At 41.9% G+C, this 250,322-nt stretch overlaps 13 protein-coding genes across 17 annotated transcripts; 5 read left to right on the forward strand and 8 right to left on the reverse strand.

Moving 5' to 3' along the window:
• Positions 1-10,029: 10,029 nt before the first annotated feature.
• On the reverse strand, positions 10,030-12,765 carry LOC115361936 (intelectin-like). Its single transcript, XM_030055658.1, has 6 exons — positions 12,663-12,765; positions 12,286-12,533; positions 11,993-12,151; positions 10,806-10,926; positions 10,457-10,560; positions 10,030-10,188 (listed from the first exon to the last, which is right to left on the reverse strand). Exons 1-6 carry the CDS (start codon positions 12,763-12,765, stop codon positions 10,036-10,038), a joined length of 888 nt encoding a protein of 295 aa, XP_029911518.1. The 3' UTR covers positions 10,030-10,035.
• Positions 12,766-31,874: 19,109 nt separating this feature from the next.
• On the reverse strand, positions 31,875-34,651 carry LOC115359225 (intelectin-like). Its single transcript, XM_030051588.1, is given in 8 exon segments — positions 31,875-32,260; positions 32,529-32,632; positions 32,767-32,887; positions 33,350-33,508; positions 33,624-33,871; positions 34,010-34,063; positions 34,296-34,355; positions 34,576-34,651. Coding segments are annotated over 7 exon segments (894 nt in total). The 5' UTR covers positions 34,351-34,355; positions 34,576-34,651; the 3' UTR covers positions 31,875-32,107.
• An 11,784-nt stretch (positions 34,652-46,435) lies between these two features.
• Positions 46,436-58,425, reverse strand: crmp1 (collapsin response mediator protein 1). 3 transcript variants are annotated; one of them, XR_003929737.1, is made up of 15 exons: positions 57,888-58,425; positions 55,686-55,774; positions 55,229-55,413; positions 54,912-55,076; positions 54,382-54,443; positions 54,127-54,207; positions 53,526-53,594; positions 53,265-53,385; positions 52,718-52,874; positions 50,796-50,937; positions 50,508-50,678; positions 49,303-49,482; positions 48,211-48,376; positions 47,789-47,935; positions 46,436-47,752 (listed from the first exon to the last, which is right to left on the reverse strand). XR_003929737.1 is itself a non-coding variant. In XM_030075044.1 (14 exons), the coding sequence occupies exons 1-14, from the start codon at positions 58,236-58,238 to the stop codon at positions 47,844-47,846; spliced, it is 2,031 nt and encodes a 676-aa protein (XP_029930904.1). In that variant the 5' UTR covers positions 58,239-58,425; the 3' UTR covers positions 46,436-47,843. The 3 variants fall into 3 exon arrangements, 2 of the variants coding, with proteins under 2 accessions (XP_029930904.1, XP_029931024.1); XM_030075044.1 differs by having other exon boundaries at positions 46,436-47,935; XM_030075164.1 differs by lacking the exon at positions 57,888-58,425 and adding an exon at positions 56,879-57,019 and having other exon boundaries at positions 46,436-47,935.
• A 537-nt stretch (positions 58,426-58,962) lies between these two features.
• On the forward strand, positions 58,963-69,594 carry wfs1a (Wolfram syndrome 1a (wolframin)). The gene is given in 13 exon segments (XM_030055668.1): positions 58,963-58,987; positions 60,719-61,441; positions 62,792-62,871; positions 64,838-64,982; positions 65,092-65,265; positions 65,519-65,538; positions 65,541-65,595; positions 65,680-65,819; positions 65,986-66,117; positions 66,355-66,600; positions 67,096-67,374; positions 67,989-68,152; positions 68,406-69,594. Coding segments are annotated over 13 exon segments (3,372 nt in total).
• Positions 69,595-72,137: 2,543 nt separating this feature from the next.
• On the reverse strand, positions 72,138-79,890 carry ppp2r2ca (protein phosphatase 2, regulatory subunit B, gamma a). 2 transcript variants are annotated; one of them, XM_030075363.1, is made up of 9 exons: positions 79,510-79,890; positions 78,728-78,825; positions 78,328-78,511; positions 77,583-77,695; positions 77,096-77,273; positions 75,634-75,798; positions 74,944-75,113; positions 74,380-74,471; positions 72,138-73,940 (listed from the first exon to the last, which is right to left on the reverse strand). In XM_030075363.1, the coding sequence occupies exons 1-9, from the start codon at positions 79,571-79,573 to the stop codon at positions 73,691-73,693; spliced, it is 1,314 nt and encodes a 437-aa protein (XP_029931223.1). In that variant the 5' UTR covers positions 79,574-79,890; the 3' UTR covers positions 72,138-73,690. The 2 variants fall into 2 exon arrangements, with proteins under 2 accessions (XP_029931223.1, XP_029931144.1); XM_030075284.1 differs by having other exon boundaries at positions 72,138-73,988.
• Positions 79,891-81,833: 1,943 nt separating this feature from the next.
• pde5aa (phosphodiesterase 5A, cGMP-specific, a) lies at positions 81,834-93,982 on the forward strand. Its single transcript, XM_030074932.1, has 20 exons — positions 81,834-82,237; positions 82,993-83,674; positions 84,539-84,628; positions 84,861-84,941; positions 85,673-85,762; positions 85,927-86,079; positions 86,180-86,247; positions 86,464-86,612; positions 87,112-87,287; positions 87,674-87,724; positions 88,420-88,566; positions 89,684-89,812; positions 90,973-91,067; positions 91,337-91,424; positions 91,695-91,795; positions 91,924-92,001; positions 92,114-92,177; positions 92,312-92,386; positions 92,571-92,654; positions 92,918-93,982. Exons 1-20 carry the CDS (start codon positions 81,957-81,959, stop codon positions 93,059-93,061), a joined length of 2,826 nt encoding a protein of 941 aa, XP_029930792.1. The 5' UTR covers positions 81,834-81,956; the 3' UTR covers positions 93,062-93,982.
• A 1,330-nt stretch (positions 93,983-95,312) lies between these two features.
• hpf1 (histone PARylation factor 1) lies at positions 95,313-101,739 on the forward strand. The gene is made up of 8 exons (XM_030065512.1): positions 95,313-95,431; positions 96,881-97,064; positions 97,264-97,450; positions 98,031-98,129; positions 98,815-98,968; positions 100,073-100,160; positions 100,968-101,140; positions 101,408-101,739. Exons 1-8 carry the CDS (start codon positions 95,393-95,395, stop codon positions 101,540-101,542), a joined length of 1,059 nt encoding a protein of 352 aa, XP_029921372.1. The 5' UTR covers positions 95,313-95,392; the 3' UTR covers positions 101,543-101,739.
• Positions 101,740-118,945: 17,206 nt separating this feature from the next.
• On the forward strand, positions 118,946-220,079 carry ank2a (ankyrin 2a, neuronal). The gene is made up of 48 exons (XM_030071620.1): positions 118,946-119,071; positions 122,239-122,340; positions 139,070-139,168; positions 140,883-140,981; positions 141,198-141,296; positions 141,526-141,711; positions 142,906-142,929; positions 143,481-143,489; positions 144,090-144,188; positions 144,338-144,436; positions 144,649-144,747; positions 145,314-145,511; positions 149,597-149,695; positions 149,901-149,999; positions 150,226-150,324; positions 150,579-150,776; positions 150,931-151,029; positions 151,300-151,398; positions 151,877-152,074; positions 152,893-152,991; positions 155,193-155,291; positions 155,407-155,505; positions 155,608-155,706; positions 155,878-155,950; positions 158,735-158,861; positions 159,043-159,121; positions 159,297-159,400; positions 159,782-159,817; positions 160,409-160,633; positions 160,817-160,915; positions 161,440-161,594; positions 161,848-162,059; positions 162,136-162,343; positions 162,487-162,583; positions 162,808-163,036; positions 163,501-163,626; positions 163,751-163,873; positions 163,992-164,024; positions 164,144-164,165; positions 172,934-173,011; positions 173,571-173,702; positions 174,247-174,387; positions 175,081-175,291; positions 175,407-175,485; positions 214,540-214,623; positions 214,743-214,907; positions 215,077-215,250; positions 217,928-220,079. The coding sequence occupies exons 1-48, from the start codon at positions 118,946-118,948 to the stop codon at positions 217,940-217,942; spliced, it is 5,553 nt and encodes a 1,850-aa protein (XP_029927480.1). The 3' UTR covers positions 217,943-220,079.
• A 327-nt stretch (positions 220,080-220,406) lies between these two features.
• LOC115364896 (uncharacterized) lies at positions 220,407-223,643 on the reverse strand. The gene is made up of 7 exons (XM_030059574.1): positions 223,403-223,643; positions 223,032-223,280; positions 222,579-222,836; positions 221,381-221,686; positions 221,007-221,276; positions 220,818-220,898; positions 220,407-220,653 (listed from the first exon to the last, which is right to left on the reverse strand). The coding sequence occupies exons 1-7, from the start codon at positions 223,531-223,533 to the stop codon at positions 220,587-220,589; spliced, it is 1,362 nt and encodes a 453-aa protein (XP_029915434.1). The 5' UTR covers positions 223,534-223,643; the 3' UTR covers positions 220,407-220,586.
• LOC115361954 (uncharacterized) lies at positions 223,580-230,478 on the reverse strand. The gene is made up of 8 exons (XM_030055681.1): positions 230,440-230,478; positions 229,551-229,777; positions 228,888-229,355; positions 228,016-228,239; positions 227,355-227,459; positions 226,366-226,768; positions 224,620-224,883; positions 223,580-223,589 (listed from the first exon to the last, which is right to left on the reverse strand). The coding sequence occupies exons 2-8, from the start codon at positions 229,562-229,564 to the stop codon at positions 223,580-223,582; spliced, it is 1,488 nt and encodes a 495-aa protein (XP_029911541.1). The 5' UTR covers positions 229,565-229,777; positions 230,440-230,478.
• A 3,613-nt stretch (positions 230,479-234,091) lies between these two features.
• On the reverse strand, positions 234,092-236,450 carry LOC115361963 (nucleotide-binding oligomerization domain-containing protein 2-like). The gene is made up of 3 exons (XM_030055694.1): positions 234,961-236,450; positions 234,654-234,702; positions 234,092-234,097 (listed from the first exon to the last, which is right to left on the reverse strand). The coding sequence occupies exons 1-3, from the start codon at positions 236,340-236,342 to the stop codon at positions 234,092-234,094; spliced, it is 1,437 nt and encodes a 478-aa protein (XP_029911554.1). The 5' UTR covers positions 236,343-236,450.
• A 3,557-nt stretch (positions 236,451-240,007) lies between these two features.
• On the reverse strand, positions 240,008-242,866 carry LOC115361969 (calcium/calmodulin-dependent protein kinase type II delta 2 chain-like). Its single transcript, XM_030055707.1, has 4 exons — positions 242,791-242,866; positions 241,430-241,503; positions 241,241-241,331; positions 240,008-240,198 (listed from the first exon to the last, which is right to left on the reverse strand). Exons 1-4 carry the CDS (start codon positions 242,864-242,866, stop codon positions 240,008-240,010), a joined length of 432 nt encoding a protein of 143 aa, XP_029911567.1.
• A 2,814-nt stretch (positions 242,867-245,680) lies between these two features.
• LOC115365173 (caspase-6) lies at positions 245,681-249,828 on the forward strand. Of its 2 annotated transcripts, none has more exons than XM_030060029.1 (8): positions 245,681-245,763; positions 246,074-246,112; positions 246,816-246,858; positions 247,038-247,190; positions 247,372-247,448; positions 247,729-247,904; positions 247,993-248,143; positions 248,709-249,828. In XM_030060029.1, exons 1-8 carry the CDS (start codon positions 245,733-245,735, stop codon positions 248,942-248,944), a joined length of 906 nt encoding a protein of 301 aa, XP_029915889.1. In that variant the 5' UTR covers positions 245,681-245,732; the 3' UTR covers positions 248,945-249,828. The 2 variants fall into 2 exon arrangements, with proteins under 2 accessions (XP_029915889.1, XP_029915897.1); XM_030060037.1 differs by having other exon boundaries at positions 247,041-247,190.
• The last annotated feature ends 494 nt before the right edge of the window (positions 249,829-250,322 follow it).

Consider the following 250,322-nt stretch of genomic DNA (forward strand, 5'->3'; position numbering starts at 1 on the left):
ACAAGAGCCCCCTTGACCAATATTGTGACAACGCAGCCATTTGAACTGATAAGCATTGATTTTCTCCATCTTGACCGATGCAAGGGAGGATACGAGTACATTCTTGTCATTGTTGATAATTTCACACGTTTTGCCCAAGCATATGCCACCACGTCAAAGTCAGGCAAGACTGCCGCAAACCTCATCTTCAATGATTTTTCTCTAAAGTTTGGTTTCCCCTCTCGCATCCATCACGACCAAGGAGGAGAGTTCGAAAATCAGTTGTTCAGCCAGTTAAAAAAACTCAGTGGAGTGGCTGGGTCCAGGACAACGCCCTATCACCCGATGGGGAATGGTCAGGTGGAACGGATGAACAGAACCTTGTTGCAAATGCTTAAGACATTAACTGAGACACAGAAATCGAATTGGAAAGAGTCCCTGAACAAACTGGTGCATGCCTATAACTGTACACGCTGTGAAGTGACAGGCTATTCGCCATTCTATCTTCTGTATGGGAGATCACCCAGGCTTCCAGTTGATATGCTCTTTGGGCTCCATACAGAGTCAGATCCCAGTAATCAGCGAGACTATGTGGAAAAATGGAAACAAGGTATGGAGGAAGCATACGCCATCGCCAACCAAAATGCTCAAAAATCTGCTGAAAAGAGTAAAAGATATTATGACACAAAAGTGAGGAGTTCAATATTACAACCCGGTGAGCGTGTCTTAATTAAGAACCTGACACCCAGAGGAGGACCAGGTAAACTCAGGAACTATTGGGAGGACACAATTCACACTGTAGTGAGACAAATGGGCTCCGACCTGCCAGTTTATGAAGTGAGGCCTGAACAGGGTAAGGGACGCTCGAGAGTTTTACATAGAAACTTGCTTTTGCCCTGTGATTCATTACCTTTTGAGACAAAATTTGACTTGGCTAAAAATGACAAAAGGAAACAGACAGAAAGACCTCAGCTTGTGCCTCAAACACAGGAATCCGATGAGGATAGTGGGGACGAATATGAATTGCATTATGAGCCACTACAGGCCCCCACAGTGCCAGCAGAGAGACATGAGACAGTTGATAACCTGGAGATGCAGCTTGAACACAGTCACCTACCAGCGGAGAGAACTGGAACACCAGCTCCTGTTGCACCACCAGCACAGCTTCCTGGAGAAAATCAGTTGGAGGAGTCCAATGCACCTGCTGAGATTCTACCAAATGAAGGTATAAACTTACCTGAGGGAAATTTGCCTAATGAACACTTACCTCCAGCCTCTCCCCCGTCAAACGTTGCCGCTGAACCTGAGGAGTTGTCCTACCAGCTGCCAAAAAGGGAGAGACACCCACCAAAGCGTATGACCTATGATCAGCTTGGCATTCCTTCCTGCTATAATGTCCAGCCAACACCCCAAATGCTACCCATCTACCCCACACCAGGACTGGTCCCATGGCTGCCACCCTTACAGCCATATTACTTTCAGCTCCCCTTCATGTATGGACCCCAACATGCATGAGCCTACTGCTCATATAGACTGTTTTCATGGACAATTCATAGGCTGTTTACACAGAACACTCCCATTAAAGACTAAAAGACTGTTGAAAAATTGCTCATGGACTGTATGCAGTCACCAGACATGGACTTTAGCCTTGTGCTTATGGACTGTTGACAGTCATTGAACTGTGACCTTTGACCTCTGTTCGAGCATAACTCAGAAGATCTATGTGTCAAGTTCATGAGAGACTAAAAGAGGAAATTGTTTAATTTGATTAATGTCGGGACGACATTTATTTTGTAGGGGAGTGTGTGACAAGTTGAAATAATGATATATTAATAAGCTGATAAGTTTAAAAAGATTGCAAGTTCATGGTCTGTAATACGATTGAAATGCTGTGATGATGTTTAAAATGATCATATGGTCATGAGAAACAAATTCATAAGATGTGTTTTAAAATGGGTTAAAAACATAAAAATAACTCATGGTAAGTTTACAAAGGGTTAAAAAGGTAAAACGCTAAAAAGTCTAACTAATTCATTGTTTATTTCATTTTTCATTGTTAAAAATTCAGATGTAACAGTGTTATCAGTGATTGACAATGTTGTCTTGATCCACTCGTCTAAGATTGATTACTCAGGCCTTCACCTGCTTACCAAGGGGAATCGCGGTATTTTCCTCATTGCAGTAAACCTTGTTACTGAGGAAACACCACTCTGATCACTCTCGTGATTATTTCTCCCCTTATTCAGGTATGTTGCTAATATTTCATCACTAAACGTGTTGTGATTATTTTCTAACATGTTGAGGATATTTTTGAGTGTTTATATACGAACTTTTGAGTAAGTAAAAGTAAGTTTTGTCGAGTGCGGTAACGAGTGCAAGTGTTTTGCTAGCTTACATGTGCGTGGTAGAAATGGATTTTGCACCATTGTTTATACTGTTTATTTGATGAATGTTATGAGTTTTCTGAGAGTTTTCTGACTTAAAATTACATGTTATGTACCAGTGAGAGTGAAAAGGGATGAGTAATGTCTCTAAAAAAAATACGTTTTGTTGTGACTGAAAAAAGAATATTTCAGCGTATTTGTCTGCAGCGACCCCTTCAGGTTTTTGTTTTAATGTGATTTTTGTTGCACAGAATCCCTTAAATGCCTTTATGCTGCACTAAAGATATGAGTGATTTTGCACATAACATATCTATATTTTGTTTCTGAATGGAAGATAATTTTCAGTCCATGTTAAATATATTTCAGGGCTCAGTTTTCACTTTGTCATTTATACAATTAACAGAGCAGGCATAGTCTATGAAGAAATTCAGTGATGTAAAATGTTTTACTTTTTTTCATAATGAGACTGTGTTGTTCAGGAAAAAGAATATGTTTTGTATGCTATGGCATTTGACCTGTAGTGTAAGAATTGTTTTAAATTGATGTGTATATTTTTTTATTGCATTGCAGTAAACCTTGTTACTGAGGAAACACCACTCTGATCACTCTCGTGATTATTTCTCCCCTTATTCAGGGGCGTAACAGATGCACAACATCATAATCTTTACGTGCATATTTTAGTTGGAGGCATTATTGTAATCCCCTCGCTTTAAAGGCACTTTAAGTAAAAATTGGCACTACTTACCCCACTCTCCCCTATAGTGTGCCATACTTGCTTTCTTGCTAACAGCATGGCCAGTGTACATGTTCACAGCATATTGCCTGGGGATGGGCGATTAATCGAAAATGTATCATTAAGATGATAATCAACCTTATTTTGTCCATGTCAGTTACTTCAATAAATAGGCTATGTACATGATCACAGCATATTACCTTGGGATGGGCGATTAATCAAAAATGTATCGTTAAGACTATTATTGTTCATTCATCTTTATTGAGCTTAACTGTTCATAACATGTGCCCATTAATTATGATAATTAATCATATTGCCTTAAGGTCATATCGCCAGCCCTTATATTACCCATCTCATGAAATTCACTACTTTCTTCACTTCAGCTCAAACCAACCCAACAGTTCAACACTTTAGTTGCTTGTTTACTTCTCTGAAAAATGACAGTTTTATTTCATTTAAAGCACATGATCAAGCAGAACACGGCACCCAAAGAGGACGACTCCAACACTGTGAAACTCATGAAGAGCGCCATCCTCAGCAACATCTCTGGCAGATACAGTGAGGAGTACCGCTACCTACTGGAGTGCACCGCAGTCGACCCCAGATTCCGGTCCCTGCCTCATCTGGAACAGCAGCGTGAGGATGTGTTCACCAGGCTCAAGGAGAAAGCTGTGCTGTGGCACAACCAGGTAAGCATTGCTTTTGATTTTATACCGTCTCTTCGTATGTTTAGCAATAAGTACAGTACAGCCTAAATAGCTGATTTTAAGTGTATTCATTCATTTTATGAAACTTTGGTATATGTGTTTTGTTCACATCTTCCAGATGCCTTTTAAACATTAATTTTAAATAAAATAATGTATTACAATTATGATGTAATGCAAAGCAATGGAGTGTTGTCCTCTGATCAATGAAGTGTGACCTCTGCTAACCTACCTTTAGTTATTTCCATCTCTGCTCTTTACAGACCATTCACCCCGTGGGAGAAGCAGAGGAGGGAGGAGCAGGTACCAGTGCCCCCACACCAGCGGCAGAGCAGCCTGCTGACTGGGGAGATGCCGCAGAAACTGGGCAGCAGCAGCCTCCTTCTAAGAAGACTGTGCTGGAAGTTCTCTTTGAAGGGACTTTCAGTACACCAGCAGAAGCAGCACAGCCTGATCCCTTGAGTGAGAAGTACAAAAATGAACCACCCATTGGCCTCAACCAATCTCCACTCGTGGTGGAAGGAGAATGCTCACATGTACCCACTACTTTCCCCCCTTGCAAAGGCATACCTCACCATACCAGCCACCTCTGTCCCTAGTGAAAGGGTTTTTTCAACTGCTGGAAACATAATGAATGTGCAGAGATCTCAGCATCTCACTGAGAACATTGACATGTTAAACTTTCTTAAAAAGAACATGTCCATTCCAAAGTAGGAACTTAGGCCCACATGCAAGCCTTTCTTGAGCCATGCTGCCTTATGTGAGCCTTGAGCCATACTGCATTACTTGAACCATTTTGTATTGTGTTTAATGGTGTTTATGGTGTTGACTAGGGATGAGCGAGTACACCACTATCTGTATCTGTATCTGTTTAACCATCTACATCAGTGTTTCTCAAAGGGTGGTCTGCGGACCACTAGTGATCCGCCATGAAATTGTGCTTTATATGGAACATTTAAAAAAGAAAGAAAACGTTTGCAAGGACTCACAGAAGTTTCCTTGAACCCCTTTTCTAAAAAAAATAAATAAATAAACAACTGTATATAGAATATAATAAATAAACACTGTAGAAACAGTAGAAAAAAAACCTCAGTGACTGACGGCTGATCGTTGTACTACAGCTGTCTCCAGTTTACGTTGATGATGGTCAGTAGCCTAGTAACGTAACGTCAGAGTGACAGAACTGTGCTGAGAACTAGCTGTCAGAGAAAACACTCAGGCTTATGGTACTAGCTACAGTACAATAAAAATGTATCGGTGGCTAAAGACAGGGACAGAAAAAAGAAAATCAAATTAACACGCATTTTTTGTTGACGAAAAAGACGAGATGAAATCTACTTCATTAAATAAAAACTTAATAAAATGTGTCTTTCCTTTTTCGTCATAAACTTTTAAATTACAATCCAAAAAGTGCATTCATTGGATGCACGTTAAGGCCAGATTATGCTTCTGCATAAGCGGAGCGTACGGGAGTTGTGCGAAGCTTACGGGAGTTGTGCGACCGCCGCAGAGCCTTGCCGCGCACCTCCGAGAAATTGTAACTACGCAGACCCCACGTAGCCCCCAACGCAGGCCCCCACTGACAACAAGAGCTATGATTGGTCCGCCGAACTACAGCATTTCGCCCCTCCGGTGTCACGTCCAGTTGTTGTGCCGGCAGCATCATTTGTAAAAGAACTGCTGTTGTGATTGCATCTCGACTCATCAGTTAATTTCAAACTGTTTGGAAAGTTTGGATCATGCTGGATCTGGATCTACTGCTGCTCCTTTTAAAAATAGCGCTGCCGGCACCACAACAGGTAGAGGAGTGACCATACATCACAGGGTGTACGTAGGTCTGCAGAAAAAAAAAAAACGCGGCCCATAGCGTTTTGGCGGAAAATTGCTTAGCGTGTTTCGCAAAGGTGTGTTGGACACACACACCCTGCGTGGCAAATGTGTGCACGTTGCGTCGAGTGTCCGCAGAACCATAATCCGGCCTTTAGTGACAGCTGAGGTTGTCCCTGTGTGTGTGTGTGTGTGTGTGTGTGTGTGTGTGTGTGAGCGGGACACACAGCGTAGGGGAGGGTCGCTGTGTGTGACTGGCCTATCACACAACGTGGACACAGTCGGCTACCCAATGAAGATTTTCATTCATCACGAGCACGGATATTGACTCATATTACTCGGATCATACTCGTACTCAGCAAAAGTGCTATATGCGTGACCGATACTTGTTTCAGCCAAGTATCCGGCTCATCCCTAAAACATACATGAAAAATTGAAAATGACACACATATAGTTGAACTTCTGCTGACCCGTTTAAGCTTCGGATGGAGTCTGTTGGCCAAAGAATGAGGGAGCTGTGAGGCTTTGAAAATGCATGGGTGTCAGCCGATTCCCCGTTATTTTTTAAAGAGGACGAAAATCGTGATTTAAAACTTGAATTACGAGAAATCACAAAGTCCGATCAGTTTAAAAATCGACACACCGCTTCTTCTCCACAAGACGCACGTTTTTCATATCTGGTGCGTGGAGACAGGTCAAAAGCTCTGCACCCTGGAGCCTTGGGAAGTTTTGGCCATTCATTGCGAATGGGACATTTGGTGCAGTTTTCGGCCCGAGGCACTAATAAGAAACACGCAGGATAACAATAGTGACTCGGCGCTTTGCCCCGAGGCACTAATTAGTGGCATTTGTTTATTCCTATTTTATTGTATTTGATTTTATTTGAATTAGTCTCAAGTTTAAAGTCAGTCTGCGCTGGATTTGACTGAGAGAGGCGTGTTGAAAGCCCATAAGAGTTTTGCTCTATTTTTGGACTCATTCAAACAGGAAGAAACCTGGGTTCAACAAATGATGCCAGTGCCCAGTGTCTGATTAGCCACTAGAACACAACGCAGAGTGGTTAGGACCTGCAGTCCGTTCCAGTTACATTTACATCATCAAGGAATCAGGTTTCTCCAGACAAAATCTGTTAACTGTGTTTCTCTTAATCCCGTAGCCCAAAATGGAAAAAAAAAAAAAAATCATGTTTACTGTAAATGCCATTTCAGAAATCAGACAGGTGCAATGTATGGGAATAACTCAGATAATTATGTGCATGTGAACATAGCCAGTGCCTCTGTCATTAACATTAATCCAGAGAATACCCAATGAATCCATATTCAATCCAGCAAAAAGGTCATGAAAGCCAAATGGCATAATGTCCACTGCCTAAAGGCTTAGCATACTAGCCAAATGATTCACAGCAATTCATGTTCTGTTGTCCACATTACATTACACTGAACTATTGCTGCCCACAGTACTGAGTGTAACGTCTTCTAGAATTAATCATATTGGGTGAATGCACAAATAGACTGGACACAATAAAATCAAGATGAAATTTTCTCAGTGCTTTTAATTGTTGCTGTTGAATTAACCTCAAGACTGTTGATTTTATATGGCTGGATTCACCAATTTTACAGATAGATCAGATAGCTTAAACACTAAAAAATGATGTAAATTAAAGAAGATGATTTGTGCTGATTGGCCGACATTTTCGGGTCGGGTCGGGCCTAAAATTTAGGCTACGTGAATTGGGCGGGTCGGGTTGGGCTTCGGGTTCTGTGGGGGATTTTTTTTTTTTTTTTAAATAAAAAAATAGAATTATGTGTTGTGTTATTGATTATGACGTTTCATTTTTATGTGTGTGTGTGTGTGTGTGTGTGTGTGTGTGTGTGTGTTTACCAGAGTGATATTTAGTTTGTAGTTGGCCAGTATTTATTTTGTTTACAAGACTGCACTGCTGTTGGCCTATATATTTTTAATAAAGTGTTGGATTATTATGGAGTTAAAGTATCGTTTACTGTGTGATATCTGATACATTGCTTAATATTCAATCAATAATAATGACTTAGGAAGAACAAAGATTCAAACAAAGCCTTTATAGTATTTATTTATTCCGAATACTGTCTGACTGAAGACATGCAGAGTGCCGCTGGCCCTGGAGGACAAGAGGTGAGTCGGAAACTCAGAATGATGTTATGTAGGCTCAGGGGTTAGAATAAAATCTCTAATTTATTAGACCCTCCAGAAAAACGCGATTATGCGATTCCCGCATAAATCACCAAAATGTCGCTGATTATGCGGGGGTCAATTATTTTCCAAAAGGGCGCATAATTCCCGGGTCTCGCTTGATTTCACAATTTCTGCATAAAATGAGAAAACTATAACTAAAGTAAATAAATGGGGTTGTGATGTTAATTTATATGCGACGCCCGCGTCATCAACGTGATGACGTAGCAGGCGGCAACGCTTTACGTACAGGTGTAGCGGTCAGACTGGAGAGATGCCCTGCGTTCCAAATTGCATACTTATACTTTTTACTGTTAGTATGTACTGCAGCTGCCCTTATAAAGTATGTAGTTTAGTATGTATTGGGACATACTAATTCTTTTTTTCCCTACTAAATAGTATGGTAGTATGAGTATTGGAACGCAGGGATGGAGACAGAGGGCTCTGAAGAGAATCGACGGGTCCGGCAGATGCGGGCTTAAAAGAAAGCCGGTGTGGAGACGGATATATCAGAGTCGACGGGCGGTGGAACTAGTGGTGGTGAGTATGTGTTTGTTTGCTGGCACACATGGATGTTAGCAGCTGAAGGCGTTAGCTCTCGCTTCCCGAAGCTAAGCTAAGCTAACGTTAGCTATCATCCATGTGTGCCAGCAAACAAACACATACTCATCACCACTAGATCCACTGACGCCCGTCGACTCTGATATATCCGTCTCCACACCGGCTTTCTTTTGAGCCCGCATCCACCGGAACCGTCGATTCCCTTCAGAGCCCTCTGTCTCCATCTCTCCAGTCTGACTGCTACACCTGTAAGTAAAGTGTTGCCGTCTGCCACGTCATCACGTTGATGACGTGCTGAGAGCGGGATCCCTTGAAATCACATTTGTAAATGCTTTATAAGGCATAGATAGTCCCTACTTTAGATGAGCTCACACGAAATGCTTAATTAAGGAGTAGTTAATGCTTTGCAACTGCCTGAATTCATGAATTCCTGCATAATAAACTGTTTATAAGCCATCCATTGGAAATGGAATTTGTGAGGTTTTTATAAAACATCTACTAACACACTCATTAACCATTAGTACATGTCTGAATAGTGGAGCATGCAGACATGTACATCTAAATAGACTGTTCATTATTTGCACAGGCTTTCTAAATGATCTTACCAACCACTGACAAATCTTAAATACCTGGTGGGTAAGTGATGTAATACTTAGAAATGCTGAATCATTAATGAAGAGTAAAACATTTATAACTGTGATTATAAACCACATACTAATGAGTATTTACGTCAGAAACATGCTTTATAAATGATGAATTGAGTGTTTACTAATCCATAACTACTGTGCTTATAAATGATGAGTAAAACATTTATAACTGTGATTATAAACCACATACTAATGAGTATTTATGTCAGAAACATGCTTTATAAATGATGAATTGAGTGTTTACTGATCCATAACTACTTTGCTTATAAATGATGAGTAAAACATTTATAACTGTGTTTATAAACTACATACTAATGATTCATGCGTTATAAATGATGTATTCAGTATTTATTAATGCTTAACTAATGCTTAATAGTGTGTACTCATTATAAAGTGCTACCAGTTGGGGCTAATTCAAGCCAGGCTATATCACGTAAGCGCAGCTTTCTTTAGCTGCTTTCATGGAATAGCCCCCTGATCCATCTGAAGAATAGTGTAACAGCCTTGAGCTGTTAAAATGGCTCAACATGGACACCAAGTGGACAAAATTGAGTGTTACAATCTGGATATCATGAAGCCCGTGTCAGCTTCCTCACACCAAAATGGTAGACTGTTAGTGTCCCACTGCACAGACCCATGAGTTCAGACATACTCTGTAACACTGACTGTCTGTCATTGGAGGAAGCACTGATCACAGAAACTGCTGCAGAACAATGAATCATTTTCAGACTGACTTGGTTTATTACATTCATTTGATTCATAGCACTCCATAGGCATATTATTTTGGTTCAAAGTCTAACTGTTGAGCATTACTTTTACAGATATCAGGAAACAAGGTGAAATAGTTTTAGAATCGCCAGGAATTAAAAAAAAACAAAAAAAAAAAAAAAACAATCCAAACAACAGTACGCTCAGTACAAGAATAGAATACATGTGTTGAATTGAGGCAGGAAAGAATCATGCATTGTTAATATAGCTCCAAAATGGTGGCATCAGCGATAGAAGAGGAACACGGCTGCCTCAGTTATTTGCTTTGATGCACTCCAATGCCTGTTTGTCCCATAGCCACTCCAGTCAAAGGAGGTGAAGTCTCCACACTGTCTTGGCCGCCCCTCTGGGAAATGTCCTCCTCCACCAATGCAAAACTATAAAAATACAGATAAACATGCTGGTGTTAAGACATTTCATTGTCTTACATTAGTTCTTGCGCAATCTTCATTTTCAATCAATATAACTCTTAAACTAAATTGGTAAATATTTTACAGTTCTGAGGATTTCAGAACATAATCAGAACTTGATCTAGCACGCTCTTTTCTTCTCTCTCTCTCTCTCTCTCTCTCTCTCTCTCTCTCGTCATAATTTGCCACACTATAGACCTGCTGCAAAAAAGTGGTATCATAAATTAATTCTCACATATTCAATGTCACATCCCTTTGGTTTGGTCCCGGAGCAGATGGCAGTGGCAGCACGCGCTGTGGCAATAGCTCTGAAGGTGATGTAGCCTGCGTCAAACTGGCCTGAAGAAGGAAGACCATTATTTTAAATATATAGTTTAAGGCCTTGCATAAATAAAACTGCTCAATGCTTGTGTTTTTTTTTTTTGTTTGTTTGTTTTCTGGGCTGAGCACCTGACCTCAAACTGAATGTTATCACATTACTGTTGTGCATTACTATATATTTTCTCAGTATTTTAACAAGTTCACAGTTGAAAATCAAAGCACACATATGCCACATAGGAAATCATTATTTTAAATTCCCTTACTCTGTGCACGAGGCCCATAAAACGCCTTTGTGGTCGCTGTATTTCCATGATCATATATGATCGGGATGGATGGTCCATTGTTGGTAAGACACTTACCTACATTGTATCCCACCCTGTAGTTCTTTTCAAAGAAAAAAACAAAACGTTAGGACTTTCTTCCGACAACAAACAGTGAGGCATCCAATACTGATGCCAGTACAGTGTTTAAGTTTAGCATGCTGCCAACATGTGCTGCGTAAAAATTGCACTGTATCAAACAAAACTTAATTATCGTAACAGATAATCAGCTACAACAAACCCATCACCTAAAATACAAAACAAGAGTAATCTTATAAGTCTTATAATTCACAAATTGATGAGAGTGTCCATACTGTCATTTATTCAACAAGCGGTTAAAAGGGAATCTGTTGAAATGACTGATAACAAAACAGGTAAAGATAAATCTCTTGAACTGACAAACATCAGAAATGGGGGAGAAATACACCCATTGGATAAGGCTAAAAGCCCATCAAAGAGGTTTCACAAGTGAAGGAAGAAATCTTATTGGTGGAGAGCAGACTCTAGGGTGTTGTCCGATGTAAAGATAGTAAGAGATTTATGACTATATAAACAAATGTACTTGTATTGTTATTCAGTCTTGTGCTCTGCAGAGACAAACTTAGGTCTTGTATGAGAATAAAGGATCTTTAGCTGAAAAACATCTTGTCTGGCGCATTATTTTTCTACTACAAATATAACAAGAGCAGTCAGAAACAGCTGCCCAAAAGAGAGAGAGACATTGCCAAAAATGTGAACTTTGCCCTTTAGGTGACCTTGATCTTGACCTTTGACATATACTGAACAACTTATTCAGCTCATCCTTCACTCATTACCAGTCGCTCAATGAAGTTTCATCAAAATCTGTCCATTTGTTTTATGAGTTATCTTGCTGCCAGACAGACAAAGGTGAAAACAACCACATCCACCTTGGGTGGTGGAGGTAACGATGGATATTTTGATCCAGTTAAGTCATTCTGAGAGGTGAAACTGAAAATTAAATATTTCTCTATTCAAGACTGCTCCATATATGCCTCCTTTAAAAAAAAAAAAAAAAAAAAAAAACACACACACATCATGCAGAGGAAGTTTGACCTCAACTCAACAGTTCACTTAAGGTTATATACAAGTTAATGTACTGTAGATCCTACATTAAAGAGAGTGAAAAGGTTCCCGCCATTTCCTTGTAAGAAGTGCGTATTTGTGTGGTATCGCAAGATAGCTGCATTTCTCCAGTTATGCAGTGGCGAGTTGTTGGGAACATGCCACACTGACACATCTTCTGCATGTATGTCATAGTAACCATGATTCTGGAAAAGAAATGGAAGAAATGAACTTTTCTTCACAGCTACTCTTGAAACATTGATACTATATTTGTTAACAATCAACAACAAATGAAATCAGAAAATCACATCATTTTTTGATCAGAAAACATCTACCATACCTTGAAGTCATCAGAGGTGGCGCTCTCTGCTGTTCCAAAGACATTTCTGTTGGCCCAGTTCCCATCACCCTCTGGCCATCTGCGATTGTCACCCTGCTGGCTAGACCAGCGGTCACCCACTGTACATTTACCATACATGTTGTTCTCATGAACGCTGGCCACCAGGGTCCAGCCACCACCTGCAGTTGTCATGTCACAGAAGGTCTGGTAGACCGTACCATCAGTTGTGGTCAGGGTGTACACCCCATCTGAGGCAGTGAATAGAAAGAGGCATGAAAATGTCTCATAAAAAAAAAGCTGTTCTCATCAAGAACACAAAAATGACAGTTAAAAAGCAAAAACATAAGATTATTGAGGTAATGTGCACATCACTTAACCTGTTTCATAGCCGAACTCATCTTTTAACTGTTTGCAGCTTCTGGGTGCAGAACCTGCACAGAGAAAGTTAAACTGTGATACCTGCTGCTCCAGCATTACCATCATCGTACTCTAATGCTGATAGATGAGCTAAGCTACTACTATGTGTATTTGCATCAAACGTTATTTTAGAGATTACAAACAGGAGGGAAGACAGATGATGTGGTAGTTTAATGCCATACCTTGCACATGATGAACAGTCAGGGCAAGGATATAGAGAACAATCACTGTATGCATGATGACTGAAAAGACCTAAAATAAATGTAAATATCAGTTACAAAATTCTGAACCCAGCTTTAGCTGTTTCAGCATACGTCTAACTTTACACTGCTTTATATGCTAAACTAGCATTTGTTCAACAAAATTAAACTGTTCTTCTTCCTGCACTTTTAGACAGGATAGACAACAACCATTTTGTTGAAAAAAACTCAGGAAAGATTTCTTGTCACCTACCTGTAGGATACAGTAGGCTACACAGACAAAGGCACAACAAAGCTTTCTGTACGTTCCTTCCTTTCGTAACTACACTTTGTGCAATTTACTCAGTGTTTATATTTCTTTGAATCAGAGAAAAAAAAAAACAAATTGTCACACCTCCTATTCCTCCCAGCTCTTCACTGTTATCAAGCCACTCCCATATTTAGAGAGTGGCTTGACAAGAGAATGAAATAATGGAATTGGTATAAATGTATCAAAATTTATGTTTTTATAAATTGTATGGCTGGGTATTGATTCAGATTTTCCAGATCGATTCTTTTCGATATTTCAAGGTCCCAACTGGATTCGATTCGATTCGATTCGATATCGATTCAGTAAGGGATATTTCAGTTAAAATAACAATTTTACTTGTATATATAAAAAAAAACATTCTGAGAAATAATGTGTGACTCCAGAGTTTTAATGAGGCTTCGGAAACCATCGTTTTCAGCGACGATGTATGGTCATATGTCCTTGCATATAAAAATAGCAACAGCCTTGGTTATCTTCTGTGCATGTTGAAACTTTGCTGGTAACTTACTCGCCAATACCTGCTCCAGGTTTGTTTGTTTGAGCCGTGCCGACTGTGTTTCTGGGTGATGTCTCGTTAAATGGTTGCGGAGATTCGGCGTAATTCCACAGTATTTTACCTTCCCGTTGCATATCTTGCATTATACAATACGTAGTATTGTGTGTGTGTGGTTTCCATGGCAGCATGACACGTTTCACCGAAACCCGCATCAAAAGCCGGTGTCAACTTTTTTAGCCTGCATAATGGACTGTTTTGTCAGTTTTGATTTATTTGGCGACCTAAGTTTGGATAAATGGCTGAACGAGGAAGACAAGACAGAACAGAAAAAGCCGAGATACGCGAGAGTGACGAGTGAAGAGCTGGATCAGCTGGAGAGGTCAGGAAATGAAGCTGGTACAGCCTGGTCATCGTCTTGAGCCATCAAATGTCTACAAGACTAGCTGACAAACACCGGGCAAACAGCCGATTTCTCAGCTGTAAGTAAAGAAGAGCTAAACAAGATCCTCCGTGAATTTTATGAAGCTTTAATTTCTATAATAAAGAGAATGAAATGCCTCAGCAGATTCAGCACCACGGACAGTACCTGCTGAGGCGGATTCAGCACCACAGACAGTACCTTTAGGATTTTCCACAGAGATTCGTGGCTATAACTTTGTTCTTGTTATTAATGCGTTAATGTTATCAGTTATTAATTAGCCTATTAATCGTTATTCATTTGTTTATTCTTTATGAGTAATCTAGGCCATTGATTTAATTAATTTGTCAATTTGTTTGCATCTGTACATTGAAATGAACATTTAATAAATCAACACATCTGTGAAAACTGTCGTCTTTATTTCAGAGGTAAATTGATAACAGCCTGAAAAGGTGATTATATAACTCTGCTCCGCCTTAATGTTTCTTCTTACTGTCGTTACTTTTGCTGCTTAGCCACATTAATCGGAGCTGATATTAAATTGGAGTGACACACCCCTAGCTGAAATAAAACATCTGCCGGTGAGTTTATGAAAAGATAGATGTTTGTTCTGGCGCCAACACTGGAAAGCAGTAGCCTATATTTAAATATAACTGTTAATACCAGTTGGTTTTAGATAAAAATCAGCTGTGCTGCTGAGTCGTTGTCACGGCACCTGTTAACTTAAAAATGACTGAGAAGTCGGCAGGAGTATAACTATCAGTCCATGAAAAAATGATTTTTTCCAGCGGCTATTCTAGTTACAACATGATTGAGCTAGCAAAGTAGTCGCGATGGGAAATCGCGATGTCTAGAAAACATAATAAACCCAAGCTGGCTTGCTGACAAGGACTGGTTAACGTCACATCTCATGTATTTCCGCTGAAACAGAGATAATACTACCAAAAAACTTTTATATTTTGAGAGCGAAATGCCCACAATATGAATACATTTTGATTATACATTTTATTTTGTTGGTAATAGTTGTATAATTGCATTATTACATGCGAGGATGTGCTTGACCGTTATTATTGTCAGGACAGTGGTGCGGCCACTAGCATCACGTCAGCACCCTCTCATGTAATAATGCTTGATATCGCTTGTTTTTTGTCCAACTCGTTGTTTTCCTCGTGCTTGTTGATAAATCCTAAATACATCCAAACATGACCTTTTGAACTCGCTGGCGGTGCCTTCAGTGCTGTACTTGCTCCAGTCATGTTATTTGACTACTGGCAGTAACAACATCTCACGAGATCTTGTGAAATGCAGTGCTAAATGCTGATCATGCGAGACTAGCTGGGTTGATACCGTAGGCTACTTCTCTGCACCATTCGTCCAAAGAAGAAAAAACTAGTTAAATTAAAAGATCGATTTTTGGAGTTTATGAATCAAAATCAAACCATTTAAAGGGAAATTGATTAAAATCGATTTAATTGATTTTTTAAAGATTTAACATCATGTTTAAATGAATAACATGTAACTTGTGCATTATGACTGGACCAGAAAGTAGGAATGAGCAGATTATTCAAACAATCAAAGTGCTGATACTACCGATCGTAATGCCGTCTTTTGAGAATCAGTACCAGCACCAACAGTATCGATATCGTAAGAGCTTTTATTTTATCATTTACTATATAACCTTTATAGGGTCAAAAAGCCTGAAATAACAGACATTGATGATAGATTCAGGAGGCTGGAAAAGTGCCCTAAAAGGGAAGTGAGACAGCCATCATTTGGCAGATTTCGTTGGCTTGGGATGCCAAGGGATATCAGCCCAGCTCCGGGGATTTTCCAGCAGAAGGTGACAAGCACTGGTGGGGCTGCCAGACATATACATCATAGGTGATGATGTATTGATCACAGGAGAAGGTCACACACAAGAGATGGCCAACAAAGACCATGATGAGAAATTGACACAGTTACCCAACAAGTGCAGAGAAAAGAACATCAGGCTGAACTCTGCTGAAAAATTCTGATTGAGACATGAGTAAGTGCCATACATAGGACACCTAATGACAGCTGATGGAAGTTGACGCCGATAAGGTCTGAGCAGTGAAAGACATACCAAGACCAACAGATATGAACGGTCTCTCAACCAACACTTATCAGACTTCAGCAATATACTGAGACAGCTCACACACTCCGAAAATGTGGGATTGGACAGAAATGCATGGGAAAGCCCTTTGCAGGCTCAAGGACAGGATAGCCAATGCACCAGTACTGACTTGATACAACCTAAAAGAGGAACTTACACTGCAGTGTGACACATCAGAAACTGGACTAGGAGCAGCACTGCCACAAAAAGGGGAAGCTGTCGCATCTATGGGAGCAGAGCACAGACACAGGGGCAATGCCCAAATCGAAAAAGAATGTTTGGCTATCCGTCACTATACTTATGGTCGGAAAGTAACAGTAAAGAGTGACCATATGTCATTAGAAAACATTGGAAAGAAGCAACTGTTGAGCAGACCAAAGAGAATCCAAAGAATGTTGTTCAGGCTTCAGAGATATGACATGTTTGCCATATGTGCCTTATGTCCCTGGAACCTGAACCTGACATGTTGCTTGTGGACCCCTTGAGCAGAGCATATTTGCTGGAGAGCTCAACTACAGGGTGAATGGAAGTGGAGATTGAGACAGTCAACATGGTCGACTCCCTGCCTGTTTTACAAGAGAAATTAAGTGCAATCGGCTCTGCTACCCATGAAGACAAAATAGTGCAGACACTGAGCAAGAACACTAAAAAGGAATGGCCACAAAATAACCACACAGCAACGGATATTATGCACTACTACTCATTCCAGAGTTTGTATCACAGACTCGCTCCGAAGTGAGATCACCCACCATATTCACTCCACTCACTTGGGGGTGGAGGGATGCCTCAGGTGTGCAACGGAATGTGTCCTTTGGCAGGGAATCAATGAACAGATTAAGACATTCATACCAAAATGTGACATGCCGGTGCACAGTAGACTGTGAGCCAAGGTTGGTAGAGATTTGGTTACTTATGAAAACACAGACCACCTAATCACAGTCAATTACAACTCCAGCTTTTGCCAGATACAAAGTTAAGTGCTGTTGTAAAGAAGCTGAAGGCTCACTTTGTCTGACAGGGTATCCCAGAAATAAGTGTTTCAGATAACGGGGAAAAATACACCTCCCAAGAATTCCAGGGTTTCTGTCAGTTGTGAGAGTTTCAGCAAAACACTTCTCCTGCATACCGACAAAGCAATGGGATGGCAGAGTCTGCTCTCATAAAAGCCAAGGCAACAGGACAGGACCCATACCTGTCAATGCTGGATCACTGCAACTCACCAATCAAGGACTAAACACTGCTGGGTAGGAGAACCAAACTTACTACCTTACTTATTTACCTTACTATCAATGAGGGATAGTCTTCTACAGCCTGAGGTGAAAAGATACAACAGTTAGTTAGTTAGTTAGTTAGTTAGTTTTTATTTTTCTCAAAGAGTGTCATGCGCCATTAATGGTGCCCAGCCCTATGGGCTTACAAGACACTGCAAACAAGAAAGAAAAACAAGATGGCAAAACAAAACAAGTTACATTAAATGTAAAGGCACACTACCTCACAACATAAAGAGTAGACTTGCGTAACTGAAATGCGTCTGACAGATACTTAGCGAGTGGGAACACTTCTTTGGTAAAGAAATAAGACAACATAGATTCATCGGAGAGTAGATCACAGCCAGAAACCTTACAAAAGAGATTGATTCTAAGGGCATGATACAATGGACAATAAAACAGAAAATGCATTTCATTTTCAACTTCATTTAGGTCACATAAGCAACATTTTTTCTCCTCTTCTGGGATAGAGTGGAAGCGACCTGTTTCCAGGGCCAAGGGCAAAATGCCACACCGGAACTGGGCCCATACAGACCGCTGGTTTCTGGTCAGGTTAAGGGTGACATAGGGTTCAGACTGGTAGCTGGTTTTAATCTGACAGTAAGTTCTTAGCTTTGGTTTTCTCCATATTTCTTCAGCCCATTTCTGTTTATAGTTATCAAACAATATGGATTTAATTTGCCTAATGCTACACCTCAGTTTGTTTCTAAATATGTGTTGTAAGCCAGCTTCATAAAAAACACTTTCCAGCTCCTTGGTCCAGGATCTACCTGTAGAGAGATCCCATAGGAAAATCTGTTTCGTGAGTCTACACTCAGGCATGGCCTCACCATGTCAGCCTTATGCCGCACTTCAGGTGGCTCCCACCCCATGTCTCCCCTCACAGCAAGCTTAGGGGCCAGTTTATGCACCCCTAGGAAACAGCGCATTGCTCTGTCCTGTGTCACATCCCTTTTGACATGTTTACTGTACCCCCAGACTCCAGCAGCATAATCAGAAACGGGGCAGACACAGGAATTAAAGAGCTGCGTGTAGGCTTTGAAGCCAAGGTCCCGACAGAATTTGATTTTGTTAAGGACAGCTCCTACTACAACACAAGAAGAGACTGACAGGCAAATGAGGACAGCCAAGGACATGGAAACACTGAAACAGACAGGCCGTGTTACAGTACAGCCTTTTGAACCCAACACGGTCTGGAGGAAGGCTCCAGCATTGAATCCCATGGACCACAAGTCCTACACAGTACAGCTGGACACTGGAGGCATTTGTAGGAGGAATCAGTGTCACCTTAGACGGGACAAGGACACAGTACCCAGTGTGGTAAACCATACAGGGACTCCTGAGACTGTAACTACCAAATCTGGTCAAGCAGTTGTCAGGCCAAAGTCCCTGAACCATTACAGGCAGAGCTGTGGTAAAAGATGTGAAACAAGGGCAGAGGGGAAAAAAGGGAAGTTGGAGAGAAATTGTGAAATTTTTGTTATTTTTCGTAATATTGTTTTGCCATGTCACTTTTATTTACAAGACTGATAAGGAACAAACCCTTAGCTGATAACACTGTTTACTGTTAACAGATGATACAAAGGAAGTTACATTATATATGGTTATGTGATGTTATTGAAGTTATACTGTTGAATAAGGGATTATACATCAAAGTAAAAGAAAAGGGACAACAAAAGTATTGTTATATGGCGCTTGTTTACACATGGATTTATTAGAATGACACACTTGCAAAGAGTAGCTGACGACAGTGTTTGTTATGCCATGTATGTGAAGGTGTGATGAGTTCAATAAATAGTGTAAACAGCTGAATTTTTTTAATTCATTCAGAATAGTCCAGAGACAGGACAGAATGAATATAAGACATAGAAGCAAGCTACAATGGTCTAATATTCTCAATATTAGACCATTGTAGCTTGCTTCTATGTCTTATATTCATTTATTGTTTATTATTTGTTCATTATTAATCTAAAATATGACCATTGCATCAGAAATGCATTTATTTGTCACAGCATCAACATTTTCATGAACTTTTTACCAAATCTCTTAAGCTGCACATTCATACAGTTCGGGTTTTCACTTCCAAATTTCCATAGTGTTTACGCCAAACACTGTTAGGTACAGTTTCATTCTGTCCTGTCTCTGGACTATTCTGAATGGACAATTAAAAAATTTCAGCTGTTTACACTATTTATTGAACTCATCACACCTTCACATATACAAGGCATAACAAACACTCTTGTCAGCTACTCTTTGCAAGTGTATCATTCTAATAAGTCCATGTGTAAACAAGCGCCATATAACAATACTTTTGTTATGTCCCCTTTCTTTTACTTTGAAGTATAATCCCTTTTTCAACAGTATAACTTCAATAACATCACATAACCATATACAATGTAACTTCCTTTGTATCATCTGTTAACAGTAAACAGTGTTATCAGCTAAGGGTTTGTTCCTTATCAGTCTTGTAAATAAAAGTGACATGGCAAAACAATACTATGAAAAAAAAAAAAAATTCACAATTTCTCTCCAACTTCCCTTTTTTCCCCTCTGCCCTTGTTTCACATCTTTTACCACAGCTCTGCCTGTAATGGTTCAGGGACTTTGGCCTGACAACTGCTTGACCAGATTTGGTAGTTACAGTCTCAGCAGTCCCTGTATGGTTTACTACACTGGGTACTGTGTCCTTGTCCTGTCTAATGTGACACTGATTCTTCCTACAAATACCTCCAGTGTCCAGCTGGAGCTGTGGATGTCCTGAAAATTTGGTGAAATGACATGGAATTGACCCAGTGGTTAATTTTGGTTCATGTCCTGGTTTTGCCTTTGGGCAAAGAGAACATGACCTGATCAAACCACATAGTTTTGCACTACACAACTATTCACAAGTTAGCTGCCTGATCATGGCATCAGCCCCACCTGGTCTGTCTGTGTACAAGAAAGAATTAAGGCAGGATGTCTACCAGGGACAGCTGTCGGAGAACAGTATAAAACCTCCAGGTTTTAGAGAGCATGCACTTCTTCAACTGCCTGGAAACCCTGCATCACTCTGACTGAGGAATCTCAATGGCAGTCTGATACAGGACAGGAGAGACTGCAACAACAGCTAATCTATTAGGCTAAACTCCTGCGTGGATCTCAAGCAACACTGTGTGAGCTGGAGGCCCCCTGGGTGGGACAACACCAGCACTCATCATCCATCATCAACTGGGACTCTTGTTACTTTTAGTAAATCCAAGAAAGTTATGGCAGAACTACTAGAATAGGGTGGATAGAATAATTTGATGACTGAGATATCTGTTGTATTTTTGCATTTAGAACTGCATAACTTGCATAACTAACTTTTGTAACTCTTAGCTGTTAGTTTCTGCAAATACTAAATGAAGCTAATCATCTGCATTTCAAGTAAATATCTCTCTCAATTATAAGGGTTTCTGTGTTAGTAGGCTTCCCTCAGTGATGTAAAATAACTGTTTGGTTGTGACAGGTCCAGAGACGAAGGTTCTTATCAGTTGGTCTAGACTCAAAATGTAACATTTCCCTAGCTGGAAGAGTATACTTGCAGCTTAAATAATATCCAGGGGTTCAAGAACTGCTAATTTCAAAAGGGAGCTGTCATTATCTAAAGTTTTTATATATATATATATATATACACTATATTACCAAAAGTATTCGCTCACCCATTCAAATGATCAGAATCAGGTGTCCTAATCACTTGGCCTGGCCACAGGTGTATAAAATCAAGCACTCAGGCATGCAGACTGTGAAACAAGACATTTGTGAAAGAATGGGCCGCTCTCAGGAGCTCAGTGAATTCCAGCGTGGAACTGTCATAGGATGCCACCTGTGCAACAAATCCAGTCGTGAAATTTCCTCGCTCCTAAATATTCCACAGTCAACTGTCAGCTCTATTATAACAAAATGGAAGCGTTTGGGAACAACAGCAACTCAGCCACGAAGTGGTAGGCCACGTAAAGTGACGGAGAGGGGTCAGCGGATGCTGAAGCGCATAGTGCAAAGAGGTCGCCGACTTTCTGCACAGTCAATTGCTACAGAGCTACAAACTTCATGTGACCTTCAGATTAGCCCAAGTACAGTACGCAGAGAGCTTCATGGAATGGGTTTCCATGGCCGAGCAGCTGCAGCCAAGCCACACATCACCAAGTGCAATGCAAAGCGTCGGATGCAATGGTGTAAAGCACGCCGCCACTGGCCTCTAGAGCAGTGGAGACGCGTTCTCTGGAGTGATGAATCACGCTTTTCCATCTGGCAATCTGATGGACGAGTCTGGGTTTGGAGGTTGCCAGGAGAACGGTACATTTCAGACTGCATTGTGCCGACTGTGAAATTTGGTGGAGGAGGAATTATGGTGTGGGGTTGTTTTTCAGGAGCTGGGCTTGGCCCCTTAGTTCCAGTGAAAGGAACTTTGAATGCTTCAGGATACCAAAACATTTTGGACAATTCCATGCTCCCAACCTTGTGGGAACAGTTTGGAGCGGGCCCCTTCCTCTTCCAACATGACTGTGCACCAGTGCACAAAGCAAGGTCCATAAAGACATGGATGACAGAGTCTGGTGTGGATGAACTTGACTGGCCTGCACAGAGTCCTGACCTGAACCCGATAGAACACCTTTTGGATGAATTAGAGCGGAGACTGAGAGCCAGGCCTTCTCGACCAACATCAGTGTGTGACCTCACCAATGCGCTTTTGGAAGAATGGTCAAAAATTCCTATAAACACTCTCCTCAACCTTGTGGACAGTCTTCCCAGAAGAGTTGAAGCTGTAATAGCTGCAAAAGGTGGACCGACATCATATTGAACTCTATGGGTTAGGAATGGGATGGCACTTCAGTTCATAGTATGAGTAAAGGCAGGTGAGCGAATACTTTTGGTAATATAGTGTATATATATATATATATATATATATATATATATATATATATATATATATACCTATATATATATATATATAGATATAGATATAGATAGATAGATAGATAGATAGATAGATATAACATTATTATTATTATTATTATTATTATTATTAGTAGTAGTAGTATTATTATTATTATTGAGAATCCGTATAACAGGCCAATAGGGGTGCTAATACAAGGTGTGCTGCCTTTAAGTTAAAATAAGTTGAAAAATAAGTAAAAAGCTGAAAAGGTTACAAAACTGAGCTTTATAATACACAAGTGTATAAAGAGTTAATTTTCGGCATCTTTCTGTGTTCTGTCATGCCACCTACTGGTGAAAGTTATGTCTGCAGTTAAGCTCAGATTTCAGTTGAGCTCAGACAGTGACCATGCGCACAGCTATGTCCATGTTGTTTGGACATGATTTCTGACATGCTTTTGCCTTGGAGACCATGTGTCTGTAAGTAGTGTGTATAGAATATTGTGTTTTTGTGAATGTGACCAAATGTCATGATGTTAGCTGTTTAGCTGCTTAGAGAACCAGGTGCGCTGCTAGCTAGTAGCAGCTATCTCTATTGTTTGATTAGCTTTGAACTAATAGCTATTACTGGAGCTAAGGTGTTTTGTCATACAGTAGAGTGCTTGTTTAATAATATTTAAGTGATTGTATGTTTGTATGCAATTCAGAATGCTTGTGTACCATACCAATTTATATTTTTATTTCTGTAATCTTGCAGTTTTACAAAGCAAAGAAAAGTAAAGAAAAGATACACATTCAAGTGAATGAAGAAAGTCTTTAGTGAGCCGTGTGTTTTATTGGAGGACTTTTCAGTGTTATCTGGCTGTCTAGCTATGCATAAGTGAACTAGTGATGGGTCGGTCACGAACGAACCGGCTCTAAGAGCCGGCTCTTTGAAGTGAACGACGGGAGCCGGCTCCTGATTGGGAGCCTTTTTTTTTTTTTTTTTTTTTTTTGGGAGCCGATTGGTTATTTTTTTGCGAAAGCCGCACGTGATTGGTCAAGATGTGGGGTGCCGTCTGTCTGCGCTGAGCGCTTCACCCCGGACCGGCAGTTACACACACCCACACACACGAACAGGAGAACAGGAGGGAGGGAGACGAGAGAGAAAGAGAGCGAGGGGCCAGGAGAGACAACATGAACGCGCTGGAAAGGCGGAGTTAAGAAAATGAGTGACAGCAGGAAAAGGAGTAAAATCTGGACCCAGTTCAGTTTTATTGACAATACAAAGGCAGAGTGTAGAATCTGCAAGAAAAAAATCTCTTATCGAGCCGCTCCACTAACAACCTGCACAGGCACATGACAACTGTCCACCCATCAGTGCAATAGGAAGAAAAAACACAAGCAGTTGAACCTGATATTGATGAAGGTGAAGTGTGTCTACTGCTGCTGCTGCTGCTGCTGCTGCTGCTGCAGTGTGTACAGCAATTCAATTCAACTGTAAATAGTTAAATTTGTTTTTGTATTTTATAATATATGTTTTGTAGCACTATGTAGAGTGAATAAATAAAGGCATATTTATATCATAAACATATATAAATAATAATAAAAAAAAAAACACAATGCATGTTTTTTTACATTAGTAATTCATTTTGCGCATAATTTTACATTATTGTTGGTAATAAATTAATTTAAGCAACAAAAAATCTGAAGAGCCGCTTGGGAGCCGAAAGAGCCGACTCTTTTTAGTGAGCCGAGCCAAAAGAGCCGGTTCTCTAAAAAGAGCCGGAATTCCCATCACTAAAGTGAACGTACTGCAAGGGCAGTACACAAGGACAGAAGGGAAGCATTCAGGAAGAACATGGTTAGGCCAGACAAAAAAAAAAATTCTGGGTTCCGGTTCCCGACCCAGTGTCCCATTTAACCCCTGAGTTAGGTTATGTTATTGGCCTCTGTGTAAAAATAAAATAAAATAATAAAATAAAATAAAGGCACTATGCGACCGAGTGTGACCTTGTTGGCATTGGTCAGAAGTTAAGCAGGGCTTTTATTTTGATCTATGTTGCACTCGCCTTATTTGTGATGTTCTCACGTAACTTCAGAAAATAACTTCATGGAATCACACGCCACCGACAGCACTGGCTGGAAAGAATGGACTTCCGCACCAGGGTTGCCAAGTCCGCGTTTTTTCCGCCAAATTCGGTTACTTTTTAAGTGTTGCCGTGGGTAACAAATTTTGTCCGCGGGTTGGGCTTGGGCAGACCCATGGCATACAGATGATAAATAATGCCTATGAATAAAGATATTCATATTTTGAATGACTAATGCTTATACCCAAATCCTGTCAAACTGACTCTGGATCAGATCAGCATATAAACTATCCACGTATGTCACATGCTCCACGGACAAATAATATGCCAATGCTGTGTGACGCCAACGCAGCACATGTCCAATCACATCATCAGCTCCACTCGCGCCCAGTGCCTGTCACGTGCTTTGAAGTGGCGAAATTGCTAGCTAGCACCAAACGAAGCCAAGAAGAAAATGACGCCCAGTAAGTGGGCAAAATACAAGAGGAAATACACAAAAGAATGGGAAAATGAGGACAGACTTAAAGAATGGATAGGACGTGTACCTGGGGATGATAACAAAGCTTTTTGTCGATACTGCAAATGTGAGATTCGCGCACACCACAGCGATCTCCAACACCACAGCAAAACACAGAAACACATAAAAAATGCCGCTCCCTTCTCTAGCCGTCAGATGCGCACATTGTTTGACAGTGGCATAACGACAGCGAAATTTGACCACTCCGTTAAGGTTGCTGAGCTTAAATTAGCAGCACACATTGCTTGCCATTCAAGCATTTTGACTGTGGATCACCTAGGAGAGCTCGTTGGTGAAATTGCACAGAAGGAAATTAAACTACACCGGACAAAATGCTCTGCACTCATACAAAACGTAATCGGCCCAGACATGCAGCATGAGCTTCTGAAGGATATTGGAGAAGAATTGTACTCTTTAATCATTGATGAGAGTACTGATGTGGGGACCTCTGCAAACTTGAGCAACAGTGGCGAGTGCTAGACACGCTTCCGTGGCAGAATACAGAGGACATCAAAACCGAACAGTTCTGGATTGAGGTGAAAAGTCATGTGGATGCTGCCGGTGAGAAGGACTTTGCTGAGCTTGGGTCGTTTGCGCTCTCTCTTCTGGCATTGCCATTCAGCAACGCAGCTGTGGAGCGCACATTCTCGGAATTGCACTTTATTAAGAGTAAACTGCGCAACAGAATGAATGACGGCCTTCTGATGAACATTCTTCGCATTCGAGCTTTCATGCAGAGGCATGGAATCTGCTGCCACGAGTTCGAGCCCACCAGAGAGATGCTGGCCTTGTTCAGTAGAGTTATGTATGACAGGGACCAGGGCGAGGGATCTCAAAATGTATAAGAAGAAACTGGACAACGATGTAAATATTTCGTGTTTTTTTCCTGTTCCTTTTTTTTTATGTTGGAGACAGCCAGCAGTGTAACAGGTGAGCTGAAATGATTTTCATTCATAACATAGCCAATTTACACATATTTACATGTCCTACCTACACACACATACGCTATATATTATAAGTAAATTATTAAAATGTTCTAAATTAACAGGATACGGTGTTCAAGTTGAAATAAGGTATAACAGTAAATACATAGCCTATTACATATGTATTTGCTGTAAGTATATGACTAAAACATTGTGAATGTCTGAGCTGAAGTAAGGTATCCCATATTATATTTTAAGTTCCGATATACTGTAAAGTAAATAGGTGAAAGAATTGTTTTGGGAAGTTGCCTTTAATGTTTATGGTGTTATTTTATAGATATTATAGTGCATTTTGCAATTATAGCAATGATATTGGACTTTAAAAGCAACATATATGAATTTTTATGAGCATATTTTGAGTTCTGGTATTGGGCTGATTTTTGGGCTGTTTTTATACCCGGTTGGGCGGGTTTTGGGCTGGTTTTGAGTTGCTGTTTGGCTGCTTGTGTCTTACAGATCTGGCAACTCTGTTCCGCACAGTGTGTGTGATTTGTCCTCGCAAACCACCAGCGAAAATATTCCGACTACAAGAGAAAACCTTTGCAGATGTAGTGAAAGAGGTGAAACAGTGCCATTGTAGATTTGCAAGTGCAGCAGGCAAACATGGCGGGGGATCCGTCATGTTTGCCTGCTGCCCCCACCACGGAGCTTGGCTCTATGGCGGTGGGCGTGATGGGTGTATTCGACTCCAGGTACCTAGCACTGCCATGCGAGCCAGAGACACCTCCCTCTGATAGTAATAACTAGACCTGTGTTGAAAAGATCGATCCTCCGATTTTGAATTGATTTTCATTTAAATTCCCATGGATAGATCTGTACGCCCAAATCAGATCGATCTTTTAAAATATATATATATATATATATAGATATATATAGATATAGATATAGATATAGATATATAGATATATACACAATAAAGGCCAAAAGTTTGGACACACCTTCTCATTCAATGCGTTTTCTTTATTTTCATGACTATTTACATTGTAGATTCTAACTGAAGGAATCAAAACTATGAATGAACACATGTGGAGTTATGTACTTAACAAAAAAAGGTGAAATAACTGAAAACATGTTTTATATTCTAGTTTCTTCAAAATAGCCACCCTTTGCTCTGATTACTGCTTTGCACACTGCCAGGGATTTTGGGCCCCATGAAAAGAAATCTTATTGGGCCTTTGTATAGCCGGCCAACAGGCCGGCGAAAAATTTTGATGCTGTTTTATATAAAACTATCCATTTTAATGATATTTTTGACTATCATTCCCATATTTGTGAAAAGAACAACATGACAGTTACTTGGTTACTGCTCACTGTCTCCCTTGTAGTCCCATGCAGGTCTAATTTATCTCCAAAACTATAGACTCACAGGTGGTGGCACTGGATTTGGGGTGAAAAAATACATATATGTGGCTGGTCATTACAATTTAATCCTCTGATTTCCAGAAAATATAAACATTTCTCTGATTGTATTGAGAGCAGTCACTCAGTCTGCATGCACCAGAAATTTTCTCCTCTGTTCCTACTGCAAAGCAGGGGGGTGAGAGTCCCAAACTACTGGCCAAACATTCTATTTCCGTGATATCTGAATTTGAACTATAAATACATATACACTATATTACCATAAGTATTCTATTCTATAATTACTATAAGTATTCGCTCACCTGCCTTTACTCATACTATGAACTGAAGTGCCATCCCATTCCTAACCCATAGAGTTCAATATGATGTCGGTCCACCTTTTGCAGCTATTACAGCTTCAACTCTTCTGGGAAGACTGTCCACAAGGTTGAGGAGAGTGTTTATAGGAATTTTTGACCATTCTTCCAAAAGCGCATTGGTGAGGTCACACACTGATGTTGGTCGAGAAGGCCTGGCTCTCAGTCTCCGCTCTAATTCATCCCAAAGGTGTTCTATCGGGTTCAGGTCAGGACTCTGTGCAGGCCAGTCAAGTTCATCCACACCAGACTCTGTCATCCATGTCTTTATGGACCTTGCTTTGTGCACTGGTGCACAGTCATGTTGGAAGAGGAAGGGGCCCGCTCCAAACTGTTCCCACAAGGTTGGGAGCATGGAATTGTCCAAAATGTTTTGGTATCCTGAAGCATTCAAAGTTCCTTTCACTGGAACTAAGGGGCCAAGCCCAGCTCCTGAAAAACAACCCCACACCATAATTCCTCCTCCACCAAATTTCACAGTCGGCACAATGCAGTCTGAAATGTACCGTTCTCCTGGCAACCTCCAAACCCAGACTCGTCCATCAGATTGCCAGATGGAAAAGCGTGATTCATCACTCCAGAGAACGCGTCTCCACTGCTCTAGAGGCCAGTGGCGGCGTGCTTTACACCATTGCATCCGACGCTTTGCATTGCACTTGGTGATGTGTGGCTTGGCTGCAGCTGCTCGGCCATGGAAACCCATTCCATGAAGCTCTCTGCGTACTGTACTTGGGCTAATCTGAAGGTCACATGAAGTTTGTAGCTCTGTAGCAATTGACTGTGCAGAAAGTCGGCGACCTCTTTGCACTATGCGCTTCAGCATCTGATTCTGATCATTTGAATGGGTGAGCGAGTACTTTTGGTAATATAGTGTACATATGTATACAAAGTATACCACACAAATCCTTGTTTAAATCTGAATCGATTGGTATAATTATATATATCTCCCAATAAAGTTAGAACAAGGCCAATGACAGGCAGAATAATAAGAATTACTTCATTGTCATGGTTAACAACAAAGTAGTGCTGCCCTCTCATCCGGGTAGGTAACTGAACCCCGCTCTCCTGCATGGAAGGTGGAGACACTAACCACTCTGCCATCCGGACTTGTGTAGCTGAAGTGTAGTTGGGCGGACTCTCCATGCATGTTAATAAATTACGAAAAACAGCGAAGTCTGATTGGTTTGACAATTGACACACCGCTTTTTCCTCCACAAGACGGTCAGTATGGATGTTTACTTTGTGGTCAATGGGGATTTTTAACTTTTACTGCCAAACACAAGTAACACAACAAACAAAGAGATCATAATGGTAGTATTATATTTGAAATATATATATATTTACTCGATGATGGTTTAATCATTTTATATTAGTTTTTACCTATTTTTTGGGGCCTCTGTCAGGCAAGGGCCCTTGGAATTGTCCTAACTTTTCCCCCATATACGGCGCCCCTGCTCCCAGTGAGCAACTAAGTAACAAATAACCTAAACTAACACTCAGCAGAGGAAGCTCCCACATAAATGATTAATCATGTCTTCCTTTTTACCAAGTGTTCCTCATATCTTGTGGCCGTTGAAATCTATGTCTTCCTGGCGTGATCTTGCCCAACGGAGCACCCGCTCCTTATCCTGAAAGCAGTGGAATTTCACTATGATGTCCCGGGGACGTTCGCCTTGAGCTGGCTTTGGAGCGAGCGTTCTGTGTGCTCTGTCTAATTCTGGTGGTTTTGGAAAAAACTGGTAAGCCAACTATTCTCAGATTCTGGCATCTGGACTTATTTTCTAGGTCTTCTGCTTTGACTGTTAAGGCTGCGTTAGCCTTTCGAGCTGTTCCAGTTTCAACGCTTGGTCGACCAGCTCATCACTGTGTTGTTTTTTTTTGTTTGTTTGTTTTGTTTTTCTCAAGCTGCTGCACTAGGCTAGCAACAGTTAGCTGACTGTGCCATCTTGGTTGCAGAAGTCATTTGCGGTGCAGCACAATCTCTTTTCACTTGCTGTGGTTGTCTCAACATCGTTGGAAACCAAGTACAGCTGTTATCTAACTTGTGCAATGAGATGAGTTAAATATGCGGATAGTATAAGTATAATTATGGCAGTGTTGTTTTGTCGACAATGTTGTTTTGTCTGAGCAGCTGAGCGGAATAATCCAAATCATCACAGAAGGAAGTCCCTTTGAGTGTTTGTTAGAACTGCTGTGTAAGCTTTCAGTGGAAATTTGAACCTGCATGGGGAGACCCCAGTGGATTTCCTCTCCATCACCTTAACCACTCAGGTGGATATGTGAAATGCCCGTCTTCATCTTATCACTGTTCACCACAAAAAACTAACTTGACAGGAGCTCATTGAAGCTATCCTTGATGTTTTTCATGTTGGAGTAATCGTAAAAAACAGTAATCCATGCTAGAAAATTGTAAAAGGAACAAAAGCAAATTTATATGTCACTAGTCAGCTAGTTTATAAGGTAGAAATGTGACTCTAAGTTGTCATACCCTCTGCCCCATAGCTTGTCTCTTGTCTTCTGTGTGTTTGTGTGTGCTTGATTGCAGGATTGGGGCCTGTCCTGCGTTCCAAATCGCATACTTCTACTTTTTAGTTTTAGTATGTACTGCAGCTGCCCTTACAAAGTATGTAGTGAAGTATGCAATATGCATGCATATGCATACTATTGGGACACACTACATACATCATCCCTGAAGTCTGACCCTCTTGCTCACTTCCACCGCTGTCCATAGCGCCACATTTGAATGTTGTTGTCAAAATGCCGGTGCTGTTTCATACTGCGCTGTCCTCTGTCATATTTCTTATCTTCTGTCTTCCTGTTGCTGCTGCTATCATTGAGCGAGTTTTGTGCGATATGTGTGTCTTGATGTCTTCCGTATGTGGGCGTGGTCTGTACACGCAACTCAGTCAGTGTAACGTAACGTCCACTGTGCAAAGGATTGTGGGTCAGAATGGCCAGAGAAGCATGCTGAAATGCATACTGCGAAATCTGACCGGATGTAGTAGAACATCCTGGTACTCTTGGTATACTGCATCTGAAATATTATGTATTGGGACATAATAATTCTTTTTTTTTTTTTTTTTTTTTTTGCCTACTAAATAGTATGGTAGTATGGGTATTGGAGCGCAGGGCTGGTGTGCAGGCGTTGGGTCTCCAGCCTGTTCAGCTGTCTGTCATCAACTCATCAACTCTGCACTACAAGAGGCTGCCTCTAACAACCAGACCTCGCCAGATTGTTGATTCAGTAACCATTCCCTTAGCCTGGCTCATCATCCTGCACCTTAAGTAGAAATAAACATTCTCTGAACTGTTCAGCTTCCTCCACTTCTCATTTCTCTGCCTTTTGAGTCCACCATTCCTAATCCGTTACATAAGTTGTGGTTTCCAGTTATTCAAGCCTACATTTAGGCCTACCAAACTAATGTGCGATCAAAAACTCTGAAATCTGAATCATGAACATTCAAACTTGACGCATGTCATCAAAACCGGGACTCCTACAGCATCAATCCTATTCAATTCTATTACACACTGTTTTTCCTTGCACATGCACAGCTGTAAAAAGCCATTCATAAATCCAAGTAAGGGCACTCCGGTTTCCTCCCACAGTCCAAAGACATGCAGGTTAGGTGAATTGGAGATGCTAAATTCCCCCTAGGCCTGACTGTGTGGGTGAATGTCATTGTTTGTCTGTCTGCCCTGCGATGGACTGGCGACCTGTTCAGGGTGTTTCCCTGCCTTCCGCCCAATGAGCGCTGGGATAGTCTCCAGCAACCCCCCGTGACCCTTGTGAAGATAAGCGGTTTGGACAATGGATGGATGGATGTAAATGGCATTTCAGAAATCAGACAGGTGCAATGTATGGGAATAACTCAAATAATTTTGTGCATGTAAATGTAGCCAGTGCCTCTGTCATTAACATTAATCCAGAGAATACCAAATGAATCCATATCCAATCCAGCAAAAAGGTCATGAAAGCCAAATGGCATAATGTCCACTGTCTAAAGGCTTAGCATACTAGCCAAATGATTCACAGCAATTCATGTTCTGTTGTCCACATTACATTACACTGAACCAATGCTGGCTACACAGTACTGAGTGTAACATCTGCTAGAATAAATCATGTTGGGTGAATGCACAAATAGACTGGACACAATAAAATCAAGATGAAATTTTCTCAGTGCTTTTAATTGTTGCTGTTGAAGTAACCTCAAGACTGTTGATTTTACATGACTGGATTCACCAATTTTACAGATAGATACAGATAGATCAGATAGTATAGCTTAATTACTAAAAAATGATGTAAATCAAAGAAGATTATTTGTGCTGATTGGTGGTAATGTTTAGCTAGAAACAAGATAGTCAAACTGTTTTAAAATAAACATGATTTTTAGAAACAAAATCAGCGATAGAAGAGGAACACAGCTGCCTCAGTGATTTGCCTTGATGCACTCCAAGAATTGTGGCTCCCATAGCCATTCCAGTCAAAGGAGGTGAAGTCTCCACATTGTCTTGGCCGCGCCTCAGGGAAATGTCCTCCTCCACCAATGCAAAACTATTAAAGTACACATACAGAATCTGGTGTTGATATGTTTGTTAAGACATTTCATTGTCTTACATTAGTACCTGAGTAATCATAATCCTTGTATCCTCACCCTAATTTAATAATCATATTGCATTTAACAATTTCTGGACAGAAGTAGAGTTTAATTCACAAACGCATGCACACACGGTGACATACCACAAAAATATATACTACTTTGTCATAATTTCTGGCATTATTGAATTGCAGTGATGAAGTAGTGGTGCATATTAATTCTCACATGTTCAATGTGACATCCCTTTGGTTTGGTCCCGGAGCAGATGGCAGTGGCAGCACGTTCTGTGTTGATAGCTCTGAAGGTGATGTAGCCTGCGTCAAACTGGGCTGAAGGAGAAGGAAGACCGTTAAATATACAATGTAAGGCGTAAAGTTCAGTAATGCTGCTTGAACTCCATAGCTGAAATCAAGCCCACCACATATGTGCCACATAGAAAATCCATTATTTTAAAATCCCGTACTTCTTGCAGAGGGCCCATAAAAGTGTGTTGTGGTTGCTCTACTTCCATGATCATATATGATGGGGATGGATGGTCCATTGTTGGTAATACAACCTCCTACATTGAATTTCACTTGGAAACGCTTTACATTAAAAAAAAAAAAAAAAAAAAAAAAAAAGACAAAAGTTGGATTATTTTTCTTCATCAAACAAAGAAGCTTTGGCTGCGTAAAATTACATATAATTAAATCTATTGTCTCATTCATGATATGTTCATAAAACAGATTTGATTGTGTCAATGTGTGTAATCATCGCAATCAAACCAAATTGTTAACATAATAATGTTTTATTTGTGGGTGCCCTGGTGGCTCACCTAGTGGAACACATACCTTATTACAGTACAGCAGTGCCCCAGGTTAAATTCCTACTCTCCTGTTGTTCATGTGTCAAAACATTATTTCAACTAATGTCTATTGAGCCAGTTAAAAGAATTTCTGACAAGTTAGAAAAGAGTATGAAAAAACTAGACAAGTTACAAGTCAGCTCAACAGTTCATTTAAGATTAAACAAAAGTGGAGACTGTATTGATGCACTGTAGATCCTACATTAAAGAGTGTGAAGAGGTTCCCGCCTTGTGCAACTAAGAAGCGTGTATTTGTGTGGTATCGCAAGATAGCTGCATTTCACCAGTTGAATAGTGGGGAGTTGTTGGGGACATGCCACACTGATACATCTTCTGCTCGTATGTCGTAGTAACCAGGATTCTGGGAAAAAATGGAAGAAATTAAGCCACTTCTCTTCACATCTACTCTTTAACAATCAACAACAAATGAAATCAGAAAATCACATCATTATTTGATCAGAAAACATCTACCATACCTTGAAGTCATCAGAGGTGGCACCCTCTGCTGTTCCAAAGACATTTCTGTTGGCCCAGTTTCCATCACCCTCTGGCCATCTGGGATCGTCACCCTGCTGGCTAGACCAGCGGTCACCCACTGTACATTTACCATACAAGTTGTTCTCATGAACGCTGGCCACCAGGGTCCAGCCGCCACCTGCAGTGGTCATGTCACAGAAGGTCTGGTAGACTGCGCCATCAGCTGTGGTCAGGGTGTACAACCCATCTGAGGCAGTGAATAGGCAGATGCATATGCAATATTTTGTGAAGTGAAATGTCAGATAAAAAGTGACAGCTGACCTGATGAAGAACACACAAATAACAACACAACACAATAACAAAATACTAATGAGGTGATGTGTACCTGTATGAACATTGAAGTCATCTTTTAATTGTTTGCAGCTTCTGGGCGCATAACCTGCACAGAGAAAGTGAAATTGATGTGATGTGATGTGATGATGCTAATGATGATGCATGATGTGTGATGATGGTAATGCTGTTCCAGTATTACCATTATCACCGCAATCAAAAAATGATAGACTAGGTAAGCTACTATGATGTGTAATTGTGTCAACCATCATTTTAGTGACTGGAGGCAGGAGGGCAAGCCGTAGAGTTAGATGATTAAGTAATGTAGTATAATGCCATACCAGAAACATGTTGAACAGTCAGGGCAAGGATAAAAAAAACAATCCCAGTATGCATGATGACTGAAAAGTAAAATGAAATATTAGTTGCAACATTCTGAACCCAGCTTTAGATATTTCAACATCCTTTTAAATTAACATTGCTGTATATGCTAAAGTGTTTTTTGTTTTTTTTGTTTTTTTGTTTTTTTTTCCAACTTAATTAAACTATTTGGTGTAGTCTTAGGCAAGGACAACAACCATTTTGTTTAATTTAAGTCAGGAGTAATATCAGATGACTTACCCAGCAAAGTAGATACTCAGGCAAAGACACTCCACAGTTTCACTTGCTCCCTCCTCGATATACTCTGTAGTTTCCAGCCCAGGCTTATGTATCTTAAACACAGGAACAAACAGACATCAGATATTATCACACCTCAACCCTCCTCCTTTGTGACTTTTGCCAACTTTCTGCACAAGGAATTCAGATTTGAGAGAGGCCTGACAGTAATTGAAAAAACTAAGAGGAACTGGCAGGAATGTTTCAAATAAATGTATCATTTTACAAATTACACTTTAGGAAAAAAAAAAAAAAAAAGGTACTGCTCAACCAGTTAGTGCTTGGCTGTGGTGCTGGAGCTATTCAAAAGGTTGTCACTAGAGAAGTGTTTTCACACTCCCTAAAATCTGCAAGCCCCAGAAGTAACCCAAGCTAGCTAGATTGTATATGCCACAAATCTGACAGCCAGTCCCATCAAGTGACAGGATGGTGCTTTCAATATCAAAAAATCTGTATATATTGTCATTTTCATTTGGTCCAATTAGTGTTCATAAGTCTCTCCAAAATTTTTATGAGGGGAACTCCTCTCCAGAAATATGTGTCATGCACAACAAAGCAATAGCAGAACAAAGGATGGTAATTCTGTTTTTTATTACAATGATCTGATGTTCTTACCAAATAAGAAGCAAGCTGTTTAGTAGCATGTGAATGAGTGATGATTTAATTTTTTTTTAATGGATGCCCTTGTATATTGTACCTGTTTGGCTGATTGGAAATTTAGATATGTTAATCCGCAGAGTGTGTACTTTTAGGGAAGCATTGAATCAATTTGATAGCTGCGGGCAGTGCAGAGACACTCACAGGCGCCAGCAGATATATGTTTTGGGGTTTTTGTTTGTTTGTTTGTTTGTTTGTTTAGGTTTAATCCATCCCACATGCAGCCAAACATTAGTTATTACTGTAGCTGAATTGTAACTGATCTCACTATGATCTTAGCCTGGCAAGCAGCAATGGAGAATTGTGAAAAGGAGAAGAAAGAAACAATGAAAAGAAGTCACCATAATAAGAACAAGGTGATGAGAAGTTTAGTTTGTTTGTAAATTGAAGCAAAAACTAAACTAAAAGCAATTACAGCCTACAGCCATACAAAAGCATTCAACAGCATTGTCCTTACATTGCCAGTGCATAGAGTGACCAGGTATCTACACTCCTCCAGTGAGTGCCAAATTGCACTTATTGAACTCTTGGATGAGTTTGTTCAAGTAAAGCGTCAAAAAACAACTGATAAATAGTATGGTGAATTTTGAAAATATATCTGTAATAAGTTTGTAGAGATACATACTCCATCATGTAAGGAGGATTTTCAAGGAAACTCAAACCTTATTGGAATGGACAGTTGAAAGTAATGTGGAAGGAAATGAGGGTGGCTGAGAAAAGATTTCTAAAGTGTGGTGGTAAGGATATGGGGAAGCAACAGCTAAAAAAATTAATTTAAATTAATTTTGACAAAAAGTTCTGTCAAAATTAATTTATCTTTTGGGGGCGCTATGGAGCACAGAAGAGTATAGACGTGTCCCCTCTCTGCTCCGAGAAAATGTGATAAACTTTTTCATTGCACAGTTCGGCTTACTAATAGTTTGGGATAATTTACAACAGTCTTGGATAATCTTCTAGCTCAATTTATCTGATTTTTGACCGACCAAAATGTCAAATCTTCGTCCAAAGCAAGAAACCGCGAGGGCGGGCCGCAAAACATCGCACTCCGTTGACCCGGCTACGCCGATGACAGAGGCTGCTGATGCTACTAGCATCCTGGATGCTCCACTGCTACAGTCCATGATGGATTCGCTTAAGAGCGACATATTTGGGAAAATTGATGCTTTGTCTACGAGCCTGCGGTCTGAAATATCGTCTGTGAGACAAGAGCTGAAAAGCTCGATTGAGCCACTCCAACGGACTGTGGATGCTCATGAGGGGACGGTGCGAGAGCTGGAGCGTGCGGCCACCGATCACAGCGCCAGACTGAGTGAGCTAGAAGCCACAGTTAGCATGCTAACCGCACAAGTGAAACGCCTGGATGATAAGTGCGAGGATCTGGAAAGTAGGTCCAGGAGAAATAATATACGCGTGATGGGTGTTCCGGAGGGCTTGGAGGGACCCCGTCCCACTGATTTCATTGCCCAGCTTCTCCAAGACCTGCTCGGACTGGAGGAGAAGCCCCTACTGGATCGCGCCCACCGAACCCTGCGAGAGAAGCCCAAAGAGGGAAGCCCACCCAGGCCCTTTGTTGTGAGGGTACACTTCTACCACGTCCGGAACCTGATCCTACAACGAGCCGGGGAAATGTCTCCCCTTCTTCATCAAGGCAAGAGGATCTCTGTATTCCCTGATTACATATCCTCCGTTGCCAAGAAGCGAGCTGCGTTTGGCGCAACTAAGTGCATGCTACGCTCCCGTCCTGATGTGAAATTTGGCCTTCTGTACCCAGCAATACTCAAAATCACCATGCCAGATGGGACATCTCACAGGTTTGAGGATCCCACCGCGGCCACCGACTTTGTTAATAAGAACTGTAAGTAGGCGGTCACTCTTTCAATATGTGCTGAACTATTTACATTAAGGTGGATCCCCCCCCCCTTTTTTTTTTCCTGCTGTCCTTACTTAGCTTGGACTTCTGAACCCTGCTGGAGAGATTGGAATTTTCTCCAGATACATATGCATATGGTATACATATGATTGTGGTTCATTTGCTTCCTGAACCCAGCTGGACCAAAGCCAGGCTGTTTACATTTCTCAAGTCCCCCCCACCCCACCCCCCCGACTGAAGTTGAACTGCTTACATTGGTATGGATGGACTATATTCCGCAGTTTTGTTTGTTTGCTTGTTTTGTTTCATCTTTTTTTTAACCTGTCTCTCTCTCTCTCTTACTTTTCTTTTTCTCTCTTCTTGAACCAAACCTAACTTAGGCTCAAATTACACTGTTTACATTAATGAGTCCTACATCTCTTAGAGGCCTTGCTCGACCCACGTGATTTTTTATTTATTTATTTATTTATTTATTTATTTATTTATTTATTTATTTATTATTTTATTTTTTTCCTCGCTTCCTGATCCCCTTAGGTACAATGATACTGCACTACTTATACTGTTTAGCCTGATCTAGATAACCTGATCTGATTTTGTGGTTACTTCTTGTTAACCCAGAAATGTTGTTGTGAATCCAGTGAGTTGTGCAATGCACATTTGTTAATTCTGTATTAGTCACATAGTATCTCAGGTAGCACTCTTGATTTCTTGTTAGAGCTACCACGGAGCGTTCCGGATTTACGATGTTCAAAGAGGTTTTTGCACGCATCTTATTTGGGGAGATGTCTGTGCTGGGGTGGGAGGGGGTTGTGGGTTTTTTGTATTTATTGTCCTTGTGTTTTTTGTTTTTGTTAGTTGTGTCGCTGGTCATTGCAATTTCAAAATCTACTGTAGCGCTGGTTTGCATGTCAATGCCACTGATATCTCTATTCTTACTTATTACTCCTAAATGGTCCAGCCCAGGTTAATTCAACATCCTGATGGAAATGCGCTTGTGGCAAGTGGTTCGGTCCCTCCTGGCCACTGTGTGGCACTGTGCCAGGTTGTGCCATCTTGAGCCTTAGGCGGAGCTTATATAAGCCAGGTGCGCCCATGCCTGGGTCTTCCTCTTTCCCGAAGCATTTTCCGGGTTAGCTGCAGCATCGTGGGCAGCTGGTGCCTTTGTTTGGCGTGGCAATCGACGAGGGTCATATTACCACTCAGCGTGGCTGACCACTGGTCCAGGGGCGGACGGACTGCTCTGCTGGAGGCCCGCTGTCGCGTGGTTGTCTGTCGACTTGCTTTCGCCCGTTTATTACTCCCGTCCTCCACAGTGAGGTCGCACTGTGGCACAGCTTGAGGCTACCGATCCAAGATCGGCTGCTGCTTTGGCTCGGCTCTGCTTTTCGTGTGTGTGTGTTTGCTCCCTTTCACGGGGTTACGTCGTCGACCAGCCGCCGGAGCTGCGAGCCGCTAACCCGCGGCAATAAGGACCGGCTCTGTCCCCGCAGGCAGTGCGTGGCCGGACCCCACACCCCGGAGGCCGGCCCTATGATAAAGAAGCGCCTGTATAGTGGGACTCTGCTTTTAAGTTGTTTAGTCATTCGAGAGTTGCCTTGAGTTATTGTTTTGTTTTGTTTGAGTGAATTGTTATTGGTTTGTTGTTTTTCAAGTTAAATATATTTTTTTTTATATTGATTATTGTGGAGTTTCTTTTGTTTATTTTTACCTTTTCTACTGAACAAACTTATTTGTTTGTTTGTTGTTTTTGTTTCCTTTTTTCAATTATATTTATTTAGAGAGATGCACCAGGGGTCAAGTGGCTGGTAGTTTTAACCCTTCCCTTCCTCTCTCTGGACAGGTGCTGAGGCCCCCGGCAGCAGCCCGGTTTCCTGGTGGTGGTGTTTCCCTCACGTTCCCTTCTTGGTTGGTGTGCAGTGACACGGGTGCATAGTTTGAGGACTTTTGTTTTTCCCTTTTTTACTCCCCTGCTGCCACGGTAAGCCCCAGCCCTGTCCGACTGTTGTCCCTCTACCAGCCCCTTTTTAAAGACAGTGATGTGATTTTACCCTGGTGCTCTATTCGTTGTTATTTCTTTTTGTTAATAAACATTTCTTTATTGTAAACTGTCTCTGCCTGTGATGCTGTGAACCTGAGTGGCCCCCCTGTGCATTAACCCTTTAATTAAGAATTTCCTGGGGTGAAACTCCCCAGGTGGCGTTGTCGCAACCCGATGTACTAGCCTCCCTCACGCTACACGCTTAAGTTCATTAGTTGGAACTGTAAAGGATTAAACTCCCCTATAAAGCGCAGCAAGGTTGTGAACCATCTTCAACATTTGGGTGCTCAAGTAGTCTACCTCCAAGAAACTCACCTAAAACCATCTGTCTTTCCAAGAATTAGGAGTGGATGGATTGGTCAGGCATATTATTCATCATTCCACAGCAAATCCAGGGGGGTAGCCATTCTGTTACATAAATCGGTACCATGTGTACGCCCCCAATTGGGATAATGCAGACTTTTTTAAGCAGTTTTTTTCTAAACTTCCTGATATGTCTTCGCATTTTCTTATTTTAGGAGGCGACTTTAATTGTTGGCTCAGCCCAGAGCTGGACCGATCTTCCACAAAAATTACCACACCTTCAAGATCCGCAAAGACAGTTAAAACCTTCATGAATGAATTTGCAGTCTCAGATCCCTGGCGTTTTTTTAATCCCACAAGGAAAGCGTACTCTTTTTTCTCTCATGTGCACCATACGTTTACTCGTATAGACTATTTCCTGATAGATAATAGAATCCTTCCTTTAGTAAGTACATGCTCTTATGAACCTACAGTAATTTCTGATCACTCCCCTGTCGTTATGAGTATTTACTTTAAGGGTTATGACCATGTACGAGCCCCTTGGTGCTTTAATACACGTTTACTTTCAGATGAAAATTTTGTAGAACTGATCTCGAACCAAATTGACTTGTTTTTGAGTATAAATAAGACCCCTGATATCTCAGTATCTGTATTGTGGGAAACACTCAAAGCTTACATTAGAGGGCAAATTATCTCTTATGTAAGTCATGAGAACAAACAGGAGGGAAAGTTAGCAGATCTAACAAAGCGTATAGCTCAACTGGATAGCCTCTATTCTTCTTCGCCAACCCCAGATGTTTACAAAGAACGCCTTTCGCTACAATCTGAATTCAATACATTAACAGCAGACCATGCAGCTGAATTACTCCTTAAATCCCGTAGTAATTACTTCGAACAGGGTGACAAAGCTGGCAGACTACTGGCCCACCAACTACGGCAGACCACTTCTTCCCATCAAATCCCTCAAATTCAAACATCCTCAGGTATTACAATAGACCACAAAAGAATTAATGATGAATTTAAAGATTATTATGCTTCGCTTTACAAATCTGAATCCAAATCAAACACACAAGACTTCGATAATTTTTTTACTACACTCAGCATTCCTCAGGTCCATCCTGATATGGTCAAAAAGTTAGAGAGTCCAATAACCATGAACGAACTTTTTGTTGCTATTACTTCCATGCAATCTGGTAAGTGCCCAGGGCCAGACGGCTACCCGATAGAGTTTTACAGGAAATTTCAACACAAATTAGCCCCTCTTTTGATTGATATGTTTAATGAATCATTTAAATCTAATAGTTTACCCCCAACTCTCAATCAAGCCTCTATTTCCCTTATTTTAAAAAAGAATAAAGACCCTCTTGCCTGCTCCTCTTATCGCCCAATCAGTTTGCTAAATGTGGATTTTAAGTTGCTGTCAAAAATGCTTGCCCTTCGTCTAGAAACTGTACTACCTTCTATTATTTCTCATGACCAAACGGGATTCATTAAGAATAGACAATCTTTCTTTAATTTAAGACGACTTTTTAATACAATCTATCATACTTCCATGTCCTCTGTGCCAGAAGTTGTAATATCTTTGGATGCAGGAAAGGCCTTCGATCGCGTGGAGTGGGGCTGTCTTTTTTACACCTTAGAGAAATTTGGCTTTGGCAAGTACTTTATCTCCTGGGTGAAGTTGCTATATTCGTCCCCCCTTGCTTCAGTGAGGACAAATAACACCCAGTCAGAATACTTTCCCCTCCATCGTTCCACTCGGCAGGGATGCCCCTTGAGTCCCCTCTTGTTTGCTCTTGCCATCGAGCCCCTCTCCATCGCGCTTCGTTGTGACCCAAATATTACAGGCATTTTCAGGAGTGGAGCAGAGCAGAGGGTTTCGCTTTACGCAGATGATCTTCTTCTTTATATATCTAATCTCTCAGTTTCTGTTCCTGCAGCTCTATCCGTCCTCTCTTCATTTGGTGCTATTTCCGGCTACAAATTGAACCTAAATAAAAGCGAGTTATTCCCCTTAAATAAGGCAGCACGTGAATATCCACTACATAATCTCCCATTTAGAATTGCAAAGCATGGTTTCACTTACCTAGGCGTTCAGGTAACTGAAAAATTCAAAGACCTTTATAGTGCTAACTTTTCCCCCCTTATAATTCAGGTACAAGAGGACTTTGACCGCTGGTCAGTATTGAATCTGTCTTTAGTTGCCAGAATCAATGCTGTGAAGATGAAAACTCTTCCTAAGTTTTTATATTTATTTCAGTGTTTACCGATTTTCCTTTCACAAAAGTTTTTTCGTAAAATTGATACCATTATTTTAGAATTCATTTGGGCCAAAAAAACACCAAGGATAAGCAAGCAATTTTTACAGAGATCAAAAACATTGGGAGGAATGGCTCTACCCAATTTACAGTTCTACTACTGGGCAGCAAATATTAGAATTATACATTACTGGCTACAGTTTGACACATATGAATTCCCTCCTGTTTGGCTCAAATTGGAGGCTGCTTCCTGCGGACCAGTATCACTTCCAGCACTAGTTCATTCTCCTATTAAGAGTACTACTTCAGATTATTCAAAAAATGTAATTGTCAAAATTTCCCTGAGAATTTGGAATCAGTTCAGACGCTATTTTGGTTTTCAGACATACTCCATATCAGCCCCAATAACCGCAAATCATGTCTTTCCTCCATCCTTAAAAGATGGCGCATTTAATATTTGGTTTAACCTAGGCATCAAAATGTTTAAAGATCTTTATATCGATAATACCTTTGCATCTTTTCAACAGTTAGCAGAAAAATTTCTTCTACCCAAACACCACTTCTTCAGATATCTTCAGATTCGTAGTTTTGTTATTAGTAGGTTTCCCCAATTTCCCAGCTTACCCGTTAATACAGTTTTTGACACTTTCCTTAAACCAGTACCTGTTCTTAAAGGAACAATGTCCTACATATATGATCAGATTCATTCCCTACGCTTAGTTTCTTTAAATTCTATTAAAGTACTCTGGGAGGAGGAACTGGGAGAGGAGATCCCTGAGGAGCCTTGGAAGGATGCCCTCACAAATGTACATAAATCATCTATTTGTGCAAAACATGGGCTGATGCAATTTAAAATTTTACATCGCACCCACTTCACAAAGGTTAGGCTCTCTAAAATTTATAAAGATGTGAGCCCAATTTGTGAGAGATGTCACCAAGCACCGGCCAATCATGCTCACATGTTCTGGTCTTGTCCGACTTTACAGTCATATTGGGTGGAAATTTTTGGGTCATTGTCTAAAATCACTGGGAAATTGATTGAACCTAATCCGTTGATTGCGTTATTTGGTGTGACTCCTCCCACAGTATCAATCTCTTCCTTGGAGACAAAGCTTACAGCCTTTGTCACTCTACTTGCCAGACGCTTGATACTGCTCAAGTGGAAGTCTCCAATACCTCCTTTGCACACACTGTGGCTAAGGGAAGTTCTTAACTTTGTCAAGCTAGAAAAAATCAGGTGCATTTTGAGGGGCTCCCTGACAAGGTTCTACAAGACTTGGGACCCCTTCTTTAGATATATACGTGAACTGGACTTTCAGTGTGTCCCTGAGTGACAGATAACAGTGTCATAACCGTACTAATGTAAAGTTGCGTTAAGTTGCAGGCTGACCAGCAAATATCATTTTATCATTTTATTATGATTGTCTTTTTTTTTTTTTTTTTTTCTGTGTCACTAACTTTCTTTTGTATCCTTGGTTTTTGTTTTGGTCTCTGTTCTGGTTTGTACTATTTGTCATATTTTGCATTACTGAATTGTTTTGTCTTTCTACCCACTTTGGAAAATTCTAATAAACAGATTGCGGGGAAAAAAAAAAAAATTAATTTATCTTTTGCAGGTCTGCAAAAGAAAATCTGATAGGTGGCAAGCACTAAAAATAGAGCATTTGCAAGCCAATAACCCCCAGTTGTTGTGGAATATGATGAATAGTTTGGGCCCAAAAAGAGTTAAATTCATCCCAGCTGAACTGGTGCTGGAAAATGGATCCTCTGTCTTTGCTATTGGCTGTGTTCTGGGGAAAAAATGGGAAACAGATTTTGGCTCTTTATTTTATGGAAGTAACTTTGCAGCTGAAAGGGATAATTGCCGTCTTGCAAGCATGGTTGATCTCAAAAATATTATGGAGGTTAAAATGCAGCAGGATTCTTGCTCTTTCAATCAAGGAATACAAGCCTCATCAGCCTCATCTCCTTAGTGGTCACAGTGTTTATTCAACAGTGATGTGATGAGTGTGTGGATTTAATGAAAACACATTTTTTCCAATTTCCAAGGACAATTAACTACTATGGCTCCCTCTGAGAAAACCCATAAAATATATTAGGATGAGTGATGATCATCTCTGCCAAGAAGGAAGTCTGTCTGCGAGAAATATGCTCAAACTTCTTTCTTCCTTACTCACCGAAAACTAAAAAACAAGGAAACACATTCCTGCATGCTCTAAGGAAATGATTGTATTTTAGAGTGAACATTCATTTTCAGCTTTGGAATCCAAATTGTATTGCATTAGAATTTGGACACACTAAACTTAGTTCACTCAGTGGTCATTTTAACAAGCAGACATGGGTTGTCTAATAGCTATGTCTGCTCTTCGTTAGCAGACACCTAGTGATGTTCATGAAGTATTTTAAGACAGCCTGCTCATCAACCTTGGGCAGTCAAGACATAAAAAAGAAAAAGCTGTTCCAGGGAAGACTGTCTTCAGGGAAGTTAGCTGAATAACAAGCTGATACTCAAGGTCAAAGAAATCTTTATTATCCCTGAGGGTCAATTTGTTGTGCAGCCAGCAGTACCTATATATGGGACACAGGATCCTTCACAACACACTGTTTGAATAACAGGCACTGGGAAACACAAAGGTTATCACAGGGTAGTGTGTACGGTGGGGTAAATGAGGGGCAATCAAAACGGAAACAGAAACTTAATTTCAGCTTTGAAGCAATTCAGTTACAATTGCAATGCCAGCTATACATTTGTTGCATTATCCCTCCTCCACCAAATTTTCCAGATGGCACAATGCAGTCAGGCAGGTAACGTCCTGGCTTTCACTAAACCCAGACACCTCCATCAGACTGCCAGATAGAGAAGTGTGATTCATCACTCCACAGAACACGTTTCCACCACTCCAGAGTCCTGTGGTGGTGTGCTTTACATCAGTCCATCCGACACTTGGTGTTGTGCTTGGTGATGGAAGGCTTGCATGCAGCTGCTCAGCCATGGAAACCCATGCCATGAAGCTCCCGGCACACAGTTATTGTGCTGATGTTAATGCCAGAGGAGGTTTGGAGCTCTGCAGTTACTGAGTCAGCAGAACGTCGTGAATTTTTACGCACTATAAGCCTCCGCACTCGGCAACCCCGCTCTGTAACTTTACATGGTCTACCACTTGGTGGCTGAGTTGCTGTGATTCCTAAACGCTCCCACTTTGCAGTAAAACCACTTACAGTTGATGGTGGAATATCTGTTTCACCAACTGACTTGTTGCAACGGTGGCATCCTATTAGTTTACTGTTCCAGTACCACACTGGAATTCAGTGAGCTCTTTAGAGTGACCCATTCTTTCTCAAATGTTTGTAAAGGCGGACTGAATTGAATGAAACACCTAAATTGAATGATTAAGAGATGCTGCCCCAGTACTTTTTTGCTTATAGTGCATCTGGACAGTGCAAGTATTCATTTGTTTTACTGTCTCAAGTGTTCATTTCTTAATGGTGTCACGGGGGAGATACATCAGACAGCATCTCTACCAAGAAGGAAGGAGGAAACCAGATCATAAAAAAATATTTTCTCTATCATTAGCCTGTCATCATTCTGAAATATGAGAGCGCAGAGAGCCAGCTAGGTGAGAGTTTTAACAATGCCCCTTCACAGTCTTTCAACCTGTCTTCATACTTGGGGACTTGAAATTCCTGCAATCTTTCCAGTCACCTGCCAGCTCAACAACAATGCCAAGACAGCTGGGATAAACTGAACACACAACTTCAAATGCTGTTTCATGGTGACTTTCTTTTCTATCAGTGTATGCAGTACTGAATTTTTACCCAATTGCTGAGTAGTAGTAGCTCATAAGAAACATTTACTTCCACTAGGAACAGGTTTTCAAAGTTACAAAAGAAACTTAACAAATAAAAACAAAACAAGAAACTCGGTACATCCCAGGTCAGTACAGAGAAGTAGTTAGAGAAGTAGTACTGTGGTCAGAAGCCTGCAATGACAGAGTGTGAGACTTCTTTTAGGATATGAGCTGGAAACATTTTCCCTGATAACAGGGCAAATGCAAATTAATTGACAAAGACAGTAAGTTCCTAAAGTATTTTCTGTGAAAATAATGTCATGACTAGAAAACTGTTAAGTCATAGCCCTAACAACAAGGTATGGGTCTCATGACATCAAGAAATGTCTCCCCAAGAAAAGGGCTGCCTTTGTTTGCAGGTTTTCATTCCAACCAAAAACTCCACCAGGTGATTTTAATGATTATCTCTCCTTCAAGCAGAGAGGAGGAACTAATCAGTGAAATCACCTAGTGGGGTTTTCAGCTGGAATGAAAACCTGCAGACTCTCAGCTCACTATGGCACATGGTTGCCTAGCCTTGTTCAACCACTTGTATTGCTACACAGCCGGGCTGGTGGAATTTGTCTCAGTAGAGCTGAATGATCTCTCATTTACAGCATCTATAACTCAACATAAAAGTGACACAGTGACATATATACAGGCAATATGAATCTCTATTATTGCAATAACTGAGGCAAGTTAAACAGGAAATTGAAATATGTATGTATAGTACTCTGTGTTAATTGTGTTTATGTGTCAATATCAACTATACAGTCAAGTTATAATAAGATGTATGCCAATCAGCAGCATGTGCTAACTTTGAAAAGGTATGCACTTTTGAATCTGAGTTATCAAAGCAATAAACTCTGGCAAATATTTATTTGTTTTATTGTCTCACAACAGTCGTGTTTATTGATTATTAATGGTTCCATTGGAGACACCAAACAACAGCAACAAAACAGAGTGGCAGAGAAACACTAAATGCACCATAACCGAGAAAACACCCAGAATTAATCAGATAAAACCAGTTTAAAAAGTACGGGTATAAAGAAGTTAAGGTTTAAAGAAGAACAGTGGGAGCAAAAGCCCTTTTACAGCAGTGAGTTCAGCATGTCATCACAACAAAGATCTATTTCTGGCAGGAGTGATTGGCAAACAACATAACTATCACACACATCATACATTTTAATTTTGAAACTCCATAATATAGGTACAGTAATCTACCTAGTAGAAATTTGTTTTGCAGTTTGAGATTACTACCATGATTTTGTATTTGTTTCAACTGTTTAGCCATTTTCGTTGGTTCACACATTATAGAAGTTTATTGATACATTTGCATAAAGTTTGTGATATTTGTTAGTGGAGGAGGATGAATTGTTTTTATTGAGGTGATACAATAACAAATGTGCTTCTGAAGCTGGTAATAGCTCGCTGTATCCACAGTGAGTATTTTTCATGTGTATAAAGCAAGCAATTTCCAATATAAGATTAGTTACAATATTTTTGTGATGTCGAATACAACAGTAAATGTGCTTGGAATATAAATTTAGTGTACCTCTGTTGTAACAACAAACCACAAGTAGTGTAACATCTAAAAACATGTCCATGCAATATGTATAACCAACCCACTTGAGCCACAGTGAAAACTGATATTGCAAAGATGCTGAGAATTGGATGCAGGAGAAAACCGTTATTTCTTCAGCTGTCCAGAGGGGTTGAGAGGAGTGGATAGGAGCACCGTGTCTGAGCAGACCCATAAAAAGTGACAATTAAGGAAGAGGGAGGAGGAAGTTGTGGTCGTGGAGAAGGAGATGACAACATTATAACATTTTGACTTTATGCTGGGTTCACATTTAGGTGTTTGTAGGGGTCCAACATTGGTTCTGTGTGTGTGTGAGTGCAATTATGAGTGAGTCTGTGAGTTTTGAGTTTGTTTGAATTAAGCAACTGATTGTAAGAATAAATAATTCTATTCTTGTACTGGAAGAGTAAATGTGCAACTGATGTTTCTTGGTAACTACAGACTCATGCAAGGTGACAAATCATAAAGGGTTAAAAAAAAAAAAAAAAAAAAAAAAAAAAACATTTTGTGTCCTTGGAATCTAACATACACACATTGTACCAAAAAAACAAAAACAAATATATTCATCCATGCCAGTGTGCTCACACTCTCAATCATACACACACAGACACACACACACAGACACACACACACACACACCCGCACACACACACTCAAGAGGTGAAACCCCAACCACGACCTGTGCACAGTCAAGTGTTCAACCAAGGCTGGTGATGTTGGAGCGGCCACCAGGTGGTGCTACGATGCGGTGGCCAGAGCGACGAGGGACGTTGTCATCAATCTGCGCCCCTGAAAAATTGAAATGGCAGGATGTGATATTTACTTCAAATATCTTGCTTATTGTTTTTTTTGTTTTTGTTTTTTTAAAATCTCATGTATATTATGTCTCCTTTCTTGCAGCACAAAAATCCTATATTGTGAAGCCATACCTGCTGCAAATTTTGACCACAGTAAAAAAAAATATTATATCCTCATAACCCAGTTCCATCTAGGATACAGTGCAAATTAAGAGACTCCTCAGGTCTTAAAATTATATTATGTCTGTGATAATATATTTCTCTAACCTGATAAGCTGAAGTTGGATTGATGAAGATTGCGTATTGGTGGAGGCTGGTGAGAGGTGGGTGAAGTTTTAGCTGATGGAGCAGGAGTGATGTATTTGGGGGTGGAAGGAACATCATACACAGGGCCATCATACATCCCACGAGAGACACCATGCCTGCCCTTCACCTGGATAGTAAACACACGAAGACATGAACACAAAGTAATGTCATCAAGTTATCCTTCTGAAACAAAATGACCTGTATCCTTGGTACAAAATGCAGCTGCCCATCTTCTCACTGGCAAACACAAGCGTGACCACATATCCCCTGTCCTAGCTTCACTGCACTGGCTCCCGGTTGCTTTTAGAATAGATTTTAAAAGTTTATTGTTTGTTTTTAAAGCTCTCAATGGCCTAGCCCCCCAGTACTTGACTGAGCTCTTACGTATCTATGCCCCTGCCAGAACATTGAGATCTTCCAACCAGCTGCTACTGGTCACCCCAAAAATGAGGCAAAAATCCAAAGGTGACCGAGCCTTTGTGGCGGCGGCCCCTAGGCTCTGGAATAACCTGCCCTGGCACATCCGCTCCGTGGGATCGATTGAGGTTTTTAAATCCTCCCTAAGGACACACCTCTTCTCCCTGGCTTTTAATCGAGTTTAAATGGACTTTTGGCAAAATTTTAATTTTAATTTAATTTAAATTTATTTTATTCTATTTTATAGCATTGTGTTTATGTATTTTAGTATTTATTTTGTTTATTGTAATTGTTATCATCCAGGCTGATTTTAATCTGTACAGCACTTTGGTCAACCCTGGTTGTTTTAAATGTTCTCTATAAATAAAGTTTGAGTTGAGTATCCAAAACTAAACACCCTTAGAAAGGACTCCTCATTTCATTGAAAATAATTTGTTTGTATGAGTTTTCAGGACATATGTCCTATTTTCAAGCATGGCTGGGGACAGCAAGAGGAAAGGCTGAATGCCTCAACTAACACATGATGTTTATTGTCCAATGCATCATACTTGGGTAACTGATTTTAAACATGATAGTGTAACATAGTGAGATACTGCTTAAGAAATGTCAGCCTTTTAAGCCATGTATATGCTGTACCTGGTTCCTGAACTTAATGCGCTGGTAGGCATAGTCCGGGAAGGGCTTCCGTGGAATGAAGCGACCAGCACCCTGCTGAACCTGCAGCTTTCCTTCCTCATATACCACCCGACCCTGACTTAATACCAGCGATGGACCACCACGGCACTCCAGACCCTCAAAGATGTTGTATTCCAGAGCCTGTGTGGGGTGGGATAACAAAAGAGAAAGACACAGAGAGGGAGAAAATTGGATTTAAGTAGAGAAAGAGGCAGTTCTTTCATTTTTTTTTCATACATACCAAACTGTTTGGTATATGAAAAAGGTTGAATTGTAATTTATTATGCTTAATCCCAGTTTTACTATACTTTTCAGCTAGTATCGTTGTTCCAGCAAGGTGGAATAGATGAAGGAGGGTAAATGAGACATAATGTCTAATAGATGCACTAAGATGCAGGCAAAAGAGGAGTGGAATAAAGGGGGGGAAGGCTGGAGGCATTAAGAAAATGTGACAATGCGGGTAAAGGGGGATGGGCAGAGAGATGGTAGCATAGAATGGGTGAGGGGTGGAGGGGGATTATAACCTAAAGCCAGCACCAGCCTGGAATAGGGTCTTTGAGAGTGGCATGACAGACTGAATACATTAACCAGGATTTACCATCTTCATTGTATAGTACTGCATGGCAGCTCACATGGCAAAATTTCACCTGTGATGCCATTCTCCTTGTTATGAATTTAGCTTTTTTTTCTTCAGTGTTGAAAGATTAAATTCATAGTAACTTTTCAAGCTGCATTCCAGTTTGTTTTAAACATACAACCTCAGGACCTGATGGTGTTTGTGAGTAATGCTTACAGTGTGACAATATTCTTCTCACCACACAGCAGTATAGTATCACATAGCTCACAATATTTACAAGCTTGCCTGAATTTTCAGCATAAGTCTCATTTAGAAACATAGTCTGGGTTTCTCTCCACCTCCTCTGATTTCTCTTTTTTTTTTTATCCTATTTCACACTCTACCATCTCTCATATGCAGACTCCTTGCTGCAGTGCCTCTCCTCCCCCTATTAAATAATTTCTGTGCCTTTCCTCCCCCAGCTGCTGGCTATATACTATATTTGTATATTAGTGTAATTCTTTTACTCTATTCTTTTCCTCATTATCTCTCTTCTCCTACTCTTCTCTTCCCTCCCTCTTGCCACCTTGTTCAATCTTTTTGTCCTCACCGACTGCTGGAGTTTGGCAGTGATGGTCTTGATTCTGTCAGGATCCCAGATAACAATGTCAGCATCGGAGCCCACTGCTATCCGGCCTTTACGTGGGTACAGGTTGAAGATTTTGGCAGCATTGGTAGACGTGACAGCAACAAATTGGTTCTCGTCCATCTTCCCCATGGCCTAAGAGACAGAGAAGTGGATGCTTAGAATGATAGATGAAACAAGCAAATGTACCACACAGACAGACAGCTATACCGCACTCACACAAAGACACACACACACATACACAGTGCTCACCACAGCTTTGTCCCAGACAAAACCCATCCTTTCCTCAATCCCATTGGTTCCCTCAGGGATGAGGGTGAAGTCATCTTTGCCAATGGCCTTCTGGGACACACTGTACGCACAGTGAGCGCTGCCCACCAACTGCAGGTCCCCACTGTATCGATGATAGCACAATGACAAGATCCATGTATCCTTTATGTATTGGTTTAATTTCTTAAGCTGTTATTGTTGCTAGCTATGATATTATCACCGCATATTCTTGTGAGGTTTTTATCTATAAATTAAGTGTTGGGGGGGTGGGGGGGGGGGTGTTCAGATGAATGATGAAAATGTTCATGGCTGCAGGTTGAACCAGATCCAGTGTTTTCACCCTGGCAATAATGATCTACAGACATTCCCTCTACCAGCCACAAGGTGTCCTTATTGAGCAGCACAGTGTAAGTTATAGTACCAGTCATATATTGGCATAGGGCAACCAGGCCACCCTGCTGAGCCACTCAGAATGGTGCAACACAGCTGCAGTACTGTTCCCTGAAGGTTTAACTAGAGCACATTAAAGATAGACTGCATTACTAATAAGATGTCGATGCATATGCTTACTGTCTCTGTGATATACAATAGGCTGAATTTCACCTGTAATGAGGTCTCATTATCACAATTTCTCATCCAAATCCTTCTGTTCATTTGTTAATTATAGCGATTATTACATGATAGTGGGCCATGGGATCATCCCCAGTATGTCATGAGAACACTTGCTATCAAAATAATAGGCCTCACTGAAATGTTTCTGCGCTCTTCCTTTGTTCACCTCTCCAAAAACTAAGCTAAAAATATAGCCTGTCACTTCAGCAGAACCTCAAAGACAAGAGCAGTATCACGCCACTGCTGTGACAGCATGGGCCCGCCTTGAGGAGGGAATGGGGGGTGGGGGATTGGGGGGTGGAAGGGTAGAGGAAGAGGAGGAGAGAGGAGGAGCAAAGAGGAGGTGGAGGGGAGCACTGGTAGTCAAGGCAACAGATGATGAAGGATTCTAGTTCCTGTGCTATTTATGGAATTGGGGACAGCGAAAGGTGTACAGCGGGATGCTGTGTGTGTGTGTGTGTGTGTGTGTGTGCGTGCGTGCGTGCGTGCGTGCGTGCGTGCGTGCGTGCGTGCGTGCGTGCGTGCGTGCGTGTGTGTGTGTGCGTGCATCTGTGTGTGCATGCATCTGTGTATGTGTCTTTGAGGTGAAAAAACAAAGTAGGGGTAGTCTAGTGCACTTTGTCTATTACCTTCTGTAGTAGGACACTCATAGTCATGAATTAAAACTTTGCTCACTTTTAATAATGGACTTGACTTTGTAAACAGCTGAGGCAGCTTCCAGATGATTATATAATCCCTTTGCATTATTACATCTTGTCTATGTTACCTTTTCTGTCTCACCTGCTCCCATTCTGTATTTGTGTCCCTCTCTTTTTTGCATACAGTTTTTATTTCTCTACATTTACATGTATTTTCGCCTTTCACGGACACAGGTTTGCCATTGTGCATTGTACCAGCAGGTGTCTGTGGTATGAATACCAAACTAACTTCTAAGGACAGACAGTCAAAGTTAGATCCACACTCCTATCTCCTTGGATATCATGGAGCCAATTTACATTTCACATTGTGCAGAGGTTATACAGGGTATTTTGACTGCCTTAATTCTGTAGAAAAGTAATACAGTTTTCATTCCAAAATTACAAATGTATCATATTACTATGAATCAAATTTTAGCAGTATTTTGGCAGCAATTAGCAGCATTATTATAACAGCAAATGAAATACCCTGAGTCAAGTTATAACCTGTACATGACCACAGTGAATTTATTCAGCTTGCATCCTGGGCTTGAAGTTTCTCTATGCTTTCTCTTTGTTCAAATGAAATGCTTGCCTCTCTAAAGAACTCTATCTTACCAGGCCAGCAGTGTGTGGAGGTGGTCTGGGGTTGTGGGATCAGGACTGAGGGGTGGAGAAGTTACGTAGGCAGCTGCTTTAGCCCAGTTCTTGCTCCAATAGTGAGAACCATCAGTGGCCAGGCTAGCTGTAATTGGCTCTCCAAAAACAACAGAACCTGGGGAGGAAAACAGGAGGGGGTGGGGAGGTTTATAGTTCAGCAGTATGCCATTAGAGCACATTTAAATGGACACTGCTAAAAACGATGTAAGACAATCAGACATAAAATGATTAACTTGTGGTTGACAGAAAATAGGTAATAGTTAATAAAGTAAGAGTGAAAAGGTGTGTTTATGAGTCTTGTTGCCAGTTTGTTTATTTTTCCGTTTTTGTGTTTGTTTATTTTCTCATTGAACTAATCTTTTGTCACCATTCTTAATGTTATCCTTACTGGTTACTACCAAAGCTTTTGCAATATATACTGAATTGAATTAATGCCAATAAAGCACATTGTATTAATTTGAATTGCACTGAACTGAATTGAAGAAAGAGAAGGTCAGAGGCCGACCTTTCCTCCGGGCCTGGGTGACAGTGTCAGCTGCGCTCTTGCTCATCACCTTGGTAATGTAAACAGGACAGTTGACACGGTTGCCAAGAGTGATGGCACGGAACACTGCCTCAGCCTCCAGCTGCATGGCAAAAAGAAAGAAAATGTTAAAATCTAAAATGATGGATGGATGGAGGGATGGAGGGATGGACAGATGCAGGCATGGATGGATGGTTGGATGCAGGCATGGATGGATTTAAAGGAAAGAGTAAATCAAATCACCTCTTCAGGGCGACTCAGTGGATGGCCCTCAGGTCCAGTGATACCCATGCTGAGGATTTTTCTCTGTTCCTGTACGACAGATAAAAGCAGCCTTTATCGTCTTCATCTGCATTATCATCACTGCCATCATTGTTATGAACCACCTGAACCTCTCCCATCATTATTTAGCACCCTCAATTAATTTTTTCTGCATCATCCCCACCACCACTATTATCACCATGGCTGTCACCAGCATCAGCACCCTCACCATCATTTTAATAAAGGTTACATCATCATCATTAGTATAATCATGGTCAGGAGCCATGGTGGCCGCCAATAAACCTGTCATCCTCAGCAGCAGCAACAGCAGCATTAATCCTCTCTCTCTGAGAGCTATAAAGTTATGTAACATGAGGATCTCCACTGCAGTGGACACCGCAGTGAGCAACTACATTAGAAAGGTGGAACAGTATCATTCAATATTCATACAAAATATATATTGTGATTTATTTCACCACTAAAAAACTGTGGCAGTAATCAAGAGGGTAGATTTTGACAATGCTAAGCAGTGTAGGGCACTTGATACTTTGAAAAAAATAAAGGGGATTTAGGTGGTATCTACCTGCGCAATTAGGTCTCCATTCTCAGCATGAACTAACACCACAGCACCCAGCTCCTTCAGGAAGGAAAAAGCCTCATAAAGCTGAGGAAAGGAAAAGAGAAAGTGAGATTGAGAGAAAGAGAGGGGAGAAAGAAACAAAGAGATGTAATTTATCATAAAGAAATTCTAATGTTATCTTTGCCCCCATAGCACTTGTGTTATATACTGTGTGCCTATTATATGTGTGATTAGTGAACATGACAGTGTAAAACCAACCTGAGTGTCTGTCATCTGGAACACGTCCTTGTAAGCCATGTAAACTTGGAAGGAGTTGATACCTGACAAAGGTAGAAAGGTTGGGGAAAATGAGAAAATCAGAAACCTTTCTTCAATATATAAAGGCAATGTTGAGGAAGGTAAAGTTCAAACTCAAAAAATCTCAATCTGGCCTTTAACTTTATAATAGCAATCATACAGAGAATGTTTTAGTCAAGCATCTCAGCCTCGATTTATAACTTTTTTTGTGGCTGGCCCAACACAGATTGTGTCTTTTTGTTCAAAACAGATTACAAGCAAATTTAACACATTCCCACCATGACAGCACAGCAATGAAAACAATGGATTTCCACTGTGCAACAGCCATGTGTCTCCAGCGTAAGAGGATTCTGTACTGGGCCAAAATGTTTCTAAATCTATCCCAATTGTTGGGTCAATATGGAGGCAAAACCATGATTACATGAGCCAAACTACAAAATACTAGTTTACAGAAAAGAAAAAAAAAAAAAAAAACATCTACTACTCTGTACCTTTCTCCTGCACCAGCAGCTCCAGCTCCTCCTTGACACCCCCATGCCATTGGGGAATGTCAACATGAAGGGAGTAGTCACAGCATGCCTTCCTATCTGCAGCCTCTTGCCAGTGCTCAAACGCCTCCAGCAGGCTGTCTCCAGGCTGAGGGGTCACATGATCAACTGATAGGGCAAAATGTCAAAGATTAGGATGGACAGACTGTGTAGTGTAGTTTTGCACACTTGAATGTGTGTGTATGTGTATGCATGTGAGCTACAGTGTACATTTGTTTGAATGCATCAAGATATTAATGCACATTCAAAACCACACTCACTGATCATGGTGGTGCCCCCAGCCAGTGCAGCCTTTGTGCCCTGGAGGAAGTCATCAACAGGCTGTGTGCCCAGGTAGGGCTTCATAAGACAGGTGTTGACATCTATTCCCCCTGGTATCACCATCTGCCCTTTAGCCTCGACCACCTTCACACCCCCCGGAACGACCAGGTTCTCACCCACCTGCCTACCCAAGGATCAGGTGTATATAGATTGTTAGAGAGGGGGGATGGAGGACAAGAAGGAGAAAGGCATGATGCAGGAAAGTTGATTGGTGTTGGTGAAAAGGAGTTGTGGAAGATAAAGGGATGGAAAAGCAAAAGCAATCAGGAAATATGAATGTGTAGAGGTGAACCCATCATATCTGGAAATTATTAAGATGTCCTGAATCAAATAAGCCTATTATCTGTACATATGTTCCTCTATATTTCTTTAACATATTTTGTCATGAATACGCACTTGATGAGCCCATCCTCAATGTAGACATCGGCATACAGAGACTGGTCATCATTGACCACTCGGCCCCCTTTGATCAACAGCCTTTCACTCTGCAGGGGAGAGGGATAGAGAGGTGGAGAGAAATGCACTGAGAGGGGGAAGGAGAAGGACCAGCAGGTTTGTTTCCAGCTATGACATGTCAGACTATTGTACAGTTACTTATGTAATGCTTGGCTTCATGGCAATACCATGACAAAGTACAGTGTGGCAATGTGGGAGGTCAGACATGTCTAACCACAGAAGTGCCATACTTGGGTGGGGTCTCACAAACAATTAATATTTTTTCAGCCTCCATTTGCTAAATATATGATTGGGTAAGAAGCACAACCAGTCAAATAGAGACTAGTTAGAAGCACAATGATAAAAAAAAAAGCACGTCTCTGTCTACACCCTCTTCTACCATTAGGGATGACTGGTAGCTGCACAAGGAAGATGATCTCCATGGTAACCGCCGATCATGCATGGTTCGAGATGACGGTAGCTGACAACCTTACTGAGTGCTGGTCCTCTATAGCCAATAAATGGAAAGATTTGAATACAACAAAGCATTCTGCACTTGAAGAGGAGTGGTTTATCTCTATGTGTTCCTTTGTATCTACACTATGAAAGCGTATGTTAAGTAACATCACTGTTTGTTGCCTTTGGTTTTTAATTTGGCACTTCAGACATACTTTAGGATGAAAGAGGAGGTGTTCTGTTGCAGAATGCGCGCTTCAACATAGCAAGGCAGAGATGCCTCCCTTTTCAAAAAAAAAAAAAAAAGAAAAAAAAAAGAAAAAGAAAAAACTCAATCCCAGTCCTTTGTGTTGTGCTGTGCAAGTCATGGTCTCTGGACCCTGTGCAACCCCCGGCTCGACCGTCACATCGCGTGCACGTCAATAGAGATAATCTCTCTGACAGGCGGCGTGATTATACAACCATCTCCAACCCTGAGTGAGAGGACTCGCTCGATTTGACACACAGTGGTCAAGAATTGTCACCTCTGTCTATGTCTCGGGTCTGCTGTTTCAGACAGAAGAAACTGCAAATGGGCCTTCTGCTCTTTGCCACCACACTAAGAATTTAATCCCCTCTGCCGGTATTGGGAGCAGGGATTTGCAGACTATAGCGGAGAGACTCTCCGGCCAACGCCGCAAGCCAGGCCGGTCTCTTACCGTCAGATGGGGGATGCTCTTCTTCCCCTGATAACTGGTCCCAGACATGCTCTCTCCGTCGCTGTGACCCAGGGCTGTCAACTCAGAAGCGGGTTACGGTGACTCCGGCGCCCTGCGCTGCGCTCTGCGCCCCTTTGTCTCCCCCTGTGTGCTAGTTATTGTCTCCGTGTGTATGTGTGTGTGAAAGAGGGAGAGTGTGAGAGCGAGATAGAGGGACAGCAGTGAATCCGCCACCCTACGGCTGCGTGAGGATGCGTAGAGCGCGCCCAACTCCCCGGGCGGAGAGATAACGACAAATTTCTGTGCACGCGCGCGTGCGAGAGAGAGAGGGCGTCTGCCTTTTAGTGTTCACCGTGCGAGAAAAATAACGGAGACAGGAGCGCCCCTAGCACGTGAGAGGAGAAAGACAATGTCCGCCTGTCGCTGTCCAAATCAGCACTGGACACTTGACGATGGGAGTCTGTTGTCTAGACACGCGTAAGAACGTTGGCATATTTCTGGAGTTGTTTTGCCAGAGCGTTGCCGGCGTATTACATGTAGAATAGCCAAACTGCAATGCAGCGCAAAAGTTCATCATATATGCAGACTCAAACGCCTCAAGCAAACATTTCCTGGGAGCTTGTTTCAGAAAAAAACACAAAGGCGTCTAGTTGTATCCACTGACGGTAACATAGCCTACTATCAGTCAAAAACAAAATAATTCAGACGCACGTCAATATTTCACTTTATTTTACTTTAGATCGATGATAGGTTTAGAATATATAGGCCTACATTTTCGTCTCGCAGTGTAGTTCTTTAACAGAAAGCGTCACCGAAGTAGGTTAGACTTGGCCTAAAGGTGTGTTTTTTCTTTTCTTTTCTTTTTTGCTGCCTAATGGCATCAGCTCTAAAATTAACAACCAAACGAGCATATGTGCCTTTTCATCCGAGATTTTGCCACAGCAGAACTGCAACCAGAACGCCACCGAGACAGAAAGCTTAAAATGAAATATGAAATCATCAACCCCACCTTCCCGTTCTGGCTTTCATTCCTGGAGGGATAGCTGATCTCAACACCGGGCTGTCCGTCGTCCCTCTCCCCAGGCGAACTGAGCAGTGACCCGCTTCGGGGCTCGCTGGACGTCTTGCTGGTCGGGTCACCTGCGTCCAGGACCCTCTCCCGGCTCCCACTTCTCGGGGTGCGGCTCCCTTTCCTCCCAACTGCGTAGTTGTCGAAGTCTATGGTTTTGCTTTCAAACGCTCCCTCCACAGAACTGAACATACCGTAAGATTTGCGCTGGCTCGGCCCGGTGGTGATCGGTCCCGCCAGGTAGACCGGCAGCTCATCCTCCCGGTTCCACTGCCTCCTGCAGTCGGACATTGTAACTTGCGCGGCAGACGAGGACTTTCCCCAACCCAAAATGATGGAGACGGCCTCGCTTGTTGTCTACGTGTTATTTCTAATCGGGTCACGGCCAGTCTCGCCTCTCAGGCAGCCGCTCTCAGACTCGGCGGTGCTGTGAATTGTGAAAAGAAGCTCTCTCTAGGCTACCCAAGGATGCAGCACGCACACATTCTCTCTCTCTCTCTCTCTCTCTCTCTCTCTCTCTCTCTCTCTCTCTCTCTCTCTCTCTCTCTCTCTCTCTCTCTCTCTGAAATGATGCAGTGCTCCAGATTCGGCTGAGCTGTAGGAGGAGTGGCGGAGTGTGTCAGAGTGAACTAGTTTTGATGTGAAGCATTAGCGCCGCAGGAGCCCAGTTATGAGACCACACGCACACTCAAACCCACAGACAGAGGGACAACCCGTCCATCCTTTCCACCTCTCTCTCTCTCTCTCTCTCTCTCTCTCTCTCTCTCTCTCTCTCTCTCTCTCTCTCCCCCTTTTCGCCTGATAAAGTGGGGGATGGCGCTCTGCGTGCTGAGCAAGTCACAACATCAGCGGATTAAAGCAGCCAGTGTCATCTTTTAACCCACATCTGGAGGGGGAGACAGATTGGTAAATGGCCTGTTGGGCCTTCAGAGTTCAGTGCCGCTGTTTCACTGGGAGGGTCTGGTGTATTGCATAACATGAGGCCTCGAGGGAAACACACTGCAGGTATTACTGGATGCGGGAGTGCAACCTGCTGCCAGGTAGGCTGCAGATTCCCCGTTTGCTTTTTCATTGTTGCGAATGTCCTCTGTGATAATGGGATGTTTATTGATGACACTGAAAGTCGAATACACTTCTTCCAGGCAGCAACAGATTGCCTTCATGGTACCCTGGAGAGAGAGAGAGAGAGAGAGAGAGAGAGACCAGTCCAGCAGAGACTTGGCCCTGTTTTTTTCAGAACCTGCGCACTTGGACAGCTCCTATGGGGGAAAATGCTGGTTCTGCCAATAACATCAAAACACAAGCAATAAATAGCCTATATCCAAATATCAGGGGATCTAACAGAATATAGGCCTGTTCGGTGCAACACAGAATATGTAAATGGCATTCGCGGGAAATATGGTTTATCTGACCAGATTGCCAATGATGTCAACAGGGCATATGAAGATCGAAAATAATTACTAATGAACATGTAAGAATACATTTTGCGTTTGTAGAGACATTCGGGGATAGGATAGTACATGGATTTTTTATGCTTTATTCTAAAAAAAAAAAAAAAAAAAAAAAAAAGAACAGGTTTGCTTTGGCCTTAATTCTCCCATGCAGTTGCAACAGTTGTTCTTACTGACTAGTGCCATATGAGAGGGAGATTGACTCGTTAAAGGGTATGGCTTTGACCTGAAACCTCAAGTGGCTGATAATCTGCTTAGACTGCGCTTACATTGTGACATAGCGCTATTTCAAAACCACTTCATCATTTCTGAGACAAAAGTTTTGTTTTTAAATCACAAGGTATATTAGGGGGACAGTTTGAACCGATGCGCAGACTTCATGTAAAAGCCTGCAAATATGAGAAATGCTCGTTACAATACTTTGCCGAAGCAGTGACAAGCCCTCTCTGTAGCCTCTCATAACCAATCAGCTATGGTAGTCCTCTGATGGACGTTTGGTACTACCAATGAGAGGAAAGTCTATTTTAAGAGGGCGTGTCGAGTTTTTTGTGGACTGGAGACGCAGCGGCTGACACACACAGTATGTCTCTGGTGTCGCCGCGGTGGGTGCAATAAAATGGAGCCAGTTCAGCCCTTACTTATAACTTAAAAGGGAATTAATTGATGCCTTGAAGAAACCTGGCAAGTTAGATCACAAGTAAGGTTCGCTGATGTGGTTTTCTTGTTTGTTTTTTGTTTTTTCTGTGACGTAGGCAGTGTGTGGACAAAATACAAACTTGGCATGAAATCAGAATTCCCATACTTGCTTAATAGTCCATGTGTGTGCATGTGCAAGCAAAGCACTCAAGGGAAGATTAACTGGGTTATGTGTCTGCCACTTACATACCTCACTAACATATTAGATGAATAACTCTAGCTTTTTCCTCACCAGTTTTCTTTTAAAACTTTATTAAAGGCATGCCACTTTGTGTTTATTTTACTGCATTTTTATAGATAAACTGCTAAAACTGTTATTTCCTTTAGATGTGTTGACCTACATATGGATAGGGACTGTCTCTTCTGCCGTCCTGTCAGAACTCATTCTCCTTTCCTTTCAAGGGGAAGGTGTCATATTTTAAGTGTAGGAAGGGGCTAAAATGTCCAGAGGAATGGGTCCTCCAATTTCTTGTCACAGGGAGTTAACATTAACCTCTGCCCTGTTGAGTATCTGCTTTTAACTTGAAATTAGCTGACTTAAAGCGTACTGTCAATTATATTGCTGCAGTTCAGGGTTGACATTAGTTATGTGATAAATATGTTACTCATTCTTCTTAATCCCAGGACAGATGGAGATGGATCTCCCATCTTCACCTACTGATGTCAACACTGAGGGGTCATGCCCTGTCCTGGATGGGGGCTCCCTGCCCCCCCGCCAAAGTTCCCACATTCCTCCTCCCCTCGTCTCCGGTAACCCCTCTCCTGCTCTCTCTCAGCCCACCACACCTCCGACCTCCACAGAAACCAACACTGAACCCCCTAAATCCACTTCTGCTTCCTCATCTTCCACTCCATCCCTGTCTTCGTCTTCCTCTCCTGTAGCCGTCCACTCCATCCCTTCATCCAAGCCCTCATCCATCTCCTCTTCATCATCACTCTCAAAAGAGATGAAAACTCATCCTCCTTTAGGCAAATCTAAACACATGTCTCCTGCTGTTTCCTCTAGAGCTATACCTCCCGCAACAACCAAAATACCACTCGTTCATGTTCCCACTCATTCTATCCCTGAAGTATCCAAATGTACACCTTCGCCAACACTTCCTGCTGCCTCTCCTACTCCCACAAGCTTGGCCCATAACCCTGCAACAAAATCTCCTCCCTCTTGCTCCATACCAGCCTGTTCTGCTACCAGTACCATGACCATCTCCTCACCATCTGCTACCACAGTCCCTTCCACTTCTCCCCCTGCTCCCACCAAGCGTACTTTTGCAGCCATGGCCAAGCGGGTGATAATAAATGAAAGAATTAGAAAAGCAGAGGAGGAGGATGCCAAAGCAGAGGAGGAAGGTAAGAACCCCTTCTTTTGGAGTTTGGGATGAAATTACACATTGCAAGATTTGATGGCACTAAAAACTGAAACCAGAGAGCACAGGTCTCTCGCTGTGCTGTGGTGACAAGGCCACTAAAGTGTAGCATAGTAACCTTGCCCTGGGCAAAATATCTCCCTTAGTCAGAGTGAAAATTTCCTTTTGACTAACATGCAGATATTTGAAGTCCTGTTTGGCATTGTGAATGTGACTGTCAATTCAGGAGAAGGAGAGGTTGAATTCGAGGTGTATAGACCATCCCCTTGTATTCTTTAGAGCAAGATTGACTGGTAAAGACAGGCAAGCACATAACCGTACATAGTTACTGTATGTAGGCACTTGCACTTGCCTTACCTCTTGACACAAATGATAGGGAAGCATCAAATAGCTAAGAGAGCCTCTGGGAAACTAGATGTAGCTTTGATCATAAACTCATTTAGGGCAGAGAATCCTCTTCTCGGGAATATTCAATTTGATTCATTTAGAACCATATTAGAACCACTGAGATCTCTTTAGGTTTGATTTATATAAATTCTTGTGAGAAACTGATATTACTAACTCCTGATGTGAAAAAAATGGAAATTCACCTTCTTTACATTTTATGGCAAGTCACTGCTGTAAGTGAGAAAAACAAATTTAATGCACTGATACAAGGTTTAGTTGTGCACAAGAGACTGTGACATTTGATATCAGGATATAGGCAAAGAGAGTAAACCCTTTTGCATAAAGGACACTGGGGAGGTTGTAACTGTTATAAAAAAAATCTATGTGATCAACAAGTACTAGTGTGACATTTGGCACAGGGTGGCCAGAGCCCAATAATGTCTATGCAGACACGCCAATTGGCTTGGCATGTCTGCATAGACAGACAAATTCACAGCACTTTCAAAATGCACACATGCACATGTTCTTTCCACCTATGTGTTTTTATTAGGCTCATGTTACAAGTTATTTGTCATTGGTATTTATTCATAGCTTGCTTTTAATAGCTTTGTACATCATCACTGGGTCACACTGCTCCTTCATAAAAAAAATAATGAAAAGCATATTAGCAGATGTTGGTGATGTATCAATGCACAGCAAGGGCATTATTTAATCATGGATCTTAAATCCCAGTTTGACTGGTTCAATCTTCTGTGCACAGAATGGATGTCAATCTCCTTTGAAAACAAAGTCTGGGATCGAGATATAAGGCATATGATTTTTAGAGGAAATTTATAGCTCCACCATTTTGACTTATAAATTTTGTATCGCAGAACATCTGTTTAGATTGTTAATGTGCATATGTTTACATTATAGTGACTCTCCTCTGTTCTCCTCCATCCTCCAGATGAGGAACCAGAAGAAAACTTGACCTTTGAGCAGCTGGAGGAGAAAGCCAAAGCTGGTGATGCTAGAGCACAGACCCGTGTGAGAAAACACACACACACACACACACACACACACACACACACACACACACACACACACACTCACACATACACACACACAAACTGGTATTTGGCACTGTTGTGTGTTTAGTCCCACTGAGTGACAGGGAACTCTGTCTGGTCATGAATATGTGTGCCTATTTTGAGCCGTTTGGAGGATGGTATAATGCACATGATACAGCCACGCACACATATGATCACAGACACTATGACAGTGCACTAAAGCATGAATTCATGCTTATCATGTTAAAATATTCACTCAGTATATTCACACCCTCTTTCTCCTTCAATATTCCACCCCTCCTCCCCTCATGTACATGTACAAACACAGGAGAGGGTGTTGGAAGAGAAAGGGGTTGGTGGTGCAAGATGACCCCAGACTTTGTATATAGCACCCACCAGCTCTGAAAGGGTAAATTCCTGAGTCTGTGACTCTCTGATGCCATATGTTGTGTACATATGCACTCAGAAATTACCAGAAGGGTTAGTATGTCTGATGTAATCTCTAATTTTAGTTGATACGCCATCGACTAGCACTAATTACAGAGGTTAAATATGCTTGTAGTAACAAGGTGTCAGACATGCAATGTCTCAAACACACAGAGCTGTCCAAGCAGAGCAGATGTTTATCATGTATTAGTATTTGTTTGCTATTTTCATTCATTGGTATTTCAATGCTTTGGTGACACCATTCAACTAATATCCATGCCAGTAAAGCAAGTGTATGAGAGTTTATACAGATCAAGTAAACACACACACACTACACACACACACACACACACACACACACACACACACACACACAAAACCCCAACCCTTTCAACCACTCTCACCCACTTTGACCCCAAATACAGATACAGCTGACTCGTGTCTACAAATATGATAATATCTGTGACAGAAAGGGAGCCAGAAAAGGAGATGGTTATGAAATGACAGTTAAGATTAGAAAACGGTCATTTGATATGGCCCTAGGGCCTCTGCTTCCACTGGGAGAGGACTGTTGTTAGTTATGACTGAGAGCTTCAAACCCACAGGGACAAGCTATCATTTTTTTTTTTTTTTTTTTTAATTTTCAACAGGTAGTAGCAACTCATAATGTTAAAGCTGCCAGATAAAATGACATAATTGTTAAAAAATTGGTCCTGTGGGGGAAATGTAGTTAACACCAAGAAAAGCATTTCCATAAAACCTATACATCAAAAAGTAAAAGTAAAAAATAAAAACAGAATAAGATTAAATAGGTTTATTAGATACAATGCAATATGCAATATCTGTGTATATACACATGACGCTGGATCTAAAAAATATACATACAATACATACTTAGAGTATCTGTTTACATATACAGTCATCATTGTATATTACATCATCAATTAAAAACATGTTACACCCTGATGATAATTATAATGATAGTTACTGTTTGATGTAATAATATGATGTTACTGATTACATCGTAATATTATCAACTAATTATATAATTTGTAAGAGTAAAAAGAATCTACTAACTATTAAGGGTCAATATTATTATAACATCAGCAGTTAAAAATGTGTTGGAATCATTATGACGTAATAATTGTGGAAAAAAAAAAAAAAAAAAAACACCAGTTAATGTAAACATAATAATGTGGTGTTATTGCATTGTCCGCTGCATTTTCCACCCATTTAGAGGGACTTTTAATGGCATTTTGACAAGTTACTTTAGCTGACTTATTATCACATGTTACATGATATTATAAAAATAATGCCATTCCAAAAGGTTTCAGTTCTAATCGACAGCTATGAGACCCTACTGTACAGTCGGATGCCCTTAATGTCCTATAATGCTGACATCTTTAACTGTTTGCAGTTTGACCAAGGACAAACTGAATTTTGGCTGATTAATGAACCTCTCCCCTCCTTCATACCTGCTAGCTCTAACAGGTATATATTTGTCTTCTGTGTTCCAGCTGGGTCAGCATTATCTGATACTGGCTGAAGAGAAGGACACAGAGCTAAACAACTGTCTGGCTGTTCACTGGCTGATTGAAGCGGCTAAACAGGGGAGAATAGGTGCAGCAAGACTACTACAACGCTGCTGGATCCAAAAGAAAGGTAAATGTTACCAAATACAGCGACATTTGTTTGCATGCACATGTCCATGTCTGGGTATTTACATGTGTAATGGTGCTTACCTTCTTCATCACATGTCTTTCTCTACAAGGCATCACACCAGAAAATGAAGCAGATGTGCGCAAGTTGTCGACAGAGAGTAGGTTTGAGCAGGCTGTACGTAAGGCAGCCATGATGATGTACTGGAAGCTGAACCCTGACAGGAAGAAGAAGGTGGCTGTCGCTGAAATGCTGGAAAATGTCAACCATGTTAGTGCCATGCAAGGTGGGTCACACACATACACTTGCATGTGCATGCAGGATCAAAACACCATCAACAACATATCCAGTAATACAGTGTGTCTTGTGGGACTGTCTAGCATGTGGTAATATGCATATTCCTGCCAAATATATCATATAATCCCTTTGTGATTTCTCATAGTATTTGCAGCTGCCATGGTGAGTATTACATTACATGCAGACATCCAGGGAATATTTTGCTGTCATTTAGTGGTGTTGTGGTCATCTCTCACCAATAGGTGGCACCACAAGCAAGATTCCAAGCCCAACCTCAAACCAGACCCAAAGGTTTTAGAAAGCATGGTCAGCAGTGAGCGTAAGTATCCAGAGAGAGAGAGAGCAAGAGTGAATACAGTTTGTCCTCATGTGCTGAACAATCTCCTGCTTTGTGTCCTGTCAGCCAGCCAGTTGGTGGACCTGGATGGCTTTGTTGAGATGACTAAAAAGTATGCACAAGGTATCATACCAACTGCACCCCAGAGCAGTAACCAGGATGTGCCCCAAAATAAAAGTCCTACACCCCAGAGCAATGGGGAGAAGGTAAAAGACCCATTTAGCAAAATTTGAAATGATTTGCCTTTCTCCTGGAAATGCAGATATAGTTCTTAATCTTTATTACAGCAATTCAGGCTAATGGTCTTATAATAATGGTCTTGGTATGTGCCATGTGTGTATGTGTGTGTTTGTGTGTGTGTTGATGTAAAAGACTGATCTGGTCCCAGCAGGAGGCAGGAAGGCCCACAAAAGTTCTTGGAGCTTGGGACGAAGTGGGATGATGCTTGACACAAACCGTAATGGAGCCATAAAAAGAGCCATGGACATCAAATCACAATTAATGGTATCTTACTCATATCTAATTACTCTCTATATTGTATCCTCTGTTGAAACATTCTGAAATTATGCTTTTTCCATAAAATCATCCTTAAGTGAATGTTGAAGTGAATATCTTTTGTACTGGAAAGATCTTAATTTCCTAGCTACCTAATTCAAATTATCACTAACTCTTATTTCTTTATTTTACCCATGTGTATTAATTCCCACATTTTCTGTCCATCTCTGTCTGTTTTCACTGTAGGTGCTGCAGTATCCAATCCATGCCATTGTACAGATGAAAGAGCACCTCATTGATTGGGCGTCACGGGCTGGAGTCCAGTGGCTGAGCACCATCATCCCCACACACCACGTTAATGCACTCATTTTCTTTTTCATCATCAGTAACCTGACGGTTGACCTGTTTGCCTTCGTCATCCCTCTGCTTGTCTTCTACCTCTCTTTCATCTCCATGATCATCTGTACTCTGCGCGTTTTCCAGAGCAGCAAGGTCATTTTCTTTTTCAAACATATCAAGTACACCCTCTCTCAGTTCTATAGTTTTACATATCAGGACAGAATGACAATTTAAAAATCATCTGGTCCTTACCAGGTCTTAAAATTAGGTAAATCTAACTTCAGGTGTAAAACAACACACAGCAGATTCCACCATGTTATTATTTATTGAACAAAAATTCAAATTCAAGGCTTGCATGCAGCTGCTCGGCCATGGAAACCCATGCCATGAAGCTCCCAGCGCACAGTTTGTATGCTAATGTTCATGCCAGAGGAGGTTTGGAGCTCTGCAGTTATTGAGTCAGCAGAGCATTAGCCACTTTTACGCACTCTGCACCTCAGCACTCGGCAACCCCACTCTGTATGTGTGTGTGTGTGTGTGTGTGTGTGTGTGTGTGTGTGTGTGTGTGTGTGTTTACCTATTCCCTATTTCGTAGTAACCTCTTTCTTCTCTTAACCTGCTATCTGTTTCTATCCCTGTGGTTTTCAGACTTGGGAGAACTTCAGGGCTCTGACGTCCCTGCTGACATGTTTCGAACCAGGGCTGGATGTGGAGCAGGCAGAGACTAACTTTGGTTGGAACAATCTAGAACCATACCTTTATTTTATCGTCTCTGTCTTCTTCGTCATTTTCTCCTTCCCCGTAGCTGATAAGGGCTGGATCCCTTGTTCTGAACTCTCTACTGTGGCCATCTTCTTCACTGCTGTCAGCTACATGAGCCTCAGCCCCACTGCTGCGACATATGCACGGCGAGCAATGGTCATAGAGGTCAGAGGGTTTAAATCTTTGGCATAATTTTTGTTTTAATTACAGAAAACATAAATACTGTATTTCACCAATTAATCACCCAGCCGCAAATAGCCGCCGGGTTCTTATAAACGCCTGGGGTCTGCACGCATTTTGCATATTAAACGCCCACCCAAATAACCGCCGGGGCGATTATTTGCATTATATGTAGGTAACCCAAAATAAGGCTACTCACCTTATTTTTGCAGAAGTAAACAGTTAGCCACACAATAACAGTGCGGCACTTCCGTTTTCTGTCAAAATAAGAGCGCTAGCTAACGTTAGAACAAAAGGGTGTACCGTAATATTAAATCGACCGACTGAAAATATGTTGGACAGCAGCTGTCATCACGATAATGACCTGGTGCAAAAATAAATAAAGGCCTGCAGCAAATAGCCGCCTGGTTCTTTTAAACGCCCGGGGTCCAAGTCGATTTTGCATATTAAACGCCCGGGCGATTAATTGGTGAAATACAGTATGCATACTCTAGTATCAGGGACAAATACACTAACATCTACAATGTCATTTATTTGAATTGAGTGTGTCAAATTCTTATTTAAGCACTATGCTAAGTATCCTTTGTTTTTCAATCCAGGTAGCATCATCTTTGTGTGCCTTGACCAGGTTCCTGCCAGAGAATATGAAGGTGCCACGTTTACTGGGACGTACCTTCACCACTTTGCCACTAGGGGAGTCAGTGGTGCTGAAGCTGAGTCTCCCCTGCCTTCTCTATGTGTACCTCTTCTATCTGTTCTTCAGGTAAGCAGGAGAATATGAGCATGGATGTACCTGGAACCACACTGTAGTTTGTGGCACTGGAGCGTGTATTTATTAGGTAGTTAATTCTATTGCAAACACGGCTGGTGGCATTGTATATGTAGCTATTAACACACCAGAAAAAACAGTTCAGTCATTATGTTGGTTGGTTTTCAGAGGGATTTCAATCTATGTGTTTATTCTATCCATATGATTGAAAGTTTCTCAATTTCTTTCCCCCCTTACCTACCCTCAGGATGGCAAGGATGCGTGGTTTTCGTGGGACTTACTGCTTCCTAGTTCCCTACTTAGTGTGCTTCATGTGGTGTGAGTTCTCGGTGGTGCTCCTCCAGAATTCCTCCCCTGTGGGTCTCATTCGCACCTGTGTGGCCTACTTCCTCCTCCTGTTTGCTCTGCCTGTGCTGGCTTTTGGCCTTGCTGCCATGCTCTTCATCCAGCTCGTCAAGTGGTTCCTAGAGCTGGAACTGACCAAGGTGATCGTGACCTTGGCTGTATGTGCTATCCCTGTCACCCTGCGGCTTTGGACACGATTCAGCATGTCCATTCTGGATGTGGTCCGCTCACTGACACACCGCGGTGCTGTCAAAGTCATCTTGTTCTGTATCTCCATGGTGATCCTGTTCTTCTGGATGTACGTGTACCACTCAGAGGGACTGAAGGTCTACAACTCCACCCTGACCTGGAGGCAGTACGGCCAATTGTGTGGGCCCCCAGCTTGGCAGACCAAAGGCATGGCTCAGACACAGATCTTCTGTAGCCACTTGCAAGGACACAGAGTCACCTGGACCGGGCGCTTCAAGCACGTCCGCGTCGCCGAGACAGAGAATGGGGCGCAGTCAGTCATCAACATGTTGCCAGTGTTCATGGGGGATTGGCTGCGTTGCCTTTATGGGGAGAAGTATCCCAGATGTGAGCCAAGGAATGCCACAGTTGCAAATCTTACTGCCAATTTGACTGCCAATTCTATGGTGAGTCCTGTTGCTGTGCCCATACTGCTCCAGATGCAGGAGGAGGAAGAGCTGTGTCAGATCAAGACTCTGGCCAAGCACACCTGCCACGTCAAGCGATTTGATAGTTACCGCTTTGAGGTGACAGTGGGGATGATTCAGGATGGAGGTGTGGAGGGAGAGGACCCAGCCAGGGATATAGCCCTGATGGCCAGCCATGAGTTCAGGCAGGTGCTGCTGAACCTGGAACCTGGTAATACGGTTGAGTTCAGCACCAAGCTAGAAGGCCGTCTAGGAGCCAAGACTCCAGCCTTTGAGTTGAAGGCTATCCACTGTCTGGATTGTATGTCTTCCCTTTTGACTGGAGGCAGGCAGGTGAAAATAGAGAGAGACTGGAGATGCACTACACTCAGAGCCCTCAAGTTTGCATTTGACTTCTTTTTTTCTCCTTTCCTGTCAGTGAAAATCAATGCTTGAGATAAGAGACAATTACAAAAAGTAGAGAGACACCTAACAGACTGAACAAGAGCATAAAATGTGCATTTTAATTGGTAAAGCTGATAGAAGCTTAAGATAAATTAACAATCTATTCAGTTTCTTCAATCTCCCCAGGCTTATCTGTGTTTTTTCCTGGTAAGGTTATGTCACCAAAGTAACTAAGGCACAGATTTACTAAAACTTTGAGTGGGTACTTTGAGTGTGGTTTTCAGTGCTTAAAGTCAGTGTTAAGTACAGCAATTTTCCTGACCAATCAGGGTTTAAGTCATTGGTTTTGCAAATCCCAGTCTATAAGTCATTCTTATGACACGGTAAAAAAAAAAAAAAAAAAAAAAATCCCAAAGTAAAATATCTCTTTAATAAAAAAAAATGTCAAATGGCTGCTAATGTATTAAAGAATTCTTTATGCACATGTGAAATATATTTGCATGTATGTGTGAACTTTAGTGTGTGTCTACATCAATGCATTTTTGTATGTATAATTACATTTTCTGACTGTGTGACAGAATTATATTTCAGTCTGATTTTGTAATCTAAATTTTTCTTGCTTACTGGTCTTAAAAATGTGTTGTCTTAATAATATTTTTAATCAGCAAGTAGTTTTCCTTTTGACCTGATCCAACTAAACTGGCAAGCATTTTTATTGTCCTTTGTGAGACTATATATGGTGAGCTCACAAACTGAACAATGCATGCAGCCGTAGTATCAGTTTCACAGTTTCTATTACACACTGTCACTGTTTAGAAAGCAGCAGCACCAAAGACATCATGACTCATGATCACTCTCACTACTTAAGGTGTTAAACCACACCATTCAACACTGTCATTTAAAAACAAATCTGGAAGGTTAGCTGGATGACTTGCAAATGTATTTTTGTATCTTCACATCCGAAGTCGAGTTTTCTCTGAAAAAAAAACAACAACACCTAATGAATACATTTATTTCATATGTTTTATTGAGGGGATGGTATTGCTGATGATGAGCATACAAACAAATCCCATTTGATATTGTTTCATCCATGTTCATTCTGCAGAAACAGCCTCACAAGTAACAGTAATGAAATCATCTCAAAATAGGTCTTTGCTTCAGTGTGTCTTGAGAATGTCTGAAGTGAAATGATCATTTATAATTCCAAAATGAATGTCTTACTATGCAACTTTACTTTTGTTGAGGAACATATACTTCTAACTTCTATATAACAGTGTGAGGTGAGACTGAGAATGTACTTGAGCCATACATGTGAACACTATTAAGTTGTAACCTCTACTTACCTGTGTGTACAATCATTGATGTTGAACCTGCATACTGTGAATTTAAGTGCCTACTTTTAGTGATGGAGCATATGGGAGTATGCAATGAAAATTAAAGTGCTTGATTATAAAACAAAAATGTCCCTTTTGGATGGTGTTATCTGGACACAATGGCAGAAAGGCATTTCAATAAGGGTTAATCAAAAACATTGCCTCCTTTTTAAGGGACACAATATAGAAAAAGATAGATATAAAAGTAACAAACACAATCTTTTTTCAGATTTCATATTGTTTTATTAATGCACATTCCTTTCATTCACCTCATTTGAGCTATCCATTTTTGTGTTGTTAGATTTGTCTTTCTCAAAGTATGATAGATATACACGCTAGTAGCATTGGATAATGGCAACATGCTGCTGCTGTGCTCCTGAACACAGTTCCTCTCACTGGTTGTATGTGGTGGTGGTTATGATGTGATTACAACTGATCTAATCTACTGCCTCACCACTGAAGGACAGAGTCCTGAAAGTTGTATGCTTTGGTACCTTGTATGACTATGGAAACCATTTTCTTGTGAGTTGCCATTGTCATGCGGTGCTTTTGTCATTAGCTCTATCTTCGTTGACTGACGGTCATGGTGATTTTATAACTGATTTTGCCGTGTTGTATACTTTGCAGAACCAATCAGTGCCAGACTGTGGCTGCATTCAACAACACTTGCGAACAATGAAGACTAAAGCGGAAACAGAGGGGTTGTCCATAGGAGAGCCCTCCTGCCTACAACCTGCAGTGAAACTGTGCATGTGAACATTGTGTTTGAAACCAATAGAGGTGAAAAAGATAGGAGACAGCAGTCAAGTTGAACAGAGATGAGCATGGATATAGAAAGACATAGAATTAGAAGTAACACTACGTTTCTTGGGGTTTAAGGTTTGCAGAATGAATCGTGGTTCCTCCATGTGGTAGAATTTTTGTACAATTTAGAGACAGTGTGAAGGAACTTGATATACTTTGCATGTCTGCACTGATTCTCTTAATCCACCTGTTATACATACAGACCATTTATAAAGAGTTTATCAATTTGGAGCAAGGGCCAAGGTCACTTGAAAACGAAGCACTTTACTGTAAACAATCATATCTTCAACATGTTAGTTCCCCAGTTCAAACCAATACAGATGTCATCTTAATGCTGTACATCCTAGGCTTTCAGTGTCACCTTCAGAGTAGGATATGGCACTGTGAGGTGTATAATGACATTAAGAACTTGTGATATGACGAATTCACATGACATTACTGTTTTAATGTTAAAGACATTGTCAGCAGCAATGTTCCTACTGAGCTATTGCACTGAAGATTCCCTGTACCACACCTTCAAGACACTGGACACAACCCTAATCACTGAATTTCATTAGCTGAATCAGGAGCCTCATTTATGAAAAGAGATTTGGATTCCATCTTTGACTTGATTATTAGGTAATTTCACAAAATGTGCTTGTGCATTGTAAAATTAACTTATAATACGGGTTCATTTTTATATTATTTCATATGAAGCACATTTATGCCTGTATTGCATTCAATCACCAAGCGATCTCAATTTGGCTCAACACTTACATGTTATGCCGCCCAATTAGCATTCTATGTCCTGTAGGCACAATTTAGAAAAGTAAGAGGCCTAAATACAGTGAGTAAAAATCAGTACTGGCCTAACGTATACAATAAAGGAATAAGTGTTTGTTTGTGCACAACTCACAAGCCAGCAATACTTGTCCACAACTCTTCCATAAATGAGGTCCAAGGTTTGTTTGCAGTATACTAGACAAAGAGTATCTTATACCCTTTAACTCTCTGGAACCAAAAACTGGTGCAGGTAAAAAAAAAAAAAAAAAAAAATCATGTAGTATTTACAGTTAACAGGAAGTGTGTATACATTTATGAACAGGAGCTCATGTTTTGGAGCAGGGAAACTCCTGCACTATATTTTGCAAGTGCTATTATTGCAAGGTGAATAGGGCAAAGATTATGGGTAATTTATGCGTGCATTCTCCAAGAGCACTGCTCCAAAGGAGAAATAGTAACATGGTTCAGATAGTGTTGTCATCCAACAGAGAAAAAGCTTCAGGATGTTGTGGAGAGTTGCACAATAAGACCACTCCTAATACTCTGCAATTGTGAAAAATGCTATATTTAGATGCACTGTCTGGTAAAGTCACTGTGCAAGTGGAGACACTGTCCAGTCCGCTCAGGATAGTCATCCCAGGCATTAATGTTTTATAGTGTTGGTCAAACCCTCTTCATCACTACCGAACACATGTCCTCCATTTTATGCCAAAAGGTACCAAACCACATCATTGAGGACTGCAGTATTGTGTGGTCAAGGGCAATGAGACATCACAGATGGAGAGGTGTCCCTGCATCTCTATACTGACCCTACTGTGGACCAGCAATACAAGCATCCTCAAAAAATGTGAGTAGAGCGGAACCAAAAGCATGGCATGATGGATACCGGACTGCAAGAGTCAAGAGTGCACCTAAGTGTTGAGACACTCTTTAGGATAGCCACTGTTAAATCAAATATATTTGTCCATCTTGTAGATCTCATCTTTCATCCAATCCATTATTGTCATGACACTGACGGCGTGTCTCCATATGTGTGCGAAACAGCATTGATGTGTGTAAATATCTTGAAATTTACACACTGTCAGATCCCTCTCCCTACGCCACTGGAAACACATCCAAATATATTTGAGTCACCCTTTGTGTCTTTGTGACAGCTTGATGAAGGCAGTGTGCGTCTGTCTCTGCCACAATCTATGTCCCCATCCGTGTCACTGTGTCTGTGTCTCGGGGTTGACACGATCCTGAAAGATATACAAGTTGTTGGTGGCTGCTATGGCGATGATGTTCTCCGCTGGGTGCCAGGCCATGTGCAGGATTTTCTTGGTGAAGTCCAAGCTATCTACGCCCACGTCTCCACGGCGACGCTTGCCACCAGTATAGACCCGTCGCGTCCGCAACACAGCCCGAGGCTTGCTGCTCTCTCGCCATGCCTCCAGGGTCACACCTCGCCCTGTCTCCCTGTCAAACATCCGGAAGAAGCTGTTGTACGCCCCCGTCATGATCACGCTGAGGAGAGGAGAGGAGAGGAGAGGAGAGGAGGGACATAATGGGGAGAGGATGTTACATTTAGGACGCAAAGGAGATTATACAAATATGGAGAGTATAATATAGTGTAACAGAGTGTGATGTCAGAGGAAGGACAGGGAGAAATGGAGGGAAGGTTAAGGGAAGGGTGAGGAGGCGGAAAAGAGGAAAAAAATGATGGCAAGGGGAGTGATTTGACATCTGCAAAGCTTGTCTCCAGGATTGATTTAAATGTCGGATAAAGGCAGAGGCAGGGGATTGAAGGACACACTGCAAGAACAAACACTCACACAGTCCTCTGTTTCACACACACCCAAGCACACCTTTTTCTCTCCCTCTTTCTCCCCACGATCTTTCTCCCACAGCAACTTACCTGTCTGAGCTGTTCCAAACACACTCAAACTTGTCAAAGATGCAGTCATTCTCATAGAGAGAACACAGTTTACTCCTCAGATACTCATGGACCTGGGGATGAGGTGGACAGACAACCAGATTTTTTAAGGTTGATTCACTCCCTGCAGGACATCAAGTACAATGGCTTGAAGAGAATATCAACTGCAAAAAAGTGCTAGGGTTCAGATTCTGGTTCACTATTACATTACTCCCAATATCTTTCTTGTTATGTAGACAACACATGCAGCTGTTGTCTGCAAGCAAGACTAACAACCTATTGCATCAGTTTCATACAAGGTAGTACTACCACTTGATGGACCTACACCATTCAAAAGACAGTTTTCTGAAATAGGATTAACAGGCATAGATATAATTTGAAAAGCCCATGGTATAACGAACACAAGTAAAAGGTCCAGATTTAACTTTTAACCAACACAGGTCATATGGTATGGCCATAAAGGAACCAACACAGGTAAAATACCCCTAGATATGATTTAGTGGACCTATAATGTAACCCTCACAGGACGTGGATGTGCCATCTGACCTGGTAAGTCTCCACTGGGCCCTTGTCCATGTTTAGGTCCCACACCTTGGCGGTGAGGTAGTCCCTGGTCAGCAGGTAGCGCCCACTGTGGCTGAATTTGGTATCTGACACGGAGGAAATGATCTCTGAGAAGAAGGACCGGCTCCCTGGATCCTCAGGTTCCTCAAACACTAGACAAACAGAGAGGACTCATTTATGTCAGTGATTACCATAATGAAGCTACTGCCAATGTGCATCCTTAATAACAGGATATAAACAGATACACTTCCAGCTTTTACTTTAACCCTTTCACACATAGCGGTCACTACAGTGGACAGATAAAAAGACAGTTTTTTTTTTTTCAGTCTTTTTTTTTCTTAAATGCAATGGTTTCTATGGCGCAATTGCATATCAGCTGTTAGAGTGCTCTCTGCTGCTCCCCTCCATTGAGGTTTATGCAGAGACTGTCAGTTCTTGATGCTGATAACATTAATACTAGTAGAATGACATGGTAATACCAGTCCTGCATCCTGAAAGAAGTATGGAGACTCACAGAAATTTTCATGCCCTAAGAAGTGTAAAAACACATAAGAAAAAAATCTGGACTCAGGCTTTCATGATGCATGCATGAAAGGGTTAAAGACGCTCAAAATGAGACTGCATTGTTATGTAATATATGTAGGTATAATGCATTGTCCACAATTTGCTCACATTTGGCGTGCTTGTCACAGAGCGCGGAGGCTCTCATGTCACAGAGGCGCAGTGTGCCCTTGCTGCTGCTGTACACAAACAGGTGGCAGTGCTGAGGGTGGAACTCTGCTGCTGTGATCACCTCCGTCAGGTCCTCCATGTTGGCTGGCTTGATGTCCACAATGTCTGGGAGAAAGGGCAGTCAGGGACCATACACCATACATCAAGCAACTGTGCACCCATGCATTCACTCCAACAAGGATCACAGCTGGGAGGTGGCAGGTGCTTTTCATTTTTTATATGAATGTTTCATTTCTCTGCTGCATATGTTTTCCATGTTCACATCTCAATTGCCAATGACACCCAAAAATGCCCCACCCCACCCCCAAATCCACAAACTCTGCTCGTCTCTCTGTTTCTATTTGCAGTAGTCCTGTGAGGTTCAGAAGACAGTGTACTGCTGTGAGTGAATTATTTAAGCTGTTCTTCCATAGATGTTTCTCTGATTTTCTAGGTCAGCCTCCATTTAAATGGGAAATCACCCAGCGCACTCCGTCCGACATGCTACACTCTGTGCTGGATACACACTCAGTACACCGACAGTACACAGCAGTCTCAACTAAACATACACACATACATGGTCATATGTGTGTTTACATTAAATAGAGATTAAAGATTAATTCTGATGAGCAGGGATGTAAAATATATTTCCAGAGTTGGAATAACACATGATTGGTATGTTTGAAGTGCCAAGGCCAAGATTTAGATGTGTTTTTGCTGTTTACAGTAGTTCACTGCAATATTGACTGATACAACTAACAAGTACAAAATATGCACTCCAAAACAAACTGTACACTGTATAGTCTATATTGCTCTGCTTCAGTGAAGTGTGGTTTATGTGTTGCTGAGCCCATGCAGGTTTTAACAGTGTATGTGTTTTTGTACTCAGGTTATGCAGGTTTAGTGTGCCATTGTTTAAGGGGGATCTTTCCAAATTTCCATATTTTTTGGAAAATATGTCATTGTAATTGCTCTAATAAGGAATCAGTGTGCTTCAAGTTATGCTGAAAATTATTTAAGGTTCAGCTACAATTTCCTCAGTCATCTTTGTTTATGTGTCAAAAAATGCTTATCTAACAAGCTTATAAGCAAATAGTATTTTCTTACAAATACATTTCGGGGAAATTAGCTGCGAAAACACATGATCAATAAACCTGTCACTGTAACAAAAGATAGCCTTAAAGCTCTGCTTTGTGCTTTCATCTGGTGCTGTTTTGGGAGTTACATCCCTTGTGAAATATGAGAAATCTCCTCTAGAAGACAAGTGAGTTACAAAGCAAAATCAGAGAAAAAAAGAAAAGCAGTACAGTTGCCACCACTCATAAGCGCTATTCTTTTCAAAATCATGGAGGGAATCGTGTGTGGGATACTTTAATAAACAAAACTAAACCAAATGCCAACTTCACAATGTAGGGAAGGATACTGAAGCTGCGGTCAGTGATGCCCAGGTGCCACATGTTAATGCGGAGGTCATCAGCAGACAGGTAGGTCTCCCCATCGCTGTTGACTGAGATGGAATTGACATGGTAGGTGTGTCCATTAGCGAACACACGTCTGGGACGGACCTCTACCATCAGATCCGTGGGTTTCAGCACCGGGACCTGAGATGGAGAGATGGAGGGAGAATGAAAAGATTTCAGGAAGGAAGGAAGAAAGAGAGAGAGAGAGAACAGGGAGGAAATATGGTGAGAGACAGATTGCAGATGACATTGAAAGAGAGGAATCTATAGCAACACGAGAAAGATGAAAAGGAGGCTAATCAGACGGGGTGAAAGTCAGCGATGAGAAGAGATGGAGAGGACAAAGGCGCTTCAACCTGATACATATTTGACTGAACAAAAACAGTGTGTGTGTGTGTGTGTGTGTGGGCATACATGCATGTGAGTAAGCCATTGAGTGTGTGTGTGTACCTGCAAAGAGGTGACGGTAGAGATGTCCTTGATCCGTCCCTCCTCATCTTTCAGGTTGTATCCCTCTGGTCTCTTGTCTCTCTCACTCACCTTCCACAGTTTAATGGTCTTATCTGTGACAGGCAGAGCAGTTAGCAGATCATAAAAAGTGTTTGCACTTACAATAGTTGCAGACAACCTACAGACAAGCGGTTACAAAAGCAGTAAGTACAGGGGAGGACTGATAATGACTGATTGTCTCACAAAGACAATTATCACAGGCAATGCAGATGAGAATTTAATGCATTGTAGTTGGAAATTGAGGACACAATATGTAAATTGGGAGACAACAAAATATCTTTTATAAGTATAATGTTGGCAACAATTCTAAATAAAATAACCTATCTACACTGCCTCAAAATGGACATTATTGCCATATAATTCTCATGTCAACTGGTTGAGGAACTTCAAGACATATGATCAGAAGTGACAGTGATACAAGGACAGTAATATGATAAAAGTGCATTAGGAATTTGTGTTTATAATGACTTGGTGGTGGCAGAGCACAGTCATTGCACCCCTGAGTGAGACTCAAAAATTAACTTGGTTTTAATGTTATATCAGTAAAAAATTCATCCATATTTAAGGTTGATATCTCATGGCACAAACTGGACACACATCTGCTCTTTGCGTTTTTAAAAACTAGATTTCAGGATCATCTTTTGTTAGACATGTAGATTAATGTAAATGTTAGTAGCGTTCTCACCATTGGTGGAGAGGAGGAAGTGTGCTGCATTCTGCTGTGGCAGCCATTTGATTTTGTTGATTTTCTCTTCTATCTCCAGACTCTTCAGGTAGTCGAAGTCCGGCTCATGGCTCTGGAACGTGCTGTAGACGTTATACTCCCCAGAGTCCCCTGTCTCCCCTGTCTCCTCTGACTCCCCTTTAGACTTTACAGCACAAATAGTGAGGAAAAACAGCTTTGAATGTGTCTTAAAATTATGCAAAAAATATGAACTCATACAAGGTGATAATACAATGATGCAATGCAGTAGGTATAGGGCCTAAATGCTGACAATAACATATATGCATATTTTTGTTATTCCAGGTGTAAAAAGGGTGATTGTGTCAAGTCTGACAAAGTGAAACATCAATCCATGACTGACCTTAGTCTCTCTCTGAAAGATGACCACTCGGCCCCCCTTATCCCCTGTGGCCAACAGGTCCCCTGTCTGGTTAAACTCCACTGTAGAGATGACATCAGCTAGGAGGAGGATAGAAGAATCGATAGGAATTAAGGGACATAAATGGTTTAAAAAATATATATGTAGAGTCACATGTAAAAATGAAAGGGAGAGAGACAAAGTGATGACAAAACAGAGAAATAGAAAATCGGCACAGGAAAAGAGAGGGAGAGAATGGATAAACACTAGGAAATGTAGGGGGACAAGGGAATGAAACAGAGAGTAGCAGATCAATACAAAGTATCTCTTTCAGTAAAACCGGAATAACTCTTACTCATGATGTTTGGGCCTGATATAGATATGCACTCCATGGGATAGGAAGAAAAGCAACAACAATCCTTTCTGCTGTTAAAACTCCTTGGACTCCATATTACAAATCAAACACTTGGCTTGATCAAAGGAACTGATCAATTAGCGAATAACACAGTATATTTCCCAAACATGGAAATGTGATTTCAGTGTTGCTTCCTATCATTGTTGGGAAAAGTTTTGGCCACTTCAAGAGAAAATCTGAATTTTAAAGCAGGATGAATGGATTACTCTTACTGAGTACTCATCAAGCAATGGAGTGAATCATCTCATCTTCTATTTCTTATACCCAGCAGCCGAGGGAAAACACAGCCATGAAGCTGAATCATTCCATCATGCTATCATGTTATTTGATGCCACTGAGACAGCAGCAATAATACATGGAGTTATTCTACCTTCGGTGACGTAGTCTCGCAGGAAGCTGTGGTTGATTTTGGGACTCTCAGCGTCCTCGCCCATCTGAAGCTGAGGGAGGGTGACCCGCCAGCGCGCCCGTCCTGAGGGGAAGGGTCCAATCCGTGCTTTCTCTCCCCACCCAGGCTTCGCCCATGCTGCTGGGGCCTAGCGGAGCGGCCTATAGCAAGGCATCCTGGGATACCAGCCGGCCAGAGGGAAATTTGTGGAGAGGAGAGGGACACAGTGATACCGAGGGAGGAGAGAGAGGCAGGGAGAGAAAGGGGTAAGAGAGGATAACAGGGTTGGGAGAGGATAAAGGGATGCAGGAGGATACGGAGAAAAGAGGTGGAGTGGAGAGGAGGGGGACAGGGAGAGAGAGATGGAAAGACTGGTAGGGGAAAAGAGGGATGGAAGGGAAAGAAGAGGGTGGTGATTACATACACTGACAGCACATACCGACAGCACGCGAAAAGTGTGACCTCGGTTAAACATTCACACACACACACTCACACACACACACGTGTGCAGGCACATGGCCTAGTCGGCGCTAGCAAATTCTAGGACTCGGGAGTGAAGAAAAACAACAGACAGGTCCATCAATCTGCAAGAGCATATCAGATACGGAGCGAAATAGAGAATATCAGTCCTTGTGTATGCATAGGGAAATAATTACAGCATGTACAGGATGTCAGTGTGATAATATCCACTGCAGTATTCCCCCTGTGTAGCTCCAGTACTAGTAAATGTTCCCAGGGTGTGGTAGTCCTCTCTGCCTAGTTCCCAGATCCTTACTGTTTCTTTCTCCATCTCTCTCTCTCTCTCTCTGTCTCTCTCTCTCTCGCACACACACACACACACACACATACATACACACAAACACATTCACACATTTCTCAAATAGATAGTCCTTGACGAGGAGCAGAGGAGAACGCGATGTCTTGCCTGTGCTGCAGGAGGGAGGGAGAGAGGCCTCAGCACACCTACCAGTCTGCCTGCTGCTGCTGCTGCTGCTGGTATCGCTGCTGGTGTGTATATGTCCTCTGCTGCAGTGTGCCTGAGCAGGCGTGAATGTCTGTCAGAGGGAGAGAGAAAGGGAAGAAAAGAGAGAGTAAGGGTGGTTGTGAGAGGAGGATAGGCAAAGAAGGAGAGAAAGAGAGAGAGAGAGAGAGAGAAAGGGATAACAAGGAGGATGGAGGTCTGCTGCCTGCTGATACTGTGGAACTGATTCTGTGCAGCATCCACTGTGTCATGGCAGCCTCCTCCTGGATCAGCCAATCACAGCACAGCTGTCACTGATAGATCCGCCTACTGCAGGTGATGATTAGGAAGAGCCCAGCAGAGGGAGCAGTCACACAGTTAGGAAAAACAGACACTATTGAAGTTACAAAAAAAGGTGTATACACACACACACACACACACACACACACACAACTTGGAATAAAATAAATATAAATATAAACTACAAACACATACACTTGGGTGACACATTCATGGTTGCTCTGTGGTTACTGCTGTCTCAGGTGCATGCACATGTGCAACAGCACTATCTGGCGGCTAGAGGCTGAAGGTGGCTGTAAATTTAAACTTGTACTTTGGTTTAAGACATTTTTATTAGTCACATTTCCACAGCAAAGCCAAGTGAAGCTTACCAGGGCCAGATTTAGCATTAACTATAATTCTGGAAACACACTTCAATTTATAAATAATATGGTAAATCTGACACTGAGGAAATCCTAAAATGGGTCATGGCAATAGCTTAGTATAGGAAAAACCAGTATAACCTGAATAAAGCTCATATAAATTATGAGAGAACACAATTCAGTGACACTGTTTTGGGATTATCTTTGTAGGGCTATTTTGCTTTTTGTTATTCTAGGCTATTAATACAGTCTTAGCAGCGATTATGAATTTGACACTGTGACATATTTTATTTCCGCCCTGTGACTGACCGTTTGAGTTTCTTAAGTGTTTAAATTAAATTTGTGACAAGTCCTAACACTGGTTGTCAGAGTCATACAGCATCACGTTAATTTAACAGGTTAACCTCACAGTTAATTGGGTGGTTCTCAGAATGTTACAACTTAAAAACAATAGTTTTTAAACAGAGTCATTTTCTTTCACTTGGCCACTGTTAATTTGTAGATGATAGGTGTTGGCCTATTGAAGTCACATGTTTTAATTACAAAACTGGGCAAGCCTGGGTTTCGACCACACGCTTATTATCCTCTAATGAAGTCTTAATCGGTTCCCTTTAAAAGTCAGAGTGGTGCCTGACCGGCTAAATAAAGGCTTTAGGATTACCTGGGCACAATCCTTCCCGCTCTACAGACACCTCTCCCGTTCTCTGTCATATCACTGGAGGTTGTGTCTGGTGTTTCTCAGAGATAACTCAGTGGGCGCCACACTGAGTTCAGTCGACCTATTTTCGCATTACTTGAGCGGAGGGATGCCCTGCCTCTACTCCGAAGCGCTGGAGTGCATGGAGTCGGGCAGAGCGACCCCCGAAGCTTCTCCTGTGTCGAGGACAGGGGAGTCTCTCCGCAGGGCCACGGTGACACACCCGTCGATGGTTAAAGGCATCGGCTGGTTCTTCTCGCCGCTGTTCAGCCCCCGCTCCAGGACGCACTGCCGGAGGTTTGAGGACGGCATGGGCAGCGACCAGGTGGAGGCATGGCTGGATGACCACTCCGACTTCACACGGCCGTACTTCTCACGCAGGGCTTCAGCGTAAGAAATTTTCCATCTTAAATAATACTCATATTCAGCTGTTGCTTTTGAACTTATAATAAATAAACAACTGATGTAGCATGTCACTGCAGAAAAGCTGCAGTTTCAGGACCGGACGTAGGACCCTAGATTCACTGGGACGGGATGAGCCTGAATTTGAAGAAAAGGGGAAAAAAAAGTGGTAGACGGAAAGTTAAAATGGAAAAAAGAGATATAGATCCCCGTTATAGGACACTTGAATAAAAATGTGCACTATGTGGCATATGTTTATGTTAGGTTACTGTAGATCTAGACTAGCGGTTTTCAAAAGTTTCAAACCCCTTGGGCCATTGAGCAGTTTCCAGGGGGTCTCCTCAGTAAAATGAAGAATATGCGTAGTTTAATTTTTCTAGAATTTAATGAACTGGCAATTGCTATGATACAAAAAAAGAACACTATAAAAAGTCTTGATTAGTAATCGCACCACTTTGAAACTATGTGTCAGTGTTCAAGCATCAGGCATAACATCTGAACAGCTCAGCACAAACTAATATATATATATTCATGTCATGGAGATCCACGTCTTAAACAAAGTCAGCTTGGGGGTTCTGAGCATGAAAAAGTTTGAAAGCCTCTGGTGACACAGCTTTTGGAACATTATTGTACAGGGCTATACACATAAAATGCCTTTTTAAGCTTTCTCATTCTTACTTTTTCCACAAAAACATTTCCATTTACAATCTAGAATGTAATTTCTGTCTGTGCTGTAATTTCAGAGCCAGTGGTCCACAGGTGGAGGTGTCTCAGCAGCCTCCCCATCCTCCCAGGAGCAACTCTGACCACTCTGACATCCCCTTGACTGCTCATTATCGCAGGGGCTCCTCCCCGCTGACCAGCTCAAACCAGTGCATCTCAACTCCCACTAAAGTCAGACGTGAACTCCAGACCTCCATTGTCATTGCTCCTGACTGGATGGACCGCCTAAGTCCAGATACTCTGGGTAGTCACTCCCCTTGCTCTCCCCGTTCTTCCAACTCTCCACTATCACCTTGCTCCACTGTTTCTCCTTCACTTTCTGCCACTTGCCTGTGCTCAGCCCGTTCTCCCCAGACCAAACACTCCTCATCAAAGATGACTGCAGCCTGTGGGAAAGGTGAGGGCTGCCCGTGGATGACAGGGCTCCTGAGAGGAGGTCTCAGATGGGTGGGCTCTGTCGCAGAGCTCTGCCAGGGGGCTCTCCTGCATGCTGGGGAGCTGGTGGCACCGGAAAGCTGCTCCCTCTCTCTGGTAAAGAAAGATCGAGGGGGAGGGAGAACCCTGGAGGAGGTTGCTGTTCTGACAATGTTTGGGCACATGAAAGACGACCACCCATGCAGCCAGGCATATCTGGGACTGGTGAAGGGCATCATGGAATATGTACTGGCTACGGGCTCTCCAGTGAATATAGATGCAGATCAGGTAAATCGTTTGCTACAGCTGTCCCATCCACATGACTCTGCATTGTGTAGCAAGCTCTGGGGCATACACAGGCCTTTGCAAATGCCCTGTGTTAAACTCAGATTGTCAATACATTCCAGGGCACAGGTGGAAATAGTTTATCTGAGGATTGAGTGATGCATGTTAAACAACTCATCTCCCTCCCTCTGTTTTTCCTGAAGTTCTTTTATTAGATAAGATTGTCATGGGTATGGGAGGAGTGAGGGAATCCCTAATGACGTACTCTCAGCCTTTAATCCTTTTAGAGACTTCTGCCACTGATTAACCTCTGATTATCAGGACAGTGATGTTCATTTTGATACAGTGTGTTTCCCTCTTACACACATACACACACGCATACACACACACACCGAAGGAAATAGGAGATAGAGTTAGAGAGACCTTGTGGCACACTAAACTGCTTAGAGGTGCCACTCACTCCACCCTGTCCTGTTCTCACCACCTGTGTGATTAGGAATCAGTGCTAACCTCCTGGCAGACTTGGACACCAGGTAATCCCCAGTCAGTGTGTGGGCAGGCTCTAATATCTTGTGAGCAGGTGATGTTGCTGAAGAGCCCAGGTATTCCTTGCCTGCTTTAACAGATTCAAATGAATAGTTTCCCTATAAGTAGTTGGTTTAGCCCAGGAATTTGAGTACAGTCAAATATACTGAAGTCTGTTGCTGCCTAGTTATTTACATAAAGAGATTTTAATGTGCACAATGTGATCAAAGTAGTACAGAAACATACTATCTGTTTCTGTAATGTATAAGTAAATGTCCTTAAGGTTGGTGTGATGCATAATATTCGAGTGTCAAGTTCTCTGTAATCTGTTTGCCTTCTCAGGACCACAGATTTGATGTTGGAGATAATCAGTCATCAGGCTTTAAACTCAGAAGTGTCTTGAGTATGCCCATCAAGAACCACAGGGAAGAGGTAACATGCATTATGATTTATCATGTTACATGATAATGTGTAACAGCTCTTGTGCCACACAGCCAGGCTTGTCACCTGGCCCTCATATTCAGTGCTAGTGAATTTAGTGTTTTCTGTGCATACATTAATCACTGTTTAATAAATGTAATCATATGGCACTTTTAATGGGAACAGTGTTGATGTTGCACAGATTTTAAAACAATGCAATGACATGTTTTGTTTCTGTAACCAGGTGCTAGGCGTCATGGTAATGATCAACAAGAGAAATGGCAGTGAGGGAACAGCCACTCTATTTACTGACCTGGATGAGAAGGTGAGGGTTGTTGGGGGCAAAATTATCATCATTAACGAAAACTGATGAAATAATGAAAACTAGATGTGAAAAAACATCTTCATTACGAGAAATAAAAATGAAAATGAGGCTTTACAAAAGAAAAATGACTAACTGAAACTGTATTGTGTGTTTAATATATTAATTAAAATAAACTAAAATTACAGACAAAATGTCTTTAGATTTTGTTCTTGTCAGTTTATTTGGTCATTCACGTGTCCTAAGTGAATACATTTGTTAAAATGGTATGATGCTTTGTTGAGTTTGTATTACACAATACATTTTCTGTCCTTTTTTAATCTAATCCATGACAAATACTCCATGTTGGAAAAAGTCTAAAATTAACACTGAAGCTAATAAAAACTAAACTAGCAAACTTGCTTTAATGAATCAAGAGTAATCTGAAATTGAATGCAAAAAGTCAAACTTAAATTAAAATAGAAACTAAATTTAAAAAAAAAATAAAAACACTGATAATGCCCCTTTTATTTCTTAGTAGAGCAACAAAATGGCTTGTCATGTCATATAGTGTAACAGTACTATGACTTTGAAACATGTAAGTAACTATATCCAACTGTCTATCTGCCTGATCAATGTCAAATGTGACCATATATGAAATACATTAACCCATAACATGAATAATGATGTTTGCTGGATGACAAATGGCTGTCTGCTAGAGATGAATATATGTTTTTTTTACCTGATTTGACCAGGTGCTTGCCAATCATATGGACATATTGGGAATGGTTCTGGATAATGCCCTACTGTACGAGAGCTCTAGGCAGGAGGCCAAACGAAGTCAGGTAACACTACTGTCACATTTTCAGTGTCATATTGAATATTCATGTGTGCGTACTGGAGTTCAATAAAATCTTTCAGGATATAGAGAACTGACATTATAAGACAGAGTTTGTTCAACTTGCTGCACTAACACCAAGTATCGTGTGTGTGTTTGTGTGTGTGTCAGGCCTTGATAGAGATGGCACATGTGTTGTCAGAGGAGAATCACTCCTTTGAAGTTCTTCTGAGTAAGATGTCTGCCACCATCATGCCCTTCACACATGCTCAGTACTGCACCATCTTCATCACCAAGGATAAATACACAGTAGTGGGGGATCAGGTGTGCTATCCTATTGGTTGCTTGTTTATATTTTGTTTATTTTTGTTAAGAAATCTATGCATCTAATCCTTCTAAACTTATTTCTGTCCCTTTAATTCAGGATGTGTTTTCCCGGGTGATCCACACGGAGTGTGAGGAGCTTGGTCCAACCTGCCAGATCTACAGAAGGTTCTGCCTGTTCACTGCTAGACAGATGGAGTCCATATATGATTCCTTATATAAATATGTTCTCTCACTGCCAAAAGCAGCATTGATGGATTAAGCATTCCCTGTTTGTAATTATCAAGAATATGTCTTGTCTTGCCTGCTACTTTACCAAATGACATGTCCTTTATTCAGCACCAGAGGTAAATGGCCCTGTAGCATTTGTGTATTTGATTTCAGGGAGCATGACATCAGCAATATTGACTCAGCATATGCCCTTCGAACTCTGGTTACTATGGAAACACTTAATATGTCAGACAGCTCTCCAGAATCAACGAGGAGCCTGATCTGCTGCCCTGTCAGAAATGCAAGATCTGAAAAGGTCATCGGTAAGTCATTCAGATGGTGATGGTCTTTTCATGGTTTTTCTTTATGTATGGTGACTACAGGTTCATGATAACATAACATTGGTTTCAGTATCAAAATGCCATTTACACATTTCATATTATAAACTCCGAATTGGCCTCCTGTATGGCCTCCAAATAGATGAAAATGTCATGTTTGAAGCTTCCAGCTGCTGTACACTTGCCTTCTCTAAGCTACAGCATTACAGGCTTACAAATTTTGCAGAATAGACAAAAATGTCACCATCTGGTCTGCAATCCAGGATTACCAGGAAAAGGAAGTCCTTTATTTGCTAGTAGTGTGATTAAGAGTATTAGACAATTTAAAGTCCTGCATCTTCTACCTAAATCCATACAGCTGTTCTTCCCTGCTTTTTGTCAGACAGATATGAAATGACACATAGACTAAAGATGGGGCATCTATTAAAAGCTCATACTTATACTATTTTACTGTCCTCTTTCCCTTTCTTTCTTGTCAATTCAGCTGTGTGCCAGTTGATGAACAAGCAGAGCAGAGACTCTGAGGAGATGGAGGCCTTTAACAGATATGATGAGCGCCTCCTAGAGGACCTGGCAGTGTATTGCAGCCTGGCACTGCAGTATGTTCAGACTGTTCAGATCACTGAGAAACGGAGGGCCAGCATAGAGGTCACACAGGAGGTAGGGAAACTACCCTGCCCTACTAGTATTGCTCACAACAGCAAAAAGAAGCCCCACCAAATCACACATAAAACTATCTTTGTGGATACATTGCTCTAAGAGTAAGTGGGAGAATATCTTGTGTTTTTATGTTTTGGGTGAACTTTAAGCTGAGCAACATTGTTGCTGTTATTGTTGCTGTATTCAATTTGCCCAAAGAGAACGATGACCTGGATAAATGAGAATATCCATAGACATTGTTGCTGTTTCATATACAGAATAATGGCTGGGTATCAGGTGAAACCCCTCTGCTCTATTTTGCAAAATGTGTGTGTGTGTGTGTGTGTGTGTGTGTGTGTGTGTTTGTGTGTGTGTGTGTGTGTGTGTGTTCATCCCTTTCGCTGCAGGTTCTTGCCTACCACATCACTGCAACAGAGGAGGAAGTACAGGCATTGCAGGTGATCAGTTACATTCCCGACCTCCCTATATCCTTTCATCATTTTCCAGTGCCTTCTCCCTCCACAGCTCTTCACATATCTGTTGCCTCATCAGAGTGCAAAATTATAGCATGTAGATTGATGATCAGCAGTCGCTCCAAGGTAAAGGGCTTCCCCAGCCACCTTCTCATCACTCACCCTCCCTCGCCATACAGTGCATCTCTGCCCATCTCTCTTTCCTGCAGTTCCTGTAACAACCCACCGCTTTTCCAGTACATTTCTTTCCTTTACACGGTGAGCTTTTTTTTTTTTTTTTTTTGTCATCTCAGGGCGGGGGAGTGGAATCACTGTCGGTTTTATTTCTACTGATCAGATTAACTGGCTGTAATGCTAACAGTGGACTATTACTCCTTGGGCAAAGCTCTTGATTAGCCGCTATCACTGCCTGTGGGTGGCAAAGGTGATAGTGACCTCCTTAGCCATGTGAGAGCTAGATCTCTTCTCTGAACATTTGCTGTTATTAAGTGGAAGCCGCACAAAAACAATAAAAGTATCCTCATTTTTGTGCGTACATTGGACTGTAAATGCCTGTGTGCCTGTGTGTTGTCCTACTAAACTTGGTAGGAATTCACATCAAATTCATACATACACATGTTTGGGGTTGGTGTTCGTGTGCTGCAATATTCCAGTGGCATTTCTGTCCTTTTTATTTTCAGGAGGCCACCATTCCCACTGCTGAATCACTGAACATCCTAGACTTCCACTTCTCTGATGTTGGCCTCGCAGAGGAGCTCACCACACAGGCCACCGTTCGCATGTTTCTGGACCTCAATCTGGTGCAGGATTTCAGCATCGACTACAGGGTAAGGGATCTGGTACTAAGTATACTTTACAGCAATGGTAGTCTTTCCAGTACAGAAGAGTAGCACTGTTGTAAATCACATTTAACGAGTAAATGTGGAAAGAGTTTAATGCCAGGCCACCGGCAAAGGCTATTTTAATTGCAGTTTTAATTTTTGCATGAAGTGGAATGTGTCACACTCACATGGAACTACCACGAATAGTACCTGTGCCCTCCGATATTATTGGATCGAATGTTTACTCAATTGCACTCTAAAATCCCTAGCCGTAAATTGTCTCACACTTTCTTTGAGAACCAGAAGGATGTTGTCCTGTGGCTACATGTTGTCAGTAAACATTAATAGTGACCAACTGGAATGCAGAAGTTAAGCTACAGTTCTTTGCAATGGCAACGATTCGCATAAAAATGGCCACCGATCTGACCATCCTCCTACGCTGATTTAAATAAGACAGTCTGTGCTACTCCAATTCACATTCTGTGGAGAAAAAACACTTCCCACTTATACCTTGCACAGTCTGTCCACCTGGATAGTGTCTGTGTGACGAAGTTTCCAGTCTGCCACAGTTTTCCCTGTGTCCGAGCATCCCAATACAGTGAGATTGGACGGGTAACAGCAATAGCTCTTTCCAAAAACAATGACGGAAATGGAGGAAACTCAATTGAAATTATAGTTAAAAGTTAAAGTCAATAATGATGACATTCAGTTTCGAGTTTTTCATTGGATTACAAATGCTGCATTACATGTTGTTTTTATTTTTATCCTTTTATTATTATTTTTTGATTCAGCACTCCAGTATGAGCATGACCATTTCAAATTTGTGCAAATCTGAATACGAATTAGATGACCCAGACTGAATGTATAATTCACTCTCTAGATGTTCACAGGCAAACCCACCAGTAAATATGCACGAGTTAGAAAGTGTTATTCAGCTAAGCATTAGAAATTACAAAAGGAGTCCAGCTGGAACAAGTACTTGCCAGTTATGAGCGGCTGACATTTTGACTCATGTTCTTCCTCATGCCAATATAACTGATTAATCCTAATTTAATTGATCATTATTCTGTGCCCAACCCTGCCTTTCTCCATATCTCCGTCTTCACTCACCGCCCTCCTCTAGAATCTGTGCCAGTGGGTGCTGAGCGTCAAACGTGGTTACAGGAACAATGTACCTTATCACAACTGGAGTCATGGGCTGAGCACTGCTCAAGCCATGTTTTCTATGCTCATGGCCACAGACCAGTTCCAGGTTAGTGTGTGTGTGTGTGTGTGTGTGTGTGTGTGTGTGTGTGTGCATGTGTAAAAAACATTTTAAGATGTATAAGCGAAGTCTTAATCAATTTAAAAGGTCAGTGAGTAAATCAAAATTTTACCACTATATTATATCCAAAGACAACAGTGGAAAGATTTTGAAGACAAATTATGTGTCAGAATTGTCCTCAAAATTGCAGCCCATCAGATTTATTTTTGTGTGTGTGTTGACTTTCATTTAACCTGCACTTATTTTCATATTGGTGGAGGAAGTGGGTGTGTAAAATTGTGAAAAGTCCTTAATCTAGCATATGATGTTGATATGATTGATTTAAATGCTCTGTTAGAGTGGTATGAAAGGGTTATTATTGTTTTTTTTTTTTTTTTTTTTGTATGTTCTCTTGAAAAGTAACAATAGTGTGAGTGTGTGTAGAGGGAGGTTGACCAAAAGAAGGGAGGAGTCATTCAGGGATTGCAGGGTTATTCTCGTGCAGAACACTTTTAATTATTTGGAAGAGGATTAGTTTAGACCTTCATAAAACCTCTTAACTGCTTTCCACAGGGATCACAGACACCATCCTAATAACTCTCCATTTCTGTAACCCCTGTCTTTTTCATTTGAGCTTTTGTTCCCACTTTGTCTTGATTTGCTCTAACTACATACGATACGGTGGTCTGAAACACCGTTCCTCCTGTTTGATTTTCTGTATTTTTCACATTGAATTTGGTCAGATTGTGCTTTGATTTGTAGTAGTTTGCTTAGTGTGTCTGAAAGGAAAAAAAATGTCCTGTGATTGTTGGTTTTTAACTAATTTGTACAAGTGTGCAAAGTGATCAAATACATCATCTTTAAGTGTGAAAAGGTTATCAACCCCTCCACTGATTGTCATCTCAATTGAAGGAAGATTTGAAGGAAGACCAAGACCGTTGAAATAATAATCCGGTCTTATTCTGGTCAACCCTGCCCTACACAAATCTGACTAATTCTTCCCAGATGCACTCTAATTTTCCTCCAAAATTAGAAATCACTACAATACATCTTAATGTACTGAAGTCTGTTTACCTGTATATATGTTGAATATCTTTATCAGATGTTGGTGGTATTTGATTCAAGTTGCTTGGGATGTCTCACTCACTCTTTCTCTCTCATGCTTTCAGGCAATCTTTTCTCGGCTGGAGATCTTAGCTTTGATGATTGCCACGCTGAATCATGATCTCGACCACAGAGGTGTTAGTAATTCCTACATAGAAAGGTAATTAACTGGGGCTCCCCAGTAGCTCACCTGGTAGGGCGCTTACCGTGTATCAAGGTTAACTCTTTGCTGCAGTGGCTCAGAGTCTCACTTTTCTCTGTCTCACTTTTGTCATCCAGTTCCATCCAGTCACCTCCAGTTCCAAAGCTTTAGGATAATAAATTTCACTCTCTCTCTCTACATTTTGCCTTTACTTCACTTTCAACACCCAAACTGCTCTCTCCCTCTCTCCCTCCCCCTCTCTGTCTCTCTCTCTCTCCCTCCCTCAGGAGTCATCAGCCATTAGCTCAGTTGTACAGCCACTCTTCACTTGAGAACCACCATTACAACTTCTGCCTCTTCCTCCTCAACAACTCAGTGAGACATCATCCATCCATCCATCCATCCATCCATCCATTCATCCATCATATTTCAGTCAACCAATATTGTGTTCCTGCCACCCACTTGTATATCCATCTGTTTACCAAATTCATCCTCGAGTCCAATGTTTGCATCCAGTCATTGCACTCAGTTGCCCTCCATACCTACCCACTAATTTATATCATCTCTCCACTGCTCCACAGGTTATGCCATTATACTCTCTCCCTCTCTCTCACTCTCTCACCCTCTCTCTCTCCCTCTACCCAGGGAAGTCAAATCCTCAGTGGTCTCTCTAAAGAGGATTACAGAGCTGTGCTGTCCATGATCAAAAGAGCTATCCTTGCCACTGACCTGACCATCCATGTGGAGTATGTTATACACAATATGACAAAACGATCAAAGTAACTTGATGGCTTGATGCACCTTTAGGTGAATGTCAGAGTAAGTGAGTGCTTCTTAAACTCTGATTTCCTTGTTTTTGTGCCTTATTTTTTAGGAGAAGAGCTGAGTTTTTTTCTCTTGTGAGGAAAGGTAGAGTCAGCTGGAAGACTGAGAAGCAAAGAGATCTACTGAGGTGAGCATGATGGTAGGACCGGGAGCAGTGCTTTAAATTGTATTTGAACTTTTTAATCACATTGACATCTGCAGACAGCGGTCAGTTTATGTATTACTCGCCCCACTCGCAGGTCAATGCTGATGACAGCTAGTGACCTCTGTGCCATCACAAAGCCTTGGCCTGAGCAAAAAAGGGTAGGCTTCACACACTGGTTTTCATTTCAGCATGTACCTTATATGCAGACCGATTCATTCACTCATCTAATCCCTCAATCATGAAAATGTGAACATATTTACACCACAGTCTTAACCTGACTCTCTACCAAAAGATTGCCAACCTGGTTGCCATGGAGTTCTTTGCACAAGGAGATAAAGAAAAAGAGGAGTTCAATATCAAACCCATTGTAAGTCCTGCTGGCAAGTTTATGCATAATTATTACTGGACTGATAGGCTCAATATTACAAGAGCAGTTTTATTTCACGTAGAACAGATTTGATTATGTTTATGCACATAAGATGTATGGAGAAGTCATCTGTTCTCCTGTCAAACAGTACTGTCCCGACTGAAATTCACTCTCTGTCCACCAGGATGTTATGAACAGAGAAAACAGCACTCGACTGCCACACATGCAAGTTGAGTACATTGATGAGATCTGTCACCCACTCTACAAGGTGTGTGTAGCATGTGTGTGTGTGTCTCTATATATCTTTAGGAGGAACAGAAGAAGAATAAGGTCTTTTTTGCAGTTTTCCTCTCTCTCTATAATTTACATTTTGCCTTCACTTTCAACACCCAAAACTGCTCTCTCTCTCTCTCTCTCTCTCTCTCTCTCTCTCTCTCTCTCCCTCTCTCTCTCTCTCTCTCTCTCTCTCTCTCTTTTTCTCTGTGTGTGTGTGTGTGTGTGTGTGTGTGTTATTCTATCTGTCTCTCTCAGGCTCTATCAGGATTGTCTGACAGCTGTTCACCTCTACTGATCGGTTGTGAGAAAAACAGAGAGAACTGGCTACGGCTTGCTAAGGAAGGAGGAGAAGAAAGTGAAAACAATGGTGAAAATGTGAACAAAAATTTAAAAGAATGATGAAAAGAGAGCTGGGAGCAGGATGGACAGAGGACAACTTGATACCATCGCTGTGTGGCGGCTTTGGAGACAAAGAGCAGAAAAGAGTGCTTAGAAGGAAAAAATGTGTTTTTTTTTCTTTCGCCCGAAGCTTTCCACATTCTTGCCACATCTCTTGCATGCATCTTGATTAAATACATGCATACTTTACGCACATGAGAGAGTTTACTGCCAAGTGCCCAGCTGTATCAGTGGGGTATCTAATAAAACTTGATGCTGCAGTTAGCATGTTCGGTCTAAATGCTGTTGACAATGTCAAATCTCACACTGGTAATGTTGATGTTTTTCTCTCTTTTACAAAGGATTGAAGCTGCAAAAATCTGGAAAATTAATTTAAAGATTTCCATATTTTGTCTGCATTATCAGCATTGTATAAGCACAGAGCTTATTGTAGTCTAAAATTGCTGTTACAATAAATGGGAACAATCAGGGACCTCCTTCTTGATCCAGTTTAGTGTTGAGATTAGTGTATGGTGTTTTGGGGGGTTTTTTTAGAGACAACTACACTTGATGCATCTGTCAAATTCAGCTGTACCGTTCATTCTATCATTATAAACCTTTTTATGCCTTATTTATCTAGGAAAAATCAACTGGACAGGTTTGCTCCTTTCCAGCAACACCCACATTCAGAATTCACACATATATTCTCACCTGAAAGCTGCCAAATACAGTTATCTACATGCAGTCTTTGACTGTGAAATATCTTATTTGTTATTCTTTTTTGACATTGGATCAGTGCTGTTTCTCAGCTTTTGTAAAAGTATGGGGAAAATCAACAGGAGCATGGAGAAGTGACATACTATATTGAAAATAGTGATGAAGTAATGGCAACTAAAATATTCTGTGGATTTATTATGTAAATAAATTGTGGAAGCAAAAGAAGTCGTAGCCACTTGTCAAATTATGTTAGAGATCATTCTTTTTGAAATGCAACATATGTCGTGCACAACTGTCAGACTTTAAAGAATGATGAAAAAGTTGTATACCTGTATATAGTTTTATACTTATACCTACAGTTGTATATCAGACCCTCGGTCTTTGTTTTTGTTTTTAGTGGAGGAAGACAAAATTAAAGCTTGGAGCAGTTTGAAGCATGTTTACAATAGACACTGACTCATAACGAGAATAAGTCCCATTTCAAGTCCGACTCTCAACTCATCCTTGATATCAGGAAAATCCCACCTGTGTATAACTGCCATAATTAATGTGAGACAGAAGTTTCACATCACCCCTTAGAACCAGTCATGTTCACAAAGCCTTATTAGTTTACAATTAAAAAAAAAAAAAATCTGAAAGCTATTTAAAATGTATGTTCCAATGTTTGTTGTGCTTTTGTCCTTGGGATTCATTCTAAAGTTTCTAATGGATATTGCAGTTTAAAATTAAAATAATGGAATTAAAGATGACAAAAGATCATTATAACATATAATGCCTCCATCCTTTCATTATAACAGCCTCCACTCTTTTTTGGAAGGCTTTCTACAAGATTTCATCCAGAGGAGCATTTGTGAGGTCAGACATTGATGTTGGACAAGAGGGCCTGGCTCACAGTCTCCGTTCTAGTTCATCCCAGAGGTGTTTGATGGGGTTGAGGTCAGGGCTCTGTGCGGGACAGTCAAGTTCTTCCACACCAAACACACCCTGTCTGTATGGAGCTTGCTTTGTGCACTGGGGCACAGTCATGCTGGAACAGAAAAGGGCCTTCCCCAAACTGCTTCCACAAAGTTGGAAACGTAGAATTGTCCAAAATGTTTTGGTAAGCTGAAGCATTAAGATTTCCCTTCACTGGAGGCAGAGGCCAACCCCAGAAAACAAGCCCATAGCATTATCCCTCCTCCACCAAACTTTACAGTTGGCACAGTGCAGTCAGGCAGGTAAACTTCTCCTGGCATTTGTCAATCCCAGACTCGTCCATCAAAATCTAGGAGGGAGGAAATTTCTCAAACTGACTTGTGGCATCGTATTACATCATTATCACAGTACCACACTTAAATTCAGTGAGCTCTTTAGAGCGATCCAATCATTCACAAATGTTTGTAAAGGCAGACTGCATGACAAGGTGCTTGGGGCAGTGGGACTGAACGAAACACGTGAACTCAGTGATTACAAGGTGTGGCCCAAATTACTTTTGTCCATATAGTGCAGGTGGCTGAACTAGTAGCTTTGTTTCAAGAGGCTGCAGTTCGCTCCATCGGCCATTAGGGGCCAGTGGTGTATTTTAAAACGGCGCAGTCGCCGCTGCCTTGTGGGAAGTGCAGAAGAAGACACCGACCGACGGACAAGAGGAAAAATATGACAGGGCGCGCGAAAAGAAAACCCAAATCTATTCAGGTAACATCCCTTTGACGACCTCAGCCGCTCTGCAACCAATATGCACTTTAAGCGTGGTTTTCCTCGGCAATGGGGCTGAAGTGCTTGTATTCCTAGCAAATAAACCTCTGTTCAGCGCTACGGGTAGAAGTGTTTGCCATGGTGTCTGAACAACGTAGCGGTAGACAGCCGACAACATGGCAGCAGCCGTGCTGGCTGTGCCGCAGAGCCGCCTGGTCATCAGCTGTATTAATGGGTGGCCGTGGTATTGCACAGTTCACACTTTGATTTTCGGATGCTATCACGCCGCACAACGACAGAGTTGAAGAGTGGCTCGTAAACAGCCTCTTCTAGCTGCTCCCTGCCTGGTTCACGGGAAAAAAGATGAGCGTCTGGATTTGATTCATAATCTGATGCCCTGACCAGGACATTCAGCGATTCAGCTTGCTAGCAGAAAATGCAGCTGCTCAAAAGGAGTGATTGAAAAGATTTTTGTTCTCAATCATGTATTACAGGCTCCTTGAGATGACAGGGGGCGTTGTTGTGCACGGTCCCTTTACAGTTGCTGTCTCCCTGCTTGCCACCAGATGTAAAAATGTGGAGCATCACCTTTTCAGACATTTTTTTCATCCTTCAGGACATAGGACATATTCATGAACCTGTACTGAACTTGAATTGCCCTTAGCCCTTGTGTGTGCACCTCATGCCCATATGCTGGCTGATTATCTCTGCTACACTGTTTGCTGCTGTTGTAAGTGCGTGTTTGTGTTTGTGCCCCGGTAGACTGGAGAAACTGAATTTCCCTTTTTAGGACAAATAAAGTCATCTGAATAGGGAAGAGTGAGTTTGGTAAATTGGTATGGAAACAATGACCTAGTTGTTTCTCCCCTAATACATTGCTTTAGTATTTAGTAGAGATGGGAATCAGCAGCAACCCAGATATGATACAATTCACAAAACTATCAGAACAGTTATCAAAACAATTAGCTCAGAAGTGCAGTGTTTTTTTTTTTTTTTTTTTCCTTAGTAAGCTTTACCTGATGTGGGAAATATGGGCTCACATGTTGGTCATATTAACTAATACTTGACATTTTCTGTGGCCCAGTAGTTAGATGTGAGCACAGCAGGACTCGTGTCTAACTCATCTTTACCTTCCAAATTATTAAAGCAGGAGTTCTTCCAGACTTTTGATTTAGTATGGAGGTGCAGCATGAATCTCTGTTATGTCTTTTCTTTCTCTCTTCAATACCTGTGATAATATGATTGATTCCCACGATGTTATGCCAGAAACCTGAAAGTGAATGTGTGTTTTGAATAGGTCACACTGCTATCTGTTGTGTTCTGAGTGGAGTTGTTTTTTCCCACCTTGAATAAAGTTAAAATATGTTGAGAAAAACACGGCAATCTATTGGTTCGGTATCAGCATGACAATAAAAATAAAATATTTGCACGCCTCCACCCCATCCATAGGAGACAGGGCCAGGCAACGGGGAGTTGAAGAAAGCCCGTCCTGATGAATCCAAAGCTGTGCCATTGTCGGAGGTGAGTTCAGACCAACGAGATGAGATGGTGCAACTGTATAAGCTTCAAATGCCAGAAGATCTGTACCACTTCTGGGACTTCTGCAAGGGTCTTTGTCCTGACAACCCCCGAGGTATGCTCTTTGCACAAACTATTCATCTTACATCTTATCCCACACTTCTGTAGACATCAGAAAACCGGGTAAAAGGCCACTTCATTTAGTGATTAAGTAGCCAAAGTAAAGCACTGGATCCACTACTGTGGAAAATGTGTGTATCTCTTTGATCTTAGCATTATTTTAATATTGTTTCCATGCATCTTAATCTCTGTAGGTGCGCTGATGGACACACTAGGATTGTGGCTGGTTGGTCCTTTTGACATTCTGGCAGAAGCTCACAAAAACTCCCAGAATTCTCAGCCTAACTTCCACCTTCACTGGAGATACTTTTATGACCCGCCGGAGTTTCAAACCATACTTAAGGGGAGTGGGGACAGCCAGTACCACATAGGCTATTACAGGTATAGGACAAACAATTTTCTGTAATCTTACAGTTCTCTTTAAGTGTTGGACTTGCGTTAAATCAGTGGGAAGAGTTAAGCCGTGGTCATACCTGTTGTTTCATGTGACCTGAGTGATCAGATTTTGCAAATTGGAATGTAAGTGTAGTGCGTCTACATGACTGATAATCCTTGACTGTGCAGGCGATTGTTCTGGCTATTCCGAACACAATACGACTTCAAAGTGACTTCTGTGCAACTAGACCTCTCACTTGATGCAGCCTGGCATGATCAGAATACCAAAGTCGCATTCAAACAACAGGCTTAACCACAGCCTCAGACACAAGTTGCTTTGTTTATAGTAGCCTTCATCAGGGAACCTTTAAGAACAGTGAACATTTGCCCACTGCAACAGCCACTGGATCCACTAAACTGAGAGAGAATAGCTAGTTGGGCAGTGACATTATGCAGTTCAAATAATAGTAATTGTAAAGACAAAGATTCAAAATACATGCATGCGTCTGTTTTATATATGACAGCATAATTGTGGGTATATCAACTCATTTCTAATTTTATTGTTCTTGAAATTCAATATTTCCAGAGACAGCCCAGATGCTCTTCCCTCATTTGTTGGGGAAAATGAAGCCAAGAAGGGCTGCACTATAACACAGATGGGGGACAACGTGTTTGCTGCTGTCCAGTAAGTACTGACCATCACAAAGATGCTGTCTAAATCAATTAGGGGTGCATAGATCAATCAGACACTTTTCATCTGCGCAATCACAAAAGTAGGAAAGTGGTGAAGATAAAATATGGAGAGTAGAGGATTAGTAGCACTGGCATGTCATGCATCTGATAATAACAATTCATTTGTGATATTTCTATGTGAATTTTACTGTATATCGTCATAGACTTGAACCTCTTCACTATATTGAAATAGTTCTTCATGCGCTACCCGTGTGAGTAGGCACGTAAGCACCTTGGTCATCAAGCACACACTAGCACATAATTACAGCATTTGGATGGAACTTACCTATTTTCACATGGATAGGCCAAGTACAAACAATATTCAGTGCCTAACAGTTGTATATTGGATTTTTTTTATTATTATTGTTCATGTTGGCTGTGCACTTTTACATAATGAGCTATTTAATAAGTAAGACATTTGGTTAAGTGCACAATTTCAATTTGCAGTTGGATAAGTGATCAGAGACCTGGTCTCTACAATCAGTCTCCACCATGTTTCCACTATATGCGTAGTGGAAATGAACTCAAACACACAAAATCAAACTTATCTTTTCACTGCTTGATTAAGGTATTTTTGTCTCTTCTTTTTCTGTTTCCACTACATCATCCTCGCTGCTTCATGGTCCCTCCTTCAATAGCCAGTACATGTTGAAGAAGAGGAAAGAGAGGAGCAGCCAGAAGGTAGGGCGAGAGGCCTTGGAAAACTTGGAAGCAAAGTTGAGAAGCAGTGCAGAGAGTCTGGGCTTCTCTCTGGAACAGAAGACCAAAGGCATGAAGCAGAGGGACAAGAAGGTAGCGGATAAAATGGAGCAAAAACGTTTACTCATCAGTGTGCATCTCAGTTGTAACTCAGGAAAAATCAGTTGTGCTCATTTCAACCCAGAATGTTGCCCTGTTCCCACCACTATCATTTTATTGCTTTGGGTAGTATTACATCCACTAAGTAGTGCATGCACACTGTTAACTCAAATCAGTAACGAAATAACACTTAGAGAACGCAAAACCCATCCATCAAAGATGAACAATTTTCCAACTTAAGTCTACACCCAAAGACATTCCTGTGACTGTAATGTGACCACGCACACAAACCTGGATTTCTATCTGTTAGTTTATCTCTGCAAGTGGAGTTAGATGGCACTTGTTTTTACCCCAGTCTTTCTTTTTTTGTGGCCTTTATCTGAAATAAGAGTCAAACCATTCATTACTGTCCAATTCAAACAACATAGGGGCGCTAATGAGCTCACGTCCAATGTAGATGTAACCACCCTGCAATTTTTCTGAAAACTTGGAGCAGCAATAGAAGGGTGACTCTGTCACTGATCAACTATAGTGCAGAGTTGCCATGTGGTGTAGTGATAATCTTAAATGGTTTAAAGTTACTAGAATTTGAACAGGCACATTTCCTGTCCTATTTCAGGTACAGTCATAAAAATGTGTGTATGTCCTGATGTAAAGAAGTTGGTTATTGGGCATGGGAAAAAAAAAAAAAAAAAAAAAAACCTGGTGAAAATTCAACATGAAACTGGCATACTGACAATTTCATAGTGTTGGTGGAGGTATGTATTCTAATTACTGCTGTCCAATTGTAAAATAACCTCATTGTCAAATCCAGACAAACTTGCCATATGGAGTGGTAGGTGCACTACTGCCCTCTTCCTATTTCCTCCCTGTCCTGTCACTTTTCTCTAATACAACAAAACCTCCATAAAATGAACTTTCAGTGTGTGCCCCAACATACAGTAACATTTGGCAACAGTTAGTGTAGAACCTTTGAAGTGGTCATTTCTACCACACACCAGTCTACCTGAAGAAACACCAATTTAGTAGAAATTGACCTTAAGGCAAAATGCCGGCTCCAGGTTCAGACTTGGTAATAAACCTCTTGTCACTCCACAGGTGGTCACCAAGACGTTCCACGGTGCAGGCATCGTTGTGCCTGTAGACAAGAACGATGTGGGATACAGAGAACTACCGGAAACAGATGGTGAGCTCATGTACAGATGACGTGATGCATGGTCATTCTCAGCGTTTATCTCCTCTCCACTGATGGAAATGAGAGCTATTTTTACCTCTAGTGTTGTTGTAAAACACAAAAGTGATTTCATTGTAAAGACTCCCAAGTAGTATCACAACATATCAGATGCTGATACTTCTACATCTTGTTGTAGGTAAATTGTAAGGGCAGTTATGATGTACTTTTTTAATATGTAATTTGTGGTGTTATCAAAACTATTGGTATTATAATTGAAGTACTAATCTGCAAGATTCTCCTTTTTTCTTTGCATGTTTGGCACACAGTGCTCATAGCTTTGGTGCACTGCACTTCTGACAAGTAATTGGGCAAACAAACAGTGCAGCCTGTACTGTGACATGTTTTTCCTTGTAGTTTCTGATAATGAAGTTTGGGTATCTGTAGGTAATGTTCTTTGTTTTGTCTGTCCAGCTGTGGACAGATGAATCACACAGCTCATGCTAACTGCTTAGGTCTTCTGCTTATTCCAAACACACCACAGTTGCTGCTGCAGGAAACATCAGTCTAGCTGTCACTGGTTGTTTAGAACAGAAAATGTCAAAGCTATTATGAATTACTATTTTCAGACCAAGTGTCAGCAGGGAGCACCTAGATGGACATTTGATCACATGGAAATGTTGCAGCTTATTATTGTAATATCTTGCAACCGATTCACAGTATAATCCCTACTAATTTATACCTTTAACATTAGAAAGTGTATCACTTTCAGTCAATTAACCCATGACTCAATATTTGTCTTCTTCCTACCCTTGTGTCTAGCTGGTCTGAAGAAGATCTGCAAGGCCATCGCTGAAGCACGGAATGATGAGGAGCGGCTCAAAGCCTTCGGACCACTCCAAGAAATGATCACGTTTGTTCAATTTGCCAACGATGAGTGTGACTACGGCATGGGTTATGAGTTGGGAATAGACCTCTTCTGTTATGGCTCCCATGTGAGTGTCATTACGTGATTCATATTTACACCTACAACCACACATACGCACACTGTTAAAAGTTTGATCTGGTTATGTCCACTTTCACACACACACACACACACACACACACACAAATAGCTGTTCTTACATTAAGATACGTTTCCCAATAAGCTTACTTTGAAATGATTAAAGTCATTCATATTTTGGCCATAGCACAGCATTCATCAATTGATAAGATTGTAATTGGAGGTAATTAATTATTTTTGGTTTCCTCTTTCCCCATAGTACTTCTACAAGGTGATCAGGCAGCTTCTGCCCATGGCCTACAGCTTGTTGAAAAGGAATTTGTTTGGGGAAATTCTGGAGGCCCACCTCTCTAGCCGCTCCCACGACAACCTGGACCAACTCTCTGCCCAGTAAAAGATTCAGAAGTAAATTTCCGTTCTAAGTCATATAAGCTTTTTTTTTTTTTTTTAACCATATGTTCTTGTCTTGTCATTTGTCATTGTTAATGTCACCTGGTCGTTTCGGTGCTGCTGTCATTCATTGGTACCAGTTGAATTATATCTGTTTGTGAAAGGCAAATGTCTAATAAAGTATAATTTTTATATTTTTAACACTGGATTCATTTTTATGTACCTGTGAGATTATATCCACGCTTTACTCTTAACTGGATGATTTTTACAACTGTGGACTGTACTGTATCGTCTCCCTGATGGATGAGTTTCACTTGCAGACTTAAAACAGTGAACATGGCAGAATTACCAAAAGATACGTAGCCCACAGATTAGAGCCTCAAAAATTTGGCCACCTTTGTAAATTTAAGGCTGTTATGGCTGAATGTATGGATAGATATTTACTGTATTCTAGGCAGGAAAGAAGTTGTCTTCTTACACACACACACACACACACACACACACATAAATATATCTTACACTGGCAACAGAGGGCAGTGTTGGACTTAGTACCGTGTATTCTGATTATGAAAGCCTCAGCCACACACTTAAGCTACTGGATGGCTGAGTCACCACCAGCATAGTTTGCTAAAGTCTTACTGCTGACCAGACTGTATGAAAGATTTTATACAGTCTATGATGCTGACAGAGGGAAAGGCTATCACGTGTCAGGGAATGGTCATTTATTCTGGTAAAGCGGCATGTAAGAGCTTTAGAATGGGATTTATACTTGTGGGCTTCCACTTCTAGAGATATAATGGATTCAGTCTTCCTTCTAGCGTTACCATTACACGCAAAGTGATTATGGCTGATGAGGCCTGCGAAATAAGAGGTAGCCTATATCCACTTGTGTCTCAGCCGTCTAACAGCCTAATTATTGCTGACACGTGCTCAGGTCTCAGTGTACCCACCTCCCCAGCCACTTGGCCACTGGCAAGATCCAAAGAAGGAAATGCCATCTGTGGCTCTAGTTTGAGTCTAATTTGCCACAGGACAGGATGAGAGACAAAGGAAGACATCTCTCACACATATTATACTTTATTCTAATGCTTTACAGATGTTTTCAATGATCAGGTTAATTCTAAACAAAGTCTTAGTCCTGATGATCTTTTGAGCACTGTTCATGTACTATCCATGTGCTCAATGGCTGTTTCATCTCCATGCCACACTTTGATCACTGCATACACACTTAAGCACTATTTTTCTTTTCCAAATACAAAATTAGGCTTCGGACTTTGAAAAGTATAACTTAGGCCATTCAGAGTTTGCTTCTCAATGTCGGCCACACTTCAGAGGTTTTACTCTTTAAATTGTGTCAAGCTTTCTCTTGAGTCAACATGGTCCTTAATTCACTCTTCTAGTGGCGGAGTCCTTCCCGTATCTCTTAGCCCTTGTTATTGACTTTGCCCTGTCATCCTCCATTGAATAGTAACCCTGTGAAGAGTCACAGATAAAGTTGGAGATAAGGGAGCACTGAGAGGCAACATTGCATTGTCCATTTCCATCTGAGAGGCTACAGTTTTTGTTTAATCGTTCACTTAAAATATGACAGCGACAAATTAATTGTTCACCCTGCAGTGTAAATGCCGAGCCTAGGACCCGTTACCACTGCTGCAGCGCATCAAAGAGGGAGGGGGGTGATGAGAGCGGTGGCTCACTTATGCTGCCTTCGGGTGCTTATCCTGAGCTCCTACTTCTTATAACGGTACACAATATATGGAAGCCCATTTTCGCCACATGAAAAATAAGAAATGGCTTCATTGTAAGATCACAATTTAGACTTAATATCTCACAATCCTGACTCTTTGCCTCCTCACTGTTGTGACTTAGTATCTGACAACTGTAAGATTTTTTTTTCTCACAATTACGATTTAATATCACAAAATTCTTAATTTTTTTTAATTGTTTTTTTTAATTGTTTTTCTAACTGTTGCCATTTTTCTTTATACTTAATATCACCCGTTTCTGACTATTTCCTCACAACTGTGAGATGTGAGGTATTTAGTAACCATTGTGAGAAAATATTAAATTATGAAATATTAAATTAAATTAAATCAAATTGTGAGGGAAAAAAATCACAATGTAGACTTATTTGTATGGCAGAAACAGGCATCCATAACATTACCACTTGTTGTCGCATTGAAATGCCTTTGTATCAGAATAACCCAATGACGAAATGAAGAAAATATTATTTCAGTCTTATTTTTGAAACCAAGCAGCACAAATCTGCTTTGTGGAGCGGCAGACAAAGAGTAAATGTGAAGAAGGCATGTGATCAGTGTTTAAAAACTTGTCAAAAATAAAATAGTTGAATAAAAAATGAAGACATTTATTCTAATCAAATTGCCTGCCAAATTGTAACATAGAGCCTAATTACTTAAAAAGAATATTAATAAATTAATTTTAAAAAGTCACATTTATTATCGATTGATCACATGACTGCCATGCTCTCCACCCCTGATACGTCATGTATTGGCCTGTCCGATATAATGGAAATTTCCGACTTTTCCCAATAGTAGCCATCATATTGTTTGGTCGCAGGTGACGCTTACACACTGTTTACGATAATTCCGACTGCCCCTGAACGCAGCATTGATCCTGCAGAGGTTCGGGGAAGCGCACCAAGGCGCGCTCACATTTCCACACACACAGACTTCAACAGCACACAAGCGGCATCCTTGAGCTGAAGGAGCGTTCGCCTTGCTTTGAGAAGCTATCAGCATCACTCCACAGGCTTTGGTCACACAGCCTCTCATCAGAGGCGCCGCAGAATGATCCCGGGCTCTGCCGAGCCTTGTCGATTCTAAGGCCCGGAGGGAAGCCCACCCCGCTCCGGCAAGACCCACAGATACCGCGTCGCCACCAGCAGCCACCCCGCGACAGAATGTCAAAGAGCCCCGAAGAAAGTCACTCCAGGGGCGGCGGCTCCGACCAAGACTTGAAAATGGCCTCGTCAAGCAACACATCCCCTGAGGGAGGACCGCCGCCGCTGCACCAGAACCGTATACGGCAGGTGGGTGTCTGTACGCAGGCTGCTCTCTGCATTGACTGGTCCAGTCAGGCGTGTAAGCAGGAGCTGAAACCGCTGTTGATGCTGTGCACTTTGGGAAAACGGTAAAAGGCGTTGTCCTGCTTAGCACCCGCTCATGCTTCACCGCTGAGTGATGCACTAAATGTTGCATCTACGAACTCTGATTGATGTTACCAGTAGGCAGCCTGTATGCTCTTTTGCAGAAAAAGGTACCCTGTCTGGATAACAGACTGAGACTGATGTGCTTGTGCAAATAGGCCAATTGCTGTTATGGCCGTCAAAATAAACATCAGCAGGCCTGGATCATTACAGGCTGCAGTGAGGAGTGTTTGCAAGCTTTACATGTAGAATGTCTATAAGCCTCACATGTAAGCTACATTTAGTGTGAAGTTTTAGATTGAAACACTGACAAAATGCATCAGTCGTGGAGAGCAGTTGTCCTGTTTGCCCTTCTCCTCATAGCTGTACAGTCCTATCTAAAAGAACAGTGGTTTCTCATGCAGGTAGTGAGCTAGCTTATTGGCATATAGTTTAGAAGAGACTGCAGCCTTGTGAATTTTCATGGTTGCCTTTTGTCACATTGGTAGTTTCATAGCCTCCCGTCTCAGAGTCGCATACATACACACACCTGATGTAAGGTCTACTACCTTGTGGTTCTGTTTCAGCATAATGCAGTGCTGGGCAGTGTGTGCCTGTGCTTGTGTGTACGCACATGCACTCTTGGGTGTGCATGTGCTCACTAAGTGCTCTCACAGGCCATGGGCTGGGCTCTGTTTACCACTCAGCCTCTCTGTATTTCCCTGGTCTGAAATTCTGATATGGTGCTGACCAGATAACTTCATGAGCGTGTCTGCACACAGACACCCACCTGCTGTAAATAAAATTGAGCTGAAATTGAACTGAATTTACTTCCAGTGTAAGTAATGCTTCTCTCACTCCTCAAAGAAGGCCAGATCTGCAGGAAAGACTGAGGAAATCTGGCTGCTGTTGGCTACCTAAAAAAACGCTTTATTTGTGAGAAATGAATGTGGACTTGCTGTGATTACAGGCTGAAATAATCCTAATAATAATAATCCTACACAGCCATCTTTATATGAACTCCACATGACATGCACATGAGGAGTTCACACAAATAAGAAAAACAAAGAAACATACTACAAATAGTAAAGTGTATAAAATAATTGTTACACATGTGTTAATAGCTAAGACCTCTTACACTGATGCACTATGCTAGATGACATAACTACTACATGACCTATCTAAAAAAAATTAATCTGTATTCTTGAATGTGTGTTATCAACAAACACAGGAAGTACATTTTCAGGCTTTTGGCCTAGACTTGAGTTTACTGTGTGTTTGTGTGTTTGTGTCTGCATGCAGAAAAAAACAGAATGGGGAGATGGTAGTAGATGGATGTTTCCTGTCTCAATGCACTCTCTCAGGCTAATTACATTTCAGTAATGGACTGTAGTGCTACACACACACACACACACACACACACACTTGAGTCTTTCTCCATTTTGGGTGGGGCCATGATCCGCGGTTACTCAGATGCAATCAGTAATTCTGTGATCAGCAATGCATTATCAAGGTGTGTGTGTGTGTGTGTGTGTGTGTGTGTGTGTGTGTGTGTGTGTGTGTGTGTGTGTGCGTGTGCGCGCTTATATTTGTTTATGACTGAGTACATTATGTTTAGGAAAAACAGACATATTTGTGAACTCTTGTTGGTGTGTAAACTGTTGAAATACACATAAGTAAGACTTGTGGATTGGAAGTAGGCATATTAAGTCTAACTTGTGCTAAAGGTACCGGGTGTGTGTGTATGTGTGTGTTTGTGTTTATGCTCATGCACATGCTCAATAGATATCAGAGTGAATTAATGGCAATATCAGTGCACACAGTATATACACCAGCGCTTGTTACTGCAGCATTACTTTTCTTATAATTATTTCACTGGGTGGGTTTAGATTTTAGATGTTGGGGTGTTAAAAGTTTTCCCAAAAAGTTAGCTCACTTCCATGAGTAGTGAGAAGAGTTATATGGCTAAAGTTAAGTCAAATGTTTACCTTATCTGAAGCAAAACTATCATACTCATCACATTTATACCACCTCTTTGTCTGTAGCATCTGTTTCTTTCCTTGTTCTCCTGCATTACAGATTTAGGAACTGAAAAATGGGTTGTCTGCTGGCAACTGTTCAGCTGGTGTAGGCTGCATGGTAGAGAAAAGGAAAGACAGAGATGGAGCAAAAGAATTGGCAGGTTAAGGAAAATCTGAGATGCCGCACACCATACCAGTGAAGCTTAATAGTTCTATATTAGCAAATCGTCAACTTGTGTGGCCATGTTTGTGTGTGAGACCGAAACTGGAAGTGACACAGGGACATTGTGATGTGAGAGCCCTCACTTGGAAGTCTAAAAATACTGCCTCTCTGTAGTGTGATTGTCCTGGAGAAAAATGGCTCCTTTCCAGCTGAAAGGCAGTGTGTCTGTGTTTCTAAGCTCACTGAACTGCTGGCCAGCCCGTGTCACCAGGCATTTACTGGCTGCTCTGGGCTGGTGGTGAGCAATTGCTGTGTTTTCTCTCTCCTCTATATGAGCAACACAGGAACTACATCATAATTTGTCACCCGTTTGCCTGTGCCCTTTCCTGGGGTGAAATACTGGACACATATATATATTTTTTAATTCCAGGAGTAGATTTAGCTCATATTTGTCGCTTGCAGTCTGGAAAATTAAAAAAAAAAAAAAAAACACATTTGAGCCAAAATGCATTGTTTTCAATTGTCTCAAGTTGAGGATATGCTATGTGCAGGCCATTATCAGATATAAGGTCTGAAAACTAGGTTTAAACATGAGTAGATTAGATAGAAGGGAGGGTTTCATCGTGTCTGTTTTGTCTTCTAATCTGTCTGTTGACCACACAGTATTTATATATTACTGCCCTGTGCTACCTTGGATGAGATAGTTAGACCTGTTTCTAGGTTATGGAGCACCTGGCGAGGAGATCCTTAGCCAAGTTACTGCATGTTCCCTGTCATTTGACAGCACTCATTGGCTATATTCATTCCCTGCTTTCATCTCTCTGTCGCTTTCCACCTTTCTTCTTTTCAACTTGTCATGCGTCATTCCTCCTCCAGAGCTGCACTTCCCCTCTCTGCCTTTGTATAGGTTTCACGCTATACCCCACTTTTCTCCTTGTAAAGTCACTTGTCATTCCCATTGGTGGCCCATCTCCTTCTAAATATCTTTCTCCCTTCACCCTGTCTCCCTCACCTCTTTATCTGTCCCGCTTGCTTGCCCCTGTCCTGATGTGCCAGGAGGTCAAGTTTCACTGCAGCTTTTGACATTTACATCCCTCTCTCTGTCTGTCTCTCTGTCTGTCGCTCTACTGCCTCTGTCTGTCTTGCGTTCTCCACTGGGAGTGGTGTGATGGGATTCTGCAGGAAGGGAGTCCTAATGGAGCCTTGGCCTTCATTACATTACCTCTACACAGCCACAGCCTCTCTCTCTCTCTCTCTCTCTCTCTCTCACACACACACACACACACACACACATAGACACAATCAGCCACAGCTGTCTTCCCTTGCCGACTGCATGATGGGAAATGGAAATGTTTAGCCATTTGGGGTCTCTGTCGATACAGTTTTTAAAGATGTGCGCATTCAGACACGCGCACACACACATAAACAAAGCATCATATGGCTGCATAGCTGTGTTTACAAGTGCTGTTAAAGCACTAGCCTGGTTAAAAGTGCTTACACATAAACCTGTGAGTGGCCACAAGTCAGCCACTGCAATACTGATGGTAACCAGAGGAGGAACTATTTGCCATTAAGCAATAATCACCATTGTTTTCTGTTAAGCAGGTACCACTCAGTTGTACATGGTGTGGCGTGGCACACTGACCTAAAGACTTGACACAGAAATAGCTATCATCCCACATGGGTAAATCAACCCAACAGAAGTGGTTGTACCATGTCGGACATGGGTGAATGCTCAGAGTGTCCCAAATGCCAAGGAACTGCTTCATCAGCTCTGATGCAATATAGAGGCAAATGTCATATGATATTATCTATGGGTTTCATATCAGTTCCCATACCACGTAATGGTGATAGGGTTGTGAGAGATGTAATGATATCCCTGTCCTGGATCTAGAGAACTATATGGAACATCAACATGGCTATAATTGGGCACAGATGACATCCTGACATTTCATATCCTAGACTGCCACTCTTGGCCACCATGGCACCCTAAAACTAGTTGGGGTGTCCTAGATAAATCTGGCGCCATCTCCCTCTGGATGGCTTGTGTTCCAGTGTTCGATGTTGCAAGGGCAGAGACAGGATTATTGTCAATGACTTATAGTTGGTTATCATCATCATCATCATCATCATCCTCTCAACACCCAGCACTGCCACCAGCAATAACAATGTGGTTGTCCTCTTTGAGCTAAAGCCATTCATCAAAAGAGCTCAGGTGAAGTCAAAATGTGACAGTCAAGTTAATGTAATTTAAACTGTGAAGTCATCAAGGCTACTTCAGCATTATATTGGAGGATGAAAGCTTTGTGAGGAGGTGGGAGTGAGTGTGTGTATATAATGCAGATGAATGGATAATTAAACCATATTAGCTGCCCACAGCTGCAGGATATGAAGGGTAGAGGTTAGATTATTGAGTTGCATCCTTGGAATGAAGTAATGAAGAATATTGAGATGTGTCTTCTGTTGACAGTTTCCACAGTGAGCAGGTGTTTGAAGGGAAGGCACTAGACTATTGAGATGCATCCATGGCCATGCAGGCTCCATAAAGGCCAGGTGTTTTTGGACTGGGGGCAGTCAGAGGCATTTAGATTTTAATTATTCATTATGGCCTTATAACTCGGTTTCCCATTAGAGAGAATGAGTGAGAGAGGAGGGGGTGGTTGGAGATCAATGGACTTCTCAGAAACAGCTCAAACACTTTTATATAAATGTGCTCTCTGTAGAGCTCCCTCACTCTCCCCCCTCTCTCCACTGCCTCTTTCGTCATGTTTGAGCTGAGAAACTGAGGGATCTCTCACAGGAACACATCAAAGCTCTTTGCTGTGTTGTTGAGCATAATGGTGCACATAACACAGCACAGTCAGACAGACAGACAGACAAACACAATCATACACACACATATGCAGATGAACAAACACCCGACTGCCCTTGCCACATGACGAGCAAGATGCTGTGATGTAACTGTGAACACCTGCAGCTGGAGAACCCTAAGAATGCAATCTAGCATGTTTTACCATCTTCCTGTTCTGTAGCCAGGGCCCCAGATTTTGGATTTGTGTCATTCAGGAACAGCAAAAAACTTCGCACATCTATTCCTCAGGCAGGTGCGTCGGAAAAGGACAAACCAGTCCAAAGTAATTGAAGGATAAATTCCCGTACACTGGCCAACTTCCAGAATAAAGAGTTTATTGCGACGTTTCGGTCATAGACCTTTTTCAAGCAAATGTGCTTGCTTGAAAAAGGTCTATGACCGAAATGTCGCAATAAACTCTTTATTCTGGATTTGTGTCATTCACATTATGCATCACATGAGGCGTTGCATTTCAAACATTTTCTGTGTGTTATGGCCCAATAGGGAACTACTGACAATTTTGACTGTTAACAAGCTCTTATTTGTGTTACTGATACATCTTTGCCACATAGTCTCTTTCTCTCTCTCTCTCTCTCTCTCTCTCTCTCTCTCTCACACACACACACACACACTCACACACACACACACACACACACACACACACACACACACACACACACCCACTTATGTTATATTCTCTCTGTCTTTCTCTTCCCCTCTGTATGACAGCATCACTCAGCCGTACTGGCATGACTGTGTTCGGCAGTGAATTTTAGGTCATGCGCTTCATTATTCATTATACATTCAACTTGGAGGTGAAATCAGTTTATGCCTCAGTGCACTTTACCAGCTGACACTAGATGAGATCAGCCAGGGGATGGAAATACATTCTCCCGGTGTTTTAAAAATGTTAGCAGATGAGCATCAAGTCAAAGTGGTAAAACAAAAACTGTGTCTTTCTCTGCGTAATCTGACTGTGTGAAGCACTCTTGGGCTGTGATTCTCAGTGTGGGGTCTGGAGATAAAGGATGGACTTAGGCCTATAATTCCCTAAAAGTTATACACATTTTGTTGATTTTTTTTTTTTTTCTTTTGTCCTTGTTAGCGCCTCTAACTTGGCTCACATCTCAAAGGATGTCAGCACTTTTTTTCAGATGGTTGCACCTGAAATAAACATGATCTTTATTTCTTACAATTCCAGCCTAGCTGTGGAATAATACACTGAAGATCTTAACAGGTTTTTTTTTTTTTTTAGAATTTTGTGTTGCACTTTGCTGAAATCACAGCCTGCTAGATGCTTTGGCCGGAAAGACTGCTCTGACAATATGAAATATCTCTATCCAGCGATGCAGTATATCCCAGTCTTGAAACTGCCCCTAGAAACCCAGAATCATAACACCCCAGTCCCATAAATAATGTTGATATTTCTAGCATAGATTGCATCCGCGGTGGCAGTTTCATTGCAATCGGGTAGTTCGCTTCTGAGTGGGCTGTAGACCTCTGTCTCATCTCATTAACAGAAATGGTAAACTGACGTCATGCGTTCCCAAGGGACTGAGGGGCAGGACTTCAAAGAGAAAAAGGGGAAAGCCACAAATTTTATAGGTCGACCATTTCCAAGACAGCAGGTCTCATACTAACTCTCCTTATTACGATCACAGTCTCAGTGTTTGAGTATTCTGATGTCATTGTTCATATATGTGTTGTGCGGGTGTTGTTGCTTTTGGTATAGTCTGTCTGTTTTTATTACATTACTTTCATTTTTCCATACTTATTACACTGTGACCTGATATATTTAGTCCTTGAGATCTCTACTCTCTTGTTAACCTGAGGGTATATCATATATCCTGCATTACACTGATGGCTTTTAGCTATAGCTCTTCATAAATCAAACTTGGCATCAGTTGCAGGAAGTGAATCATGAATTTATGGACTTAATCCATTGCTTACTCTGCAGTTCTAGCCCTGTAGACTCTTTTTAAGTCCTCCCAGTTTGCTCTGAGAAAGGATGTTGAAGGCTGTGGCTTAATGTACCAAAAAGCAAAAAGCTTGAAGCAATCAGTTAATGTGGTGCTGCTGCCTGTGGGGCTGCTGCCTGTCTGTCCACAGAAGTGCTGGGCAGGGCTGGTTATATGGTGGGAACACGGAATGAAGGACGAAAGGAGCAAATCATCTTATCTGCTACTTATATTGGCTTATATTTTTACAAATCAGATGTGTGTGTGTGTGTGTGTGTGTCTGTGTGTGTGTGTGTGCATCAGTGTGTGCGTGTGCATCAGTGTGTGTGTTGTATTACTGCAATTACATCAGGGTGTGGTCTGTCTCTAGGGTTTGTCTAACTCTCCCCTTTTCCGTCTTCCTCTGGGGACGTATCATCTGACTGTAGCAAGGTTATACGTCCCATCTCCAATGCCTCTCTCTCCTCCCTTGTCTCTTCAATGTCCCCTGATCCCACCCATCCACCCCTCCCATCCCTGTCTCAGTGTTATTACTCAGTACATCAGTGCATCTGGGTGTGGTCCGGTCTGGATTTTTAACTGCCTTCCCTGTCCACTGGCTATTAGATTTGACTGTGTGATTCAGTTGAATGAGAAATGGATTGTGTTGTGTGTGTGTGTGTGTGTGTGTATGCATGTTTCTATGTGTGTATGTGCACATGCTTTGTCTATTTTATAGCTCTGACTTTTCTTAAGCAGTAAGAGGCAGCAAAAGTGATTTGACATTTAGCCTAAATCATATCTGGATCATGTGCACTTATAATATATAGCCTCACAGTTCAGAAAATATCAATATTTACATTAGCCTTTGAACAACAACTTGTACATTAGCAATTTATCAAGTGAGTTTTTTTTTTTGCAAATGTATAATGAAAGCTTTTGTTGTTGTTGCTCGGCCTGTTTACCAATTTTGGTTTTAGTGTGATTTAGACCACATGTCTCTCACATGCCTCACTGTGCCCACTAGCTAGAGCTGTGAACTATTAGTTCACAACATACAGTTACCATGTACTGTATGTTGATATTTTATTAGTCTGTTATTAGTTTTTAACATTTATTTAACCACAGTGTCCTGCTGGCATCAACAGTCTCTTTTCAATCTAGCCTTTTATATGTCATTTGCCATTTCTCTCAGAATTTGCAGATAAAACATACATGCTATGCAGTATATTCTTACAGCCCTGTGCAGTCAGATAGTAGTCAAAGTACTAATGAAGCCAGACATGAAAAATAGTGTGCTTTCCAACAGTTTGACCTTTCTCTTTTTAAATGCTCCATTACATTACTTTTATTGCTTCGTAGCTGGATATCAGTCAGTGTGTATGTGGTGTTTGTATGTTTCTGTCTGTGTGTCTGTGTGACTGTGTATGCATGTGTGTGTGTGTGTGTGTGTGTGTGTGTGTGTGTGTGTGTGTGTGTGTGTGTGTGTGACATTTCAAGACTGAGGATTGAGTATCATCCGGTGTGGATTTCCTCATATTACAGACATATGGTGCAGCATTCAGCTACAGTTTTATAATCAATATCCTGGGAGATGAGGGTGAGCATCCACAACCTGTTGTGTATAAATGTATAGAGATTGTGTCTGTGTGCTTTGTGTACTTTGTTTGCTGAATGTGTGTGTGTGTGTGTGTGTGTGTGTGTGTGTGTGTGTGTGTGTGTTTGTGTGTGGTGTGTGTGTGTCTATCTGTGTATCTGTGTGTGTGTGCATTTTCTGAGTGTGAAGAGGAGTTTCTGTGTCAGGTCTCAGCTGGCTACTGCAGACCTCTTGCTGCTTCTTTGTGTTTTTCTACAAACACGCCAACTAGTGGCTAACTAGAAAATTGCAGCCTGACCCAACCCACCGTGAGACAACAGCTAATGGGACTATGGAAGATTTATAGCTTTTAGTCTACTTAAGTCATATTTGTCCATTGGAATAGACAGGGGATCTGAATGTCACTGGTAATAGGGAAATTAACAAGGAAATGAGAAGTTTTGATTTATTCTGACTGTTCTGATTTGATTTTCTAATTATACAATCAGTGTATCACCCTTTTAAGGATGTTTTTAAATCAATGATTTTGTTAAGACAGATCAAAACATATATGCTGTGTGCTTTAAAATATCACTTTATTCACTGATATGAGCTGACCATTCATGTAAAATAAACACTTTTTTGTTGAAAAAAAAGTCTCTTAAGGCAATTTATTATCATTTTTTTCTATAAGGTGCTTTCTTGTGTTCAGATTCTTTGTCCATTGGAATGGACAGGAAAAAATAACATACCAAAATATTGTAATCAATGTTTTTTCTAATGATTTATGATTTGGAGTAGAAATCCACTATTGTGTTTTCACTATAAAATTCTCACCAAGATCCTCTCTCAAAACACTGAAAGTGATTCCTAATAGGGCTGTGCCATATGCTATTGTTCACAATAATACCACTATAAATTTGGACAGGAAGGAAACGGTCATATCATGACATCAGCGATTTAGTAGCATGATGATGTCTTGATGCATTTGCATACCCTACCACACAGCCTAGAGTGTTCTGTCACCACCACAAGAAACATAGCTGAAACCTTTGATTATCTACATATTTTCATTTCTTTTTTTTAAAACCTGTGTTCTGCACTTTGTGACCATATTAGACAGAATTATACAGTGACTCTATGAATAGCACTGGAAAAAATTGTGAAAACAAGGAAAACCGGTGTCTTTCTCTGGGTTTTTCCTACTAATCCACAAACAAGAAACACAAACACACAAAACTCATTATGTGCCTCTAACATAGGGGCCTTGTTAGGTGTTAGGCTTTCTGTAGCAGTATTGTTGAAACAACATTAAGACTTTGTAGTCAGTCAAACAGTCAGTCACTCATTCACAGAAGTTATATAAGCATCACTTAACCCACACATACTTAAGCAGTAATGAAAACTACAATATCTCAGAGAAGGATTGGAAAAGAGGAGGGGTGTGTATGTGTGTATTTGGGTGGGGGGTGGGGGGTGCTGAGGGAGTTGAAAATTGTGGTCATGAAAGATGTATGGGCTTCCTGAAGTCTAAATGAGTTGTCTCAAACACCAAGAGCCTCCATCCATTACAGCTCAGATGCATTATGCTGCCAGGCCCTCATCATTGGCTCAAGACCAAGATACAGCACTGGAGATCCATTAGCAAGCAGCCATCAACAAAAACAACAACAAAACGAACACAAATAACAGCAACAACAATCCCGGTAGGTACCAGACTATGTCGTACAGCTGTGGAACTGGTTTAGTTATTAGTTAATATAGTAGCGGTGTTTTTCTCTGTTTTGCGTTACATTTTATGGTGGGAGAAGTGTGCAAATCAATCATTGACAAAAATAATATCACCAAGCATTATTAGAAGGGGTGTGAGATACTTGAGAATTTTTGTTGTATGTGTACACCCCTCCTTTCATGTCTGCACATGCACATGCATGTGCATGGGACTGAGCTGAACTGATATTTACCATCATGCTCACACACAAACACGCAAACACAAAGAGGCACATGAAATGAAAAGACGCACACACACAAGCTTTTTTGAATCTGCATCTCTTATTTCTGCCTATCATAGTGTCTTAATGGGCCATATAAAAGCTTTTGGATCTATGAAATGGAAACCAGACCATTAACCCATCCCTTATATGAGAGCTGCTAAACCAATAGAAACAGGAGCTCATATCAGCTCTCTGTGGATCCCCCCCCCCCTCCATGTAATCTGACACCTGGATGGTCATGCTCTCTCTCTCTCTCTCTCTCCCCCCTGTCTGTCTGTCTCTTTCTCCCACACACACACCCTATGCTGCTGCCCTTTAGCTTGTCTTGTTCATCTGTGTAATCTCAGTGTCTTGTGTAAGTGGCGACATGAGGGATCAATAGACTATTCCATTGATCAGTCTTTGCTGTTATGTAGACATTGCTGCAAAATTCATTATTAAAGCCATATGCACACACATACACACACTACTGTAAGAACACAGTTGGCAGTGTTTTAGGATCAGCTAACATGCAAATCAATAAGCTCATAGATTTTCTCTTTTAAATCCGGAAACTTGAGCTGGCAGACAGTACAGCACAGTAGCTGAAGCTGTTAAAGGAGTTCATGTCTGAGTTGCTGTGCTGGCACAGCTTTGTCCACTAGCACAATCACTGCATAGAATGAATAGGAAAACTGAGAGAATCAACTGAGAGCATACTGCGCAACAGCAGCTTTAAACTGATGTGTCTCTCCACTTGGTCTTTGTCAGGATTGTGAAAGCCTCTTAGGAGTTACACTTACATACAGACAATACGATACAATTAGCCATCCACATAAAATATTTTGTTGCACAAAATATAGGTGAAAAATAATACAATTTGTTTGGCACTGATGAGGCATCCTGAAAAATAACAAAGTAGATCTGCATATAGCCTACATGTGAATTTCAGGATTATGTAACAAGTGTGCAACATTCAGAGATGTTTTCAGAAAAAAAAAAAACCTTAAGCCAAAAAATAGTGGGAAGTCATTATGGGTGCATTCATTTTATTTCACTGTTTCTTGTGTTTCTTGTGTGAAATCAAATATTGATTGCTGCTGCATTCGCAAAGCTGCTTTTTCTCTGTTTCACCAGCAGAGAGCACTAGAAGAGCAGTGCATTTCTGAAGAGCTGATAGCATAGTCCCTCCAAGTGCATTGTCATCATGGAACTGAATGAAGGGCCTAGGCTGAATGAACAGATCTATACAGTTTACAAATGTCTTAGAGCATGATGTGACTAACACTCCCCCCACCCCCCACACCCCTTCTCATTTTTATTTTTAATATCTGTGTGTCACACCAGTCTTTGGAATAGTATGACCTTGCTTTCCAGGAGTCGTGAAAGAAGACACACTGTTGATTGTTGTAGTTAACTGAGCCTGTGGAAACACACATCCGATGAAGTGTGTGAACAGAAATAGAGGTGTGAGAGAGAAAATTGTGTGTCAGTATTCAGGCCCATGTGCCTGGGAGTAAACAGTGCTTCTCACCCGCTGACTTTGGGAGCTGTCCCTGGTGCTGAAATACATTTTTTAGCAGGTGAGACAGTGGGAGACCTTTACACCCGTTTGCCGGTTGTGTAGAGGGGCACACACATGCCGTCAAATCGTATTTTGTCACCTACCAGTACCAAAGGTGCAGTGCAGTTGAGATTCAGACCGAACCACTTCACCCAGTGTGGAGGGTATCTGTAACCTGTGGGTCCTTGCAAGTCGCTGCTTTCATGCTCACTGGTCCCCCCATTAGACTGTGTGGTGCATCCCTCCCTCTCTGCTGCCTCGTGTAAGGACAGGCTGTACTAGGGCTGGGCAATATATCGATATGAATGTAGATACCCTATCATCTGGGATTTCAGATATTGTAATGTCATGATATGGAAACAAATCACTTTTGAGTAAATATCTTATGAAGGCAGTCATTCATATGATATCAACACAATATCATTACAATGGTATTTGGTCAAAGATATTGTGAAATTTTATTTTGTCCATATAGCCCAGCCCTAAGCTGTACTTCAGTTCACTCTGTAGACGCCTGACCTCTCCTCCTCCACTCTCTTTTCATCTTTTTTCTGTCACCAAAAGTTTTACTTTTCATCTTGTATTCTTGTATTCTGGTCCCTCTGTCATTCCCTAATTCCCGTATTGCCAAGTTCAATAATTTAAATTGTAGGAGCTGCATTTTCCCTCCCAGGATATTAATTGCAAGGTAAAATATGTAAAAAAAAAAACAAACAAACCAAAACAAAAAAACAAAAAAACAAAACATTATAAATAGAGTATAGAGGTGTTTAAGGGATGCCCTGGCCCACAAATTGTGTTCTCCAGTAACAAAACATGTTTGTGTAGTTGTTGTATAGACTGCAGAATAAGTCACAAACATCATTTTAAAATTAGAATTATTATATCTGTTAAAGTAATTGCAAAATGACTATATACCATACTGTTCAGGCCTAAACCCTCAACTTTTGACTCATATAGGGGATATGAGTCAAAAGTTTGTTTTCTCCCTCTTCTGTGTTCTGTCTCAGCATCCTTCTCATCCCCTATCTCACCATCCCTTCTTTCTTTCCACTGCCTTTTCCACTTCATGTTAATTTCCATATCTTATCAGTATTATTCCCTTTCTAGCTTCTCTCTCTTTATCTCCCCTCACTATGTCCTTACCTTCCTTTACCTTCCCTCCTCCTCTTGTGTTCCTCTCTTCCTTAAACACAGAGAAGACAAGACAGAGTGGATTTGGACACAGTGGTTAGGAGGGAGTTACCGTGGCTCTAACAGTGGGTTGACTGTTGGCATGCAGCCTCTCTAAACCCCTTACACACCAAACACTGTTCTATGACTGTTGCTCATATAGACATAAATACACACATGCATGCACACACACACACACACACGCAAATGACTAAACATTTTGCAGCTGCCTGTGTTCACACAGCTTGGAGTTTTTATGTACATCTGGACTGCGGTCATTCCCTGTGTGTGTGCATGTGTGCGTGTGTGTGCACGCACACGTGTGTGGATATGTAATGAGTAAGCAGATAGGCTTTATCCTCATCATTCACCAACCCCTCTCAGTCAACATTCTCTGGCCTACACACACATAAACATTTCATTATAAGACTGCATGCATGTGTGTGTGGATTTGTGTGTGTTTAGTGTTTAGAATATTAAATTCCTGTAGTGTTGTAGTGTTTTTTTCTAACTGGACGCGGAGGGACGCTGATCTTCTTCTTGATCTCTCTCCTGACAAGAGGAACAGAACAGAAGAGAAGAGCAAAATAAGAGAAGAGAGGAGAGACTTTGAATTCACCATGAATTGATTTGAGGTGGAGGATAATTTTTGGGAGCCACTCTGTCTCGTAAAATTTTCTTTTTTTGATTATGTTTTCATGGAAATTGTCACTTGGGGACGAGCACTGATTTTGAAGTTGATTTTTACCTTTTACACTTTGGACTCTGTTAAATGTTGTAGATAATTTGCTTATGCTTATATAATCTTTCTGCAGTATATGACTTCATTAGTTCTTAAGGTCTGCATGTGGAAAACTTTTCTCTTGCCATCTGCTAGGGCAAAATGTGTGCTATAGTGTTAGTTGAGGATGTATGAAACTTTTCAGTCCAATTCATTTGGAGTTTGAGTGAGAAATTTTAGCAGGTAAGAAAACAGTAAGTTGGGACAAACAGTTGAAATCATGGCCCATGCTGCGGCCCACTTGAAGAAAGCTCGTGAGCTCGAGCATCCACCAGAGTATAGAGCTCTACAGAAAGCCAGGGAGAGGAGGAGGCGGCAGCGTGAGAGAGCTGAGCGCAAGCGTCAGGTAAACTGCACACACACCTTGTACTGTCCATGCTCATACCATGACCACGGAGTGTAAATAATCAGGGTGATCAGCATGTGTATGAGTGTGGGGATATTGTGTGTGTGTGTGTGTGTGTGTGTGTGTGTTTATGTGTACTTGTGTGCATTGGGGTTTAAAAGGACGAGGTTGATCTTGCAATGTGCTGTTCCTGCTGTCATGACAGATGTGATGTGGGAAAGGCACACGTTCACTTAGATGTTATGCAGATGAATGGGGGAAGGGAGTTGGGGGAATCTTTTTATTCAAATGAAATAAAAGTATATTTGACACAAGCAATGGAATAGAACCTATCAGAAATGGAAAGTTAACCCTTGAAAATGATTATAAATGAAGTTAGCTCTAGCAATGAAAAGTCATGTGAATTTTGCTAAGTGAGTTAATTTACCTACATTCCTGGGTACTGATGGTATGCTTAATACGATTCTGAGTAGAGTGTGTGTGATTCATCCAGTGTGACCACAGACTTGGACAGAGTACAAGGTATAATCCAGTATCCTCTATTACACAACTGGTTGCATGTCAATCTATGCAGATCCTGTGCAGATACAGGGATTACAACTGGTGCTTCATCAATCTAATCTCTTTATGGGTTGTGTGGTCGGCAGAGAGACAGACCTTACGGGCAGATAAGTGAAAGTGCATGTCAGAGGAGATACACACCACAACATAGCCGACTTACACTCATGCACACACTATCAGATCAATTATGCCTTCCAAAGCGTGTGGTATCATGGTGATCTATCAGCGTAGAAAGTCAGTGTCCCATTTCTTGTCCATGAGATAAGATCAGGCCACTACACAAGATAGACAATGAAACAATCTCACCACACCCACAAACACACATATGATTCAGTCTGTCTGTTATACACATTGTTCCCAGTCACTTGGCTGTAGCTGCTCTTAAGAGACACAGTACAGTAACTTAAAGTGCACAGTCGTCTTTTTATATCGCTGTCTTTGCAGATTTATTTCTGTATTCGATATTCTGTAATGTATACTGGGAAATTTATGATCAGCATATGAAGAGGCATATAAGTGCTTTCTCTAAAAATATGAACCCATGAGAATTTGCAGTTCTCATGGGTGACAGCATATTCACAGACAGACACAGACAAGCGTCACACAGATTTTTGGAACTCTGGATACTGATCGTGCATCAGGGTTGAACTAATGAGGAACAATGGGCTTACTCTCACGCTGCAAGTTACTAAAATTGGATCTGAGATCTGTGTTGAGGCTCAACTTCCACCTTTCCTCCATGACCCTTGGCATTCCAGAGAGCACTCCAGGCCGCACGGTCTCCGGTGCGACTCGTACCCAGCTGTCATGCACCCCACCCTGGGTAGAGACGGCGAGGGGCTGGGGGTCTGGCTGAAGAGAGGGCCTGAAGGCCTGGTAGGGTAAAAATAACCAGGGTGGGAGATGGCTGAATTGGCAGTGGAGTGAATGTTTATGGCTGCAGTTGTTATCCCCACAGATAGAGAGAGAATGAAAGGAGGGGAGAGGTAGAGGAAGAGCAGGCGGGACCAGGTCTTGGGTAGACTTGGCACACATGCATAGAAAGCCAGAGGTACCCAAGGGTTTTGAGTGGGAAGGGGATCAGAGGGGACAGAGAGAGGACAGTGTGGTGGTAGTGGTGGAAGGAATGTGCTGCAATAGAGATTTGGCTGGAATGAAGAGCGAGTGAACAGAAGGAACAGAAGACGGTTTTAATGGATGTGAAGAATTTACACATTGGCCAGACATTAGGAAAGGGAGAGTGTTTTTTCATAGCACAGGTTTTTGCCTAAGGATACGGCCTTGATTTGCAAATTTAGAGAGCTACAAAGATTGCACTTTGTTGGAGAGAGTCAACTGTATTGTTCCACCTCACAGTTTGAAAGAGGGTTACGGAAAGGTCCTTCATTGGTTTGGTTGGTAACCATGGGCAACGCAGCAATGTGTAAGGCTTGTGGCTCAGATAAGGCTTTAAAGTCCACAGGGAGCAACACAGATTTAAACCAGCAAACTGACTACTACGGGGCTCCTGACTTTGGATCTGAAGTTGATGATGCACTGGTAAGAGAGAGAGAGACAGCGAGAGAGAGAGAGAGAGAGAGAGAGAGAGAGAGAGAGAGAAAGAGAGAGAGAGAGAGAGAGAGAATTGTTGTTGACTTTATTTTCCTTATGCTGCATGGTTTAAGTGTTCTCCTTCAAGGCCAGATGTTAGGTTGATGTTTTTTTCTGCCTGGAAGATATGTAGGCTATCTCTCTCTCTCTCTCTGTGTGTGTGTGTGTGTGTGTGTGTGTGTGTGTGTGACGTCTCATGTGGGGGTTTGACCCTTGACCCCAGACAGGTTGTGGCCTCATCTGAGACAGGCCATGGAGAGGTTGAATATGCTGACCTCTTGAGTTAACACTTAATGGTGTCTGACTGAGATGCCATTGTTTGAACCCCATTAATATGAGATTGAAACCTTGTCAACACGCTCACACCTCAATATGCCCAGTGGTATTTAGCAAGGGTAATATGGCACTCATTAAGCAAAACATGGATAGAGATAGAAAAAACATTTTGTCATATGACATCTTTTTGTCCCTCCTTTTGACCCCAATCCAAATATTAATACATCTGCAAAGACAGATTACATTTGGCACATACTTGCAACCCTATAGGAGAGATATTTCCAGTTATAGTTGTGAGTTATGTTACAGTGAAATGGTTAGGAAGACTTAGGTTTCTTGAGGAATGTTTATAGTTGATACTGACTCCAGGTCAGGAGCAAAGGCCCTGTTGGTATCATTCTTCTGTTACTTCAGCCGAGAAACTGGGGCAATACGTAACTTGGAAACACTTGGAAACAGTTTAAAGTTAGTAGCCATGTCATGTTGAGAATCATAAATGTAGTTGTGATAATACAAAACATAGGCCTACATATGCTTTCTGTCTTAATTAAAAAGAAAATAATATGGGGTTGCAAACACACATTGGATACCTGCTTTAATCTTCTTTTTTTACTGACTTTGAAAAGTACACGCCATCTCCACCAAACATATGACAAGTAGAAACTAAATATAAAATAAACAAATAAAGTGTGTGTATTGCTGTATGTAACATGGACCCCTTCTTCTCTTTATCTCTCCAGTCGGACAGTAACACCAGCTTTCTGAGGGCTGCAAGGGCGGGAAACATTGACAAAGTCCTAGAATTCCTGAAAGGAGGAGTAGACATCAGCACCTGTAACCAGGTAAGGACAGTTTTTTTTCTATGCTCACTCAGGTTGCTTCTGATGTCTGCCTGCCCTTGATATTTCCATTTCTGCTGGTGTGTATGACGTCCCACAAGACAAAAATACAGTTCTAGCATACTGTGCTGGTGTTTCCAGTGCAAATGTTGAGCTTTTGTACTTTTTATTCTTCTTTTTTTTTTTTTTTTTATATTTTTTTATGCACTTTCAAAGCTCCACATCACAAAAATAGTAGTAGGGTTATGAAGCACTACAGTAGTTAAGTGATGCTGCTGACCTTTCCCTTCGAGGTGCAATTAATATCTTTTACCTTTGAGAATGTTTAGTCTAGATATCTGGCAGTTTGCTACAGCCATAAGAAAGCAGTTAGGGATACACTGTATGTGTATGTTTGCTGTTTCCCCACCTTAACTATATTCATCTGACAGAGGATATCAGGCTTTGCATCGTGCAGTTGTTCACCACCAGGGTTTCTTTAAAATTAGGCATAAGTGTGACGGGCAAATATATATGAGTGTGTGTTTTTAAGCAGTTCAGTGTGTCTTTGAGTTACCTGCAACTGAAACTACAGACAAACATTGCTGCCAGAAAGTGTAACAGTAAAGACCAGATTTAGTTGAAAGTCTGTCTTTATGTACTGTATGGGTTCTTATGCAATGGACTTAAATGTGCCTTTGGATACACTTTGACCTGTTTCTTCCAAGTTATTAGTTATAACTCATAAGGGGAAAGTTTTTTAATCTCTTATATAACATGGACAGGGCCTTTTGTTATAATGATTGCTCCAAAGGATCATTACACCATGGAGCAAAGCTTAATGCACGATTTGAGAAATTTGCATGCCATGTGTGCCCACATACACACACGCACTCATACACAGATGATTGTGCATGTGTGTCCATTTATAGAAAGTCAGTGGTGGGGTTTTCGTAATGCCTGATGCCACTATTTACTATGGTACTGACTGAGCACAAGCTTAGGGTAATAAACCAGCTCCCATGGATACAGATGCCATCACATGATTCACATTTTGTATGTCCAAAACAAAAACAATAGCCTTTAATGCTTTCCCTCTCTAATGGGCATTATTAAATATATATTTTAAACACATACAGCCTGCCTTTCTTCAAATTGCATCCCAAAAAAGGTTTCACATTTTTATTTAATATGACACACAACCACATCTGGTCTGGAGTTGACTCATCAGTGAAGCTTTCTAAATTCTGCTCTTTAATCCATTTCATTGAATTTGTTTATCTGACAGGGACAAGGCATAGAAAGTATATTGCACTATTAACTTATTGCAGGTAGCAACAAGTTAATCTTAATTTGTAGTTCCTAGATGGGAGGCATTGATGTCATGCATGTCTTGGTTCACTGAAGCATATGCCGGCCAACATATAGAGCACATATACATACCTTGTGGAGACTAGTGTCACAGAAGTAGGTCGGAGCTGTCAACTGGTCTGTTTGTCAGCCTCGTTGAATGTTCCTCTAGCTCTGCTGTGTCACTGCGGCATCGCCCAAATGAGCTCGGTCAGCGCATACCTACCAGCTTCTACCACCACCACCACCAGCACCACCAAACCCCCCCTACATCATGACCACCCTCACCACCACCACTACCCCCACTCCCTTATCCACCCCCCGCGCCCCCTCCAATCGCAGCTGCTGTATTTGTGCACTGGTTCGTCTCTCTCCAACAGCTGTTCTCACCTCCCCGCCACCCACATTCCACTGAGGAGAGGAAGGGAGGGGGATGGGTGGGGGGGGGTTGGCCATCAAACAACTTCCCAATACACCCCCAACCCCAACACCCTGTCAATGTGATTTATTGTTGTCACAAGGTATCTCGAAAGAGGATGAGTAGTCAGGGGTAGGAGATTGTGGGGGGAGTTATGTTACTGTGTGGGTGTGTGCGGGCGTGCACCCTCCTTATTTTCCGCTCCTCTGTCTCCTTGCAGTCTTTTGTGATTCTCCAACTGTTAAATAGCAGCTGTTTATACACTGGGTCCTGATTGGCTGGCAGACAGGAAATGTCAGATTCCCATGTAAAACCTCTACTCTGTGTTGTCATGGGCACCAAGGGTTTTGTTTTGTGAACTAATAGAGAGGCCTGACTAAATTCAGTGCAAGTTATTCTTGACATACACACATGCCCACAAACATAGACACACACACACACACACACACACACACATACACACTCCTCCTGCAACCTGATAGCCCTGCCCTTCATATCTGTTAGCAGGCAGGTGATCACAGCTGATCCTTGTCAGGTGACTGAAAATGAGATGACATTTTCGCAAATATCCCAGTGATGCTGTAAATTCACTGAGTGTGTGTGTGTGTGTGTGTGTGTGTGTTTGAGCAATAAAAAAACAGCAGATCTGATTCCCTCTTAATGAGTCACAAGAGACAAACAAATAGTAATCTGCTCATGACTTCACCTTTCACTTTTAGCTGGTAACTGTGGCTCACTGTGCTTTTTACTAGAGCAATTGCCTGCATGGATAACACACGTGCACAGGCACGCACGCACATACATACATTTGTATAAGGTGATTTTCAAAAGTATTCTGAACAAACACACAAACGCACATATGTCATATGAATCCTCTCCCCAGTAAGACAGTGTTGGTGTTGGTCATGGCACTGGCTACAAAACAATGGAATGCAAATGAACTGAATTCTCTCCACTGCTTGTTCGGCTCTGCATGACATGATGGACAGAGCTTCGGTTATGAAGGTGGAATGTGACCTCATCTTTGAAGGCTCGACTCTTCATCAGTGTCTGTGTTGACAGAGAAATACAGACATCGTGTGTGTGTGTGTGTGTGTGTGTGTGTGTGTGTTTAAGCATCTGTTCATGTGTGCAAAGATGAATGCCTGCGATTAGTCTCACGTTTGAAAGAGGAAGGACATTCATAATGTGTACTGTATCCTGTATTGTTGTGGGGTGAAATTTCTGATATAGAATCAACTAGAGCTCAGTAGCGGACTGGAATTTTGGCCCAGCCCCTACTATGCCATGCTACTTTAAGGCCCTACCCAAAGCCTGAATTAAATCTTTGGTAAGAGTACAACTCAAAGCACGCACGCAAGCGTGACCCCATCATGTACAGACACGCAGACACATACAGACACAAACACACAAACACAGATTAGTACAGATGGAATTTATAGATTAAGCTTTAATATTATAATGTATTGTCGCTTTAAAATATGATGAACAAATAAATAAATACGGCCCCTGCCCAGCTAGGCCTGATGTCACAGGTGGGAAAAAAGCCTACCTGATCAGAGCCTGGCATTCTTCCTTGGGCCCAGTTGGGCTTGGGTTGAGTCGGGTTGCAGATCTCTAGAATCAGTCCAGGTATCCTGAAGAGGGCTGGACAGTGTTAGTCAATACTATCATAATGATAAGATTAGATTAGATAGTTTTATTAATCCTGAAAGGGGGAAACTTCCACCAAATACACATACAGACAACAAAATAATAGACAATGCACAACAAAAGTTACCCCATAAAAAGCCATTTGAGACATGACTAACAGCTGAAAGATGCTGCAGATCAAGACCACACCTGAATGTTTTCATTAAAGAATCTGGACGCTGCTGGAACAATAGACCTTCTGGGTCGTTTGACACTGAGGCATCACCGGACGCTCACTGAATGAGCCTCTAAGTCTGTTAAAACAGTGCAGTGGATGGCCTTCAAAATACAGAACCATTTTTAGGTTGGCCCTCGTTCTCTTTTCTACAGCGACCTCAAAAGAGTCTGGAGCAAGGCCAATCACTGAGCCAGCTTTTCTGATCATCATATTGATCTTGACTGAGTGATCACATTCATTCAATGCTGCAGTTCTTTCTTGATGGCTTTACAGAAATTGTTTCAACAAAACATAGACTACAGTATTTTGACCATCCTGACAGAGATGTTTGGTGTGTACCCTGATAGGACACCCTTTGAACATGTCTGGGATTTTTGGAATAGCATTTCAGATGCTAGGGAATGATTGCTGAAGGAAATGAGTTGACAAGAATCCGGGAAGAGAAACAGCATACTGTGCATTTTCCAAACCATTATGTCTGTACCCTGTTTCATATTTGTATTTAAAGTCAGAACTCTATGGATAATCACACTTACAACACCGATAGACATTAAATCACTTATGTTCAAATCTAAACAGTGAATTTTGGGTAACTGGCAGTAGTAATCAATTTATCTGCAGTGACGTAACTTGAATTTGTCTTAAAATTAAGCAGATTATGTTCACATTTTTAAGTACATGCTGGAACTATGTCAGACAGTCCAATCCACTGTAATATCAGACCTTTATTTCCATATTGTGTAGCTATAGCAACAGCATAGGAATTAGTGGAAAATATCCACCCAGTGCCCACCCAGTATAAAAGCAGTTAATTTTTTCGTGTGTTGTTGTTGTTTTGTTTCTTTGTCTCTTTCCTTTGTTCCATCATGTGCCATTATGCATCAGAATTTCTTTCAGTAGTGTTATCACATTTGATCAAGGAAATGTCCTCTAAAATTAAAAATTTTAATGTAATAATAACAGCAGCAGTTCCCTCCGAGTAATCCGTTTCTGTGTTTCCTAATATATTTTTCATCCAAACTGTACATCTGGAAGACACCTGGAGGCAATAAGAGCATGCACTTGAATCTCATCAGCATTGGCTGTCAAGATGGTGGTCATTCATAAATCAAGACCCAGACCCTGGAAAGCAGAAATAGTGAGGCAAGGGCCAGAATAAGATGCCAAGGGCACAGTTTGTCCAAGTCGGTAAATGAGACTGAAAGAGATACAGTGTCTGAATGCCAAATCCGCAGTCAAACTATCTAACTAACTATCTATCTGTCTCTTATTTCATGAATATTCTGAATGAGATAAGTGTCACTTCTTGACAAATAGGAGCTTCATTATCAACAGTCAGTGTTACAATTATTTAATATAGCACACTGATTCTTATCTTTTATCTTTCTCTATTAATGGTGTACACGCATATAGTTATAATCCATATTTTTGTCCATCATCTTAGTTGTAGTGTGCAGTGTGATATGGAGGGCTCACTATTGTCACTTTTATATAGTGGAGTCTGGAGTTCCATGATGTTCTTATTACACTACACCAGTGTGTGTGTGTGTGTGTGTGTGTGTGTGTGAGAGAGAGAGAGAGAGAGAGAGAGAGTGTGTGTGTGCAGGTTTGGACATGGGGTGTGAGCTGCTTCAGTCCCATATCCCCACAATAAAAGGCCAGACTTAGCCTACTCTAATCTACCCGCTTGTTAATCCTTGGTGAGTGATATTACTCTTTAATCTGCACACATTTATTTCCCCACATTCATCCCCTATGACACCTGGGCCTGTGACACAGAGACCTGACCGTCTCTAGCTTGACTGTCTATAACCATGTATGGTTATAACAAAGGTCAGAGGTCACGGTGGTGTGCATATTAATCTGGACTGGACACGGTTCAGTGGTGTCACTCCTGCCAGGGATCACTGTGTTCGACTGGATCTCCATTAGTTAAATTAATATTTCACTTACAGTTCAAAGGAAAAGGACATTTAGGTTGTATTAATGTTTGTGTGTGTGTGTGTGTGTGTGTGTGTGTGTGTGTGTGTGTGTTGTGGGTTTACTTGCCTCTCCTGCAACACATAATTGTTCTGATGTGATTAAACCCTTGCGTTCGGATTGCAATTCTTTAAAGTTCCACAGTTGTGTATTTTCATGAGCATCACGTCACACACATAACATGAAGGCATTTGCTGTCGCACTTATTGAAATAGGATGCACCAAAACCAAAGAAAAAGTGGCCTCATGGTTCCTCAGCCATGAGGTCATTGTGAATTCACTTTTTTGGATGATTTTTGTTCTCCTTTATTTTCCTTTCATGCGAACATAAGCATGCAAACATGAGAAAATGTTCATTCCCTTACCCTGTGACCATGAAGTTAGTTCAGCCTTTATTGAAAAGCAAATAAACAAAAAACATTATTACAGTAAGGCATAAACAAATCATTGGGACATTTTTTATTGCTTTACCTTAATGCTTGTTGCAATGCCTCAGCTTCCTCTGTTTTGCTTCATTACTTCTTGTAGCAGATATCTCTAAAGAGAGGATATCCAACAAGAAAGAAATCCAGTTAGCCAGGGTTCTAGCACCCATAGGCCAGTGTCTTTTGTGGGATCTTAGAAAAGCAGAGAGAACTTAGCCTAATATGCAGACTGAATGACCATTCAGTTTCCACTCTGCAGTCTGAAATTGCCCCCTGTTAGCTGATTTCCTCAGGCAGAAACCATTCACTAGCTGGTTTGGCCAGTTTACAGTGCTACTGCAAATCAGCCTAACTTATCAACTTTAGCCACCTTCAAAAATGTCATTCAGTGTTTACACTTTGTGCTGTTTATGCCAAGTCAGCTTGTTGGTGAAAGGGGTCATATAGGGGTCAAATATAAGAGCTCTAAATGACCAAAAAATAGGGGTGTAACAATACTCAAAAATCACCGTTCAGTACGTACCTCGGTTTTGAGGTCTCGGTTTGGTTCATTTTCGGTACAGTATGGGAACAAAATGCAAAACATAAAATTGCTTTAAACAAGCAATTTTATGTTTGTTAGTAACTTTATTGTAACATCATACAAAATATAGAAAAAGAAAATAGAATACTGCTGCCAAGTGCTGGTAATAAGTTTTCCAATAAATAAAATATTCTCAAATAAACACAATATATATAAAATATATATTTATAAAGACTCCGATGGCAGTTGTAATAGCTTTGGCCTGATCTGAATTCAAGGATTCAAGGATTCAAGGAACTTTATTGTCATACCAGCTCACATTTACATGTTAGTGGTACGAAATTTGGACCCGGTCCCGGTATAAGCCTAAATAAATAAATAAAGCAAGGTAAAGCAAGAATTGCTAGGGAGAGGCTGCTTGAATGCCGCAGTCTGCTGTGTTTGCACTAGGGTGTTTTTTTTTCTTGTACCAGAGATTTTCACACTCGGATGACGCCATTTCAAATGAAATAGCATGTTTGTCGTGTTGCCATGAACGTACCTGATCTCAGCTGAGCAATATCAGCACACTGCCTTCGTTTGATCCACTTGTCGTTGTCCGTTGCAATATTTGACCAGGAAGCTGAAGTGTTTCCAAACAGGAGATTTTAACAACAAGGGACGGTCTTCAAGCTCTAGTTTCTCGCTAGTGCCGGTTTTGGTAGCATTAGCTTCAGGTGTAGCTTATTATGCTTCTTCTTTGAGAGACTAGATGCTTCCCCAGTGTACTGCTGCTCCAAGTAGTCAATCTCTCAAGGTTATCATGGATGCAAGAAAATCCCGAGGGGAAAAAAAGCGTGACATGATTTCTTTGGCGACCTAAGTTTGGATAAATGGCTGAACGAGGAAGATAAGACAGAACAGAAAAAGGAGACATACGCGAGAGTGACGAGTTAAGAGCTTGATCAGCTGGAGAGGTCAAGAAATGAAGGTGGTAGAGCCCGGTCAACTTCTTGGGCCGTCAAAAGTCACAAGATCCTCCGTGAATTTTATGGAGCTTTAATTTCTATAATAAAGAGAATGAAATGCCTCAGAAGATTCAGCACCACGGACAGTACCTGTAGGATTTTCCACGGAGACAGTACCTGCTGGGGCAGATTCAGCACCACGGACAGCACCTGCTGGGGCAGATTCAGCGCCACGGACAGCGCCTGGAAGATCCACGGATTCCACGGAGATGTGCAGGCTGTAACTTTGTTCTTGTTATTAATGTATTAATGTTATCAATTATTAATTAGCCTATTAATCGTTAATAATTTGTTTAGTGAGTAGCCTAGGCCACTGATTTAATTAATTCATCAATTTGTTTGCATCTGTATATTGAAATGAACATTTAATAAATCAACACATCTGTGAAAACTGTCTTCTTTATTTCAGAGGTAAACTGATAACAGCCTGAAAAGGTGATTATATAACTTTGTTCAGCCTTAATGTTACTGCTTACTTTTGTTACTTTTGCTGCTTAGCCACATTAAACGGAGCTGACGTTAAATTGGAGTGACACACCCCCAGCTGAAATAAAACATCTGCGGTGAGTTTATGAAAAGATAGATCTTTGTTCTGGCGCCAACACTGGAAAGCAGTAGCCTGTATTTAAATATAACCATTAATATTAGTTGGTTGTAGATAAAGATCAGCTGTGCTGCTGAGTCGCTGTTGTGACGGCCTCCTGCCTAGCAGGGCCTGCTGGGCGTGGTTATGTGTTTCCCCCTGTCTGTTGTTGTGTGTTTCTCCCTGTTGCAGGCTGCTGGTGGGTGGAGACTAGTCTTCCCAATTGGGAGCACCTGGCCAGGCTCCCAGGGGTTAAAAGGCCCCCTCTCCTTCCCTCATTCTCCCTCTTATCCACCCTGATGGCACCACGTCTTTTCTTTGGTTGGCTTTGGCCTGATTTAGTTTTATTTCTCTTACACAACACCCCGCACTCACCATTTGTTCACACATCCATCAGCAGACACACTGACATTACAGATTCTCACACTTCACAACTTTAGTATGTTTTTGGTTACTTTATGTTAATAAATCTTAATTCTTTACGTTAAACACTGTGTACCTCCACTTTTTGTCACGGCTCATGAGCCGGGTCGTGACAAATTGGGGGCTCGTCTTTTCCGGGTTTGTATAGAGACTTTGGTAATGTGGTTGAATTGTGAATTAGATCACGCATGTCTCTTGGTTTGTTGTTGCGAGTGTGCGCTGATTACTGGTTTTGGTCCTGGTGTGCGCAGCCAGGTACGCGATCGGTAAGTAGTGATTTGTGAATGGGCTCCGAAGTTGTGAATGAGCTGACGTCATCGGGGTTCCCACAGCGCAGCTGTTGTAGAGCGTAATTTGGAAACCTTGAGTGGTTGTTTACGCACTCTGTTGGAGTTAGACAGTGTTTGGTAAGTTGTTTAATGTTTAAAAGTTGGTTGCTTTTGTTGTTTTGCATGGTGCTGGGGTATTAGTGAGAATCGGCTGGTGCTGAAGTTTTTTCGGGTGTGTAATCCCCTAGATAGGTATAGCGGCGTTACCCCTTTGGGTGCGTCGAGTTTATTGTTTTCACTAGTGTTGCAGTGAACGTGGTTGGAGCAATTGCTCGGGAGCACGGCCGTGGTTTCGGGGGAGTTGCCATTCATTGGTCGCTTTTCCGTGCCAGCGGTATTTAGTGCATAAGTACCCGCCGCGGGACTGCATGAAGACTAGGGATGAGTGGAGCCAGGTAAGTTTACAGTAGGCAGGTAAGATAGAGGGGATTGTGCGCTCTTTTGTGGTTGTAGGCACCGTGCTGACACTTGCTTTTGCCTCCTTTGTTTGTGCAGGGTGTTTGGATTTAATTCTCTGGTTTGGTGTAAAATGGCGGAGATTGTAGATTTTGTTAAAGCTCCATCGGAGGAGTTTTTGGATAAATGCACCAAAGATCAGCTGTTAAAAATAGCAGAGCATTATGAGGTGGATGTGCCTGACAAAAGGTTAAAGGACAACATTAAATGTATTTTGAGGGCAACCTTGTTTGATGCGGGGGTTTTGGCCGTAAGTGAGGAGCAACCTCCCAGTGGTCCTCCCAGTCCGGTTGAGACCGCTGGTTTGCCTCCGCCGGCTGCCGCCGGTGGGTTAACATTTGAGCAACAGAAGGAGATGCTCACGTTGCAATTGGAACACGATCGATTGAAGCAGAAGGCGGAAATTGAGAAAGAACTGGCAGTGGAAAAACTACGCTTTCAGTCTGAACAGTCAAAACTGAATTTGGAACAGTACAAGCTTGACTTGATTAAATGTGGAAAATTGCCTGTTGACAGTATTGTGGAGCGGGAGACCTTCTCCAGAAGCTCTGGGCCGGAGAATGGTTTTGACATTTTGGGTAACTTGCGTCTGTTGCCGAAATTTAATGACCAGGATCCGGAGACGTTTTTCACTTTGTTTGAGCGGGTGGCGGACACGCTGAAGTGGCCGGAGTCGGCTCGCACGTTAATGCTTCAGTGCGCATTGACTGGGAGAGCGCAGGAGGCCTACTCCTCGTTGTCTTTTGTTGACTGTCAAAGCTATGTTGTGGTAAAATCAGCTGTCTTGAAAGCTTACGAGCTTGTTCCCGAAGCTTATCGCCAGCGTTTTCGGACGTGGGTAAAAGGAGATAAGCAGACTCATTTGGAATTTGCACGTGACCTGACCGCGCACTTTACGCGCTGGTGTTCTGCTTTGAAGGTAGAGAACTTTGACCAACTGTGTGATTTAATTGTGCTGGAGCAGTTTAAGAACTCAATCCCTGAGAGTATTGCCACGTACATCGGCGATCAGAAAGTGAAAACTGCTGCTGCAGCGGCTGCTCTAGCCGACGACTACGTTTTAACTCACAGGCGTAATCCAAGGGAGTTACGCGCGCACAGTGTTGGTTTTGTGGAGAACGCTGACGCAGGCGGCCCGTTTTCTTCTGCCCACACAGGTAGATCTGACATGAGAGAGCGTGGCATGAGAAATTCTGATAAAGTCTGTAATTTTTGCCATAAAAAAGGGCACTGGAAGGCAGACTGTTTTGCCCTTAAGAACAAGTCTAAACAGACTGGTCCTGCGGGACAGGCAAAGGGTGCTTGTGTGGCTGTGTCTAAGCCTACGTTGTCTGCTGTGCATGTGGTAAGTGCTGAGAAGCAAACGAAAGCCTTACCTGATGAACTTGATTCGTTCCTCCCTTTTGTGTCTGATGGTTTTGTTTCCTTGGTAGGTAGTGCTGTTAAAGTGCCAGTGAAAATCCTGCGGGATACTGCCGCTTTTGATTCTTTCATCCAGGCCTCAGTGTTGCCATTCTCAGAAGAGAGCGACACTGGGTGCTCCGTTCCTGTCTTGGGAATGGGCATGAAAGTGTTGCAGGTGCCGCTGCATAACGTCATGCTGCATTCGGATCTCTTTGAGGGCCAGGTGGCTGTTGGGGTGCGTCCGGCGCTGCCTATCCAGGGCATCACACTGATTTTGGGGAATGGTGTGGCAGGAGATCGTGTGTGGGCTGATGCTCCGCCGCCACCGCCTCCGGTGGTGTCATCTGTTCCGCTGGTGAGGAAGCAGCCTGATGACAGTGAAGTGAACTTCCCAGACGTTTTTACTGCTTGTGCGGTAACGCGCTCTATGACGAGTGGCAATTCAGATGTGTCTGGTGTTGAGAAGTTGGAGGCTGATGTCTCAGAGTTGTGTGCATTTTCTTTGTCTGGTGTTCCTCTGGAGATTTCACAGGAGGACCTGAAGGCTGAGCAGCGAGCTGATCTCTCTCTGGGAGAGTTGTTTGAACAAGTGCTACCTGCAGAGGAGGTAAAAAATAACTCACGGTGTTATTTTATGCATGGTGGATTGTTGGTCCGGAAGTGGGTGCCCCACGGTGACAGTTTCATTGGAGACCCCATCCTTCAGATTGTGTTGCCTTGTAAGTATCGTGAGCCTGTGCTGAAGCTGGCCCACGATGATGCTGGGCACTGGGGTGTCCGGAAAACCTATGACCGGTTGCTGCGGCATTTCTTTTGGCCGCGTGTGAAAAAGGATGTTGCCGCTTATATTAAAACTTGTCACACCTGCCAACTCACTGGTAAGCCCAACCAGGGTATAGCACCTGCTCCTCTGTTTCCAATTCCCGCTGTAGCGCAGCCTTTTGAACATGTACAAATTGATTGTGTGGGTCCACTCCCTCGCTCTCGTCCTGGCGCAGTTTACCTTCTCACAGTGAGGCGTCAGTCCACCAGATACCCAGCTGCTTACCCGCTGCGCACAATTTCTGCTCTTCAGCCTGTGGCAGCAGAGGTCGAGGATGGGTTGCCTGGGCTTGATTCTGACAGAAGTTGTTGCAGAAATTTTTCTGAAGTGGTAGCGCCACTTACTGATTTGCTGAAGGGTAAAGTAACTTTTGTGTTGTCCCCTGTTTGCCAACAGGCTTTTGAGCGTGTAAAAGCGCTTTTGACTAATGCTCCAGTTTTGGCGGCCCCGCGGTTTGACCGTCCGGTCTCACTCCAAGTGGACGCTAGTCACGTGGGAGCGGGCGCAGTCCTCTTGCAAGCTGGTTTTGAGAAACCCGTGAGCTTTTCAAAGAGATCCAACTCCTACCAGTTAAACTATTCCACGGTAGAGAAAGAAGCGCTTGCACTCATTTGGGCCCTGAAACATTTTGATGTCTATGTGGGATGTGGTGTTGCACTTGTTGTTTACACCAAACACAATCCCTTAACCTTCCTTAATTCTCTGCAATGTCCAAACCAGAGTTTAAGAAGATGGTCTTTATTCCTGCAGTCCTACTGGCTAGACATTAAGTTCATCAAGGGTTCTGACAACGTGGTGGCAGACGCGCTGTCCAGAGCTCCTCAGTAGGACCGTAGTAACTGTAACAACCTGCATGTCCTCAGTGTAACTTTTTCTTGTGCTTAACTTTCCCTTTCTTAAACTGCTTCTTACTGGTACCAGGTTGCTGAGGGGGAGGGGGTGTGTACAAGTGCTGAGTTGCACCCACGGATGAAAAATGTCAGGTTAGTAGTTCGTTTGAAAAAAAAAAAAATGTATATTTATGTGATAATTTATGTCTAGCTTGCCAGAACTTATTTAATGGTTAAAGGTACTTTGATTATTTGTGGTTCCGGGGTTGGGACCCCTTTCTTATGGAGGGGGGTGTGACGGCCTCCTGCCTAGCAGGGCCTGCTGGGCGTGGTTATGTGTTTCCCCCTGTCTGTTGTTGTGTGTTTCTCCCTGTTGCAGGCTGCTGGTGGGTGGAGACTAGTCTTCCCAATTGGGAGCACCTGGCCAGGCTCCCAGGGGTTAAAAGGCCCCCTCTCCTTCCCTCATTCTCCCTCTTATCCACCCTGATGGCACCACGTCTTTTCTTTGGTTGGCTTTGGCCTGATTTAGTTTTATTTCTCTTACACAACACCCCGCACTCACCATTTGTTCACACATCCATCAGCAGACACACTGACATTACAGATTCTCACACTTCACAACTTTAGTATGTTTTTGGTTACTTTATGTTAATAAATCTTAATTCTTTACGTTAAACACTGTGTACCTCCACTTTTTGTCCCGGCTCATGAGCCGGGTCGTGACACTGTCACGGCACCTGTTAGCTTAAAAATGACTGAGAAGTCGGCAGGAGGATAAATATCAGTCCATGAAAAAAAAAAAATTTCCAGCAGATATTCTAGTTACAACATGATTTGTGTTGCTATGTGTGGTATTTATTCAGTTTTGGGAAATCACGATGTCTAGAAAACATGATAAGCCCAAGTAGGCTCCTGTATTTCCACTGAAATGGAGAGAATACTAGCAAAAACTTTTATATTTTGAGAGTGAAATGCCCACAGTATGAATATATTTTGATTATACATTTTATTTTGTTGGTAATAAAAATTGTATGAAGTCATGATGTTTATTCATAGCATAGGTCCACGCATTTTACTCAATGGCCTTGGTGCCCTTAATGCCCTAAAAAAAAAGTTGCAACACCAAAGGCCAAATGGCCTTGCCCCTAAAATTGTGTAATTCCCACCCTGGTGGTAACTCACCCGTGCTGCACACCTCTGTACCGAACCCAACTTCTTGTACCGAACCGAACGCCCTGTACCGAAAATTTTAAATACAAATACATGTACCATTACACCCCTACCAAAAAGCAATATGGATTTCTTGCATTTGTCCTTTCCAGTGCAATTGGTTGATAAATTGAATTTGCCCTTTCTGGGCGGGGCTAGTTGATAAATTAAATAAAACTTTTGCCAAAGTTTAGCAGGACACACACACACACACACACACACACACACACACACACACACACACACACACACACACAAATCTTAAGCATATATATGTACATAATGAAGCAAAATTGCCACGGTAAATTATAACAGCAGATTAAGAAAACAGAAAGCATGGTTTCAGGGTTTTGAGTGCTTTCTTATTTTTAGAATAAAAAAAATATTTTTAATTATTGTTTGACCTCAATAACATAATAATGAGTTACACTTAGAAATGTTTGCCCAAAAGTCATGCACAACTGCAGATACCCACATATGTATAACATCACCATTTTTATTATGTTTGCTTGAATGATAGTGTAAGATGCTGTGCAAAAAACTGACTCAGAAGCATGAATTGAGCCTCAGGCAGCTACCACTAGTATAAGGTGCGGTGGAAGTGATAAAATGAAAAGTACTAATAGAATAGAATAGAAAAGAATAGAATAGAAAAGAGGCTGAAGATGCATCTCAGTCTCCATGTCAAAAACTCCCACCTGGAAACATGAGGTTATGTTCAGTGAACACAATGATCATTTCCTGCAGACTGCATACTGCTGACTACCACTCTGTAGAACCACCTTCATTGCCTCATGACAATGACGCAATAAAGAGGAGAGCAATGCAAGCGTGTGTGTGTGTGTGTGTGGAGGTGGGTGGCAGATGCTATTTCCACATCCTGGTGCGATGAGTAATGTGACGCTGTTGCTTTTCCTTACAGCAAAAGTGTATTTGGAATGTGGAATGGAATACCAATGAATTAAATTTTCCTGTGTTTTGTTGGCTGAGTATTTGTGGTAAGACATACTGGAGCTGTTGTTCATCACACAGATTCAGTCACGGTGACTTCATTATTATTTTTTGTAAGCTTTCCTTCAAGAAGACATTCCCAAGTTCCCAAAGGCTTGTCTGGTGGGCTTCCCTGCCCCCTATGCAAAAAAAAAAATAATGAATGTATAATCATTACTTTTGAAATATTCCCCACTTGTAGACTTATTGTATTACAAACAGTTGAATACAAGCAACGATACACTGGGACTGGTAGTGGGAGGTATTTCACATGATAATGGTTCACATAAACACATTAATTGGACTCATTTTTACAATTTCGTGCCATACAGGGCTAGGTGCTATGGACAAAATCAATATTAAGATATTCTGACCGATATTAATATTGTGACAATATTGAGGGATTATATTACTTTCAGAATTATTCACACAATAAGATTTTTGATGAATAGACATTTTGATAAATGCCTAAATAATAACCAAGTGGGAAAGACAAATATTAGAAGAGCTAGAACAGTAAGATGAGTTGGGGAAAATTACATCACTTTCCTGCAATGCAGCTTTTAAAACCAGGAATAGACAACAGATACTGTATGCCATAAGAACATGTGTTATGGTGTCCAAATCCACAGAAGATATTTAGTGTCATTTCACGATGTTGATATGATATCGAGATATTGTTCAGTCGTAATGCTGCTTACCACTCCTTCTATGGTGCCATACATTCACATACATACTTTGGCACTTTGGCCTTTGAGGAACACCTTCTCTCTCTCTCTCTCTCTCTCTCTCTCTTTTTTTTTTTTTTTTTTTTTTTTTTTTTTTGGAGGGTTGACATTTTAAGCAGCTTCCAAATATGAGAGTATCCATGTTTGTGTGTGTATGTGTGTCCTACATACCCTCTATGACTGTGCAGAAACATGACACCCCCATGACTCTTTGGCATTTGACGACTTCACAGAGTGTGTGTGTGTCTGTGTGTGTGTGTGTGTGTGCGCGCGCATGTGCATTTGTTCACATAATATGTGTGTGTATGTGTGTGCTTGTGATGAGGCCCTTGTGTGTAAGTGGAAAGGAGGGGGGCAGTGATGGAGGTGCTATCAGCATAGCGGCTCCTGTCTTTACCTCAGTGCCAAGAGAGCCTCCAGAGCCAGGAGGCACAGCTCCTCTCTCTCTAACCCATCTGACACAGCCTGCAGGGGAGACAGAAAGAGGCAGACAGCCCATATCAGCTAAACGTCTGGATCGAAACCAGGAGGCAGCAGGGCAAGCAGAGGACCAGTGGAGTGTCATACCAAGAGGTCAAGAGATAGAAGACAGTGGAGAAAGACTTAAAGAAGGAATAGAATACAGAGAGGAAATAAGACAGAGAGACACTGATATTTGACTTGAGTAAGGAAAGTGAACCTGAGAGTTTGAGAGGACCTGAAATCCTCCCTTAGGTGGCACATTTCACAGGGATACATTGCACAGTATGGAGGAAGAGGAGGATGAGGTGAAGAATTCTTCTGTGTGTGCTTGTTTGTGTGTACTACATTAGTTGCAACTTTCGTGATGAAACGTTTGGATCATTATACTGTGCACTCCTCCTGTCCTGTTTTGGTGTCAGTCTTCAGTTCTACTTGATGGATCACAGGCTTTTGATGTAACTTTCACATCAAACCTTCATTTCCTGCCTGATTGACTCTTTGGTTTATGCTTCTGAATGTTGATGTCCCAAATCATTTCTAGGAACAAGCATCTATATGTTGTAAAGCACCCCACCATATTGCACTGAATTGTATTTTCCCCATGTAATGATGATGTTATGGTAACTAAAAATATCAGGCAAAGGATACATCAGCTTGAGTTACCTCTGTGTGGCAATGCATTGATAATCAGATTTTCTGTTTGGGAAGATATTTTTGAGAACGTTTTCCCACTAGAGTTTACCAACATTTTGTACATTATGTCATATCTTAGTATTGATAACTGGCTTAAATTTGCATCCCAGCGCACTGAAATGATGCAGGTGTCTATATTGTTCATAGTAAAAGCTCTACAATGGAGAACCTGAACTCCATTCAGTCGTGCTGTAAATTTTCGCTACACTTCTGTCCTAAAATGCTTATCTTAATGTCTGTTTTTCCTTAGAACGGTCTGAATGCGCTGCATCTGGCAGCTAAAGAGGGCCACGAGGAGCTAGTGGAGGAGCTGTTGGAGAGAGGAGCACCTGTTGACTCAGCCACCAAGGTACACACAAGCACTGACATTTTGTTTCATATTTAGGGGATTATTTTTTTTTATTTAGATATGAACTTAGATGCTAGTGGTTATTGTTCAAAGCAGTGAAAATCTACATTGCTGGAGTCGATACCTACACATGACACACCCACTTATTGCCTTCCCACCCTTGCTCTTAAGCAGTTTATGGTTTTCCTGGAAAAAGGGAGGGAGAGCAGGAGGGAGGAGAGAGAGATACAGTCCTATGGGTGCTATAGTGCAGTATAAATCACTGCATGGAATCCCACTGGCCCTGAAAGTATGAAACTTGATCCCAGGGCAGTGATGGTGGTGGACATGGAGCAGACTTAAGAGGGAGAAAGGCACCTATAAATGGAATAAATCCTCACGGTCGTATATCAGATTCTATCATGTAAAGAGAATGTAACATAATTTGATCTCAACTGCTTCAGCTAGAAAGAGGGAAGAAGGAGAGAGAGTGAAGGGTAAGCTGATTGTTATCCGACTCTGCGGGTGTCTTACATGTCAGGCTTAACAGCAACAGTAAACAACTGGCAGGGAATCTGTCACCCTGCTGCTCATGTCCACCACCTCAGACTGACATCAACATGGCTCTAGCCATTGAACAGTCAATAATCTACAGATCCTTGGATTATTGAGCAGTTAGAATTGAGAGTTAATTAAGGCAAGTAAGCAGTAAAAAAAAAATGTGTTCATTGCATGTTGCACAAATAAGAAAACAGTAGTTTCTATTTGCAGCGTCTACTTCTCAAAAAGGTTACGGCGATATCAGATGTCTCTGTGTCCTTCTCACGTTTCATTGTTGCATGTTCACTTTAATTTAAATGGATATGTGCAGGCATACACATGCATACAAACACAGAAACACACACAGACACACACAGACGTATACCACAAAGTGCATCGACATCTACAGTAGGCCTTTCACAATCATTACATAATCACTTGATTGGCTGGCCATATGGCGTCATTCAAAATGAGACACATGCTCAATCATGCAAGCACATGTATGTGCTGAGATCTGTACTGAGGCACGTAGGCACGTGCACACATCAACACACACACACACACACACACATACATATACACACCCATACAGCACTTAAAATGCTCGGCTGGAAACATGGATTTTTTGGTATAGTACAGTATAGTTTTTGAACAAGATATAAAAAGTAAGTCTATGTGCAGCAGAGTGAGAAAATTGTACACACACCCAAACCTTTTGAATGTGCACTGCAATGACACTTCATTTTAGGGAGCATCTTTTCCGCCAGGAAGCATTGAAATTAACGACAAGGGTTCAGTCACATAGCCAAACACAACAGCACCACTTTGGGTACATTTTGGTTTTAAACCAAAGAAAATGCAAGAGCCCAATAACTTGGAGGATGCAATTTGCAGAAATTGCAATAAAAAGTTTTCTGTATGTGTCCCATGAAGTTTGTACTGTAATTGTAGCATAAAATGAGCCAAAAATGACAATTGAATAGTAAATCGTATTTATTTGTATGACACACAGTCAGCTAAAATTCATAATCGAGTCAACTCTAATCTGCAACCTTGCGGTCTTCTCTTTCAGCTAGCTCATATGTTTGAAAATACTCATGCGCACACACACACACACACACACACACACACACACACACACACACACATACACAAACATTAGGGTGTTAAACCTTAACCCTGCTCCTCTACACAGAAAGGAAATACCGCCCTCCACATAGCCTCATTGGCTGGACAAAGAGAGGTGGCCAGACTCCTGGTGAAGAGAGGAGCAGATGTCAACGCTCAATCCCAAGTGAGAATCCTCTTAGGGAACACAGGCTATTAGATTGATTATTATTGATTGAACTGTACAAGTGTATTGCATCATGAGAATGTGTCCACACCATCCTCAATTCTGTGTGTGTGTGTGTGTGTGTGTGTGTGTGTGTGTGTGTGTGTGTGTGTGTATGTTTGTGTGTGTGTGTGTGTGTGTGTGTGTGTGTGTGCGCGTGCGCGCGTGCTTCAATAGAGTGGTTTTACTCCACTTTACATGGCAGCCCAGGAAAATCACTTGGATGTGGTTCGTTACTTGTTGGAAAATGGAGGCAACCAGAGCATTGCAACAGAGGTATGTGTGTGTGTGTGTGTGTGTGGATGGGTGAGGGGATTTTATACAATGTGTATGTGTGTATGTATGTATATGTTTTACTCTTATTTGATGGCTTGTACAAATTATGAAGTTATATATGGAGTCATCACCCACCCCACCCCACTCCCACCCACCCTCTTTTCAGTGGCATTCTCTCACTCACCCTTTCTCTGTTTCCCTCCATTGTTTCCCTCCTTCTCTCCTTTAGGATGGCTTCACCCCACTGGCCATTGCTCTCCAGCAGGGCCACAACTCTGTGGTCTCCCTCCTGTTGGAGCACGACACCAAGGGCAAAGTCCGCCTTCCGGCCCTGCACATTGCTGCCCGCAAGGATGACACCAAGTCCGCTGCCCTGCTGCTCCAGAACGACCACAACGCTGATGTCCAGTCCAAGGTGAGGAAGGGAGGGAGAGGCTGATGGAAGGAGGAGGGTGGGAGCAAAGGAAGGGAGTGCAGCAAGAGATAGAAGGAAAAAGGGAACAGAAATGTGGGCTGAGTGTAGTTCAAAAACAGGACAGGGAGGGAGGAACAGGGGGAACTCCACTGGGAAGGAAGGAGCAGTTACATACAGTTAGGTCCATAAGTATTTGGACAGTGACACAATATTCATAATTTTGCCCTTGTACACCACCACAGTGGATTTATAATGGAGCAATCAAGACTTGATTGATTTGCAGACCTTGAGCTTTATTTAAGGGGTTGACCAAAAATATGGCATTAACTGTTAAAGAATTACAGACAGTTTTATACATTGTCACCTTATTGGTCATGCTCTTTATAGACATATAAAGAGGATGACCAAAGAATTTTTTCCCTGGTGAAGAAAAAAAAACATTCACAATGTCCAGGGAAGTCAAAAACTGTATGTTATGTATAGTTTGTCCAATTGCCTCAGAAATTGGGTTGACAGTGAATAAAACTGGTTGTTCAACCCCTTAAATAAAAGATGAAAGTCTGCACTTCAGTCACAATCAATTTCTTATATCCTTTGTACTCAGCTATTTTATTAGTTTATTTTATCTTATCTATCTTTCTAGCGATCTAGCTATTTATTTACATATATACTTTTTTTCTAGAGATTTATATGTCTCACTTCTAGAGTTGATAGATGTATTTTGTGTGTTGCTGTTCCTGTACAATGACTGGATAATCTGGTACTGTAAGAATTTCTCAGTTTGGGACCAGTAAAGTACTATCTACTGTCTATCTATCTATCTATCTATCTATCTATCTATCTATCTATCTATCTATCTATCTATCTATCTATCTATCTAATGCTGGATTTAAGTGGGGAGGTGGGACTTATGTATGACTGAGGAGGAGAATGAAGAATAAAGAAAAGAGGAGGGTGTTGTAAATGATTTTGTTGAGTTGATCATTTTGCATCTTGGTACAGTTTTATTTTATTCATTTATTAGCCATTTACTCATGTGATACTCATGACAGGGAATGCTTTTTCCTTTTTTTCTCTGTTTAATGTCGCCTTGGAAGCTTACCCTGTGTTTTATGTTGACCTTGTGGTGAAAAGCCCTTTCCCTAACAACCCAACTACCTATTCCTCCTCTCTCTCTCTTTGCGTCCTAACCAGATGATGGTCAATAGAACCACGGAGGTATACAGACTGATTATACTTATTACTTCTTTTTTAATTCCTTCTTTATCACTTCTGACCATCTCTACCAGCTCTTTAATTTGTATCTTTCCCTTATTGAATGGGAGTTTCAGGATTATTGCATGTGAGAATTACGTACCACTAATATGGCATTGATCTTTGTGAATGTATTACAAATATTGCATCTGACAGCGCTTTACTGTACACTGCATGGCTGACAGTTAAACACATTGTGTTGTATGGAAAGTTTCCGGCATAATGTTAGTTAATTATTGTGTTTGTTTATATATATATTATCCTTTTCATACTTAATTATTTGTTTATTTATTTGTTATTTTTGGATTAATGAGTAGTTCTTAAACATGTAACTGCATTCATGATTAAATGATAATAACTCGATAATAACACTGACGGTATTTAAATATAGAAGTTGTTAATTGTCTTCCTCTAGATAGCCCACGGCATGTTTTTTTTTTTCTTTCTGAAACACATTACCTGCTCGATCTTTAAGTTAACTCTGTTTCTTAATTAAATTGCACCATGTCTATCAGAATGGGAAGGTAAGGAGTGAAGTCCACTTAAACACTGTAATATGTATATATATTTAAATATATATATATATTTCTTATATCAATGTCAGTCTGTCCGTTTTAGCTAATTCACATAGTGCATAGTCGCTTTGTGTTTTTCTTTTCCTTTTTTGAGTTCATTTATTTTAATTGTTAGATGTTTTTAGTTCAAAAATCATTTTTTAATGTTTTTGTTTTTGTTGCTTATTTTAGCAAGCATGGTAGAATTGCTGGGTTTATGCATGCCTTATGGTTTGCATGTGCTATTTTTGGGCATGATGAGTTTTGTTTATGCTTCATCTTGTGCTAATTTGTCTGGTTTCTTTTTCCAGCCATGCTCCCTCATGAGAATACTGCATGCATCAGTTTTCTTTACTTTGTTTTTCCACTGCAGAAAGATCTTATCTTCTTTCTTTCTTTCCTTCTTTCTTTCTTTCTCCCTTCCTACCTTTCAATCCTTACTTCTCCTCACTCTTCTTTTCTCTTTCTTCCATCTCCATTGTGTCACCTATCATCTTGCCTTCCTTCCTCTTCCTCTGTCAAACTCTGTCCCCCTGCTTCTGCCTTTCTCTCCTGGTCTTCCCCCAACAGAGTGGGTTCACCCCTCTGCACATTGCTGCTCACTATGGCAATGTAAATGTCTCCACCTTGCTGCTGAACAGAGGAGCTGCTGTGGACTTCACAGCCAGGGTAACATTATGTTTTCACCTCTCTTAACCCATCCAAAACACTAACTATACTGAACTCCACCAATATCATATGTGAATTCATTTATGTACATAAATGTTCAGTACACATCATGGTTAAGTTTTCCCTTGTTTCCTTGTTTATCTCCTCAGAATGGGATAACACCTCTCCATGTCGCCTCCAAGAGGGGCAACACAAACATGGTGGCCCTGCTGCTGGACCGAGGAGGGCAGATAGATGCTAAGACCAGGGTGAGACTTACTTTGTTGATGCTGCACCAGCTTTGGTAAATGAATGGCTGCTGACTAACACTTTGGCTGCCCTCTGGTGGTTTTGCTACAGGGTAGAGAGTGTATAAACCAGATGCTAATGGCCTTATCCTCAAAGTAAACAAATTGGATGGACCGCCATACTTTGTTCATGTGCTTCTACTGGTTTATGTGTGTTTGTGATTTTCTCCCAGGATGGGCTGACACCCCTGCACTGTGCAGCCAGGAGTGGACATGACCCAGCAGTGGAGCTGTTGCTGGAGAGGGGAGCGCCCATGTTAGCCAGAACCAAGGTACTGGATGAGCAGGGGTGTACCAATGTTGCCCTTTTATTTGATTTTGGCTACTCATGTCATCTGCCGCTGGTTCCTTCCTGTTCATTGTCTTAAACCTGCAATTTATCCTACCACGGTTGAGGCATGTTGCAGAATTTTAATGTCACATGTTATAAAAGCTTTCCACACTATGTGGAATAAAGGAAAACAAGTCCCTGTGCATTTTTGGCATGAAATATTCAATTTTACCGACACTGAATATCTTAACAAATTATGAGTCAGCAGCAGCTTTAGTCTGAAAACGCCAGTATTAGCCTTCAAAAAACCCTGTTGGCCATATTGGTTAAACCAATCATAAACACAAACACATGTACTGACTAAACTGTGGCCTTTGCTGCCTGAAATAAAGTAAAGATGGTTATGCCACAATACAAAAATCACAGGTTTCCAGTAATTTCACAAGAAACACAGTTGTTACCTCCTTTCTTTGCGTCTTATGTCTGCCACTTTTTTCTTTCACTGCTTTCTCTGCTTTCTCTGTTTTTTTTGTCCATCCGTCAATTCTACCTGTCACTCTCACACAGAATGGACTGTCCCCACTGCACATGTCAGCCCAGGGAGACCATGTGGAGTGTGTGAAGCACCTGCTGCAGCACAAGGCGCCTGTTGATGATGTCACACTGGACTACCTCACGGCGCTACACGTAGCGGCTCACTGTGGCCACTACAGAGTCACCAAGCTGCTACTGGACAAGAAGGCCAACCCCAATGCTAGAGCACTGGTAAAGACACATGGACACATAAAGACAAATACACAAACAACCAGGCTGGCACTTACTAACACATAGGGCCCTATCTTGCGTCAGAACTGAGGTTCAACTGAGGCTAAAGCAAGGTGGCTTTTTATAGGCGAGTTAATTGGGGAGGTGGAGCCGCATGTGCACATCCACATGTGTCCAAGTGGACGCGCATTGAAGCCGCCTGGGCGCGCTCTTGTAAAAGCTCAAATGAGATAGCGGATGGTTTTGAGGACCCGCTATACGCTTTCCCTAACGTGTGTGGTCAGGATAGCAATTGTAGGGAAAGCGCATAAACACGCCCACGGACACACCTCCAGGCACAAATAAAGGAGTCGGTATAATGTATAGTGGATAGTGTGGCCGCAAGATACTGTTTAGGGATAGCAGAAGCTGCTAAATGTGTAATTCACAGGTAGCGGGTAGTGGCAACGGGTAGTGCAGTGTGAAAGATAGAGCCCATACTCTCACAGTCACATACATACACACCACCGCCCATCTGGCAGACAGGAAGAATGACATATAAATACATACCGTACATCATACATAAATGCCTATTACTACACACATGGTACATTATCTAGAGCACAGACACTCTCTTCACAGACACTTATTCACTCACTCACTTGTCTCCTTTTCTGCTAGATGGCGCCTGGCGAGTGGCAGCCTGTTGCAGCAGCGTTTGGTGTCTAACTTTTCCAGTGTTTTGTATACTAATCCAGCCCTCAACTGTGGGCTCGTCGTGTGTTTTTGTGTGTGCTACAAACGGTACTTTAATTTACTTACCGGACTGGACATACCAGGACAATGCTCACCTACAAGAGGGAAGAGCTCCTGGATCGCCGAGCCCATGCCGGGCCACCGCCGACAGACATCCCGGTGGAGCTACGGAGGCGTCGGCGTGGGAGAAGAGCCGGTGTAAAGACGAGGGAAAGACGGCGGAGGAACCGGACAAGATTTAAACCTTGTCTTCCATCGATCGTCATGGGAAATGTGAGATCGCTGGCCAACAAGCTGGACGAGATCACAACACTGGCGAACAGTCAGCGGGAGTACCGCGAATGCAGCTTGCTGTGCTTCACAGAGACCTGGCTGAACGAGGGCATTCCGGACCGTGCGGTGGAGATACCCGGCTTCACGGCGGTGCGGGCGGACAGGGGAGCACAAAGCGGTAAGAGGAAAGGAGGAGGTCTTGCCGTCTTTGTTAACTCCAAATGGTGTAACAACAAACATGTAACTGTGGGAGAGATCATTTGTACTCCGGACATAGAACTGCTAACTGTGGGACTGAGGCCATACTACCTGCCCCGTGAGTTCTCCCATGCTGTTGCTGTTGTTGTTTACATTCCACCGAGTGCGGTGGCGGCGCGCGCTTGTGACGTCATCCACTCCACTGTCGCTGCACTACAAACAAAACATCCTGGAGCATTCATTGCAATAAGTGGGGACTTTAACCATGTATCAATCACAAAAACACTGACAAACTTCACACAGTATGTGGACTGTAAGACAAGGGGGAGCAAAACATTAGATCTCCTGTATGCAAATGTGAAGGGGGCATACAGCTCCCATGTCCTCCCTCCCTTGGGCAGATCAGACCATAACCTGATACACCTTATACCAACATACCAACCTCTGTCATGTCAGCAGTCTGTCACCGCCAGGACTGTCAAGGTGTGGTCCAGGGAAGCCGAGGAGGCCCTGCGAAACTGTTTCCAGTCCACAAACTGGTATTTGTTCCAGGAGGACCATAATGAGGACATTGAGGGCCTAACAAACTGTATTACTGACTACATACGGTTCTGTGAGGACAGTGTTGTTCCCACAAAAATGATCCGGTGTTTTCCTAATAACAAGCCTTGGATTAACAAGGACATTAAGGCCCTCCTTAACAGGAAAAAAAGGGCATTCATGTCAGGAGACCGGGAGGAGGTGAGGGCAGTCCAGAAGGAGCTGAAGAGGGAGCTGAGAAGGGCCAAAAACAGCTACAAAAGGAGGCTGGAGAGCAAACTTCAGCTGAACAACGCCAAGGAGGTGTGGAAGGGGATGAAGAAGATCACAGGACTTAATTCATCTGGTCCAGCTGTGGAGGGGAACCATGATCTTGCCAATGAGCTAAACCAGTATTTTAACAGGTTCGACTCAGCCCACACCACCGGGATATTGGCAGGGCATGTCTCCTCTAACAGCCCAATCCACAACCCCCCTGTCCCCACCCACACTTCGGCTGCTATTCTCCCCTTTCCCCTTCTTCCTCCCCAACCTGCCACAGTTGCTGCAGGGGTCAGTGCAGGAAGCAGCATAGCCCCCTCCCACCCAAACTGCCTGGCGACCCCCTTCCACCCCCCCAGTCCAGCTTTTACATCGAGCCAGGTGAGACTGGAGCTATCCAGGCTGCGTGCCAACAAGGCAATGGGCCCAGACCACATCCACCCCAGACTGCTCAAGGCATGTGCAGGACAGCTTGCAGAGGTGTTCCACCACATTTTCAGCCTCTCACTGACACTGAGAAGGGTTCCTCAGTTGTGGAAGACCTCCTGCATCATCCCAGTACCAAAGGTGAAACATCCTAGAACTCTCAGCGACTACAGGCCAGTGGCGCTGACCTCACATGTTATGAAGGTCTTTGAGAGACTGGTACTGCAGCAGCTGAGGCCCCAGGTGAGCAGCTCCATGGACCCCCTGCAGTTTGCGTACCAGGCCAAAGTAGGTGTGGACGATGCCATCATCTACCTGCTGCACAGGGCGGGCTCGCACCTGGAGGGGTCGGGGAGCACAGTGAGAGTGATGTTCTTCGACTTCTCCAGTGCGTTTGACACCATCCAGCCCTTGCTGCTTGCAGAGAAGCTCAACACCATGCAGGTAGACCACAGTATGGTGGCCTGGATTACAGACTACCTATCCAACAGGCCACGGTACGTCAGACTGCAGTCCGCACGGTCTGATGTGGTGATGGGAAGCACCGGTGCCCCCCAGGGAACAGTACTGTCACCGTTCCTCTTCACAGTGTACACCTCGGACTTCAGCTACAACTCTGGAATGTGCCATCTCCAGAAGTTCTCTGACGACTCCTCCATTGTGGGCTGTATCAGCGAGGACAATGAGGAGGAGTACAGACAGGTGGTGGGGAGCTTCGTCCGCTGGTCAGAGAAGAACCACCTCAAGCTCAACATCACCAAAACAAAAGAGCTGGTGATGGACTTCCGGAGGAGCAGGAAGCCCCCAACCCCTATTACCATCCAGGGGGAGGAGGTGGAGATAGTGGACTCCTACAAGTTCCTGGGGGTCTACATCAACAGCAGGCTGGACTGGAGGGACAACACTGACGCTGTATATAGGAAGGGCCAGAGTCGCATGTACTTCCTGAGGAGGCTCAGGTCCTTTAATATATGTAGCAGGCTGCTGGCCATGTTTTATCAGTCCATGGTGGCCAGCACTCTGTTTTTTGCTGTGGTGTGCTGGGGAGGAGGGATCAAGGAGGGAGAGCGGCACAGGGTCAACAAGCTGGTGAGGAAGGCCAGCCGGGTGGTTGGACTGCAGCTGGACAGTGTGGAGGTGGTGGCGGAAAGGAGGATGAGGGACAAAATGAACAACATCCTGGAAAACCCCTCCCACCCCCTCTATGAGGAGCTGTGGCTGAGGGGGAGCACCTTCAGCCAGAGGCTCACTCTCCCCAGGTGCAGGACGGAGCGGTTCAGGCGCTCCTTTGTACCCACAGCCATCAGACTGTACAACAGTGCCTGAACACCCCCTTGCTTCACACACACGAACACGCACGCACACAACATACATGTACACACGTAATTACAGGGACAGGCCCCCAGCACCGTAGTGCTTTTACCTATTTATTTATGGTCTGTGACCATACTGTTGTCATTTATTTATTTATTTATCATGCACAGTGCTACTGTGATTGTGTGTCCGGTTTGTATATGGTGTCTTATATGTATCTGTTACTTTTGCCGCTGTGACAATTTGAATTTCCCCTCCGGGGGATTAATAAAGTTTTATTCTATTATTCTATTCTTTTCTTCCTCTTCCTCATTGCTCTGTGTCTCTCTTGGTACCAGAATGGTTTCACCCCTCTTCACATCGCTTGTAAGAAAAACAGGGTGAAGGTGATGGAGCTGTTGGTCAAATATGGAGCTTCTATACAGGCCATTACTGAGGTGAGACACTAGGGGGTGATGGCTTAAGACAGAGTTTCATATTGGCGTTGAATACTGTATGTGTTTGTGTGTGTGTGTGTGTGTGTGTATAATATGTGTCTGCATATTGAAGCTGTTGTAACCTGCTCGGATTCAGCACTGATTTTTTCATTTTTTTTCTCTCTGTCTTTCTCTGACGCCCCACCACCTACTCCTCTCTCTCTAGTCTGGTCTGACACCCATCCATGTAGCAGCCTTCATGGGCCACCTCAACATCGTTTTACTTCTGCTGCAGAATGGAGCCTCTCCTGACGTCTGCAATATAGTGAGTGCTGACCAGTAAATGTTCAGCAGTATGTGGTCAGTCGTCAGGATTAACTATGGCACATAGTAACTAATAATTTTTCAAGTTTACACCTCAAACTTATGCAACCAGCTGCAACCAGCTGTGACATCAGTACTGGAGAAAAAACTTGATACGTTGCATTTTCATCAGCCATTAAAGTTTCATTTAGCACAGTGTGTTGATCTTTAGTAATTTTCTGTCTCAGCGTGGTGAAACAGCGCTCCACATGGCAGCACGGGCAGGTCAGATGGAAGTGGTTCGCTGTTTGCTGAGGAATGGAGCTCTGGTAGACGCCATGGCCAGAGTGAGTCAGCCGTTACGGCAGTCAATATTAACTATTGTCTTCTTTTCTTTATTATGAATAAGCTCTCACATATATGATCTCAGAAACCAAAAACAGCATAGGTTACTGTGCCTGCCTAATTTTTTCTCTTTCTTTCAAATCCCACCATCTTGACTCCTTGATATTTGCTCTTGTTTTCTTGCATTATTGATTGTGTTGTTTTACTTCCTGTCTCATATTCTCATATGTACAACACCACTACCCTGCCACCACAGGAGGACCAAACACCACTACACATTGCATCTCGTTTGGGAAAAACTGATATTGTCCAGCTGCTGCTGCAGCACATGGCCCATCCAGATGCTGCCACTACCAACGGCTACACCCCTCTCCACATCTCAGCCAGAGAGGGCCGGGTGGAGACTGCTGCTGTGCTGCTGGAGGCCGGTGCTTCACACTCACTGGCTACCAAGGTAAGCAGAGGATGATCCATGACATGCACACTGAGACAGCCACACACATGCAAGCATACAAATTCTCACACAAACTCACTAATTCTCATCTAAACAGTAAAACTAAATAACTTGTATGTTTAGATTCAAATGAACTTGAATTCCCCCTCTACAGAAAGGATTCACTCCATTACATGTAGCAGCTAAATATGGAAGCCTTGATGTAGCAAAACTCCTCCTTCAACTCAGAGCTGTCCCTGACGATGCTGGCAAGGTGAGCCAAAGAGCAGTGCACTGTATTTGAATTGACCATATACAGCCAATCTCAAAATAACGTGAACTGAGATTAGTACAGTGATTCATAATTTATTTAAGTTAGATACCTGTTACATTGATGTATTTAGTCCTGGCTAGGCTGATTTTGTGTACGTGAAATAGACTCAAGAACAACTTATAACCTATAAGTTGAATACAGTATTCCATACATAGTATAAAAATAAAGGTACACTGTTCAATAAGAGAAATCCATTGCTTCCTTTAACAGAATGGCCTAACTCCACTACATGTGGCAGCTCACTATGACAACCAACAGGTGGCACTTCTACTGCTAGATAAAGGAGCATCACCTCATGCGACAGCCAAGGTTTGAAAAAACAGTATAAAAAACTCTTAATGGCAAAATACGTCTTTGGGTAACCTTACACTATAATATCATGAGTCTCTGATGTTCAGTGCATTGTAGGAGTTGATGTGTGATGTGAAGTGTTGTAATTTATTTTCTATCGTACTCACTATCCCTCAGCCTGCTTCACCTCCTGCTTCTGTCAGTAATTTCCTACATTTCCTAGAGGAGAATTTTTTTTTATGTCTGTTCCATCTGCATTGATCTCTCACTGTGTAGAAGTCCTTGTGCTTGACCGAAACCTAACATAATACTTAATATCATTTATGCACCAGAAATATCATAACATAACTTTGGGCCCAGAAGTATACAATAATAAAAGCAATAACATTAATAACAATAATAGTGCATGCACAATATATGTTTAAACTGTGTAGAAAGAGGATCACATTAGGAAATAGTTACAAGTGATTGAATGTTAATCTCTCTCCTTTTCCAGAATGGCTACACTCCCCTCCACATTGCAGCCAAGAAGAACCAGACAGCTGTCGCCTTAGCACTGCTGCAGCACGGAGCAGAGACCAACGTACTGACCAAGCAGGGAGTCAGCCCTCTGCACCTGGCAGCCCAGGAAGGACACGCTGAGATGGCCAGCCTGCTGCTCGACAAAGGAGCCCACGTCAACACAGCCACCAAGGTGACACAATTTCAAGTTCATATTTACTTAAATGGTAAATCAGCTGCATTTCTAGTCCACTGCCCAGCGCTTTACAATGTTTTGCATCATATTCACCCATTCACACACACATTCACAGACTGATAGCAGAGGCTGCCATGCAAGGTGCCAAGCTGCTCACCAGGAGCAGTCAGGGGTTGAGTGTCATTCTCAAGGACACTTTGACACACTCTCTGGACGAGCCGGGGATCACACCAGGAACCTTCCATATACCAGACAGCCGTTCTGCCTCCTTAGCCATGCTGCCTTGATTCAGTGCTCTTAATCACAGTTACAGTATCAAAAAGCTTTACTGGCCCACAGTCGATAGAGAACAAGCAACCAAAAAGATGAAATGACACACCCTGGCTTAAATCCTCATACCAGGCAAGAACAAACTCCCTAAAAGCCATAATAGCAGCTACAAAGGAAACAGAAGTCTTAAGGAATCTTAATCTTAATCTATATCTTAAAACATCTTAATTTACAAATTGAAAATGAAGACAGTCCTTGATTAACCTATCAGGTATAATACAATATACCAGTTTGTTAATCTGCCGTTAATTAATGGCTAAATAATGTTCACTAGAGAAATAACTAGGAAATAGTTATAAATGACCAGTTGAAATTAACTTAATTAATTGTCAATTAGTTGTTAGTTAACATTCGATAAAAAATACAAAATAATAAATTATTTTTATTTTTTTAATGATGTAAGTGTTCTTCCCTCACATTCGTTCTACATTGGATGCATTTAGACATACGCTAACAGAGACAACTTCCTGGTTTCTGTGTTACAGAGTGGACTGACTCCTCTCCACCTCACAGCCCAGGAGGACAGGGTCAGTGCAGCAGAGGTACTGGCCAAACATGACGCCAACTTGGACCAGCAAACTAAGGTACACAGCACACACACTCACACTCTCTCTCACATGACTTTACAGTGTTCTCTCGTAATACTGGCTATTTTAAAACTTGTTTTGTGTATATTAAAGGCAGACTATTCAGTTTCAAATGGTAGGTCAGCCCACCTTGCTGTGATGTGGTAAAGAATGGTGAATGTCACTCAATTCTCAAAAGAATAGAGCATTTTTCTCTTTCTTGTTTATATTTTAAGATACACTATATTACCAAAAGTATTCGCTCACCTGCCTTTACTCATACTATGAACTGAAGTGCCATCCCATTCCTAACCCATAGAGTTCAATATGATGTCGGTCCACCTTTTGCAGCTATTACAGCTTCAACTCTTCTGGGAAGACTGTCCACAAGGTTGAGGAGAGTGTTTATAGGAATTTTTGACCATTCTTCCAAAAGCGCATTGGTGAGGTCACACACTGATGTTGGTCGAGAAGGCCTGGCTCTCAGTCTCCGCTCTAATTCATCCCAAAGGTGTTCTATCGGGTTCAGGTCAGGACTCTGTGCAGGCCAGTCAAGTTCATCCACACCAGACTCTGTCATCCATGTCTTTATGGACCTTGCTTTGTGCACTGGTGCACAGTCATGTTGGAAGAGGAAGGGGCCCGCTCCAAACTGTTCCCACAAGGTTGGGAGCATGGAATTGTCCAAAATGTTTTGGTATCCTGAAGCATTCAAAGTTCCTTTCACTGGAACTAAGGGGCCAAGCCCAGCTCCTGAAAAACAACCCCACACCATAATTCCTCTTCCACCAAATTTCACAGTCGGCACAATGCAGTCTGAAATGTACTGTTCTCCTGGCAACCTCCAAACCCAGACTCGTCCATCAGATTGCCAGATGGAAAAGCGTGATTCATCACTCCAGAGAACGCGTCTCCACTGCTCTAGAGGCCAGTGGCGGCGTGCTTTACACCATTGCATCCGACGCTTTGCATTGCACTTGGTGATGTGTGGCTTGGCTGCAGCTGCTCGGCCATGGAAACCCATTCCATGAAGCTCTCTGCGTACTGTACTTGGGCTAATCTGAAGGTCACATGAAGTTTGTAGCTCTGTAGCAATTGACTGTGCAGAAAGTCGGCGACCTCTTTGCACTATGCGCTTCAGCATCCGCTGACCCCTCTCCGTCACTTTACGTGGCCTACCACTTCGTGGCTGAGTTGCTGTTGTTCCCAAACGCTTCCATTTTGTTATAATAGAGCTGACAGTTGACTGTGGAATATTTAGGAGTGAGGAAGTTTCACAACTGGATTTGTTGCACAGGTGGCATCCTATGACAGTTCCACGCTGGAATTCACTGAGCTCCTGAAAGCGGCCCATTCTTTCACAAATGTCTTGTTTCACAGTCTGCATGCCTGAGTGCTTGATTTTATACACCTGTGGCCAGGCCAAGTGATTAGGACACCTGATTCTGATCATTTGAATGGGTGAGCAAATACTTTTGGTAATATAGTGTATATTTGACATTAACACATAAGGTTCAAGATGGGCTGTTGGTCTTGGCATGAACCTGAGGGGTTCTATCCCTCCTCAATCTCATCCTTAACATTAGTAAACAAAGTGGTGTGCCCTCCTATTTCAAACTGCAGTCTGCCTTTTACTTCAATAGTTGGTGTTTACCAACTGCTTTCACATTCAGTTGCCACAGACCCACAGCAAGCCAACTTAGGGTTTACTTGCGCCTGGCTCAATTCAAATCTTTTGTAAAGACTAATTATTTATTTGAATGGATAGCTCAGCAAATGCATACAAAATCAAGCAGTTTTGTTTTTGAAGCATGATTGTTTAGTGGTTCTAAGTGTTGCATCACAGCAAGAAAAATCTCGGTTTGGTCTCCCTCTCTGTGCGGAGCTTGTATTTCCCTCCTTGTTTACATGAGTCTGCTTCGGGTGTTCAAGGTTCCTTCCACTTTTAAAAAACATCCAGCTTTTGATTGGTCCCTTTAAAATGCCCATAGGCAAGACATGTGGTAGGTGAGCTAATGGTGATCTCCAGCTAACTGACAGATAAAACTAGAAATTCCCCATTTTAACTTGTTATAATTAACCTTGGCTAGCCCTGTTTGAGGTAAAAAATATTTTGTGTGGACACCTTTACAGAGCTGAACAAGACAAACGTGCCAGACAAAAGGGTACATGCATAATGTTTTCCTCTCTGTCCTCCCCTCCTTCTTTTTCCTCATCAGCTTGGATATACCCCTCTGATTGTGGCCTGTCACTATGGAAATGCCAAGATGGTGAACTTCTTGTTACAACAAGGTGCCAGTGTCAATGCGAAAACCAAGGTAGGATTCAAATCGAACCGCAAAGCAATAACGTCACATACAGTAGCCATTCACAAATCACTTTCTGTTTTAGCTTATTCAGAAGTCCCCTGATATCCTGTGTCTTGTCCAACAGAATGGATACACACCCCTTCACCAGGCAGCACAACAAGGAAACACACACATTATCAATGTTCTGCTGCAGCATGGAGCTAAACCGAATGCTACTACTGTGGTGAGTAAGAAAACTATATGTATAAATATATGTCATAAATATATAGTATGTTAAGACAATCATCTTTCTCCTTCTCACACATTATCTCTCTTTTTCTGTCAGAATGGAAACACTGCTCTGTCCATTGCAAAACGTCTGGGTTACATCTCTGTGGTGGACACGCTGAAGGTTGTCACTGAGGAGGTCATCACCACGACAACGGTAAGCTCCGCCAGTGATCGCATCCGACTCCAGATCTTGGACCAGTTTACTTTGCCCAATAAACCTATAACAGTATAAAAAAAACTCTTAATGGCAAAAAAAAAAACTATAATTCCCTGTATCTCATATTCCTATTTTGTCTGTATTTTTCCATGACTGTGAATGGGTCAGACGGTTACAGAGAAACACAAGTTGAACGTTCCAGAGACCATGACTGAGATACTGGACGTGTCTGACGAAGAGGGTGAGTTGCTTCAAAAAAAAGAACGAATTAATGAATTTTAAACCCTCAAAACACAGTCAATAATGTGCTGATGTTTAGGACCATGTGGAGGTCAGCGTGTTCCGGACACTGGTAAAGATGCTTAGGCTCATCCTGCCAGACAACATAATCCAAAGTTACCTTATAATGAAGACTGTTTTTTCTCTTTTTGTAACTATTATATTCCTAAGGGCTGTGTATTATGGGTAATGTAGTGTTGTAGCTGTGGTTCTTATAGCTGTGTGTTCCATAGCTATGAGGCTCATGGAAGACGAGGCAGTCACAGAGAAGTCTGTGGAGTTGGAAGGTAGTGGGAAATGAAAAGACTGGTTTGCCCTGCTCTGCCTGCTTGTTGTGGAAGTTAATGCAGTGGTCCCCAACCCAGTCCTCAAGCCCCCCCGTCCTGCAGGTTTTTGTTCCAGCTATACGCTTGCACATCTGACCCAATTAAGGCCCATGCACCTTCATGTACGGCCTACTCAGGTAGATCTGTTTAGGGATCGGCCTGATATAGCCTTATTTGGTAATATCAGAATCGGCGAGTACGCCTGTTAATACACTGATACCACCACTGATACCACCACGCGATGCGGATGCACGCAGGGTGCCACTGCGCAGGTAAGCTATTATTGCTTCCGTAGGAGATCCCTTGTAAGGGAGCGCTTGTTTTCAGTGCAAAGAATAGTTATTGACAAAAACATGACGGAGGCTCGCCATCTCAAGCGACCTTGAGCCACATGAGGCCCCGCCGAGCGAGCTAAAGCGAGCGAGTCGCCAGGCAGAGCGTCGCAAAGCCTGATGCCGACCAGTGCCGCGGCTGGCTCGCCTGATACCGGCCAGTGGCTTTTTTATTCAAACAAGATTTTGTCCATATAAAAAGTATTTTTCCAAAAAAGGGTCTTGAAAAGGAGGGGTCGTCTTTTATGCGGGTCAATATGGTAAGTTGCAAAATGTCATCCATTTGGCAAAACGGTTTAAGAGTGTCTAGACTGTCAAACTAAGTTGGATAATAAAAGAACAGTTCTGTGGCATTCATTCTCTGTATGTTCTTTGATTTTTTACAAAGGGTTTATCCTGATGACAGCAATCATATCATGTAAGGTTGGTAGTGTACAGCAGAAGCACGCTGGTATCGGATCAGTATTGGATCGGTATCGGCTTTTAGGCAGAATTTAGTATCGGAATTGGATCGGCAAAGAAAAATGGTATCGTACCATCCCTAGATCTGTTTCAACCAATCAGCATGAAGCCCTTAAATGGATCAGGTGTGAAAGAGTAGAGCTGAAACAAAAACCTGCAGGTCAGAGGGTCCTTGAGGACTGGTTTGGGAACCACTGAGTTAATGTGACTAAGTTCTCTTGTCATGCAGTTCGATATGAAGCACCCCTGCATTGTTCTAACAACTTCTGTTTATAGAGTTAGTTGCAGCTCAGTGGAGTCAGTGTTAATGCAGTGGTGGACACTAACTGCACGAAAGTTATTGAAAGTCTGATTATGATCATGACAAGAAGGTCTAAAATAGTAAATGAGGTATTTCTGATTCTGACAGCTGTAGCTTACTGTAATGACTACCGTTCATGTAATAACTGCCAATAACATCACAATTTTTCCACTCATAATGTAAAAAAGTTGATAATGTAATAACTTACCAATAATGTAATAAAATTTCTGAACCAATAATGTAATAACCTCTGGTGAATAATGTAACAAGGTATGTATGCATTAGAATATTATTGTTATATTATCATTTGGTACTCAAACAATTAAACCATAGAGGGCAAGTCAAGTGCCACAAACAAATAAATAGGCATAGAGAGAGAGAGAGAGAGAGAGAAAGAGAGAGGGAAACTGTGTGTGTGTGTGTGTGTGTGTGTGTGTGTGTGTGTGGTCATGTTTTCGAGCAGCTATGTGAAAGGGGCAACAGCAAGGGTAAGTGTTATGGAAGTGCGACACTGTACAGCCAATAAATAAAACTTAAATAAATTGATGTAAGTATACTATTACATTCCAGTTATTACATTTTTTATGATTTTTTTTTTAAGCCAGCTAATGATGTAATATCCAGCCAATAATGTTATATGTTATTGGTGCAGAAAATATATTACATTACTGGCCAGTTATAGCATTATTGACTTTTACTACATTATGAATGGAAAAATGATTACATTATTAGCAGTTATTATATTAAAGGTATTTATTACATTATTATTATTACTGATCACTGCTACACAGTGATCAGTCATCATGGTTTCCCACCTGGGTACCATTTTAGACCACCTTTATAAAGGGTTTATCAGTGGTTTAAAATTAGGTTATTAATTAGATTGTGATTAAAATAAACAAGTAATAAACAGTTCTAAAGTTATAAAACAGTTTTCGATGCAGGCTCTCTATTTGGCAAGAGCAAGTAAAGTAAGCAACTAGCAAGTTGTTTTTAATAGCATAGATGCAGCGCAGCAGTAATTTGATCTTGCCAAATTATGAGCCTGCATTGATGTATGGAAAAATTGCATCATAAACTGTTGTCAGAATTGTTTATTGATGTTTTTATGTGTTACGCTGTTTTGTGTTTGTGAAATTAGAATGCATTCACTGAGTGGTGTGGACAGATTTTTTTCTCACATTGCCATCAGGTCTTTGAAAGTAGATTTGGAAGTGCTGAGCTAGAAAATAAATACAGCCATGGAAGATGTGTAACTTTAAGTTATTTCAGTTTTATTAGTTTCTCATTCAATTTGACCACAACTGTCTCTCTCTCTCTCCCAGGTGAGGACACAATGACAGGGGACGGAGGGGAATATCTGAGAGCAGAGGACCTCCGAGAGCTGGGAGACGACTCTCTGCCTGGACACTACCTGGACGGTTTCAGCTACATGAGCCACAATCTGGACAGGTCTCAAAAACACACACACACTCACATAAAATATTTCCCTTCACATCTAGCTACATGAAAAATGCCAGATGCAATGGGTTTGTGTGAAGAAAGTGGGACAACACATACACAGACATATATGCAAACAGATGCATATACACAAGGACACTGAGAAACTACGTATTCTCCTATCCTGCAACAGATCGCAACAGACTCCCATTCACCAAAGCTTCCACCAGAGAGACGGGGTTCTCATAGAGGACATGATAACAAGCCACCAGGTGAGGACCAAACACACAGAATAATCAGTGCACTACTTAGTACTTGCATTGGTTTCATCTGGTTGTCATTCTGTTAGCTTAAAACTGTCTGCAAAAACTTAACTGGAATATTGAACATATTTAATGAATGAATGTTAAATTGCCAAATGGGCTACTGGTCTTTGGTGGCCTGTAGGTGTCGTCTCTGTCAAGAGAGAATGAGAAGGATTCTTTCCGTCTGAGCTGGGGTGCTGAGCACCTTGATAATGTGGTGCTGTCCTCCAACCTGCTACACTCTGGGTTAGTATATGTACGCGTACACGTGCGCACACACACACACACACACACACACACACACACACAAAGATATTGAATATTACAATATGCTAAAGTTATGCACTGTATTTGTTATTGAGATGATTATGTTCCACACACTTTTGTTAGTTATCATGGCTATATGAGTCACCTCCAGATCAAATTTATTTTGCCCCTGTATTTTTTGTGCCACTCCTCCACGTTTGTTCTCTCTTCTCCTCTCTTTCCTCTTTGCCTCTGTCTCATTTTCTGTCTCTGCTTAAGTTTGTTTCTCACTACTTCTCACTCTTACTGTCTTTGCCTTTTTTGTTCAATCTGTTGTTGTTGGCTGTGTTTGTGATCGAGTTTGTTGTGGTCTGCTTCTAGCCGCTCCTCCCCGTGCCTAGACCATGACAACAGCAGGTGATACTCTTCATCTTGGCTACTCTCTCTTTCTTCTTTCCTCTTCCACATCTTTAATTTTTCTGTCTTCTGCCATATTTTCTCAGTGTCATCGCCATCTTATCTGTTTGCAGAATTTCATGATGCATGTTTTTTTTTAGACTTCCAGAATTCATCTGATAAGCTAAAATTGTGTTAGCTGTGCTTACATTTCATATACAGAAAACTTGAGTGTTATTATGCTGATTTGCTTTTTGATACCGAAGACCCTCCTGGAAGAATCTGATGTAATGCCCTCCTGTTTACTCACCTTCCTTGCAAATTACATAGAACGAAACTGGGAGGGACCGAAAATAATGACATAAAACAGACTGGAATGAAATATTTTCTGTCAATACCTGCTTGTCGCCGTATCACGACTGATGTCATAAAACTATTGCTTTCTCACCCTCAGTTGCTTTGCCTGCATGGAGGCAAACAGTCCACAGACCGAACATCTCTGTTAAACAATACTGCATATTTGAATATTTGTCTGTTTCTAATGTTTTTTGGTGTTGATGAATACTTTTATTAGAGTTTGTAACAACCAGTTTATCTGGCCATTTTCCTTAGCTTCCTGGTCAGCTTCATGGTTGATGCCAGGGGTGGGGCCATGCGTGGTTGCCGTCACAATGGCCTGCGAATCATTGTACCACCTAGGAAGTGTTCTGCGCCTACACGGGTGACATGTAGGCTGGTGAAGAGGCACCGTCTTGCCTCCATGCCTCCTATGGTGGAGGGGGAGGGCCTGGCTGGTCGCATCATAGAAGTTGGACCCACTGGAGCCCAGTTCCTGGGGTAAGCCTGTTTTTCAGTTTGTGTGTGTGTGTGTGTGTGTGTGTGTGTGTGTGTGTGTGTGTGTGTGTATGCATGTGTGCGCTTCTGTGTGTGTGAGTTTGTGCGCGTTTGCACACTGTTGTGCATGAGTATGTATGATCAAGCTCTCTTCTCCACTCCCCCTCTGTGCTGCATACGGATCAGTAAGCTTCACCTGCCCACAGCTCCACCCCCTCTGAATGAGGGTGAGAGCCTGGTCAGTCGGATCCTGCAGCTGGGTCCTCCAGGAACCAAATTCCTCGGGTAGGGCCATAGGTTGGGGACACACCACCACCTTGGCATCCTAGTCACATCCCATCCTATTCTCCTCAGTTTAAACTTTTGAGTCTCCAGTGAGAATTTTGCCTGTGTACATTTTGTATTTTTTTGTATCAGGTCACATTCTTGGTTTCTTGGTACTATGAAAGAGCGTTCATGTGTGTTCATTTAAACCAAACCCACCTCGGTTTTTGCTTTTTGTTGTTGTGTTATCTTAATGCTTGCCTCAGTCTATCCCAGTGCAGTGCCAGTCTTGATGTGGAATGATTTTTTTTCACCATTTTGTTACTGTTTTTGTTAAATATTTTTATTTTGCTGCAAGCGTGACATGCTCCTCTTATTAATTACTCAAAGATGCTTATGTACAAATTAAAGGTCATGCAAAGCCAAGCCCAGAATTATGTCATTTATCATAAAAGTTTCTCTGCCATGCCGTCACCATATACTGTATGGTTGACTCTCTTCAACATGAATTTAACACTCTCCTTTAATCTCCTTGCCTCTTTCAGGCCTGTGATAGTGGAGATCCCCCACTTTGCAGCTCTGCGGGGGACAGAGAGAGAGCTGGTGATCTTGAGGAGTGAAACAGGGGAGAGCTGGAGGGAGCACCACTGTGAATACACTGAGGAGGAGCTCAACCAAATACTCAATGGCATGGATGAAGGTAAGGCATTGCACTGGGGTCTTGCACTGGGGTCTTACACTGGGATCTTACGAAGGACCTAAATTGGGAATGTGAACTGTGATTTCAGACAGGTATAACCTTGTGCAATATCTTGTTTTTTAGTTGAAAGGTTTGTGACGTCATGCATCTGAGAGTAGTATTAACTATCTAAAAATGTAAGTGTCTGTACTTGTTGTTGCTATAACACTGAACCATAGAGGGTTGATTATACATGTCTGGGCTTTCTTTGCAGAACTGGATTCCCCTGAGGAACTAGAGAAGAAGAGGATATGCCGTATTATAACCCGGGACTTCCCACAATATTTTGCGGTGGTGTCACGGATCAAGCAAGACAGCCATTTGATTGGCCCAGAGGGTGGGGTCCTCAGCAGTACTCTGGTGCCCCAGGTCCAGGCTGTCTTCCCCGAGGGAGCCCTGACCAAGAAGATCAGAGTTGGTCTACAGGTACATATTTTGATTGGATGAGAAGCTTAGTTGTACTTTTTGGTATTATTAATTTTTTTTCTGTAATTTGTGCCAGGCCCAGCCCATCGGCGCTGAAGTAGTGAAAAAGATCCTTGGTAACAAGGCCACATTCAGCCCGATCGTTACCTTGGAACCAAGAAGGAGGAAGTTCCACAAGCCAATTACCATGACAATCCCAATCCCCAAGAGCTCCAACAGTGATGGGACAGTCACTGTGTTTAGTGGAGAGACCCCCACTTTGCGTTTGCTTTGCAGCATTACTGGTAAGCAGCAAAATTCAAGCCTGGTCAAGCATACATGGACAGTACAGTGAAAAGCCAATGAGAGCTTTCCTGTTTTATAAATACAACAAATTTAGTCAAACAGAGTGACAGGTTGGGAGACAAATTCTGGCTCTGTGTTTCAGGTGGAACCACTCCTGCCCAATGGGAGGACATTACGGGCTCCACGCCTCTCACCTTTGTTAACCAGTGTGTGTCCTTTACTACAAATGTGTCAGCAAGGTAAATGCTCCTTAATTTTCAAATGTGGTGTGTTACTTTGCTCTTCTAATTAAGCCCCCTTTACTCAGAAGCATGACAGTTTGATCAGATCCTCCCTTAAATAATCTAGTTGATCTAATATTTCACTGTGATTGGCAAGCTTACTGTGCAACTGTACCTGGTATCTATCTACTGCTGGAAAGCTTCCGTCACTCACTGAGTGAAAACCTCACTCATATTCCTAGGTTCTGGCTGATTGACTGCCGCCAGATCCAGGAGTCGGTCAATTTCTCCTCTCAGCTGTACAGGGAGATTATCTGTGTCCCATACATGGCAAAGTTTGTCATCTTTGCCAAAACGCTCGACCCGATTGAGGCCCGCCTGCGCTGTTTCTGCATGACTGATGACAAGATGGACAAGACCCTGGAGCAGCAGGAGAACTTCACTGAAGTGGCCCGCAGCAGAGACGTAGAGGTACAGTGGGATGATGGGCAAATTACTGATGGTAGTTAAGTGTGAGAGAAGGTATAGGCGAAAGGTGTGAAAAGGGAAATGAGAGGAGCTCTGCTAAGCTATACTATAGCCAAGATGCAAACGTAAAAAGACAAGATTGAAGCAAAGTAGGGAAAGTAAATAGAGATGATATTAAAGCAGTCAGATTAGTGAGAGGAGCTCAAAACGTTGGCACTTTCAGTGAGAATCCACTGAAAAGCCCATAAACAACCTGTTATGAATTTCTACATACATCATAAATGTTTATTTTCCAGATATCAGTGTACTAGGTTTGCAAATTTCCAGGAGAAAGAGATGTATTCTAAGATTGATGTTTTTGAATTTGTTCGCTTCTCTTAACCTCACTTACTCAAGGTAGTTCTAGGTTGTTGTTGGTTGTTGTTTTTTGGGGGGTGGGTCGTGAAAGTTCTCATATCCACACACAGGTGCTCGAAGGGAAACCTATATTTGCTGACTGCTTTGGAAACCTTGTACCTCTTACCAAGAGTGGACAGCACCATGTCTTCAGCTTCTTTGCTTTCAAAGAGAACAGACTAGCACTCTTCATCAAAGTATGTTTATGCATTGGATGTAAATTTCTGAAATTTCTGTTCATTTGTTTGTTTTTGTCAGAGACACACATTTCAAATATTATGCAGTTTTCTCCAGTTACTGGATTAACTGTTTCACTAACAGATTCGGGACACAGCACAGGAGCCATGCGGTCGCTTGTCCTTCACCAAGGAACCACGCACCTACCGAAGTCTTAACCACAATGCAATCTGCAACCTCAACATTACGCTGCCAACATACTCAAAGGTCAGCCACAACAGCAGACAAACAGTCTTTAGTCAGGACACATTATAATAGCAACTCTTTATATGTACTAGAAGTCAGTGCATTGTTTGTTTACTGTCTGTTTGTCTTTTCTCTATAGGAGTCGGATTCAGACCAAGATGCAGATGATGAGGTAAATAGTAAATAGCCATATACTATGCCAGAACTAAAATAGATTACTTGATGCAGCACTGAAGAAAGAATAATGGTGTAATTAATAGCTAACTGTGTCTATTTCTACCTTTCTTTCAGAGTGAAAAGAGTGACAGGAAATGTAAGTTGAACTCTCTTATTTTCCTATTTTGTCTTTTCCTCATGATGTAAAAAGTGTGGAATTGTTTTTGAGTATCCTGCAAAAACCTTTTAGCTTTTATATGAACTTTTCAAAAAACAAAACACAGAATCATTTTCTCAGTTAAATTCATGCATGTGGCACATTTACCAACACATATTCAAATGTTGGTCTGGGCATTGGGGTCATGAAACTTTTGTTCATATTAAATATGCAATATCAGCTGTTCACTTAAGAAAAATATGTCACAATTGAGGATATGAGGTTTCTGCAGGACACCACACTTTCTAGCTATAGTTGTCCCTTGTTAAAAAAAGACTGCATCAGGTTCCATAGCATTTACCATAACAACTCTATGAATATTTAAAAGTTTTGTAATAAATGCAGTTCAGTAATATGCCATATGGTATGTGCCAAAAACTAGCACTACAAAAATACAATAATAACAATTTGGATCAGTCCTGTTTTTTTTTTTTTTAATTGACTCTACTAACAGTGTGTATGTTGATCACTGGCCGCTATGCTATGGCTGATGTGCACCGCGTTACCTTCTCTCCAAACCCTAATCACTGTCTCCCTTGCTTGCTCATAAACTACTCAAAACCATTTTAATTTATCTGTCATGGCTATGAACATATCTTTTTTTTTTTTTTTTTTTTTTTTTTTTTACTGACAATCACAAATTAAGGTCAAAAGAATACTTTTTATTCAAATTTAATTGAATGTGTGTTCATTATAAGGCCTACTCAAAAGGGATTGGTTGATTGTTTACAGTTTCATCTGACCATGAGAATAACTATTTTATTGTGGAATTAATATATAAGAAGTATTCAGCTTGACCTTTAATTTTTCTTTCATGACACCTCCTAAAACAGACTCAACAGTGGCATGCCAACACATTTCCTTTGCTCTGTATGGATAAAATGACTCACAAAAAATGTCTGTTTGTTGTGTTTGTTTGTTTCTAAAAATATCTTTTAATCAGTGGCTGGTTAGTTTATTTTCTCTTCATTGTTTTGTATGATTTTGGCCACGGTTCTGTGATGTATTTATTTGAATACATTAGCATGTTTGTCTTTCATGGAACATCTCTTTTAAGTTGCTTTCATCTATAGTTTTAGTATTAATTAAATCCCTTTTCACATTTTTATACATAGTTACTGTTGTCAGTCACTCATTCATTTCTTTGTTTAAAGTCATTGTGCCATGCAGTTACATGGACGTACTATGTAATAGCAAATTTAAACCTGGTATGGTAATTGATACCAGTGTAGTTGCATGTTAAATGAAATGCAGAAAAAAACATTATTCTTAGAGTGTGCAATCAGCATTAAACATACAATTAAAGTATGTAATGCTATAAAGTTATATCTACTGGTGTCACCATCTGTTCAAACATACTCTACAGCAACTAAATCAACCTCTAATGCTGACAAAGCTGTAATTTCACTTAACAAGGAAAGTGTTTTCAAAGTTCATGTGAGTGGCATACCGGCATCACTTAGAAGTATAATTGTTCTCAAACATTAAAGCATACTTAAAATGACAGCAACCTATTTATTTTTCTAATAATCATTTGCTTTTTTGCATTCTTTCTTATTCAAGACTTTCTATCGATTTTTCAGTGTGCACCAACCTTAATATGTTTTCTATGCTTTGAAATTTTATTTTGGAATTAGACATGACTCTTCATGTCAAAAACAATCTTGAGATGTTTTGTTGTATGTTATCCTTCCTTCTTGTCCATCTGTTCCATACTCAGGTTTCTCTGTTTCTTTTGATTGTTTTTGTAGACTATCTTTCAATGTTTTGTTTCTGTAGTCAACTAAATGTGATGAATACAGTTACACTTTTCCATTTCCCACCTATTTTGTTACTCCTTGGTGCTTTGCTTATGCTGTTGCTGCTCTCCTGCCCTCCAAACTCTTCTGGGTGACATTGTCACATAAGCTTCTTTTCCAGACTCCCTTTACACTGCCCTGTGAGTCTTCTCCTTACTCAATGAACTGAAGATAGAGTATAATATCACTTTCATGACCACAGTTTGCAATTTCTCTCTTCCCCTACTTCATTTGTCCCTCTTGTTCTTTACCCTCTTTGGTTCTGAATTTATTTTAAATGGAAGATGATGAAACTGAATCAACTGAGACATTCTCTTTGAAAACTAACCAACCACTTGACCCTGCGACACTTGCAAGCCCAGACCTTCTCTCAGAGGTGTCAGATATGAAACATGATCTCTTTAAAATGTCTGCCATCTTGGCATCAGAGCAAGTAGAGCACTTAGCAGATGATGACAGAAGAGGAGCTAAAGCGATGGAAGACAATGTAGAAGGGGAACCTTTGGAGATTGTGGAACAGTTCAAAGAGAGGCTGGAGAAGGTTGGAGAGATTCTAAGAGAGGGAACAAAAGTTAGCAGAGATTATGTGCTACAAATTGATGAAAAAGAGGAGGAGTCGGTGTTACTCTCTGAGGCAAAGGTTATTGGAGAAAATGCACCCCTCAGTGTTCAAGATCCAGAATTTCGAGATGTTTGTATTGAGAGGCAGACCTCTTGTAGTCCTGCCAGAGAGGTCAGAGATATGTCTGGCTTGGTCTCACAGCTCAGCATGGGTGTGGACCAGTGCCATGAGCAGAGACCTACAGTGACAGCAGGCTCTCAAGAGGCCATTATCCACGTAAAAACTGAGCAGCGTGATGACAAAAGACGTCCACCAGATATCAAGAAACCTATTAGGAAGAAACTCAGAGACAGAGAGCGTTCTGGTTGTAGCAGCTCTGAGGGAGAGCTGGAAAGAATGAGCTCTGAGGAGTCCCTTGATGGAGATGTTGTTCTCCGGGAGAATGGACTTGCAGCTACCCCAGCCATAGACCCCCCAGTGTCTCCTAAGGTGGTTGAGACACCTATTGGATCAATAAAGGAAAGGGTCAGAGCTTTACAGAAAAAAGTTGAGGAGGAGGAAGTGCAGAAGATTACACAGGCATCAGTCTCACAGGCATCAGTCTCTCAAGCTAAATCTTTCAATGCCACAAAAAGGATAGAGGAAGACATGCCAGAACTTCCCAAAGTCCTCAAGTCACCTAAATCCCCCAGGTCTCAGACAGAAAGATTAGAAGAGACTATGTCTGTTAGGGAGTTGATGAAGGCATTCCAAACAGGGCAGGACCCTTCAAAAAATAAAACAGGGCTTTTTGAACACAAAGCTATAGCTGCGTCTTCAAGTTCAACTTTGATTTCTGAAACAGCAGTTTCTGAGGAGATACACAGGGCTGAACACAGTCCCACTCAGCAGCCAGAATCAGAAAATCGAATTCAAACTCCAAAGAGTGATGTCACTCGTCACAACCTAGACTTAGAGGAGGAAGCAATGAGCTTAACCATAGAGCCTTCTGATGAATCGCATTTGATTTCAGATACTGGTCATTCTACAGAGACAGTAAAAAGTAGAGGTCTGTGTGACAGTGGAAGGTTTAGTCCAGTGACTGTGGACACAGAGTTGTCAGGGAAGGGCTTGGACAGGATACAGTTAGAAGAACCAGTTATAAACAGTGGCAGGAGGTTATCTGAGGATATACAGATCAGCCCTGATCGCAGACCTTCTGAGGATTTCAGCGCTGACATAAAGGCTGAGCTGGAGGAAAGTCCTGAGTACCAGCTGTTTAGGCAGACATCAACATCAGGAGATGTGAATTGTCAGATAGAGGCACCTAAGGAGGTGTGCAATGATCCGCAACCAGCCTCCGTCTTCATTACCTGTATGAAAATTGATACTGGGGAAGTTATCTCTCCAAATGAGAATAAAGTGAGTGATGAGGATCAAAGCCCTGAGGGTCCTAAGCATGAAGGCATGGCTGAGTCCTCAGATACCAGTGTGGATAGTAGGAAATCTCAATCCAGCTCAGGAAAGAGTGATGGGATAGCAGTTACTCCTGAAATGAACCCTGAAATACTTGCCCTCTCTGCCAGGGGAGAAGACATGCATATCACACATTCAGAGGAAGTAAATGTTGACAAGGTGAGACAAGAAAATATCATAGGTGATGATGATGATGTAGTCTTTTCTCAAACTGACAAGGAAGTCATAGAGGACAAAATCATAACAGACACTGAAATTGAGGAGCCAGTACTCCATGAATTTCATATTGAGAGAAAAACTTGTGGCCAGACAGCCACAGCAGGAAAAGATATGTCAGGAATGTTGTCATTTATGAGTAGTGACTTGGATCGGTATCTAGAGGATAGAGCTGTGGCTCGTCAACCACAAGCAGAAGATATTGTTCAGGAGAAATTTGAACAGGTTATTCTTACAAGGCACAGAACAAAAGAAATTACTATCTCCACTGATGAAAAAGAATTGTCAACTCAGGAGAGTGATTACACAAGACTGGAAGAAAAAATGCTAACAAGGAAAACTGAGGAGGTGAAGGACAACATTGAGGAAGTCTCAGCAACAACCACAACTTTTGTTGAAGAGCTGCCATTTCAAGAAGTTTGGATAGAGAAAAAGACCTCCCATGAACCATCTATAAAACTGAATGATATGTCAGGCATGGTATCACTGCTGAACAGAGACTTGGAGCAAGAGCTTCAGGACAGGCCTGTGAGGAGTCAGTCACCAGAGGAGGATGTTATCCAGGAGAAATGTGAACAAGTTATTCTTCCCAAAAGGAATAATTATAAAGACATTCAAAAACTCTCTAGTGAGGAGCAAGAGAATCAATTTGAAAAATCTCAAAAAGTAGATGGTGTTGATTTGGATGATATGGAAGGTGGAGAGAGCAATCAGAAAATTCAGTCAAATGTGATTGAAGTCAAAGAAGTCACACCAAGTTCAGTAGAGGAGGTGCCATTCCAAGAAGTGTGCATCAAGAGAAAGAGCCCCTGCAAGCAGTCTACAACTGTGAAGGATATGTCAGGTATGTTGTCATTACTCAGTAGTGATTTGGATCAGTATCTTGAGCAGAGGCCAAGGATGACACAATGCCACCCAGAAAACATTGTTCATGAGACTTTTGAACAAGTGATATTGCCAAAGGACACCAAAAGAGAAACTGTTACATTTTCCACTCAACAAAAAACAATGTCAACAGATAACGAAGAACTAAAAAATATAGATATCAATGATATGCCAACTGTGGAAAGCGTATGGCAGACAGAAGAATTCCATGAAGACAAAGGCTCCAAAGATTGTTCATCTGATGTCAAGGCAAAAATATCACCAACTGCAGTGTCACATTCAGAGAACTCAGCTGAAGGGACCTTTGACCATCAAATATCAAATGTGACAATTCATGATGGTAAGAATGACCAGGAAGATAATGGTGCTTTTGCTCTTGCCTCAGCTCAGAAAATACAGGAACTTGTAGATCTACGATGCAGTTTTGACACACCACAAAGGCCAGCAGATTTGGACAGCCGAAATACTGTGGTTTTTGATAACCTAGCACAAAAGCCATCTCAGAGAGACTCCTTAGAAGCAAGTCCTGTCATGGAGGATAGATCCTCAAAGAAATCTCCTGATTCAATTGAGCCAAGTCCCACCACAGAATCCCCCTGTCCAGACTCTTTAGAAGGAAGTCCCACTCACCCAAAGAACACAGAATTCAAGTTGCCAGGAAGGACAGCTGTGTATGAAGATTATGACACCCAGCTCAAAGCCTGCTTTGCATATGACAGCAGTGTTTATAGAGATGATAACCAACATGATAAGCAGGAAACGACAGAGAAGACTATCCCACTGGAAAGTGAAAGTAAGGAAGACATACATTCGTTCTCAACAAAGGGATTACCTGATGAAAAGGTGAGTCCTGATGCCAAACTGTCTGACCCCGAGTATCTTCCAATACCCATAAAACAGAGCTCTCTAACCAAAGAGGATACAGATGATGATAACACCAAAAAACAATTCACACCAGAAGAAGAGATGTTTAAAATGGCTGCCAAAATCAAAACCTTTGAAGAGATGGAACAGGAGGCCAAAATAAAGAGAGATAGCAAGTCTTCAGATGCCTCTCCTTCATCAGAAGTAGGACATCATAAAGATGATGAATTAGCAATAGGGTGTAGCTCAGTTATACATTCATCACATGATATACTTGAAGAAATCTCTGAAAAACATGAGACAGAAAGTACTCAGAAACATAGTGAGGGGGCAGATATTGGTTCAAACACAGACATACACATTGAAGAGTTAGAAATTCAGTCACAAATAAGTGTCACTAAACCAGATGAAAATTCATTATTTTTAGTTACTCATGGAGATGCAGAGAAACCTGGTGCAGAGAGTGAAGAGTCTGTAGGACTCTTAACAGAAACAGTAGCTGAAACAGAAGAAGATAAAGAAGTAATCAAACCTGATGGCTCATATTCCACAGACAGCCATTTCTCTGTAGAAGATGAGAATCATGCAGGTCAGGATAAAGATACTGAGTCATTGACAGATTTCTCAAGTGCTATAGGTAAAGCTCAGGCTGCTCTCTCAAATTTTGGAGAGGCTGAAGAGGTATTCAAAGCAGAAGTGTGTACTGATGAACATGAAGTACACGGAACCAGCAGTGTAGAAATACATCATGCAGAAAAATGTCATCAAAGTTGCGAGGATGAGGAAGATGCTGCCTTTAATGCACTGGTTGAGAGTGAGGAACAGAAGTGTCCAGGTTTTGCAGGAGACAGACAAACTCCTGACATAACACCTGTTCGAACACCAACTCAGACAGCAACTCCCAACCCATTTCAATTTCAGGAGGGGAAGCTATTTGAAATGACAAGAGGGGGGGCCATTGACATGACAAGAAGAAGCTTTGAAGAAGAGGAAGGATATGATTTTTTTCACATTGGTGAACATCCTGTTGATGAAGTTGTGCCAGAGGAAACTGGAGAAGATCAAACAAAGGCTTTTGTTTTAGAGAATAGTGATTCACTCACAGATATACCCCTGCAAGACATTCCAGTGTTACCATTGACCGACAGCACCGATGGGAAAATTCCTGTTCCTAAACCAAGAAATTTCCTCAGTGTCTCTGGTGATATGTCAGAGAGTGAACATCCACTCTCAGAGGCTGATCTTGGTAGTTCTGTAGAAGTTCACCTGGGCTCTCCAAATACGTTAGAAACACTTACTGAAATTCAAAATGAGGATGGAAACCCCAGAAACCTTGGGGTAGACTACCTAGACTCCACTATAGCTGACCTTCAATCAGCCACATCCACTGTTACCCGTTCAGTATACTCAGAACAGGTACATGATTCCTCAGAATCATCTCCTGAGGATGAGGAAGATGAGGAAGAAGAGCAGTGCTCAGTTATTGAGATGCCTTCCTCAGTTGATGTGCTTCAGTCATCCAGGGCCTGTGAAGGGTCTGACATCCCCTCTGATTATCAAAACTCACCACCACCAGTCATAATGGAACAAGGTAGCACATCTAAAGAGGATAGCAGTTTCAGGTCAAATATACCTGCCGAAGCCTCAGTAGTGTCAGAGTTGTCCCAGGTTCAAATATTTAAACTGGAGGAATTTGCAACTGCAGAGCGCAGGACAAGATCTGAGGGTGATGGTGATACAAGAAAAGCCTCCAGTAAAGACAGCAGGAGTCATTCTGACAGTGGTCATCCCACTGATAAATACAACCTTCTCTCCTCCAGACTTCCTCCTCTGACTAATCAGAAACCCGCTGTTCACTTATTCTCCTCTGCCCAAATTAAAGAGGATCAGCTTTCTGTGACTGGAGAAACATCTATTAGGTCATCATTGGATACTGAAGATATAAGCAGTGCTGGTCAGAGGAGTCCAGATTCTGTTATCTTCAAATATGACAGCCCAGCCTCATATAGCTCAAATTCTGGTGCCCATTCTTTGCCGGGAATTCGACCATCCTCTGTGACAGAGGATGTATTTGAAGCCAGGCCCATCTGGGATGACACCATCGAAACACAGATGCAGAGAATCGTCGATGACCAAACTCCAGAGCATAAGCAAGGTATTCCCAGATCTACTTGGGCTTGTGCTTTACTTTCTCTGCTCCTTGCAAGCAGTGACTTTATTCTCTTCTTCAAGACACATTACCACTAGTCATTTTTAGTTGCAGTGCTTTGTCATGTGTTGTGTTGTGTTGTGTTGTATTGTTTTGTCCTGTCTTGTGTTGTGTCAGCTTTTCTTTTCTTGTCCTGTCCTGCTTTTTGTTGTTGTTTTTGTGGTCTATTGGCTGTTGTAAATTTTCTTTTCCATCTGTATGTATGTATATGGGATCTCAAGATTGGTTGGCCATTTTCGAAGAGGTAGCTTTCCTATGGCCATTTAATGCCCTGTTTGATGCATACTTCTTGTATTATCTTGTACTTCACTAATGCAGCTTCACTAATACGAGCATTCACCTTGCTATTCAACACATTGTCATTGCTCATGCTCATGATTAACCAATATGATGTTCCCATTTTAGTGAAATAGTCATTCTTGAAAAGGAAGCTTCAAGTAAACAAATAAGCTCCTTGTCCAATCACCAAATCCAATCATTATATCATTACCAGAGTCAGCATCACTGATCCACATTTAATTTCAAAATATTTCAGCCTATAACATAGAGGCCATAATATATATTTAAGACACACATTTTTGAAGACTTTATATTTGCCCTTACTTTATCTGATCTACAATAGTTTTTTTTTCCTTGAAATGTGTAGTCAGTGGTATTTTATGTCTTTGGTTGTGAACCTTGATGACTGTGTAATGTTTGGCTCCGGCGACATTTCTAGTGGATTGGCAGGATGATGCTGACAGGAAAGAGGAGACCTTAGCTATCATTGCAGATCTTCTTGGCTTCAGCTGGACAGGTAAGCTGTCAAATAATGCAATAATGTTGTGCTTTCATCTCTCTCCTTTTCAACCCAGCTTTCAATTTACTTTTACTATATAATTTACATATACTGTAATGTTGGGGGAGATACTGTTGTTTATAATGATACTGACAATGACGAAAGATACCTGTCATTAAGTTGCTATATTTTGGCTTAATGTCTGTTAAACTTCACACAATATCCAACATGTTATTGGAAGTTGTATGAACATACTAACTCAGAGCAACTTAAAGCATAGTCTTAACCTAGTAGGCTATGCCTCTAAGGAACATATTAGACATATGATTAGAAATTGGAAATTCTGTATGTAAGAGCAGCATGGTTCAAAGAACTGAGATATGACAATATTGATAGGTCTACCAAAATTAACAAAATACACAAAACATTGCTTACATTAGCATTTTCCTATTTGAAGAAGTGTGTAAAATTTAATTAAACAGATTTTCATATCAAAAATTCATGTACACATGCAGGATCAAGGGTAGATTCTTTCATGAACATTACCATCCCTTGTGTTCTATTTGTTCTCCTGCAGAGCTGGCAAGGGAGCTGGAATTTAGTGAGGATGAGATCCAGACAGTGAGAACAGAAAATCCCAACTCCCTCCAAGAACAGAGCCATGCCCTTCTGCAGCGCTGGGCTGAACGGGAAGGCAAACATGCCACAGGTACGAGGTCTTTGGTCTGACAAATCAGATTTACATTTAATTAGTACTTTACAATCCTCTTAATAATGCTAGTGTGTACAGTAGCTAGAATATTTGATTTGTTCAGTAAAAGACAGCAGATACATGAATTTCTCAGGGCCCTCCTCATAGCTAAAAACAAAAAAGACATCAGTATACTGATCTGATCAAAACTTGATCAAGATGGTGGTGGCAGCTAGCTGTCAAACACTTTACACCTTTTTTAATACCTGTATTTAAAGTTTTAAGGATGACTGATCAGGTGTAACTCTGCATTCAGTCATCACTCTTTTTTTAAATCATTGTCACTTCCTCCACTTTTTGTATTCAGCCATGTTGATGTACACTTTGAATGTTTAAATTTGGTTTAAACAGAGAACAAAGGTTGCAGTTACAATTATTTCTTTTAGAATTCTGACTTGGGTTTATTCAACATTTTTATTATGTTGTTCAAAGTATTTTCCTCTCTGTGATTGAATGCTGTTCACTCTTAAGTCTGTCTTTGAATTGATATATCCTTCCACAGAGGACTGTCTAATTAAAAGACTTACCAAGATCAACCGTATGGACATTGTTCACCTAATTGAAACCCAGATGAATAAGTCAGTTCAAGAGCAAACATCTAGAACCTATGCAGAGATAGAGAAGACACTGGATCATAGTGAAGGTAATAAAAAAGACTCTTTTCAGTCCATCTATCTATCACACAGTTTTGACAGATGGAAAGAATTAGTTTAGGAACAAGAGCAGACCAGGGTATGTTTCTGTGATAATTGGATCACCAATCTCTATTTATGTGCTAAAAGATTTATCTGATCACAAAGCATTCAATACTACCAAATGCAAAATACTTCTCTTGATGTCATTTATTGAGAGATGGTGGGGAGTTTAACAGTGTCGGTCCATAAAGATCAGTGAAACAATGATTTTTTGCCCCTACAAATAATTTTGAGACTACAAGTACAAGATTTTTGCCATTCACTATAAAGAGGCCATGCTACCATGTACATGGCTCAAAAAAGAAATAAGTGATAAAATGCTGATAACTTCCAAACACACAAACAAGTACTTTAAAGATATATACACTGTAGACAGCAGTACAGTAGAAATTAAATCTGGACTTGCTATATTCACATCAACAAAATGGCAACTGGTGACCAAAAGCTTATTTTGGTATACTGGTATCTACAACTGCTGTATACCCTGGAAATAAACAGATGAATAGTAACTTACTTTTGTGAAATGTGTGTGTGCGTGCGCGCGTGCATGCTTTTGTGTGGTGTGTGTGTATGTTTGTGTGCATGTGTACATGCTTTCATGTATATAGACATTTTCATGCATTTTTGTTTCCCACTGTCAGTGTCAGTAGCCCTATCCTCAGTACAAGAGGATGTTGATAGCCCCAGACTGGTTCGGAGGGTGGATTCAGACCGCAGACCACCCCCAGCTGTTTCTGAAGAAGATCTATCAGTAGCTTCTCTACTGGATATTCCCTCCTGGGCAGAACCTATTGGACACACACACTCAGAAAGCATGCATGGCGATCTATTAGAGGAGCTGGAAATCCCACAGTAAATTATTTATCACAAATTATCTCCAAATCTTAAACTTCTGACATTAGTGACTAAAATTACACTCATGCCAAATGACATTTTATGAACCAAGATTCTTTTTTTTTTTTTGCAGTGAGTTGAACCCTAATCTGTGGACTTCAGAGGACGTAATTACACGGCAGTCTACAAGTTATGACAACAGTGATGATCAAGTAAGTCCAACTTACCTCTCCAAAAAAGCAGCACTTTGGAGGCCAGCATCTCCTTTGTATGACCCCCAGTACAGAATGAAAGACCATCAAGGTAATGGGAGTGTTGAAGTTCATTCCCTCAGGCCACTGCAAGGTGGCACTGAGTGCCAAGTCCAAGATGACTGCTGCCAAACCCCACCACTCAAGGCATGTGGTGGTGAAGATGAGTTGTGGCCATCACTTGACTCTCAGAGGTTATGCTCATCTGTGCCTGTTCAAGACTTTGATCTGAGCCTATCTGAATCAGACCAAGCTGAGACAGACTTTGAGGAGCTTTGGAATGGGTTTAGGGATACACCACAGCTTGGTTCTTATGTCTCCACCACAAGTCTTACCCTTACTCCCAAAGGCAGTACCAGGTCAGCAATCATTGCCAGAGGAAGCTCTGGGTCTAGCCAATTAACCTTGACACCAGAGGACCACACGGCATTTCTGGCCTTGGCTGAAGATTACAGAGATGTAGATCAGAAATGCGAGGTCTCTCAGAAGCATATAGATGAGATCACAGCACGCTTCTACAGAGTTCTGAGTGGTCATGACAATGTCATTCCTGTTTCAACTGTGGAGATGGGCCAAAAACTTTTAAAGTCAGATGAACAGGAAGAAAACATAAAATCCCAAGAGCCCAGTGGTGTCCATCAAGAAAGCATGCCCTTTATTGATGAAGCTAGTGAGATTTCAAATTCATATGATGTCTACTCCACCAAGCCCACTATTGCAACAGCTACGTACAGCATGATGGAAAATACTAGAGCCATTCCAATGGATATACAAAAGAGGATTTTGCCACATTGTTTGAGAACCAGTGGCACTGCTCAGATGGCGTGTGACTCAACTGACAGGGAGTCTAGTTTCTATTCTGTTAATCCAGACACTGATTATGTAATAGTCAGGGCAAAGACATCATACATCTCTGAACCTAGGGTTGTTACTACCAGATTTTTCATGCCCATCACCCATCTCACACCACATTCACCTGAACAAGATGTAACACAACACTCCAATTTTATAGGCTACAGGCCTTTGACTCCAGATTCCCTGGGATCTGAAAAAGGATGTGGCTCATCCTCACCTGTTAATGAAAATTTCTTCCCACTAGAATCATGGATGGTGACTGATGCAGTCACTAGACCATCATCCCCTGAATCTGTGATGTCAGTTAGTGATTATAGGGCAATGTCACCTGACTCTCCTCTTAGGGAAAGAAGGGTTTTATCACCATACTCTGTTAATTTATTAGATTACAAGCAGTCACTGCCTCCCGATTCAGATTTGTATAATTCATCAGACATTTCAACTAATATTACTGAAAATAAAGTATCTCCTAATCACTCATGTAAATATATGTGTGAAAAGCCAGTATTGAGTTTGGAAGTTATGGACAGTGTGCTAAGTTCACACTCTTCCTCAATGGTTCCTCACTCTTCCTCAGTGTTCTCTGATGACCTCCATTATGATTCACCTAAGTCCTTTGAGTCTGTGAGTGAGTGCAGGTTGTTGTACCCTGATTCTCCAGTGCTGGAGTATAGTCCCTCTATAACTGAATGTGTAGTTACACAGGGAGGATACTCCCCTGTAATATCAGATATTGACTATGATGAATTTTGGCTTGAAGATCTGTTTCCTACTAGTAGAGCATCTTCTCCTGAATCAGTCACTTCTGCTAATTCAAACATACATATCCTCCCAGACTCCAATATTCCACAGTATGGGCCATCGTTACCAGAATCTTCAGTATGTGTGTGTGCATACAGATCGACTACAACTGAGTCAGTCTACTCAGAGTTGGAGTATTCAGGTGTTACTCTAGAGGATCTGTTTGCACAAGAACGACCAGATTCCCCTGAATCTATATTCCTAGAAGTGGAATATGATCATTTCTCATTGGGGAGTTCTACAGAATTTGTTAATTCAGAGAATGAAATGGAAAATGAGTGGGAGTTGGTCCAATTTTCCTCTTTTCCAGAGTATAAACCGTTCTCCCCTGATTCACTCAGCTCGTATGATGGAAAACTTCCATATACAGACTACTTGTGTACTGACATAAGGCCAACTTCTCCGGGATCTGTTGTGTCATTTGAAGAGAGTAAACCCCTTTCCCGAAACTCAGCAGCTCCCCAATATAGAAACAAATGGTGTGATTATTACTTGCTCTACACAGAAAATAGGTCAGAAATAATTTCAGTAACCACAGATTTTTCAGCTCATTGTCTTCAAGAAGTGTGCTCAAAAGAAAGATTACCACATACTATATCATCACGATATGAGCATGGACCCCTGTCTCCTGACTCCCCTAAATGCCAGTTTACATATTCAGCACCTGAAAAGCAGCCCCATACCTTCTCATGTAGATCATCTTCACTAGAATCTGTAACATCGGCTGTAGATTATTCTGATTTAGTTGAAGAACTGTGTGCTGAGAATCGACCAGATTCACCAGACTCAAACATATTACACATACCATCATATATTTCTGGATTCCTTCATAGTGAAACTTCACCAGATGAAATCAAACCTACCATTCAGCAATGTCATGTGAAAAACAGATCTGTGTCACCAAAATCAGAGGCTTCAGCAAGTAAATATACTATCTGTGCAGCAAATTTGAACACTGAACCTTGTAACAAACACTTGACTGGAAGTAGGACTACCACACCTCCACAATCAAAAGGTGCTTACTCTGTTTTTACGAGTGAAAACCTTGATAGTTGGAAGAAGTCGTCTTCTGCTCAATCTGTGATGTCAGATGAGGATGATAGATCATCTACACCAGAATCTACAGAATCTCAGTGCAGTTTCTCATTCCTTGAACTATTGCTCTCTGAACCAATGCGAGCTCAGCTCAGGAGTCAACATTGTGATTATTATTTGCTATATACAGGAGGAGATCTCCTATCATCGCCATCACTGCCACCGGCTTTTTATGGTATAGAGTGTTGTGAAGAAATGAATGAGATTAATGAAATAGATTTGAGCCATGAGCCAACAGAAAAATACTTTTCATGTGTTAAGGATGAAAAAGCATCCTGTGACACTAGTTATTTGAGTACAGGAATGAAGTCAGTGAAACCACTGATCTTCAACTTTCTGGAAAGACCAAAATTCAACCTGGAATTTCAAAACCAGTTGACTCTGGAAACTCAATCACTATCTTGTAGATCTGAAGACAGTGAAGAACGTGTTGGGAATTTGTACCAATACATGGTAGAAAACAAAAAAACACAATCACCTAACACACAGGAACCCTTGGATTTAGCAGGTCTCACCAGAACAAAAACTAAATCTCAAAACGTTAGTATGCCACGGCCCATGAGCAGACCCCTGTCGCAAGACTCCATATCTTCTGATTTGGATTTTTCACTCCTTCAGGACTGGCTGGAGGACTTTAGACCATCCTCCCCAGAATCTGTGGTATCAATGGAGCGACACCGTGTGTCTCCTCACATGGCATTTGCCCATATGAGGAATCAACACTGTCAGTATTATTTGCAGTACTCTGACAGTAGACCCTCTTCACCTCTGTCAGCAGTGTCAGACCTGGAGTACTCTGGATATTGCCTTGAGGAGTTGTTTGATGAAAACAGAGCAGATTCCCCAGATTCATTCACATCAGATGTTGAAGCTGAACACAGCAGCAAACCTTCAATTATGTTCAGAGTAGCCACAGCTGCAAGACCTTTTTCATATGCAGATGTTGTGAGAGGCATTGCCCATGTAACACCGGCAGATTCCTGCATTCTGGGGAAAACACTTGAATTCAGGCCTATTTCTCCTACATCACTATCGTCAGACACAGAATACAATGAGTCCTCCATTGACGCCTGGATGGCTGATTTAAGACCACAGTCCCCTGAATCCATGGCATTTGAAGATGAATGTAGGCCCCTCTCTCCTGACTCACCAATTCCTCAATTTAGATGTCAGTATTACGGTCACGAGGTTGACTTTTCTAGAGACAGGTCGTTTTCACCACAATCCACAATTTCAGACTGGGACCTCACTGATTTATGTCTTGAAAACTTGTTTGAGGAGACCAGACCAGATTCTCCCCAGTCAGTTCTGTCAGACTTTGAACTTGAAAGATTATTTCAGGACAGGGCCTTGTCCCCAGACTCCATATCTTCTGATTTGGATTTTTCACTCCTTCAGGACTGGCTGGAGGACTTTAGACCATCCTCCCCAGAATCTGTGGTATCAATGGAGCGACACCGTGTGTCTCCTCACATGGCATTTGCCCATGTGAGGAATCAACACTGTCAGTATTATTTGCAGTACTCTGACAGTAGACCCTCTTCACCTCTATCAGCAGTGTCAGACCTGGAGTACTCTGGATATTGCCTTGAGGAGTTGTTTGATGAAAACAGAGCAGATTCCCCAGATTCATTCACATCAGATGTTGAAGCTGAACACAGCAGCAAACCTTTGGCTGTTTTTAGAGCAGCTGCAGTTGCAGGACCTTTTTCATATGCAGATGTTGTGAGAGGCATTGCCCATGTAACACCGGCAGAGTCCTGTATTCTGGGGAAAACACTTGAATTCAGACCTATTTCCCCTACATCACTATCGTCAGACACAGAATACAATGAGTCCTCCATTGACGCCTGGATGGCTGATTTAAGACCACAGTCCCCTGAATCCATGGCATTTGAAGATGAATGTAGGCCCCTCTCTCCTGACTCACCAATTCCTCAGTTTAGATGTCAGAATTACAGTCACGAGGTTGACTTTTCTAGAGACAGGTCGTTTTCACCACAATCCACAATTTCAGACTGGGACCTCACTGATTTATGTCTTGAAAACTTGTTTGAGGAGACCAGACCAGATTCTCCCCAGTCAGTTCTGTCAGACTTTGAACTTGAAAGATTATTTCAGGACAGGGCCTTGTCCCCAGACTCCATATCTTCTGATTTGGATTTTTCACTCCTTCAGGACTGGCTGGAGGACTTAAGACCATCCTCCCCAGAATCTGTGGTATCAATGGAGCGACACCTTGTGTCTCCTCACATGGCATTTGCCCATGTGAGGAATCAACACTGTCAGTATTATTTGCAGTACTCTGACAGTAGACCCTCTTCACCTCTGTCAGCAGTGTCAGACCTGGAGTACTCTGGATATTGCCTTGAGGAGTTGTTTGATGAAAACAGAGCAGATTCCCCAGATTCATTCACATCAGATGTTGAAGCTGAACACAGCAGCAAACCTTCAATTATGTTCAGAGTAGCCACAGCTGCAAGACCTTTTTCATATGCAGATGTTGTGAGAGGCATTGCCCATGTAACACTGGCAGATTCCTGCATTCTGGGGAAAACACTTGAATTCAGGCCTATTTCTCCTACATCACTATCGTCAGACACAGAATACAATGAGTCCTCCATTGACGCCTGGATGGCTGATTTAAGACCACAGTCCCCTGAATCCATGGCATTTGAAGATGAATGTAGGCCCCTCTCTCCTGACTCACCAATTCCTCAATTTAGATGTCAGTATTACGGTCACGAGGTTGACTTTTCTAGAGACAGGTCGTTTTCACCACAATCCACAATTTCAGACTGGGACCTCACTGATTTATGTCTTGAAAACTTGTTTGAGGAGACCAGACCAGATTCTCCCCAGTCAGTTCTGTCAGACTTTGAACTTGAAAGATTATTTCAGGACAGGGCCTTGTCCCCAGACTCCATATCTTCTGATTTGGATTTTTCACTCCTTCAGGACTGGCTGGAGGACTTTAGACCATCCTCCCCAGAATCTGTGGTATCAATGGAGCGACACCGTGTGTCTCCTCACATGGCATTTGCCCATGTGAGGAATCAACACTGTCAGTATTATTTGCAGTACTCTGACAGTAGACCCTCTTCACCTCTGTCAGCAGTGTCAGACCTGGAGTGCTCTGGATATTGCCTTGAGGAGTTGTTTGATGAAAACAGAGCAGATTCCCCAGATTCATTCACATCAGATGTTGAAGCTGAACACAGCAGCAAACCTTTGGCTGTTTTTAGAGCAGCTGCAGTTGCAGGACCTTTTTCATATGCAGATGTTGTGAGAGGCATTGCCCACATCACACTTGAGGATTCCTCTCTTTTGGATAAAATAACAGAATTCAGTCCTATTTCCTCTACATCACTATCGTCAGACACAGAATACAATGAGTCCTCCATTGATGTCTGGATGGCTGATTTAAGACCACAGTCCCCTGAATCCATGGCATTTGAAGATGAATGTAGGCCCCTCTCTCCTGACTCACCACTTCCTCAGTTTAGATGTCAGTATTACGGTCACGAGGTTGACTTTTCTAGAGACAGGTCATTTTCACCACAATCCACAATTTCAGACTGGGACCTCACTGATTTATGTCTTGAAAACTTGTTTGAGGAGACCAGACCAGATTCTCCCCAGTCAGTTCTGTCAGACTTTGAACTTGAAAGATTATTTCAGGACAGGGCCTTGTCCCCAGACTCCATATCTTCTGATTTGGATTTTTCACTCCTTCAGGACTGGCTGGAGGACTTTAGACCATCCTCCCCAGAATCTGTGGTATCAATGGAGCGACACCGTGTGTCTCCTCACATGGCATTTGCCCATGTGAGGAATCAACACTGTCAGTATTATTTGCAGTACTCTGACAGTAGACCCTCTTCACCTCTATCAGCAGTGTCAGACCTGGAGTACTCTGGATATTGCCTTGAGGAGTTGTTTGATGAAAACAGAGCAGATTCCCCAGATTCATTCACATCAGATGTTGAAGCTGAACACAGCAGCAAACCTTCAATTATGTTCAGAGTAGCCACAGCTGCAAGACCTTTTTCATATGCAGATGTTGTGAGAGGCATTGCCCATGTAACACCGGCAGATTCCTGCATTCTGGGGAAAACACTTGAATTCAGGCCTATTTCTCCTACATCACTATCGTCAGACACAGAATACAATGAGTCCTCCATTGACGCCTGGATGGCTGATTTAAGACCACAGTCCCCTGAATTCATGGCATTTGAAGATGAATGTAGGCCCCTCTCTCCTGACTCACCAATTCCTCAATTTAGATGTCAGTATTACAGTCACGAGGTTGACTTTTCTAGAGACAGGTCGTTTTCACCACAATCCACAATTTCAGACTGGGACCTCACTGATTTATGTCTTGAAAACTTGTTTGAGGAGACCAGACCAGATTCTCCCCAGTCAGTTCTGTCAGACTTTGAACTTGAAAGATTATTTCAGGACAGGGCCTTGTCCCCAGACTCCATATCTTCTGATTTGGATTTTTCACTCCTTCAGGACTGGCTGGAGGACTTTAGACCATCCTCCCCAGAATCTGTGGTATCAATGGAGCGACACCGTGTGTCTCCTCACATGGCATTTGCCCATGTGAGGAATCAACACTGTCAGTATTATTTGCAGTACTCTGACAGTAGACCCTCTTCACCTCTGTCAGCAGTGTCAGACCTGGAGTACTCTGGATATTGCCTTGAGGAGTTGTTTGATGAAAACAGAGCAGATTCCCCAGATTCATTCACATCAGATGTTGAAGCTGAACACAGCAGCAAACCTTTGGCTGTTTTTAGAGCAGCTGCAGTTGCAGGACCTTTTTCATATGCAGATGTTGTGAGAGGCATTGCCCATGTAACACCGGCAGAGTCCTGTATTCTGGGGAAAACACTTGAATTCAGACCTATTTCCCCTACATCACTATCGTCAGACACAGAATACAATGAGTCCTCCATTGATGCCTGGATGGCTGATTTAAGACCACAGTCCCCTGAATCCATGGCATTTGAAGATGAATGTAGGCCCCTCTCTCCTGACTCACCAATTCCTCAGTTTAGATGTCAGAATTACAGTCACGAGGTTGACTTTTCTAGAGACAGGTCGTTTTCACCACAATCCACAATTTCAGACTGGGACCTCACTGATTTATGTCTTGAAAACTTGTTTGAGGAGACCAGACCAGATTCTCCCCAGTCAGTTCTGTCAGACTTTGAACTTGAAAGATTATTTCAGGACAGGGCCTTGTCCCCAGACTCCATATCTTCTGATTTGGATTTTTCACTCCTTCAGGACTGGCTGGAGGACTTTAGACCATCCTCCCCAGAATCTGTGGTATCAATGGAGCGACACCGTGTGTCTCCTCACATGGCATTTGCCCATGTGAGGAATCAACACTGTCAGTATTATTTGCAGTACTCTGACAGTAGACCCTCTTCACCTCTGTCAGCAGTGTCAGACCTGGAGTACTCTGGATATTGCCTTGAGGAGTTGTTTGATGAAAACAGAGCAGATTCCCCAGATTCATTCACATCAGATGTTGAAGCTGAACACAGCAGCAAACCTTCAATTATGTTCAGAGTAGCCACAGCTGCAAGACCTTTTTCATATGCAGATGTTGTGAGAGGCATTGCCCATGTAACACCGGCAGATTCCTGCATTCTGGGGAAAACACTTGAATTCAGGCCTATTTCTCCTACATCACTATCGTCAGACACAGAATACAATGAGTCCTCCATTGACGCCTGGATGGCTGATTTAAGACCACAGTCCCCTGAATCCATGGCATTTGAAGATGAATGTAGGCCCCTCTCTCCTGACTCACCAATTCCTCAATTTAGATGTCAGTATTACGGTCACGAGGTTGACTTTTCTAGAGACAGGTCGTTTTCACCACAATCCACAATTTCAGACTGGGACCTCACTGATTTATGTCTTGAAAACTTGTTTGAGGAGACCAGACCAGATTCTCCCCAGTCAGTTCTGTCAGACTTTGAACTTGAAAGATTATTTCAGGACAGGGCCTTGTCCCCAGACTCCATATCTTCTGATTTGGATTTTTCACTCCTTCAGGACTGGCTGGAGGACTTTAGACCATCCTCCCCAGAATCTGTGGTATCAATGGAGCGACACCGTGTGTCTCCTCACATGGCATTTGCCCATGTGAGGAATCAACACTGTCAGTATTATTTGCAGTACTCTGACAGTAGACCCTCTTCACCTCTGTCAGCAGTGTCAGACCTGGAGTACTCTGGATATTGCCTTGAGGAGTTGTTTGATGAAAACAGAGCAGATTCCCCAGATTCATTCACATCAGATGTTGAAGCTGAACACAGCAGCAAACCTTTGGCTGTTTTTAGAGCAGCTGCAGTTGCAGGACCTTTTTCATATGCAGATGTTGTGAGAGGCATTGCCCATGTAACACCGGCAGAGTCCTGTATTCTGGGGAAAACACTTGAATTCAGACCTATTTCCCCTACATCACTATCGTCAGACACAGAATACAATGAGTCCTCCATTGATGCCTGGATGGCTGATTTAAGACCACAGTCCCCTGAATCCATGGCATTTGAAGATGAATGTAGGCCCCTCTCTCCTGACTCACCAATTCCTCAGTTTAGATGTCAGAATTACGGTCACGAGGTTGACTTTTCTAGAGACAGGTCGTTTTCACCACAATCCACAATTTCAGACTGGGACCTCACTGATTTATGTCTTGAAAACTTGTTTGAGGAGACCAGACCAGATTCTCCCCAGTCAGTTCTGTCAGACTTTGAACTTGAAAGATTATTTCAGGACAGGGCCTTGTCCCCAGACTCCATATCTTCTGATTTGGATTTTTCACTCCTTCAGGACTGGCTGGAGGACTTTAGACCATCCTCCCCAGAATCTGTGGTATCAATGGAGCGACACCGTGTGTCTCCTCACATGGCATTTGCCCATGTGAGGAATCAACACTGTCAGTATTATTTGCAGTACTCTGACAGTAGACCCTCTTCACCTCTGTCAGCAGTGTCAGACCTGGAGTACTCTGGATATTGCCTTGAGGAGTTGTTTGATGAAAACAGAGCAGATTCCCCAGATTCATTCACATCAGATGTTGAAGCTGAACACAGCAGCAAACCTTCAATTATGTTCAGAGTAGCCACAGCTGCAAGACCTTTTTCATATGCAGATGTTGTGAGAGGCATTGCCCATGTAACACCGGCAGATTCCTGCATTCTGGGGAAAACACTTGAATTCAGGCCTATTTCTCCTACATCACTATCGTCAGACACAGAATACAATGAGTCCTCCATTGACGCCTGGATGGCTGATTTAAGACCACAGTCCCCTGAATCCATGGCATTTGAAGATGAATGTAGGCCCCTCTCTCCTGACTCACCAATTCCTCAATTTAGATGTCAGTATTACGGTCACGAGGTTGACTTTTCTAGAGACAGGTCGTTTTCACCACAATCCACAATTTCAGACTGGGACCTCACTGATTTATGTCTTGAAAACTTGTTTGAGGAGACCAGACCAGATTCTCCCCAGTCAGTTCTGTCAGACTTTGAACTTGAAAGATTATTTCAGGACAGGGCCTTGTCCCCAGACTCCATATCTTCTGATTTGGATTTTTCACTCCTTCAGGACTGGCTGGAGGACTTTAGACCATCCTCCCCAGAATCTGTGGTATCAATGGAGCGACACCGTGTGTCTCCTCACATGGCATTTGCCCATGTGAGGAATCAACACTGTCAGTATTATTTGCAGTACTCTGACAGTAGACCCTCTTCACCTCTGTCAGCAGTGTCAGACCTGGAGTACTCTGGATATTGCCTTGAGGAGTTGTTTGATGAAAACAGAGCAGATTCCCCAGATTCATTCACATCAGATGTTGAAGCTGAACACAGCAGCAAACCTTTGGCTGTTTTTAGAGCAGCTGCAGTTGCAGGACCTTTTTCATATGCAGATGTTGTGAGAGGCATTGCCCATGTAACACCGGCAGAGTCCTGTATTCTGGGGAAAACACTTGAATTCAGACCTATTTCCCCTACATCACTATCGTCAGACACAGAATACAATGAGTCCTCCATTGATGCCTGGATGGCTGATTTAAGACCACAGTCCCCTGAATCCATGGCATTTGAAGATGAATGTAGGCCCCTCTCTCCTGACTCACCAATTCCTCAGTTTAGATGTCAGAATTACAGTCACGAGGTTGACTTTTCTAGAGACAGGTCGTTTTCACCACAATCCACAATTTCAGACTGGGACCTCACTGATTTATGTCTTGAAAACTTGTTTGAGGAGACCAGACCAGATTCTCCCCAGTCAGTTCTGTCAGACTTTGAACTTGAAAGATTATTTCAGGACAGGGCCTTGTCCCCAGACTCCATATCTTCTGATTTGGATTTTTCACTCCTTCAGGACTGGCTGGAGGACTTTAGACCATCCTCCCCAGAATCTGTGGTATCAATGGAGCGACACCGTGTGTCTCCTCACATGGCATTTGCCCATGTGAGGAATCAACACTGTCAGTATTATTTGCAGTACTCTGACAGTAGACCCTCTTCACCTCTGTCAGCAGTGTCAGACCTGGAGTACTCTGGATATTGCCTTGAGGAGTTGTTTGATGAAAACAGAGCAGATTCCCCAGATTCATTCACATCAGATGTTGAAGCTGAACACAGCAGCAAACCTTCAATTATGTTCAGAGTAGCCACAGCTGCAAGACCTTTTTCATATGCAGATGTTGTGAGAGGCATTGCCCATGTAACACCGGCAGATTCCTGCATTCTGGGGAAAACACTTGAATTCAGGCCTATTTCTCCTACATCACTATCGTCAGACACAGAATACAATGAGTCCTCCATTGACGCCTGGATGGCTGATTTAAGACCACAGTCCCCTGAATCCATGGCATTTGAAGATGAATGTAGGCCCCTCTCTCCTGACTCACCAATTCCTCAATTTAGATGTCAGTATTACGGTCACGAGGTTGACTTTTCTAGAGACAGGTCGTTTTCACCACAATCCACAATTTCAGACTGGGACCTCACTGATTTATGTCTTGAAAACTTGTTTGAGGAGACCAGACCAGATTCTCCCCAGTCAGTTCTGTCAGACTTTGAACTTGAAAGATTATTTCAGGACAGGGCCTTGTCCCCAGACTCCATATCTTCTGATTTGGATTTTTCACTCCTTCAGGACTGGCTGGAGGACTTTAGACCATCCTCCCCAGAATCTGTGGTATCAATGGAGCGACACCGTGTGTCTCCTCACATGGCATTTGCCCATGTGAGGAATCAACACTGTCAGTATTATTTGCAGTACTCTGACAGTAGACCCTCTTCACCTCTGTCAGCAGTGTCAGACCTGGAGTACTCTGGATATTGCCTTGAGGAGTTGTTTGATGAAAACAGAGCAGATTCCCCAGATTCATTCACATCAGATGTTGAAGCTGAACACAGCAGCAAACCTTTGGCTGTTTTTAGAGCAGCTGCAGTTGCAGGACCTTTTTCATATGCAGATGTTGTGAGAGGCATTGCCCATGTAACACCGGCAGAGTCCTGTATTCTGGGGAAAACACTTGAATTCAGACCTATTTCCCCTACATCACTATCGTCAGACACAGAATACAATGAGTCCTCCATTGATGCCTGGATGGCTGATTTAAGACCACAGTCCCCTGAATCCATGGCATTTGAAGATGAATGTAGGCCCCTCTCTCCTGACTCACCAATTCCTCAGTTTAGATGTCAGTAATTACAGGTCACGAGGTTGACTTTTCTAGAGACAGGTCGTTTTCACCACAATCCACAATTTCAGACTGGGACCTCACTGATTTATGTCTTGAAAACTTGTTTGAGGAGACCAGACCAGATTCTCCCCAGTCAGTTCTGTCAGACTTTGAACTTGAAAGATTATTTCAGGACAGGGCCTTGTCCCCAGACTCCATATCTTCTGATTTGGATTTTTCACTCCTTCAGGACTGGCTGGAGGACTTTAGACCATCCTCCCCAGAATCTGTGGTATCAATGGAGCGACACCGTGTGTCTCCTCACATGGCATTTGCCCATGTGAGGAATCAACACTGTCAGTATTATTTGCAGTACTCTGACAGTAGACCCTCTTCACCTCTGTCAGCAGTGTCAGACCTGGAGTACTCTGGATATTGCCTTGAGGAGTTGTTTGATGAAAACAGAGCAGATTCCCCAGATTCATTCACATCAGATGTTGAAGCTGAACACAGCAGCAAACCTTCAATTATGTTCAGAGTAGCCACAGCTGCAAGACCTTTTTCATATGCAGATGTTGTGAGAGGCATTGCCCATGTAACACCGGCAGATTCCTGCATTCTGGGGAAAACACTTGAATTCAGGCCTATTTCTCCTACATCACTATCGTCAGACACAGAATACAATGAGTCCTCCATTGACGCCTGGATGGCTGATTTAAGACCACAGTCCCCTGAATCCATGGCATTTGAAGATGAATGTAGGCCCCTCTCTCCTGACTCACCAATTCCTCAATTTAGATGTCAGTATTACGGTCACGAGGTTGACTTTTCTAGAGACAGGTCGTTTTCACCACAATCCACAATTTCAGACTGGGACCTCACTGATTTATGTCTTGAAAACTTGTTTGAGGAGACCAGACCAGATTCTCCCCAGTCAGTTCTGTCAGACTTTGAACTTGAAAGATTATTTCAGGACAGGGCCTTGTCCCCAGACTCCATATCTTCTGATTTGGATTTTTCACTCCTTCAGGACTGGCTGGAGGACTTTAGACCATCCTCCCCAGAATCTGTGGTATCAATGGAGCGACACCGTGTGTCTCCTCACATGGCATTTGCCCATGTGAGGAATCAACACTGTCAGTATTATTTGCAGTACTCTGACAGTAGACCCTCTTCACCTCTGTCAGCAGTGTCAGACCTGGAGTACTCTGGATATTGCCTTGAGGAGTTGTTTGATGAAAACAGAGCAGATTCCCCAGATTCATTCACATCAGATGTTGAAGCTGAACACAGCAGCAAACCTTCAATTATGTTCAGAGTAGCCACAGCTGCAAGACCTTTTTCATATGCAGATGTTGTGAGAGGCATTGCCCATGTAACACCGGCAGATTCCTGCATTCTGGGGAAAACACTTGAATTCAGGCCTATTTCTCCTACATCACTATCGTCAGACACAGAATACAATGAGTCCTCCATTGACGCCTGGATGGCTGATTTAAGACCACAGTCCCCTGAATCCATGGCATTTGAAGATGAATGTAGGCCCCTCTCTCCTGACTCACCAATTCCTCAATTTAGATGTCAGTATTACGGTCACGAGGTTGACTTTTCTAGAGACAGGTCGTTTTCACCACAATCCACAATTTCAGACTGGGACCTCACTGATTTATGTCTTGAAAACTTGTTTGAGGAGACCAGACCAGATTCTCCCCAGTCAGTTCTGTCAGACTTTGAACTTGAAAGATTATTTCAGGACAGGGCCTTGTCCCCAGACTCCATATCTTCTGATTTGGATTTTTCACTCCTTCAGGACTGGCTGGAGGACTTTAGACCATCCTCCCCAGAATCTGTGGTATCAATGGAGCGACACCGTGTGTCTCCTCACATGGCATTTGCCCATGTGAGGAATCAACACTGTCAGTATTATTTGCAGTACTCTGACAGTAGACCCTCTTCACCTCTGTCAGCAGTGTCAGACCTGGAGTACTCTGGATATTGCCTTGAGGAGTTGTTTGATGAAAACAGAGCAGATTCCCCAGATTCATTCACATCAGATGTTGAAGCTGAACACAGCAGCAAACCTTTGGCTGTTTTTAGAGCAGCTGCAGTTGCAGGACCTTTTTCATATGCAGATGTTGTGAGAGGCATTGCCCATGTAACACCTGCAGGATTCCTGCTATTCTGGGATAAAACACTGAATTCAGGCCTATTTCCTCTACATCACTATCGTCAGACACAGAATACAATGAGTCCTCCATTGATGCCTGGATGGCTGATTTAAGACCACAGTCCCCTGAATCCATGGCATTTGAAGATGAATGTAGGCCCCTCTCTCCTGACTCACCACTTCCTCAGTTTAGATGTCAGTATTACGGTCACGAGGTTGACTTTTCTAGAGACAGGTCAGTTTTCACCACAATCCACAATTTCAGACTGGGACCTCACTGATTTATGTCTTGAAAACTTGTTTGAGGAGACCAGACCAGATTCTCCCCAGTCAGTTCTGTCAGACTTTGAACTTGAAAGATTATTTCAGGACAGGGCCTTGTCCCCAGACTCCATATCTTCTGATTTGGATTTTTCACTCCTTCAGGACTGGCTGGAGGACTTTAGACGACCATCCTCCCCAGAATCTGTGGTATCAATGGAGCGACACCGTGTGTCTCCTCACATGGCATTTGCCCATGTGAGGAATCAACACTGTCAGTATTATTTGCAGTACTCTGACAGTAGACCCTCTTCACCTCTATCAGCAGTGTCAGACCTGGAGTACTCTGGATATTGCCTTGAGGAGTTGTTTGATGAAAACAGAGCAGATTCCCCAGATTCATTCACATCAGATGTTGAAGCTGAACACAGCAGCAAACCTTTGGCTGTTTTTAGAGCAGCTGCAGTTGCAGGACCTTTTTCATATGCAGATGTTGTGAGAGGCATTGCCCATGTAACACCGGCAGAGTCCTGTATTCTGGGGAAAACACTTGAATTCAGACCTATTTCCCCTACATCACTATCGTCAGACACAGAATACAATGAGTCCTCCATTGATGCCTGGATGGCTGATTTAAGACCACAGTCCCCTGAATCCATGGCATTTGAAGATGAATGTAGGCCCCTCTCTCCTGACTCACCAATTCCTCAGTTTAGATGTCAGAATTACAGTCACGAGGTTGACTTTTCTAGAGACAGGTCGTTTTCACCACAATCCACAATTTCAGACTGGGACCTCACTGATTTATGTCTTGAAAACTTGTTTGAGGAGACCAGACCAGATTCTCCCCAGTCAGTTTTGTCAGACTTTGAACTTGAAAGATTATTTCAGGACAGGGCCTTGTCCCCAGACTCCATATCTTCTGATTTGGATTTTTCACTCCTTCAGGACTGGCTGGAGGACTTTAGACCATCCTCCCCAGAATCTGTGGTATCAATGGAGCGACACCGTGTGTCTCCTCACATGGCATTTGCCCATGTGAGGAATCAACACTGTCAGTATTATTTGCAGTACTCTGACAGTAGACCCTCTTCACCTCTGTCAGCAGTGTCAGACCTGGAGTACTCTGGATATTGCCTTGAGGAGTTGTTTGATGAAAACAGAGCAGATTCCCCAGATTCATTCACATCAGATGTTGAAGCTGAACACAGCAGCAAACCTTCAATTATGTTCAGAGTAGCCACAGCTGCAAGACCTTTTTCATATGCAGATGTTGTGAGAGGCATTGCCCATGTAACACCGGCAGATTCCTGCATTCTGGGGAAAACACTTGAATTCAGGCCTATTTCTCCTACATCACTATCGTCAGACACAGAATACAATGAGTCCTCCATTGACGCCTGGATGGCTGATTTAAGACCACAGTCCCCTGAATCCATGGCATTTGAAGATGAATGTAGGCCCCTCTCTCCTGACTCACCAATTCCTCAATTTAGATGTCAGTATTACGGTCACGAGGTTGACTTTTCTAGAGACAGGTCGTTTTCACCACAATCCACAATTTCAGACTGGGACCTCACTGATTTATGTCTTGAAAACTTGTTTGAGGAGACCAGACCAGATTCTCCCCAGTCAGTTCTGTCAGACTTTGAACTTGAAAGATTATTTCAGGACAGGGCCTTGTCCCCAGACTCCATATCTTCTGATTTGGATTTTTCACTCCTTCAGGACTGGCTGGAGGACTTTAGACCATCCTCCCCAGAATCTGTGGTATCAATGGAGCGACACCGTGTGTCTCCTCACATGGCATTTGCCCATGTGAGGAATCAACACTGTCAGTATTATTTGCAGTACTCTGACAGTAGACCCTCTTCACCTCTGTCAGCAGTGTCAGACCTGGAGTACTCTGGATATTGCCTTGAGGAGTTGTTTGATGAAAACAGAGCAGATTCCCCAGATTCATTCACATCAGATGTTGAAGCTGAACACAGCAGCAAACCTTTGGCTGTTTTTAGAGCAGCTGCAGTTGCAGGACCTTTTTCATATGCAGATGTTGTGAGAGGCATTGCCCACATCACACTTGAGGATTCCTCTCTTTTGGATAAAATAACAGAATTCAGTCCTATTTCCTCTACATCACTATCGTCAGACACAGAATACAATGAGTCCTCCATTGATGTCTGGATGGCTGATTTAAGACCACAGTCCCCTGAATCCATGGCATTTGAAGATGAATGTAGGCCCCTCTCTCCTGACTCACCACTTCCTCAGTTTAGATGTCAGTATTACGGTCACGAGGTTGACTTTTCTAGAGACAGGTCATTTTCACCACAATCCACAATTTCAGACTGGGACCTCACTGATTTATGTCTTGAAAACTTGTTTGAGGAGACCAGACCAGATTCTCCCCAGTCAGTTCTGTCAGACTTTGAACTTGAAAGATTATTTCAGGACAGGGCCTTGTCCCCAGACTCCATATCTTCTGATTTGGATTTTTCACTCCTTCAGGACTGGCTGGAGGACTTTAGACCATCCTCCCCAGAATCTGTGGTATCAATGGAGCGACACCGTGTGTCTCCTCACATGGCATTTGCCCATGTGAGGAATCAACACTGTCAGTATTATTTGCAGTACTCTGACAGTAGACCCTCTTCACCTCTATCAGCAGTGTCAGACCTGGAGTACTCTGGATATTGCCTTGAGGAGTTGTTTGATGAAAACAGAGCAGATTCCCCAGATTCATTCACATCAGATGTTGAAGCTGAACACAGCAGCAAACCTTTGGCTGTTTTTAGAGCAGCTGCAGTTGCAGGACCTTTTTCATATGCAGATGTTGTGAGAGGCATTGCCCATGTAACACCGGCAGAGTCCTGTATTCTGGGGAAAACACTTGAATTCAGACCTATTTCCCCTACATCACTATCGTCAGACACAGAATACAATGAGTCCTCCATTGATGCCTGGATGGCTGATTTAAGACCACAGTCCCCTGAATCCATGGCATTTGAAGATGAATGTAGGCCCCTCTCTCCTGACTCACCAATTCCTCAGTTTAGATGTCAGAATTACAGTCACGAGGTTGACTTTTCTAGAGACAGGTCGTTTTCACCACAATCCACAATTTCAGACTGGGACCTCACTGATTTATGTCTTGAAAACTTGTTTGAGGAGACCAGACCAGATTCTCCCCAGTCAGTTCTGTCAGACTTTGAACTTGAAAGATTATTTCAGGACAGGGCCTTGTCCCCAGACTCCATATCTTCTGATTTGGATTTTTCACTCCTTCAGGACTGGCTGGAGGACTTTAGACCATCCTCCCCAGAATCTGTGGTATCAATGGAGCGACACCGTGTGTCTCCTCACATGGCATTTGCCCATGTGAGGAATCAACACTGTCAGTATTATTTGCAGTACTCTGACAGTAGACCCTCTTCACCTCTGTCAGCAGTGTCAGACCTGGAGTACTCTGGATATTGCCTTGAGGAGTTGTTTGATGAAAACAGAGCAGATTCCCCAGATTCATTCACATCAGATGTTGAAGCTGAACACAGCAGCAAACCTTCAATTATGTTCAGAGTAGCCACAGCTGCAAGACCTTTTTCATATGCAGATGTTGTGAGAGGCATTGCCCATGTAACACCGGCAGATTCCTGCATTCTGGGGAAAACACTTGAATTCAGGCCTATTTCTCCTACATCACTATCGTCAGACACAGAATACAATGAGTCCTCCATTGACGCCTGGATGGCTGATTTAAGACCACAGTCCCCTGAATCCATGGCATTTGAAGATGAATGTAGGCCCCTCTCTCCTGACTCACCAATTCCTCAATTTAGATGTCAGTATTACGGTCACGAGGTTGACTTTTCTAGAGACAGGTCGTTTTCACCACAATCCACAATTTCAGACTGGGACCTCACTGATTTATGTCTTGAAAACTTGTTTGAGGAGACCAGACCAGATTCTCCCCAGTCAGTTCTGTCAGACTTTGAACTTGAAAGATTATTTCAGGACAGGGCCTTGTCCCCAGACTCCATATCTTCTGATTTGGATTTTTCACTCCTTCAGGACTGGCTGGAGGACTTTAGACCATCCTCCCCAGAATCTGTGGTATCAATGGAGCGACACCGTGTGTCTCCTCACATGGCATTTGCCCATGTGAGGAATCAACACTGTCAGTATTATTTGCAGTACTCTGACAGTAGACCCTCTTCACCTCTGTCAGCAGTGTCAGACCTGGAGTACTCTGGATATTGCCTTGAGGAGTTGTTTGATGAAAACAGAGCAGATTCCCCAGATTCATTCACATCAGATGTTGAAGCTGAACACAGCAGCAAACCTTTGGCTGTTTTTAGAGCAGCTGCAGTTGCAGGACCTTTTTCATATGCAGATGTTGTGAGAGGCATTGCCCATGTAACACCGGCAGAGTCCTGTATTCTGGGGAAAACACTTGAATTCAGACCTATTTCCCCTACATCACTATCGTCAGACACAGAATACAATGAGTCCTCCATTGATGCCTGGATGGCTGATTTAAGACCACAGTCCCCTGAATCCATGGCATTTGAAGATGAATGTAGGCCCCTCTCTCCTGACTCACCAATTCCTCAGTTTAGATGTCAGAATTACAGGTCACGAGGTTGACTTTTCTAGAGACAGGTCGTTTTCACCACAATCCACAATTTCAGACTGGGACCTCACTGATTTATGTCTTGAAAACTTGTTTGAGGAGACCAGACCAGATTCTCCCCAGTCAGTTCTGTCAGACTTTGAACTTGAAAGATTATTTCAGGACAGGGCTTTGTCCCCAGACTCCATATCTTCTGATTTGGATTTTTCACTCCTTCAGGACTGGCTGGAGGACTTTAGACCATCCTCCCCAGAATCTGTGGTATCAATGGAGCGACACCGTGTGTCTCCTCACATGGCATTTGCCCATGTGAGGAATCAACACTGTCAGTATTATTTGCAGTACTCTGACAGTAGACCCTCTTCACCTCTGTCAGCAGTGTCAGACCTGGAGTACTCTGGATATTGCCTTGAGGAGTTGTTTGATGAAAACAGAGCAGATTCCCCAGATTCATTCACATCAGATGTTGAAGCTGAACACAGCAGCAAACCTTCAATTATGTTCAGAGTAGCCACAGCTGCAAGACCTTTTTCATATGCAGATGTTGTGAGAGGCATTGCCCATGTAACACCGGCAGATTCCTGCATTCTGGGGAAAACACTTGAATTCAGGCCTATTTCTCCTACATCACTATCGTCAGACACAGAATACAATGAGTCCTCCATTGACGCCTGGATGGCTGATTTAAGACCACAGTCCCCTGAATCCATGGCATTTGAAGATGAATGTAGGCCCCTCTCTCCTGACTCACCAATTCCTCAATTTAGATGTCAGTATTACGGTCACGAGGTTGACTTTTCTAGAGACAGGTCGTTTTCACCACAATCCACAATTTCAGACTGGGACCTCACTGATTTATGTCTTGAAAACTTGTTTGAGGAGACCAGACCAGATTCTCCCCAGTCAGTTCTGTCAGACTTTGAACTTGAAAGATTATTTCAGGACAGGGCCTTGTCCCCAGACTCCATATCTTCTGATTTGGATTTTTCACTCCTTCAGGACTGGCTGGAGGACTTTAGACCATCCTCCCCAGAATCTGTGGTATCAATGGAGCGACACCGTGTGTCTCCTCACATGGCATTTGCCCATGTGAGGAATCAACACTGTCAGTATTATTTGCAGTACTCTGACAGTAGACCCTCTTCACCTCTGTCAGCAGTGTCAGACCTGGAGTACTCTGGATATTGCCTTGAGGAGTTGTTTGATGAAAACAGAGCAGATTCCCCAGATTCATTCACATCAGATGTTGAAGCTGAACACAGCAGCAAACCTTCAATTATGTTCAGAGTAGCCACAGCTGCAAGACCTTTTTCATATGCAGATGTTGTGAGAGGCATTGCCCATGTAACACCGGCAGATTCCTGCATTCTGGGGAAAACACTTGAATTCAGGCCTATTTCTCCTACATCACTATCGTCAGACACAGAATACAATGAGTCCTCCATTGACGCCTGGATGGCTGATTTAAGACCACAGTCCCCTGAATCCATGGCATTTGAAGATGAATGTAGGCCCCTCTCTCCTGACTCACCAATTCCTCAATTTAGATGTCAGTATTACGGTCACGAGGTTGACTTTTCTAGAGACAGGTCGTTTTCACCACAATCCACAATTTCAGACTGGGACCTCACTGATTTATGTCTTGAAAACTTGTTTGAGGAGACCAGACCAGATTCTCCCCAGTCAGTTCTGTCAGACTTTGAACTTGAAAGATTATTTCAGGACAGGGCCTTGTCCCCAGACTCCATATCTTCTGATTTGGATTTTTCACTCCTTCAGGACTGGCTGGAGGACTTTAGACCATCCTCCCCAGAATCTGTGGTATCAATGGAGCGACACCGTGTGTCTCCTCACATGGCATTTGCCCATGTGAGGAATCAACACTGTCAGTATTATTTGCAGTACTCTGACAGTAGACCCTCTTCACCTCTGTCAGCAGTGTCAGACCTGGAGTGCTCTGGATATTGCCTTGAGGAGTTGTTTGATGAAAACAGAGCAGATTCCCCAGATTCATTCACATCAGATGTTGAAGCTGAACACAGCAGCAAACCTTTGGCTGTTTTTAGAGCAGCTGCAGTTGCAGGACCTTTTTCATATGCAGATGTTGTGAGAGGCATTGCCCATGTAACACCGGCAGAGTCCTGTATTCTGGGGAAAAACACTTGAATTCAGACCTATTTCCCCTACATCACTATCGTCAGACACAGAATACAATGAGTCCTCCATTGATGCCTGGATGGCTGATTTAAGACCACAGTCCCCTGAATCCATGGCATTTGAAGATGAATGTAGGCCCCTCTCTCCTGACTCACCAATTCCTCAGTTTAGATGTCAGTATTACAGGTCACGAGGTTGACTTTTCTAGAGACAGGTCGTTTTCACCACAATCCACAATTTCAGACTGGGACCTCACTGATTTATGTCTTGAAAACTTGTTTGAGGAGACCAGACCAGATTCTCCCCAGTCAGTTCTGTCAGACTTTGAACTTGAAAGATTATTTCAGGACAGGGCCTTGTCCCCAGACTCCATATCTTCTGATTTGGATTTTTCACTCCTTCAGGACTGGCTGGAGGACTTTAGACCATCCTCCCCAGAATCTGTGGTATCAATGGAGCGACACCGTGTGTCTCCTCACATGGCATTTGCCCATGTGAGGAATCAACACTGTCAGTATTATTTGCAGTACTCTGACAGTAGACCCTCTTCACCTCTATCAGCAGTGTCAGACCTGGAGTACTCTGGATATTGCCTTGAGGAGTTGTTTGATGAAAACAGAGCAGATTCCCCAGATTCATTCACATCAGATGTTGAAGCTGAACACAGCAGCAAACCTTTGGCTGTTTTTAGAGCAGCTGCAGTTGCAGGACCTTTTTCATATGCAGATGTTGTGAGAGGCATTGCCCATGTAACACCGGCAGAGTCCTGTATTCTGGGGAAAACACTTGAATTCAGACCTATTTCCCCTACATCACTATCGTCAGACACAGAATACAATGAGTCCTCCATTGATGCCTGGATGGCTGATTTAAGACCACAGTCCCCTGAATCCATGGCATTTGAAGATGAATGTAGGCCCCTCTCTCCTGACTCACCAATTCCTCAGTTTAGATGTCAGAATTACAGTCACGAGGTTGACTTTTCTAGAGACAGGTCGTTTTCACCACAATCCACAATTTCAGACTGGGACCTCACTGATTTATGTCTTGAAAACTTGTTTGAGGAGACCAGACCAGATTCTCCCCAGTCAGTTCTGTCAGACTTTGAACTTGAAAGATTATTTCAGGACAGGGCCTTGTCCCCAGACTCCATATCTTCTGATTTGGATTTTTCACTCCTTCAGGACTGGCTGGAGGACTTTAGACCATCCTCCCCAGAATCTGTGGTATCAATGGAGCGACACCGTGTGTCTCCTCACATGGCATTTGCCCATGTGAGGAATCAACACTGTCAGTATTATTTGCAGTACTCTGACAGTAGACCCTCTTCACCTCTGTCAGCAGTGTCAGACCTGGAGTACTCTGGATATTGCCTTGAGGAGTTGTTTGATGAAAACAGAGCAGATTCCCCAGATTCATTCACATCAGATGTTGAAGCTGAACACAGCAGCAAACCTTCAATTATGTTCAGAGTAGCCACAGCTGCAAGACCTTTTTCATATGCAGATGTTGTGAGAGGCATTGCCCATGTAACACCGGCAGATTCCTGCATTCTGGGGAAAACACTTGAATTCAGGCCTATTTCTCCTACATCACTATCGTCAGACACAGAATACAATGAGTCCTCCATTGACGCCTGGATGGCTGATTTAAGACCACAGTCCCCTGAATCCATGGCATTTGAAGATGAATGTAGGCCCCTCTCTCCTGACTCACCAATTCCTCAATTTAGATGTCAGTATTACGGTCACGAGGTTGACTTTTCTAGAGACAGGTCGTTTTCACCACAATCCACAATTTCAGACTGGGACCTCACTGATTTATGTCTTGAAAACTTGTTTGAGGAGACCAGACCAGATTCTCCCCAGTCAGTTCTGTCAGACTTTGAACTTGAAAGATTATTTCAGGACAGGGCCTTGTCCCCAGACTCCATATCTTCTGATTTGGATTTTTCACTCCTTCAGGACTGGCTGGAGGACTTTAGACCATCCTCCCCAGAATCTGTGGTATCAATGGAGCGACACCGTGTGTCTCCTCACATGGCATTTGCCCATGTGAGGAATCAACACTGTCAGTATTATTTGCAGTACTCTGACAGTAGACCCTCTTCACCTCTGTCAGCAGTGTCAGACCTGGAGTACTCTGGATATTGCCTTGAGGAGTTGTTTGATGAAAACAGAGCAGATTCCCCAGATTCATTCACATCAGATGTTGAAGCTGAACACAGCAGCAAACCTTTGGCTGTTTTTAGAGCAGCTGCAGTTGCAGGACCTTTTTCATATGCAGATGTTGTGAGAGGCATTGCCCATGTAACACCGGCAGAGTCCTGCTATTCTGGGGAAAAACACTTGAATTCAGACCTATTTCCTCCTACATCACTATCGTCAGACACAGAATACAATGAGTCCTCCATTGATGCCTGGATGGCTGATTTAAGACCACAGTCCCCTGAATCCATGGCATTTGAAGATGAATGTAGGCCCCTCTCTCCTGACTCACCAATTCCTCAGTTTAGATGTCAGTATTACAGGTCACGAGGTTGACTTTTCTAGAGACAGGTCGTTTTCACCACAATCCACAATTTCAGACTGGGACCTCACTGATTTATGTCTTGAAAACTTGTTTGAGGAGACCAGACCAGATTCTCCCCAGTCAGTTCTGTCAGACTTTGAACTTGAAAGATTATTTCAGGACAGGGCCTTGTCCCCAGACTCCATATCTTCTGATTTGGATTTTTCACTCCTTCAGGACTGGCTGGAGGACTTTAGACCATCCTCCCCAGAATCTGTGGTATCAATGGAGCGACACCGTGTGTCTCCTCACATGGCATTTGCCCATGTGAGGAATCAACACTGTCAGTATTATTTGCAGTACTCTGACAGTAGACCCTCTTCACCTCTGTCAGCAGTGTCAGACCTGGAGTACTCTGGATATTGCCTTGAGGAGTTGTTTGATGAAAACAGAGCAGATTCCCCAGATTCATTCACATCAGATGTTGAAGCTGAACACAGCAGCAAACCTTCAATTATGTTCAGAGTAGCCACAGTTGCAAGACCTTTTTCATATGCAGATGTTGTGAGAGGCATTGCCCATGTAACACCGGCAGAGTCCTGCATTCTGGGGAAAACACTTGAATTCAGGCCTATTTCTCCTACATCACTATCGTCAGACACAGAATACAATGAGTCCTCCATTGACGCCTGGATGGCTGATTTAAGACCACAGTCCCCTGAATCCATGGCATTTGAAGATGAATGTAGGCCCCTCTCTCCTGACTCACCAATTCCTCAATTTAGATGTCAGTATTACGGTCACGAGGTTGACTTTTCTAGAGACAGGTCGTTTTCACCACAATCCACAATTTCAGACTGGGACCTCACTGATTTATGTCTTGAAAACTTGTTTGAGGAGACCAGACCAGATTCTCCCCAGTCAGTTCTGTCAGACTTTGAACTTGAAAGATTATTTCAGGACAGGGCCTTGTCCCCAGACTCCATATCTTCTGATTTGGATTTTTCACTCCTTCAGGACTGGCTGGAGGACTTTAGACCATCCTCCCCAGAATCTGTGGTATCAATGGAGCGACACCGTGTGTCTCCTCACATGGCATTTGCCCATGTGAGGAATCAACACTGTCAGTATTATTTGCAGTACTCTGACAGTAGACCCTCTTCACCTCTGTCAGCAGTGTCAGACCTGGAGTACTCTGGATATTGCCTTGAGGAGTTGTTTGATGAAAACAGAGCAGATTCCCCAGATTCATTCACATCAGATGTTGAAGCTGAACACAGCAGCAAACCTTCAATTATGTTCAGAGTAGCCACAGCTGCAAGACCTTTTTCATATGCAGATGTTGTGAGAGGCATTGCCCATGTAACACCGGCAGATTCCTGCATTCTGGGGAAAACACTTGAATTCAGGCCTATTTCTCCTACATCACTATCGTCAGACACAGAATACAATGAGTCCTCCATTGACGCCTGGATGGCTGATTTAAGACCACAGTCCCCTGAATCCATGGCATTTGAAGATGAATGTAGGCCCCTCTCTCCTGACTCACCAATTCCTCAATTTAGATGTCAGTATTACGGTCACGAGGTTGACTTTTCTAGAGACAGGTCGTTTTCACCACAATCCACAATTTCAGACTGGGACCTCACTGATTTATGTCTTGAAAACTTGTTTGAGGAGACCAGACCAGATTCTCCCCAGTCAGTTCTGTCAGACTTTGAACTTGAAAGATTATTTCAGGACAGGGCCTTGTCCCCAGACTCCATATCTTCTGATTTGGATTTTTCACTCCTTCAGGACTGGCTGGAGGACTTTAGACCATCCTCCCCAGAATCTGTGGTATCAATGGAGCGACACCGTGTGTCTCCTCACATGGCATTTGCCCATGTGAGGAATCAACACTGTCAGTATTATTTGCAGTACTCTGACAGTAGACCCTCTTCACCTCTGTCAGCAGTGTCAGACCTGGAGTACTCTGGATATTGCCTTGAGGAGTTGTTTGATGAAAACAGAGCAGATTCCCCAGATTCATTCACATCAGATGTTGAAGCTGAACACAGCAGCAAACCTTGCAATGTATGTTAGAGCAGCTGCAGTTGCAGGACCTTTTTCATATGCAGATGTTGTGAGAGGCATTGCCCATGTAACACCGGCAGATTCCTGCATTCTGGGGAAAACACTTGAATTCAGGCCTATTTCTCCTACATCACTATCGTCAGACACAGAATACAATGAGTCCTCCATTGACTGCCTGGATGGCTGATTTAAGACCACAGTCCCCTGAATCCATGGCATTTGAAGATGAATGTAGGCCCCTCTCTCCTGACTCACCAATTCCTCAGTTTAGATGTCAGTATTACAGGTCACGAGGTTGACTTTTCTAGAGACAGGTCGTTTTCACCACAATCCACAATTTCAGACTGGGACCTCACTGATTTATGTCTTGAAAACTTGTTTGAGGAGACCAGACCAGATTCTCCCCAGTCAGTTCTGTCAGACTTTGAACTTGAAAGATTATTTCAGGACAGGGCCTTGTCCCCAGACTCCATATCTTCTGATTTGGATTTTTCACTCCTTCAGGACTGGCTGGAGGACTTTAGACCATCCTCCCCAGAATCTGTGGTATCAATGGAGCGACACCGTGTGTCTCCTCACATGGCATTTGCCCATGTGAGGAATCAACACTGTCAGTATTATTTGCAGTACTCTGACAGTAGACCCTCTTCACCTCTGTCAGCAGTGTCAGACCTGGAGTACTCTGGATATTGCCTTGAGGAGTTGTTTGATGAAAACAGAGCAGATTCCCCAGATTCATTCACATCAGATGTTGAAGCTGAACACAGCAGCAAACCTTGGCTGTTTTTAGAGCAGCTGCAGTTGCAGGACCTTTTTCATATGCAGATGTTGTGAGAGGCATTGCCCATGTAACACCGGCAGAGTCCTGTATTCTGGGGAAAACACTTGAATTCAGACCTATTTCCCCTACATCACTATCGTCAGACACAGAATACAATGAGTCCTCCATTGATGCCTGGATGGCTGATTTAAGACCACAGTCCCCTGAATCCATGGCATTTGAAGATGAATGTAGGCCCCTCTCTCCTGACTCACCAATTCCTCAGTTTAGATGTCAGTAATTACAGTCACGAGGTTGACTTTTCTAGAGACAGGTCGTTTTCACCACAATCCACAATTTCAGACTGGGACCTCACTGATTTATGTCTTGAAAACTTGTTTGAGGAGACCAGACCAGATTCTCCCCAGTCAGTTCTGTCAGACTTTGAACTTGAAAGATTATTTCAGGACAGGGCCTTGTCCCCAGACTCCATATCTTCTGATTTGGATTTTTCACTCCTTCAGGACTGGCTGGAGGACTTTAGACCATCCTCCCCAGAATCTGTGGTATCAATGGAGCGACACCGTGTGTCTCCTCACATGGCATTTGCCCATGTGAGGAATCAACACTGTCAGTATTATTTGCAGTACTCTGACAGTAGACCCTCTTCACCTCTGTCAGCAGTGTCAGACCTGGAGTACTCTGGATATTGCCTTGAGGAGTTGTTTGATGAAAACAGAGCAGATTCCCCAGATTCATTCACATCAGATGTTGAAGCTGAACACAGCAGCAAACCTTCAATTATGTTTCAGAGTAGCCACAGCTGCAAGACCTTTTTCATATGCAGATGTTGTGAGAGGCATTGCCCATGTAACACCGGCAGATTCCTGCATTCTGGGGAAAACACTTGAATTCAGGCCTATTTCTCCTACATCACTATCGTCAGACACAGAATACAATGAGTCCTCCATTGACGCCTGGATGGCTGATTTAAGACCACAGTCCCCTGAATCCATGGCATTTGAAGATGAATGTAGGCCCCTCTCTCCTGACTCACCAATTCCTCAATTTAGATGTCAGTATTACGGTCACGAGGTTGACTTTTCTAGAGACAGGTCGTTTTCACCACAATCCACAATTTCAGACTGGGACCTCACTGATTTATGTCTTGAAAACTTGTTTGAGGAGACCAGACCAGATTCTCCCCAGTCAGTTCTGTCAGACTTTGAACTTGAAAGATTATTTCAGGACAGGGCCTTGTCCCCAGACTCCATATCTTCTGATTTGGATTTTTCACTCCTTCAGGACTGGCTGGAGGACTTTAGACCATCCTCCCCAGAATCTGTGGTATCAATGGAGCGACACCGTGTGTCTCCTCACATGGCATTTGCCCATGTGAGGAATCAACACTGTCAGTATTATTTGCAGTACTCTGACAGTAGACCCTCTTCACCTCTGTCAGCAGTGTCAGACCTGGAGTACTCTGGATATTGCCTTGAGGAGTTGTTTGATGAAAACAGAGCAGATTCCCCAGATTCATTCACATCAGATGTTGAAGCTGAACACAGCAGCAAACCTTCAATTATGTTCAGAGTAGCCACAGCTGCAAGACCTTTTTCATATGCAGATGTTGTGAGAGGCATTGCCCATGTAACACCGGCAGATTCCTGCATTCTGGGGAAAACACTTGAATTCAGGCCTATTTCTCCTACATCACTATCGTCAGACACAGAATACAATGAGTCCTCCATTGACGCCTGGATGGCTGATTTAAGACCACAGTCCCCTGAATCCATGGCATTTGAAGATGAATGTAGGCCCCTCTCTCCTGACTCACCAATTCCTCAATTTAGATGTCAGTATTACGGTCACGAGGTTGACTTTTCTAGAGACAGGTCGTTTTCACCACAATCCACAATTTCAGACTGGGACCTCACTGATTTATGTCTTGAAAACTTGTTTGAGGAGACCAGACCAGATTCTCCCCAGTCAGTTCTGTCAGACTTTGAACTTGAAAGATTATTTCAGGACAGGGCCTTGTCCCCAGACTCCATATCTTCTGATTTGGATTTTTCACTCCTTCAGGACTGGCTGGAGGACTTTAGACCATCCTCCCCAGAATCTGTGGTATCAATGGAGCGACACCGTGTGTCTCCTCACATGGCATTTGCCCATGTGAGGAATCAACACTGTCAGTATTATTTGCAGTACTCTGACAGTAGACCCTCTTCACCTCTGTCAGCAGTGTCAGACCTGGAGTACTCTGGATATTGCCTTGAGGAGTTGTTTGATGAAAACAGAGCAGATTCCCCAGATTCATTCACATCAGATGTTGAAGCTGAACACAGCAGCAAACCTTCAATTATGTTCAGAGTAGCCACAGCTGCAAGACCTTTTTCATATGCAGATGTTGTGAGAGGCATTGCCCATGTAACACCGGCAGATTCCTGCATTCTGGGGAAAACACTTGAATTCAGGCCTATTTCTCCTACATCACTATCGTCAGACACAGAATACAATGAGTCCTCCATTGACGCCTGGATGGCTGATTTAAGACCACAGTCCCCTGAATCCATGGCATTTGAAGATGAATGTAGGCCCCTCTCTCCTGACTCACCAATTCCTCAATTTAGACTGTCAGTATTACGGTCACGAGGTTGACTTTTCTAGAGACAGGTCGTTTTCACCACAATCCACAATTTCAGACTGGGACCTCACTGATTTATGTCTTGAAAACTTGTTTGAGGAGACCAGACCAGATTCTCCCCAGTCAGTTCTGTCAGACTTTGAACTTGAAAGATTATTTCAGGACAGGGCCTTGTCCCCAGACTCCATATCTTCTGATTTGGATTTTTCACTCCTTCAGGACTGGCTGGAGGACTTTAGACCATCCTCCCCAGAATCTGTGGTATCAATGGAGCGACACCGTGTGTCTCCTCACATGGCATTTGCCCATGTGAGGAATCAACACTGTCAGTATTATTTGCAGTACTCTGACAGTAGACCCTCTTCACCTCTGTCAGCAGTGTCAGACCTGGAGTACTCTGGATATTGCCTTGAGGAGTTGTTTGATGAAAACAGAGCAGATTCCCCAGATTCATTCACATCAGATGTTGAAGCTGAACACAGCAGCAAACCTTCAATTATGTTCAGAGTAGCCACAGCTGCAAGACCTTTTTCATATGCAGATGTTGTGAGAGGCATTGCCCATGTAACACCGGCAGATTCCTGCATTCTGGGGAAAACACTTGAATTCAGGCCTATTTCTCCTACATCACTATCGTCAGACACAGAATACAATGAGTCCTCCATTGACGCCTGGATGGCTGATTTAAGACCACAGTCCCCTGAATCCATGGCATTTGAAGATGAATGTAGGCCCCTCTCTCCTGACTCACCAATTCCTCAGTTTAGATGTCAGTATTATGGTCACAAGGTTGACGGTTCAAATCCACAAAAATCTTTTCACTCCTCTGAATCAAAAACCAGAACACCATCATTTAAGCCTTTTGTCTTCAATTTTTTGGAACGATCTAAATATGTTTTGGTATTTCCAAACCAACTTTCTCGAAAATCTGAGACATTACAAACAACAACCAGTGATATTTGTGGTCACCCCAATCAGATGTCTTGTAATTTTAAGGTGGATGACATGGGACAAAATTCTCCTGATATTATGAAATCATTTGAATCAGTATGTTCATTTTTTTCACATGGAGAACGTGAAACAAATAGGTTACCTATTAGATCTCCTCTCAGAAGAGGATTATCCCCAGACTCCATATCTTCTGATTTGGATTTTTCACTCCTTCAAGACTGGCTGGAGGACTTTAGACCATCCTCCCCAGAATCTGTGGCATCAGTGGAGCGACACCGTGTGTCTCCTCACATGGCATTTGCCCATGTGAGGAATCAACACTGTCAGTATTATTTGCAATACTCTGACAGTAGACCCTCTTCACCTCTGTCAACAGTGTCAGACCTGGAGTACTCTGGATATTGCCTTGAGGAGTTGTTTGATGAAAACAGAGCAGATTCCCCAGATTCATTCACATCACATGTTGAAGCTGAATACAGCAGCAAACCTTTAGTTATGTTCAGAGCAGCCACAGTTAAAAGACCTTTTTCATATGCAGATGTTGTGAGAGGCATTGCCCAAGTAACACCGGCAGAGTCCTGTATTTTGGAGAAAACATTTGAATTCAGGCCTATTTCACCTACATCGCTATCATCAGACACAGAATACACTGAGTCGTCTATTCATGACTGGATTGCTGATTTAAGACCACAGTCCCCTGAATCGATGGCATTTGAGGATGAATGTAGGCCCCTCTCTCTTGACTCACCTGTTCCTCAGTTTCGATGTCAATATTATGGTCAGGAGGTTGATTTTTCAAGAGACAGGTCGTTTTCACCACAATCCGCAATTTCAGACTGGGACCTTGCCGATTCATATCTTGAAAACTTGTTTGAGGAGACCAGACCAGATTCTCCTGAGTCAGTTCTGTCAGACTTTGAACTTGAAAGATTATTTCAGGACAGGGCCTTGTCCCCAGACTCCATATCTTCTGATTTGGATTTTTCACTCCTTCAGGACTGGCTGGGGGACTTTAGACCATCCTCCCCACTATCTGTGGCATCAATAGAGCTACATTACGTTTCTCCTCACATGGCATTTGCCCACATGAGGAATCAACACTGTCAGTATTATTTGCAATACTCTGAAAGTAGACCCTCTTCACCTCTGTCAACAGTGTCAGACCTGGAGTACTCTGGATATTGCCTTGAGGAGTTGTTTGATGAAAACAGAGCAGATTCCCCAGATTCATTTACATCACATCTTGAAGCTGAATACAGCAGCAAACCTGTAGTTATGTTCAGAGCAGCCACAGCTGTAAGACCTTTTTCCTTTGCAGATGTTTCGAGAGACATTGCCCATGTAACACCGGCAGAGTCCTGTTTTATGGAGAAAACACTTGAATTCCGACCTGTTACTTCTTCATCAATATTGTCAGACACAGAATACACTGAGTCATGTATTGATGACTGGATTGCTGATTTAAGACCACAGTCCCCTGAGTCCATGGCATTTGAAAATGATTGTAGGCCCCTCTCTCCTGACTCACCTGTTCCTCAGTTTAGATGTCAGTATTATGGTCATGAGGTTGACTTTTCAAGGGACAGGTCGTTTTCACCACAATCCACAATTTCAGACTGGGACCTCACTGATTCATGTCTTGAAAACTTGTTTGAGGAGACTAGTTGTTCTGTTGAGGACGTGTATGTAGACATCAGGTCTTTCTCTCCAGAATTTTCTCTTTCAGATTTTGAAGATTCTCCAGACAGAGATTACATGCAGGTGAACCTCACATTTTCATCAACTACAGCTTTTCAAGCACACATAGATGGTCAAAGTAGCACTTTTTCAGTAAGTTCGGCTGATGAAATCAATCAATTCACATTTCCGCCTCTACCAGGTGACTCCTTGTCCTCAGATTTTATACCATCACAGGAATCAGAGAAATATTTCATGCCACTCAAACATGTTGATCCTGAATCTCCTGTCCAACACCTTTTAGATCACACAATTTTCACTGTGGAAGACAGGAGAGCATTTGAGCCTCCCCGCAGCAAGCTAATAGCAAAAATATATGACCCATTTTATAAGGGTAAATTTATAGAAACAGGATTCTTTGATTGCACACAAGATATTGTTGACATTGTTTCTAACACACCACAAAAATGTGGGGATTTCAGAACAGTCACCATTGAAGAACATTTCTTCAGTAAGTCTTGCAATATGCACAGAACAGATGACGATGCAGAAGAATGCTCATCCTCATTTTCTGAACTCATTGATCATACTGGAACAAAATTTCATAGTGATAGTGTTATACTGTCATCTGAAAGAGTTGGCACAGGACACATAGGTCTTCCCCCCAACGAACTGACTGAGATTCTTTCACTACAAGAGCACACACCATTATCCCCTGAATCATCATGTTCAGGTGATGGAAACCTTTTACATTTACACTGCTTTTTCAATGACATGAGGCCACCTTCTCCAGACTCTTTTACTTCATTTGATGAGTATAGTGCCCTGTCTGCAGACTCACCAATTCCTCAGTTCAAATGTCAACATTGTGATTATCATCATTTCTCAGAGGATAAGTCAGTTTCACCTGACTCCATAATTGTACATGGGGATTCTTCTGATATATACATAGATACATTATTTGATAAGAACAGACCAGATTCTCCTGATTCCTCAGTATCTGAATTTCATGAATCTTTTAACAGGTTATTGAAATTCAGACCTCTGTCACCAGAATCAGTATCTTCTAATGATGACTTTCCATTTTTGTCAGTCTTATTTAATGTATCTAGACCACCTACACCTGAGTCAGTTTCACTGTTAAATGAGTATAGACCACTTTCTCCTGACTCACCAGTTCCCCAATATGAAATGCAATTTTGTAATCATCATTTACTGTCTTCAGGAATGGAATCATCTCCCCCTGAATCTTTAGCTTCATATATTGAGTACTCTGACCATTTTCTTGATCAAATATTTGCAGAGGGACGACCAGATTCTCCAATTTCCTTGATCTTAGAATGTGAACATCTGACAGCAGAAGCAGAAATACTTTTGAAATCCAAACCTCAAATATCTGAATCTTCTCAGATGTATGCAAATGTTGTACATGGTAACATTCACTTTGAGCCTGTAGGACCTTCTTTTATGGAGAAAAATCAATATGAATTATGTCATCAATCAGTTGAATATTTGTCATCAGAGAATGAATATACACAGTCCTTCCTTGACTACTGGCTGTCTGCATTAAGACCGCTGTCCCCTCAAAATACTGTATCTTTAGGAGAGTCAGATGATAGTTTAGACCAGCTTTCAACTGTGTTTCCAGAATCAGAATCAATATCAGTGACATCTAAGCAGAGTCTCTCAGATGAGAAGACTTATATCACAGAAAACAGGCTTGCATGGGAGCCTGTTCCTAACATGTTAATTTCACATATATATGATCCAATATATAAGAGAAAACCTTTCAGTCATAAGACAAGTTACTCTGAAGAAGCAGTGGATAAATGTTCACAGGGAGTTTGTGATCATTCAAAAGACGTGAGTCAATGTAAATCTTGGCATTTTGAAGACACGATTTCAAACTCCATACTATCAGATGATTCCTCGTTACCAAATTTCACAATGACTGATCATACAGTCACAGAATCTCTTACTGAAACTCTGATGCCACAAACCACAACAGTTGAGACGGCATCCACAGCTCCTTCTCTAGATTCAGATAATCAGTCTTTTTTTGTAAGGCCTCCTCCCCAGACAGACAAGAACCTAGATTAGATCAGGTGAAGGTCCACAGCATTATTCAGTTTTGCACTGAGTTGAGTCATGTGCCATCTGTAGAACAACAACTGAAATTCCCTCATGCTGTCTGGCTGGAGGAGGCTTTCCATAAAGAAACTCAAGAAAATGGACAATTGTTAAAAGGAAAAAAACATGAACATGAATATGAATGGACAGAATCTGAATCAAAGTCAAAGATCACAGTGGCCCAGGATTCATTTTGGCACCACATGAAAAGAAAAACCACAAGACAAGAAGAAAGCAAAAGTTCCTTGGTTTTGGTAAGAGAGTTCAAGCTCTTGCTTGGCAGAGAATGCAGTGTTGCTTTCAAAAGTAATGAAGATGGCAGTGCATAATGTGTGAACTTCACACATGCTTTCACTAATATGATGTACAGGCTTCCCTCTTCAGCTGCAGCATGTTTGCATAAGGGCAGAAGGATCATGCTCTCACCAAAATACAACTAATGAAAAGTACAGATGCTATGACACAAGGCATACAATGTGCAGCGTAGGTAAAGTGCTAACTGTAGATTTTGTTAAGTTTAGAATGCCTTGACTAAATGTCTGTCACAAGGCAGATATGTTTCAGCACCTTGATTATGTCATGCCTTGGTCTGTCTATCTATCTGTGTGTGTGTGTGTGTGTGTGTGTATCTACAATCTACAATACTATCAAAAGTCATAAACCACCTTTACATTAATTTAATCCCCAATGTCAAAGAACAATACAACTCTTAACTGTTCCAACCTTACAGTCTTAAAGGGGGGATTCACCCATAATACAAAAAAATATAAGATATTTCTGCACTTATCTCGGGTGTAATCAGTCCATTCGGATAGTTTCTGTGTAATTTGGTAAGGTTTCCAGGCAGCAGTGATCTTCCTTCTTTCCTGACACCCCAGTACAATGTGGCTGTCTGTAGGCTGGGTAGGCTATATATTTGTAGAGCTAATTAACCTAAAACAGCAAGGGTCAGACCTCTCCTTAGCAGCAAGTTTGTAGGTCTTCTCTCCAGTTGTGGAGGTCTGGCAATGAATGAAAGGTCTGACTGTAGCAAATTCATTTATGGTTTTAGACTTTTGATGGACAATACTAGTAACAAGAAAATGCACAGAAGAGTAGAAATTACAGCATCCTTTGAGGACCATGCTCTGCTAGAACCCTTAAATTGCGCATGGAGATGCACATTTAAGGTGATGAGAGTATGTAAATAAAGGCATGCCCATTGTTGCATTATGTTAACTATTGTCTTACAAGTGGTGTTCTCAGCAAAATGCAGAATGCAAAATTATTAAAACATCCCAAGTTATTACTCTGTAGCATCTGAAATATAAACTACATAAAATATGCATTAATTTGTTGAATATGGCCTGCTAGATTATGGTTTGTTGACATCAATGCTTCTACTAAAAATACCTCAGACTTTTTAAATTGGAAGTGCACACAACAAGTGAATTTCATCATTTGATAGATTTTGCTATAATTTCTAAAACCATAACTTGCTCTTGACAAAGTGCATGTTGTCAGTGGCTCATCCTTTCTTCCCCAAAAGACGTTATCACTTGTTCATATTTATTTTTCCCTTTTCCACTCCATTTTATCATTCCTCACAGGTGACCACAGGATCCTCCATGAGAAATCTTTCAGAATCATCAGAACACAAAAATGTGGTTTTAGGGCAGAGTCAGCTGTTGTCAACTGAGACCCCAGCACATGATTCAAACACAACATTTTGCACTAAAAAACAATCTGTAGAATTGCAGAGTCCGGTTACCCTTGACTTAAGTAAAACACAACATGAAATCTCTTTGACTGATGAAAATAGCTCAAACACTAAACAAGCCAGAGAGTCTGCCTCAGCTGAACAAAGCCCAGTGGTCCCAGACCTGCTCTGTCATACGTCCCAAGGCAGCCTGGATGATCAAATGGTCAACTCTTCAGACTCCACGCCAACACCACCAGGGTCTGGGTCCCCTCAACTTGACCAGCTGCTGTCAGACCTAGAAGAGATGAAACTGAAGTTTAAACCCGAGACACTAGACACACCTCTGTCAGATTCCAGTGAAGAAAGCCCTGATGCTGATCAACCTTATATTGAGTTTGAAGACCTGTCACCTGAAGCTCAATGCCAAAATGAGGACAGTAATGCCTTAAGAGTTGATATGTCGTCAGCTCTAGAGTGTGCTGATGCTCCAAATCAAACAAATGTACCAGTTTCACTGCCTGCACATTTTCAAACTTCAATTCAAACTGAACCTGAAGTAGTTCGAGTCACTCCTGATTTGATCAAAACCTCAGAGAAAAGTGTAGTCATAGTCAAACCAGTTAATGCTGACAACTTGGATCCATCTGCTTTAATTCACACTGAAACAGCTGCAGCATCAAGCCTTGACACTGTTACAGATAGTCCTATATCACCCACTGAGTTCACCACAATTCCATACTTTTCCTCAGAGCAGTTCAGTGAGGTTAAGGAAACATTATCAGACACAGGTTTTGCTTCTGAGATGCTCCAGCCATATAAAGGTGATCAAAATGCTACTGAGACTTTCTCTTCAGTGTCTTTTGCCAGCAGTCACTCTCACAAACCTGGGGAGGACATGGCTGATGGTGATGAAGAATGTTGCACCATTGACACTCAAAGTCAAGAATCATGTGAATCCACCAGAAAATTGAATGAATCAAGGGATGAGGTAGAAGAAAAAGCAAACCAGAGTAACCAAGATCAATTCCCATGCTTAATGGAGAAGTCTTCTGCTGAAGTCTTTCAGAGTGATGATCTTTATTCTCAGTCCCTCTCTGATTTGACCCCACACACTCCTGAAACAGTCACATCTGCAAGACACTTCAGCTTTGAGGACCCGACTTCTTGCCCCAACTCAGGGTACACTGACATATCTTCTAATGGGGTTACCCAGAGGACCTGTAAGCAGCAGTCAGGAGAATCCCTGTCCCCAGTAAACAATGAGTGTCTTGCCTCTCAGTCCATTGAAACCAGAGCAGAGATGTTGGCGTCATCCTCCGATGGGGAGTACAGCATCCCACCATCCCACCCTCCTCCCACAACCACTTATAGCCCCAAACCTTCAAGATGTGCAGATCTGGTTCATACTGGTGTATATAGCACAACTCTTGAAGACTCTGACCCAGAGCCTTACTTTGACTGCAAACAAGCTGCATCAGATTTCTCAGAGACTGAACCTGATGAAAATAAAGGAAGAAGGTCAAGCAGAGGTCAGCCACAGGATCATTCTACTTATCCTGGAGATCTCAGAAGGATGGATCTGAAATCAACAGACTCTGCGTACTCTGTTGTTACCACACAAGAGCGCAGAGACCTGCTGTCTTCTGAAAGTGAGGATTATGAGGACGCACCTTATGGCCATGACTCTCCCAATAATGCACATAAAGGGAGTAAAGAACGAGTACACTCTGTGGAAGAACACAATGAAGAGCTGATCTCCTATAAAGCTCCACAAGAACTTCCTGCTAGTGGACTGACAACATTTGATGATAATGATAAATCTCTGACCAGGGTAAGATAAGATTTAAGAATTGTCCCAATCTGCAATCCTTTCCCAAAGCTGTGCTAACCCAAATTACTGCTTCAAAACTGGCCACATGGATGGGATCTGAAACCCCCTTTAACCATTGTTTTATTTTATTTTTAGAATTAACCATTCTTAACCCCCCTAGCATGCCCCTTTGCAATATTCAGAGATATATTCTTCACAACTATATTTTTTCATAGTGCCTTTTGTGCCTAGCTGGCTGTGGTCATCACTGCTGATACTATGTTAAATATTTTGTGTAACATGGGTTGTGTCTTCCAGTCATAAAATAACATGAATAACATTTCTATTTTATTTTTTGACACCAATGAGAATGTTAACTCTCTGCCTAAGAACAAGCATGGTGTGCTTTATAAAATGTCTTCCCAGTCACAGACTGCTATGTTGTACCTTCCAACTTAAAATACAATAACTCAGTGTAAATTCTCGAAGTAAAAGGAAAGTGCACCATAACACTCTTTGCTTATTGCTTGCTTTGCGGCAACATCATACTGCAATTCAGTAAACCTCAGTTCATCTGTTTTGCCTGATCAGGAGATCACTGCAGAACTTGGAGCATTTTCAGAAAGTTCAGATGAGGAATTTTTGACCACCAGGGTAGTGCGAAGGAGAGTTGTCATTCAGGTATCCATTTTGGCACGGACTGGTGTGTTTTTAATAAGCATGGAGGGTGTGGCTTCCAGAATGTCACAGTCAAGGAGATCAGTGTCAAGTTCAAAATGTTCCATAACAAACTTTGGGATTATTATTATGGATGAAATATATGGGTTTTTATAGGTCATTGAACCTCAGGAAGGTTTTTCTGCTCCTGTGTGGACTTTTTTGCTTGTTTCTTTGATCATAAAACGTTTTCCCTGAGAATGCAACTTAATTTCTTTTTCCAGATATCCCCTCCTTATGACTGACTTGCTGTGTTAATGTATTTGCATCTCATATTTTTATGTCATCAGCACTGTCCACAAGAATCATCCACTACCAGTTTTCCACTGTTGATAGGTTTTATCCTGTCTCCCTCATAGGCTGATGAAATGCCTGATCTCCCCCCCCAATCAGTGACAGAAGAGAAGTACACAGATGAAAATGGACACACGGTGGTCAAAAGGGTAATGCATGTCTCCTTAAAAAAAAAGGGCTTTGCAACAAAACGTGGACAGTTTGCTTCTGCCATACATGTGCATCATGTGGCTGCTCCTGAAATGGATTTCTTTGACCTCTTCCTCAGGTGACCCGCAAGATTATTCGCAAGTGTGTGTCTGCAGAAGGTGTGGAGCGTGAAGAGGTCTTATTAGAAGGAGTTCCCCAGGGTTCAAGCGGGATGACAGAAGCAGATGGCTACTCTAAGGTTGTGAAGCGGACTGTGCTGAAGAGCGAGGGAGACCACACAGAGGTGTGTGCATGCAGTATTGTGCGCATATATGTAGGTCTTCAATATCTGCAACAGAAAATGACACAGAAGCATTTTCCTAAAAACATAAAAATCGTACAAAAAAAAAGATAATAAACACAAACCAATTTAATTATTATTGTCATTGTTTTTTGTGTTGTTTTTAATCTAGGTAACATTTTCTGAATGTGAGGGTTTCCCAGCATCAGGGCAGGAGACAGCTGGGGGTTGTAAGGTCAGTCAGGTGGAAAGGACAACGGTGGTGGAGGGTGAGAGGACAGTGACACAGCTTGGTGACCTGTCATTGGCTTCTGACCTCCCGTCAGCCCAAGATGACTTCAAACAGGTTTGTTATCCAGTAACTGCTAACACAGAGTAAGACGATTCTTTTGTGAAAGACATGATTGGCTGATACAAGTGATTTATGAGGCTTGTAATTCTGCAAAAAATTTGCTCAAAAATATCAGCAGGATTGCAGGTTAATATTGCTCGCATACTGTGGCTCAACTAGATTATACACATGTCATATACAAATTTATATGTACAGAGAGAAAATCCAAAATTTTGCTCTGGATTCAGTTTTCACTGTTATAAGGTTGTAACAATGCATGTAATCACGGCACACACATGCATTATACCTTAATAATAGCTGTAGTAAGGTCTTACAAATTGTGGGACAATTTATTACATTTTGCGTTCAAAGTTTTCATTACAAAATGTGGCAATTTACTACAAAATATAGGTGTTACTACAAAATGTTGTAAACATTCATTAGATTTTGGAGGTTTATGACTTAACAAGAATTTCATAGTCATAGTGTGTCTTCTTCTGCTGCTTTTCACTCCATCAGGCACTAGGTTACATAAGGGGTTTTAGCAGAGCAGAGCTCCCTCATGTGGTAGAGAGGGAGATTGTCAAAGAAGATGGAACTGTGGTCAGGAGGTTTGTGTATGCTTGCGTGTGATTGTATGTATATGTGAGTGCGCGTTTGCACTTTGGCAACTATAGTCGTTCTCAAGAGCTAAGAAAATTTGAGACATTGCTGTTTTCGCAGTGTTTCTATTTATGTAACATCCTGTGAGTTACATTTGTCAACGAGACAGGTGTTCACCTTGACCAGAAAGTAAAGTTGCCTAAAATTACTTATTCCCCATAGATCAAAGCAGATGATCAACTTGAGGGGCAGATTACATTTAATTTTCAGCCCAACTTATAAATGAATTTTGGCTCTAACACCAAATTCAGTATTGGAAATGTGATAACAAATTCAATATTTGAAACCTGAAATTTCTAGTAACTGACAGATCTCTGGATATATTTTTAAAGACATCATGATGTCGGTCAGTCTGCTGTTCTCCCATGCATGCGGTTTGATTAAAATCCCTCGACTGATTATAGCTATTATGCAGCTTGCTCTCCATAGTTCTGCATTACTAACATGAGTTTATATTCGACACTAACTCTCAGAGAACTGTAGGTCCCACGGGGGTTTGATCATTCACCTGCCTCCTGTAACAGCACAGTACATCTCACAATAGCTGTTGTGCATGAACACCACAGGAGTTTGTGAACATGTGAACATGTTTTTCTTCTTACATGGCTTTGGTCAACACATCTATTATACATGGAATTTAGATTTCATTACTGTCTTACTGTTACAGACCTACTGAACTTCTGAACTGCATAAAAAACATAAACAAATACAGTGAAATCTGAGCCTGTGATAGAAGAATACATTGCCATGTTACAAGAGACATTTGTCTTTATTAACCATTGCACAATTTAACAAATAGTACTTATTTTGTAGTTACAAGTGACTAATATAATTTTTACTGTTCCCAAAAAGGCACTAGTCACTAAAATTAGGAACTAGGACTAATATTTGCCACTTTTCACTATTCTGCCACTTAAAGGGCAGTCGTAAAAGCACCAGATGCTTGGCATTCGTTCTTACATGCAGTCATTTTAGCCATATTTTAGTCACTATTCTGCCACCTTGTCGTTATTAGAATGAACTAGTTGCTACGCAAAGATATAAATTCTAATTCTATAGATGCAAGAGACTTTTTATTTTACCAGTAGTTTTATTGCAGCCAACAAATAATAACAGTTCTTATTAAGACAGCAACATGTAGACATTTACATTTCTTTACCAGTAGTTTTTGCATTGCACACTTGTCACTATTTAAATTTTGTAATCCGGTGCTATTTATTATTCATTAGTTATTTATAGCTATTTAATTTAGTTCACTTGTGTCTTGTCCCTTGAGAGGAAATTTGACTTGCAGCCTGTTTAGGCTTTTGTTTACTGAAGGTTTACTGGATCAACATTTGTTTTTACTGTCTCAACTCAGACATATGCATTTATTAGGGAGGAACCAGTTTTGATTTTATGAAGCAAATCAGATTTGCCCACATTTGACACTCAAGTGATATTCTGTCAGTACTTGAATAGTAACAATTGGGGTGAACAGTGATAGCTTAAGCCTCTCAGGAAACCAATCAAGAATATGTAGTGGTCAGGCAGCCTGAATACTAACAGATGACGCTAGATGCCTGATAGGAAGCAAAGGAACATGGAGTCAGGCTGTTAAGGCCAGAATTACACTGGGACCTCATCTGTGGTCATTTTGCCACTGACAGTATCTTAAGGTTCATGTCAGCTAATAATATGGACTGACAGATAGACTGACAGATAATTAGGCTTACATGCCATTGCTATGAATGTGTCATGAGACCAGACAGAATCTAGACTTGCTCATGGGATTGAGTGCTCTACATATTCAGGTTTCTGCAGCTAAAGACAGTCTGTGTGTATCTGTTGACTGCCTACTGCTGGATTAGAGGAGTATGATATCCGTTCCCAGTGTTTTGCTTTTCCCCTCTAACATGTTGTGCAAACCCTGTAGTAACACCTTCAATTTCAATGCAGTGCAATGGAGCTACAGGTGTATTTTTAAGACTACCGACCTGACCTTTCCTCTTTTTGTCTTGTCTCCACCTCCTCCTTGCATCATCTGTAGGGCCCACATGCGTAAAGGTCGCACACACAGACGAACGGTGGTGAAGCGAGCTGGCCGGCGAAAACAGGTCCTGCTGGAGCAAGTGGACGACTCCAAAAGTTCGCAACCGCATGACCTCCAGCAGCATCTCCATCAGCTCATTCATCGCTACTGTGAAGAAGAAGACGAGGACAATGATGAGGAGGAGGAGGAGGAAGAGGAAGAAGAGAAGAGGAATGTGTAACACTCTCAGCTCCCTTGCTCCCTGGCTCTGTCCATCCCCAGAGTTACCCCAGTCCTATGCATTAACCACATGCAATCCCAGTATGCACTTTGGCACCTCGACTACCACAGTCTTCCCTTTTAAGTCCCGGAAGATGATCTTTTGTCCATCAATTAGGAGTTTTCTTCCCTACCTGCTATTAGTTAAATGTGTCGTTTTCTTTTTTTGGTGACCAAAGACAGCCTTTTTGTTGTAGTTGTTTTTCTGAGAACTTTTACTTTCCATGTTAGAAGAGTCAGATATTTTTTGTCTTGATGCTGTGGTAAAGCAAAACAAACAACAGAGCAAAACAGAAAAAGTAATACTCACATCAACTCACAAACCTCCTACTGAAGAACACTGAGCAAAGTATTTGTGCTACTCTCTGAGTAGGTGCTTGGACTCCAGGACAATATATCACACTGCACTGCCTCTCACAATCACAATTCTGAGAAATTCCATCACGAAAACGATTTTGCTCATTGTACTCGCCTCTACGCTCTTTTGATTCAGGTGGTCAAGATGTCACAAAAAGCAAACCTGACTGTATCAACACTGAATTCATAATTGCTGCTGCCGTGTTTTGTGTCGGCTATGTGTATTCTGTCTTTGCAAAGTATATATAATCTGTGCATTTATAGAAATGACTGACATTTGTAGCTGAGGCATTATTAATCACTCATATTAAGAAGAGCTGGCATGACTAATCAACATCTGTCACTATGATCATAGCTGTGCTTGCTTTGTAGCTCTTGTAGTGACCCCCTCTGCCTCTCTTTCCCTCTTGTGTATTTCTTTCTCCATCACCCTTTTTGTTCCATGTCATCCTGTCTGTGTTTTTCAGCTTTTTCAGATGAACATCCTCTTTTAAACTCTTCATCTTGACTTTTCTTGTGTGGATCTGTGGATGGTATGAGTGTGTTTTAAGTTTTTGCACATGTGTTGACAGTGTCATACTGCATTGAAGATGGCGTGGAAGATTTTTAGCATAATTTTACTTTTATTGCGTGAAGATGTTTTATTTTGGAGTTGTTTTTTTGTTTTGTTTGTTTGTTTGGTTATTTTAACAGGTACGCTAGGGAACTAAATTAATTCATCTGTTTAGAGTTGATGTTTCTTTCATTAGGAATTAAAATCCCAATGGTGATTATATTATAAGTTGAGAAGGTGAAATGCCAGCTGCCTCTGAGGCACTTGTCTGATATGAAGTGGTTGCTGAGGTGGTTTTTAAGTGTTTGTTTAGTTTAATGTAAGAATTTCTTAGTTTAATGTTTGGCCTGGATAGTGTGGGACCAGGTGTTGGGGTTTGCATGGTGGTCAACTGTGAGTGAGTGAGAGTCTGTAAGTGTAACAGAAGAGTGTGTGCCAGTTTCTGTCAGCAGAGAAACCTTTATTTCTCACAACCCCACTGCACTCCTGAGTGTCAGGAGGGCAAAGCCTCCCTGCTTTTAGGACATAGGACATGAGATATGTTATATTTTGATGAATGGGACAGCCTCATTTTTGTAGGACACATCACAGGTATTGTAGAAAATGGTTTTACAGCAGATACAAATGTGATGAGGCAGGTTGAGAGCATATGTATGCTATCATTCACAGCTCTACATATAGAAACTGTATGTATCTATGACACATAATGTATTTATTTCACTATCACTGTTTACTTTGACTGCAGTTCAGAAAAAAAATGTAAAATGCAAAACTAGTGGAAGTTCACTGTGACAGGTAGGCTTTTAATTTGAAGAATCAGCATCCCGTTTCTGTGGTGATGACAGTTATATACACATAGTATACATATATAAATATCTATAAGGGCATGTATTACTTTATCAAAATTCAAAAAGCCAAAAACAAAATGGCTGCAGTGTGTTTATGGCTGATAGAGAATAAAGTCTACAAGTGTAAAATGAATCCTCTTGTGTTGTGAACTTTGTTTCAGACAGTTATTTTACTCATTTTTCCACCATTAACCAACATATTCTACAAAACTAAAGCAGACATCACGAGTGGAAAAAAAAAAAGCAAAAAACATGTATATAACAACTCTTTTACATAAAATAGACTTTTATATCTGACTTTTCTCTGTGTATTTTCATGCTCTTTGTGTTTTATTCATACAACCTATACACTCAACAGTTCTGTAGTGATGATTAAAATATGGAAACTGATAGTAAAAAAAAAAAAAAAAAAAAAAAACAGAGTATCATTAAATTGTGGCACGAGAAAAGTGTAAAATGATCACAGTTGCACTGGGCTGTGCTGCCAGTCACAAAACATTATTCTATGATGTGACCACGTGGCTGTCATGAGGCTACATTAAAATATCAAGTACATATGCTCCACAATAACACCATATTTGAGCATTATGAAACATTTGTCCACTTCCCTCTGTCGGCCCAAAAACTGCAGCTGATTGGTTCACCACATTTCAAAGTGTTTGTCATTCAAAAAGGGGGTTCTGTCCATGATATTATTACTGAAGACTCTAAGAAGACAACAGACAAGAAAAAGCAAGTGTTACCTCTTAATTCTCCTCTTAATTAATGTGTTTATTCATGTAAACTCTTGTGCGATATCTCTACAAGTGTGGCAATCCAACACACTCAGTATATTAATGGCACATGAATTCAGACACAGGTACATGCTCACCTCACAGTGATGGAGGTGTTGATGGAGACCAGCTGGAGTAATCTGTCAGTCAGAGCATCAGTGATCTTATTGTGACTCACACTACAACACCCAAAACATACAAAGAACAAAGCAAGACATTATTAGTTAATAATCAGATTTACACACATACATACATATACACATTAAACAGCGTTCAAGCGGACTCACTCCAGGTCTTGCACTTTGTGCAAATGGGGGATCAGTGTGTGCAGGAGCTGGTCTGTGAGTTGACAGTGACTGAGGTTTAGTTCTGTCAGTCCCTCAGAAAACTCCAGTATCCAGACCAAAGCATCACAAGCCCTCTGATCCAATGTGGTCTCACTGAGGTCCAGCTCTCCACCCAGAGCTCGACACAGAGACTTTGCTCGTATCACTGTGTCCCTTTCACTGCCCACAGGCACCAGGGATACCATCTGGATGAGGAGGGCTTTGCTGGTTCTGGAGGGAAGACAGAGCAAACAGCAGAACATTATTGTTGCATAAACGGGCATGAGACATGAATATGACTGTGAACCAGAGTCCTCTCAGTTATTCCCTCTCACCTCAGGTGGACTTTGTTGAGGACAGGAAACAGCAGCTCCAGTCCACTGTCCTCCACCTCACAGTCTTGTAGGTTGAGCAGTGTGTCCTGGCTGCTGTGTCTCAGGACAGTGGAGATTGCCCTGCAGTCTCCAGCACCCAGACACAGGGTCTCCCTGTGCTCCTGCTCTGACAGCTCCACACAGGAGGAGCAGGACAGATCCAGCTTGTGCTGCAGGGTCCTCAGCAGACCTGCTGCTGTTGCCCCCTGTTGGACACCAGAGGCAGTGCAACCCTGCAGCAACCTCAGCAGCAGATTCCTGTCAACACTAGTATGAAAAATGGAGATTTATGAGAAATTTTATTAAATTGTCAATCTGTATTATGTGTCTAGCAGGCAGGGCCAGCCATTTGTCTACATAGGTGAGGCCTCTGAGCAAGTTCAGAAACTAATGGAAAATGTGAAAAAGGAAAAGCTTCAGTATGTGCTGCATAAAATGAGGTGACAGTAGATGAAAAGCGGCTTATCCTGGGATGCTAAAACATATATGTCATATATAACATATATAATACTGCTGCACTCTTTGGAGGTGTCCCAGGCCTAATTCAACCAAACATTTGTGCTGAGTGATGCTTAACTGATAACATTAATTGCATACCCTGTCTAATCTTGTCGCCTCGAACATCCCTGGTCGAAAGGGGGTTTGCAAATATGTGGTTTCCCAAGATAGTACCAAGCTCAGTACTTTTTTAAAATCACTGTTCTTGTTGTTTTAGTTGTTTTAGTTCTTGGGTTACATCTGTTGTGTGAAATGTGGTATACAAATAAAATTTAATTTGATTTAGCTATGTCCTATCCTGTGCATTAATGACCCTTTAAAAATTAAATATTCATACAGGTGTCAAATGTAGATGGACTGCACTTGTCTAGTCTACTGACCACTCAAAGCATTTGACAATGTTTGCCTCACATTCACCATTCACACACTGATAGCAGAGACCAGTAGTGTTTTTTTGCATTTTTTCATGACACATGGGGGTGGCACGAGAACTTAAAAAAAATAATAATAATCTGCACAGAGGCTACCATGAAAGGTGTCAAGTTGCTTTGATAAACTCTCTGGAGGAGCAGGGGATTGAACAAGGAATCCTCAATTACCAGACAACCGCTCTGCCTCCTGCGCCACGCGGCCCTTTGCTAAATCAGTACTGATGTCTGACCTGAGATGAGAGATGTTCTCCAGTGTCAGCAGGAGGGCCTGTATTTCTCCTTGTGGGATGGAGGTCCACAGCAGGTTGAGTTTGACTCCATCGCTGTGTTTGAGGATGAAGAGCAGAGCAGCACAGTCCACTGTGTCCAGTTCTCTGCAGGTCAGGCTGATGACATGGGCTAATGACTTCAGTAAACTGGGTATACAGTGCCTGGCATGAGTTTTGAAGCTCTCCCTGATGGCAGACAACACAAAGCTGGGGCTGGGCCTAAAATCACACATGATATTTAGCATTACATGCTGGTTATGTACATGACACAATTGTATGTTTTGTTTTGTTTTGTTTTTTACAATTAATCACGGAACCATTTCAGTGAAAATATAAGCCATAATGATACATTATTTGCTAAATATGATCTGAAGAAGAGTGCATTTCTCTGAAGAGTAAGCAAAGCGTTGCCACCTTTTAAACACAATCCTGTCCAGAAAGGGAAGAAGATGTATGATGCTCTTCTCTGAGATCTTGCTCTTCCTCAAGTCCACAGTGATGCTCTGAGTTGATGAGTTCTGTAGCAAATAGTGAAGTAATTCCCAGTCTAGAGAGCAGGAGGTCAGGTCTCCACCCACTTTACTCAAAAAACACTGAGTCAAGTCTTTGTCTTGGATCTCATGTATGAGTACAGTCAGCTGCTGAACATACTGCGCACACAGTCTGAGGAAGTAACAGAGCAGAGGACAAATACAATTTAATGAACATGTCAGGGAAATATTATTGAGTTAGGATTTACATGATTTGGCATATTGTCATGGCTCAACAAAGAAAAAGGGATTTACTTGATTGTTAGAGGATCACGGTGAAGCAGCAGTGTCATAAGATTGTGAGCAGGAATGCAAACTTCGGTCAGGTCCAAACATTTGACTGCCCAGTATCTCAGGAGGGATGCCACACTACTGACAGCTCTCATCAATTGTTGTCTTTGTGATGTCGTTTTGAGGACAAGAGAAAGCTCCTCAATGGATACTGGATTGGCCACTTTTTGTGTGCTTACCAGTCGACACAGTAACAATGCCGTGCTTTCAGACAGTCTGAAAATCAAAGAAGTACACCATAAATAATGTAATACATATTATCAACCAGACAGAATAAAAACATTGTTTTTAGGACTAAGAGACTATGGGCTCTAGTTTCGCAGACCAGGCGAGGCGGGGGCGTAGCACAGATGCGCTTCGCCAACTGGGTGTGGCCAGGCGGATTTTCCAAGTTTGGCACGCCGTTCTCGGTGGCGCAAGTACTCCGCCGTCCCTCCTACCGGCGCAAGGGAGGAGAGAAGGCGTGGAGTGGGTTTGACACAGCCGATTCACATGTAACCAATCAAATGAGCCCCTGTCCTTGCCTTTAAAATGCGCTGCGCGAAGGCGTAATGAAAGCTTACACAGCTGACATGGAGGTCTATTGCCGCAGGCGGAGCGGAGCCCAGGAGACAGGCGTGGAGCGGAGACCGGCGAGCTGTGCGGACACGTCACCAAAACCTCACAGGCAGGCTTCCGGAATGTCAGGCACATGAACAATGCAATAAATACCGAAAAAAACACTATTCAATGCTACGATCACAATCAGCACATACATATATCTCCATAACAACTGTCCCGTCACAGCTGATGTCAGATCAAAGGAGATTGGCACCGTTTGTGCTGATCGTGAGGTTTTGGTAATGTGCGCCAGGCAGCCAAACTTCCACTGCGCCAGCCCCGCTCCGCCTTGCGCTGAAAGTAGACGTGGTTTCAGATGGCGAGCTTTTGGCGCACCTCGGCGAAGCCTTTTGGCACGAAACTATCACTGCGCCAAGCCGAATCTGTCGGCACCTCCCCCTGCTGCGCCGCCACTCCCATATCGGCGAACCTCCGCCTGCGAAACTTGGATACTGTCCGCCTCTGCCGTTTCGCCGGTCGAAACTAGCTCTGCGCGGGGTTCGCCTCACTGCGCCACCCCGCGCTGCGCCAGGAAACTAGAGCCCCATGTCTTTTCAAGTAGCAACATAAATGTAGCATGCCTAAGACTGTGTAATTGTGCTGTATGTCTAAAGATGAGGGCGGCTCCTTTGAGAGAGATCTTGCTGGGTGTGAGGATGAGATCCACACTGGAGCCACAGAGTCCCAGAACTTGACCCACAAACCAGCAGGTTTCCCTGGGTAACTCTCCTGTTAGCACCAGAGTGAAACCCATGAGCTGCAGGAGAGAAGCCAACTGCTGGGCCACCTCTTGTGATCTCACATAGATAGACGTACACACAAACTGGAAGAACTCTGGATCACACCTAAAACAAAACATTACAGAATAAAATGTGAAATCAACAGTGTTACAAAAGAGAATAGCTGACATATCCAGTATATAACATCCTGCACTACTGCAGTAGTGTTAAATCAAAGAGCAAGTATCAAAAGCTAAGATTAAGGGTAACCAGATTAAATTATGATGAATTTAGTTTACAACTAACTGCATCATTAGCTGTAAGAGTCCATCTTAATTACCCATTTTAATGCCTTTGATTTGCTTAAGATTTACTAAGCTTAATATGACATTATCACATCATTTTACTTTTTAACCTGTAATGAAGGATGACAGATTATTTTTCTTTTTTGTGCACATACACTGTTTTTGTTTTGTTTTGTTTTTTTAATTGGTGTTATTTTTCTTTGTTTGTTTGTTGTTTTGTACTGAGCAGTGATGTTAGGGGAAATGCACTCTCTTAATATGTATAGTTTAAAATATTTGTATTTGACTTCATTCAGTTTCAAGATACAGTGGTGGAAAAAAGTTTTCAGACACCCTTAAAATTTTACACAATCTCAAATATTATCATGAAATATTTGAGGAAAATTATTTTTTGTGTTTCAAAAGGTGTGGCTGCATTAGACAAATACAAACAAATACAAATTATATTTTTTGTTTATTGTTTACAGAAAAACTAACAAAACTAAATTTTTGACAAATTCTTCTGACCACAGAATCTTCTTCCAGTTCCTGGCTGTTCAGTTGTTGTGTGCCTGGGCCCAACGGGCTAACCTCTGTCTCTCGTTGATCAGGGGCTTCTTGATAGCCTTGTAGGACCTTAAGCCATGATCTAAAAGTCGGCCACGTACAGTGCGGGTGGAACTCTGGACACCAGTTTGGTTTTACCACTGCTGCTGAAGCTCCTGTGATGTCATTCAGCGGTTTTGCCTGCACATGCGGATCAGAATGCGGTCATTTCTTGCTGAAGAAACCCTTGGATGCCCAGATCTTGGTTTGTCTTCCAAGCTGTTGGTTCGTCTGTATTTCTGCAAAGTGTATCCAACTGCTGAAGGACTGCATCTGCACTTCCTGGCTATCTGGCGGCAGCTGTACCCTTCCTGGCTGAGAATCTTTATCTTCAGGCGTGTTTCCTGCGTTAGGTTCCTTGTTTTAGCAATTTTTGTGTCTGAAGAACTTTCAAATGTGCTGGCTTTATATAGACACGAAGCTTGGCAACAAAAATTGTGTCTTTTAATAAAAAGAACGACCTTCATCACTGGTGCCAAAATGACCCAATACTCAAAATTTCTTATGTATTTTTATGGAACCAATCAATTTTAAGTTTTTAATGGCTTTGTTAGGATTTGTTTAGTATTTTGGCTGTGACTGTACTAAAAGAAATTGCACTAGAAGACCTAAGAGTGATTCTTAATGCAATATTTCACAAATGCATGGGGTGTCCGAAAACTTTTTTCCACCACTGTATATGGCAAACACAGATTTAAAAAAATGACAAGTTATTTACCTGAGCTGTGACATGTAAGGCAGACACTTCAGGAAACTCCACACTTCACTCTCTTCATCTGACCAGTGTGTCAGCTGAACCGGTTTCTTTCCTGATTGGAGTTTCAGCACTTCCAGGAGGACAGAGGTCTTTCTCTTTGACAGGTCGACGGTCCAGACTGCAGGAGCTGACTGGAAAACTGGCTGTAATGCTGGAAGGACTCTCCTGCCTGTTTTAGTCTCATAGTCCTTCACATGGGAGTAAAGTTCCAGCAGGAAATCACACTGGTAGGCATTAAGGTCTTCTATATCCTCCTCATCATTATCATCATCGTCCACTAGCTGCTTGAGAGGGAATGTTTCGTAACTGCAAACTGATGATAGCAGCTCCAGTATCTTCTCTCCTGTCTGCTGTTCCCTCTCTGCTGCTCGACAGAAGAGATTTGCCAGGAACTTGGTTTGTCTTGAGATTATTGACCACCGATGAATGAAACTAGGAAAATGACATTGAAAAATAATTAAATAATTCAATGATTTGCATTATAGTTGGTTTGTTCTGAGTGTGCTGATTGCTGACATATGAAACAGGGATAAGGGGAAGAAAAAACAAGCAATGATTTCTCTTCTGCATTATATGTAAAAAAAAAAAAAAAAAAAGCAGTATGGAGGGTGACTGCTTGAGTTACTGGATGAAGTAACAGAAAGTATTTCAATATTTTTGTGTATATAAAGGGGTCATATTGCAAAGTAATCCCTCCTCAAAATCATATTGTCTGGCGAGACATTTATTACAAGCCATTTACCTGAGCTTTGACATGTAAGAGAGACACTTTAGGAAACTCCACACTTCACTATCTTCATATGACCAGCCTGTCAGCTCAACTGGTTTCTTTCCTGATTGGAGTTTCAGCACTTCCAGGAGGACAGAGGCCTTTCTCTCTGACAGGTCAACGGTCCAGACTGCAGGAGCTGACTGGAAAACTGGCTGTAATGCTGGAAGGACTCTCCTGCCTGTTTGAGTCTCATAGTCGTTTACATGGGAGCACAGGTCCAGCAGGAAATCACACTGGTAGGCACTACGGTCTTCTATAAAGTACTTCTCCTCATCATCGTCAACTAGGTGTTTGAGAGGGAATGTTTTGTAACTGCACACTGATGATAGCAGCTGCAGTATCTTCTCTCCTGTCTGCTGTTCCCTCTCTGCTGCACAAGTGAAGAGATTCGCCAAGAACCTGATTTGTTCTGCGCAGCTCACACACAGCGCAAAACTGTGACAATGGACATGAAAAGGATAAAGTGGTTGGATTTCGAAAACTTAAATTAGACAAAACAAGCAATCAGGATCGACACTGTGTTTCACAAAAGCCAGGGAGAAATCAGGCACGATGATTACATATCCTCAAAGTATCTACTGAGATATTTTATATGCACTGACAGAAATTATGGTAATGACAAGCTATTTACCTGAGCTGTGACATGTAAGGTAGACACTTCAGGAAACTCCACACTTCACTCTCTTCATCTGACCAGCCTGTCAGCTCAACTGGTTTCTTTCTTGACTGGAGTTTCAGCACTTCCAGGAGGACAGAGACCTTTCTCTTTGACAGGTCAATGGTCCAGACTGCAGGAGCTGACTGGAAAACTGGCTGTAATGCTGGAAGGACTCTCCTGCCTGTTTGGGTCTCATAGTTCTTCACGTGGGAGTACAGGTCCAGCAGGAAATCACACCGGTAGTCATCATTGTTAAAACGATAAGGGAATGTTTCATAACTGCACACTGATGATAGCAGCTCCAGTATCTTCTCTCCTGTCTGCTGTTCACTCTCTGCTGCTCGACAGAAGAGATTCCCACAGATTTGGGTTTGTCCTGAGTGTGTTGACCACTGACGAGTGAAACTAATGAAAAATAATGAAATAATTAAATGATTTGCATTATAGTTGCTTTGTCCTGAGTGTGCTGACTGCTGACATATGAAACAGGGATAATGGGAAGAAAGAAATATGCAATGATTTCTCTTCTGCATTATATGTAAAAACAAGCAGTATGGAGGGCCATTATCTCTAGAGTTACTGGTGCAACGGCCTCCTGCCTAGCAGGGCCTGTTGTGTGTGTATGTGTTTCCCCCTGTCTGTTGTGTATGTGTTTCCTGTGTTGCAGGTTGCTGGTGGGCGGAGATCCATTAACCTATCAAGGAGCACCTGATCAGCCTCCCAGGGTTTAAAAGGCCCCCTCTCATTCCCTCTCACTCCTTCTCATCCACCCTGATGGCACTATAACTTTTCTTTGGTTGGCACTGACACACTGACATTACAGATTTACACACCTCATAACTTTAGAATGGTTTTCTTGGGTTAATTTATGTTAATAAATCTTTAATTTTCTACGTTAAACACTGTGTACCTCCACTTTTTGTCACGGCTCATGAGCCGGGTCGTGACACTTTCAACATATTTTGTGTATATACAGGGGTCATATTGCAAAGACATCCCTCCTCAAAATCATATCATCTGGTGAGACATTTTTAAAAATTACAAACCATTTACCTGAGCTGTGACATGTAAGGCAGACACTTCAGGAAACTCCACACTTCACTCTCTTCATATGACCACCCTGTCAGCTCAACCGGTTTCTTTCCTGATTGGAGTTTCAGCACTTCCAGGAGGAAAGAGGCCTTTATGTCTGACAGGTGGATGGTCCAGACTGCAGGAGCTGACTGGAAAACTGGTTGTAATGCTGGAAGGACTCTCCTGCCTGTTTGAGTCTCATAGTCCTTCACATGGGAGTAAAGGTCCAGCAGGAAATCACACTGGTAGGCATTACAGTCTTCTATATCCTCCTCCTTATTAAAATCATCGTCCACTCGGTGTTTGAGAGGGAATGTTTTGTATCTGCACACTGATAATAGCAGCTCCAGTATCTTCTCTCCTGTCTGCTGTTCTCTCTCTGCTCCTTGACAGAGGAGATTCGCCAAGAACCTGGTTTGTTCTGGGCGGCTTACATACAGTGCAAAACTGTAACAATGGACATGAAAGTGATACAGTGGTGTAATTTCTCAAACATAAATTAGACAAAACAAACAATCATGATCAACAGTGTTTCACAAATCCCAGGGAGAAATCAGGAAAAATTGATTACATATCCTCAAACTGTCCACTGAGATATTTTGTATGCACAAACAGAGATTATGGTAATGACAAGCCATTTACCTGAGCTGTGACATGTAAGGCAGACACTTCAGGAAACTCCACACTTCACTTTCTTCATCTGACCAGCCTGTCAGCTCAACTGGTTTCTTTCCTGATTGGAGTTTCAGCACTTCCAGGAGGACAGAGGTCTTTCTCTCTGATAGGTCAATGGTCCAGACTGCAGGAGCTGACTGGAAAACTGGCTGTAATGCTGGAAGGACTCTCTTGCCTGTTTGAGTCTCATAGTCCTTCACATGGGAGCACAGGTCAAGAATCAAATCCCAATTCAGATGCCAACAATCAGACACTGAAAACACATCCTTTACTGCTAGTTGTAAGGTTGACGTGCTATGGAGCGCTGCTTGCAGACACAGATTCATCAAAAAGATTTTCTTCTTTCCTTGATCAATACAAGATCCCAACTGATTGTGAGGTTCAGGAAATCTGCATTAGAGAAAAATTACGAACAACAAACAATTTACAAAACACACATCACATAACATCACAGTTTAAACTTATCACATCACATTACAATGCACAACTGAAAACCTCAAATATTCAAGTCCATTTTTACCATCTTATTGAATCTAAACTGAAAGCCAGAGTAATGAATATATTTGGTCTGCAACAAAATTGTTTTATATGTGAAGCCATGTTTAACATATTACTATTAATCTTATCACCTGAGCTTTAAGAGGTATGGCAGACACTGAAGAAAATCCCTAATTTCACTCTCTTCATCTGACCAGCCTCTCAACATGACCGTTTTCTTCTTTTGTTGGAGTTTCAGCACTTCCAGGAGGACAGAGGCCTTTCTCTTTGACAGGTCAATGGTCCAGACTGCAGGAGCTGACTGGAAAACTGGCTGTAATGCTAGAAGGACTCTCCTGCCTGTTTGAGTCTCATAGTCCTTCACATGGGAGTACAGGTCCAGCAGGAAATCACACCGACAGACATAATCCCACTGATCACAAACAGTCTCAAGAGGGAATGTTTCGTAACTTGACACTGATGATAGCAGCTCCAGTATCTTCTCTCCTGTCTGCTGTTCCCTCTCTGCTGCTCGACAGAAGAGATTCGCCAAGAACTTGGTTTGTTCTGAGCGGTATACCCACATCTCAAAACTGTAACAATAAACATGGAAAGAACACAGTGGTGTGATTTCTGAAACTTAAAGGCCCCATGCTTTCTTCCAGGGTTTAATTTTAACTGCTGATATCCCTAGCACGATGCATTTGTGGTTTTGAGTACCTGTGGTCTGATAAATATAGTTTTACAGCTCCTCTCTCTTGTCTTTCTCCCAGAGCTCTGGCAGCGCGGTTCGTTTACCCAATCAGAAGAGAGAATCAGCACTTCTCCACTGATTGGCTGACTGTTTTCTGAGTGACATATGGTCAGGCCAATCACAAGCAAGTAACTGAAACCTATGTTGCTCAACGGAGCTCAGTGGTGCTCACCGGTAAACAGAAATTATCATCTTATGTATGATTGTCATGGCTACCGCTGAGCGTGATGTTATACGACCGTACGTGTTTGAGTCTGACTCCAATCCCAAACCACAGATGAAACCAGCATTGTATTGTGTCAGATTGATAAAACAGTCGGCGCTGTAACGAGCCCAACAGACGAGCAAATTTGGACTAAAACCCTGAGGGACCCGTGAAACCGGGACCCTGAGCGTGATGTTATACAACCGTACGTGTTTGAGCCCAACTCTGATCTCAAACCACAGACGTCAGGACAGGAGACACCGAACCACCTCAAATCCGTTTATTACAAGATGTTTCTGAATGGTAAGTTATGTTTGTTAAATATGTTGTAAATAAGTTGTGAGCATACTGGTTAAGTTCGCAAGCTTGTGAGCTTGTTGCCTGGGGAGGGAAGGCGGGCTGTGGGCGGTGTCACTGTCTTCAGGACATCATCAATTAACGCAAGTGCAATCTGCTCATTTTACAGGGACAGTTTCAAAAAACGGACTGTGTGCACTTCTCCATTTATCATAGGTGTAATGCAAGGGACAGTATTTATGTGGCCCCAAGACCTTCCCTATCACGCAAAAACAACGAAAATTATATTTTTCATGCCATGGGGCCTTTAAATTAGAAAAAACAAGCAATCAGGATCAACACTGTGTTTCAGAAATAACAGGGAGAAATCAGGAATGATGATTACATATCCTCAAACTATTTTCTGAGATATTTTATACGCACTGACAGAAATTATGGTAATAACAAACTATTTACCTGAGCTGTGACATGTAAGGCAGACACTTCAGGAAATTCCACACTTCACTTTCTTCATATGACCAGCCTCTCAGCTCAACTGGTTTCTTTCCTGATTGGAGTTTCAGCACTTCCAGGAGGACAGAGGTCTTTCTCTTTGACAGGTCGATGGTCCAGACTGCAGGAGCTGACTGGAAAACTGGCTGTAATGCTGGAAGGACTCTCCTGCCTGTTTGAGTCTCATAGTTCTTCACATGGGAGTACAGGTCCAGCAGGAAATAGCACTGGTAGTTATTATTGTTAAAATGACAAGGGAATGTTTCATAACAGCACACTGATGACAGCAGCTGCAGGATCTTCTCTCCTGTCTGCTGTTCCCTCTCTGCTGCTCGACAGAAGAGATTCGCCAAGAACTTGGTTTGTCCTGAGAGTTTTGACAGCTGAGGCACAAAACTGGGAAATTAAGTGGAAATAGACAGGATTATTTGATCTCTCCATTACTTACATACTCAGAAAGTTTTATTTTGTTGTTTACTATACTGTTAAACATCAGAAATGGGCATACAAGACAGTAACAAATATAATCACAGTGAGTGTGAGGCCAAACCATCTAATAAACAGCTCATGCAGAAATAACAAAAGATTCTTCATGCAAACATCCAAAGCTACCAAATGTACTGTATAAACCCCAAAGAGACTGAATATCAACCAAGGGCACTTAAACAAAGAGCATATAGCTTTCTGTCTTTCCTAGTCTTAAGATCTAATTACCAGTCTTGAAAAGCTCATGCTGAAAAAAACATTCTAACTTAACAACCCAGGATTTTTATATTGCATAGCTTCAAACACTTAAGCCCTCTTTACAAAATGTCATATATTCTCAACGTCATCAAGATCACAAACCAAACATACTGTTTTCCTTGTTTATATTGTTAAACCTACCTACATCCATGTGTAGAGACCTACTAAATATGTATAAAAAAGAACAAATAAAAGATATGGAGAAAATGAAAAGAGTGTATTTTCTTTTCAATAGGAGGGATTTCTATGAAAAAAAAATACATTTATCATAATTCTTTGTTTCTTGTGAATTTCTATGTCCTGTTTATTGAGCCAATGTACTTGAATGAGGTGGTTTAAACCAATCAGAGATCCCTTTAAGGGAGGGGTAGTAAGAATCAGTTTGGAAGAGAAAAGAGCGGGACACGTGTGCGAGGAGAGCTGTGTGTGTATACCTGTGCGGTAAAAATTAAGTTGCACATCGAGGAAAATAATATAATAATATTTGTAGACTAAAACACCTCAAGTATTGGCACAAATATTATCGTGCAGTCACTTTATATATACATATAAAGTTCTTCTTTGTCTTCAGGCTTGTACCGTTAAAATAAAATGGTAAAGGGAATTTTGGCCAGCTCAACACCAAGAGCTAAGAATGTTTAATTGTCAATAAAAGGGTTACACACAGCCAGGGGTAATATACCACATCTGCGTTGTGCACACAAAGCAGTGCCAGTGCCAACACCACTACGCACAGCCCACCCTGACACAGAGACCTTTCCCTCCTTCTTAAGAAGACCATTACATTGGTTTTAGTTTAGGTTTATCCTAAACTGAAACTTTGTTGCCTTGTCTTGTTGCTGTCATTTCTCTTTACACTTATCCATCAGTTTTTGAGTAATTAATCTATTAAATTTCAGATAATTCATATACATATACTACCAAACTGCCAAAAGATTTTTGCGCAAGAGGAAATAATACAACTTATTCCAATTAATAAATTATTTTGGCCATCCTTGAGTTAACTGCTAACCGCCATGGTGTAAACACACCAAGCAGAGAAAACCCTCCTCAAAATCATATTGTCTGGTGAGACATTTTTAAAAATGACATGCCATTTACCTGAGCTGTGAGATGTAAGGCAGACACTTCAGGAAACTCCTCACTTCACTCTCTTCTCCTGACCATCTGCTTAATTCTACCAGTTTCCTCTCTGGTTGGAAAATCAGCACTTCCAAGAGGAGAGAGGACCTTCCCTCTGAGAGGTCTATTGTCCAGCCTACAGGAGCTGCCTGGCACAGCAGCATCTGTAGCCTCTGCCTTGAAACACCACTTGGACTTTCTTGACTCTTGACATGGTGGTAGAAATCAATAAGGATGTTGTATCTCTCGGTGTTAAGAGAGAACAATGACAGCAGCGTATCAACTGCTCTGTGAAAGTCTTTTGTCATATCAAGGGCTGCTTCCAGACATAAATCTAGTAACAGCTTCTTTTCTTCCCTTGCCACTGTCCCACCATCTTGTTCCTGATCCACAAAGCCTGCGTCTGTGGAGGAATTCCTAAACCTGGATGATAATACACAAACAAATGTGTCAAGTGACAAATTTCAAACAAATTCTTGTGCACAAACTAAAGTGAAATTCCAACAAGTGCATATTTATGCATATGCAGCTCTACTGAAGTGATAATGTAACAATCTGCATTACACCCCCCACTTTCAGTACAAACAAACATCTGCTTCTGACAAGTAGCAGGATTTCAGAAACACAAACTGTTATCGAAAAGTGGCTGTCTGGCAGCAATGCACACAACAAAGGGGAGGCTATTAAATTTGGACTTGCACTGCATTCCTAAGAATTCATCTACATGTAACTGATGTTACAAAAAAATTTGTACAATCACATACCTGAGTTGGTTAATACAAGGCAAAGCCTCTAAGAGGGCCTTCTTCAGAGCTGGGCAGACTGGATTTTTCCTTTCCCAGTGGATGCAGAGGTTTACTCTCTCAGTACTCGTCTGCATGACTCTTACCGCTCTTTCAAATAGCTGTCTTTTATCCCAGACTGGAAGGTGCAACTCATTTCCACCAAGAACAAGTAAGATGTTGGAGTCTATCTGTACCTCACTGAGAAGGAAAGCTCTCCAGAGTTGCTGTTGCAAAGAGTTGCACCTATCATCAGAGGAGAGACCACCCGCCTCATTATACACAGTATCATCAAGTCTGTCCATGATTTATACTAAAGCACTAATATCACATTTTATTTTGTCATCTTCAGTACCATATGGGTTGATGAGGAGACATCAGAGGTGTTAAGATTATAGTCTCTCATGCAGATGTAAATAATAAAGTTTTAAGTTCAATTAGTACATGAATATGGCCACCAAATGTAGACTAAGCAGTATTGTATATCTCAAAATACATGCTCACCCACACCACTGGACGTTCCTGAGGCAAACAAGTATTAGGCTCAATCCTTGTTCTGATATCATGACGTTGTCAAGATTCAAAGTTATTTTTCTGTCCTCAGACTGACTGATTACATAGGACACAGCACACCAGTGGTAAGGATCAAGACTCTTTCCACTCAAATCAAGACAGTAGTCCAGTTTGTTCAGAAGGAAGAGGCAGGCTTCAGAGGACTGGGATTCATACAGGCATTGACATAAAAACAGAATATCTAGCCCATCACTGTCATCTTGGTTAGGTGGACAAGGGATAAATGTGTTCAGCAACTCTTTGAAGAACCACTTGGATGTATCTTTGACCTGCTGAGCTAGAATCAGATGCCCCAACGTATCAAGATTCCTGTCATTCAAGAATCCACACATGAAGGGGATCAAATGTTTCATGTGTTTCTTCCCCTCAGTCAGACACTGCTGAACAACGTCTGTCATTTTTTCTGGATTCATCAAGAGCCAAATCCCAGCAAAAAACTCCTGCACTGTGTAGTGGAGAAATGCAGATGAGCTTCTCCACTGCGTTGGGGCGACTTTCTCTCCAAGTGTCTTCAGAAAGGCAGAATGAACAGAGCTGTCCTCACACTGCAGTGATGTCAGGTTCACACTTTTTCCTTGAGTTGCAAGAAAAGCAACCTCAGCCAAAGACAATATTTCCTCACATTTTTTTCTGATATAGTCATTTAGACCTCTGTTTTTTATCATGCCATGGCTTTTTTGAACACAAAAGCGTAGAATGTTGATATATATTTCAGTTATTGTGCATGGTTGTTGATAATCCTTTGAGGTCTTAAAAGAGAAACAGGCAGCCACCATTAGTGCATACATCGGGACATGACAGAGAGTGAACAACTCCAAGTTGTTCAAAACACTGCTCAAGTGCACAGCACTGAGCATTTTAGATAAGTACGCTTTGATGGACTCTTCACTGAAGCCTTTCACCTCCACTCTGAGAGAAGCCCAGTCCAACAAGAAGTCTTCTGATTCAACCTCTGGTCTGCATGTTATCACAATCTTTGCATCAGGTAGCAGGTGCTTCTCTACAAGTCCCTGCACCACTGGGGAACATTGCAGATCTGTGAGTCCATCAAAGATGACAGTAACATTTTCAGAGTTATTCTTTATATCCTGTAACACCTCTTCTTTGCCTTCATCTGGTTCTCTGTACGCACTGAAAAGCAAGTCCTCCAGATTCTTTGCACTTGTGATTTGGGATGTTTCTCTCATGTCAAAATAAAACATGTAATCTAGTTTGTTGTTGTCACCTTCTGCCCAGAGTTTCAGCATTTGATGAGTGACCGCTGTCTTGCCAATTCCAGGTTTACCAACCACCAGGATGTTTGTCTTATTCATTTTTAGCAGCTCACCGGGAGAAACTCCTGAGCTGTCTGCAGGAATGTAAGCCTTTAGCTTTTTAGGATGGATTTTCTTGCTTTTTTTGCACTTTATTTTTTTGATTTTAGAAAAGTAAACATTTCCCTGTGTGTCTAATACAAGTGAGGTGTACGACAGATCAGGGGTCTTGTTTAAAAGAACTGTTTTGCTATCGGTCCAAAAGCCTTCTGATGCATTCTTTGCTGTTGACTTCAACTTTGTCTGGTATCTGTGGCACTGTCTTGGGCCTAAAACAAAAGTAATATCAGGTAAATTGATTAACTGTGAAAAGACTGAGGTGCTCTTGAAATATATGGTTTAACTTATGGATTTTCACTGATGAATCAGTAGTCAGAATGCAAATATGTGATCAACATCCTTGTTCAATAATGAAAAATATTTCAAAATACAATTCAGGATATTTTATATACCTTTTAAGCAGGTTACATCCATTTCTGTGTCCTCCCTGAAAGAAAAGCAGCTGATCCAGTGGTGGAGGTCAAAGTTGTTCTGAGGAGAACCTAAATCCACGTTTTCAGGTAGAGGGGCCGGCCTCTCTAAGGTCCTCTGTCTTGTCATGTCAATAATCCATAATAACGTATAGCAGGCTGCTTCCCCCTTGTTGATGACAAAGTCCAGTATTTTCCTTTTTTTATCAAAGTCATCAGCCTGTGTCTGTATTTTACTGACCTCTTCCTCACTGAAAACCTTTTGCATATACAGGTTCTCCACAATAACTGAGAGACTCTTTAATCTTCCCACCAGGTGGAGTCTGGCACTCCTGATGTACTCCAAGGCTGACTGATTTGTGCAAGCCATGTTTATTTTCCAACATGAACACAGGGCAGATTAAATGATCTAGGAGGGGAAAAAGCATAGTCAGTGTCTTAATCTGTCTGCCTACATTGTGTTCTTTACAGTGTCAAAAATCTGAAATCTAAAAATATTCTCACTGTGAGGCTTCAAATGTAGCCTTAGAATAGGGTCCAAGTGACATTGGTTATTTTCATGTTTCTACTGGATTTTTTTTTTAAACTCTCAATACAAAAATGAACAAGTTATTCAGATATTTCCATACCAACAAAACCACGAACAATACAGTCAATAAGCCAATTTAATGACATCACAAGTATTGCTGTGGTTGTTGCCACTATGATTCTTGTGATTATTATTAGTAGTAGTATGATTAAGCTGTTACCGTTTAGAATAATAACAACAGGAATAATGTTCAGTGATGATCTTATCATTATTATTTCTTTCCAAATTTTTCTCTAATTATTTTGCATACTGCGGTTTGAAAACCTGTGAGCCAGCCTCTCTCTCTCTCTCTCTCTCTCTCTCTCTCTCTCTCTCTCACTCTCTCTCTCTCCATATTGATCTGTTTCATGAGGACAGTATTTGTAAAATATCAGAATTTTCTACAATATTATGTAATGACAGAAAAATCATTAACAAAATAGCTTTTGGGGGTAAATCCAAGAAATTTTCTTTTGATATCGCTCCAGATCAATATGTTTATTATATGAATCATCACAGAAAACTTTTAAAATTTTAAAAAGTAGTAAGTTAAAAATCACCATGTGTCAACTTCCTGAAGAGATGTACTCAGCCATGTTTCACCATGGCCCGAGTCACCAGATTAGGTGACGCTGAGAGAGAGGGAGAGAGAGAGAGAGAGAGAGAGAGAGAGAGAGAGAGAGAGAGAGAGAGAGAGAGAGAGAGACAGAAAGAGAAAGAGAAAGAGAAAGAGAAGTAACAGGGGAAAACCATTTCAATAATATATTTTCATTTTGGTGAAAACGACACAAATGGCACAAAACCTCTTGGACCTCCTGTGGGCTGCACAGAGCCTGTGCAAGTTAGCGCTCTGCTTTGTAACCAACTACACCCAGCAGTTCATTTCACACAGGTACAGTGGAAACTTGTAGAACAAACACACGGCATTGCACTAGCTTTAAAAAAATAACACGTTTTCTTACCTGTTGGTCCAGTCGACAGTCATTTCCGTGTAACACTCAAAATTGGCGACGTTTCTTTTTAAACCCTTATTTGCCTCCGTCATAGACCCGTCGGCTAAAAACACTACAAAAAGCTCTAATGAAAGCTTTATTAAACCCTACTGTTAATTTTCGAAAGGGTCATCATACAAACACCCAGCCTGGAGAGAGAAGACAAACTACTGCTTACTACCTTCACTTTCTAAATGAATGAGTATATGCAGAATATCCACTTTCTCTTTTCCACTTGTAGTTCCCGCTGATGTCCAGTAGATGGCACCAGGACACAGGCTACGGCAACATAAAAAGCAAACAGGCTCATGAGACTGAGGCGACTGTGGCACCTTTCACAAAAAAGCCCAGACGGCAACGATGAGGAGGAACCTGCTTCTACTTTGTTGGTTCGACTTTTTGCCGTTTTCAAATTCCCAGTAAAAGGTGCACGATGAGAAACTGCAGATGGTCGATGGAACATTGTGTATTTATTCCATAATTACCAGTTGAGTCCAGGGGTTCCTCATCTCAGTCAACCCTCTGCCTTTTTGCAAAATCCACCTTTAAAAGACTGTAGTTTGAACTTGAGCATGTGCTCTCTTCATTTTTATAGCTGCATGGATTAGATCAAACCTGACACAGTAACTGATTTGAAAATGTAACTCTGTAACTGTTACTCTGAATACTACTGAACTACATATTACTGAGCTACTTTTTCCTTTCACTTAAGTAGATTTTTACAGCTGTACTTCTACTTTTTTTAAGATTTCTGGGGAGGGTGCGGGTGGCGTTTCTACTTTATTTGATAGTTCCAGTTGAAAGAGACGGGAAAGGAAGGGGAGAGAGAGGGGATAACATACAACAAATGGTCTGGCCTTGGATTTGAACCCGGGCCACTGTGATCAGGACTCTGGATAAATGGCGCGCACTCTATTAGTATTTCTACTTCTACTTCTACTCCTTCTTTCTGAAGCAAGAAGGAGTTTATTTGGGCTCCTCTTAGGATATGCCGCTTTGATATTTATGCTGGATGCTAGCCATAATTGTCTTAATGTTTTTACAACAGTTCCATGATACTGGAGGACATTAGAAACATCTGAGACAGGACTGATGCACAACATTAACAAATGCAAACAAACAAGTCAGTGATTCACAAATCAGTCAGAAGATATTATAGTTTCATATGGTCTTACTCACAACCCCAATAGATCTGCTGATGGGATCTGTTTGACCAAATTGGGATACTCCATTAACTGCAGAAGTCAGAGAAAAAAAAATGTAAATATCCAGTATAGTGCCATAGTTCACAGAGCTCATCAAAAAAAAAAAGCTCATACCAGTTCAGAATGCCAGTTATGGTGGTGCATTAGGCTACTGAATGTCAAACAAAACCCTATAAAACACTACCTTTTAGGTTATAGTATAGGGTTGGTATTTTTAATCTCAGGCTTGGTTAAAATGTTGATTCCCATTATTTCTAATCGTGTAGCACAATCTCACCACCAGCTCTGGTTATAAGGAACTCAACAAGGTGCAATGACAATTGTTTTCAGTCTCTCAAAAATCATTACAAATTCTGTTTTTGAACACAGAATCTACACTTTCATCAGCCCAATCAACACTCAACTGACAGGTTTATCTGGTGCATGTCTCTTACTGGGATGGGACGCTAAGTGAGCCGGAGCGGTGGAAGTGGATGTTTTGCCACTTGCCCTCACAGCGATGCCATACACGGGTCTCCTCAGACTGCATGGTGTGTGGCATGCCGCTGCCGTCCCACACGTGCAGGTGCATGTGTGGGTTCAACAGGATGGTGTGCACCAGCTTATTCCCTTTAGACAGGGCTTGAAACTGGAGATAACAGCTCATTAAGCATCAGTTACTTTCATATATCACTTGAAGATATTGGACATACAACATTAATCTCACTTCTACTGGGTAAGGAGGGTTAAAAATTAACTGGTGTGAAAACAATGTCCAAACCACAAGCAAATTATGTCTGATGAATGAAATACTTGTTCTAGCTACTATCATAGGGACATTAACTGACAGGAAAAGAAATGGATGAAGAAGTCTCCATAATTTTATGTTGGATACTGGACATCTCCAGACTTGCCAAGTGACTGAGGTTTCTGGGACAAATCAGGTTTACCTTTTTTATTATTAGCCAGACTGAGCATGTTCTGCCATTTATAGCAGTCATTAGTAATTTGTCTGTTTTTACTCCGAGGCAGTCCAAAATCTCCTCCTTGTCCTTGTCATGGGCATAAACTGTGTTCTGATAAGGCTGAGTATTGGTACTGTGTGAGATCAAGAAGTAGCCCACATCCAGTAACATGCAACTTATATACTCCTACACACATTAAACATGTTGCATACTCAGTCCAGTGAGGAGATCCTATCTTTCTACTTATCAATTTAAAGCAATGGGGTACATGGATAACTAGGGGTGTTCACATCATTGACTGATTGATTGATAGATGTGGCTCCTGGAAATATTTTGAAAAATCAATTATTGGACACATTTCTTTAGGTAATTTGAGACAAATGTTGAACCTGCATGTAATTGCTTATTTGTTTACTGATTGTTTGAAAATGCCCGGAACCACCACAACCATGCAAAGATTTGTCCCATTGGTAATACTGCAAGAAGTACTATAGTATTGCAGTAATCTGCATCAAGATAATTTTCTTGTACACTGGAATTTTTTTTGTTGCTCTAATCAGGTGGCTTATTCGTTTCTATTATGAAACTGTGAGTATTATTCATGTCAGGTACAGGCCACCCTAAGCCATACAAGAGACCTGTCAATGTTACTAGTATCCCTTGACTGCCAATACAAAGTTGATCAAAGTAATCCATCACTCAATGTCCCTTGAACTCACCATTCTCAAAGTAAAAGCGATGGAAGTCATGTCCTTCCACCAAATTGCCCAGGGTCTCAGGCTCAAAGGAGGTCAGCCCAGGGTCACAAATCTTCCTGTTACACCAGTAAAAACTCTTTCATTAGACGATTAAAGGCCCATACAGAAGCACAAATGTGCAGATTGTGAATCCAAAAAAGAAAAACTTACACGTAGGCCTAAGTCTCCGTTGTTGATCGACTCAATCAGCTGCTCATTGACTTTGATAATTTCCTGTTTACGAGCTAAAACACAAAAAAATCACAGACTATCACCAACTAAATATCATACACTGATGTGAAATTTTGCCATATATATGTATAAATGTAGGTCTGAGTGAAAATAAAGGAAACTGATATCAAACCAGCATCAAATGGGTTCTAGTCTACAAATTAGCAGGATACCAAAATTATTAGAAATGGAAGGCACGTAAAAAAAAAAAAAAGTGTCTCATAGAATTTCTGTTGTTTTGTTGGAGTGTCAAAAAAAATTCCTCTTTTTTTCCCATGTAATTTGGTGGGAAGACGCAGCGATTTGTGTTCAACTGAGGCCCCTGCAATCTAAAGTAAGGGTCTGACTGCTTTCAAACCTATGCCGATGGAAAGAGAACGAAATTTCCTACTAAAATATGAAAAGTTTGTGTAGATTGAAAAAGTTTGTGGGATCTGTTAAGAGTTTTCTAAAATCGTTTCCTCAGTTTTCTCTCCTCTCCACTCTGCCGGTCATGTGACTCACTCTGGGCACATGCAAAATTCCGCAATACACACCCATTATAAAATCTGAGAGGGACCTTTTGGTGGAAAAGGTGCATAAGTGACACATCTCTCTCCCCCACTAACTTTTTCTGCTGTTATTGCCCTGGGACCCACACACAAAGATTAAAGGACACTGTAATGAAACTGCAAACTGATTTTATTCATAGTCTAGTATGTTTCAAGATCACACTGTGTTCATGAAATATCCGAGTTCTCCAGAAAGTGACTACAAGACAGGTGGTGGGAACGTTTTTGAAAAAATAAAGTTTTGCTGTTTTCACATCCAGAGGATAAGGATGATGCCAAATTACATAAAGCCACAATATAGAGAATTAAAGTGTGTGTGTCTTCTTTTAATAGGAGTGTGGCTATTTTAGCTGATAAAAATCTTACCTTTAGATCCCTAAAATGTGACTCAACTCCATAGGAGACACGTAATGTTTACTCACGAGGCGTGATTATATTTGATATGTCATCCAAGAGACACAGTAAGCAGGATCAGCTTAAAGTACTTGAATGTAGATTAACTGACCGGGAGAACGAGCATGAGCTTGTCAAATGCTATGGCCAGCCAAAATGGCCCTCAGCCCCAAATTGGGCAGCCCTGGTTTAAAGCAAAGTATAACCAGGGGCCAACTAAACTGGGAGATCCATTTGATATACACACTTCACCTGCCCTTTTCCAGCTGCATCAGCAACATAACCTACAGAAATCAACAATTAAGTTACTTCAGTACTAAGACTATCACATTAATGTCCAAAGAAATGTATCAGTACATTCTACAAAGCCCTGCTCTTCTCTCCCCTCCTCTTCTCGGTCTACTAGACAAGCTTGGGAAAAGGATTTAGGCATCACTACTAATGACGCTGATTATTAGGATGTTTGCAATTATTCTGCAAAATATCCATTTGAAACTGTACCAAATCTACTCAGTTCAAAGTTGTACATCACATACATACAACACCTGCTCTTAAAGGTAAAATGGGTGCAGGTCTAGCCTTGTGGATGAACTGTGTATTATTTTCAGCATCCCTACAGATTTAGATCCTATGTGCCTCTTACTTGGTGTCCCTGAAAATAACATCATCAAACCCTAAACACAGCAAGTTAATTTCCCACCCTTTCTTTGAGGGCTCCCTCACTTGATCTAGCCTGGCATAGCACTTTACTTACCTTTGTAACTATGTCTTTCTGTCACCTTGTTAATTATGTTGCATTACTGTCTTTTTTCTCTAGGGGGTGAGGATCAGGGATACAGTGTCCATGGTTGTCACTGTGTGTATAGTACCCTGATCTCATAGTGTGTCTGAGCTGTTCTGTTTTGTGTTGTATTTGAAAAATGTAATAAACTTATTGTTAAAAAAAAATTAACATGTTAAGATGCAAATGCTAATCCTACATCTACAAGTAATAATAATGCAAGATTCTGGCAATGGAGCACCTTTCAAAACAAAGTTAAAGTGCTTTACATAGCATCAGAAAAACAGAGTGTAATGTGAAGAGGTAAAAACAATAGATCAACGTGCCAATATAAAATGAGGCAATCATAGGAGGTCAGAAACAAAAATGACAGATTTCTTATGACTGGATTTAAGAAGTCACACCAATTTGGCGAGCTTGGGGTCTTCAGGCAACTCGTTACAGAGTTTAGGAGCGATCATATGAAGCTAAAAGACATGTAATCGGCTGGAATCCAGGGCTATTTCACTAAATAGGGAGTTATATTATCTTCTCATTTGCTCTTTTCAAACTTGTAGCTGCAGTAGTTTGAAGAAGTTGAAGACAAAATACAGGTTTAGGATTTAAGTGAAGCAAGGGATTACAAAAGCCAGTGCAAAACGTGATAATGGCACAAATATCTGTCTCAAAATCAGTATAAAACAGGGGGAACTGATGGAAACAAGACTGAACAGCTGTCTGGACTTGCTTCTCAGAATTTACAGCAGAATGAAATTTGCCCCCCAGAGTTCTGGCAAGATGATATCAAACTCTCTAGAACTGGCTATAATTCAGCAGAATACAATTCCAAGGTTTAGTTGAATTTCCAAGAAAGCAGGCCTGTGTCAAGAGCTTAAAAACAGCAGCCAGTGATCGGTCGTTGCTGAGTTGGAGAAGGTTTTGAGACATCCCACATTTAAAGTCTTGACATGTCTGAATATGTGACATTGAGATTACCTTGGCAAAGCTATTGATGTCACTGCGTTTCACCAAGTGTGACTCACTGGAAGAACAACGAGAAGAGCTGTTTTGTCTGTTAAATACATTATCTAACAAGCACTTTAGGCAACAGAGATATGCACTTGACTGATATGGCACTAGATAAAACTTTATGCAAATGTGTCTATCTATCTATCTATCTATCCCACAGTTGGATCTGGGGACCACTAGGGGGCCTTGAGTGAGTTTCACTGTGGCCCTCAGCAGCGAGTAAGCAATAATGTGTGTTAAGTTAATACTGTGCCAGAAGGTTATTGAAGTAACTGTTTGGGTAAAGGTTTCGCTCTCTCTCCACTGTTCTCTCCACATCTATAGTTATTGCACTTGTAACAAGTCAGGTGCACCAGGTAAAATTTCCTCGGTTGAGGGTCCCTAATCTGAAGCGTCTCTGTTGAGCCACACACCACACTTTTTGTTGCACAGCCTGTTTAAGCCACTAAATGTTGAAAAATTGCTGATAGCACCATGAATAATAATGTTTTAAAGGTAATCGGTAAAATCTTAAGGTAATCTGGAATACAGAGTTATTTCACTAAAGTAGTAGCTCTATTATCTTCTCATTTGTTTTTTGTTTTTTTGTTTTTGTTTTTTTAATTTGTAGCTGCAGCAGTGTGAAGAAGCTGCAGATGAAATAGAGGTTTAGGATATTTCGACACAGGTTATTGTTGCTGTTTAACAGAATAACGAGAGCCAAGAGTTTGGACTTGCGTCTCAAAATTTACAGCCAAGTATAAAACGCCTGTGATTTTTCTGATGACCATCCAGAGAAGGATAGGACAACAACAGAAACACCAGATTTGTCCTCATGAGGGTGAACAGGGTTTTGAGATAGATGTGTCTTGACATTTCATGTCTAGACTCGTCTCTGAAATGAAGGAAATGTGCAAATTACCTTAAGGGCAAATACAGACACGTGTGTAGCTATTTTTTCCCCAACAAATACAGTTTCTTCTATGCACTACAGGCAATGCTTATACACAGAGGATCCAGGAGAGCTTGAGTGAGTCAGCCAGGACAGAATATAGGCAATACTTTAACTAACAATTTGTTGGAAGTTTATTCTGTGAGAGAAGGTTAATGAAAAAAAAAACAAAAAAAAAAACAAAAAAAAAACTTTTATATAAAGGTGTAGCTATCCCCACTGCTTCCTCCCCATTTACAGCTGTAACATTGGTGCCATATGAGGTTTAATAATTAAGTGTCCTCATGCTGGGCTTCCTGACATGAAATCTTATCAGATTAGGATACTGTAATTATTGTAGTTACTTTTTATTGTGTTCTCTTTTTAAGCAACTGTTGCATTTGCCAAAACAATACGGAAGTCGGGGCTATTGAGAGTTGACAGACAGGCGTAAACACCAATCATGTTCTCTCACTGTCCAGCGGAGCCAATGAGATTTCAGAGGCGGGGCCACTCCCAGATCTTATCTGTCGGCTTGACAAAGCAAATTCACTGTTTCATTCTGTTGTCGGAAGAAAGGCGACCGTCCACCCTACAACCATGTCTAACGCTGGAAATGAAGGCAGTGGAGGTAATATTTTGACATATCCCGTGGTTTCCATGAAAAGTAGCAGCCGTATAAGCCAGGGACGATTTATTTATGATGTTATTTTACTGCCTTTGGCCAGAAAACTGATGCAATTGACCCTCATCCACGGTGTAGCCTCAGCATCGGAAAAGTTGTTTATTGTTTTATTCCTGTCTGTCGTGGTGTCTTTCCGTAGAAATTCTCAACTCCTCAGTCAGTTGCCAGATTGTAAGCACATATATTTGTTATTTTAGCAAAATAATTTGCATGTGTAAGCCTGTCTAATTGCTGTTTTTGTCCCCCACATTGACAGGAAGTGTTGCTAAGGACAGCACGGCAGCAGACAGGGCAGGTCAGTGCTTCATGTTACACATTGTCTTACTCAGGTGTGTATGAAACCTTTTTCAAAAGCTGGGATCGAAAAGTTTTTGGCTTAAGTTAAAGCAAAAGTGAAACACCAGTAACGAAACCATTCAAGTGCAAAATTCAGTCATAATTTAGTTGATAATTAACCCATGAGTCATAAATTGCCTCTCCCTTATTAAGTAAACGCTGTCTTATCTATCTAGGAGCGCACCACAATGAAACAAACAGGTGTACTCTCTCCACATTTTCCCTCATCCTCTCTGTTAATGCTGAGATCCTCAACTTCTCTAAACTCATCCCTGCTGCTTTTGCGCAAGAAAGGCTTGCTTAACCATGTGTAGGGCGTGCCACTGAGCCGTCACTTTTGACCTCAGTTCTTTTAGCAGCCTTTGGCATCTTTCTCCACCTGTCACCCAGCTATTGAGGACTCTGTGCTTTTGGAACAATAGCTGCTTGACCTCATACCAATGTGGGAGCAATTCACACACCTGTAGTGGCACTGCCTAACAATGGCCTAAAAAGCTCAATCCTGTGTGTATTTCTGCCTATTTCAACTAGATGTGCTGAGTGTCGAGATATAAATAAAGCCAAAAAGCTGAACTAATGAACGAAAAACACTTAATTGTACTGTTTTTGTTTGTTTGTTTTTTATATGTACATCACTGAGCGCATTCGTGTGTTTTCTGTAGAGCATGGTGAGAACCTTACGGAGACCGATGCCTTCATCAGAAGGTAAGCACCTTGTTATTGATAATCATCAGGCAAGATAAGTTATGCACCACTCCACACTGATCACATTTAAATGAAGCTCTGTCTCCATGGTTGTGTGGATGTTAATTGGGACTGCATGTTTCTGTCTGCTTCGTTGCTCTGTTGATCGTATCAGTGTTCATTGTGCTTTCTTTTTGAAGCAGCAGTGTCTCCTTGGATCCTGCAGAGGAGTACAAGATGGACAACAAGCGGCGAGGTCTAGCACTCATCTTTAACCAAGAGTACTTCTTCTGGCGCCTGGGAATGAACACTAGGCATGGGACCAACGCGGACCGCAGCAACTTAGAGAGAAGGTAGCATTTCCAAGTTACCCTTTTTATCACAAAAATATTGCAGGAAAAAAAATCTTAGAATAGTAAAGAGTTAATGCATATTTCATGGCTGCATGTTTAGGGACTTGTTTTGATCAGACCAGTCACTCATAGTCCTGTTTTTCATATTTACGTCTTGTTTATACTTTTACATTTGATTTAGGTTTCAGGACCTGAACTTTGAGGTGCACACTTACGATAATCTCAAACAGGAGGAGATCTTAAGTAAAATCAGTCAAGGTACGCACAAGTGTCTTCTGATTATCAATTGTAACACTCAAGTGACTGTGAACACATTCAGGACATGGTGCTTTAATCAAGAAATACATTTTTAAAATTATTTTTCATACAGCTTTACAAGCTTGAATTTGTATCTTAATTTCGGTGTGCTTACGCAAACATGTCTTTGCTGGTCCTTCAACACAGATTTAACTGTGAGAGATTCAGTATATGACCTGCTGTAGATCTGTCCCGGACGGCTTAGTGAGTAACTTTAAGCAAATGCTTGATATCCCATCAGCTGCCGAAGTCAACCACACAGATGCAGACTGCTTTGTGTGTGTCTTCCTGAGTCATGGTGAGAATGATTATGTTTATGCTCACGATGGCAAGATCAAGATCCAGACTATCACATCCCTGTTCAAAGGAGACAAGTGCAGGAGCCTTGTTGGAAAGCCCAAGATCTTCATACTACAGGTATACAACAAATTACTGTAGATTGAGGAGCCTAATCTGATAGGGTTTGGTAACTTAATCCTACTTAACATGATGTGTGCTTCTTCAGGCTTGCCGTGGAGACAAACATGATGAACCGGTGACGGCCATGGATGTCGTGGACAGTGAGGTGCATACAAACCAGGTGGTGGTGGACGCTGGGGTTGTCCACACCCTCCCTGCCGGGGCAGACTTCATCATGTGCTACTCGGTGGCTGAGGGTGAGCCTGGCTACACTGAGAAAGTAGTCTGTATTACTGTCTACAGCTAGATCTGAATCAACAGTTAGATCCCACATAGGGCTGAGTGATATGGATAAAATCAAGTATCACAATATCGTTGACCCAATACCTTGATACCAATATTATGATGATATTGTAGGAATGGCTGTTGTTGCTTTCATAAGACATGACATACAAGAGATTTTTAATGAACAGTCATTACTAATGTGGATATGATTACCAAGCAGGTAGAAGCAAATAGAATAGCTGCACCAGTCTTAACATTTTAAGAAAATTATAACCCTTTTACAATAATGCAGCTGTTTAAACCAGGAAAAGACAACATGTATACCATATTACAATATTCAAAATCCCAGACGACATCTAGTCTTGTCTCACAATATCGATATATCACCCAGCCCCGGTCCCATGTCACTACCATGATTTTTGAAACAATACACACAGTAGTGTTTTTTAGTAATGATGCAGCTTGATCAGTTCAGTTAAAATGGTTGGTCAACTTTGACATTACTTGTTCGGCTCTGCCCTCTGTGTTTCTGTCCAGGTTACTACTCCCACCGGGAAACCATCAATGGTTCGTGGTATATTCAGGATCTGTGCGAGACACTCAGGATGTATGGGGATTCCCTTGAATTCACAGAGGTACTCACGCTGGTCAACAGGAAGGTGTCGATGAGGAGTGTTGGAAATTGTAACGACCGAAGTGCCATTGGGAAAAAGCAAGTACCTTGCTTTGCATCAATGCTCACCAAAAAACTCTACTTCCGACCAAAAAAGTAATAGTTTCAGTCCTTGTTCATTTGATAAGCCCTTTTGTTTCATATATTTGTGTCGATCAAAGGGGTCCAATGACTACATTTTCTCATTTTAAGGTTTGACAGTTGTCCTTGCTGTTTTTGTCCAGTCCTAAATTGTAGGTTGCTCATCAAAATTACCACTACTTACATATACATTATATATTCAGCTATCTAATTGGCTGCCATATCATTTTTAATTAAATATCAGTGCAGATAAATACAGAAATATATTTTGCACTTCTAAATATGAAAATTGTTTTTAAAAATTACTGTTGACTGCATTTTTGGTGGTGACTTCTCAAAGCCTTAGTGAGTCTCAAAGAATTTTACTTCCTTGTCAAACCTGTTTTTTTTTTTTGTTTGTTTGTTTTTGGTTTTTTTTAAGATAATGTACTACAAAAATGCTGCAGGGCTGGTTACATCAAAACATGACAACCAAGTAATCATTATTCAAATGTTGTTTTTTCTTTGTAATGTCTGCCTCTTTCACTACACCAGTGCACAATAATCTCATGGGAGAATGTCACCTCTTTATAAGTTAATCAGCACCAATGAGCAAATTAGATCTCTCACAATGGACTGTGAAGACGGCACACTGCTGTTTGTCTTCAAGCTTGCTCCTTCTAAAAGGGAATTTATGTTTGTGTTTTGTTCTCTGTGATGTATCAGTTTTCAGTACAAAACACAATAATGTGTATTTGCCCCCTAAGCAGGAGCAAACGATCTCAGGGAGGAGGGTGTCTCTTTCACAACATGTAGGGCTAAACACTGCAAGCTGTGCCACATGATCCCTGACTCAGGAAAGGCAAAGTGACCAGTGTAGACAGCACACTATGTCCTTCTGGTCATGCTGTTGTGCCTTTGTTTAAAAAACAAAAAAGAAAAAGAAAAAAGTGCAACATCCTGGTTACTGTTTTACTCTGAGTAACTTCCTCCTCTTTATGGCACAAAGATGTTTTTGATGTTTACAATGTAACTGCTGTGAATGTGCAGCCTTATCTAAAGCAACTCAGGATTCATGTTGTCCATCTACCAGCAGTGAGTTTAGTCATTGTGACTCCTTTGAGATTTCTATGACTTTGTAATAATACCAAAGGAATGGCAACGTAAGGTACTATACATTTTGTATTTGTAAACTACTAACTGCAATTCAATAAGTTTGATAAGCTGCAGTGACACACAGTGGGGACCAATATGTCAGCAGTGCTGACAAACTAAAGCACTTCTGCAAAAGTGCTGATCTGTGCTCACTGAGAGGCATCAGATTGTATTGAGAGGTGGGGTATGCACTACTAATGGAGCTGTCATAAACATTTGGCATTTTGTCTTTTACAGAACTGAAAATTGATGGATAATAAGAA

The sequence above is a fragment of the Myripristis murdjan genome, chromosome 1, assembly GCF_902150065.1.
Source record: "Myripristis murdjan chromosome 1, fMyrMur1.1, whole genome shotgun sequence".
Classification (NCBI taxonomy): Eukaryota; Metazoa; Chordata; class Actinopteri; order Holocentriformes; family Holocentridae; genus Myripristis; species Myripristis murdjan.

Coding starts and splice junctions, on each gene's coding strand:
- hpf1 (XM_030065512.1), top strand. CDS start 95,393: ATGACAGGGCGCGCGAAAAGAAAACCCAAATCTATTCAG. Junction 98,969..100,072: donor TGAAGCAGAGGGACAAGAAG/GTAGCGGATAAA, acceptor GTCACTCCACAG/GTGGTCACCAAGACGTTCCA. Junction 101,141..101,407: donor TCTTCTGTTATGGCTCCCAT/GTGAGTGTCATT, acceptor CTTTCCCCATAG/TACTTCTACAAGGTGATCAG.
- LOC115361963 (XM_030055694.1), bottom strand. CDS start 236,342: ATGAATAAGACAAACATCCTGGTGGTTGGTAAACCTGGAATTGGCAAG. Junction 234,703..234,960: donor AGGAACGTCCAGTGGTGTGG/GTGAGCATGTAT, acceptor CTCTGATGATAG/GTGCAACTCTTTGCAACAGC.
- LOC115361969 (XM_030055707.1), bottom strand. CDS start 242,866: ATGCCTAAATCCTTTTCCCAAGCTTGTCTAGTAGACCGAGAAGAGGAG. Junction 241,332..241,429: donor ACGGAGACTTAGGCCTACGT/GTAAGTTTTTCT, acceptor TGTAACAGGAAG/ATTTGTGACCCTGGGCTGAC. Junction 240,199..241,240: donor TCGCTTTTACTTTGAGAATG/GTGAGTTCAAGG, acceptor TCCAGTTTCAAG/CCCTGTCTAAAGGGAATAAG.
- crmp1 (XM_030075044.1), bottom strand. CDS start 58,238: ATGTCCGACTGCAGGAGGCAGTGGAACCGGGAGGATGAGCTGCCGGTC. Junction 54,208..54,381: donor TCCAGATGACAGACACTCAG/GTTGGTTTTACA, acceptor TCCTTTCCTCAG/CTTTATGAGGCTTTTTCCTT. Junction 53,595..54,126: donor ATGGAGACCTAATTGCGCAG/GTAGATACCACC, acceptor TCTGTCGTACAG/GAACAGAGAAAAATCCTCAG.
- LOC115361954 (XM_030055681.1), bottom strand. Junction 228,240..228,887: donor CCTTACATGTCACAGCTCAG/GTAAATGGTTTG, acceptor ATTTTTCATTAG/TTTCACTCGTCAGTGGTCAA. Junction 224,884..226,365: donor CCTTACATGTCACAGCTCAG/GTAAATAACTTG, acceptor GTTTTGTTTTAG/GTGTGATCCAGAGTTCTTCC.
- LOC115364896 (XM_030059574.1), bottom strand. CDS start 223,533: ATGAGAGCTGTCAGTAGTGTGGCATCCCTCCTGAGATACTGGGCAGTC. Junction 222,837..223,031: donor GACAGGATTGTGTTTAAAAG/GTGGCAACGCTT, acceptor GTGTGATTTTAG/GCCCAGCCCCAGCTTTGTGT. Junction 220,899..221,006: donor CACAAAGTGCAAGACCTGGA/GTGAGTCCGCTT, acceptor TGGGTGTTGTAG/TGTGAGTCACAATAAGATCA.
- ank2a (XM_030071620.1), top strand. CDS start 118,946: ATGGCCCATGCTGCGGCCCACTTGAAGAAAGCTCGTGAGCTCGAGCAT. Junction 149,696..149,900: donor CTATACAGGCCATTACTGAG/GTGAGACACTAG, acceptor CTCTCTCTCTAG/TCTGGTCTGACACCCATCCA. Junction 163,874..163,991: donor CGCTGCCAACATACTCAAAG/GTCAGCCACAAC, acceptor TTTTCTCTATAG/GAGTCGGATTCAGACCAAGA.
- LOC115361936 (XM_030055658.1), bottom strand. CDS start 12,765: ATGGTAATGCTGGAGCAGCAGGTATCACAGTTTAACTTTCTCTGTGCA. Junction 10,927..11,992: donor ACCTTTTCACTCTCTTTAAT/GTAGGATCTACA, acceptor TTCTTTGAAAAG/AACTACAGGGTGGGATACAA. Junction 10,189..10,456: donor AGGGATGTGACATTGAATAT/GTGAGAATTAAT, acceptor GTATTTTTATAG/TTTTGCATTGGTGGAGGAGG.
- pde5aa (XM_030074932.1), top strand. CDS start 81,957: ATGCCCTGCCTCTACTCCGAAGCGCTGGAGTGCATGGAGTCGGGCAGA. Junction 87,725..88,419: donor AGGAAGTACAGGCATTGCAG/GTGATCAGTTAC, acceptor TTTTATTTTCAG/GAGGCCACCATTCCCACTGC. Junction 91,068..91,336: donor AGTAATTCCTACATAGAAAG/GTAATTAACTGG, acceptor TCCCTCCCTCAG/GAGTCATCAGCCATTAGCTC.
- LOC115365173 (XM_030060029.1), top strand. CDS start 245,733: ATGTCTAACGCTGGAAATGAAGGCAGTGGAG. Junction 245,764..246,073: donor TGGAAATGAAGGCAGTGGAG/GTAATATTTTGA, acceptor CCACATTGACAG/GAAGTGTTGCTAAGGACAGC. Junction 246,113..246,815: donor CACGGCAGCAGACAGGGCAG/GTCAGTGCTTCA, acceptor TGTTTTCTGTAG/AGCATGGTGAGAACCTTACG.
- ppp2r2ca (XM_030075284.1), bottom strand. CDS start 79,573: ATGGGCGAGGACGCTGAGAGTCCCAAAATCAACCACAGCTTCCTGCGA. Junction 75,799..77,095: donor CATCACTGACCGCAGCTTCA/GTATCCTTCCCT, acceptor CCTTTCTCCCAG/ACATTGTGGACATCAAGCCA. Junction 75,114..75,633: donor CTGTGACAAGCACGCCAAAT/GTGAGCAAATTG, acceptor CTGTTTGTCTAG/TGTTTGAGGAACCTGAGGAT.